This window comes from Phocoena phocoena, chromosome 7 (assembly GCF_963924675.1).
Source record: "Phocoena phocoena chromosome 7, mPhoPho1.1, whole genome shotgun sequence".
NCBI classification, from domain to species: Eukaryota; Metazoa; Chordata; class Mammalia; order Artiodactyla; family Phocoenidae; genus Phocoena; species Phocoena phocoena.
Window position 1 is genome coordinate 54,418,470 of NC_089225.1, and position 288,358 is coordinate 54,706,827.

The 288,358-nt window shown below is 39.0% G+C and overlaps 5 protein-coding genes, 1 non-coding gene and 2 pseudogenes across 9 annotated transcripts; 6 read left to right on the forward strand and 2 right to left on the reverse strand.

The window, feature by feature from the left end:
- Positions 1 to 19,123: 19,123 nt before the first annotated feature.
- Positions 19,124 to 109,962, reverse strand: SLC25A12 (solute carrier family 25 member 12). 2 transcript variants are annotated; one of them, XM_065880327.1, is made up of 18 exons: positions 109,892 to 109,962; positions 108,889 to 108,936; positions 90,666 to 90,808; positions 80,792 to 80,907; positions 72,593 to 72,732; positions 62,299 to 62,445; positions 60,000 to 60,138; positions 59,231 to 59,324; positions 57,568 to 57,652; positions 47,095 to 47,176; positions 45,650 to 45,808; positions 42,566 to 42,618; positions 42,239 to 42,319; positions 26,432 to 26,572; positions 24,459 to 24,597; positions 21,730 to 21,888; positions 21,530 to 21,620; positions 19,124 to 20,228 (listed from the first exon to the last, which is right to left on the reverse strand). In XM_065880327.1, the coding sequence occupies exons 1-18, from the start codon at positions 109,901 to 109,903 to the stop codon at positions 20,030 to 20,032; spliced, it is 2,028 nt and encodes a 675-aa protein (XP_065736399.1). In that variant the 5' UTR covers positions 109,904 to 109,962; the 3' UTR covers positions 19,124 to 20,029. The 2 variants fall into 2 exon arrangements, with proteins under 2 accessions (XP_065736399.1, XP_065736398.1); XM_065880326.1 differs by having other exon boundaries at positions 19,535 to 20,228; positions 108,889 to 108,942; positions 109,892 to 109,947.
- Positions 50,646 to 50,924, forward strand: LOC136126005 (small nuclear ribonucleoprotein E-like). The gene has a single exon (XM_065881046.1). It carries the CDS (start codon positions 50,646 to 50,648, stop codon positions 50,922 to 50,924), a length of 279 nt encoding a protein of 92 aa, XP_065737118.1.
- A 10,652-nt stretch (positions 109,963 to 120,614) lies between the features above and the next one.
- LOC136125973 (cofilin-1 pseudogene) lies at positions 120,615 to 121,112 on the forward strand (annotated as a pseudogene).
- A 12,011-nt stretch (positions 121,113 to 133,123) lies between these two features.
- On the forward strand, positions 133,124 to 183,248 carry HAT1 (histone acetyltransferase 1). Of its 2 annotated transcripts, none has more exons than XM_065880646.1 (11): positions 133,124 to 133,212; positions 138,357 to 138,461; positions 150,327 to 150,402; positions 154,123 to 154,243; positions 163,213 to 163,392; positions 163,665 to 163,786; positions 164,287 to 164,391; positions 164,717 to 164,823; positions 173,476 to 173,627; positions 176,708 to 176,824; positions 182,818 to 183,248. In XM_065880646.1, the coding sequence occupies exons 1-11, from the start codon at positions 133,206 to 133,208 to the stop codon at positions 182,983 to 182,985; spliced, it is 1,260 nt and encodes a 419-aa protein (XP_065736718.1). In that variant the 5' UTR covers positions 133,124 to 133,205; the 3' UTR covers positions 182,986 to 183,248. The 2 variants fall into 2 exon arrangements, with proteins under 2 accessions (XP_065736718.1, XP_065736719.1); XM_065880647.1 differs by having other exon boundaries at positions 133,188 to 133,212; positions 138,303 to 138,461.
- On the reverse strand, positions 168,392 to 168,913 carry LOC136125884 (28 kDa heat- and acid-stable phosphoprotein pseudogene; annotated as a pseudogene).
- A 16,176-nt stretch (positions 183,249 to 199,424) lies between the features above and the next one.
- METAP1D (methionyl aminopeptidase type 1D, mitochondrial) lies at positions 199,425 to 279,055 on the forward strand. The gene is given in 11 exon segments (XM_065880684.1): positions 199,425 to 199,712; positions 199,714 to 199,861; positions 261,453 to 261,610; positions 263,398 to 263,547; positions 264,951 to 265,099; positions 265,656 to 265,698; positions 268,964 to 269,127; positions 276,066 to 276,163; positions 277,464 to 277,511; positions 278,408 to 278,486; positions 278,618 to 279,055. Coding segments are annotated over 11 exon segments (1,404 nt in total). The 3' UTR covers positions 278,697 to 279,055.
- On the forward strand, positions 216,610 to 216,681 carry TRNAV-UAC (transfer RNA valine (anticodon UAC)). The gene has a single exon. It is a non-coding gene; the product is annotated as a tRNA-Val (tRNA).
- A 4,810-nt stretch (positions 279,056 to 283,865) lies between the features above and the next one.
- DLX1 (distal-less homeobox 1) lies at positions 283,866 to 287,627 on the forward strand. Of its 2 annotated transcripts, XM_065880846.1 has the most exons (3): positions 283,866 to 284,341; positions 285,007 to 285,206; positions 286,363 to 287,627. In XM_065880846.1, the coding sequence occupies exons 1-3, from the start codon at positions 284,029 to 284,031 to the stop codon at positions 286,615 to 286,617; spliced, it is 768 nt and encodes a 255-aa protein (XP_065736918.1). In that variant the 5' UTR covers positions 283,866 to 284,028; the 3' UTR covers positions 286,618 to 287,627. The 2 variants fall into 2 exon arrangements, with proteins under 2 accessions (XP_065736918.1, XP_065736919.1); XM_065880847.1 differs by lacking the exon at positions 285,007 to 285,206 and having other exon boundaries at positions 284,029 to 284,341; positions 286,363 to 286,439.
- The last annotated feature ends 731 nt before the right edge of the window (positions 287,628 to 288,358 follow it).

Genomic DNA, 288,358 nt, shown 5'->3' on the forward strand with positions numbered 1-288,358 from the left:
ACTAATGTAACAAAAAGCAGACCCACAGATATAGAGAACAAACTAATGGTAACTAATGGGGAGAGGGAAGAGGGAGGGGGAAAGATAAGGGTAGGAGGTTAAGAGGCACAAACTAAATAAGCTACAAGGACATAAGCTAGAGCACGGGGAATATAGCCAATATTTTATAACTATAAATGGTATATAATCTATAAAACTTGAATCACTGTTACACACCTGAAACTAATATAATATTGTAAATCAACTGTACCTCAATAAAAAATAATTTTTTAAATAGTGTGCAAAAAAAAAGTGAAGGAGAAATAAAGTTTTTCTCAGACAAACAAAAATTGAGGTAATTTGTTGTCAGTAGATGTGCCTTGCCAGAAATGTTAAAAGAAGTTCTTTAGAGAGAGAGAGAAAAAAAAAGTGATACAGGTCAGAAACTGATCTACATAAAGAAAGGAAGTACATCCGAGAAAGAATAAGTGAAAAATCTTTATATTTCTTATTTATTTTTATTTATTATTCTTGATTGATCTAATGTTTGTTCAAAACAATAATAGCAACACTGTATTCAAAAACATGTATATATAACATATAGATATACATGCTATGCATGCTTATGTACAAGTGAAATGAATGACAGCAATGATAACAGACAAAAGGGAAGAATTAGGATTATTTTGTAATCATAAAATACTCTCACTAGGTTAGCTGTAAATGTATATTGCAAACGCTAGGGCAACAACTAAGTTTTTAAATTTTTTAAAAATGAAGAAAAAGAAGTATAACTGAAATGCTAAGAAAGGAGAGAAGATGGAATCATATAAAATGCTCAAGTAAAGCCAAAAAAGGCAGAAAAAGAATGGAGATGGAGGATGAAGATAGGAACAAATAAAAAGAGCAAGAATTAGAAAACAGTAACAAATATGGTAGGTATTAATCCAAGTAGATCAATAATCACTTCAAGCATCAGTGGTCGGAATGCACCAATGAAAAGAGAGTTTGTCACACTGGATCAAAAAATAAGACCCAACTATATGAAAACCACTTTAATATCAATAAATAAGAAAGAACTCCACTTTAAATATTAAGACATATATGGATTAAAAGTAAACAGGTGGAGGGAATTCCCTGGAGGTCCAGTTGTTAGGACTCTGCACTTTCACTGCCAAGGGCACAGGTTCAATCTCTGGTCAGGGAACTAGGATCCCGCAAGATACACAGTGCAGCCAAAAAAAAAGTAAATGGGTAGAGAAAAATATACCATACTAACACTAATCAGAAGAAAGTAGGGGGCTTCCCTGGTGGCGCAGTGGATGAGAATCGGCCTGCCAATGCAGGGGACATGGGTTCGAGCCCTGGTCTGGGAAGATCCCACATGCCATGGAGCAACTGGGCCCGTAAGCCACAACTACTGAGCCTGCGCGTCTGGAGCCTGTGCTCCGCAACAAGAGGACGTGATAGTGAGAGGCCCACGCACTGCGATGAAGAGTGGCCCCCGCTCACCGCAACTAGAGAAAGCCCACGCACGAAACGAGGACCCAACTCAGCCAAAAATAAATAAATATATTTAAAAAGAAAGTAGGAGTAGCCATATTAATTTCAGACAGAGCAGACTTCAAAGCAAGAAAAGTTATCAGGGATTAAGAAGTGTATTACATAATGATAGCGGGGTCAGTTCTCCAAAAAAGACATAATAATCATAAATACATATGCACCTAACAACAGAGCATCAAACTGTGAGGCAAAACTGATAGAAATGCAAGGAAAAAAGATGAATCAGGAACTTCCCTGGTGGCACAGTGGTTAGGAATCTGCCTGCCAATGCAGGGGACACGGGTTCGAGCCCTGGTCTGGGAAGATCACACATGCCGCAGAGCAACTAAGCCCATGCACCACAACTACTGAGCCCACGCTCTAGAGCCCAAGAGCCACAACTATTGAGCTCACATGCCACAAGTACTGAAGCCCGTGTGCCTAGAGCCCGTGCTCCGCAACAAGAGAAGCCACCGCAATGAGAAGCCTGTGCACCACAGCAAAGAGTAGCCCCCGCTTGCTGCAACTAGAGAAAGCCCATGCACAGTAACGAAGACCCACTGCAGCCAAAATTAAAATATAAATAAATTTATTTTTTAAAAAAAGATGAATCAATCATCATAGTTGGAAACTTCAATACCCCTCTCTCTGAAGTGGACAGATTCAGTAAGCAGAAAATCAGTAAGGACACAGTTAAACTCAACAGCATCGTCAGTCAACTGGATATAATCAATATCTATAGACTACATCCAACAGCAACAGAATACACTTTGTTCTCAAGCTCACACTGAACATTCACCAAGACAGACCACATTCTGGGCTATAATACGTATGTTAACAAATTTTAACAGCTAGAAATCATATAATGCCTTCCCTCAGACCATGCTCTAATTAAACTAGAAATCAATAACAGAAAGGCAACTGGAAAATCTCATAATACAGGGAAATTAAACAACATACTTCAAGTAACACATGGGCCAAAGAAGTCTCAAGAGAAATTTTAAAATATTCTGAATTAAATTAAAACACAACAACTGGGCTTCCCTGGTGGCGCAGTGGTTGAGAGTCCGCCTGCCGATGCAGGGGACACGGGTTCGTGCCCCGGTCCGGGAAGATCCCACATGCCATGGAGCAGCTAGGCCCATGAGCCATGGCCACTGAGCCTGCACGTCCAGTGCCTGTGCTCTGCAACGGGAGAGGCCACAACAGTGAGAGGTCCGTGTACCGCAAAAAAAAAAAATTAAAACACAACTTATCAAAATTTGTGGGATGCAGCAAAGCAGTGTTCAGAGGGAAATTTATAGCATTGAGTGAATATATTAGAAAGGAAGAAAGATCTAAAATTAATCATCTAAGTTTCTACCTTAGAGAACTAGAGAAAGAAGTGCCAATTAAATCTGAAGTAAGCATCAGAAAAGAAAAACTAGAGCAGAAATTAATGAAATTAAAAACAGGAAATTAATAGAAAAAAATCAATGAAACCAAAAGCTATTTCTTTATAAAGGTCAATAAAATTGACAAATTTCTAGCCAGGTTAAGAAAGAAAAAAATTATTAATTACTAGTAACAGAGGTGAAAGAAAGAACATCACTAGATATCCCAAGGACATTAAAAGGACAATAAAGGAATACTGTGAACAACTCTATGCCCACATATTTGATGATGAAACCTAGATGAAATAGACTAATTCCTTGAAAGACACAATTTGCCAAAACTCACAAAAGAAACAGATCATCTGAATAGGATTATATCAAAGAAATTGAATCAATAACTAATAACCCTCCAAAAAAGAAAGCCCCAGGCCCAGAAGGGTTCACTGGTGAATTCTACTAGACATTTAAGGAAGAAATCATAATAATTCTCTACAATCTATTTCAGAGGATACAAGAAGAAGGAATATTTCCTAACTCATTCTATGAAGACAGCATTACCCTAATACCAAAGCCAAAGACATTACATAGACCAATATCTCTCTTAAATATAGATGCAAAAATCCTCAGTAAAAAACATTAGGAAATCAAATTCAACAATGTATCAAAAGAATTATACACGACAACAAATTGGGATTTATCCAAGGCAAGACTGGTTAAACATTTGAAAATCAATGTAATCCATAACATCAACAGCTTAAAAAAAAATCACATGATCACATCAATAGATGCAGAAAAAGCATTTGAAAAAATCTAACATTCATGAGAAAAACTCTCTGCAAACTAAGAAGAGAGGGGAACTTTCTCACCTTGATAAAAAAAAAATCTACAAAAAACCCTATACTAACATCATACTTAATGGTGAGAAACATGAAGCTTTCCCATTAAGATGGAAGAGGAAGAGCTTTCCACTAGGAGGAAGAAGGCAAGGATGCCCCCTCTCAGCACTCCTTTTCAACACTGTACTAGAAGCACTAGCTCATGCAATAAGACAAGAAAAGGAAAGGTATACAAATTGGGAAGAAAAAATAAAACTTGTTTGTTTGCAGATGACATGATTGTCTATGTAGAAAATCTGAAAGAAGTTGACAAACAACAACAACAACAAATCTCCTGGACCTAATAAGTGACTACAACAAGGTTGAAGAATACAAAGTTAATGTACAAAGGTCAATTCCTTTCCCATATTCCACACAATTTGAAATTAAAAACAAAATACCATTTATATTAGCACTTCAAAATGAAATATTAAGGTATAAGTTTAAGAAAATATGTATAAGATCTATAAAAGGAAAACTACAAAACTGATGAACAAGATCAAAGAACTAAATAAATATTCCACATTCATGGATAAGAAGACTATATTATCAAGACGTCAGCTCTACCTACTTTGATCGATAGATTCAATGTAATCCCCATCAAAATCCCAGTAAGTCATTTTGTGGACATTGTCAAACTGATGCTAAAGTTTATATGGAAAGGCAGAAAAAAAATAGCCAACATAGTGCTGAAGAAGAACAAAGTTAGAGGACTGACCTTACCTGACTTCAAGACTTACTACAAAGTTATAAAGTAATCAAGACAGTGTAATATTGGGAAAAGAATAAACAAACAGGTCAAAAGAATAGAATAGAGCCCAGAAATAGACCCACATAAGTATAGTCAACTAGATCTTTGACAAAGGAGCAAAAGCAATACAATGGAGCAAAGATAGTGTTTTCAACAAATGGTACAATTGAGCATCCACATGCAAAAAAAATGAATTTAGGCAGAGACCTTACAGCCTTCACAAAAAGAAATTCAAAATAGATCATACACCTAAACATAAAAAAAAACAAATATAAACTCCTAGAAGGTAACACAGGAGAAAACCTAGGTGACCTCAGGTATGGTGGTGACTTTTTAGATATAACACCAAAGACACAATCCATGAAAAAAAAATTAAGTTGGATTTTATTAAAATTAAAAACCTGCTCTCTGAAACACAATGTCAAGAGAATGAGAAGACAAGCCACAGAATGGGAAAAAAAATATTTGCAGAAGCCACAACTGACAAAGGACTGTTATCCAAAATATACAAAGAACTCTTAAAACTCAATGATAAGAAAACAATCCAATTAAAAAATGAGCCAGGGCTTCCCTGATGGTGCAGTGGTTGAGAGTCTGCCTGCCGATGCAGGGGACACGGGTTTGTGCCCCGGTCCAGGAAGATCCCACATGCCGCGGAGCGGCTGGGCCCGTGAGCCATGGCCTCTGAGCCTGCGCATCTGGAGCCTGTTCTCCGCAACAGGAGAGGTCACAACAGTGAGACGCCCACGTACTGCAAAAAAAAAAGCCAAAGATCTCAATAAACACCTCACCAAAGAAGATATACAGATGGCAAATAAGCATATGAAAAGATGTTCCACATCACGTGTTATCAGGAGAATGCAAATTAAAACAACAAGATACCACTACATACCTATTACAATGGCCAAAATCTGGAATACTGACAACACCAAATGCTGATGAGAGAGTGGGGCAAAAATAACTCTCATTCATTGATGGTAGGAACACAAAATGGTACAGCCACTTTGGAAGACAGGTTAGTGTACAAAACTAAACATACCCTTACCATACGATCCAGCAATAATGCTCCTTGTTACTTATTCAAAGGAGCTAAAAGCTTCCATCCATACAAATACCTACACGTGTATATTTATAGCAGGTTTATTCATAATTGCCAAAACTTGAAGGCAACCAAGATGTCCTTTAGTAGGTGAATGGATCAATAAACTGTGGTACATCCAGAGAGTGGAATATTATTCAGTGCTTAAAAAAAAAAAATGCTCAAGCCACAAAAAGACAGGGAGGAACCTTAATTGCATATTACTAAGTAAATGAAGCCAATCTGACACACTATGATTCTAACTATTTGACATTCTGGAAAAGGCAAAACTATGGAAACAAAAACATCAGTGGCTGCCAGGTATTGAGGGGAGGGGACACATGAATACATGGAGCACAAAGGTCTTTTAGGGCAGTGAAAATACTCTGTATGGTACCATAACGGTGGATGCATGTCATTATACATTTGTCCAAACCCACAGAATGTACAATATTGAGAGTGAACCCTAATGTAAATTACGGACTTTGGGTGATAAAGATGTATCGATGTAGGTTCACATCGAGTGTAACAAAGGTACCACTCTGGTGGGGGATGCTGATAATGGGGGAGGCTGTGCATGTGTGGGGACAGGGGGTATATGGGAAATCTCTGGACCTCCTAATTTTTCTGTGAATCTAAAACTGCTCTGGAAAAAAATTAAGTGTTTTTTAAAATAGTAAAAAAGAAAGGAATTAAAATGGCACACTACAACATACTTATTTTAAACAAAAGAAAGGAGTAAAGGAGGAAGACAGGAACAACGACAACCAAAAGAATTGAGACATAGGAAACAAAACCCAACAAAACTAATAAGTGAGTTCAGCAAGGTTGTAGGATATAAGATCAATGTAGAAAAATCAGTCATATTTCTATATACTAACAGTGAACAATCTGAAAATAAACTTAAGAAAACAACTCCATTCATTAAAACGTCATAAACAATAAAATCCTTAGGAATAAATTTAACAAAAGAAGTACCAGACTTGTTCACTGAGAACTATAAAACTGAAAACACTAAAACTATGAAACATGAAATTTTAAAAGATCTCAATAAGTAGAGGGAGATTCCAAGTTCATGAATTGAAAGACAAGATTGTTAAGAAGGCAATTCACCCCAAATTGATTTATAGATTCAACAAAATCCCTATCAGAATACTAACTGGCTTTTCTGAAGAAACTGATAAGCTAATCTAAAATTTATATAGAAGTGCAAAAGATCCAGCCAAAACAAATTTGAAAAACAAAGCTGGAACATTTACACTTTCCTATTTTAAAACTTAATATGAAGCTACAGTAATCAAGGCAATGTGGTGCTGGCATAAGTATAGTCATATAGATGAATGGAACAGAACTGAGAATTTATAAATAAACCCTTACATGTATGGTCAATTCATTTTTGACAAAAGCACCAAAGCAATTCATTGGGGGAAGGATAATCTTTCCAACAAATGGTGCTGAGACAATTAGACAGCCACATGCAAAAAGATAAATTTAGACCCTTCACACCATACAAAAAATTAGCTCAAAATAGATCACTGATCTAAATGTAAGAGCTAAAGATAAAATTTTCAAAGAAAACACAGGAGAAAATCTTGATGACCTTGGTTTAGGCAGAGTTTTTAGATGATACCAAAAGCATGATCCATAAAATTTTAAACTTGATAAATTGGACTTAATCAAAATTTAAAACTTCTGTGTTTCAAAAGACACCATTAAGAAAATAGACTAGGAGAAAATAATTGCAAATCTGATATAGAACTCATATCCAGAATGTATAAAGAACTCTTAAAACTCAATAATAAAAGGGAAAACCCCAATTTAAAAATAGGTTGAAGACTTAAACACAAATATCTACAAGCACATGAAAAGATGCCAACATCTTCAGTCACTGGGGAAATGCAAATTAACACCAAAATGTAGTATCACTACACACCCATTGAATAACTATAAGACAATAATAAAGTGTTGCTGAGAATGTGGAAAAACTGTAAATTCATACATTATTGGAATATATAAAGTAGAAATATAAAATGATATACTGTACTTTGGGGGAGGTGACGGAAATATATTCAATATTAAAATTGGATTGTGGTGATGGTTACAGAGCTCTGTAAAGAATACCTCAATAGAGCTGTTAAAAAGAAAAATTAACTTTACCACTAAACTAACTTCCCATTATAGTACTGGAACAAGTTAGACAACACCACAAGGAAACAATCAGATATAAAATGTGGGACATTATGTAAGACAAATGACTTACAATGCTAAGGACAAACAAGCAGGGGATTATTCCAGAATTAAAGACTAAAGGTACACAGCAATCAAGTACAATGCATCATTCTTGATTAGATTTTGCATCGGAAAAAACAGAGACATTTCTGATGTTGCTGAGGAAGTCTGAATTTTGACTATTAGACGATACTATGAAATTATTGTTGAACTTTTATGTGTGATAATGGTATTGTTCGGTTGCAGCATGTCCTCATTCTTACGAGAGATATGTGGAAATATTTAGGGATGAAGTACCATGATGTCTGCAACATACTTTCAAATGGATCAGCAAAAACAAATATGTATTTATAAAGATAAAGCAAATATGGCAAAATGTAAATAGGTGAACCTAGTTGAAAGGTATCCAAAAAGTTCATTTTACCTCTTCAAACTTTTCTGTAGGTTTAAAATTTTTTAAAATAAAAAGTGGGGAGGAGACCTTCAAGATGGTGGAGGAGTAAGATGTGGAGATCACCTTCCTCCCCACAAATACATCAAAACTACATCTACATGTGGAACAACTCCTACAGAACATCTACTGAATGCTGGCAGAAGACCTCAGACTTCCCAAAAGGCAAGAAAATCCCCACGTACCTAGGGAGGGCAAAAGAAAAATGAAAACACAGAGACAAGAGAATAGGGACAGGACTCGCACCTCTGGGAGGGAGCTGTGAAGGACGAAAAGTTTCCACACACTAGGAAGCCCCTTCACTAGCAGGGATGGAGGGTGGGCAGGAGGGAAGCTTCAGAGCCAGGAAGGAGAGCGCAGCAACAGGGGTGCAGAGGGCAGAGAGATTCCTGCACAAAGGATCGGTGCTGAACAGCACTCACCAGCCTGAGAGGTTTGTCTGCTCACCCGCTGGGGCGGGCAGAGGCTGGGAGCTGAGGCTCAGGCTTCAGAGGTCAGATCCCAGGGAGAGGACTGGGGTTGGCTTCGTGAACACAGCCTGAAGGGGGCTAGTGCGCCACAGCTAGCCGGGAGGGAGTCCGGGGAAAAGTCTGGACCTGCCAGAGAGGCAAGAGACCTTTGTTTTGAGGTGTGCAAGGCAAGGGGATTCCTTCCCAGTGTGCCCGCAGGAGGCAGAGCACTGCACAAGCTCCAGAGACAGGTGTGAGCCGCAGCTATCAGCTCGGACCCCAGAGACGGGCATGAACCTCTAATGCTTTGGCCGCTGCCACCAAGAATCCTGTGTGCAAGCGCAGGTCACTATCCACACCTCCCCAGCCCCCGCCAGGAGCCTGTGACCCAGGGACAACTTCCCCAGGAGAACACATGGCGTGCCTCAGGCTCTTGCAATGTCAAGCTGGCCTCTGCCACCTCAGGATCGCCCGCATTCCAATTATGACTACTGTACCCCTCCCTCCCCCTGGCCTGAGTGAGCAAGAGAGCACTAATCAGCTGCTGCTTTAACCCCCTCCTGTCTGGGCGGGGAATTGACTCCTGAGGGCAGCCTACACCCAGAGGCGGGACCAAAACCAAAGCTGAACCCCAGGAGCTGTGCGAACAAAGAAGAGAAAGGGAAATTTCTCCGTGCAGCCTCAGGAGCAGCAGATTAAATCCCCACGATCAACTTGATAAACCCTGCATCTGAAGAATACCTGAATAGGCCACGAATGTTCCCCAAATTGAGGCGGTGGACTTTGGGAGCAACTGTAGACTTGGGGTTTGCTTTCTGCATCTAATTTGTTTCTGGTTTTGTTTACCTTAGTTTAGTATTTAGAGCTTATTATCGCTAGTGGATTTGTTTATTGATTTGTTTCTCTCTCCCAGTTTTTAAAAAATTTTTATATATATATACTTTTTTTCCTTTTTCTCTCTTTGTGTGTGTGTGTGTATGTTTCTTTGTGTGATTGTGTCTGTACAGTTTTGTTTTTACCATTTGTCCTAGGGATCTGTCTGTCTGTTTTTGTTTTTGGGGTTTTTTTTTTTTTTTAATCTTTCTTCCTTTTCTTCTGAGCCATGTGGTCTTGGTGCTCTGGCCGGGTTGGGCCTGAGCCTCTGAGGTGGGAGGGCTGAGTCCAGGACACTGGAACACCAGAAACCTCCCAGCCCCACTTAATATCAATTGGCGAGAGCTCTCCCAGAGATCTTCATCTCAACACTAAGGCCCAGCTCCACCCAACGGCCAGCAAGCTCCAGTGCTGGACGCCCTATGCCAAACAACTAGCAAGACAGGAGCACAACCCCACCCATTATCAGAGAGGCTGCCTGAAATCATACTAAGTTCAAAGACACTCCAAAACACACCACTGGACGTGGCCCTGCCCACCAGAAGGACAAGATATAGTCCCACCCACCAGAACACAGGCTCCAGTCCCCTCCACCAGGAAACCTATACAAGCCACTAAACCAACCTCACCCACGGGGGACAGACACCAAAAATAACAGGAACTACAAACCTGCAGCCTGCGAAAAGGAGACCCCAAACATAGTAAGTTAAACATAATGAGAAAACAGAGAAATATGCAGCAGATGAAGGAGCAAGGTAAAAACCCACCAGACCAAACAAATGAAGAGGAAACAGGCAGTCTACCTGAAAAAGAATTCAGAGTAGTGATAGGAAAGATGATCCAAAATCTCGGAAATAAAATGGAGAAAATACAAGAAACGTTTAACAAGGACCTAGAAGAACTAAAGAGCAAACAAACAGTGATGAACAACACAATAAATGAAATTAAAAATACCCTAGAAGGAATCAGTAGCAGAATAACTGAGGCAGAAGAACAGATAAGTGACCCAGAAGATAAAACAGTGGAAATAACTGCCGAGGAGCAGAATAAAGAAAAAAGAATGAAAAGAATTGAGAACAGTCTCAGAGACCTCTGGGACAATATTAAACGCACCAACATTTGAATTATAGGCGTCCCAGAAGAAGAACAGAAACAGAAAGGGTCTGAAAAAATATTTGAAGAGATTATAGTTGAAAATTTCCCTAACATAGGAAAGGAAGTAGTCAATCAAGTCCAGGAAGGGCAGAGAATCCCATACAGGATAAATCCAAGGAGAAAAACACCAAGACACATATTAATCAAACTGTCAAAAATTAAATACAAAGAAAGCATGTTAAAAGCAGCAAGGGAAAAACAACAAATAACACACAAGGGAATCCCCATAAAGTTAACAGCTGATCTTTCAGCAGAAACTCTGCAAGCCAGAAGGGAGTGGCAGGACATATTGAAAGTGTTGAAGGAGAAAAACCTGCAACCAAGATTACTCTACGCAGCAAGGATCTCATTCAGATTCGATGGAGAAATTAAAACCTTTACAGACAAGCAAAAGCTAAGAGAATTCAGCACCACCAAACCAGCTTTACAACAAATGCTAAAGGAACTTCTCTAGGCAGGAAACACAAAAGAAAGAAAAGACCTTCAATAACAAACCCAAAACAATTAAGAAAATGGTAATAGGAACATACATATCGATAATTACCTTAAATGTAAATGGATTAAATGGTCCAACCAAAAGACACAGACTGGCTGAATGAATACAAAAACAAGACCCATATATTTGCTGTCTACAAGAGACCCACTTCATACCTAGGGACACATACAGACTGAAAGTGGTGAGGGGACAGAAAAAGATATTCCATGCAAATGGAAATCAAAAGAAAGCTGGAGTAGCATTTCTCCTATCAGAGAAAATAGACTTTAAAATAAAGACTATTACAAGAGACAAAGAAGGACACTACATAATGATCAAGGCATCAATCCAAGAAGAAGATATAACAATTGTAAATATTTATGCACCCAACATAGGAGCACCTCAATATATAAGGCAAATGCTAACAGCCATAAAAGGGGAAATCGACAGTAACACAATAATAGTAGGGGACTTTAACACCCCACTTTCACCAAAAGACAGATCATGCAAAATGAAAATCAATAAGGAAACACAAGCTTTAAAAGACACACTAGAGACTTCCCTGATGGTGCAGTAGTTAAGAATCCACCTGCCAATGCAGGGGACACAGGTTCAAGCCCTGGTCTGAGAAGACCCCACATGCCACGGAGCAATTAAGCCCGTGTGCCACAACAACTAAGTGTGCGCTCTAGAGCCCGAGAACCACAACTACTGAAGCCCGTTTGCCGAGAGCCCATGCTCCACAACAAGAGAAGCCACTGCAATGAGAAGCCCGTGCACCACAACAAAGAGGAGCCCCGCTCACCACAACTAGAGAAAGCCCATGCACAGCAACGAAGACCCAATGCAGCCAAAAATAAATAAATAAATTTATATTAAAAAAAAAGCTGCCCATTCATTAAAAATCAATCAATAAATAAGATACATTAGACCAGATAGACTTAATTGATATTTATGGACATTCCATCCCAAAACAACAGAATACACTTTCTTCTCATGTGCTCATCGAACATTCTCCAGGATAGATCATACCTTGGGTCACAAATCAAGCCTCGTAAATTTAAGAAAATTGAAATCATATCAAGTATCTTTTCTGACCACAACACTATGAAACTAGATATCTATTACAAGAAAAAAACTGTAAAATATACATACACACAGAGGCTAAACAATACACTACTAAATAACCAAGAGATCACTGAAGAAATCAAAGAGGAAATCAAAAAATACCTAGAAACAAATGACAATGAAAACACGACGACCCAAAACCTATGGGATGCAGCAAAACCAGTTCTAAGAGGGAAGTTTACAGCAATACAATCCTACCTCTAGAAACAAGAAAAATCTCAAATAAACAACCTAAACTTACATCTAAAGCAATTAGAGAAAGAACAAAAAAAAACCCAAAGTTACCAGAAGAAATCATAAAAGATCAGATCAGAAATAAATGAAAAAGAAATGAAGGAAACAGTAGCAAAGATCAATAAAACTAAAAGCTGGTTCTTGGCGAAGGTAAACAAAATTGATAAACCATTAGCCAGACTCATCAAGAAAAAAAGGGAGAAGTCTCAAATCAACAGAATTAGAAATGAAAAAGGAGAACAACTGACGCTGCAGAAATACAAAGGATCATGAGAGATTACTACAAGCAACTATATGCCAATAAAATGGACAACCTGGAAGTAATGACAAATTCTTAGAAAAGTACGACTTTCCGAGACTGAATCAGGAAGAAATAGAAAGTATGAACAGACCAATCACAAGCAATGAAATTGAAACTATGATTAAAAATCTTCCAACAAACAAAAGCCCAGGACCAGATGGCTTCACAGGCAAATTCTATCAGAGAGGAGCTAACACCTATCCTTCTCAAACTCTTCCAAAATATACAGAGGGAGGAACACTCCCAAACTCACTCTACGAGGCCACCATCACCCTGATACCAAAACCGGACAAAGTGTTACAAAAAATGAAAACTACAGACCAATATCACTCATGAACATACATGCAAAACTCCTCAACAAAACACTAGCAAACAGAATCCAACAGCACATTAAAAGGATCATGCACCATGATCAAGTGGGGTTTATCCCAGGAATGCAAGGATTCTTCAATATAAACCAATCAATGTGATACATCATATTAACAAACCATATGATGATCTCAATAGATGCAGAAAAAACTTTTGACAAAATTCAACGCCCATTTATGAAAAAAACTCTCCAGAAAGTGGGCATAGAGGGAACCTACCTCAACATTATAAAGGCCATATATGACAAACCCACAGCCAACATCGTTCTCAATGGTGAAAAACTGAAACCATTTTCTCTAAGATCAGGAACAAGACAAGGTTGCAAACTCTCACTACTATTACTCAACATACTTTTGGAACTTTTAGCCACAGCCATCAGAGAAGAAAAAGAAACAAAAGGAATCCAAATTGGAAAAGAAGAATCAAAGCTGTCACTGTTTGCAGATTACATGATACTATACATAGAGAATCCTAAAGGTGCTACCAGAAAACTACTAGAGCTAATCAATGAATGTGGTAAAGTAGCAGGACACAAAATTAATGCACAGAAATCTCTTGCATTCCTATACACTAATGATGAAAAATCTGAAAGAGAAATTAAGGAAACAATCCCATTTACCACTGCAACAAAAGGAATAAAATGCCTAGGAATAAACCTTCCTAAGGAGACAAAAGACCTGTATGCAGACACTGATGAAAGAAATTAAAGACGATACAAACAGATGGAGAGATATACCATGTTCCTGGATTGGAAGAATCAACATTGTGAAAATGACTATACTACCCAAAGCAATCTATAGATTCAATGCAACCCCTATCATATGGCATTCTTCACAGAAGTAGAACAGAAGATGTCACAATTTGTATGGAAACACAAAAGAGCCCGAATAGCCAAAGCCATCTTGAGAAAGAAAGATGGAGCTGGAGGAATCAGGCTCCCTGACTTCAGACTATATTACAAAGCTACAGTAATCAAGACAGTATGGTACTGGCACAAAAACAGAAATATAGATCAATGGAACAGGATAGAAAGCCCAGAGATATACCCACACACATATGGTCACCTTATTTTTGATAAAGGAGGCAAGAGTATACAGAGGAGAAATGACAGCCTCTTCAATAAGTGGTGCTGGGAAAACTGGACAACTACATGTAAAAGAATGAAATTAGAACACTTCCTAACATCATATACAAAAATAAACTCAAAATGGATTAAAAACCTAAATGTAGGGCCAGACACTATAAAACTCTTAGAGGAAAACATAGGCAGAACACTCTATGACATACATCACAGCAAGATCCTTTTTGACCCACCTCCTAGAGAAATGGAAATAAAAGCAAAAATATACAAATGGGACCTAATGAAAGTTAAAAGCTTTTGCACAGCAAAGGAAACCATAAACAAGATGAAAAGACAACCCTCAGAATGTGAGAAAACATTTGAAAACCGAGCAACTGACAAAGGATTAATCTCCAAAATTTACAAGCAGCTCACGCAGCTCAATATCAAAAAAACAAACAACCCAATCCAAAAATGGGCAGAAGACCTAAATAGACATTCCTCCAAAGAAGACATACAGGTTGCCAACAAACGTGTGAAAGGTTGCTCAACATCACTAATCATTAGAGAAATGCAAATCAAAACCACAATGAGGTATCACCTCACACCAGTCAGAATGGCCATCATCAAAAAATCTACAAACAATAAATGCTGGAGAGGGTGTGGAGAAAAGGAAACCCTCTTGCACTGTTGGTGGGAATGTAAATTGATACAGCCACTATGGAGGACAGTATGAAGGTTCCTTAAAAAACTAAAAACAGAACTACCATGTGACCCAGCAATCCCAATACTGGGCATATACCCTGAGAAAACCACAATTCAAAAAGAGAGATGTACCACAGTGTTCATGGCAGCACTATTTACAATAGCCAGGACATGGAAGCATCCTAAGTGTCCATCGACCGATGAATGGATAAAGAAGATGTGGCACATGTATACAATGGAATATTACTCGGCCATAAAAAGAAACGAAATTGAGTTATTTTTAATGAGGTGGATGGACCTAGAGTCTGTATACAGAGTAAAGTAAGTGAGAAAGAGAAAAACAAGTATCATATGCTAACACATATATATGGAATCTAAATAAACCAGAAAGGTTCTAATGAACCTAGGGGCAGGACTGGAATAAAGATGCAGACGTAGAGAATGGACTTGAGGACACGGGGAGGGGGGAAGGGTAAGCTGGGACAAAGTGAGAGAGTAGCACTGACGTATATACACTACCAAATGTACAACAGATAGGTAGGGGGAAGCAGCTGCATAGCACAGGGAGATCAGCTCGGTGCTTTGTGACCACCTAGAGAGGTGGAATAGAGAGGATGGAAGGGAGGTGCAAGAGGGAGGGGATATGGGGATATATATATATGCATAGCTGATTCACTTTCTTATACAGCAGAAACTAACACACCATTGTAAAGCAATTATACTCCAATAAAGATGTTCTAAAAAAAACATTAAAAAGACTTAAATAGGGTTTCCCTGGTGGCGCAGTGGTTGCGAGTCCACCTGCTGATGCAGGGGATACGGGTTCGTGCCCCGGTTCGGGAAGATCCCACATGCCGCAGAGCGGCTGGGCCCGTGAGCCATGGCCACTGAGCCTGCGCATCCGGAGCCTGTGCTCTGCAACGGGAAGAGGCCACAACAGTGAGAGGCCCGCGTACCGCAAAAAAAAAAAAAAAAAAAAAAGACATTAAAAAGACTTAAATAAGTGATACAATATGTTCATGGATTAGAAGGTCCAATATAATAACATTAATTCTCTCCAAATGCCCTGCAGAATCATGGCAACTCCAATCAAAATCTCAATGTGTTTGGTTTGTTTTTTTAGTTTTAGGGAGGAAACTGACAAGCTGTCTTTAAAATGGATATGGAAGAACAAAGAACCAAGAAGAGCCACGAGCTCTTGAAGAACAACAAGTTGAAAGGACTTGCTATACTATATATCAAAACTTTTTAAAAGATATAGTAATGAAGAGAGTGTATACAGCACAGAAGACCAATAAAACAAAATTAAAAGTCCAGAAATAAATCTTTGCATATATCAATGCTTAATATATAACAGAGAAAGCACTTCAAAGCAGTAGGAAAAGGAAGGTTTTTTTCAACCAATGGTGCTGGGACAACAGACTAACCATATAAAGAAGCAAAAAATAATAATAATAAATTACCTCATACCACATGCCAAAGACAGTTCCAAGTAGGATGAAACTTCTGTGAGAGAGGCAAAACTAATAAAGCATTTAAGAAGAAAATATCAGCCATATTCATAACCTGGAGAGAGAAAAAAAATTTAAGTGAAATATAAACCATGCTACCCATAAGGGAAAACTGATGTATTTGAACATATTAAAATTAAAATGTTAATCAAAACATTGTGAAAAGACAAGCCACAAACTGGGAAAAGATTTTGTAACACCACTCATAAAGGAATAGTATCCCGAACATATAAAGAACCCCCTGCCAATTATTAAGAAAAATGGACAAAACCTGAACACACATTTCACTCACCAAAGATGAAATCCAAATAGCCAATAAACTTATAGGCATTCTCACATGCTATGAGGTGGAAAGTAAATTAGTAAAGTCTTTTTGAAGAACAATGTGGCAATATATATGAATATATAAAAGGTGTCAGCCTCATCTGACATAAGGAAAATGCTAATTAAAATCACAAGATAACATTATACACTCGACAGATTGGTAATACTTAAAGAGCCAATACACTCTTGAAGGAATGTAAATCAGTACGGGCATCTCTGGGAAATAGTTTGGCATGATCCAGCTAAGTTGAATCTTATAAACCTTGTGCCTCTGTGGTTCTGCTCTTAGGTATATATCCTTTTAAAAATGCATACTCGAAAACACACATACAAAATACCCAGAGTCTGTAATATACCCAAACTGGAAACAACCCAGATGTCCAGAGTAAAATGGCAAAATAAATTGTAATATATTCATACAATGGAATAAGCAAATCATAGCTTATATAGCAACTTATAGGGATGAATCTTATAATGTTTAGAAAAGGAAGCAAAAGTATACAGTATAATTTGATTCACATAAATTTCAAAAACAGGAACTAAATAGTGTGTTTAGGAATGTGTACGTGGGTGGTAAAACTATAAAGGAAAGCAAAGAAATGAAGAGCAGGGATGGTGTTAAAGACAACAGCAGGGGTTATGATGGGAGGATCCTGTGGGGGAACTTCTAAAGTATTAGAAATGTTCTCTTTCTTGACCTGGGTAGTTACATGGGTGTTCACTTTATGACTGTTTAAAAAATATCTATGTGTGTGTCTGTGTATACATATACACATAGATGTTTCATGTATTTTCTGTATATCGCACTATAGTAATCAGATACACAGATAGTAAATATGGAAAGACATTTGACCTCACTAGTAATTAGTAAAATGAAAACTAAAACACCGATCACGATTTGCCTAAAACGTGAAAGACTGACAATATCCATTTTTGCTGCGGTTGCAAAGAAATAGGCATTCTGCATATGCTGTCAGAAGGAAAGTAAATTAGTAAAGCCTTTTTGAAGAACAATGTGACAATATATATAAAAATGTAAAACCCATTATCTCGTGAAGTACCAATTCCAATTTGAAATATCCATCCTAATGAAATACTAGCACATGTACTCAAAATACGTGTACAAAGATGTTTACTGTTCACTGCAGCATTGCTTGCAATAGTGGAAAAATGAATAAATGTCAATAAGGGAGTTTTTGTGAAAAGTATCATAACCCATACACTGGAATACTATGCAGCTGTTAAAAATTAATCTTTGTGAACTGACCTGGAAAGATCTTAAAGACTTCAAGTGAACAAAAGCAGGTCACAGAACAACACATACATAGCATAATCCTGTTTTTAAAATATAAATATGTACATATATTTATATACATATATATGTATGAAAAACAGACCACAAATTTATACTCTAACCTGTTATCAGTGATTACCTCTGGGGCAGGGAGGGTAAAGGGAGAAGCAGGGTAAAGAGGGTATTTTCACATCTCTCTTTCTCTCTCTCTCTCTCTCTCTCTATATATATATATATATATATATATATATTTTTTTTTTTTTTTTTTTTTTTTTGTCCTGAAACTTTTGTAAGAGCATATCCGTGGACTACTTGCTTACTTTTAACCGGTGGTAATAGCAAAACAACTGTATTGCTATTTATGCCATTCAATGAGAACAGCTGAATACATTTGGAAATAACTTGCTTTTGAAGCGAATTCTTTTGTTCCTGGAGGGCCTCGAGAGAGCCTATAGTGTGCTACAGGGCTGTCAGCTGTCAGTTGATGAACCATGTGTAGGATATTAAGTGACTTGGTCCAGCTCCAGGCTCACCCCTTGAAAATATTTGCATACATTCTCATATGCCGGCTCATTGGCAATAGCAATAATGTTTTCCCAAAGCACTTTGCTAAAGTAAATAAATTCTGATGCTATACATCAAACCACAACCAGAGCAAAGTGTTGATGTGGCTGTCAAGATGCATGTTTAGATCTAAATTAGCAATCACACCCTTGGTGAGTGACTTTTGGAATAAGTTTGTATTTGGATTCATAATGAAGAGCCTAGACCCCACCAAATTATGAGATAGAGCTTTTCTCTTTCTTCTGCACTCCTCTCACTCCACCACAGCCCTTTCCAAATCAAATGATTTCCTATAAAAGTGGGAAAGAGGGAAACCTGATCATTAGTTATTGGGAATCGGTAATGAATCAAAATAAAAAGTACTATCGGCACCTTTATGAAGGAAAATCCAACTCCATGCATACATTTTGGTGTGCATTTTATTTTTGATTGGAATCATATCCATATGAATGAAAATTGCCAAAGTATTCTTTACTCTTTTGAAAGCTAGGCCCTTGCCTTGCTGTGTCAGAGGAAGGCAAAACTAAGCCAGTAATGCTGGAGACATCCCTGTTTCCATATGCACACTGGCAGGAGAGGAGCTGTCTAGGAAATGCCTTTTGATTGATGAACAGAGGAGAATCTATACACACGTGAAATATAAATAGAAACATATCAGCACACACACAAGTCATTAACCTGGTCCTCCGGCATCCACTGGCATGCATCTGTTCCAAAGGGTCTCTTCTTCAATGGTCTCAGCACTTTGTCTCATTATGCCTCTTATCAGCAAATACCTTTTTATTCCAGAAGGGAAAACAAGCTAGGAATTAAATACATCCAATACTGAATGCTTTATTTCCGTAAGTCACCAATAAGAGAATGAATTTAATTTTAATACATTTATTTTCGTGTAATTCTTAATAAAGCACTTTCAAAACATTCTGTACATTTCAAGCCACTCAGAACTGCATTACATTCTATAAATGTGATTTGTCGGGATGAGGTGCCAAGATGTCTCTGTACAAAGATGTACAATATGTACAGTCACTATAAGTGCAAGCTGTGCGAAGCAGTCTAGGACAGTAACTCATGCCAAGGCTTAGAAAACATTTCAACACATAAAACTAAAGAATCAAACTGCGTTGTATTTTTTTTTTCCTGGGCAAATGATTAGTTTATAAACAAATATATGTATATGTCATATAGAAAGAATAGTTTGACCCCTCAGCTCAGTCAGCACCATGCAGCTGACTGGATGCGTTACGGGGCTGCTCTCCTAGGCCTCTCTCTCTAGGCCGCCACTTTGCCGCACTCGATGGTTGTCTCATCACTGAGCTGCCGCCGCCACCTTTGGCTGAGCCACAGCAACACTAGGAGGTTTAAATTTGGGGAGATAAAGGCCAAACTTGTTTTCAATGCCAGCAAAAGTGGCTGTGGCGAGTCTGTATCCGCCGATGTGGTCGGGGTTGGCAGGAGGAAGGTCTGCGATGCGCGACTTAGGTGTTGGTTCTGAGCCAGAGGGTTTGCTGTTGATAGGGAAAGCCAATGGTTAGTGGGCTCGAGACTGATAAAGATGGAAAACTACTGAACACTTTCAATCTGACCCACGTGCCTCAAAGAAGAGTGTCTGTCCAATGAGTTCCTTGTCATTTATGCTGCATTAGTCATTATTTATAGCTACTTTGAAAGCAACACATTCACATATTTGATTAAGAGAAATGGCCTCAATTTCATATACATATATAGATCCACAGAAAAGAGACCAGAAAAAATACACTCAAACATCACCACTCTGGGAAGTAGGAATACGGATGATTTTCTCTTTTTTCTGTTTTCCCAATTTTTTTACACTAAGCATAAATTAATCATAGAAAATGTACATCTTTCTTTTATTTTGACATAATTTTAAAAGCTAACTTTTAAGGTAATAGACTCACGAAGGTTATTACTAAAATTACTTAAAGAGAAATAGATATAATTCTTACTTTTCCAGGATGTAAAAGTATAGAAAAGCCTGGAATCGTGAGACTGCTGTTCTTACTTTCCTTGTGTTAAGTCCCTCTAATTCTTGGTTCAACAGCTAATTCCCTACTTGGCTTCTGAGCAGGAAAGGGGTTCACAGGTTTATGAGGAAAAGACTCAGATACAGAATTTGATCTTCTGCTGAAAAGCTGGTAATTGCTTCCTTTGGGTAAAACCTTCGCCAGCAAATTCAAGTGATTCCTCTTGTCCACAGCACAAGCTTCAAGTACTAAGCTTCAAAAGGCCCAATTTCTGGCCTAAATGTCACCAGTGATTTTGTCCATGGGCATAAGCTCTCTTTGAATTTTTTTTTTTTTTTTTTGCAGTAAATCAGTTCTAAGAATGTCTATACCTATCTAATAATAAATTATGGTGAATAATGAAATCTTGGGGGTGTGAAAGGGCTTGACTGAGTCTTAGAAAGTTTACAAAAGTATAACTAATACAAATTTATATTACTTCTGGAGAAAAGGCCATATATAATAAAATCCAAATAAGGAGCTAAATCCATGAAGCTCAGTATCTGCCTACACGTAGAAGACAGTTATTCACGTTACATTTTAATTTGCTGCCTCCCTAAACTTTCCCCAAGTAACTGCTTAATACTTGTATGATGTCACCCTGCCAAGGTCTTACTCCTCCGACACTGAAGCTTCTCAAGTCCACTGTCTGTTTTAAATGTGTTGGTCCTGCAGGATCCTCTGTCCTGTCAGTTTCTGTTCCAAAACTGCCTTAGTAGGCTGAACAAAGACCTGTTTTGGGTTTTGGTGCTTTCTTTATAAGGGAGTTGAAAAGCTGCACTTACAGGCCTCCAAAATCAATGTAAAACCACCGCTGGAGAAGTTCATAGGTGACCAAAGTAACACCAAACTGGGGAGAGGATCGAAACACTCGAGCTGAAAGAGAAAGACTGGGGCAGTTAACAGCAGGATGACTACGGCAAAGACAACCAGTAATGGGACCATGACCCCAATGCCAGCCTTTCCACATGGCCCCAGCCCCTACCTGCAGTCCCTTTCCAAAATGCAGAGGGCCCTTCTTCCCGGAGTATCTTCCTGAAACAGTCGATGACACCACTGTAGGTCGTTTGGCCAGCGCGGGCGGCCACCTGCAGTCTTGTCTTGATGACATCAGCAGGGGTCACCAGAGAAGCGGCAGGCACACCTTTCGGGAGAAAGGCACATTTAATTCATCCAAAGTGCCTTAACAAAGGAGAGACATACTGCTAAAACTAACAATACAATTAGCAGCTTTAACTAGAAGCTTCTTAAATAGATACCTGGGTGCTAATGGAAAAAGGATCTATAAGCCTATTAGCTACTTCAATGGGGTCAGGGCAAAGCTCTTTTTTTTTCTTTCTGAATTAGGAAAATCACTCTATATTGCATGATCCCGAAGAACTGTGAGAGGAGAAAAATGCAGCAATATTACTAGGACAATCCCCAAGTGTTCTTTAGGTTTCAATTATTTTACCTCCTTTCTTTTCTTAAATAAGATACAGTATTTTCATACATAATAGAAGAAATGAGGATAATGCCAATTTAATGAGCTGCTAAATATATCTGATACCAAGCTGTAGTGTTTTTTGCTGATTCCTGTCACCTTACTGTGCAAGGTGAATATCAGCACTCATATATCCACTCACCCGTTTGAGGGGCTAACTTTAGAGCTCACTGTGCCCTTTTCAGACATGCTTACATGACAGAAGTCATTACAACTAAAGCAGAGGAGGCCAGGCAGGCAGTTAAGGAACGTAAGGGAACTGATCATGAAAAGGCCTTGTCATCCGTCCCCTGTGCCCCAGCTCCCCGGGGCCATGTTAAGATTCAGCAGCAGCAGGACACACGAGATGGATTTCACAACCACACCTTTCACTTATAAAACAAAACAGGGAACAAAGGAGCAAGATAATCTTCCTCAGAGGGAAGAAATTCAATTTGGCCTGAATATCACCGAATGGTCACTAGGCAGATGGGGCCGTGAATCTGGCGGGGGCGGGGGGGGGGGGGGGGGGGGGGTTCTGTTAGAGATGAGGCAAACATCCCCCCCGCAGAGCCCTCTACATTGTTCAGACAGAACTAGGTAAACTGCCGCCTTTGGAATGTTCTGAATTCTGAATGTTCTCAGTGCCTGCCAGCAAAGCTTTACAGGTAAAAATTAGAACAATTCATCTCTCATTCTGAAAACTGACATCGAATGTCTGTGGGCAAGAAGCTGGTGCTGACAGTTCCATGAAAATGTTTACTTGGTTCCGTCAACCACTGGCAAAACGCCTGTCCATGATAAGACTGTTCTTTGCTGCTGCCTGGACAGCAGAGAGAAAAGACTGGGGGGAAGATTTGCTGGCCCTCACTTAAAATGGGGAGGCTTTGGTGAACACCCAAAAGGAATTGGATGAACACTCGGTGCCAAGACTGAGCAGGCAGCTTTACTGGCTTTCAACTTATAACTGCAAGTGACTGTCCCAAATAAGGGCTCAAGGCTCCCTGGGAGAGTTTCTTGATCATCACAAGTCATTCCCTATCATTGTGGATGAGAAGAGTAACATGCCCACCCGACATCCCTGGAAGCAAGGGCTCCTGCCACACACCACACTCCAGGGAGTGCTCGGGCTATCCTGCTGTGCTTAGCCAGCAAACCAGAGGAGAAGGTGCCCAGTGAGCCACACAGCAGTGCCAGGAGCCAAGTGGTAAGAGCCACCCTAAGCACCTGGGGACAGCCCTGGGCTTGTGCTCATTCACCTTGCTCGTTTCTCTCCCTGACCAGCTGTAACGGGGAGCAAACATGCGCCCTTTCCTTCTTCTGTCACATCCGAGGGCTGGTGCAACAAAGGACGCCTGGTCCTCCCCTTCCATCCCGAGTCAGCTCCCTCACAGCTCAAGAGGAAGGCTGGCGCATGAGATCAGGAGGAAGTGTCTTAGTACCTTCCTGCACTTGTTGGGCTCCTCTTTCAGATGGAATCTCTTCTGTGCTTAAATCCGGTATCTTAGACCAGATGAGGATTTTCATTCGTTCCGTTAACATTTACTGAGCTCCTATTATTACTATGTTGGCCACGTAGGGAAGGCAAGAATGAAACCCCTGCCCTCAAGGAGCTTCCAGTCCAGTACAGGGGGTAAAACTTATGCAAACAACCATTAATAAAAGACAAAAAGTGTTAAGCGACAGAGAAGAGATGCCAACGGAGTGCAAGGTGTGTGCTGGGGAAGTACGGCTCACTTTGGTCTGATGAGGACGATGGCAGAAGGAACAGGAACAGCTTCCTGAAGCAAACTCGATTTTGAGCCAAATCGTGTTGATTCCAATATACAGAATTAGAAAGTGAGAGCATGCTTAGACCTGTGCGTCAGGGTGAGGTACAACAAAGCAACTGGTTTGATGAAGAATTTTTCCACCTTAATGCTTAGCTTGGCTGCACCCAAGGTTTCCGGGGTAGAGGAGGCTAAGGAACATGTTACTGATGGAAGCCCAATTGAGATGGGCAGAGCTAATTTGGCTCTAAGTTGCTAAGCTGCATTAAGCTGTTTATCCACATTATGCAAATGTAATTAACTCTCATCAGAATTACAGCACACCTCGCAAAGGAGAAAAATCGATCATATTTAAACTAAGTCAGATACAAACAATAACCTTTCCAGAAATAAAGGGGGGAAGCACATACAGATTCTGTACTTCCTAAAGAGAATGTAGGGGGAGGCGGGGACTCTTTTGGTTTGAAAAAAAATTGTAGTTACCTGCCATGGCTCCAGCTGCAAGGAGATATATACCTCCCACGTGTCCGTTTTCATCAGCCAGAAGTAGTTTGCAGTGAGCATAAACAGGAAAATAGATTGCAGAGAAGGGAATGTCTCGGAGGAAGCACGCTTTGGCACCCTGTCACACAGTGAGGAAACAGTGCAAAACAGTTGTGTAAACAAGGTGTGAATGCCCACCAGGGATCCAGGGTGACAAGCCTGAGATGTCCCTCAAACAGCTTTGGGACTGATGTGGAAGGGAAACGGAAGAACCAGCCGGGCACAGGGAAGTAGAGAGACACGGCTCAAAGTTTGAGAAACACTGGTGGACCCAGGAGTCCTAGAGTTAGTTAACTGGGTAATGATGGTATTCTGACAACTAAGAATTTTCTGGCATTTCCAGTATAGATTCAGATTTTAAGGTTAATAAAAATTCAATGCTCAAATCTCTAGGCTGCTTGTTCTGTTTGGCTTTGGTGAGTGCCAGGGGGAGGGCGTGTGGGTGGGAACAGACTTAGAAACCCAATATTAATAGCTTGATTTCAAAGCAACCAGCAAAGGCAGCCCCCAAAACTAACAAATTACCAATTCAACCCACCTCAGCTTTGAGTCCCTGAAGTACCAGGTAAGAAGCTATGGACAGGAGCAGTGGAAAAGGAAAGTGACTATTTTAGGGAAGGGGAAAAAGAAACCACCAATCTTCCCTCCTCATTCCCCATGTCCTAAATAGCAGAGGACGGGGGAAACCCAGACAAAATATTTTAGCAGGAAATTTCCCTAGGAGTAGAAATCCAGCCAGGTACAGCTTGTCTCAGTGACTGAGGTCGCAATGAACACCTTCCTCAACCCCACTATTCTACTCCCCAGGCTTTAGCTAGCCAGGCAAAAACTCCATCTTTGGTACTTGTTTCCCCGATGGCTCTGTTTTTAAAAGACAAACTCAAACATTAAAAAAAAAAAATTCCTGGGACTCTCTGAAAGATGATACAGAGAGAAACAACTTTAATAAAATCAGCTCTCAAAGGGAATTCCAAAAAGGATGGAAGTTGGGGGCGGAGGGGAGGGAATATGTACAAAACTCTCTCAGGATAGGCATCATTGGTTTACTGGTCTCCTAAGAGCCTTGTAGCTGTGTGATTCTAATCTAGAGAATTTCTAATTTCCAATTTGTAGCTACAGAAGCCAATTTACACATTTCTACTGTGATGGATCTATAAATAAATCAGATGCTGTGGAAACACAGTTGTCTATAAAAGCTAAATTTACGTATACCCCCTTTATACCAGGCAAAAGAATAGAAAGAAATATTCTTCCTTGTTTAAGAAAAATAATAGCTTCTGCTCCATTACATCTGATGTGTAATGATGGGAGTAAGTACACCTGTGGGGAAGGAATCTGTTGACTGGCGTTTTGCTAAAGTACAGTACACCCTGGTTTGGTTTGGTTTTGTGTTTTTAAATGGAATTCATTATTGACAAATCCCACCACTTAACTTCTTAAAGACCTGAATCCTACCAAACTCTACTACTGTTTCACTGTGGTCAAATTATTAAGACAAAGAGAAGCTCCTACTGGGAAGATAACAATAGAGATAACTCAGACTCAAAATAAACCTAAGACTATTTTGAAGTCCTAAACCAGCCCAAAAAGAACACCAAAGAAACTTCCCAAACCCACCGTCAAATAAAAGGCTGTGAGCCTGCAGCCAGCTAGTCTGCAGGGCTGGCCTCCCTGCTGGCAGCTTCATAAATGCCTGAAGATGACAACAGGAGAGCGTGTTTGTATATCCCAATGCCTCTAATAGAAGTGTCCTGGTTTTTCCTTTTTGTTTGATTTTCTACTCCAGAGACCACCCTGCTGGACAAGATTCCTTTTCCATTTGGCGGGGGAGAAGTCTGGTTCCACATTTTTTCACATTTCTATTGAGTACATTACAACCTCTCTACTGAGATAACCCAAGGGAATCTACTCACCTTATACAGACCAAAGAGTCCCAGGTCCCGGAGCACATTCAGGGCACTGACCCTGGGTCCTGTGGTGATCTCTCCAGCTACCTGCAGGCGAATCTTGACTATCTCCAGAGGGTTAGTAAAGATGACCTGAGAGCCACCAGCCTGCAGGCAAGAAAGGAGAGATAGAGCAGATTTCCAAATCAGCCCCACCGGAAGTACAGGCAAGAAAAATCCAGAGATGCCTCCACATTGTACCACTTTACGCTTCCCTCTTCACGGGGGGAATGAGAGTCCGATGCTTTGGCCTATGCTGGAGGGGCTCACAGGGATGGCCCGAAACTCTGTCTCAAGCTTTGTTTCTATTTGAAATGTCAAGAGTGTTTCCCAGAGCAGTCTTTCCAGGGTTAACCCGGCCATATGCAAAATGGCAAAACTAATAAACTCATTTGGAAAACAAAAGTGAAGCCAGATGTGGCAGCACGAGAGCCAATGAAAGGGAAAGAGATGGTAGAAGATTGATTGGTATCTTTTACCACGCTGGAGCTAAAATTCGGATCTACAACAGTTTCTTTCCTCTTCTTAGCAAGCATTCTCCTTAGCTCGACCACCTGCTTCTGCTTCACTGGACTGCAGAGCAATTAACACAGAGGTGTTTCTGCCCCACAGAGGTGGCTTAAGTCAAAGGGGAAAGTCTCCTCTAGTTCAAATTCTAAAATGTACTATCCTGAACAAAACTCTGAGACAGATCTACAACTACACCCACACAAAAGAAGATAATTTGGAAGGACAATTGCAGTATCATTTCAAGACCAATCCAGAAACACTGTTCAAAGACAGAGCTGGAAAATAGAACATCTAGTTACCATGAGAACGACAGGGCAAATCAAAGCCACACTCCACACTCTCTAGTGGTGGGTGACTGACAGAGATAATTGAATTTGGCTAATGAAAGTGTATTTGCACCTGAAATCTGTTAACTAGTGGTGGTGGGGAAATGTGTAACAAAACTGCTACCAACTCCTTTTTTGGTTTCTGTGAGAAAGGAAAAAAGTGTTTATGTGTATGTGTGTACATATGGATATATAAAAATAAATAAAAATTTAAAAATATATATATACATCTCCATTCATGAATTGAAAAAAATCTCATTTCCACATCTTCATCTCAAGTGTAGCTGTTTACATTATATAATCAGAACCACATTCGTATAATCATATTACATTATATAATCATAACTTCACTGTAATAGCATGTCACATGTGAAACAGGAAACAGGTACCTCACTGGTGATTCTAATTCCACAGGTATGGGTGGACTACAAACAACACCCATAGAACTCACAAGCAGGGGCTTCCCTGGTGGCAGAGTGGTTAAGAATCCACCTGCCGGGCTTCCCTGGTGGCGCAGTGATTGAGAGTCCGCCTGCTGATGCAGGGGACGCAGGTTCGTGCCCTGGTCCGGGAAGATCCCATATGCCGTGGAGCGGCTGGGTCCGTGAGCCATGGCCGCTGAGCCTGCGCTTCCGGAGCCTGTGCTCCACAACGGGAGAGGCCACAACAGTGAGAGGCCCGCGTACCGCAAAAAAAAAAAAAAAAAAAAAAGAATCCACCTGCCAATGCAGGGGACACGGGTTCGAGCCCTGGTCCAGGAAGATCCTACATGCCGCGGAGCAACTGAGCCCGTGCGCCACAACTACTGAGCCTGCGTGCCGCAACTACTAAAGCCCGCACGCCTAAAGCCCGTGCTCCGCAACAAGAGAAACCACCGCAATGAGAAGCCTGTGCACCACAACGAAGAGCAGCCCATGCTCACCACAACTAGAGAAAGCCCATGTGTGGCAATGAAAACCCAACGCAGCCAAAAATAAATAAAATAAATTTATAAAAATTAATAAAACAATGGGGCTTCCCTGGTGGCGCAGTGGTTGAGAGTCCGCCTGCTGATTCAGGGGACGCGGGTTCGTGCCCTGGTCCGGGAAGATCCCACATACCGCAGAGCGGCTGGGCCCATGAGCCATGGCCACTGAGCCTGTGCATCCGGCGCCTGTGCTCCGCAATGGGAGAGGCCACAACAGTGAGGGGCCCGTGTACCACCAAAAAAAAAAAAAAAAAAGTAAAAATTAAAATAAGTTATATTAAAAAAAAATACTCACAAGCAACATTCAATGCCACCTCAGTACTCTACCTTCACCCACACTCCTGTTCATTTTTTCTAAAACCCACAGCCCTCCCAGACCCCCTTTTCCAAGGGGGAGCAACAAGTCCCAGCCCATTCTCCTAACTGGCCAGGGGCTATAAACCAACTAAATACTCTTGTTCCAATTCTGATCCCTTATTCCTATCAACATCCACAACTGCCAACAGTGACACAAGATTCCTTTCTTCTTTGCGAGACACTTACTGTCTTGGATTCCTCAGGGCTCTAATCCTCTTTTTGTCCACCAAGCACAGAGGGTGCAGCAATTTGCTCTCTGTGGACTTCCTGCGACTCCCAACTCGACACAATCCAGACCACTGGCACACAGGCCCCTGAATGACGACTGACCCAATTTTACATGTTGGTCTGCCTGTGTTTCTCTCTCTCTTTTAATCTAGGGCACTGCCGGCAGGAGGAAGTATTTCAATGTTTCAATCGAAGCAAACAATACTTTCAAAAGGATTGCTGGGTGAAAAATTATGTCAAAATGATAATCCAAGTAATTGCTCCCCGTAGCTAGCATTAAAGACCAAACCAATCGAAAAAGTTTACTACTTCCCTGAAATCTCTTGTTTAAATAATTGTTGCAAAGGCTATCTTTGGGGAAATGCGCTTTATGTTCTAAACTAAAGCAGATTAAATTTAAAAAAGAACCAATTTTTATTATAATCCCCCAAATCTGCCACCACCAGATGATGTCAACCCCTGGGCGCTACTCATTAAACATGGACGTTATGTTTAAATAAACACAAGGTTCTTTCATGTTTTTAACCATTAGTAAACTATAACATCCTGCAGAGCAGGAATACTCCAACTAGCGCTCCCCCCAGCCACAGCTCCCTCCTCCTCGCTCTCTCACAGACGCTTCTGGAAATAACTGCCAGGTTACTGAGGTTTGTATTTCTTTAACAACTCTTCAAATTTCTTTCTACAGGTACATGTAATAGGCTTTCAATTAGAACAGTACACAACTAAAAGAAGGACACACAAACACATTAACCACTGCACGCTTTGAAGATCTGTTACCCAGCACGTATACTAAGTCCCAGCAACGCACTGGAAACAACCACAAAACTAAACATACATATATATATATATATATATATATATGAAATATGACAAATGAGTGTGTAAACAATGACACTATGATCAAGGCACACACCGTGAGTTTGTTTCACACCTATGTACTCTACTATGACTGAAGGACAAAATTTCTACCAAGTTCATAGTCTGTATATACTTTAAAAATTAATAATCATTTTTAAGAACTTTGTGATAGACCTGGGAATATGTAGACAAATATTATTCCAGATGAAATGGAACAAGACCCCATGGGGCACTCCTAGGTAAAAATCCTTTCTGGGTCCCCTGTTTCTAGTTTGTAGGAAATAGGCTTCATTCAGCCTCCTTGACCTTCCCTTAGTTCCAAAGGGCAGATTCAAACAGTTGCTTTTCAGGGAAGGGAGGGAACACAGAAACAAAGCAGGAGCAGTCAAGAAACAATACTGCAGCCATGGGGCCGGGTCCTGGTGCCTCCTCAAGGAATATACATAACAAAATACCTTTGAGTTCTTCTGCAGGAACTAAGGCCCCTACCCAGGTGGAGGACGGTAACTTCAGGTTGAGCACAGGATTCCTGGAACACTGCCTGGTTATCTCACCACCAACCAATCAGAAGAAAGGTACACAGTCAGGAAGACTCTGACCCCCTCCCCCCAAATGATTCACCCTTTAAAAACTTTCATGGTTGAGCAGAATCTGTGAAGTTGGTTTTTGGACACAAGTCCGCCTTCTGCCCAGACTGCCGGCCTCCTAAAGCAAACTTTCCTTTTCCAACCAACACTTGCCTCTCAAGTACTGGCTTTCAAGAGGCAAGCAGCTGAACCTGACTTCAGTAATACAGAAACACTGAGTAATAAAGATTGCTATCTAATTTGTCTAAAACTTTGGATATTTTATAACACTTAAAGGAAAACATACAAGGCAAATACAGATTGTCCTTTTTTTTTTTGCGGTGTGTGGGCCTCCGTTGCGGAGCACAGGCTCCGGAAGCGCAGGCTCAGCGGCCGTTGCTCACAGGCCCAGCCGCTCCGTGGCATGTGGGATCTTCCTGGACCGAAGCACGAACCCATGTCCCCTGAATCAGCAGGCGGACTCTCAACCACTGCGCCACCAGGGAGGCCCCTCAGATTGTCCTTTTTTACACGCTGAGGTTAACCACTCTCATACATATTAAACTGGGAACAGGGGGCAGGGGGAATAAGATTTGCAGTTAATTCAATCACTCTGATAAGAAATGTAGTGACAAAGAATGAGGATTATGATGTTATCACATCCTTAACTTTTTCCCCTCTGAGAAACAAACACCAGGAAAATATCATTTTTCCTCTATATTAAGATGCTACTGATTATTAAGTGATACCATGAATTTAATAACAGCTTTCCACAGGGAAAAAACACTACTTACAGTAAATATAATCACTTAATATACAGAATTTCAGAAATGTTAAATTGTGAAATAAAAATATAGTTTTCAATTTAAAAAGTACCTGTATTTTTACAAATATGCTAACGTTTGCTATTTTAAAAAGCAATAAAATTAAACAGAAAAAAAAATTTTAAATGCCCATAAGTAAACAGTTAAGTAGAAATAATTATATGCTCTTAATCAGGCAATAAGATTAGGTAATAAATCATGCCAAGTGACATAAACAGAACATAAAGTATTAGGTACCCATTGATTACAAATGTATCAAAATTTACCTAAGTTTATCAAAACCAGAATAGCTTTAGAGATGAAAACATTGGTTGCTCCCCTGGAAGGAGAAATAAATACCTAGGAGAAAGAATTTGTAAAGCATATGCTATTATATCTTTTAAATTCTGAATCATATGAATGTATTAACTATTCAAAAACAAGAAACAAGCCCCCCACGAGCACCACAAATAAGAAACAGAACTGGCCTTAGAAACAATGGCTCTTTTTACAGACTAGGTCCTCTCTCACACATTCTTCCCCATGGTAAACCTGGTAATTCATACACTTTAAATGAATTTTTAAAAACTAGTTAGCACTTGTTATCTGTGGATCCAAAACTTTTAAAAGGCTTATCAACATACACATATATGCACATCAAAAAAATCTAACCAATTAAAGCTAGTGATCTGAAATAATAGACACAAGATAAATAAAATTTCAGGTTAAAGCATGATGATACGCAACTATAACATAAATATATATGGACGTTTAATGTGTGTGCATATGTATGTGTGTTCATGTAAGTATGCAAGCATAAAGTTAAGACCACACTGGTTCCTGGGGATGGGAGTGGGAGAAACTATTTCCAAACAGCTCTTTAAAGAGATGTGCAAGCTCAGCTTGCCAAGAAAGACATGGCTTAGGGAGCTGGCTAGCTACCAACTGTGGCTCCCAGGATTAGTAAATGCTCCAACTAACAAGTGGACCTCTTGCTGCACCTATACGGGCATGGGTATGGGTGTGTGTGTGTGCCCATGTACACATATAGGCCAAAGACAGAAGAGTAGAAAGATTCCAGGTTTGGAAGGCTGTTGACCTATATGGTCGTTAACTTTGTAACTTTAGATAGGTCATAACCTTTCCATTCCTTGGTTTCCTAATATGACAACAGAGATTCCAACAACCTCACAGAGTTCTTGTGCACTAACCTAAGGTAAGAGCGCTACGCAGGTTGAAAACACCTGCAGCATAATGGGGTTACATCAGTCCTTTGTTGAGCAATAAATACATTTTGAGTTTTATGACTTATCCATTCAGAAGTATCTACTCCCTGAAAGAGGTAATGTGATCAGTCAGGTAAGTGCTCTGGCTAAGTTTAACAACATAAAAGCCAGAGAGATGATTAGAAAATACATGTAGGTCAGTTCCTTTAGACTTTTAAACTTTCTGCTTTGCTGACTCAGAAAAACATTAAGTTTTTTCCCACTTAGGTTTATTAATGTATCTAAAAAACTCTATATCATCTTTTTCTTTTATAAAACCAACACAGAGACTATTAAGATAATTAATAGGCAAGTCACAGCCTGGGAAAAATATTCATAACACATACACCTGACAAAGGACTGTATCCATGATTTATAAAGAACTCCTACAAATCAATAACAAAATATGAATAACCTAATAAAAATAGGCAGAAGACTGGAACAGATACTTCACTGAAAAAGATGTAAAAAGCCAATAAACACATGAAAGGATGCTCAATATCTTTAGTCATCAGGGAAATGCAAATTAAAACCACAGCAAGATATCACTTCACACCAAGCAGAATGACTAAAACAAAGACTAAAAATATCAAACATTGTTGAGGATGTGGAGTAACTGGAATATTTGTACACTGCTGATGAGACTGTAAAATGGTCCACCCACTTCAAAGAACCAACAGGCAGTTTCTTTTAAACTGAACATACATCTACCCTAGTCTACTCTTAGTCACCCAAGAAAACTGAAAACATATGTTGACAAAAATATTTGTACAAGAATGTTTATAACAACCTTATTTATAATAGATAAAAACTGGAAACAACCCAAATGTCCATCAATAGAAGAATGGACAAGCAAATTGCAGTTAATTCATACCATGGAATAATACTCAGTAAAATCAAAAACAAACAAAAAACCCAATACTGATACCCACACAATAACAAGGATGACTCTTGAAAACACTCTGTTAAGCAAAAGAGGCCGACCATAAAAGAATGCATTTCGTGCGAGTTGTTGATATGAAATCCAAGAAGGAACAAAACTGTTGACAGAAATCAGAACAGTGGCTGCCTGGGGGAGGGGAGGAATGACTGACTGGAAAGAGGCATGAATTAATTTTCTGGAGTGAAATGTTCTTTATCTCACTCTTGAGTGGTGATTTCATGGATGTATACAATTGTTAAAACTCATTAAGCTGACAGCTAAGTTTTTTTAATACATTAATTATACCTAAATAACATATATATGTATATATATTCAGATATATGCTAAATTTCTATGATATATATCTATGTAATATTTTTAAAAAAGAAAGAAAAGCCACTACAAAGTTGAATGGTCTCATCTAGATTTACTTTGACACATGGAGAAGGCCTTGATTTGATTCCCTAAGACAGCATCATAGAACAAAAGGAGTTGGTCTTTTCTTTAAAATCAAAATATTTGGGTGTACATGAAAACTGCAGCATATATTAGCTGTGTGATTTGGGGTGAGAGTTAGCCTGTCTGACCCTCTGTTTCTCATCTACCCATTTTATAGGAGGTGGTAACAGTGCATGTTAAGGTAATTGGAAAAATTCTAAGTTGACAACGAAGTATTGATATTATTCCTGCACACCACAGATACCATAATTAAACACTCAATTATATATATATATATTTAATAAATTTATTTATTTTCATTTATTATTTTTGGCTGTGTTGGGTCTTCGTTGCTACCCGCGGGCTTTCTCTAGTTGCGGCGAGCAGGGGCTACTCTTCGTTACGGTGCGCGGGCTTCTCATGGCGGTGGCTTCTCTTGTTGTCGAGCACGGGCTCTAGAGCACGTGGGCTTCAGTAGATGCAGCTCATGGGCTCTAGAGCACAGGCTCAGTAGTTGTGGTGCACAGGCTTAGTTGCTCCACAGCATGTGGGATCTTCCCGGACCAGGACTCAAACCCATGTCCCCTGTATTGGCAGGTGGATTCTTAACCACTGCGCCACTAGGCAAGCCCTAAACACTCAATTATATTTATGTCTGATATGGACATGTAATATATGTATGTGTAACATATATGTATACATTTATACATATATAAAGGGAGACTTTCTAAGAGAAAAATGAAAACATATGGCCTGACAAGAACGGCTTACCTGTGAGAACAATGAGAAAAATTATTTGAAACCTACTGTTACATATACATTACTCATAAGCATCCATAACAGATATTTACTGAGTAACTGTATCCATATGCATACACTCTTATCTCATCCCCACCTAAAGAAGGGTGGAGAAATTTAATCTAAAGTTCGAGTTAAAGATACAACAACAACAAAAAAAACATATCACATCTAAATCATAAATTCTGAACTATTAAGTCTTTTTTGAGAAGATTTTAATATAGATATAAAATAAGTTTGGTTAATGTTCCCAATGAAGATTTAAAATTTGAAAACGCACACTCTGTTTATAATTCTGTTCCCAAAGGTTATATCTATTTCCAAAGTGAGAAGCTCCACTGTGATTTCCTGCTGCCCTTAGAAAGTGAGAGCTGCTTGCATTTCTAATCAGGAAGTCAGAGCCAACAAAACTTCCATCTGGTTTAAAAAAGAATGTGCATCATATGGTCACCTTATCTATGATAAAGGAGGAAAGAATATACAATGGAGAAAAGACAGTCTCTTCAGTAAGTGGTGCCAGGAAAACTGGACAGCTCCATGTAAAAGAATGAAATTAGAACAGTCCCTAACACCATACCCAAAAATAAACTCAAAATGGATTAAAGACCTAAATGTAAGGCCAGACACTATAAAACTCTTAGAGGAAAACATAGGCAGAACACTCTATGACATACATCACAGCAAGATCCTTTTTGACCCACCTCCTAAAGAAATGGAAATAAAAACAAAAACAAACAAATGGGACCTAATGAAACTTAAAAGCTTTTGCACAGCAAAGGAAACCATAAACAAGACAAAAAGACAACCCTCAGAATGGGAGAAAATATTTGCAAACCAAGCAACTGACAAAGGATTAATCTCCAAAATTTACAAGCAGCTCACGCAGCTCAATATCAAAAAAACAAACAACCCAATCCAAAAATGGGCAGAAGACCTAAATAGACATTCCTCCAAAGAAGACATACAGGTTGCCAACAAACGTGTGAAAGGTTGCTCAACATCACTAATCATTAGAGAAATGCAAATCAAAACCACAATGAGGTATCACCTCACACCAGTCAGAATGGCCATCATCAAAAAATCTACAAACAATAAATGCTGGAGAGGGTGTGGAGAAAAGGGAACCCTCTTGCACTGTTGGTGGGAATGTAAATTGATACAGCCACTATGGAGAACAGTAGGAAGGTTCCTTAGAAAACTAAAAATAGAACTACCATATGACCCAGCAATCCCACTACTGGGTATATACCCTGAGAAAACCATAATTCAAAAAGAGACATGTACCACAATGTTCATCACAGCACTATTTACAATAGCCAGGACATGGAAGCAACCTAAGTGTCCATCAACAGAAGAATGGATAAGGAAGATGTGGCACATATATACAATGGAATATTACTCGGCCATAAAAAGAAACAAAATTGAGTTACTTGTAGTGAGGTGGATGGACCTAGAGTCTGTCGTACAGAGTGAAGTTAAGTCAAAAAGAGAGAAACAAATACCGTATGCTAACACATATATATGGAATCTAAAAAAAAAGGTTCTGAAGAACGTAGAGGCAGGACAGGAATAAAGACGCAGATGCAGAAAATGGACTTGAGGACACAGGGAGGGGTAAGGGTAAACTGGGACAAAGTGAGAGAGTAGCACTGACATATATACACTACCAATGTAAAACAGATAGCTAGTGGGAAGCAGCTGCATAGCACAGGGAGATCAGCTCGGTGCTTTGTGACCACCTAGAGGGGTGGGATAGGGAGGGTGGGAGGGAGACGCAAGAGGGAGGGGATTTGGGGATATATGTATACGTATAGCTGATTCACTTTGTTATACAGCAGAAACTAACAACATTGTAAAGCAACTATACTCCAATAAAGATGTTAAAAAATATATATAATGTGTGTGCATGCGTGTGTGTGTGTGTGTGTGTGTTTATGTCTATACATGCACAAAAGCACATCTATAAAAGCATTAGGAGGAAATATACCAAAATGTTGACAATGAAAAAGAAAACTTTCATTTGGTAATATCTCTGCTCAAAGCAAAACACCGGAAAAAATTAAGGTTAAAAATTTGTGTGAAAGATCAAAGACCTAAATGTAAGATCTAAAACTATAAAACCCTCAGAAGAAAATAGAAGTATAAATCTTCATGATCTTGTATTAGGCAATGACTTCTTAGATATGACACAAAAAGCACAAGCAACAAGAGAAAATATAGATAAGTTGGACTTCATTAAAATCAAAGTCCAGTTCTTCAAAGGACACAGTCAAGAAAGTGAAAAATATTTGCAAATCACGTATCTGGTAGGGTACACTAAATATATACAGAACTCTTGTGTGTATACAGAATACCCTAAATACATATAGAACTCTTACAATTCAATAATAAAAGACGAACAACCCAGCTAAAACATGGGCAAATATTCTGAATAGATTTTTCTCCAAAGATAAACAAATGCCAGTACATTCATGAAAAGATGCTCAACACTGTCAGTCATTAGATCACAGTAAGATACCATTTCATACCACTAGGATGGCTATAACGAAGAGACAGATAATAATAAGCATTGGCAAGAATGTGGAGAAATCAGAACCCCCATACATTGCTGGTAGGATTGTAAAATGGTGCAGCCACTTTGGAAAACAATCTGGCAGTTCCTCAAAATACTAGTTAGGGTTACCATATGACCCACCAATTCCACTCCTAGGTATATACACAAGAGAAATGAAAACATATGTCCACAAAACTTCTTACATGATTGTTCATAGCAGCATTATTCATAATAGCCAAAAGGTGGAAACAACCCACGTGTTCAACAACTGATGAATGGATTAAAAAAATGTGGTATTATCTGTATAATGAAATATTATTCAGCAATAAAAAAGGCCTGAAATACTGATACATACTACAACGTGAATAAACCTTGAAACGTTACACTAAGTGAAAGAAGCCAGACACAAAAGGTCATATATTGTTTGATTCCATTTATATGAAATGTCCAGAAATGGTGAATCTATAAAGACAGAAAGTTTGCGAGTTGATGGGGAGAGGGCGGGAAAATTGGAAGGCAATAGCTAAAGGGTACTAGGTTTCTTTTGGGGATGAGAATGTTCTAAAATTGACTATGGTGATAGTTGCACAGCTCTGTGAATATACTCAAAACTGCTGAATTGTACACTTTAAGTGTGGGGAATTGTATGATATGTGAACTCTATCTCAATAAAGCTGTTATTTAAAAATTTTTTCCTGAAACATAGCAAGCATTCGATGAATGAGAGAATGAATGAAAGACTGAATGAATGGAAACATAAACCAAGTATGAAAGAATATAGATTAGAGACAGAAATGGTTTGAATCTCAATTTTTCCATTTACTAAGTGCTTGATTTCACTGAGCTTTTAGTTTCTTCGACTCTAGCTGGGAATAATGAGATAATGCCTATAAAGTGTTCAGTCCAGTGCCAAGAGGCTCAAGAAACGGTAACTATTATTACAATGAATTATAATCATAAGCACGTATTTTCTTTGGTGACATGTAGAAATGAAGCAAATCACGATAAGGAATTCTACTTTCAAATTACCACAGTGGAATATTAGATATAAGATTAGGTTTTATCTGGTGAGAATGGTCAGAACTACCCTTTTTCTATGAGATATAAACATTTCCTAAGTCTAGTTCCTTGCACAGGAAGAAACTCTAAATCCTTCTCAGCCTTGACAACTTGTTGGATGAGAATGAATAAATGGAAGAAAGAATGAATGAAAACATACCAAATATGAGTTAATAGAGATTTGGAGACAAAAGTGGTTTGACGCTCACCTTTGCCATTCACTAAGTGCTAGATCTCTCTCAGGTTTTAGTTTCTTCAACTCCAATTGGGAATAATGATGACAGAATGCCTATAAAATGTTCAGCCCAGTAAGAAAAGTCCCTACCGCTCATTAGCATTCTAGCAGATTAGAGCTACAGTAAAAGCAAAAACCAGTATCAATGATAATAGTAATACTGTAGTTAAGTTGAGTGGTAGGCTCATGGATGCTCATTTTATTATAACTTTTTGTTTATATAATGTGTTCTCTTTTGCATATATCTAATATCACATACTTTTAAAAACAGATCACAAAATAAAACAAACAACAAAAAAACACATAATGCTTAAGGACTGGATATTTTCATTTCTTGGTCACCTCAATGATCTAGTTAGTGTACATCATTTTTCCTAAAGGATGGCACAGTCATTTTCAGAGCAGTAGAATTTCCCTCCCATATGTAGGGAACTCAAGACCCTAGTCCTAGCTGATTCTTCTGCTACGGAAAAAAAAGCTATAAAGTCAATACTAACTGCTCAGTTTGAGCCATTTCTTCTGAATTAATCTGCATTAGGTCAACACATTAGGTATTCGGCTGGCAAAAAGGTTTGTTCAGTTTTCTCCGTAAGATGGCTCTAGTAGCTCTTAGTTGCCTTTAACTTCATTCAAAATAATTTTGTTAGACTGTATGTGACAGCTGTCATATCAGCATGCATTTAAAAAAAGACTTGTCAAAATCGGTGAATTTTTGTGTAGGCATTTTAATAGCGAAGATGGAAGAAAAAAAGCAACATTTTCCGTCTATTATGCTTTATTTGTTATTTCAAGAAAGGTAAAAACGTAACCGAAATGCAAAAAAAAGATTTGTGCAGTGTATGGAGAAGGTACTGTGACTGATTGAACGTGTCAAAAGTGGTTTGCAAAGTTTCGTGCTGGAGATTTCTCTCTGGATGATGCTCCATGGTTGGGTAGAGCAGTTGAAGTGGACAGAGATCAAACCGAGACACCGAGAACAATCAACATTATACCATGCAGGAGATAGCCAACATACTAAAAATAACCAAATCAAGCACTGAAAATCATTTGCACCAGCTTGTTTATGTTAATTGCTTTGATGTCTGGGTTCCACGTAAGTTAAGCAAAAACACCTTCTTGACCGTATTTCCGCATGCAGTTCTCTACTTAAACATAATGAAAATGTTCGTTTTTAACACAAATTGTGATGGGTGATGAAAAGTGGATACTATACAATAATGTGGAATGCAAGAGATGGTGGGGCAAGCGAAATGAACCCACCAGTCACACCAAAGGCCAGTCTTCATCCAAAGAAGGTGATGTTGTGTATATGGTGGGATTGGAAGGGAGTCCTCTATTATGAGCTCTTTCTGGAAAACCAAACGATTAATTGCAACAAATATTGCTCCCAATTAGACCAACTGAAAGCAGCACTCGACAAAAAGCATCTAGAATTAGTCAACAGAAAAGGCATAATCTTCCAACAGGATAACGCAAGACCATATGTTTCTTTGATGACCAGGCAAAAACTGGTACAGCTTGGCTGGGAAGTTCTGATTCATCTGCCGTATTCACCAGACATTGCACCTTCAGATTTCCATTTATTTAGGTCTTTATAAAATTCTCTTAATGGAAAAAGTTTCAATTCTCTGTAAGACTGTAAAAGGCACCTGGAACAGTTCTTTGCGCAAAAAGATAGAAGTTTTGGGAAGATGGAACCATGAAGTTGCCTGAAAAATGGCAGAAGGTAGTGGAACAAAAGGGTGAATTCGTTGTTCAATAAAGTTCTTGGTGAAAATGAAAAACATGTCTTTTATTTTTACTTAAAAACCGAAGGGACTTTTTGGCCAACCCAATACATCTTTAAAATTGAGTGATGTCTGGAAGAACAGCTGTACTCCTCTCACCCGGTGGCACTGACAGCATTCAGCCAAACACCCACAGGACACTCCACATTCTATCACCACCCGTACCCAGGATCCTGAGGGTTGGGTTCTCCTGATCAGCCTCACGGGCAGCCACTCTTCCTAGTGTTTATCTGGTGGCTGCTTACCATGTTTCATTCAGCAAAAAGAGTATTCCTATATTCCACAGTGCCTGATATTCTATCAGCAGAGACTCATCCTTTTTGTTTAAGGTTATTCTCTGTTGAAATATGTAGACTTTTGGGAGAAGTAGCAGATTGTGCTTTAACAGTCATTTATACTGTAGTGTGATTGAATTCGTCAGTAGAAACTCAATAATTATACATTTTCTTTCCTCCCTGAAATGAAGAGATGTAGAGGAAAGAGGGAAGCAGAAAGTGTTTGTGGTGAAGAAGTGCATACAACCTAATCATCCTGCTATAGCCCAACCTATTTTTCACGCTGTCAATTTCCAGCTAGACAATCCATCAAAGCGTCCAGAAATGAGTCAAAGCATCCAGAAATAAATCTCTTAAGGAAGAGATTCAGACTGTCAGCACAACCTCGAGGCACCCCAGACTTCAAGAGAAATTCCCAAAGTTCAAACCTAGAAACAGGATCAATACCTAGGAAGAACAAAGGAACCAAATACCTGATTATAATTTAACCACTTAGGACACATGTCAGACAAGGGAACAAGTCAGGTTCATGGGCAAAAACCTCCAGATATTACAAATGGAAACAAATAATTAGTTACATGGAACACAGAGAGCATGACTTGGAAGATTTCTGACAAATGTACACAGTGTTGCAGCAAAGCTGAGTTAGGAAATTTCTTAACCAAATTAAAACTAAAACCACTGAGAAAAAGAATATTTATGATACACAATGGTTCTCTCATTAGAAGAGAAACACTTACAGCATCTAATTGGGGTAAAGAGGAGAAACAACAGTAAGAACTAAGCAAAGGTCTTAGTCTATGTCCATTATTTGTCCTCCATGAAAAAAGTTAGCCAAAGACATGAGCTTTCTCCCTGAGAATGCACTTGGGCATGTGTGCAGGTATAGCGGCAAATGCACACAAGTACACACGCACGCGCGCACGCACACTCACACAAAGGGAGTGCGCCAAGCTACCTCTTCCATAAGAACTTTGGTTGCAGAAAGATGAGGACCCAGGTATGTGCCAGGCTGACAAGTATCATGAAGGAGAATCCAGAGCACCCTCTCTCTCTGACCCTCAGGGAATCTTCTCTGAATTAAAAGCTGCAAAGGTCACTGACCTCATCACCTCAGGTTCCACAAGCAACTGAGGATGGTTTAGCCAAGACTGTCAGCCAAGTCAACTGGAAGTCATTAAGGGTTTCAGGGACAAAATGGACTAAATAAATCTTTAAAAAAATCATGTACTACCAAATGTGAAAGGGACGCCACAAATAAGATGAGTTGAGCTGAAAACTTAGATTTGAGAATTGGTCTAAATCCAATGTCATGCTCACACTTTAAAGACAGAATCTCTGAGTTCAGACTTGTCAATAGCTTCAACATAGTTATGGGTGTTTGCTCTGGTCCCTAAAAGGAGGAAAATTATAATTATACCACAATGGCTTACTCAATCCTATACCTAAAATACAAGGGTCCAATTAATCAGTCACCTCACACTTATTTTAAAGCTCCAGTCAATATAAATATAGGGTAACCCTACCCACTACTCTGTTTTCTGTGGTATTTAAAAAGAAACAGAATTAGAACTCTAAAAAGTGTAAAAGGTAATGTTTTAGGAGCTTCTAAGAATACTACCTCTACAAAACTACCACCTCTCTTCTGCCTCAAAACCAGTGAGATTATGCAATGAAATTTAAAAAATCATTCCTTATTATCACTGAGAAAATCTGCTTAGAGTCCCTTCAGTTCAGGGGCATGTCACTCAGATAGTATATCCAGTGTGCAAAAATCCTAAGGAACATATTTGCCATGAGAAATCATCAGTATTAATACTTACACAACCTCCAGCAAGGACTTCTGCTAAAAGTGGAATGGAGCCATCTCTCCTGGTAAATTTGTCCCGGACAAAATCATTGACCTAATTAGAAAGACAACATCAGTTAACCAGAATTCCCAGTCATTACCTTTAGTGGTACATTACTGGTTTTCCCAAATCAGCAAAATATTTGTCTCATATAAAATTTAAAATTAGCAAATGACTACAAATAAGTTTAAAATTTTACAAGTGCCTTGATAGTGTGCTAGTCTTACCAGCATCAGTTTTCACTTTTGGCTTAATGATAATCTAAACAAATGACATAAGTTCAATGAGAAAGAAACTTACAGTCAGTTTAATGGCCTTTTCTGGAGCAACCCCTATAAGTTGTGGTATCAGACCTAGGTAAACAGAGAGAATCGTTAGCGGTATAGATGTACTAGACGTGAATACACAAGCCCAACAAGGTGGTTTCCCCGGTATTATTTACCCATCAAACATTTTAGGGTTTTTATTAAAATGGGAAAAGTGGCTTATCCTAAAAACTATGCATATGTATATAATAATTATTCATGTCAAAACAATGTTATACTTCTTGAGGCTATAAATCCTTTTCTTAAGCATGCCTCCTTTAAAGCCTGATTATCTAACACCTCCCAAAAAGTATGAGGAAAGAATGGAACCCATGGATCTTGTCTACTCCCAGAACACTGCCAATAGCAGTGAAACCAGATTACCTCCCTTTACAACCAACAACATACTAACATACACAGATGTTTTAGAGAAGCCGATGTTGTATGCTTGGAAAAGCTCTGCAAAGCGTCCTGTTAAGTAGACCCAGATTTTGCTACAAATGATGCTACCTGCGTAATAGCATACAGTGGCTTGGCTAATACAGAAAACCAACTCCCATCATTTTCTCTTTACAGAAACCCAGAATTCAGTACTCATTTATTTAAAAGAAAGCCAAAACTGCAAAGAAAAATGCAGTTTTAAGTAACATTTAATGGGTATCTTCTACAAGCAAAAACAGCCCATTGTTAGCCTATTTGCTAATATATGTCAAACTTAAGACATTTCAAAAGATTTCTCCTAAAACAAAGGAAATCATTATTCTTAGAAAGTTAAATTTTCCAGGCTGGCTGCAAAAGAAAAAATATATAAACAACTCAACATCTGTAGCTATTCATAGGGCTCAACTTTCTAAAGCACACAGATTATCGAAATCGCTAAAATACATTTTTTGCATACATCTTTTAAAGATGCTAACAATAAACATACTATATCCTTTAAATCACCCAGCCAAGGGGAAGTTATGTATGTGTTTGCATGCTTGCTGCTTATCTTAAGCCTACTTTGAGGATACTGCTGAGTGATTTTCTGCAAGTTGAGAGCCAGCAAGTAATCGTACATACAGCCTACTGTCAGTCAAACTGAATTATCAGTGACAAACACAAATCTGCACACACCTTTAATGGGTAGCAAACTGATTTAAAAGAATAAATCAGCAGATGGCAGTCTTAACTTTCCAACTCTCGTGATTATCAGGCCCTATTACTTTTAAGCTGACTCCCATACAACCGTGTCAGCATGTGTGTTTGTTTTACTACTTGTCTCAATAAGGCTCACGGAATTTTAATAAAGTATTGATTTATGTCATTTTATCATTGTTGCCTATAAAGAAATTTAGGCTAGTCTGTCAACAATTTTGTCAATCATCTGACAAAATAATGGACCACTCCTAAGCAATATATGACAATCTCAACAATCACAGTGTTCAGATACAGGACTCCTACAATCTCTCACTTAAAGGACTGATTTTATCAGCTCATATTCTGAATCAAGCTAATGATCCCTCCACACCCTCCACCCCCAACTTGCTATATTGGACCCATTTAATTAACATGACATCTCTCCCAAATGAAATCTTCTGTAAGCATCCATCCATTGAGGAGGCTAAACTGTGAGGTGTATGTCTAGGTTCCTTCTCTTTTAAAGTATACCAAGGAGGAAGAAAGATTCTTACTCAACAAAGAAAGACTGGAGATGTCAAAGAAGCAAACCACCATAGCGCCACTTAACCCTCAGATTCCCTATTAAATAAAATCTAGATATGCAGTGTTTAATATAGTCTAAAACAAACACTCACATGCACAGATCTGCATTCTAACAATGCACACCTCTTCCCATGGAGTAAATGTCGTACAGCTAGATTTCAGACGGGCTAGAGTTCTGCATATCTGAATAAAATTCATCACATTCTTTCTCAGGAGCAGGGTATTGAGCCTAGTTTGATTCCAGAACAACTCTCTTCTCTTGTTCTATACAATGCCAAAAATGAACATCCTCATGACCCTCTCCTTCAAGTATAAGTATATTAGAACTACATTTTCACTTGAGTATCTGCACATAATGCCAATCAGAAGTGTTTTTCCTCCTGGTCATGAGCATAAAGCTTTGCTCAGGCCCAGTTTTTCTTTCCGAGGAAGAGGTTCTAAGCCAAACAGTTCAGCAGAGCTCAGAATGAGCTCAGGAATAATGGGACTGTGTGTGCGAACAAACAAGTACAGTAAATTACATAAATGCCCTGGAATTGAGCATGTAGAAAGTTTTTCAAAGAATTCCAAGTGGCGCCCAAAGGGATTAAAAAATTAATCTCCCTCCCAAAGGAAACCCTAAATTCTAATGTGAAAACATGTACATGAAAGTCTCCCTCTCCTAAGAGAACAAGTTCCTACAAAGCCGATGGGGGTGGGGAGAATTCTGCATGGGGTTGCTGCCTCTGATGCCGATAGCAGCGTGCTCAGCTTAGAGTTGGTGCTAACATTCCCTGCAAAAGAAAATCTCTCTGCTTCCACTCAGTGCCTCTGAACTACAGGGAGAAAAGGAGCAAGAATAAGACTTGGAGCAAAAAGGCTTTCTTTTCTTTCTTTTTTTTTTTAACCTTCAGATGACTCACTGGTCTCCCTGGAAGAGACAAAAATGTGCAATATTTCTTTCAGGTGAAACAAGCAGAGTGTAAACTCACCTTCAAGTGGCAGCCTGGTTTCTATTTCACAGAGGAGAGATATATTTTTCCTCTCTAATTCTTTGAGAAAAGAAGCTCTCTATTTCTTAGCTGTCATCCTCGTATTCCACCTGCAGACATGTGCCTTAGTTTGTAAGAGCATGGTGACCACCACAGACCCATGCTGGGGAAAACACAGGCTTTAGATTGCAGGAAGAAGAAATAAAGACCTTGTCTGCAGACTAATATTGCGAGTTACCAGCAAGAATGTAAAAAGGGAAATGAGCAAGGAGGAAATAAAAAGAGAGAAACAGCCCTAGTCTGACTGAAAAGGCTATGCACTGATTTTCACAATCAGTGAGTCTGAAACCTGCTGCTGGTGAGATAAACTCACTAACTTCAGCAGCTGAGATCTGCTTGCTCACCCCGGTAGAGTCCAAAGAAGCCCTCATAACGCAAGACTTTCTTAAAACAGTCAAAGCTGTTTTTGTACATCAGCTCCCCGACAACAGAGCCGGTGCCACGCTGATTCTGCATGCGGGTCTTCACCAGGTCTATAGGGTACACCGCAGTGGCTCCCACAGCTACAAATGAAAACAATTGTTAGGCTTAAAAGAGAGCACAATTAAACGGAGAATCTGTAAGGACAACAAATCTCTAAATCAAAGGACTAGAAAACAGAACACAGTATATATCCTCGCAAAAGAGATTTTACGTAATTTTCCCTTCTTCCATACACAGCTGAAGGATCACAGGCTAGCAACCACTGGGATCCATAAATACAGCTGCTTCAGAGAACAACTGTAATGGATTTTCAAGTCATCACCAACATTAGATAATCAACACTCAATTTCCTTTAACAACATTAAACTCTTATATATAACATATTTCTTTATATTTTCCATTAAATGCCTACATATTATACCAGTTACCTCTTAAAATAACTATATATCTACACATAGGTGGCTGCAATTTTAAAATTTAGTTTACTACAGCATTTTGGTAAATTAACCTTAGTTACAACTATAATATTGGAACCAAACCTCAACATGACCCTCCCCCTACTCACAGCATTCAGTTTATAAAAATAAAAAGCCCAGGCTTTAGAATTTCTCAGGGACTGAAAAATTTATAACATGAATTAGAGTATTATATTTTTCAACTGTTGAAAACCAAAACATGCTTTGCAACTTCTAAAACAGATTGAAAAGAAAAAATAATAGTTTCATCAGTTTAGGCTTCTTTTGAAAAATCATAAGTATTTTAATCACACTACTAGGTTCTTCTCAATAAAGCAACTTCAGATTTTATACATTTTCTGTGGAGAGATTTAAGCAAAAAAAGCCTCTCAAATTTTGCCCAGGAGCAGGGAAGAGAGGTTCATTTTAACAAATAACCTTCAAGTCTAGATATTCTTCAGCCAGTAAAAGATGAGGTGGCGGGGGGGGGGAAACAAGCAGAAAAGCAAAAGCGAATCACTGTGAAAGGTTGTTTTATTTCATAAGGTTCTGGAATTTGTACCCCAAATCTTGATCTCTTACCTGCCCTCACTCCTAACACCAGAAACACAGTCTTATTCTCCATTTCTTCGTACTGGCTTTAACGAGTATAATTAAGGGGAGTGCAGCACGCATCCAAGACTTTCACATGATTACAGAGGTTTTGTCTTGAAGACAGACTGGAGCCAGAGGGGCCATGGCTGTGCTATGACAAGTCCTCTGATCGTAGGTTAAAATAAAGAATACTTCAGAAAGCCCTGCAGTCGTGACCCTTGGGAACAATGAACTGAACCTTTGCTGATCTGTCCCGGTCTAGTGAGATAATATTACATGAACGCAAGCTTGAAACAGCACATAGACATGTCACTCACCTCCAGCAACTGAGCCCAGAGTGAATCTGTAAGCAGACTCGGCAATCTGGAGCCAGACAGGCCTGCCTAAACTGTGAGATTGCTGTGGGGAAGAAGAAAACATGTGAAAAATTTTGGAAAAGCATACGGCGAATGAAAAAAGCTATAATTTGGCTGTGTTAAGATTTTGAAATAGATACTTCTATTATTAGCATTTAAAACCCATATCTGGCCAAACAGACACAGTAGCTTTTCCCCCCCATTTGCACGAGCCTATTAATGCCTCATTTAGCTGCTACTACTGGGGAATACACTATCATTCTACAGAAGTGAATCTTTCAGGTAAGTAAATATTTCAGGTTTAAAATCATTTCCCCCTTCTTTACTTTAACCAACTTAGAATTTTAAAATCTTTCTAAAATGTATAAAAACTATGGCGATTCCTAAATCAGATAATATTGATCATAATTTTCCGCCTCTGATGACTGAAGGTCAACATATTCATGCGTCCATCAATTTCTGCATCGAGATCTAATGCAGCTGTTTGTGCTATCTTCCCACGCTTGACAACTATTACTTCTTTTACCAACAGCCTCCTAGTTTGATTTTGCCGCTTCTCATCTGTCAGGGCTGGAGAAATCACATAACTAGAATTGTTAGGATTATATGTAAAGCAAGGTCAAGGACTTCTCTTTTGGGCTAAAGTGAAAAACTTTAATAGCTGCTATTTCAAGGGTTCAGAGCCTTTGCCCCTTTATTTGAGGCTTTGAAGCTCAACCACTGAGGTTATCAATAGATAAGTATAGTATTTCTCACCTATGTTACCGAGCATTTGCTCTCCTAGACCTATGTATTCCTCAACTCTGCCTACGCAAAGAAAACACCTGAGGGACCTTAAAATATATATCCCTGAGGCCTGGGGTTTGTAAATTTTTAAAAGGCTTCAAATCATTCTGCTGTGTAGTTAGGTTGAGAACCACTGTCCTAGCCACGTTTGTAGTTCTAACATAAAATCTATGTTGAAAATAAAGCTAATGGGAAAAACCTATTGTGGCTCAGAATGTTATTTCATTGGTACCCCACAGCATAAAGGACTTGAAATAATTTGTCTATATTATGTGTCAGTCTTGTTCTTTAATATTTTCATTATGAAAATAACAGTTATGTGTATAAACAGTCTGAAATGAAGGAATAAAATACTGCTTTATCATAAGAAAACTTGAAAAATAGCAACTTGAATGAGCTTTCAAAACACAGCATAATAAAAATGTTTAGATACTCTCACTAGAATAATTTAGAATAATTTAATGGAGAGGGACTCCTTGCCTAAAATCTAAAGGAAAGAAAAAAGTAAGCTAGTCTACTCTCATTTGCTTTCATTTGTACAATCTCTTCAAAGTTCAATTAAGGAAGCTAAATATGGCAAAACCAGATATTTATAAACAATTTGAGAAGCAGCCTACAGAAAGGTTTTATCTGTCTTCTTGTTTTGTAAATTTTGCACCACAGTAAGCATCATTTCTGTTTGAACAAAAGCATCTGATATCTAAATATTTAACGTTTGATTGTGATCTCTGTAGGCAGAGATCTTTAAAAGCTCATTATGCTTGTCATAGTGCTGTGGTTCAATATATTCTATAGTGAAGGAAAACAAGTAATGTTTGATGAAAAGTCAATAAGAAACCCTTGGAAAATCTGGCAATTAGTCAAACACCATTACTTCAAACAAAATCACTACATATTTTATAAATGTCAACTGTCCCAATATACCAACTTTACTATGATGAAATTAGGTGAAAGCATACATCTATTACATCCCAAACTGAATTTAGTACATGGAAGAAACCATCATAAAAAAAGGTGAAAAACTGCACAAAGACATAATCATGATTTTGTAGGGAATACATTTTTTTCCTAGCAAGTTAGCCCAAGCAACTGCATGGCCATCCATTACGTTTGATCTACATGCTGTAACAAAAGTGAGCAATTAACAATTTAATATTGATATTTTATTTGAAATTTAATAAGGGAAAGAGTAGAATATTTTAACAAAACCTTGAGTATAAGCCTAATTTTGACTCATTCACAGAACAGCAAAAAATATGCCGTCCACAAAGGTATTTTTTGTTCCATTTATTACTATGATAATAATACTAACTTTAGACTGTTTAGAGACTTGTTGTCCCCCAAAAGGTGAAAGTACTTGACCAAGCACTCAGGACTGTTGCCCTGATGCAGCCCTCAGGGGTCCAGTGTTTTTCAATCTTCTGTAAATAAATTCCCTTGTGAGACCATAGAAGGATGCTTTACTCTCAGCAATTTCTAACCACAGTGAGACTACACTGTACTAGTTTGCCAGTCAGTCCACTATACATACAAAGGTAAGATGGCCACACTATGGACAGGACAGGCGACTTGCCAAAGGTCTCACTGTGAAATAGGGAATAAGCAGAGCAACGGCCCCTGTCACTCCACTGCATTCTCCATTATAACTGAACACTCGTGCCAGGCAAAGATTGTAAGCACTTAACTCCAATATATGATTTCATTTATAAATTATACGCATGTTTTACTGTACTAATTATATACATAAAAATCTAATATATATTATAAATTACATATAATATACATCTAAACATACAAAAATAGAAATTATAAAATAATGAGATGAAATAAAATGATTTTTTAAAATTTAATTTTGCATTTATTAATGTAAAACCCTTCTCGGTATCACTTTAAAATATTAACTGAATATGCTTCAGTTAGTTTTTCAAATATTGAGTGAACACAATGCAGGTAATGAGTTAATTCTGATACTCTGTTTCAAAGACAATCCAGTTGAAAACAAACGCAATCTGTATCTCTGAGGTAAAGATGATGTTCAACATCACACATTTTAAAGAAATTCAAGTTATGGCATTTTGGCTTAGATTTTAAAATCTTTTATAACCAATGTGGCTGTTATACTACCTATATAGCATATATGTTTTTAACTTCTAAAAATGCACACACAAAACTTTTTTTCCGAAATCGAAGTTTCTCAGTCACAAAACTGGGTGAAAATAAATCCATTCTCGTAGATTATGAATTATTTTCAATCATGACTCCTTTCAAAAGAATATGTTAAATTTAAAACTCACTGACTAAAAAGAGCTATGGTCCCAAATATGAATCAAGTATTGGGGAGGGGCAAGATAAGGGTATGGGCCATATGATATCACTGATATGTGGAATCTAAAATACAACACAGGGCCTTCCCTGGTGGCCCAGTGGTTAAGACTCCATGCTTCCACTGCAGGGGGCACAGGTTTGATCCCTGGTCAAGAAAATAAGATTCTGCACACCGTGAGGCACAGCAAAAAAACCCAAACAAACAAAAAACCCCGACACAGATGAACATTATCTACAAAACAAAAACAGACTCACAGATACAGAGGACAGACTTGTGGTTGCCAAGGGGGCCAGGGGGTGGGGAGGGGGGACAACTGGGAGTTTAGGATTAGTGGATGTAAACTATTATATATCAGATGGATAGAGTGTGTGGGATAGTGTGGTCTTTGTGAGCTTCCACCATGGCATACCGGGGCCAGGGCCAGAAGGTGCAAAAGGTGATGGTGCAGCCCATCAATCTCATCTTCAGATACTTGCAAAATATATCTCGGATTCAGGTGTGGCTTTATGAGCAAGTGAATATGCGGACACAGGGCTGTATCACTGGTTTTGATGAGTATATGAAGCTCGTATTAGATGATGCAGAAGAGATTCATTCTAAACCAAAGTCAAGAAAACAACTGGGTCGGATCATGCTAAAAGGAGATAACATTATTCTGCTCCAAAGTGTCTCCAACTAGAAATGATCAATGAAGTGAGAAATTGTTGAGAAGGCAATGCAGTTTGTTTAGGTGTCCTTTGTTAGAAGTGTAACTCTAAAGCATTTATTCATATTGTTTTGCTCACCTTTATGTTATTACCAGATGACAATAAATGCTGTGGGATTGTTTTTATTTTTAAAAAAATGGATAAACAACAAGGTCCTACTGTATAGCACAAGGAACTATATTCAATATCCTGTGATAAACCATAATGGAAAAGAATATGAAAAAGAATATATATATGTATAACAGTCACTTTGCTGTACAGCAGAAATTAAATGCAACGTTGTAAATCAACTACACATCAATGAAATTTTTTAAAAAACTAAAAACAAAGGGAGGGTAAGTGAGTAAGAGACACAAGCTACTATGTATAAAATAAATAAGCAACAAGGATATATTGTACAGTACAGGGAAATATAGTCATTATTTTATAATAACATTAAATGGAGTACAGTCTATAAAAATACTGAATCACTATGTTATACACCTGAAATTAATGTAATATTGTAAATCACCTATACCTCAATTAAAGAAAGAATCAAGTAACCACTAATTCTCTTATTCATACAAAAGCTTTCTCCTGTGTTCAAGCACATCTATTTTCTTTATATGCTCTTCCTTTAAAGAATGTTTATAAGCCCTAAAAAATCCTATGAAAACTGTAGGATTATACTGTCTTTAATTCTTAGCTAAAAACATCTCTAACTATAAATACCCAAATGCCTTTTGAAAATGCCACCTCTGCCCTTATTAAATTGCATTCTATTTTTTAAAAAACATACAATATACAGTTACTAAGGAGTTTTTTTTTTTAGGCTTAGCTATCACTATAACTTATGGTTCACTTATATTCAGGTATGTAAATTAATATAATTAATGCTATGGATTTCATTTCATGAATATTCATAAGTAGAATGCTACTGTAGCTGTCATCTCTATTAATGACTGTGTACTGAATTTTTTAGCATTTAGGCTGAAAGAAAATCTCAGCACTAAGAAGATCACCTACCGTGAGCAAATGGGCCAAAGGAAAAGGCACTCTTTTCCTTAAGGTTATGATTATGATCATGGTGATATTTAACAAGATTAATTAAGTGTTTTTCAAAGCAAAATAAGAGTTGAAAATCTTAAATGATTTTACACCTGCTGCCTAAGCGTATGTGTATGATAGGAAATGAGGAAATGGCTCGAGAGCTCATTGAGAGAGGAGAAAGTTCTTGTACTTTGTTGTTAAATGTACCTTATCCTATAAATGAGAATTAGATAAGGCAAGATTATGTCAGTTAACAAGTCAGGCACCCTGCCCAAACCAAGCTGCTTCATGGAGTATGCCAACCCAACGATGAGAACTCCCTCTTCCAAATGGCACACTATTGACGGACAGAAGAAAAGGAAGGAAAAGCTGAAGTCTTTTATACTGAGCATGGGTTGTGGCGGGAGAGGGGAAGGCTAGACTTTACACCAACTAAAATATGTGACTGTAACAGCAAAATAAGCTTAGGGAAAATAAAATTCTTTTGTCTGCAAATCACATCTATGAATTTAATATGGCTGAATTTGAATTCCATACTCTTGGCCTCATAAAACAAGATTAAAACCCAAAGCTGTGACGATATATACTTTTTTCTCAGTGAGAGGTGAGGTTAAATTGTGTTAGAGACTGTAATAAATCTTTAATTCTAATACTTTAAAGGATGTAAATGGCTAATAAATACATAAATAAAACTAGTATAGAACCCAATCTCCTCCTTTTTGAGAACAGATTTCCATTTATGGTAAAACTATTGCAGATGACAGAGGTTAAAAGTTCCAAAAACAAAAGAAAAGAGTAGGTGGATTGTAACGCTTTCTCTTTACTCATGAAAACAAAGTTCTCAAGAAGGTCCATTAGAATGCAAAACACACAAAGAGACAAACTCCTATTTGTCTAAGAAATGCTATATAGAAAACAGAGAGAAAAATCATTCTAATAATGTTCTGATAGAACCCCAGCCAGTTTATATTCCAAAAGTTCTTTGTGTGAGTGGTCTGTAGCTTGAATGTGATTTCCCATAGAAACAAAACTTTAAAAAAAAAGTATTTATATGCCCAAGCAGGTCCATCATAGATAATTTACCCCATATAGTTGAAAAAGCAATTACGTGGTATACAGTAAAGAAAAAAAAAGAAGTTGCCTACCCATTCTCACATTGGGCTAGATAGAATTGGTCTTTAACCTCCAAAGCACTTCATGCTTTAAAAATGTCACATCCTCTTCTCTCTGCAACCCACCTCCTTTTATTTAACCCATTTTACCCAATTAAAAATTTCCAATTTTCTCATTGGTCATCTCTATACCACAACATATTTACCGATTCTACTATGGACACTTACTGCAAATAATGCTGCTATATACATTGTTGCATGTTCCTTTTAATCAACATATGTACTTATTCCTGTTAGGGACTACACCTGGGAGAGGAACTGTCAGGTCACAGGATATATGTCTCTTCAATTGTAGTTGATACTCCCAAATAGTTTCCAAAGTTGTGATGCCAGAAGCTTCTGACAGTTCCCATTCCTCCACCTCCTAAACAACACTTGCCATTGTCAGAGTATAATATCGGCCAATCTGGATAGTATAAAACAGCATCTAATTGTAGTTTTAATGTGTATTTTTTTCTGTTTACTAATGATGCTGAACTAACTTCCCATCCCCTCCCCTCCCCTCCTCTTCCCTTCCCCATTTGGATATCTTCTATCCTTCCCTTTTGTGTAGCCTGTCTTTTCACCCTTTCAGTGATATGTTTTAATGAACAAAGGTTCTTAAATTTAATGAAGTTCAAGTTATTAATCGTTTTCTTTATGACAGGTATTTTGTGCCCTGTTTGTGAAATCTTTGCTTATCTCTCGATTATGAACATAATCTCCTACGTTAGCTTCTCTAAGCTCTCAAGTTTAGAACATCCCAACTGGAACGTACATTTGTGTATGGTATGGGGTGAGAATTTTTTTTCTATATGATATATATCAGTCATAATTTAAAAAAAATACAAAATAGAATTTCAGCCAGCACAAAAATTTTAAAAGCAAAACATTTCAGGCAATAAAGAAGAAAATACAAAGATATAATTCTTCTTCACTTCCCATCCCCTTCCACCTAAGGAAAGTGGATGAAGGTGGATGAAGGAGTTGTGTCATGTCTATATTTGAGCCCAACTTGGAGTTTGCTCGTATTTAACAACAATAACAACAACTGTAATAGCAGTTAACATTTATTGCATGCTTACTAGGTGTAAGTGCATTATCTCATGTAATTCTCACAATAACCCTATGAGATGGATACTACTGTCTCTTCTTAATAAATGAGGAAACTGAGAAAGGAAAGATGTTACATAATCAGTCCCTAAGTTCTTAACCTCTGCCTCTCTCATAACTTCTATTTCTGAACTCACAGATTCTCCATCATGCATATGTGCTTTCATAACAACTTTCATAGATTGAGATAACAACAAAACATGCCTTCCTTCCTATTTTGTTTTTTTTGTTGTTGTTTTTGGGGTTTTTTTGCGGTACACAGGCCTCTCACTGTCGTGGCCTCTCCCGTTGCGGAGCACAGGCTCCGGACGCACAGGCCCAGCGACCATGGCTCACGGGCCCAGCCGCTCCGCGGCATGTGGGATCTTCCCGGACCGGGACAGGAACCCGTGTCCCCTGAATTGGCAGGCGGACTCCAAACCACTACGCCACCAGGGAAGTCCCTTCCTATTTTTTATCTAAGTTTCAAGTAAATTCCTATAGAGGAACACTCTACATACAAAATGTAAATAATCATGTATTCATATTTGGTAGTATAGAAAAAATAAGAGAATCAAAAATGTCTTCTGAAAGTGACATGGAAACAGTTATGGTTAGCACTAATGTAATTCTGTGGCTTAGAGAATTTTAAAAAACAAGTCAGTCACTAAAATTGAAGTCTATATGGCTGCCTTAGAATGCCTCATAAATCTAAAATACGTTAACTGAAAAAACCTGTTTCTAGACTGAAAACTGCAGAAAGTTTATTACTTTGTTTGCTATAATAACTTAGGCATATTTTTATATTATTCTACTTGGGTCCTAGCCTATATTACTTACATAACTTTTAATGCTACAAGGAAAAAGGAAGATACATTAAAATTTTTGAAAAAGAAAAAAATCTATTGATTCACATAACTTTTACAGAATGCAAGAACTTAAAGGATTCTTAGAAATATCTGCAGGTACTAATTTTACTAAATGAGAAAGTGAGGCCCACAGAAACTTGTACCAGATGCCAAGGACAGTAAAGGTCAGAATTACAATGGATATAACTGGGGATATTAACTTGAATCCCTCTTACATAATCTTCATAAATCTATTTCTATGAAATTCTAAAAATTATTTATGACTTCTTTGAGTTTTATTTTCCCAGGTGTTGTTTTTACCCTAATTTACAGGGAAAAAATAGATTTTAAATCTTCATTTTATTTCTCTATTCCTAACCCTCAGCAATAAGACTACCCAATCTAGCTGATATGTGAAAGGAAAAATAATACAGTCTCTGACCTTCCTCCTTTGAGACCAATGTAAGAACACCCAGGATCTCTACATGCTCTCTGGAGACTGCAGATCCCTGTGCCATCCTACTGTTAGAGAAAAGGCAGAGGAGGCACTCTACCACCATCCTGGATGCCAATCAGAAACAAAGGGTAAGAAGAGTTAGTAGTGGTTTTTATCACTGCCCATTTTCTAAGTATCTGACAAGAGCTTTGAGGCCATCCATGCCAGCATAAAAAGCACCAGTGCTGCCACTGAAGGCACATCATCTTCGAATCTGTCTTCAAAACAATTTCCAACAGTATCAGAATTACATCACCTTCCTAAGGAATCAGAAATATGAGTGACGCAGACTTAGGGCGCCAAAGATTACAAAAGTAACTTTCATTTATGGCCTCCAGGAAAATCGCTAGGGGCAAGAAAGGCAGGTAAAACAAAAAAGAGTGGCAGAAAGGCTTAGAAAGGAGGAAATGAGTGGGTTTTTTTAATTCATCACATTGTTTTTAATAAGCTAAATGAGATATTCCCCAGTTACAAATATTAAGGATACCCCCAAGGAAAGCTCTATTAATAGACCTGTAACACTAAAAAGTATCTCCTTTTGAAATGCAATTTTTCAAACTTCAAGAATAAATTTTTATAAATGTGTACTACAATATATGAAGTTAAATTCAGTAAGAACTCTTTAAATATTTCAATACATCTCAAATTTTAAATAATTTTATTAAATTTTACTATAAATCAATGAATTGGAATAAATCCATCTATTTTTTTAAAGGATCTGAGAACGTGTAACGAAAAGAAACTTTGATGTCAGCAGATAAGAGTTTTTTGCTACTAAAGAGGCTAAATCACAGTAGGTTACAGATATATTTTAATTTACACACACCAAGCAAAGTATTAACATAAAATGCAGATATAAAAGCAATTATTTTCCATTTTCAATTTACTTACCTGACTACAAAAGTTCTTGTTTATTATACAAAGAAAAGCTGGAAATTCTAATTCGTTTTCAGAGGCAGAACCATCATTCCATGGAGTTCAAGTAGAAGAAAGATTTGCTACTGAAACTTCCCACAGTGAACCACACTTATATACTTAGATCTTTCACTAGCACATGTGGCTATTCAACAGTGTGGTAGCAGTAAAGAAAAAGCAGACTTGGTCTCTTTCCATGGCATGCCCATGTAGCTTTTTTCTCTCTCTTCTTGTCTCCTGTCTTCATCCCCCCTCTCCCCATACCCTCTCCATCTCTCCTAGCCTCAAAGGGCATCACAGTCTCCTAAAGAATCATGAGGGACACGGGTTTCATGTTTCAAGGACTAGCCCTCCTATAACCCTCACCGCTGCCCCCCCGCAAAACTATATGACCATTGCTGCAACTGAGGCTTCCTCCAAATGCTCCAGAAGTAGGGCTTCAGCTTAAATCAGATTTGTTAAAAACTGCTCCATTCCACTATTCAAGTTAATATCATGGGGTTTATTTTCCTACCAAGACAGTATTTTTACTGTCTATAGGACTCAGAGCTATTGTTTTTATCACTCAAACAAAAAACTAATATTATCAAAAATGTAATAATAATCAAGGTTTTCCTTCTGATGCATTAATCAGATAGTTTTCCTGTGTTATTGTTGTAACCTATAAGACACATTCTCAGTGAAAGATTTATTTCAGTAAAGGAATGTTTTGTATTTTAAAAACCCTATAAATATCAGTTTAATGACACAAAATGAATTTAACACTTATCTTTAAATGTCATTAGACAAATGAAAGGAAAAAACTGCTACTCCTAGGGGGAGGGAAGCCAAGCCCATGTATGTCTGCACTCTTATTTTCCTCATCTTAATAAGCTAAAAGAAAAAACCACAAACATAAATCTAGTTGCTCCATAAAATACTCTGTGAGGGTAGGCGTAAAAGTTCCATAAAGGTAGTCTTTGAGCTAAGTAAAATCTTTCTGTAAAGCAGTTTTTAATTTTCATAGATTCAGAAGCCTGGGGCTGTCATGTACATATTACTTCGGCATTTTTGAAGGTGATTCTGTTTATGAGACTCCTCCTACCTGTCTCTGAAGTTCTGCCAGGTTGTAAGGTAAGGCCGCCTCAGCCAATGGGGCTATTCTCTCAATATCTGCCAAAGTCAAGCGCCTTCAGGCAAAAACACAGGAAAGAAAGAACTGTTAGATACCAACAAACTTCTCATACTAAGATCATCTTTCTTCAGAATAAAAGAGGGTAAAACGAACTATGGTTTAAAAGTAGTATTTCTCTATGCACACAGATCATTTTAGTGAGAGAAATAAAAAAAACTTCAGACGCTGCTTGCCACACAAAAAGCAAAAGACTCTAAAGAAATAATGTGGAGTACACAAATTTAATGACTCCAAAGACAGATAATAAAATTAAAGAAATAATTCTTGCCAGAAGCAAAGTATAAACATTGACAGTTCATACACACATGCATTAAATATGCGTAAGTGCAAAGTCTCTTGAGAAGGATAAAAATAAGTGATAAATACCGGTTGTCTTTAAGGGGAAAAGGGAGAAGGGTAGAAGGGAGACATTTTTACGGCATGCTCTTTTAAACTCTTAAGAGTTTTGAACTACGCGAATGCACTACTGTTTCAAAAAAATTTTACTTTAAAATAAGTACATTCCCTGAACTAGCTAGTACGTCATGTCAGATCCAGTTTTGAGAAGCACTTTTTGAAAGCATTTATTATCATGGAGGTATAATACCTTTACTAAAAATGTGAATTCTAGATGGATGAGACATGGCCTGATAGTTCATGTCAATCACCAAAGACAGGTTGGCTTATCCAGTATCATCTCCAGCTCAACAATTCATTATGTAGCATGAAGGTAATAAATCATCTATGTACACTCAACTTCTATTAGTCTTCAGTTCTAGGGTTAAAACCCATTTTTTCAGATATGCCTACACTTAAGTAACTACTACAGGTGACTAATAAAATCTGATCACTTAGCAGATCACACAGGTCCTACTGGGTGCCCAAAGACAAGGGTTTTTCATCTGGATTTGCATGAGACTTTGCACATTAAATACTCTCTATGTGCTTTGGGTTTTCTCAATCTATAAAACAGAGGCATAAAACATCTGAGCTTAACTATGATGATAATGTCACAGGCATATTTCAAGAAAATGATACTCTCCAACACAAAATGGTATATACTGTTTAGTAAAATCCCCATTCACAATGAATCAAAAAGATTATAAGATTCCTGAACATGTACTTCAATTTATTTTATAAATTTAGGCAAATGTCCACAAATCACTAAAAATTCCTAACACCTCTAGAGTCCAGATTAAATCAATTTTTCTGTCCCTCTCTTATTTTTGCCACTTCCCTCTCCCCCTCCTCTATCATTTTTCTTCCTTTCCCGTTTCCCTCTCTCACACCTTACTCCCTTTCAACCCCTTACTCCCTTTCTTTTTACCCTCTCTCTCCATTTCTTCCCTCCCTTTTTTCTTCCCCTCCTCTCTCTTTTTTCCCCTCTTGTCCTCTTTCCCTTTCCCTCCCTCCATCTCCCCCTATCTTTAGTCTGTCTTCATCTGTCTCTCCTTCCTCCCCTGTTTCTCATATCTGTCTGTCTCTCTTTCTTGAAATGTATATACTGAATAAACTATTGTTTAAAAGAACACCACTGCTTCACGTTAAAATAACTGTCCTAAAAAATATCATGAAGAATTATTGGAATAGTTACCCTGTAGCATTATATAAGTCTGAAAGCTGGTACAGGATATCAATTTCTAGTGGGGTGACTTGTCCATAGCGTATGGCACTCTGGGCAAATTCCTCTGGAAGAAAAAGAAAATATTTTAAAATCTTAAAAGATTCTTAACATTTAACAAAATTCTACCTTAACCAACTATTATCTGAAAGCTAAAAACATTTCAGTATTATTTTAAAAGGCTAAAACTGAATTTCAATGTCTAAGTTCAATTATATAGAAATAACCACAAAAGTATGAAAGCTGGCAAAAGATAAAATGTTAAGATGATGAAACAGTAAAAGCAGATAAAGATAAATTAACTTCAGAGATAAAACAATCTCTTTAGGATCCTCTCTCTTGTCTTGTTTATTTGATTTGGTCTCCAGAGTTACAAGACAAAAGAACTGGCTCTTCTCCAGTCACCTAAAACTTCCCACTACAATTCAGCAAAAGGAGTAGGCTTGCCCATCTTTCTGTGGCAACTCCTTCCTCATACAAACAAGCCGCTGGCACTAACCTGTTTGACAGACTGGGCCAAGGTTCTTTTCAAAACTGTCAAAGCCACTTTTCCATTCCTGACCTCAGCATCCCATTAAATCCACCTGAATTTCTGGAGACCATTATGGCCCAAGTGAAGCATACATACATGGTATCATACTTTCTAGATCTGGCTTCAGAGTAGTAAACTTAGACCAACCTCATTCCCTAGATAAAGTGAAAATGCTGAGATTCGAATCAATGTATATTTTAAAAATCTTACCCTTTGTGACTTCAACATCTTTCCTTGTGCCAGCTAGAGTGCTATATATCTTACGAACAAGCTCCATGTTATTCAGTAAGGAGTTAAATGCATTGAAGTACGAGAAGCTAACCTGGTGTGAGATACTTCCTCCAGCTGCCTAGGAAATGACAACACAGAAAGTTAAACAAACAAACAAAACCAAAAAAATACATTTATGGACACTGAACTTTTCTCAAAGAAGATCCAAAGGAGTCTTCATTACTAAAATGATTAACAGCCAGTCCATAAATACAAGGAAGGTATCATGCTAAAACACTGTCAGTGTGTTTCATGCCCTCAAGGAAGTCTATGTAATTTAGGTGTTAAGGAAGAAAGCAACATCTGGAAGTTGGACTTCATGGTTCATCTACCTAAAAGGTCAAAAACAACAAATACAATTATCACAGATCAAAACCAATGATTATTTAAACAGGATTTTCAAGACCTTCAACTATGGAACTCCTGCTAGTTCTGGATAATCCAAACCTCAATGTACAATATAAGGAGCATTTTTTAAACTTGCTTTTTTTCCCACACACATATACAAAAACCAGTGGTAACTTTAAATTTTAAGACTATTTCACTATGTCAACTCTCCTAATCTTTTCCTTTTTAAGCTTATTGTTATAGTTAAGATATAAAACAGTCCACGCTAGGTTCTGAATCTCTATCACAAAAGGTACAACTACCAAAAGCTCCAAAAGATGTAGGGAAAGTCTAGGGATATAAATCATGTCTTTAGTAGAATAGCGCTAAAGAGGCTCTCTCATGCCTGAGGAAGGATGGGGGACAATATGGCCTTCATTACCTCTACAGGGTGAGGAAGCAATTTCTCCCTCTGTCCAACACTTGGACATAAACTCAAAAGTGAATATTTTTCATAGCTTGCAAAAGCCTAATTTCTAAGCCAAGAGGCAGAGGAACCCAGATGATTAAAAACATTCTCTATTAAAAACTCAAAAGAAATACTCATAGAAATACCAGTGTGACAACCTTAATCATAAAGGTCTACATTAAGGACAGTATAGGTAATGCTGGGCATATGTTCCCACCCCCACCATCCCTCACACACATGCATTAACCTAAATATATATGATACTTGTATTAGCCTGAATTTGGATACCAGCAACCCAAACGCCAGACTCCAATTATTTAACACATTCCTCCAGAAATTGAGATGGCATTTGGTAAACTGAGGCTGTAACAGGTCTATCTAACCCAACTGGAAAAGATTAAATGGGTCCCCTCACCCCAAGGCACTGAGTCCTTCTCTCTAGGATTTTCTTTCCTTCTTCCCTCCTTCTCTCCCTTTCTTTCTTTCCCTCCTTTCATTTTTTGGCTGGGGTACAAGGTGAGGGTAGGGGAGTGGGAGATGAGTGTCAAGGAGGTGAAATGTGTAGGAGAAAGTGACATGCTCCATGTTCAAATTCACTGAAGAAAAAGAACAGAAGTTGATCTTTCTACCCCCGGTCTGAATCAGGGATAATAATCTTCAGCTGAAACAACAAAAGCACTCATTGGCTTCCCTCCATTTAAAACAAGCAGCAATCAAAAACTTATACATAAGTACAACACATGAACAAGAAAACTGATAAGTGAGGACAGTTTCACCATTCTTTGTGAGGAAGTGGATGACATCAGTTTGCTATTGGTCCAGATGATTGCTTTACAGAGATTAGCAGTTTAGAGAACAAAAAACTGTCTGGTCCATGCAGACTGAATGCACAGGTGAAGGGGCAGAGAGAGGAGTGAGCCACAGAAGCTGATGCCCACATATTTCCTCCATACCTTCTGCCACAGCCATGGTTATTAAAACAGTGTAGAGGCCAGTGATGATCCCTCTAGCAAACAGCACCCTGCTGGCAACAAATGAAGGAGCCATCCTTATAGCAAGGCTTTGGGAGCCTGGTGGGATGGAAAGAGGCCAAAGGTGAAGGCAGTAGTGTCTGAGAGAAGTACTGCCCACTGGAAAAAGTAATTGCACACCCTTGTCTACAAACTCCCCTGTTTTCTTTAGGGGGACTCTGTAAATGGAAATAAACAATTTGGAAATACATGAGAGCAAGATGGTGGTGCTGAAAAAAGCAGCTATGATCTGGGGAAAGACTATTCACTATCACCCCCACCACCTCCTCCCTTACACACACCTGTTTACCTATTACCAACCAAGCATAAAGTTAGAATAGTTGAGAGTGCGATAGGCCCAGGGATGCAATCCAGGACAATGGTTTCAAAGGTTTAAGGAAACAGAAAGTTGAAGTGGTTGCTTTTTACTTACTGAAACTAAGTTCTCCTCCACAAAGGGAGTAAGCATGTGAGACCGAATGGTAACCATGATGTCACTGAAATCCAGACCAGAAATCATGCCACTTTTGCTTTTGTCTTTCAGTGCAAAGGCTTGTCTTGCATGTTCCAATTGTAGTTCCTGGAAGGAAAGTTAGAAATGGGGCCTTAGGTTAACTAAAGCACATCCTGAGTGTATGTTTTAGAAAAGAAGGATAGACATCCTTCCCCTACATGCATTTACTACAAAAATGAACAATATACAGCTCTGAATGTACAACAAAACTCTTCATTTTTTTTTAAAAAGCATGTTTTCCTGAAAATATACTACATGCTACTCCTCAGGAAAATTGAATCACAGAATGTCAATAAAGAAAAGGGAGGAAAAACAACCTTTGTTTACTTGAGAAGTTTTCATCACTGAAAACTTTTCAGAGTATCTTTTCATTGCTTTAAGTTCTACCTTTAAAATAACTAGTAACTCTCCTGCTTGAAGGCATTCTTATCATCCAAGAGTTCTTTCTGAATTACAGCTGGCTCTCCACATCCGAGGAAATTCAACCTCAGATTCAACCAACTGAAGCTTGAAATTCTAACGTGAAAGTTATGAATAACAAACTGCATAAATAGTGTTCAGCTATCACTCTGTGTGGCTTTGAGTGATACTCATAAACTGTAGAACAATACAGAAGATCTCCGAACTTTTAAACTACTGGGCAGCTGACTTTTGTAATAGGTGATATCAAAAACAAAAGGTGCTAGTAATACCCTAAGGACTATATAAAAGTCAAAATTTAGAGCATTTCTGCCCTGAGGACATATGACATAATCCAAATAAATCTGTTATCACAACATAATAATAGTGCTATTAGATGTCATTTTCACACTATTTGCAACCGTGGAAATAATACTCCTATCTAAATATATAAATATTATTCACAACGTGAAATATTGTAATTTAATATTGTAAATATTGTAATGGCAATTTGCATTGCCATTCATTTATAAAAGCCTACAAATCAATGTTGATTTACCCTTTTCTGACATTTAAAATAGCTTTTGATAGAAGTTTCACCCTTTTACTAATTAATTATATTTTTCTATATCTCAATAGTAATTCAAAGACATTAAAATTGCCTTAGCAGGTGTTTGTCTCATAATTCATTAAGTTATACATTTGTTTTATATGGTTTTCTGTATTTGTATGATATTTAACAATAAAACAAGTTTTTAAAATATTTTTTCTTAGCAGGTTGATAGGCTAGAGACAAGTATATCAAACCTACTAAATCTTTCAATAATCTTAACTTTTAAAAAATTTAATAACAACATTGTGGAAAACATCTAAACATTTTAACATCCATCATCACACATGTAAATATTTTAATTTGAAATATTTATAAATATTCAAATATTCTATTGGTCTTGAAAAGACCAATAGAAGTAGAGAAACTAAAAGTCAACTGGTAAAAATGTATGAAAGATAGAGTACAAAATAAACAACCAGCATGATTTGACAAAGTTTTCTTTCCAACCCCTTCTGCTTTTTAAAACTTTCAACTTATTAAGGTATAATTGACAAATAAAATTATAATACATTTAAAGTGTACAATGTGATGATTTGATATATGTATATATTGTGCAAGGACTCCCACCATTGAGTTAATTAACACATCCATCACCTCACATATTTATCTTTTTTTTTTTGATGAGAGCACTTAAGTTCTACTCTCTTAGCAAATTTCAATTATACAATACAGTATTATCATCAGCATGTTATAGATTAGATCTTCAGATCTTATTTATCTTATAACAAAGTTTGTGCCCTTTTTCCAGCCTCTTCCTATTTCTCCCACCCCCTAGACACTATTCTACTCTGTTTCTACATGTACAACTTCTTTTTTTTAATTCTACATGTAAGTGATACCATGGAGTGTTTGTCTTTCTATGTCTGGCTTATTTCACTTAGCATAATGCCCTCCAAGTTCATCCATGTTGCTGCAAACGACAGAATTTCCTTTTTAAGTTGAAAAATATTCCATTGTATGAATGTGGAATAACATACATACATATATATATATATATATACACACACACACACACACACACACACACACACATATACACACACACCACATTTTCTTTACCTATTCTTTTGTCAATGGACACTTAGGTTGTTTCTACACCTTGGCTACTGTGATAATGCTGCAATAAACACAGGAGTACAAAAAAAAAAAGTAAACACAGGTGTACAGATAATCTCTTTGAGATGATGATTTTATTTCCTTTGGATATATACTCAGAAGTAGGACTGCTGGATCACAGTAGCTCTATTTTAACTTCCTGAGGAACTTCCATACTGTTTTCCATAATAGCTGTACCAGTTTACTTTCCCATCAACGGTGTACACAGGTTCCCTTTCCTCCACATCCTTGACAGCATTTGTTGTCTTTGGTCTTTTTAATAACAGACATCCTAACAAGTACAAGGCGATATTTCATTGTGGTTTTGATTTGCATTTCCCAGATGATCAGCAATGCTAAGCAACTTTTCATGTACCTGTTGGCCATCTATATGTCTTCTTTGGAAAAATGTCTATTGTGGTCCCTTGCCCATTTTTTAATTGCGTTTTGTTTTGTTTTGCTACTGAGTGGAATGAGTTCCTTGTATATTTTGGATATTGACCCCTTATCAGACATGTAGTTTGCAAATATTTTCTCCCATTCCATAGCTTGCCTTTTCTTTTTGTTGATTGTTTCCTTTGCTGTGCAGCTTTTCAGTTTGATGTAGTCCTACCTGTTTATTTTTGCTTTCGTTTATTTTGTTTATTTTTTAATTTGATGTCAAATTCAAAAAATCATTGCCAAGATTGAAGTCAAGGAGCTTACTCTCTCTGTTTTCTTCTAGGAGTTTAAAGTTTCAGGTCTTACGTTCAAGTTTTTAATCCATTTTGAGTTGATTTTTGTGTATGGTTTAAGACAGGAGTCCAGTTTCATTCTTTTGCCTGTGGCTGTCCAGTTTTCCCAACACCATTTATTAAAGAGACTACCCTTTCTCCACTGTGTATTCTTGGCTCTTCTGTCAAAAATTAATTGACCATATATGCATGGGTTTATTTCTGGGCTCTCTATTCTGTTCCACTGAACTACGTCTGTTTTATGACAGTGTCATACTATTTTGAATACTATACCTTTGCAATATAGTTTGAATTCAGGAAGTGTGATGCCTCCAGCTTTGTTCTTTCTCAACATTACGTTGGCTGTTTGGGGTCTTTTGTGGTTCCATACAAATGTGAGGATTGTTTTTTCTATTTCTGTGAAAAACGCCTCTGGAAGTTTGATAGGGATTGCAATGAATCTATAGATCACTTTGGGTAGTATGGACATTTTAACAATATTAACTCTTCCAATCCATGAACACAAAATATCTTTCTATTTATGTCTTCTTCAATTTCTTTCATCAATGTCTTATAGTTTTCAGTTTACAGATCTTTTACTTCCTTAAATTTATTCCTGTTTTCTTCTTTTTAATGTTATTGTAAATGAGATTGTTTTCTTAATTTCTCTTTCCAATAGTTTCTTGTTAGTGTACTGAAACGCGACTCATTTTTTTTTTTTTTGCGGTTCGCGGGCCTCTCACTGTTGTGGCCTCTCCTGTTGCAGAGCACAGGCTCCGGAGGCGCAGGCTCAGCAGCCATGGCTCAGGGGCCCAGCCGCTCCACGGCATGTGGGATCTTCCCGGACTGGGGCATGAACCTGTGTCCCCTGCACCGGCAGGTGTACTCTCAACCACTGCGCCACCAGGGAAGCCCGCAACTCATTTTTGTATACTGATTTTATATCCGACAATTTTCCTGAAGTCATTTATTAGGTCTAATAGTATTTTGTGTAAGCGTAAAGTCTTTAAGGTTTTCTACATATATTATGTCCCCTACAAGCAAGGACAATTTTAATTTTTATTAATTTAATTAACTTAATTTTAATTTTTCTCTTTCCAACTTGGAAGCCTTTTATTTCTTTTTCTTGTCTAATTGCTCTAAGGACTTCCATTACTTTTTGAATAACAGTGGCAACAGTGGACATCCTTGACTTGTTCCTGATCTTAGAGAAAAGGCTTTCAGCTTTTCACTACTCAGTATGATGTTAGCTGTGGACTTGTCATCTACAGCCTTTATTATGCTGAGGTATAGTCCATCTACACCTAATTTAAGAGTTTTTATCATGAAAGGATCTTGAATTTTGTTAAATGCTTTTTCTGCATCTATATCTATTGAGATGATCATGATTTTTATCCTTCATTGTAGTGTATTAATGTGGTGTATTAGCATATGTTGAACCATCCTTGCAGCTCAGGAATTAAGTCCCACTTGATTATTGTATATGATCCTTTTAGTATACTACTGAATTCGTTTGCTAATATTTGGTTGAGAATATCTGCATCTATCTTCATCAGGGATACTGACTTGTAATTTTATTGTAGTGCCCTTGTCTGGCTTTGGTATCAGGGTAATACTGATCTTGTACAATGAATTTGGAAGAAGTATACCCTCCTATTTTTTGGAAGAGTTTGAGAAGGACTGATATTAATTCTTCTTAAAATGTTTGGTAATATTCATCAGTGGAGCCATCTGGTCCTGGACTTTTCTTCATTGAGAGGTTTTTGTTTACTGATTCAATCTCCTTGCTAGTAACTCATCTGTTCAGAGTTTCCATTTCTTCATGATTCAGTCTTGGTAGGTTGTATGTGTCTAGGAATTTATCCATTTCTTCTAGGTTTTCTCATTTGTTGGTGTATAACTGTTTATAGTAGTTTCTTACGATCTTTATCAGTTGTAAGGTCTTCTCTTTCATTTCTGATTGTATTTGAGACTTCTTTTTTTCTTAATCTAGCTAAATGTCAGTTTTGTTTATTTTTTCAAAAAACCCATTCTTGGTTTCATTGATCTTTTCTACTGTCTTTCTAGTCTCTATTTCACTTATTTCTCCTTTGATCTTTGTTATTTCCTTCTACTGACTCTGGGCTTATTCGTTTATTCTCTTTCAAGTTCCTTGAGGTATAAAGGTAGATTGTTTGAGATTTTTCTTTTTTCTTAATGTAGGTGTTTATCACTATAACCTTCCTTCTTAGAACTGCTTTTGCTACATCCTTTAAGTTTTGGCATGCTGTGTTTCCATTTTCATTTGTCTCAAGATATTTTTTCATTTTCCTTTTGATTCCTTCTAAGAACCATTGATTACTTAGGAGCATGTTGTTCAATCTCCAATTTGTAAATTTTCTCCTCTTCTACTTTAGTCATTCTCCCTAACATACTCCAACTTTCTATCACCTCAGCTCCAACCACATCACCCTTCAAATGAAGCAGGAATTTTTTATCTTTATTTCAACCTTAAAATATGGTTGAAAGTGCTCTCCAAGAAAAGGCTATTCCTAAGCAGCATCAGAAGCACACACAGCTCCACTCTATCTTACATAGGCTTTCCCTTCCTCACTCTTTTTTTTCCTCCCTATTTATGCCTTTGTTATGTCTTTGTCTTTTCCATGCATGTCTTAGACTCTCAGAAATATCCAGTGGCAACCATGGGCATGATTAAGCCTTATTAATGACATTAATTCTGAAGAAAAGCAGAATCCTCACTGCAAGAGTAATGCAAGAGTTATGCTGGAAGAACAGATTTTCTATTTTCTATTAGGTCAACAGCTGAAGGACTCCCCTGTATCTTTTAAAGATATATATTTGAAGTATCACATATGAAACTATAGAGTGTATGGGATTGGCTTCCAAATGCTCCAGTAGGGAACAGAGTGGAGAGTATAGATAAAAAAAAGACTGGCCAACATTTAATAATTGTTAAAGCTAGTTGATGGGTACATGGGGGTTCATTATACTATTCTATTTTTAAATATATTTGAAGTCTTTCAAAATAAAAAATTAAAATTAAGGACTTCAAAAAGAAGCAACCAAAGGAAAAACGTTCTGCATATAAAGCTCTCCATTTATGTAGTATAATCAAAACATCAGGGTAGAAGAGATACTGTGATCACGCTAATGAAAAAAACAATACTCTGGACCTATAAAAGATAAAATAAAGATATTCTAAAGAGATAAAAATACTCTAATAAATAAAAGATAAAATAAAGTAAATCTGCTTCTAGATTGAAAGGGTGGGAAAGGGGAACTGAGGGAAAGGGTAAATACAGGAAGTTATGTTAAAGCTAAAGATCTTGTGTTTTTAGAAATGCATTTCATCTAACTATGAGATGAAAATAGCAGGGGTTCAGAAATACTGTGGCTTTGGATGAGACTGAACTAGTACATTTAGCTCTGCTGTCTTTCAAATCTCTACTCTTCACTAAAAATCACACTAAAGAATGAAAAACAAAACAATACAGAAACTCAAGGACAAAGAGAACAGAAAAGAAGACAGCAACTACATTTTTAAGATTAGAGGGACTTCCCCGGTGGCATAGTGGTTAAGAATCCACCTGCCAATGCAGGGGACATGGGTTCGAGCCCTGGTCTGGAAGATCCCACATGCCGCAGAGCAACTAAGCCTGTGCGCCACAACTACTGAGCCTGCGCTCTAGAGCCCGCAAGCCACAGCTACTGGGCCCGTGTGCCACAACTACTGAAGCCCGCACACCTAGTGCCCATTCTCTGCAACAAGAGAAACCGCCGCAAGAAGCCAACAACGAAGAGTAGCCCCTGCTCACCACAAGTAGAGAAAGCCCAACTGCAGCAGCAAAGACCCAAATTGGCCATAAATAAATAAATTTACAAAAAAAAGATTAGAGGGCAAAAGAGCAAATGACAACTGGCTTAGCAGGCCCAAGAAAACCAGAAGTGAGGAAAGCAAAAAAGCAATCCAATGTACATGACAGAATTTGCCAAAGACTTGTGAATTGGCTATACTAGTACCCCCAGAAGTAATGGTGAAGGTGGAGCTGAGAACAGGAGCCTTAGATGGAAGCCTGTTTATACAGCAATTAGTTACCTGCTATACTCCACCACAGCCAGGCCACTAGCCCTTTCCCAACCCTGGAGGACAACTAGGTGAGTCTAACAGAGGATCTCCGGACTAAGGGAGACCAGGCACAGATGAAAACAGGTAATTAAATGAAAGTCCATCTCCATACTGAATGTTGCAGACGGCTAACCCTTTTGTCTTACTCAGCAACCAGAATATCAAAAGCCAGATCTAGGGCTTCTCTGGTGGCGCAGTGGTTGAGAGTCCACCTGCCGATGCAGGGGACACGGGTTCGTGCCCCGGTCCGGGAAGATCCCACATGCCGCGGAGCGGCTGGGCCCATGAGCCATAGCCACTGAGCTTGCGCGTCCGGAGCCTGTGCTCCGCAACGGGAGAGGCCACAACAGTGAGAGGCCCGCGTACCGCAAAAAAAAAAAAAAAAAGCCAGATCTAATACTCCAGATGGGTGGCTAAATCATTATTCTGATTCCCCAATCCAAAGTAAAAGACCTGAACATACAGGCATTAGAGAGTCCCTGGAAAAAGAGCCCAGCCAGAGAACTTTACAGTAAGGTCCAGTTAATAAATCCTGCCATGAACCCAAAGCTCCCAATAAGCCTCAATCTTAATTTTAATATGAGCAGAGGACCAAGAACCATCAGACATAGGAGAAGAGCTACTAACATGAAAAAGAGAGACCCAAACAAAAAGAAGGAAAGTAACTTGACAGAAACAGACACTTCACAGGGAGAAGAAAATTTAAAAAAGAAACAAAAAACCAAAAAACCCTGCCTCTAATATGTTTGGAGAAGTGAGAGAAAATACTACATCCATGAAAGAACAGTATGCTATTTTTAAAAGAAATATTTAGAAAACCAAAAAGAACTCTTGAAAATTAGAGATACAACAAAAGAAACAATAGAAGGTTCAGAAGGAAAACAGGAGAGAAAAGAAAACTAAAGGATCATACATTTATTATATTTACTAGTTCTAGACAGAAAAAAAATAGAAGAAAAGTAGAAAGAATATTTTCAAGAATTGAAGTACATAAGCTTTCAAATTAAAAGAGCCCCTGAATGCTCAGCACAATGAATAAAAATAAACTCACATCAAGGAATATCATCATGAAATTTCAAAAGGCTGAAAAGAAAAAAATCTTAAAACTCTCCAGAATGGGGAAAAAAAAAGTTTCAAAACAGAATAAAGATTAGAATGGTACTGGACTGCTCAGTGGCAACACTGGAAGCTAGAAAACAAAAGAGATATATTTTCAAATTAGGAGGAAAATAAATTACTAAAATTCTATACCCAGCTAAACTAAAGGTAATGATAGAGCAGAGGTTTTCATATATCAAGTCTCACAAAAAAATTATTTTACTTTCCTTAGGAAGCCCCTGAATTAAGTATTCTACCAAAAAGAGGGAGCAGGGATTTCCCTCGTGGTCCAGTGGCAAAGAATCCGCCTTCCAATGCAGGTGATGTGGGTTCAATCCCTGGTCGGGGAACTAAGATCCCACATGCCACGGGGCAACTAAGCCCGCGCACCGCGACTAGTGAGCACGCGCGCCTCAGCCAGAGAGCCCGTGTGCCGCAGACTACAGAGCCCATGCACTCTGGACCCCGCGCGCCACAACTAGAGCAAGAAAACCCACATTCCACAACTAAAGAGAAGCCTGCACACCACAATGAGCGCCGCAATGAAAAATCCCATGTGCCGCAACGAAGACCTGACACAGCCGAATAAATAAATAGATCAAATAAATATTTTTTAAAAAAAGAGGAAGCAAACCATAATAAAGGAAGAGATGAAACCCAGCAAATGGGAGGTTCAACATAACAGAAAAGCAGATGGAGTCCCCAGGATGAAGGTGAAGGGAGATCACAAGCTGACAGCTATGTAGTAAGTACAAAGTCCAGTATCAGACAGTTCCAGGAAAATGGTGTAGGGGCTGTGGAAAACAGTCTGGCAGTTCCTCAAAAAGCTAAAAAGTTATGACCCAGTAATCTCACACCTTAGGGATATACTCAAAAGATTTGAAAACAGGTATTCAAAAGCATACATGTATACCAATGTTCATAGCAGCACTATTCATAACAGCCAAAAGGCAAGAACAACCCAAGTGTCCATTAACTAATGAATGGACAGACAAAATATGATATATCCATACAATGGAATATTATTCAGCCATAAAAAGGAATGAAGGACTAATATATGCCACACACAGATAATCCTTGAAAACACTATGCTAAGAAAAAGCCAGACACAAAAATTCATATTGTATAATTCCACTGATATGAAATATCCAGAATAGGTAAATCCATAGACAGAAAGTAAACTGGAGCTAAGGAAAGGCAAGAATGGGGTGTTAGGGCTTCCCTGGTGGCACAGGGGTTGAGCGTCTGCCTGCCGATGCAGGGGATGTGGGTTCGTGCCCCGGTCCAGGAAGATCCCACATGCCGCGGAGCAGCTGGGCCCATGAGCCATGTCCGCTGAGCCTGCGCGTCTGGAGCCTGTGCTCCGTGGAGGCCACAACAGTGAGAGGCCCACATACAGCAAAAAAAAAAAAGAATGGGGTGTGAATGTTTAACTGGTACAGGGTTTTCGTCTGGGGTAATGAAAAGGTTTCAGAAGTAGAGCTGGTGGTTGCACACACGGTGAATGTACTAAATTGTGCACTTTCACATGGCTAATTTTATGTTAATTGAACTTTACCTCAAATTTTTTTAAAAAGAAAGCAAGCTCCTGGATTGCTCCAAGAGGATGAAATTGACCAAACACCTACTCTGTTTTAAACATATTAAAATGAGATTGTAGTAACTGAGGCCAAGTCTGAGAATGAATTGGCATTAATATACAGAAAATGAAATAATAAAAATTAGAATCGCTAAGAAAATCATTTTAGTCATGCACAGTGTTTACAAAATTGTGGTGATTCAAATATGATTACCGATCTAAGCAGAATCATGACATAATTATATGGAGGGAGGGGACAGAAAATGTCCAAGTCTGTGATAGAGAGGGAAAGGTGAAAAAGCTAGCTCCTAATCTTCCATAGTTCAAATTAAATAAAAAATACCTAAAAGTGAAAAATTAAAAAGTAGAAGTGCCAGCACATGTTTATTATTTAAAGCTATGAAAGTAAACACTGAAAGAAACAATTACGAGAATTTAAATAAGTTGCCTGTAGGAGTGAGAAATGAAAAATGGGGGTGAAATGCCACAGAGGATTGCTATTTTTTGTAATAAACCTAATAAAGCTAAAAGGGAAGGAGATGGAGGAGGAGTGGTATATATTTACGCTGGTTATGAAAAACTAAGCTCACCTGAAGAAACTGTGTGAATTCTGTGTAGTTAAGATGCTTCTTCCGATTATGCCCAAAATGCAGCCGGATAAATTCACAGTCCCAGTTAAAAGGGATATGGTGATGAATAGTAGTCTGCCCAAAAATTTCTTTGACATTTTCTTGAAAGGGAAAACAAAAATAAATAAATTATATCTGGAATAAGTAGTTTAGTCCACTGCAATGTTCCTACAGAAAGAAATTAAGAGAAATTTTAAAAGTCAATATTATCTGTTTCTACTAACATTAGCTGCAAAATTTTTTGTGCTCAGAAACCCATGCACAGGAGCACAATTGATACAAAATATAATTTTACAGTTAAGATTGTGTACCATTACATATAAGGCCATGAGATTCTTAATTTCTCTTGATTTAATTTTAATTAGAAAGTGATTTATATCTTGCATTATAAATGGCTGCTACTTTGCATTCCAGTAAAATCAATAGTGTTTTCCCGGGTACTCAAGGAGTCGAATTAAGTCCTTTATCAGAAGCATGAATACCTAAATTACAGTATAATGCAATATTTGTCATACTAAGTATGGCTTGATTGAGGCTTGATTATTACATTCACACTAGCCTGAATATGTCTATTGAAGATAGGTATAAGAAATACTATCAAAAGCATATCATTAGCTCAGCAGCAAGCACCTTATTAAAAGCTTCTGATATTGTCAAAAATATGGTCTTGACACAAAGCTACAAGATCCCCATAAAAACCATGATTATTAGTCTCAGCTATTAAAATATTTTAAGATAAGTGAAATTAGTGATTCACTTTTAAGTAAAGAAGGACTAAACACAGTATACTAACTTTTAGATAGGAACCAGTCACACTGTGTAATATACAACCAAAACGCTCTGACAGCTTGTCTTCATGCACTAACAAAGTCATTCACTTTCTTACACCGTTCTACACTTACTATGAAAGTCAATTCACAAATGACTGGTACTTTAACAAGCATAGACTGGATAGACTAATTTAGAAGCTCATGCCAAAAAAAAAAAAAAATCGTTAACAAAGTTAAGAAAGCAGGAAGCCCGTTTTACTGATGTCTTAACAAAATTATTTTCAAATTTAAGCCAATTATATTAGTGAAAGGATTTTACTATCTACAGCTATCAATTATACTAAAGAATTAGTAAATACAAGCTTAATGTTTTATAATCTCCAACTATGCTATTTTATCTAATTTCTGCAAATTCTTTGAGTAAGATATAAATCTCATATTGTAAATGGTTTAATGGATTCCCTTTAGTTTTAATATACTTTTTTTTTTTTTTTTGATAAAAGCATTGCTATGCTGGGGGAGCAGTAGGGAGTGTAAGAATCCTGAACTGGAAATCCTACCAGTCTGGACTCAACATGACAGCTCTGAATAGATCACAGTGATTAGTCAGTTGGAAGGCGGCATTGGATGTCACTGGGGAGATGGGATTCTCATCTTTTCTTTCAAATGGAATGTAGCATTTATTTCTGGCCTAAATAGCAACAGTATTTCAGAGTTTTCAAATCATGTCAATTATTTTCATCTTCCATAAACACAAATTAAATATATGAGTTTTTGTTTCTGAAAGCAAAGAATTAATGCAATACAGCAAGTCATGGGATCCTAACCAACACAAAGGATTACCCTTGAATCTATATGAAACTTCAACAAGTCATAAGATATGTTAAAGTTTACAAAATAATTAAAATAATAAGGATGGCAAAAAACTATTTAGAGTTAAAAGTATTATGGCCGTTTAGCAAAGATTTTTTTAGGATCCTCCTAATTCAATTAATTAGTTGCTTCTCTTTCCAAATTAATTAATTTGATTTCTTATTTTAAGTGTTAAACTAAGGGACTATGAAGAAATTAATGGAAAGCATATTAGGATAACTTAAATTACTACATATATTTAAGTAACATTAAGATAAATTATTAAAGGGAATGAGTTATTTTATAACCTTTATTTTAAAGGTCACAACTCCCAAAACTCAACTATTTGATAGGAAATATACGTATTGCTACCTAAATAAGTTTTATATAACAGTGGAATAAAACTGAATTCCCTTTGTATGACTGGAAAATATCAGAATCTCAAGTGCGAAACTATATCAAATAAAGCCAAAGATTCAAAAGCTTTCAAACTTATGAAAATTTAATGAACCATGAAAATTGTCTTCTATTATCACAAAAAGGATATTTATAAACCAAAATTACAATGTATAATTTACATTCAGAAAAATAGCTCTAAAATAAAAACTTTTAACTAAAATCCTATTTTGTAAACTACTTAGCAACCTTTAAATAAAATCTTACAATACCTTTGAAACAATTAAAATGATGGCTTAAATTACTCATAATAATTTCCCCAAATATAAAAGTGTCATTTTCCATGAATATTTGTTTAAACATTTCTCCCTTCACCCAAAGTGGTCAGTTGACAGCTTTGTATATGGTTTTATTATGACCATTATTATGTGCTGTTGTTTATTAACTACCCCCAGACACTTTTAATTATTTTAGCCATGTCACAGGCTACAAAATTTCAAACCTACTTTGGCACCTCTCAATATTCCACTTCCCTTCTGTTATTATTTCCACTACCAACTGCCTAAGGCTAAATCAGGAAGCTTACAGAAATAATTAGTACAACTATTGTTTTGAAGTCAAATTCATAATTACCACTTTACTTTTACCAGGATATGCTTATTTAAAAAAAAAAAAAAGTTATACAAAAGCTCCAGAACTGGAGAGCTTATACTTGTGTGAGGCAATAGCCCAAAGAGCTGATGATCATCTTATCTTACCCAGTTTTATCAGGTTCTGTGCGACATGAAAGGGAGCACCAATAATCTCAAATATACCCAATATATCTAACTGAAACTACATAGCAAGTTTCCCCCCAGAGAGAATCCCGTCTTTCCAGTGGCAAACAAGGGTCTTTAGCTCTCCAAGGAGTACTATTTCAGTGGCCACAGTTCTGGCTTGGATGAAAGGGATATGATAGTCACATCTTATTGGCAACAAGATCATGATCGAGTGTTTTATACTAGGTTGGCACTGCTAAGGGGAAATAGGAATCCATTTGTTTTCTGACATATAGAAAACAAAAGACCACTTTTTCACTTCCTGCAGAGCATGGGCTCATGAAAGAGATGGTTTATAATTCCTCTGAAAAGGGAATTGGGGCCAGATACAAAAGTAGCCTGTCATTATGTTCTATTTGCTTAAAGGAGAGGAGCACAATGAGTTGTCAGGAGGGCAGGTAATGGTGACAACTGTGATTAAGTAAAAATGTTCACAGACATATAACATTAGTCAGTTTAGCTGTATCAGTCACTTATGATGATTGCACTAGATGAAATACATCGAAGCATATATATTATGTAAATATGTCTTAACAGAAGTTTTAATTTCCCCAGCAGCCCACACTGTGTCTCCCCATCTCATCCACCCTCATCCCTCCCCTGGTCCTTATGGGAGCTTCCTACTGGTCTTGTTCACCTTTCTGCAGTACAAAATTACCTCTGACCGGGGCTGGCACTCTTCTCCAAGACTGCCGCCATGCCTGTTCCATGAATGAGCCTGGAAGGAGCTGCTGTACCAACGGTGTGGCCAGAGAACTCCTCCTGTAGGTATACAAGCCATCAGCCCTGTGACACAGCCCACCTACCATCAGCCCAAAGACATACTGATTCCAAGGATTCCAGCCCAGCAGGAGCCACTCCTTCCAACTTATAGGCTTGAGATCAAACATTTTTATTGTCAGGGGAAAAAAAGTCCTCAATAGCTGAGTTTCACCTGCACAGTTCTTAAAGTGAAGTCAGAGGGGCTTTTAGAAGGACTCCCACCAGGAACAATGAATATCCTTGTGTATAACTGAACAAAAACAATGGCAAGACTTGCAGAAGTAAAGAGTTTCTCAGTGAGGGAAAACTTGGGGGGAAAGAAGAGGAACGACTAAGAAACTAAAAAAGAAAAAAAAGGAAAACAACAACAAAAAGATCAACAACAGGAGCTTGTAGAAGTCCCAGCCAACCCAGCATGTCAGGCCAGACTTCTAGGTTCTATTTCCAGGTGGCTCATTAGTTTCCTGGGTGACCTCCTCTGTTTTACTGAGGGAAAAGTATTTCTATTAACCCTTTACCTACCTCCAAAAGGGACTACTGTACAATCAGTCAACAGAGTAGTCCTGCTGCCAAATATATGTAAAGGTCCACTTCTCAGGAAAAATGAGTTTACATTTAAAGAGCATCTATTACTATAGAAGTTAGATGCTTCAACAATCTATCACCAAATGGCATAAAAACAAGTAAAACCATGTTCTCTTTTTACCTCAAATTCTAAGCTACTCTATAGCCTTGAATATTAACGTGACCTTCTCTGCGATACCTGAAAGGAGTCTCAAAAAGTCTTCCTGATTTAATTTGAACACCCAAGTGAAGCTCTCATTCTTACCAAGTTAAACTAGGCATTTATTACCATTAGAATTTCATATTATACCATGTCTATAGCTTTGTTTCCACCGAGAGAGGATATGACATTTTTCATATCTAGACTTCCATCTCCTAACTCTTTTTAACAATAGCAGTGGTCATGCCTAAAACAGCCCAATCAGATTATTATTCCCTTTAGGGAAAAAGAGTCTGTTTTAGAGGCACAAATGGAACACATTTTTATTTGTTATACATAATGATGGTCAAACATAGTACAAAATTGAAAGGAATCCCTACTTTTTGAGGGTTCTACAGTCGGGGTAAAGATGTGCCCCTGGAAAAGTTTTCTTCAGAGAGTTCCCATTCCCAGGCAAACACTTTGGAACACAATGTTGATGAGATTTTTAATAGAAAATTTAGAATATATAACAATTATTAGTTAATAGGTAAGAGTGTTGTTGGGGGTTTTTTTTTAGAATGATTACATCCTTGTTAAAGCAATAGGGTTTTTGGGTTTTTTTTAACTTGGGACAAATGCATGGCAACTATTGACAACACAATGTAGAATAGCTGGTTATTTAGGGTATGTCAATCTAATTCTATTGAGCAGAATATCCAGTACACTAGTGGACAACAGTGAGACCAAGGCAAGTTTACACAATATCTAGCACACACCAGTCATGCAATGGCCCCTATAAGGCTCATGCCACCAGGCAGAAACAGATATACAAGCCATTAAGTAATCATCCACAGCATGCATTAGAAGTTTTACTAAAAGAACACCAAAGAAGAAACAACTGATGATTTTATTCACTCTTTTAAAAACTCCAAAACCCTCTCTTGAGCTTGTACATTCTAAAATGGATGACCAAGGTCTCAATGTAAGTCCTCTCGCCCAGAGCAGAGGTATCTCTAATTAAAAAAAAAAAAACTTGTCCAGCATTCAAGTAAATGTTGTTCAATACTGATATATATAAATATTTGCAAAGATACACACAATTTAAGTACACAATTTGATGTGTATAAAAAGCATATCTAAAAAAAAAGCATAGATGAGAATATACACAAGTACACAGATAACATCATCGTCATAGTCCATGAGATATACTGACGGCGTAATAGTCTTTCCCCACTCCATTACACCTTGCATCCAATATTCTCTCCCGCCTTTCTCTCCTGACGTGCACAAGAAAAATCTATACTTTAAATAAGCTCCAAACTAGAAAACATAAGGCCATCTGGTGAAAAGGATTTAGAGTTAGAATGGATCTAAATTTTCCTTTTACCTAAACATACGTCTATAAATACATAAGCACAATTCATTTTATTAAGTGAGTACAAACATGAAAACTGACCTTTATCATAGGTCCAAAATCCTATTAAAACAAACTCCAAGTTAATTATTTCCTTATGTTGAAATTCTGTAGTCTCGAATACAGCCTGAAATGAGTGGGCCTTAGAAATTTTGTTAAATGGCATCTGTAACAGTTTCAATGCTTTTCTTCTTTTCTTAAGAATATAAAATTAAAATTTTTCTCCTTCATTATGATTTTTTTCATCTTAGTTAAGAAAGTTTGTCTAAAAATGAATCCTCAGAATTCGGGATGTAGGGCAGGGAGGGGAAATGGTCAAGGTCCCCAGCAAATAGGTGAGCACCCTCAAGAGAACCATCCAGTTAGCCAGGGACCACAGGAACAATGTCGAAAGGAAGATAAGAATCTTCCTAACTCTAGATTATGGAGCAGCAGAATGAAGGATTCTGGAGGGTTTATATGCTCTTCAGTTCAGAACAGGTGCTATAAAAACTAAAACTGATTTGTTCTGCTTTTAATCCTAATTATATTTTCTTGAAATTTTAACTCATAAATCATAGTCTGAGGGAAAAACAAAAGATCTATAAAACGCTAAAGTTGGAGTCTAATAACTACAAGCTTTCATTTGCATGAAATAATGTGTGTATAAACCATTCAGCTACTTCCTACACATTTTAATCTGCTAATCAACAATGGCATGAGTCTCTATTGTTAGTCTGTTGAATAAACTGACTTGAGTGACTTATTTTTAAAATAGAAATTGGAAAAAGCAATCAAATGGAGGAGACACAAAGAATCATGATACCAAGGTAAAGGGGACCAAAAAAAATAGAATTTGGTTTTGGGAAATCTAATTCTTAAGAAATGGACACATGACAGAAGCACGGGTATACTGTCACTAAGGCAGATATTTATATCAAGTTATTTCCCAAGCATCTGTGCATCACATTTGGAAATAAGGTATATGAGCATGTGTGATACTTATAGAAAATGCAGCATTCTCAGCAGTACAGGGTTAATGCTGAATGATGAGATGATAAAGGCTTTATGCTTTAAACTATAAAATCTGGGTGTTTCTGAGGAAAATCAACATTCTTTAGGAGGCAGAATGGCCAGAGCTTGCTCCAAAGCAGAGAGAATGCCAAGATAAACACAGACACCTAAAGAGCTCTGCATAGGTATTTATTTGGGAAAATCTTCTGATAACAGAAGACAACTGGGTCAGTGGGCAGAAAGAAGGAAACAATCAATGCCAAGCTAGAACATGTGCCCACTAAGATGACAGCAAAGGCGCACTGGTCCTTTCAAATACCTGTATTTTCTCACCATTCTCACCATAGCAGCGATACATCTTCCTCTGGGTTTAACTAGAGGATATTTGTTTTATAACCAACACTACAGTGAATAAATATTTAGTGCTGTGGCTCAGGGGAAGCCTGATTTTCAAGAGTTTCCCTACCACATATTGATTCCAATTCACACCACTAAAGGGGTTCAAGTTGAGGTTTACAAGATGAAAAAGTTCTGGAGACCTGTTTCATTACAGTGTGAATATACTTAACACTACTGAACTGTACGCTTACAAATGGTTAAGATGCTAAGGTTTATGTTAGGTGTTGTTTTACCACAATAAAAAAAATCCAAGTATTAAAAAAAAAAGGGAGGAGTGCTCTAGGTCCTTGATAACACTACATTATTTTTATTGAAAAGCCTCTTGCAGGAAAAAATTAGCTGATACTCTTACTAAACACATACTAATTTCTGCAAGTAAGCCTCTTCAAAAAACTAATACATGTCTATAGATAGAAATCCTAGCTTGTATGCTTTGAGACATCCACAATGTGCTAGATTATGTGCCTACCAAAGGATTTAAATTGATTTCTACATCCAATTCAAATGGCAACTTTAATATTCTAGCCTTTTTGCCTAAAACCAAAAATCTAAAATGGGGGTTCAGAGAATGCTAACTATTCTTGCCTTAAGTCCCTCCTTCAGTTCCATTCTTAGGTGTTAAAATGACATAGCAGCAATTTTCCAAAGATGCTCCAGAGAAGCTCTGAACTCTCTACCCAAAAATTCCTGAAGGTATGAGATGATTACTCCACGTTGTTCAGTCTGTTTCATAAAAAATGTTGCCCAGGCTGGCCCAGAACAAGATAATTTTACACCACCTACTTTAGGAATGTGAAAGTGTCAGAGAGTCAATGAGTTGATGTAACAACATTCCTAAATTCCTTAATTTTTTGCAATAGTCTAATGCTTAAAAGAAAATAAAGCCATTTTAATTTTATCTATGTATATCCTTTTAGGAAATTAATACTTCATTTTTTGACTAGCTCTTAAAATAAGCAGCAATCTATATGCAGTTACTAAATTTAGCAATTAAAAACTGAACCAGCCTCACTAACTTCACTTAAACATATAATCTTTTTTTTTTCTTACCAAATGTCACCTCTCCATTTCCACTCTTGTCAAACAATTGGAAAGCCACTATGAACATGGAATCTGGAGCACATAAAACAGATTCAAATGCCAAAAACTCTTGATAGGAGATCAACCTGGAATAAAATATAAAATATTATTGGCTGGTAACCTGCCTTTACAGTATGAATTGTAGCTCAGGGTAACCAAATAACTGATGAAGGGAAGTGTCTCTTTATAGTGGTATTCCAGATAAGAAAGAAAGAACGAATAATAGAATGTTACCGTTTTGTAAACCCTTAACTCATTAATGGACCTGGGCAATAATCAATAGCCTCTAACATGGCAAGAAGAAAGAGACTAGACTGAAAATAATTGAACCTGAATCTGATCAAGTCTCTAGATCAGAGTTTCTAAAGCTTGGCCCTCAATCATGCCATTTGAAGCTGGATAACTCTTTGCTGTGGGGGCCTCCTGTGCATTCTATCATGATTAGCAGCATCACTGGCCTCTGCCCACTAGATGCCAATAGCACCTGCCCCACCGAGAACCACTTTAGATGTAATCAACAATTTACAGAAAAATACAAAGGACAAAGGAACATCTCAAATTAAACATTACCACAGAAACACAATCAGCAAAAATGCAGACTGTGGCAAACTACAGAGTGAATATTCTGTATATGCAAAAAAAAAGAACTTTTAAAGAAGATATGGAGGAGAACCTCATTAAAGACCTAAGAGATGTAGCAATTAATTACAAAGATACAGATCTTATTTGGATTCTGATTAAAGCAAAGTAAAAAAATTTTTTTTTTAGTTTATAAGAAAATCAGGAAATGGAAATACTGTTACAACACAAATGCTTGATGATATTAAGACATCAATGCTTTTGAGGAGGTTTTGTTTTGTTTTTGGTAATTTTTCTTATTTTCTAGAAATACACACTGAGATATTTACAGATGAAATATGTCACCTGGAATTTGCTTCAAAATACTCCAGAGGATGGAGGAATGGATGGAGGTATAAGTGAAACAAATTTAATAATTATCTTAATAATTATTAAAAGTGGGTATATTTACTTCATTAAAGTGAACCCTAAGATGAACTGGGGACCTTGGTGATTATGATGTGTCAGTGCAGTTCATTCTTGGTAAAAAAAAAGGTCTTAAAAAAGAATTAACACTCAGGGTAGACATTTTTGGCAAAACTTTTGTTTTTATATATGTATACATATTATATATGTGTGTGTGTTTGTTGGATTGTGATGTAAAATGTACTTTTTAGATCAAAAAAGTTTGCAGGCCACTGTGGTCAAATTATACTTGCAAATAAAAGCACAAACTAACCTCAAAAAAAGTGGGCAATGAGTATATTGCATTTATTATACTACTCTTTGTTTTATATATGTTTGAAATGTCAATAATAAAATTTTTAAAGGAAAATTCAAAACCAAAAGGAAGAAAACTAACTTATTTCATCCTATAATACTCAAGGTTGTGAAATTAGCCAGTGGCCAAAACTACACTGAAATTGCCTTCAGTGATCTTATGGAGTAGGCATATGCTAGTTTAGAGTCATCTTCCACAACAAATCTTGCTGCAAATATTTCATACCATGTTGCTGCTACTGATAGTGACTAGTATCCAAGTGACAGTATATATCCAAGAAATACATATAACAGTATATATCCAAGTAATTATACACACACACACCAGTAGTGCCACATTCTACTCTCAAATGGGCTGATTCGGACAATACATTTATAGTCACCCTATCCAAAGGAACAGACCTAATTCTTAATGTAGCTTCTAGGCCCAAAGGATCTGACTTCTCCGTATCTCTTCCCTGCTCTCTGCACTCCAGGCCACTCATTTTAAGCTCCTAAAACAATCCATGCTCCTTCCACTCAGGTCCATCATTCAGCAATTCATTTTCCTTGGAATGATCCCACCATCTCCAAACTTCTGTCCATTAAATTTCCACCCAGTCTTTTTTTTTTTTTTTAATATTTATTTATTTTTGGCTGTGTTGGGTCTTCGTTTCTGTGCGACAGCTTTCTCTAGTTGCGGCAAGTGGGGGCCACTCTTCATCGCGGTGCACGGGCCTCTCACTATCGCGGCCTCTCTTGTTGCGGAGCACAGGCTCAGTAGTTGCGGCTCATGGGCCCAGTTGCTCTGTGGCATGTGGGATCTTCTCAGACCAGGGCTCGAACCCATGTCCCCTGCATTGGCAGGCAGATTCTCAACTACTGCGCCACCAGGGAAGCCCTGACCCCAGTCTTTACATAGCTCATCTCAAATATCATTTCCTCAAGAGAATCATCTTAAAGTCCCCAGATGACTTCACATCCCCTTCACACCTTACAGCAGTACTGTACTTTTTTAGCACCCCTCACAGAATTCTTGTTAAAGTAATTATGTAAATCATTGTTTAAAGTCCAATTCCCCGTTAGAAGGTAGGCCTGTCAGAGCACAGGCTTGATTCAGGGTAGGAACTCATAAATCTTCTTGAATAAACCCAATTTAGAATACATGACTTTTTAGAGATACCTGTTTTCCAACACAGTATTAAGATAAGTGACTACATTTTACTTTTCATTTTATGCCCTCATTCATCTAAGACATATTTTACATTCAAAGTTACATTTTCTATTACTTAAAACACTTTGAAGTATGTTCAAATTACACAGATTACATTATATCCAAAGCAACGATGTACACTATGCCTTTGCCCTTTTTTGAGGGAAAGAAAGGCTTTGTGGTGGTAGTATTCAGGGCACTGAAGACTATGCCCTCACTGTGCCCACGCTGAAGAATCCTTGGTGAAATTAGGAGCTTGAGTGCCTAATGAATCCTGGGAGGAACAATCGAAACTGTTTATCAGGCCACATGTCATAACACACCTTATGCATTACTAAAAAATATAGTAAAACTCAAAAGTATGATTATCAGTACACAAATTTTAGGGTAGTAAAAAACAAAGAAGTAACAATATATCAGGTATCATCATGACTATGCACACACTCCTAAAAAGCAATGAGCAATATGTGGTTTTAAGCTCTGAACAAAACTAAAGATCAAGGAGAATGTATAACACAAATACAATAGTGATCTAGGAAATGAGTTAGAGTAGACTTTCACTTTCTACATTATGTAATTCAGAAACATTTGAAATTTTTATATTTATAATAAAGAATTAGCATTATTTCTTCTGCTCATAACATTAATTTTAAAAATAAAAATTAAAAGTAGCTAGGCTGATTATAGGAGGGAAGAACAATGCCCAGCATCTTGGTTTTTCCAAAACAAGTCTCGGGAATTAGACATCAAAAATACAATTACCCTGAAATACAGAATATGTAGCTTTAAAGCATATTTCATGCTCAGTAGTAAAACCTTCTGTATTTATGAGAAGAGGTCAAAGACCTTTTTCTTAACTAGCAAAGGTCATAAATGGTTGGCTGGCAGACTGAATTTGGCCCACACATATGTTTTCTTTAGCATGTAAAGCATTATGTTTTTAGTTAGGTTTGTTGCCAACATGAGGAAATCCTAAGATTTCACAAAACTATCCAGTTTTCTGGTTTCTCTTGATAAATTATGAACTTGGGCAACAGGTTTCTGGTTCCAAGCAGCACCAGCTTCCTGGAGCCTAGCAGAAGCTGCCTTCTTCAGAGAGACCAGGGCTTGCCAGTTATCTACACCTGCCCCTGCAGATTTGAGACTCTTGCAGCGTAGATTTCCAACTAAGTGCCATTTTGTTTAAAATATAAATTCTATGGACTTTATTAAATATCTACATTTTTATCTACCAGTATATTCAAAAAGGCAAATCATATATTCATGAAATTTAGAGTCAGAAGGACCCTTAGAAAATCTGAAGAAGTGATCTGTTCAAAGACATTCAGCAACCCAGTGGGCCACGTTGAAGACTCAACTCCTGCCTTCAATCCAGTGTTCACCATCCTGCCCTCCAATCCGAAATTTAAAGTTATAGTTGAAAAATAGAAAGGGTATCTGGTACCTATAGCAAGTAGAACATTATTATAATATTCAGCCAACCCTCAATACTCAGAGTTACCTTTGTTATACAATGATTTATTTAAAGAAAGAAAAGTCAATTAAGAAACACAAAAGCAACTTAAAAATAAGTCACTTCATATTATTCACCCTTAAAAAGGAATGAAATTCTGATACATCCTGCAACGTGAATGAATCTTTAAAACATTATGCTAAGTGAAATAAGCCAGATGCAAAAGAGCAAATATTGTATTTCACTTCACTTCACTGATGTTAAGTACCTAGAACAAATTCATAGAGACAGAAAGTAGAATAGTGGTTACCAGGAACTGGGTGTTGGGGGAGAATGGGGACTTGTTTAATGGGTATGAAGTTTCAGTATGGATGATGAAAAAGTTCTGGAGATGAACAGCGGTGATGATAGCACAACAATGTGAATGTACTTAATGCCACTGCACTGTACACTTAAAAATGGCTAAAATGGTAAATTTTATGTTATATATATTTTAATACAATAAGAAAAAATAAGTCACATGGGGTTTCCCAGGTGTGCACGTTTGTCAAAACTCAGGAAATGTACCTTTAATATTTATATTTTTCACTGTGTGTAAATGTTACATCTAAAGAAAAAAACCTCAAAACAAATATTAAAATCTAGTTAATAATATGCATGCTGAAATATTTAAGAAGTGTATCAATGTCTGCAATTTACTTGAAATGTGTAAAAAAAAAAGACGAAAAAAAATAAAAAAAAAAAAAAAAAAAAAAAAAAAAAAAGACGGACTGATGTAAAGATAGACGATAGATACATGAAAAGAAGTAGAGAAAGATGTTAATGGTAGAATACATGTGGTGGGTATATGGGGTATTCACTGTAAAATTCTTTCAACTTTCCTGAATGTTTGAAATTTTTCATAATAAAATATTGGGAGGAAATGGGGATAGGCCACTTATTCTCTCTGATATGCTCCTTATCTATTTTTAGTCCACAGGCATTTTATACCACATTGTAATGTAACAATACTTTTCAGAAAGCAAGAAACAGTCTGCTTATCTGGCAACATAAAGCAAACATGTTCCAGAATAATTTTTAAAGCTCTTTTTCCTTTATTCTGCCATGATTCTCCTATCTATAAAAGAATCCGATCAAGACTTCAGCAAAACAAAGGCAAACCACAAGCCACTATCTGTGGAGTGAAGAAACCATTGCTTACTTCACACTTTGATAAATAGTTTGTTTCCTTTTCTTTTTTTTTTTAATTTATTTTTGGCTGCATTGGGTCTTCTTTGCTGCGCGTGGACTTTTCTCTAGTTGCTGTTGTCTTCATTGTGGTGCATGGGCTTCTCATTGCGGTGGCTTCTCTTGTAGTGGAGCACGGGCTCTAGGCACGTGGGCTTCAGTAGTTGTGGCTCCCGGGCTCTAGAGCGCAGGCTCAGTAGTTGTGGCGCACGGGCTTAGCTGCTCCACAGCATGTGGGATCTTCCTGGACCAGGGCTCAAACCCATGTCCCCTGCATTGGCAGGCGGATTCTTAACCACTGCGCCACCAGGGGAGCCCATAGCTTGTTTTCTTTTAACAAGGATGAGGGGGCACCTTCACTTTTTACCCTACCTGCTGTTTGACTTTTTTCAAAGAACATGTATTCATTTTATAACTTTGAAATAATATATTTTATTAATTTGATGTTTTAAAATTTTCCTAAAGAGATCCTTTTTAATTTACTGAATGGAAACTAATAAAATTTTACAACATTAATATGATAATTTTGTAATTTTTAAAACAACCAAGATTTCCTCATTAAACGTTTTTCTATGTGCATGTAGAATATTAAAGGAAAACACTTGTGAAAAAGAAAGGAAGGAAAATTAGAGTTTTCCACATTATAGGAGAATAGGGCCTCCTGATGAAATTCTGACTAGAGCTAAATATAGAAACCATGGTTCTAGAAGTTACAGTTTCAAACAAGAAACTGTCTAAATATTTTAGATTAAATCACACAATAATGGTCCCTGAGATCTGCAATTAATGCACAAAATCATTTTGCTTTTCATTATACAGCCAGAACTTCAAAGTTTAAGCCACAATCTCACAAATAATGCTTGGCTAATGGCTTTTACTTTTAGACAACCCATCATGCTATTTATACTATACAATGCTGTTTCTACATGGCTCTCCATAGCAAGCACCTGCATCAAAACACTCCTGCTTATTTTACTATCTGTTGGAGGAAAGGGAGCAGGGAAGAAGAGAAAGGGGGCAGTTTACATGCTAAGAAAACATGGAGGGTAAGGGCAGAGCATGGGGCCACATTTGACCACTCCCAAACCTCCTTTTCCGATACACTTAACTAAATCACTCAAACTTGTTTATGCTAGTTGTATTAACTGAGATTTGGTCTGGGGTAATTATAAACAATATTATGTGATTCTATTTCAAGTTATATATCTATAGGAATCATCATCAAAAAGTATAATAGAATCAAGGAATACCTCTTGGAGCTGGAAAAAAGATGGACCAACTGAACTATTCTAACTTTTCATCAGTGCCCAGGGTAAAGGGGCGGGAAACAGAACAATGGGGAAAAGATAGTTTTTTTTAATTAAGAGAACTTAATCTTGTGTTATTGGGGAAGTCAATCAACCTCTCTGGAGCTCATTTTCCTTAAACGTTAAATGAGGAAGGGTTGGCTACTTGGAATAAGTTAAATATTATCAAAGCCTCTGATTTTCTTAAAAGTATTAAAGAAACTTTAACAATGATATTTAACTTTTTTTAACATCTTTACTGGAGTATAATTGCTTTACAATGGTGTGTTAGTTTCTGCTTTATAACAAAGTGAATCAGTTATACATATACATATGTCCCCATACCTCTTCCCTCTTGTGTCTCCCTCCCTCCCACCCTCCCTATCCCACCCCTCTAGGTGGTCACAAAGCACCAAGCTGATCTCTCTGTGCTATGTGGCTGCTTCCCACTAGCTAGCTATTTTATGTTTGGTAGTGTATATATGTCCATGCCACTCTCTCACTTTGTCCCAGCTTACCCTTCCCCCTCCCCGTATCCTCAAGTCCATTCTCTAGTAGGTCTGTGTCTTTATTTCCGTCTTGCCCCTAGGTTCTTCATAACCTTTTTGAAGTCATAGACCCTTTTGAAAAACGTGTGATTTCTCCCCAGAAAAATGCAGATAAAAATTCACTCATTTCGCATTATATTTCAGCAAGTTCAGGAAACTCTGAAGACTATCCAAGAACGGGAGGTTAAGAATCACTGTGTTTCTAGGGCTTCCCTGGTGCCGCAGTGGATAAGAATCCGCCTGCCGATACAGGGGACACGGGTTCGAGCCCTGGCCCGGGAGGATCCAACATGCTGCAGAGCAACTAAGCCCGTGTGCCACAACTACTGAGCCTGTGCTCTAGAGCCCACAGGCCACAACTACTGAGCCTGCGTGCTGCAACAACTGAAGCCTGCGCACCTAGAGCCCGTGCTCCGCAACAAAAGAAGCCACCACAATGAGAAGCCGGCGCACCGCAAAAAAGAGTAGCCCCCGCTCGCTGCAACTAGAAAAAGCCCATGCGCAGCAATGAAGAGCCAACACAGCCAAAAAATTAATTAATGAAAAAAAGAATCACTGTTTCTAGAAAATTCCACCTTTCTCTGCTTTTAGAAATAATCTATGTTTCATAAACATATATTTATCATATATTTATAATTTTTATGACCTAACTCTATGAATCAGATTTCCTACCCAATCTCAATCTGATTTATTCCAAGGAGAGAGAGGAAAAAGGAAGTTTAAGATGTTTTTAAAATTTGAAATAGAACAGATTTACCTTTTCAAAAGAGAAACAGTTTTTGATTTTTTTTTTTTAAGTAAACACTATTCAACAGTATTAGATTCTTTACTAGCCAAACCCATTTTTGATCTATCCCACTCTGGCAACTTAAACACTTGATTACACTTGACCACACTTTAACAACACAACTGATTCTGGCAGAACCACATGAAGCTTCAAATAAGATAGACAAGTAGGATGGATCAGAGCAGACAGTCACAAAAGGAAGCATCTGAAAAGATATGGATATCTGAAAGCAAGTCTCAGGCCAAATTAATGACAATAAATACTCTAATAAAAGTTTCTAAAAGAGCTTTAATAAATTTGAAGAAGGAATTCTGATTATATGATTAATTTTTATATGCCTTACTGTCTAATCACTATTGAGAGACCCAATGACTGAATGGTCCACAGTAACTCAGCAGTTCATTTGACTTTTTTTAAGAGACCAGGCACAAAATGTATACAAGTTCCCCGATATCTGCCATTGATAAATTATACAAAATCTTTCCAAGATATAAAGTACTCATAGTAATTTTCATGCACTGTGCTAGATTCTATGAGAAAATACAAATGAATACAATAACCCAGGATTCAAAGAACTTAGAAACCAACACTTCTACTTTAACTATTACAACAGCCTTCTAAACGAATTTCACTGCATGCAAGTCTTGTCCTACTCTAACCTTCCATTTTTCTAAAATCTGATCGTATTTGTAATAACAGAAATAAGGTTTAAAGACTTAAAACTAGTTTTGCCTAGTTTTTCAAAGTTCTTCACACAAGCACCTCTACAGGTAGGATAAAGAAACTGGGCCCTTGGAGGCCTGGGGCTGTAGCTTGGAACTCACAAAGCAAGGCATATAAATATTCCATTCCCTCCATAATACAGTCATACTTGATTTTAATATAAAAATGCTATTTCCCCTTGATTTGAGTAAACTGACACTCTAGTAAGATGCACCTTGTAACTTCTGTGACTGCACACATGTATACACTGCCAGGCTAAAAATACCTCCAAATCTGAGAGTCACAAGCCTACAGGATACAGGCAAAGCTTAGCACATGAGGTCCCCAGCTGCACTCCAACCGCTACTCTGACAACAACAAAGTAATGCCACAGCCCCACCGAAGTACTTATAACACAACCTCCTCAATGTGTATGCAGCAGAGACATGCAAGTGGCCCTTGATGTTTCATGCCACTGTTGTTCCCTTTCCTGGAATTCTCCTCCCTATTTGTCCAACCACCAGCAAGCTCCTTTTTGTCTTGCCAGATTTCACTCAAGCATCACTTCTTCTAAGATGCTCTCCTGACCACCCAAAACATAGTTAACCATGCTTTCTTAGGTGTCCTTTGTATGTTTCATATGGTTCTACTATAACACCTTATTCCCAAAGTATTACTTTTTTTCTTTGTTTACTCATCCTCTTTCTCACTAAGCCATGAGCTTCTTCTTACGGTCAGGAACCTCATTTAATTTGTTTGTATTTCTAACGTCCAACAGTGCCTGGCAAATGGTGGTTGTTCAATAAATATTTGTCAGATAAATGAGTACACAGATAAATGAATAAATACCACTCTCTAAATTCTTCCCTGATTTATTTTTCTTCATAGCAGTTATAACCACCTAACGTTATAATTTACTTTAAAATTTTGTTTATTGGTTTTCTATGATTTATTCACTGATGGAATTCTAGTACTTAGAACACTGCTTAAAATATAGTAGGTACTCAATATTTACTGAATGAATGAATGAATGAAAGACACTTAGTTACCTGAAAACCATTCTGCTCAGATTATTCAATATAAAATACGGCTTTTGCATGTAATTTTTTTTCAAAAAAAGAAAAAAAAAGAAAGAAATGCTAGTATATTTGATAATGGCACTAAATAACAGTTTTTATAAACTTCTAAGAAAAGATATGGTTTATTAATATTAAAATTCCAGATGGTCATGGGTAAATTCATGGTTTTCCTATTTTTTAATATACTATGGAAGAACATTAGTTTTTTTAAAAAGTGCATAAAGGTTCTTACCCGTCCTTAGTTTGATCAGCTACTCCTGCCAAGAGCTGCACGATCTTCGGATTGCTATTTGGATCATTATACAGTCCAAGATAGCGCTGGACAAAGTCTTCCGGGGTCATGTAATGTTCTCCATTGACCTCAGTAGTGGCATACTAAAAAATAAATAAATAATGTATACTTACAATTAAAAGTATTCAATATCATTTCGTAGCCAACAAATGTTTTCTGAAAAGGTAAATTAAAGGCCAGTATCATAATCAAAATAAGAATAATAAATGCAGATTTTTCTCTGTATGGTCAAAAAACAAACACCCAGAGCCTGAGTTAAGAACATCAGTAAGGTACTGATACATGCTACAATATGGATGAACCTTGAAAATATTATAAGGTAAAGAAAACACACAAAATGCCACAGACCACATGATCCCATTGATATGAAATGTCCACAACAGGCAAATTCAGAGCTTCAGAGAAAAGAGTAGTTGCCAGGAACTAGGAGGAGGGGTGAATGGAGAGTAACCACTTTATGTAGGGGGTTTTTCTTTGGGGGTGATAAAAATTGTCTGGAATTAGATACTGGTGATAGTCATACAACATTGTAAATAAACTAAAAAACACTGACTTGCATACTTTAAAATGGTAGATTTTATGTAATGACTTTTATGTCAATCAAATGTATGTGTAGATATATATGAAAAAATATGAGAAAGACGAAGAAAGGTGAAAAGGCAGCCAAGTGAGCAAGATGGAAAGTGAGAAGATAACATCTGGAGACTTCCTGCCTGCAAGAGTCGGGGGGTGGGGATGGGGACACAACCTGCCAAACCTTGAATGACAACAGCATAGCAAACAAGACCTGCCATCATAGGTACTCATTCTAAGTTCCAGGAGTGAGAAAAAACAAAAACATTCTGCCTTTTATGTCAATAATTTTAGAGAATAAAATAATAATAATACCTGCCTATCATATAAATGCCTCTTTATACATTCAGGGTTTTATGTACTATGGTGTGACCAAACATGACCAAACAAAGCCTTCATCTTTGGGTTGTAGTTGATCAATTTAGCTACTTCGGTCAACTATCAAAGTAGTAACATCAGAAAATTTGCCAGAATTGAGGAATACAAGGGCCCACTAGTGCCAAGCACGATAAATTCAAACAAACAAAACAAAAACCCACACCAGAGCCAGGCCCATCATCATAAAATTGCAGAACATCAGGATAAAGAGAAAATCTTAAAAGTTTTCAGAGAGAAAAAATAGGTCATATATAAAGAATTATGAATCATGGGCCTCAATGTTTCCCAACAGAAACAGTAGAAGCTTGAAGACATTGCAGTAAGGCACTGAAAATTCTAAGAGAAATGATTTCTCACCTAGAATTCTAAACTGAGTCAAACTTTCAACCAATTGTAAGAGTAGGTTAAAAGTACTTTGAGATATCCAGGTTCTCAAGGTTTTTTTTCTCCCTTTATGTACCCTTTTTCTCAGGAAGCTATGATAATTCGCTTCATCAAAAAGAGAGCATGGGGGTTCCCTGGTGGCACAGTGGTTGAGAGTCCGCCTGCCAATGCAGGGGACATGGGTTCGTGCCCCGGTCTGGGAAGATGCCACATGCCGCGGAGCGGCTGGGCCCGTGAGCCGTGGCCGCTGAGCCCGCGTGTCCGGAGCCTGTGCTCCGCAATGGGAGAGGCCACAGCACTGAGAGGCCCGCGTACCGCAAAAAAAAAAAAAAAAAAGAGAGAGCATGGACCAAGTAAGAGAAAGACAGGGGATCCAGGAAACAGATAATCAAACCCAGTAAAGTGGCCAAGGGAAATCCCAGTACAACATTTGTGCTGCAGGTCTCTGGAGTGCCATTCCTGGCTGGGGCAGACAGAGGGCTCCAAGAGGGCAAGCCACTAGGGAAACTGTAATGTCAGGGTATCCAAGGCATTTGGTACGTGGAAAATAACATAGGGAGGAGCTTAAATCTTTACGCAAATGCCCTCCTCTCAATGAGACCTACTCTTCATCAGCCTATTTCGCATCACCACCCATGCCTATATCATATTCCCAATTCCCCCAGGGTGCTCTGCTTTTTTTCCCCCTGGCACCTATCACCTTCTAACATACTATATATTTCACTTCTTTATTATGTTTACTGTATCTCCCAACTAGAATGTAAATAACACAAAAGAAGGAATTTTTGTCTAGTTTGTTCACTGATGTATCCCCAAGCACCAAGAATAATACCTGGCACATGGAGGGCACTCTAAACATTTGTTAATGAATTAGTATTAGGTACACAAATCACTAAGTAAATGAAAAGTTAGGTAATTTTTAACTCTATAAAAACATTAAATTATGAATAAGTACTTCTTTTGTATAAAAATAGAAAATATTATAATACATGGCTTGGCTGAAAATAAACAGAACTTAGTCATAATAATGTAGATACCAAACATTAATTTAATAACAATCACAAATATGCTCATAAGAATGGAGGGAGAAGAATGGGGGAGGAAGTAGTATAAAGAAGCTAAGTCCTCATCTGCTATAAAAGAAAGTCAATAGTGTCTAGAAACAGCAGTATAGAAATATGAAGGGAAATATCAAAATGAATAGCTAGAAAAGTTACAAGAGCTTGCTTCTAGGAAACAAGATGAGGATGAGAAGGATAAGAGCAAAGGACGGTTGGTCTGCTTTTTGGTTAAGCATTTCAAATGTCCTCATTTGTGAATCTGTCTAAACCAAGCCACTAGCTCTTTCAATAAGGAGAGAGTTAAATTTTTAAATATTTCCTTGGTTGTACTCTGAAAAATACCATAGAGGCTATCACAACAAATGCTCTATCAGCCTTCACAAGAAGCAGCCCAAAGGTGGACACATTTTTACTAGCTGGTACTACCAAAAGCACCTAACTAATATCACCCCAAAATAAAGTCATGTTCTCTCTACATGCTATAAAAGTCATTCCTGAAAGGGTCCTGGGTTTATATCCTGGCTCTACCACTAACTCGCTGTGAGTCCTTCAACGATGCCATTCTCCTCCCAAGCCTCTAGATAAAACACGCATCTATAAAATGAAAACTAAATAATCTTTGAATTTTAAAACAATACACATGCAAACACAGGATAAAGAAAAAATAAACTGAATGGCATTGATAGTGATAGTGAGTGGATTCTACTAATTCTAATCAACTGCTTCTTCTCCTCCTTGAAGTTCTTCAATGTATAACATAACATTGTTATGCTATACATTGACATGTATACCCTGACATGTTTACCAAGATACGAAAACCACCAGAGTTAAGGACAGGCAGGAGTGGGGAAAGGCACAATGTCAGGGAGACTACTGCAACTGGAAAGAGGGATCAATACAAGGAAGTATAAAAATAGAATTTTAAGAGACTGACAAGTCAACAACTAACTAGAATGAGTGCCAAAGGTATGAGAAACATACACTGGGAACCAAAAAGAATGATTCATTTTGCGGATAGGTGGGAAGGGATTGGTGGGAAGGAAAAGAAAATAATGTTTAGAATAGGCCTTGAGAGTAAAACTTAATTTCAACTGCAAATGGAGAGAAGTATTTCAGGCTTAAAAAAAAAAAAAAGCAAACAAATACAGAAATTTAAAACATACATTTATTTCTTTTTGGGGGAAGGAGGAGTTAGTTGGAGAAAGAAATGGTAACAAAGACAGGGTATACAAAGATATGTAGAAGAAAGTGAAGCTGAAAGGCAGTTTGAGACCAGATAGTGGAAGACTTGGAATGCTAAATTGAATAGTCTGTACTTTATCCTGGCCATGGGAAGCCACTGAAAATTTTACGACAGGAGAGAGACATGATCTGACCTGTGCTCTCTCTGGAGGCAAAGTAAAAGATGGACTAGAGAAGAGAGAAACTGACTGGGGGCAGGGAGACCAAGCAGTGGCTACTGCAACGATCCAGGTAAAAGAGATTGAGGCCTGAACCAAGGCAATGGGAGTGAAAATGCAAAACAATGGGGACTTTCACCCACTGCTAGCAGCTTTTTCTTTTATTTATGATTTTAATGCTGTCAATTCATACCATTCAAAATTCAAAAGGATATACAATGAAAAGTCTTCCTCCCACCTCTGTCCCCAGTCACTCAATTCCTCATTCCAGGGGCAATCAATTTCTTGCATATGCTTCCAGAGATGTTCTGTGCATAAACAAGTAAATTTTATATATAGGATATATATATATATGCCAATATATATACATACAAATATGTACGTATGAATATTCTTATCCATTTCTTTTTTACACAAATGATAACATACTGTTTACATTGTTCTATACACCTTGCTTTTTCAAATTCAGGCCTTTTAAAAAGTGATTTAGGGCTTTCCTGGTGGCACAGTGGTTAAGAATCCACCTGCCAATGCAGGGGGACATAGGTTCGAGCCCTGGCTCAGGAAGATCCCACATGCTGCGGAGCAACTAAGCCCGTGTGCCACAACTACTAAGCTTGTGCTCTAGAGCCTGTGAGCCACAACTACTGAGCCCATGTGCCACAATACTGAAGCCTGTACGCCTAGAGCCCATGCTCCACAACAAGAGAAGCCACGAAAATGAGAAGCCCGCGCACCGCAACCAAGAGTAGTCCCTGCTCACCACAACTAGAGAAAGCCTGTGTACAGCAGCAAAGACCCAACACAGCCATAAATAAATAAATTTTTAAAAAGTGATTTAGCAATATATATGTACATACACACAAATATACATACATGTCATATATAAAGAACCATAGAAATGCTCATATTCTCTGACAAAGAATCCTGGGCCAACTTTTATGAGAAATTTAAAAGAATTAAGAACTAAATATAAAATAAGAAAATACAAGAGATGGGTTATGGTGATCTTTGTTCTCTCACTTCACAATTTGAGTGTTGCTTTCTTTAATTAGCAGATGTCAATTTTCAAAAGAAACAATATGAAAACATTTCAGAGTTAGTATTAACAAAATACAGCAACTAACTGTTCATTTCTTTTGTCACGGAGGTGCCTAATATCTAATACTAATACCTGAATTTGATTGCCAGGACTATCACCATTATATACACAGAACACAAACACAAACACACACACACACAAACAGAATGTATACTGCACTTACTGAATCACCAGGATTTCACAACATTCTTGACTTTAAAACTATCAGGAAATAGAGCAGCCTTAGCACAAATCACCAAGGACACAGTGGCCAACAAGGAGAACAAATGCTTTTGTTGACATGTACTTGGAACAGGCTTTGCCAGTATCTTAGGTTATAAATGATGCCAGAGAATCACTTACCCTGAGGTATTTTGCTAGTGTTTTCCCCAACTCTCCTAGTCTATTTTAACTTGATTTTAACTGAAAGATAAAGTACATAGCTCAGAGGAAAAAACCAAAAGTCTTCTCACCTACAAGGAGTCAGTACTTGACTTCTGCAGGAGACAGTTAACTAATTAACTCATTAAATTAGAGACAATTACTTGGCAATGTCAGTGAGCCTGCTGCCTGAACAGACAAAACAGAAGAGGGAATTTAGAACTGAAACTAGAAATCTACTCACAGTCAGTCAAGAGACTAAAGCATTTTAGGTATTATGTTAACAAAGAAAAGCAGGTACCTCAAAAACAAGTGATACGTTTAAACCAAAAAGTATTTTTTAAAAGAAGACTGACCTGTTTATTTTAAATAACTTCATTGCTTTCAACCTTATTTTAATTGACTGGATAATAATGTTTAAACAGACCAAAAAAAAAAAAAAAAGAAACATGGCCTAAAGTAACACATACAGCTAGAAATAGGAAAAGGTTAAGGGCCTTACTGAGACCTTCTCTTTCTGCTAACCAAAATGACTTGCAATGTTTACACTAAAAACGATAAAAAGCAATTTAAAAAAAGTTTTGGATCTCCTAGGCTAACACTTATGCTAAAATTTTAATATATTAATTTAGTAGTTCACAATATCATTTCTTTTTTTTTTAAGTTTTTATAAAATTAATTAATTTATTTATTTTTGGCTGTGTTGGGTCTTCATTGCTGCAGGCAGGCTTTCTCTAGTTGCGGTACATGGGCTTCTCACTGAAGTAGCTTCTCTTGTTGCAGAGCATGGGCTCTAGGTGCACAGGCTTCAGTAGTTGTGGTGCGTGGGCTCAGCAGCTGTGGCTCACCGGCTTAGTTGCTCCGTGGCATGTGGGATCCTCCCAGACCAGGGATTGAACCCATGTCCCCTTCATTGGCAGGCGGATTCTTAACTACTGTGCCACCAGGGAAGTCCCACAATATCATTCGTATTTTGTTCCTATCATTTCAAAGACTGAACTAAAATGACTTTAAATGAAATTAACCAAATATTATATCCATACTCCAAATAACTTTAGAGTTAATCATTTGCCATTTCAAATATGTTTCTTAAGCAGTCATAAATCCCTCTTGGGCAAGAAGTCAAGGACACATGAAAGACACAGACAAGAAGTAGCTGACAGTATCTGAATAAAAATAGGTAGTCTGTTCTCTCGATTAAACTTTTTCCTAACCTAACGCAAGTATTTTAATGTAAAAGTGCACATAGCTTTGACATTTCCAGAAATATTCGAATTTACTTTGAGTATAGTTCATATGTGTTTGAAAAAGCCTTGACATTCTGAAGCTTGAGAAAGAAAATGGATCTTAATGAAAAATTAGAATCTTTATACATTTATTCAAAATTATTGCTGATAAAAGACAGTAGGGTTTCATATACAGATTTATGTTGTACTTGCACTGAACTACCTCTAGCACCAAGTGATAAGATCATGTTATCTAGAAATGTTTTGCCTATCAAGCCTACAGATCAACACATCAAGACCTCACTTGACTGTAGTAAATTGGATAGCAGTAACTCCTTTGCAATTTACCAAATTTAACCTTAAGTAACCTTTAGAATGTATGCAACCTACATCATAGGTTAACTATAAAGTAGACTTTACGTAGAGTCTATACACAACCCTAAATTTCCATTGAGTAAGGAAAAAAAATGTTAACTTAAAATTCAATGACATGAATGAGTAAACCCAAATAGTCTAAATGATATTAAATTACCTGTTTAAATGGTTTAAGTTCAAAAACAGATTTTATTTGATGTTCGATATTTCTAAAAGATTTTCCAGAGATTATAAAGGAAAATTCTGACAGGTTGTGACTAGAAAGTTGGTTACTTTTAAAGAAATTATACAGTGTGTCAGGATAAAGAATTCTCTTTTTTCAGTTATACCAAAACAAGGTAATATATCTAGAAGCACTACTTATTAAGCCGAAAATCTGCTTAAATCAAATCTTTCAGGTTACTTTGTTTTCATTTTTTTTTTTTTTTTTTTTTGCAGTATGCGGGCCTCTCACCGTTGTGGCCTCTCCCGTTGCGGAGCACAGGCTCCAGAGGCACAGGCTCAGCGGCCATGGCTCACAGGCCCAGCCGCTCCGCGGCACATGGGATCTTCCCGGACCAGGGTACGAACCCGTGTCCCCTGCATCGGCAGGCAGACTCTCAACCACTGCACCACCAGGGAAGCCCCTGTTTTCACTTTTAAAACATTTATCAAGCACCAACTTTGTGCTGGGCATTAGGCCTGGTACTACGGATGTAGAGATCAGAAAAACTTAGTTCCAGCCCTCAAGTTGCTCAGAGAGGATGGCATGATGGACACTGAAACTAAGGTCAGAAAACAGGGACTAAGCCTGGGTTGTTAACTAGTAGAGATTTCTTGAGCAAACACATAGCTTCTCAGAGTCTCTTTAACAAGAAGTTACAGAAAGATAGATATTTTTCTAAGGGAGAAAATGAGATCTTGAACACCAAAGTACTTGGAAATTGTAAAGCTAATGCATATTGACATAGTTATTCTAAAATGCTTAGAAGACACAGAAAAGCAGAGGATCCCAGTTTCCCTCTTGCGTATTGAATTTTTCAGCTTCTGCTCGAACATGAAGGAGTTACTCTTCTAACTCCTCACCTTTATCCAAACCAAGGTTTCTTTGGGGTTGACTTCCACTATTCTTGGGTTTACCAGAAAATCAGTCCTGACTGGTCTAGGCAGCTTCATCTCTGCTCAGCCAACATGTGGCTGTAATATGAGTCAAAACACACACTGTTCCTCCATGACTTTGCTCCAATTAAGATACACTGACATTTTCAGATCTTAACATCCTTGGGATTTCAGTAATTCTCAAATGACAACGTCACAAAGTTCAGTAACTACAAATATCACGTAGAGCATTTCCCATATAGAAAAATGAATTACATGAACAGTGGAGGAGAAAGACAGGTACCAAGGCAAGAGCTGAGCATATGAAGCTAATCCTCTTGCTGTCCTTCACTATCATTACTGCTCTTACTCCTAATGGCAGCCAAATTTAGTCAGGAATGCATGCCCTTTCACTACACAAGCACTCTATGCAACAAGAAAAGACGGCAACAGATCCAGCAACACAACCCCTGTTACAATAGTACAATGTGGAATTCATCTATCATAAGTAATATTTCAATGAGAAAAAATAATTTTTAACACATATGGTCACATAAATTTTAACAACTCTATTGAGCCACATTAATTTTTTTAAACAGAGATTTTAATTAGTGACACAAAATTTTTCTGATATTTACTAAAATCTACAAATGCATTAGGAAAAGGCAGTTTTATACATCTAATTAGCACTTTCAGTTGCATATTTCACGTATACTAGAAACAAAACCTTCTATTTAATTTTGCAAAGAAAATTCTCCAGAAGTCTTCCTTTCTCACTCTGATTGCTTCATGAAGTACTATTCTCTTTTTGCTTTAATATATGTATTTTTTACTGTCCATTACAGCAAGTCCTACTGTCAGCTACTAAACAATGCAATTTCTAATAGAATGAGGCGATGTAAGACTCTCGTTAATCACTGAAATCAACTAAAGCTACCATAATAAACTGTCTATCAAAACAACCCCTAAAAATGGCCGAAAACCTTGTAAATAAAATAATGACCCCAGACAAGTCAATAACTGGAACTAGAATGCTTCTCAGGGCAGATTAAGTTGAATAATTAATTTGCATTGTTTTTAAAATAAATACTTCAATCTCTTGGTCTAAGTAACCATGGGAACATACAAGGAGCGTATACACTTATAAGCCGGGGCAAATCACGTTTGACAATCAAGGTGCAGCTCCTAGGAGTACAGAATGCTTTACTGTTGGTAAGCCTTGATTAAATAGCAAGATCTCTGCCACAGAGAAAGAAGGCCCTTTATCCTGGTAGGGGGCAAAGACAGATCAACAAAATGCAATGTAGGAACCTGGCTTGGGTCCTGATTTTAAAAAAGCAACTTTAAAAAAATCAAACAAGGGACTTCCCCGGTGGCGCAGTGGTTAAGAATCCACCTGCCAATGCAGGAGACACGGGTTCGAGCCCTGGTCCGGGAAGATCCCACATGCTGTGGAGCAACTAAGCCCGTGTGCCACAACTACTGAGCTTGCGCTCTAGAGCCTGTGAGCCACAACTACTGAAGCCTGTGTGCCACAACTACTGAAGCCCGCTCACCTAGAGCCTGTGCTCTGCAACAAGAGAAGCCACCGCAATGAGAAGCCCGCGCACTGCAACGAAGAGCAGCCTCCGCTCGCCACAACTAGAGAAATCCCACGCGGCAGCAACGAAGACCCAATGCAGCCAAAAATTAAAATTAAAAAAAAAAAGTTATCTTAAAAAAAAATGAAACAAGCATGGAAATTTCAACGTGAATGGAAATCCATGTGGTTAAGGAAAAATTTTAGGTGTGACAACGTATTGTGGTTTGGTTGGCTTTTCAGAGTCATCATCTTTTAGAGACAGACACTAAAGTATTTATGCATGCAGTGATAAGATGTCTGGGAATTGCTTCAGAATAATCCAGTGCAGCTGCAATATAGATGAAGCAAAATTAGCTATGATAGTTGGTGAAGATCAGTGATGGGTACATAGCAATTCATTATGCTACCTTCTTTAAATTCATATATGTTTGAAATTTTCCATAATAAAAAAGACTTTTTAAAAGGTTACAAAAAAACGAGATGATTCTACACTTACTACCATACCTGTATTGCCCTACAATATTAAGTAAAAAAGGCATGTTGTATTAACGTACATAAAGCAAGTCTCTTCCATTTACCATACAACCTTGAAGAGGTTGCTTAACTGTTCTGGGGCTCAGTTTTCTCATCTATAAAATGGGAATATTAATGGCACCTACCTTATAGAGTTGTTCTGAGGATTACATATGATTTGTATAAAACACTTAAAACATTGCCTAAGACATAATAGGAAGCAAACAATAGCACAGTTCTAGAAGCCCAATACTGGCCATGGCACTGGTTTCAGTGAACGATGTTTCAGAAATTTCAGCAGCACTAAGTAAAAGAGAGCTGGACAGAACAGGGAGATGATGATTTTTTAAAAATTACACACATAAAGAATGAATTACAAGTCTCTCTTTCACATCTGTGTCTTGTTATTTCTTGGTTGGACTATTTTTCCTTCTCTGATTCAGAAAGAACAACTGAAGGTTCAAAAGAAAACTCTGCATATATCTTCCACAGTCTCCCAGTCTTAAGACCATGGCTCTACCCCTTCTCAGAACCTACAGACTTGTGAGAAATTACCTTTTACGGTGGTATTTCTGAATGTGGGGATTTGTGAAGATCTTCAGATTTATATCTCAAGAATATGAGTAGGACTTCCCTGGCGGTGCAGTGGTTAAGAATCCGCCTGCCAATGCAGGGGACATGGGTTCGAGCCCTGGTCTGGGAATCCCACAGGCCGTGGAGGAACTAAGTCTGTGCGCTACAACTACTGAAGCCGGCGCACCTAGAGCATGTGCTCCGCAACAAAAAAAAAGCCACCGCAATGAAAAGCCTGCACACCACAACGAAGACCCAACACATCCAAAAAAAAAAGAATGTGAGTAATTAACTGATTAAATGTACATAATCATAAACACTTACTAGCATCTTAGTCACTTTATAGGTCCAGCACAGTTACCTGGGGAACACAAGGGACTGAGATCCTTTTCAGGAAAGAAAAGTCCTCACCTCAGAAGAAAAGGAAGGGGACAAAGAACTAAGCTTTACTAGATTCTCCATGTGTCAGGCACTATTTACACATTACCTTATTTATCTTCATAACATCCCTACATGCTAGATATGGTTACTCTTTCTTAGACAGATGAGGAAACAGACTCCAAAAGTAATGTAAACACCTAAGGTCATATAGCAAAAAGGGATCAAATAAGGATTCAAGTTCTGGTTAGATTACAAAGCCCATGTAGGTTCCAGCTACACTCTGTTGCCTCCTGGATGAAAAGGAGTCAACCAAGGCCCAGCTCAAGATATTCTAAGAATGCTGTGGACAGGAGGAAATTAAACTGAAAGAATCACAGTCTACTCAAGGCAGTCATCCACAAGAAAGTACAGAAATGTATGAGAAAGCTTACATTTCAATATGATCTATCTAAATACAATGTATTTAAAATATAAATTGAATCATTCCACTTCCAAGGTGAAGGACCTTCAGCGGTTTCCATGACACTCTTTATAAGAAGAATCCAAACTCTTCTTCACGGCCTACAAACAAGGCCCTGCTTGGTGGGGCTCCTTCAGCCTCATCTCTTACTGGCCACGCACCCCTTCACTCACTGATGCTTCAGGCACACTGGCCTCATTTTTGTTTGTTGAACATACCAAACCCCATCAACATCTAGGCCCTTGCACTTGCGGAACTCTCTATACCTACCTTTCAGTGTTCAGCCCTAATATCACGTCCTCAGGGGCCTTCGCTAGCCACCATCTTGAAAAACAATCACCTTTTCCATCATTCCATTTATTGGACTTGTCACAATCTGTAGCTGGTTTTGGTTTGTTTATTTGTTTCTCAGTGTGTGGGCTTTGTTATTGTCTGTCTCACCCCTACCTAGAATGTGAGGTCCTACCTTCACTAAACTCCTCTATCTTATCTACAAAGGTAGAACCACACATATGACTGGCCTAACACATAGAAGACAATTAAAAATGTATTCATTGGTAGTAGAACATAGATGGCATTTAATAACACATTTTTTCATCTTTTCAATTATTTTTTAATCTGTCTAGCTGATTCAAGGATAAAGTCTTCACTATGTTGCTAGTATGCCCTTAATGCCTAACACTTTTTTATTAATAAGAACTCTACATAGTTTACGGCAAATACTTTATAAACTAAAGATAAATGTTATCATCTTCAATTCCTATAGTCTGAAAAACTGGTGAAAACCTGTTAATCAGTGTGGCTAAGGAAACTATAGATCTCCTTCTGTGTGTCTCTTACTGGGTTCTACAACCCAATTTACACTGCAAAGTCCTTTTTTAACTTCAGGTTCTGAATTACTAAGTTCTTCTTAAATTATTCACTTGCTCAAAATTTAATACATATACATTGAAATTTTGTTTTTATTTCCCCCGAATTCTTTCCCCAACCAAGTTAACATTATCTATCCTTCCATACCTTTCTTAATGCCCAGTAAATTATATCAAACATATATATGTTTAAATATACATACAACATATATGAAGTAATGTTTAGAAAAGTAGAATCATTCTACATAAACTTTTTTACATCTTTCTTTCCTCATTTATAGTACATTGGAAATCCCTCTAAATCAGCTGGAATAAGCCTAACTCATTCTTTCTCGTGTCTGCATAATTTTCCATGTTATGGTTATTTCATAATTTTTCTACTGCTTCCCTTTGATAGCATTTATTTTGTCCCCCCCCCCTTTTTTTTCTATTTTTTGAGGGACAATTGAGTGCTGCCACTAACAACTTTGTACATATATATTCTTATGAGTATTTTTATTTCTCTGGGATAAATATCCCAAAAGTAGGACTGCTTGTTTAAGTGGTATCTTTTTATTTTAAACCATTGCCAACTGCTTTGCAAAGAGTCTTTGTTTCCACAAATGCAGTATGAGAGCACCTTTCTTTTCCACATTTGGCCTCAGTAGGTGTTATCATCTTTCAATACTTGATAATCTTATTAGAACTGTAATATTGTGGTACACATTCTACACTTTGGAAAACAGAGTCCTAACTCATATTTCAACAAAATAGAAAAGTCTCCTGCTAAAAGCCCTGCTTAATTCCCTTCTCAGCCACAGGTTACTGCCAAAAGTAAATAAATACATAATATGTAAACAAATATTTACTGAATAAAGCACATTTCTTTCAATCAAAAATTTATATGCTATCATAAAAACCCTAAGGAAGAATCACTCTTTGCTTTACATTAGCAGCAGCATCTTCTATACCTACTTTCTAATGTAAAATAAACAAGATAGAAAAAATGCATTTTCATAATTTTATATGGGATATGATCTTCATTGTTACATTGGTGATAATGAAAAAAGAACAGGATCAAAATAATATTTGGTTTCTACATTGCCATACATTTTTGGTCTAGCATATATAACGGTACAGTCTCAACATGTATTGCTTTTATCACAGAATACATCGGTAAATGAACAACAGAAAATCTATCAACTAAAAAAAAGACAGAGGGCTTCCCTGGTGGTGCAGTAGTTAAGAATCCGCCTGCCAATGCAGGGGACACGGGTTCGAGCCCTGGTCCGGGAAGATCCAACGTGCTGTGGAGCATGCCTGTGTGCCACAACTACTGAGCCTGTGCTCTAGAGCCCACAAGCCACAACTACTGAGCCCACGTGCCACAACTACTGAGACCGCGCACCTAGAGCCCGTGCTCCGCAACAAGAGAAGCCACCGCGATGAGAAGCCCGCGCAACAAAACGAAGAGTAGCCCCTGCTCGCCACAACTAGAGAAAGCCCGTGCACAGCAACGAAGATCCAACGCAGCCAAAAGTAAATAAAATAAAATAAATAAATCTATTAAAAAAAAAAACAGAGATCTTGAAAAATCATTCACTTAAAACAGTTTTTTGTTTTGTTCTGGTTTGTTTTTTTCGGCCCCACCGTGCAGCTTGCAGGATCTTAGTTCCCAACCAGGGATTGAACCAGGGGCCACAGCAGTGAAAGCGCCAAGTCCTAACCACTGGACAGCCAGGGAAGTCCCTTAAAACAGTTTTTTGATAAACCTACTTTGCCACAAAGCACAGACCAAACCAGATTAACTCTTCATTTTGAAATTCGTCAGGCTTATAACAAACAGCCTGTGACATTCCTGTTGTCCTCACCTCACCTCCCTCTTCATTGTTTCTATTGTCTCCTTTTGCTACTGTATACCTCTGATGTAGCAAATTTGGTTAAATGATAGTGTGTGGGTGAGAGAGGTAAAAGAAGGCATAAATCAAGAAATGACAGTTGTAAGGGTAGCAACAGTAAAATATTAGTTTGACAGATGGTTGTAAAATTATAGCAGTCTAACACATAAGAATTCATAGCTTTGCTCCAATTTTATGAACTTGGGTGACAGGAAAAAGCAGAATCCTAGTGAATATTATTGTTCTTTTTTAATTAATAGAAAACATAGCTCATCAAAATTTGAGAAACAATGAACACAGACAAAATAAACCTATTTCTCTATACTCAGAACCATAATGCTTTACTCTCATGAACTTGCACACATCATTCCATTAAACATAGATACAACAGCACTTTCAAACAGGAATATTTTGCTGTTTACAAAACAAATGATTTTTTGAGCCACACCGACTATTCGTGAATTTAGACAGTTAATGCCACAGATCTAAATTTTACAAAAGAGAGCTTCCAACTGCATTCTAAAATTCAAAATTAAATCTTCTCTTTTAAGTAGCTCAAATGACCCTGAACTCAAGTGACCCCCAAATCCTACCAAAACCAAATTATACTAATAACAGAATAATCTAGATTTTAGTCTTTGACTATACCCTTTTTGTGAAACTCTAAACTCCCATGGGATCATTCTCCCTAGTTCCCCTCCTCCTCCTTCCACTTCAATTGAGGATATCACTTATAAATCAGTCCCTTATTCCCTGTCTTGTTTATTTTATAAGTAATCCCCCTAACCCAAGGATTCATCTACCACCTGCACAAATTTGTATCTGACTTTTTTTTGCGCTACACAGGCCTCTCATTATTGTGGCCTCTCCCGTTGTGGAGCACAGGCTCCGGATGCGCAGGCTCAGCGGCCATGGCTCACGGGCCCAGCCGCTCCACGGCATGTGGGATCTTCCTGGACCGGGGCACGAACCCGTGTCCCCTGCATCGGCAGGCAGACTCTCAACCACTGCGCCACCAGGGAAGCCCCTGTATCTGATTTTTACTTACTGGGACACATTTATTTAGCAACCAAACTTCAAACCGCGCCCCCCCAAATTCCCAAAATAGATGCCTTATAAATTAACATCTATTCTAAAAATGCCAGATTCACTACTCCTTCCTTTACTTTCACATTTAATACCAAATTCAATTGATTCATCCCTTCCAAAGTCCCTGGTATTGTCTTTCCATTCCATTTCCTCAGCCATCAGCCACTCCTGGTCATTATCTCCAACATGAATTATTTCAATAGCCTCTTAACTGATCTCTCTACCTACTTCCAACCTCTCCATACTTTATCCAACATACACAAAGAGCTGCCAGAATTCACCACTTCAGTTTGCCCACTCAGAAACCAACAGTGCCTTCCTACTGTTGCAAATCTAAACTCCTTGGGCAAATGTTCTAGGTAGTCACAGTGTAAAGGTACTTTTTTTCATCACCTAAGTAACCGGATTTTTTTTCTTTAACTTCTTAAAAAACACAGCTGCTGTTAGACCCTTACATACCTCTAGCTTTCAAAAGTCATCCCATTTCAAGATCCCACAAGTGGCAGAGTATAAGGGTTAAGAAGATGGATTCTATAGTTTGATTTGAATCCAAATCTCTACCACTTATGAGCTAAGTAACATTAACCAAGCCAATTAACTTCATCTGTTTAACAGGGACAACAATGCTATCTCCTAAGGTTGTTATGAAAATTAATAAAATACCCTTACCTGAAATATTGTAAATCAACTACATGTCAATTAAGAATTTTTTTTAAAGAAAATTAATATAATACCCTTAAAGGACTAGGTCAATACCCAGCATACTACAGAATGATCAGTAAATGATAGCCACTGTCATTATTATCACATGACCACAATTATCTGGACAAACCAACTTGACTGTCATACCAGAGGCTATGCATTTGCCTTCATTATTCTTGACTCCCTCTACCAAAAACTGTGGGAGATGGACCGTCTCAAAGAGGAGCTTGTCACATGTCCATTACCATTCAAGTCTTGGCTCAATCCTCCCCTGTAATTATTCAATATACTAAACTAAATACAACTGCATACATGGCACACAAATAATCCTCAGTAAATATATGTAGCAACATTAAGTTATAAAGAAATGCATAGTTAGTATGTATTTTTGCCTATTACCTCTAAAATATTTATAAACCATATGTATCTAAAACAAAACTTTCTAAATAATGTCCTACAGCTTCAAGTAACTATAGTTTGAAGTATTTCAGACAGAAATTTTAAAATTTATGTTACTTGCTAACTGCCCTCAAACTGATTCAACTAAAGCTGCTTCAGCTACTTGACGGTAAGTTATCTCCTCTGTCTCTTACCAATAACTCTTGGGTCAGTGCTTTACAGTTAGTGCTAAACATGCAATTATAAATTCCACAAAGTTTCAGTATAAAAAATAAGGGCATCATCAAAATAATGTGTAAAAAGATAAGATTTAAAAGTTTTCAAAAAGCTAGGCACAGTCCCAGCTCTCTCTGTATTTGCATTCTCCCCTCTCCCCAAAAACCAAATCCATACAGAATCACAGATTTTTTCCATAGGATTTTTAAAGCTGAAAGGACTTCAGTTCACATTCCCTTATGGCCCACTGAATCCCACATGAGAAGATGAAGCCCAGGAAAGCCAGATAATTAGCTTACAGGTACCACAACCAGATAGAGGCAGGGCTGGCAACTGAACCCAGTGTTCCTAACACCTGGGTCAGTGCTCTGTTCATCACCTCCTGCAGCATTTTCAAATGAGTTCTTCCATGCCTACTTAATTTAGAAAATAAAATGAACTATATCACATGAACTCCTCATAAAACAATTGAGTACATGGTGTGGTTAACACTGATATATTTTTGGTTATTTTCAAGAACAACTGTGAGGAATAAAGGTTTTGAACCATAAATAGAGCATTTCTATCACAATTACTTTTGTTCTGGAAATGACGCTTCCCTTCAACAGATTTTATAAAATTTAAGATTCTCATTTTCACTAATTGGTCATCTGTGAAGCGTGCTCCCCAACAATAGCTTAAGCAACTCACATGTCTCAGATAAAAATGTCATCTATTCCAGGCTGATCTGTATATGTTAGAGTCTGTTCCTAATATAGAATCATAGACTTTTGCAGTTGGAAAGAACCTTGGAGATCACCTCTCATTTTACAGAGGAAACTAATACCCAGCAGGGACCTGCCCAAGGTCAAAGTTTCTACACGAGAACCATGTCCAGAATAGAAAGTTCTTAAAAGAAGATTTCAGAGAAAAACACAACAGTTGGTAGAACACCTTAGCTTGTCTCCCTTTATATGTACTTAGGTACAATTTCCTGCACGCAGAACTTTTGAAATTTAAGAAAAGAAAGCAAAACTAAGCCAATTTTTTAGACGTCTACAGCAAGTCACTGATCCTAAAAACTTAGCAGAAGTGAAGGTGGATCCTTGCAAGAATCCCAAACAGTAACAACCCCCAATGCCCATGGACATAATATAAATAAACAGAGGGAGAAAACACACACAAATTAAGAACAGCTATAATATTCTTATCTCTGTAACAAATTACACAGTTGCTTAGAAGTAGGAAAACTTTATAAGCACACAGCTTTCAAGGAAAAAAGAATTTTAATCATCATACCTATCAATTGCACAAGAGTGTCAATACATTTTGAAATTTTATTTTGGTCACAATGGTTAAGAGAAGATGGAAATCCTTTTTAGTGTTTTTTACATGTCTTAAGTCATGTTAAAAAATGTGAGGGAAATCTTTTTATAAAAACGTAATAAGAGACTTATAATCTATATTATCTATTGTCAAATTCTTAAGAATGCATGAAAATAGAACATTCCTGAAAGTTAAGGCCTAAAAAGTACTAGACTTATATCTCCCCCACCAAGAAAACGCACAGCCCATAAGCTAATTTACCTGTAGGAATATGTTTCTTAACTCCTGAGGATCACCTCGCTTGGTTGTCTGCACCTGTAAGAAAAAAAAAAAGCCAGTTAATGCTTCACTAGAGACCAGGCAATCTCTTGAGATTACAGTTCACAAATGCCAGCAATCAATGCTCTTATCTTTTATAAGGGCATTTAGATTAAAACAAACCAAAGCACTAATACTGATAACAACTGTCAAATTGGAGCTCTGTGACCACAGGGTGGAAAGACAGGTGTGAAGAGCCTAAAATATAGCAAATCTACCACATAGATTTCCCCTGGACTGGAAAGGGAAGGCCATGAGGATCAATCCCCTACCTTACTCCACATCCACCAGCAACACATTTGGCAACCACCCACCTTCAAATCAAGAGGCCATTAAGGCTAGTAGAGACAACAGGAAAGTTGAAACTCCCAAATTAATCGCATGGCCTACTGGCCTTTCTTCCCGTGGAAAGCAATCCAGAATATAATTATCTCCACGCCCCTCTCTTTCTCCACCCAACCTAAAATCATGAAAACCGCTGCAACGTTTCTAAATACTTTAGCCATCCTGCCACCTGCAGCTCAAATGCCAACCACTGCCCCCGGCTCCAGAGGCCCCAAAATACTCAATTACTCACCCCCTCCCCCACCGCGGTACACAGATGCCTTAGGCATCCCCGTCTATATATGCCACTTCCTCCCACTCCCTTTCTGATGCCCTCCAACCCCTGGCTCACAATTCCATGTACCCAGGGCTGGATACTACGCTTCCTTCATCGACCTGTGGTCCTTACAAGCCCCTCCAACTCAAAATCCCTCCTCCTTCCCCTCCCCCGGCCGGGCATCCTCTCCCTCCGGTCCAAGCCCCGCACGGCTCTCCCTGGAGCCCCAGGACACGCTATCTAACAATCAGGCAAAGAAGTAAATAGGAAGAGGTGAGGGGTTGCAGGCACGGTCCCCGGAATGTCTCTTATGAAATAAAGGCAGCAGCAGAGAGTTAGAGTCACCTTGACCGCCATGCTGTGCTCAGAAGCCGGGGACGAGCGAGTGAGCGAGCAGGGCCGAGCTGTCAGGGCACGCGCGCGCCGCCTTCCTGGCCGCGCCCGCCCTCCCTCCCGCTCGCTCGCCGGCGTCGCGCGCGCCTCTATGCAAATGAGCCCGGGACGGGCGGGGCCGGCAGGGGGCTCGGCGTCCCGGCCAGAAAGAGCTGGCCCGCGGGGCGGAGGGGGACGTGCCTCCCGCCTGGGAGACTGGAGGACCAAGCCGTGGGATTCCGGCGTGCTGCTTGGTTGCGGGCAGCTGAGCAGCCGCCAGGAAAGCCCCAGGTCTCTTAAGGCCTCTTAGTGGGTGTGGCTTTGGGAGCCGACTCCAGCCAAAGTCGTTTTCTCCTGAGACTTAGAGCAACACTTGGGGCCTAGATTGAGCAAGATTTTGAAGGATCAAAGAACATGTTCCGTTTAAAAGAATAACAGCAAATGAATTGATGACAACTAAAGGGAAATACTGACAATAAAACAGATTGGGAACCACTCACTCTGGGGAAAGCCTAAGTAAACATAACTTGAGAAATAGGTCCTTAAATTGGCATGCGATGAATACGCTTAATATACTTGTGCTTCGTGTACTGTTATAAAGCTTTATTAGTAGACTCCACATTCCTAATCACCCAAATCCTTTGTGCATGAGGTGGGGCACAAATGCCAAGGGGGGGAAAAATCCATTTGACAGGGCTGGCACTGAATCCTGGCTCAACTTGCCTCTACATAAACATTTCCAGCCCTGTCTAAGAAAGGGTAGCTCTACTTTGAACCAAAATAATGTCTCTCAAACTGAGTCTTGCCATTATGACTATATTGAGCCAAATATTGAGTCATTCAACAAATGTTTGCTGGGCATCTATTATATGCCAGATACAGTCCTGCTTATAAAGAATACAAAGATTAATAACATATAGCCCTTACTGTCTAGGAGTTTACAGATGGTCAGTGCTTCCCCACAACCCCAAACGTAAGTGTATTTTTTTTGTTGGTTGATTGTTTGTGTTTTTAAACCAAGCAAGCTTCCTGTTTAAAAAAAAGTCTAACAACTCCAAGGTTTAGCTTATCTCATTTAGCACTATAATCCCTCTCCACCCTCTTTTCCATTTCCAGTGTTGAATCTCACAGGAGGCTTCCCTTTTCTCCAGTCTCACTAATCATAATATTTGTGTTAAGTATCCAAGTTAATATTGTAGAAATGAGGCAAGTGGACTGGCAAATGGAAACTGTTGATAAGGAATGATATATTACTAATACTCCTAAAGTGAGCTTTTCTGCTGCAGTTGCTTTAACTGTCTGCCACCATCACATCTCTTTCTTCAGTCCGTTCAAAGTTCTTTTAACAATGTAATTGGACATAAAGATTTACAAATTCATATTTTGTTTTACCAGCACCTAATGTCCCTGATACTCTGCTCTCTTATTTTATGAAGTTTCTCTAAGTAGGAATCTCAAGTTGTTTATTTTATGCTACTTTTCAAGGGAAGGATGTCTGTTTGTAGCCCAAAATCCCTTAGTTTGAATAAAAGTACTTAAGAGAAAGGAAGGCATTTATTTAAAATGAAGGGATTATTTTCTATTGGAACACATTGTTGTTGACCAAATCCGTACCGTTGGAGTGAAATTTAGGGACAGACTGGCCACTTGTAGAGAGGAAGACAACACTACATTTAGACAGAACCCACCACAATAATTCATAGGTATAGGCAGGCACCAGGCCACAAAAATAATTTTCTTGAATAAAAAATAGCTGATCTTTGAGCAAGCTCTAGAGTTTCACTGATGCCAATCTAGTTGCAATGGAGATGATATAATAATTTAAAACTAAGGCTGCCAGCTACCCTAAATAAAGAGAAGTTAGGAGAGCTCAGCTACCCTAAATAAAGGTGAATTTTGGGACTTCCCTGGTGGTCCAGTGATTAAGAATCCGCCTTCCAACGCAGCAGATGCGGGTTCAATCCCTGGTCAGGGAACTAAGATCCCACATGCTGCAGGGCAACTAAGCCTGTGCGCCGCAACTACTGAGCCCATGTGCCACAGCTAGAGAGCCCTCATGCCACAACTACTGAGCCCACGTGCCACGACTAGAGAAGCCCGTGCAACAGAAATAGAGTAGCCCATGTGCCACGTGCCACTACAAAGACCCAGCACAGACAAAAGAAAAAAAAGGTGAATTTTGCTAGGTTTTTCATCTATCCAAATATAACAAACAATAAATTGAACAAAAGTATTAAAAGTATGTACTGTGGGATGAACTAAGTATGGAAATGAATACAAAAGCCTATGAGTTAGAGCTTCTGCCCTGAAAAACTTTGAAATCTGTCGTTCTGTTATGATGATTCGCTAATAGTATTATTCGTTGTTAAAACAAACTACAACTTACTTTTTCCTGAATTGTAGATGATCAGGGTTGAGGGAAAACTTATTAGTTAATGGAATAACAAAAGACAAACCTGTCAAATAAGATTCACAAAATATTTGGGAAAAGGAAGTAGAAATAATTCAAAACTTTTTATAATTTTTAAAAATAGAATGCCAGTATAGAAATTTATAACTTTCTTTAGACTGCAAATGATATTTGTAAACAAGAAATAATTTTAACACCTTGGCACAACTATAAGTTGAAAACTTGATAACTGAGTCTAAAAAGAATGACATTTCAGAAAGTGAAATTGGAAGTTAAAGGCTAAGAGACTAGCTGCAAAGGTACTGTCATTAATAGTCACTTTTTAGAGCTGGTTTCATAAAATATTTAATATGAAGCTTGACTGAGCTGGAAATTTAAATCTGCTTGTGAAGTCCTTGCCCATGAAAATAATATATTACCCCCAGATGCAAAAACGAAGTATGGGCTTACTAGACAAATCCACAGAAATATGTCTCCAACTCCCAGGCAGCTGACATTGCATTAACTTTGTGGGTGAAAGTTGGAATTATCCTAATGCCTAACGCCCTAATAAACTAAAATGTAGTTATTAAAACAAGAGGCAATTTCCAATGAGCCTGTTCTGCCACAACTCCTGGCCCTCCTTCTATCTTTAATAACATGTTCTTTCTGTTTATATTCTAGCTCCCTCTGATTATTTTACTGACATGGATACATTTTTGTTCCCATTTCCATATCCCACACAGCTACAACGGATGCCATCTTGCAAGAACTAAATCAAGGTGATGTACAAACATGTAGTAGAGCATTAGGATATCACTGACTAATTAAACCAGGAGTGGGGTTCCTCCTAGATTAAGGGTACATACACCATCACTATGATAAGGAATAAGCTGGCATTTATGCCATCCCCACATCAAGATGCTCACTTAACATATTTGAAATAAATAGCATAATGAAATAAATGGCACATACACACAAAGATATTTGAACATCTGGAAATTTAAGTGTAGATTGGTTTGAGCCTACGTCTAGAAGTATAAAATGGTTCTTTATATTTTATTGAAATATTGCAAAACCTACAAACTTTAAAAGTTGTGCTTTTAACGTTTTCCTTGCTAAGAGTCTTTATGAGGAAACGGCACGGGTAGACTGGGCAGAAGTATGAAGGGTTAAGTGTCCAAGTCTGAGCAAATTATGTTTCAGTTGGTAGGCTGACCTGGAAATCAATAAATCAGAAATTATTATTTCAACCCAAGCCACTTATGGTTAGATACTAGATAAATGACACATTTTAGGACTTCTCTATACTGTACAAGTATTATACTCCGTGTAGGAACATTGGTGCTAATTGAAATAAATTCTCATTTTGGTGGAGAGGGAAGAGTAGCATATCAGAAATCAGATGAAATAGCTGTACGCTTGCAATTGCATCTTCCTAAACTGCTCTTCCTCACAGTCTGACTCTAAGTCCTATAAATTATGCAATGCAGATAACAGTGATCTTAGTTTGGGACCACAGTCTTCTTTATTCCCTTGTGGAGGCAGTAACAGCCAGTTTTCTCTTCAATAGATTTTGTAAGGGATTCATGGAATGAGCTGCTCTAGATGTTGAAGGCTGTGCCCTATTACTGTATTAGTCATGTACAAGCTGGTATTTAGTGGGAAACCTTATGATCAGATGGAGGATTGAACTAGGTGAGCTTTAATGCTTCTTTGAACACTCTAATGTGATGATTTGGTTATTTTAGTTAACAAACATTTATTAAGTGCCTTGTGTTGGTACTAAACTTGCTGTTGCAGCTATAGGAAATATAAGAAAAATAAATAGCATGATTCCCAAAGTATGGAGAATATTTTATTGCGGCAACAGCTACTATTCATTTTTTCAATGAATAAAGCTGAAAGAATGATACCAAAACCTTTGTATATGCCAAAGGCCAAGGCAGCTTTAGGTAATAATTGGGTAAAAACTCTGTGGTTTGTCACATATTCCCATTCCAATCACAAGTATATAACTGGAAGAGCAAACATCCTGCCCAGTCCCTCAGCCGCTCACCCCTCCCCTCCTCTGGGGATTTACTTGGATCTGGTGTTTGCCTCCCTTCCACTCAAAGGTCAGTAAGGAAGGATGCTTTGGGTCTGATCCAAAGTAAAGAAAAAATTTCCACTTTAAAAATTGTGGGGCTTCCCTGGTGGCGCAGTGATTGGGAGTCCACCTGCCAATGCAGGGGACGAGGGTTCGGGCCCTGGTCCGGGAAGATCCCACATTCTGTGGAGCCTGCTCTCTGGAGCCCGCGAGCCGCGGCTGCTGTGCCCGTGGGCCACAATCCCCGCGCCGGGAGCCCGTGCTCCGCGACGGGAGGGGCCGCCGCGGTGAGGGGCCTGTTCGCCGTGGCAGGGGGTGGGCCCCCAGCTCGCAGTGGCAGGGCAGAGCTCGCAGTGGCAGGGCAGGGCCCGCGTGCAGCAGCAGGGACCTAACGCCTCCAAAAATAGATAAATTTTTTTTAAAATTGTGCTGGGAGAAAAACAAAGACCCCAGAATATCCAAAGCAAACTTGAAAAAGAACGAAGTTGGAGAACTTACACTACCTGGCTTCAAGATTTAGTATAAAGCTAAAGAAATCAATATAGTATGGTACTGGCTGGCAAAAGGATTGATAAATAGATCAATGGAACAGAATAGAGAGCTCAGAAATAGTTCAAAAATTATAAAGTCATTTGATTTCTAACAAAGGTGCCAATGCAATCTAATGGGGCAACGAGTCTTTTCAACAAATGACACGACTAGCTAGATATCCATGTGGGAAAATAGAGAAACTTCAACCTCTACCTCAAAACATATACTAAAATAAATTTGAGATGAATCATAGACCTAAATGCAAAAGCTAAAATCATAAAGCTTTTAGTAGAAAACATTAAAGAATATCTTCATGACTCAGAGTTAGATAAAGGTGTTTTAGTCAGAACATAAAAGTCAATAACCATAAATTAAGAAATTGATAAATTAGATTTCACTAAACTCAAAAATTTCTACTTATCAAAAGACAGCATTAAGAAAATTAATAGGACAAAAACAAAAAAAGAAAAAGAAAAGAAATAGGCAAGCCACATCTAGGAGAAAAACTAGCAAACATATATAAAACAAAGGACTGATATCCAAGATATAAAGAACTCCTAAAACTCAATGGTAAATGAACAGCCTAGTTTAAAAATGGGCAAAAGACACAAACACTTCACAAAAGAAGATATACAAATTGCTAATATGCACATGAAAAACTGCACAACATCATTAGTCATCAGGGAAATGCAAATTAAATCACAGTAAAAAGATAGTACTACATACCTGCTAGAATGGCTAAAATTAAAAAGACTAAAACACCAGATTCTGGCAAGGATGTGGAGCAACCAGAGCTCTCGTGCACTGTGGTGGAAGTGTAAATAATATAGCCACTTTGGGAAAAGATTGAGCAGGCTTTTATAAAATTAAACATATACCTACACTATGAATCAGCAGTTCTACCTTTCAGTGTTTACCCAAGAGAAATGAAAATATGTGTGGATAAAAAGACTTGGTCAAGAATGTTCACAACCACTTTATTCATAAAAGCCAAAAACTTCAGACTTCCCTGGTGGCTCAGTGGATAAGACTCTGAGCTCCCAATGCAGGGGGCCTGGGTCCGATCCCTGGTCAGGGAACTAGATCCCACATGCATGCAGCAACTAAGAGTTCGCACGCCACAACTACAGAGCCGCGTGCCGCAACTAAGGAGGCTGGGAGCCACAACTAAGGAGCCCGCCTGCTGCAACGAAGGAGCCCATGTGCCGCAACTAAGGAGCCAGCGAGCCGCAACTAAGGAGCCCGCCTACCACAATTAAGACCTGGTGCAACAAAATAAATAAATATTTAAATAAATAAATAAATGCCAAAAACTGGAAAAGCCCAGTCGTCCATCAATAGGAGACTGGATAAACAAACTATGATATATTCACAGAATGGAATACTATTCAGCAGTAAAAGAGAGCAAACTACTGATACACACAATGACATGGATGAATCTTAAAAGTATCATGCTAAATGAAAGAAGCCTTACATGGAATCATATACAAAAGAGCATATACTATGTGATTACATTTATGTGAAGTTCTAGAACAAACAAAACTAATCCATGGTGGGAAAAAGCAGAACCATGGTTGCTTAGGGAGAGGAACTGACTGGAAAGAGGCATGAGGGAACTATCTGGAGTAATAGTAATCGTCTATGTCTTGCTAGGGGCTTCGGTTACAGGTGTATGTATTTTCCAAAATTTAGGGAATGTACACTTAAGGTTTATACATTTCATTGTGTGTCAATTTTTCCTCAAAAGAAAAAAAATCTGTAAATAAATATTGAACTAGGTACGTAATGACATGAAGTATTTAAGGAGAAGAGTACTGGTATATTAAATTTACTTTGAAATACATAAAAGAAATAAGACAATGGATGGATGGATAGATAGATAGATAGATAGATATGTTATACCTAACCTGGGGTGGGGGTGGTATTTAGGAATTCACTGTTAAAATTCTTTCAACTTTTGTATACTTTTGAAAATTTTCATAATAAAATGCTGGGGAAAATCGTGCTGGGTCTTTTGATACTGAAGATGGCTATCCAGTTATGTAATTCTGTTATTTGGCCAGAAATTGTAATGGACCTTGTTTCTTAAACACTGACAGGTCTCTGTGCATTGTTGCAGGGTAGGGAAAAGAAACTGAAACTGTTTGACAAATAATATATCTCTAGTATGGGCAGCGAAATCTATGAAGACTATATTGCATTGAGGAAGAAAAATGTTTTCCTTAACATGGATTCAGACAGTAATTATATGTCCTTGGGAGTTGCGTGTGTTTGTGTCTATGTGTCTGTTTGGTCTAAGTTACCCATAGGAAAATTAGAGGAAGAATGTGGAGGTATATTTGCACAACATACTGACAGAAACCTTGGAAAGTACCAGACTTGGAATCTGAAGCCTGCCCTGGAACTCTCCTGTTGAAATGCACCTAGAGTGTAAATCTAGGCTGAGAAACTCAAGACTTTGGTGGGAAATATCCTGCAACGGGTCATTGTGTCCTTGGACTGCCCTGTTGGGGGAAGGAGAACTTATCCTAGGGTGAAATCAACCCCAGTGATAAGGGAGTTTCAAAAAAAGGGAGGGCAGGTTTGTAGTGGGAGACCTAAAAAAAGGACTCCTTAAGGAAGAGAGGGCCACAAATCTCAAGACAAGGAAGCTAGGAACCAGGGTATGCCCAGGAAGAAACTCCTTCTGAAGAATTGCTATAAAGAAATAATGTAGGGGCTTCCCTGGTGGCACAGTGGTTGAGAGTCCGCCTGCCAATGCAGGGGACACGGGTTCGTGCCCCGGTCCGGGAAGATCCCACATGCCGCTGAGCCTGCACGTCCGGAGCCTGTGCTCCGCAACAGGAGGGGCCACAGCAGTGAGAGGCCCGCGTACCGCAAAAAAAAAAAAAAAAAAAAAAGAAATAATGTAATGCAATGTAGTATTGATCAGCATAAAATTGTACTGACCAGAAGAATAATCAGGAAATTTAAGTTAGAAAGTTCTGGAGAAACAACGTGAAAGAGCTAAAACTTGAGGACAGTTAGACCTTGTGGAAAGAGACAAATCAAGGAGGAAAAGTGGGCAGAATTGTGGAATGATTGGCATTCTTTTGATTGGAAAAGGTCAGAAGCTGAGAACACAGAAGGAACTTGACTAAGAACTGTTAAAAGGTCTCAGTCAGAGTAGTATTCTGCACTTTCCATTCCCAGTAGCCCTGACAATAGTATATCTAGCACCTTAAGGTAATGACAATATAAGAAAAAACTACATGAAAATGAAATAAATAATTATGAGGTCTTCACCATGGTATAAGGTCTTTGTACTTCAAAAGATGTAACAATGGATAAGAATAACTTATGTATAAAAAGCTTAACTAGGGGGTTCCCTGGTGGCCTAGTGGTTAGGATTCAGCACTTTCACTGTGGAGGCCTGGGTTTGGGGAACCATCCTACATGCTGCGTGGTGCGGCCAAAATACCAAAAAAAGGGGGGGGGTTAACTATATTTTGTGCTTTTGAGGAAGCTTCTGGGTAATGCTGACCTGCTGCTTCTTCCATGATTCTGGTCAAGTCAGCATGGGAAGAAATCATGGAGTACCAGATGTACATGGTCTTGCCTGTATTATCTCTCACTTTTACTACTTGGAAAGAAGCCCCAGAAAACATTGCTTATCCTGTTCTTCCATCAGCCTGGATGGATGGATGGGCTTACCTGGACAGTTCAGGATGAGGATGGGTAATAAAATAGTCAGCAATTATACTTCCTTTAATCATCCCCAGCCCCTCAATAAAGCATTTTATGTGAACTAGTTTTGTGTTGATGGTGTGGATGGAAAATTAAGGCGCAGTAATGGGAAGTGTAGCCTTCCTCATATCACGCCTTCACTGAGATCCATATGGCAGTAGCAGCAACATCATTTCATCAAAGACAGTAGGCTCAGAGTCCTAGGTAGGGAACAGCAGCCAAGTGAGTATAACCCAAGGCATACTGGGTGGTAAAGAGGGGACATGGATCACAGAGAAGAAACTGCTCAGTAGTAGATGAGACAAATCCCCTTTTGTTCAAACTTACTAGAGCACCATTAAGGGATGAAAGGACATTTCATCATATGGAATTCTAAATGGCTATGAAGTTCTACTCCATCTCTTAGACAGAGTGTTGGCTTATTATTGATATCCATAAGCAGGAAATATGAAGGGAACATAATTATTCCTCTCCATAAAGATCTTACAACGTATTAAGACAAAACATAGGTAAAACCATTAATTAACAATGCATATACTTAACTGTGTGGCAAATTTATGCAATACAGGTTTAGAAAAAGAAAAAATCAGTTCAAGCTGGGTGATATACAGAAGGTTTCACGGAAACCATAATTTGCCACTTCTTGAATTCATGATTTCTCTTTTTCTTCCAGGGTATATCTTATTACCCTATCCTTCCTCCTTCATCCACACCCTCGGCCCTAACACTTATCTAAATGCTTGACATTAACTATGTAAGTACGACTTAAATGTTTATTTATTTATTTATTTATTTATTTATTTTGCGGTACGCAGGCCTCTCACTGTTGTGGCCTCTCCCGTTGCGGAGCACAGGCTCCGGACGCACAGGCTCAGCGGCCATGGCTCACAGGCCCAGCCGCTCCGCGGCATGTGGGATCTTCCCAGACCGGGGCATGAACCCGTGTCCCCTGCATCAGCAGGCGGACTCTCAACCACTGCGCCACCAGAGAAGCCCCTTAAATATTTATTGATTATTCTTACCTGGTTGCTCAACCACTAGCCATTAGTCCTGTTATATTTCCTAAGTAAAGACCATTACCATTGTCTTAGTGGCTCAAGCGAGAAAGCTGGGTATCAGACTCTTCCTTACCCCTCACATCCAGATAGCTACCCAGTCCTGTGTTTTCCATCCTCTTCAGGCTTTTTAAAATCTCTTCTTTTGATTATAATGGCCTTCATTATGCCTCCTAATTGCTTTCCCACGCCTCCAGTTCTCCACTTTCTGCCTCCTGTCACTATCCTCAAATCCATTCTCCACGGTGCTGTCAATTGCTCGATATAAAACAGATACTAAATTTTGTCACTTCCCCATCCTTCAGTGGCTCTCTAGCGACTTCAATATAAAATCCAAGCCCCTCAGTTTGACAAAGAATAGAAGCTTCCTGATCCAGCCCCTTCCTCTTACTTATATCTTACTACTATACTTGTTCCTTTAGTCACAAAGATTTTTGAGCTTTTATGCTATTTCCTTTACTGGAGATATTTTACTCCACATTTATTACAATTGGCCTATCCTTTAAGATACAGATCAAGAATCTCTTCCTCCAGGAAACAATCCTTAACTCCCCTTTTTCACCCATCATAGACCTCACCATCATATTTATCACATTGTGATAAATCACATTGTCTTTTCCACTGGTGGCTTTCAAACTTTATTGCCCCAGACCTAAATAGTAAAAATTACATTTTTATCACAACCCCAGTACACACTGAAGTAAAAACTTCATGAAGCAATATTGAACTTTATTACATGCAACATACTCTGGTATTTACTATTCTGTACTATTCTTTTTTTTTTTTTTTTCTAATTCTGTTTTCCACATTCTGAATTGATTTCATGACCCATGCTTTAAAAATGCTGCAGTAGCGGCTCTTGTCTTTTCTGGCTCTCCTTGCTCTCTCCTTTTCTCTTCTAGAAACATGGCCTCTGGTGTGGCTGTCTCTGATGGGGCCATCAAAGCGTTCGATGACATGAAGGTGCGTAAGTCATCAACACCAGAGGAGAAGAAGCGCAAGAAGGCGGTGCTCTTCTGCCTGAGCGAGGACAAGAAGAACATCATCCTGGAGGAGAGCAAGGAGATCCTGGTAGGTGATGTGGGTCAGACTCTAGACGACCCCTACGCCACATTTGTCAAGAGGCTGCCAGACAAGGACTGCCGCTACGCCCTCTATGACGCAACCTATGAGACCAAGGAGAGCAAGAAGGAGGAGCTGGTGTTCACCTTCTGGGGCCCTGAGTGTGCACCCCTTAAGAGCAAAATGATCTATGCCAGCTCCACGGACGCCATCAAGAGGAAGCTGATGGGGATCAAGCATGAATTGCAAGCAAACTGCTATGAGGAGGCCAAGGACCGCTGCACCCTGGCAGAGAAGCTGGGGGGCAGCACCGTCATCTCCCTGGAGGGCAAGCCTTTGTGAGCCCCCTCCAGCCCCCTGCTTGGAGCATCTGGCAGCCCCAGACCTGCCCGTGGGAGTTGCAGGCTGCCCCCTTCCTGCCAGACAGGAGGGGCTGGGGGGATCCCAGCAGGGGGAGGGCAGTCCCTTCACCCCAGTTACCAAACAGCCTCCCCACCCCCTGGACCTTCCTCCTCCTCCTCCTCCCTCCATCCCTGACGGTTCTGGCCTTCCCAGACCAATTTTTTTTTTTTTTTTTTTTTGCGGTATGCGGGCCTCTCCCGTTGCGGAGCACAGGCTTCGGACGCACAGGCTCAGCGGCCATGGCTCACGGGCCCAGCCTCTCCGCGGCATGTGGGATCTTCCCGGACCGGGGCACGAACCCGCGTCTCGGGCATCGGTAGGCGGACTCTCAACCACTGCGCCACCAGGGAAGCCCCCAAATTGCTTTTGATCTTCTGATTCCTCTTGGGTTGAAACAGACCAAGCTCCCCCCAGGAACCCCTGTTTGTGGGGGGGACCTGTATTTTTTTAACAACACCCCAGTTCCCCACTTGTTCCTCCCTTTTTCCATGATGCCAACTTCTAACCGCAATAGTGACTCTGTGCTTATCTGTTTAGTTCTGTGTATAAATGGAATGTTGTGGAGATGACCCCTCCCTCCCTGCGCCGCCTGGTTTCCCTCCCCTTTTCCCCTGGTCACTGCCACTCTTGGAAGCAGAACCACTAAGGGACCCGCAATTAAAAACAAAAAAAACGCACAACAATGAAAAGGCTCACTAATGGGGAAAAAAATGCTGCTATAGACTGTGAACTCACATAGATTCTCAAGCATAGTAGATTCTAGCTCAATACAAGTAATTAAGAAAAAGATAAAACAAAAATCTCTGTATCCCTAGCAAGTAGCACAGTGCTAGACACATAGCAGTGTTAAATAAAGATGCTTAATAAAAGAATAAATGCACACTTCTGGGGCAGACCATCTTCATGAATTATCATGTTTCCCTCCATCATTTCCCTTTATAAGAATAAGAGTTTCTTACAAGATATTATATGTAATTTTACATTACAAAATATACCCATGTAAGCACAGATACAGAGACAGGCAAAAATGGAGAAGGACTTTAAAAATTGTTGCATTTGAAGGACATAATGAGATAGAGAGGCATGATTGCCAAAGGCCAACTGTTTGGTCCTCTCAAAAAAGTCCTAATGTGGTAAAGTCACCAAGATCAGGATCTGGTTAGAAATTATCTTCTAAATGGGCCAAAGATCACTTACACTAACCAAATTCACAAGATACTGGTGAATACCTAATATTAACTAATATTTATTATAGAGTACTTACTATGTGTCAGACAATATTCTAAGCACTTTTTATGACTCTATCCTCAGAAAAACCCTGTGAAGTATGGTTATTTCATGCTATTATCTCCATTTCAAAGATGAGGAAACAGACTGAGATATTAAGCAACTTTCCCAATGTTATACAGCTAGGAAGTGGTAATAAAATGGTTAGTAAAAGGATTGTAATAAAAATGTTGTGAAAATCTCTCAGAAAATAGGGCAATGCACAAAGAATGGGAGAAAAATATTTAAATATAGAGAACTAAACCAGGGGGCCTAATAGTTGACTACTAGGATCTCCAGAGAAAATAGAGATTTTAAATTATGGGGAAGAAATTATCAAATAAAAATAAGAATTTTCCAAACCCAAAGGATGAGTTTTGAGTTTCAAAGTATCCTCTGTGTATCCAGAACAATGAATGAAAAAGGTTCAATACCAAGGCACATTATAAAATATCAGAACATTGGAGACAAAAAGAGGATCTCCTGTAGCTGGAACACACAAATCCATGTACTAAAAGAGGAAGTAAAATTGCCCTCTCACTATCATACCGAGTAACCCACTGAAAAAATTTTTGCCTTTCTTCCCAACAACCTTGGGCTCATGGTTTTTGAGGTCCTATATCCGCGGGAGGAATGCTTCCATCAGGAAACACCATCAAGGTTCAGATGAATTGGAAACTGAAACTGCCCACTGGCTATTCTCAGCTTCTGGAGCTGTAGAATTAAAAACAGGAAAGGGGGCTTCCCTGGTGGTGCAGTGGTTGAGAGTCCGCCTGCCGATGCAGGGGACACGGGTTCGTGCCCCGGTCCAGGAAGATCCCACATGCCGCGAAGCAGCTGGGCTCATGAGCCATGGCTGCTGAGCCTGCGCGTCTGGAGCCTGTGCTCCGCAATGGGAGAGGCCACAACAGTGAGAGGCCCGCGTAATGCAAAAAAAAAACAGGAAAGGGTCGCTGTAGCCATGTGGTGATTAATCCTGATCATCAAAGGGAAACTCAGTTGCTGCTATACAATAGGGCAAGAATGACTATGTCTGAAACCCAACTGAGGCAACTCAGTAAAGATAGCCAATATAAGATAAGTCCAAAGATAAGCCCATAGTGGATTCAGATCATTTGGGAATTAAGGTTTAGGCACTGGACTAGATAAAGAATCAGATCCAGTCAAGGAGCTTAGAGGGATAATAGGACATGCAATGAAGGGTTGAAAAATGAAGTTATGATTATCAACTTAGGCCTCAAGGCCACCTACGGAATGGGGGTTCAATAGCAGCTATACTTTATATCATTACCACTCCCCATCCCACCCCCACCTTATATGAAGAGCATTGGCACTAGCTAACATTTTAAATTTCATTATCCTATGATGATATGATAGCTGATAAAACTATGTGTGTCCATTGCATTGGGGACATTGGTTGCACACAAGAGGTGATACGTGAATTTCTTGTAGGTCAAGTGACCCCAGGAAGATATTAGTGCTTGAATTGCTTTTGCAGTGTTCCACCCAAAAGGGAGGACTTACTAACAAAGTAAATAACAGCAGCAAGGTGCCGGAGTTTCCTTATCAGGGAATTGGTACAATACGGAGGCCCCTTTCTGCTCACTGAAGGAATTAAGAATGTGTGCTACGGGAGAGGCAGTAAGAGCATTGAGAGCAGTCAACGTCAGCCGGAGAAGCAGAGATGACCAAGACAGAGAGCAAGATTGATTTCTCCTCTATTCCTACTTCTAGCCCCCAATACCAGAGGAATTAGCCTTGAAAAAGAAAGAGGAAAATATATCCTAGAACCACACTCTCCCCAGCCCAATCTTTAGGGGCTTGACGAGGGAGAACGAGTGAAAAATTGGTTATATTCCCTTCCTCATTTCACATCCCCTGTGGCTACAAGTCTGGCCCACAGTGCGGGGGGTGGTTAAGACACCAAAGTTTTAAACTAGGCCAGGCTAGACTTTGAGTAACTTAAAAGAGCAGAAAACTATGGAATCTGCCTGGGGGAAAGGGTATTCAACATAGTACAGTGGGATCAGTGACTAGAGGAAAAATACAACATTTTATGTTTATATCCCCATGAAGTTCAGATTCCTTAGTAACTTGGTCACATAAAAGTAAGAGTAGTATGCAATTTATGATATAATGTTAAGTGAATGAGTCAGAACTTGAAACTGTACATATATAGCAAGTACAATTGTATGAGTAATCTGAATACATTAAACAAAGCCAGGAGCAGATAACTGAATTTTCTCTAAAACACAATTTGCATAAGGTCAGCAATGATCATGTATCTAATCAAACATACTATTATACATACTTCTTTTTGCCATTTATTTGTTTTAAGAAGTAAAATAAGTTTATTTAGCAAGATTGCTTTTCACAAATCCATGTTAGACAATGGATACTTGGCCACCCTCTGTGGACTTATAAATCATGTTTTCTTGTCTTTTGGTTGTTGTTGTTTTTCAAAGATCAACATCATAGTATTTCAAAGAAGACTAAACGGAGTGTGATCTTTCATTTCCTCCCTTTTCCATTAAAAATTGAGTATTATGCTTGACTTTTTCCATTAACTGCAATCATTCCAGTTTGCAGGGAGTCTATACATATAATTGTTAATTGTGCAGATATTTCAGAGAACATGTCTTTTGAGCCCTCTAGTGAAGATTCCTTTAGGCCCACCCAATGTGAAATCATCTACCAAAACCCATTCTAACTCCAATTTCTATAGCATCATTGCTATATTTATACAAAGACTCTAATTTATGAAGTCTTCCTCCTACATTGGAATATTTTAGGACACTGGAGCAGGGTAAGAATTTCCTGTGGCATATTGATATCATACCTAGGAATGCCTTAACCCCTTCTTAACCCAAGCCTGGTAAGAGATAAAAAGTTTATGGCTATCTTTTTAAAAATCTCAACTCTATATAACCCCAATGAGAAATATATATGAACTAGATAGCATAAAAATAAAGTATCACCAAAGAATGACCTTTCAAATTACAGCTATTATTCTTATCTGTCACAATGATGATTTAGGTAAGTATTTATCTACCTTTAATAAATGGATAACATGTTGTAATGTACTAAACATATAACTGTGCAATTTTCATTTGTGCTTAGATATGGACTCACATACAATTAAGTCTCCCAACAGTAAATAAAATTGTCATTTAGCATTTAAACATATTATCTAATTTATTTTATTTAACGGAAAGCAAAGCAAAACCTAAGATAATTAAATCATACTGATACTATTTAAATTAATTTGTCATCTCCCTGATGCAGTCCTTCTGTGCATTTTACTCAAAAGAACAATGTGAAGTTCAAAATCTGAGAATAAAATAACTTGAAAGTCCACTTGAAAAGGAAAAAATAGCAAAAATCTTTACCAAATGAAAGAAACATACAATTTAGTTCAGCAGGGCTTCTACATATCCAAAGACAATGTAGATTTGCAGCCACAATTTTTTGAAAAAGAAAATTTTGTCCTGGTTTTTCTTGTGATCTTGGTCTAACAAAACTTACATAACATAAAATGTTATAATTATTTGTTAATATTTTTAAATATCTTAGGAATCCCTTGACATTATTCTTAAAACTTTTTTAAAATGGAAGTTTTCATTTCTCCAAGTATTCGTCCTTAATTGAGAATATTACATGTTTTTTTAAAGTTAACATTCAGATTTTTAGAAGATTTCATAAAATGAGAATATAACACAGTATTGTAGTAAAGAGATAATTTCATTTATATAGGAATAGTCCTTAAGGGCCAGGCAGAGGAGGGGAGGGAGACAAACATGAGAGTGGGCCTAAGAAGACAGGATATAGGCAAATTTAAATGTTAAATGTATTCAGTACAACAGTTAATCTGAATAAAAATCTTCAGTAAATGTTAGTTAAAAGAATTTGTTCTCACTTCAAGTAAGAACTTAGGGATGAAGATAACACAGTTCCAGCTCTGGAGAAGTTATCAATAAGGGGTGAACAGGCTTAAGACTGGCGAATGTGATGATTCATAATTATCCCCTAGGAGGACAGATCAGAAAGTGAGGCAATCCTTCTGTGATACGCAGACCCGCTTTGGTGAGTCAACACAGCAGGCCCCAGATACAGCAGGCCTCAATGAAGCCAAATGGAGAGAAGTGAGAGAAGAGCATGCAAGCCTCACTTGGAGTGAAACATGGGGCCGCTGCAAATAACAGCCTGGCCTCACTCCTGTTTGTTGCAGGAAACCCAGGGAGAAAAGGAGGAAGAGACGTTATACCTACTGTACCACTTACCCAATACCTCTCTTGGACTCTGTAAGTAGACTCCAAATAGGGCCTGGGTTTGGGGAAAAGGCAGCATACATTTAGTGCTAAATGTTTGGGTGCCTAACTGAGAGATAGAGAAGGAGGTATAGAGAAGGAGGGTAAGCTCTGATGAAGGAGGGTAAGCTAGGCTTTCTTAGAGCTTTGTAAGAAAGCTAGAATTTAACCTGAGTTAAAATTCTCTGGGGAGGGCTTCCCTGGTGGCGCAGTGGTTGAAAGTCCACCTGCCGATTCAGGGGACATGGGTTCGTGCCCCGGTCTGGGAAGATCCCACATGCCGCGGAGCGGCTGGGCCCGTGAGCCATGGCTGCTGGGCCTGCGCGTGGGGAAAGCTGGGCTACTGATGATCTGGGCTTGCTACAAAAATACCTGTGTCCCACGGAATTTTGTCTTTGGAGCCATTGTACCAGGGATAAATTTACTCTGGCAAAATATCATCTCCTGGTGATTGTATTGATGTACTCCCTGATGACATCCAGAGAACAATTTAATAGAAAAACACCTGTGTTATACACATGTTGGTAGTAGTGGGTTAAATATGGATAAGGTAGTTTTTAGTCTGATTCTAATCACATGCTCAAGGATGTTTATTTTAAAGCAAGGAAACAGCAGTTTCCAATACCAGGAACCATGAAGTGCTTGAACAAAAGCGGAAGCTTAGTTGTTTTGGGGGTTAATTGTGTTCTTGATGGTGTGACTGCAAAGTCATTTAACAAATACTTATTAGATATCAACCATGTGCCAGATATAGTGACTTTCTCCCCAAAGCAACTTATTTCACGAAGGAAATTAGCCCTTTCTACAGCAAGAAAGGAAAAAAAAACGTGGGAAAACATAGGACCAAACTGAGAGACTTAGACCACAGTATCACCTTCATCAGTTACTTGCTAAAAAACCTCAAGCAAATGGTTTTTTAACTCAGGGATCTTCAGGGGTGCACAGGTGATTGACTGGGGTAGAAAATATTAAAAACGAGTATTCATATTCTTTTTTGTCTAAAAAATTAAAAGTTAATAATAGCAGGACTTCCCTGGTGGTGCAGTGGTTAAGAATCCACCTACCAATGCAGGGGACACAGGTTCGAGCCCTAGTCCGGGAAGATCCCACATGCCGTGGAGCAACTAAGCCCATGTGCCACAACTACTGAGCCTGCGCTCTAGAGCCGGCAAGCCACAACTACTGAGCCCGCGTGCCACAACTACTGAGCCCATGTGCCACAACTACTGAAGCCCGCGCTCCTAGAGCCTGTGATCTGCAACAAGAGAAGCCACCGCAATGAGAAGCCTGCACACCGCAATGAAGAGTAGCCCCCACTTGCTGCAACTAGAGAAAGCCCACATGCAGCAACAAAGACCCAATGCAGCCAAAAATAAATAAAATAATTAGTAAAAAAAGTTAATAATAGTAATATTTAATATAGGAATTAACAGTAGTAGAAATATATTGATATATAGAAGAGGAGATATCAGCAAAAGTTTTTATGCATATGTATACCAAATAAACATGACAATGACTAGATTACCTGATTTCTAAAATCACTTTGCTCTAAAATTCCTGATTCTGTATTATTCAAAGTACCTTAGTTGCTCTTAAAATCTATTAAAAAATAACACCATATCTATAGTAACATAAACTGCCTCATATACAACAAAATTTATCTTTATAAAGATATGTAAAAGTAAACCTTTTATTCTTTAAACTCATCCTAACCCTACCAACACACCCTTCTTACCTGATGAAGCAGGTTCTCTTTGTATTATATGATGCCGGTTAGCATGACAGTTTCTTTGTCTTAGATCATTAAATTCTGTATTCCTTCTAGCAAAATTTTCAGAAAGAATTCTTTTACTAATTTGCACAGTGATTGGTTGGTTTAGCTTGTTAACAACTATATATATTCCCTCAAAATTCTGATTTGTAAAAGAATTTGGAAGAAACACTACCATAAAGCTATTTTATTTTTTAATAATTCTTTTAAGGGAGAGGTTTATGAACTAAATACTTAACAGCACTGTACAGCAGGCATAAAAGCTCTTCACTTTGTGTGTCCAGATCATAGGAAGTTAAGAGTCTTGTTCTGCATAGTGATATGGGTAAACAGGTTACAAAGGGGGTACCTGAAAACCAACCCATTAGAATGACAGCTTTCACAACAATGTGAATATACTTAATGCTACTGAACTATATGCTTAAAAATGATTAAGAAGGGACTTCCCTGGTGGCACAGTGGTTAAGAATCCACCTGCCAATGCAGGGGATGTGGGTTCGAGCCCTGGTCCGGGAAGATCCCACATGCTGCAGAGCAACTAAGCCCAGGCGCCACAGCTATGGAGCCTGCGCTCTAGAGCCCAAGGGCCACAGTTACTGAGCCCACATGCCACAACTAAAAAAGCCCACGCACCTAGAGCCCGTGCTCCGCAAAGAAGAGTAGCCCCCACTCGCTGCAACTAGAGAAAAAACCTGCACGCAGCAACAAAGACCCAATGCAGCCAAAATTAAAAATAAATAAATTAATTAATTTTTTTTTAAAAAATGACTAAGATGGTCAATTTTATGTTATGTATTTTTTTCTACAATCAAAAAAAAGAAAGACAGAATGACTGAAACAATATATCAGTTTAAAATATTTCTAGTCATAATTTTCACCACGTTTTAGTCTTATTTATTTAATATCAAAGTAGCTTTGATAAAGTTTTCTTCACCCTCCTCCTATCCTGAAGCTCTTCTACATTGAAAAACAACACAAAACAACAGCAAAAATAAGTTTAAAACAGAGGAATAATGGTCATTTTTCTGTTGGCTAGAATGGAAAAAAGAATTAATATTTGAAGTAATTTTTTTTTTTTTTTTTTTTTTTTTTGCGGTGCGCGGGCCTCTCACTGCTGTGGCCTCTCCCGTTGCAGAGCACAGGCTCCAGACGCGCAGGCTCAGCGGCCATGGCTCACGGGCCCAGCTGCTCCGCGACATGTGGGATCTTCCCAGACTGGGGCACGAACCCGTGTCCCCTGCATCGGCAGGCGGACTCTCAACCACTGCACCACCAGGGAAGCCCCTGAAGTAATTTTTAACTATGAAATGTCATAGGCATTATTGTGTTAGTCACCCTAAGTAGACATACATAATTAAAGCCATTTTTACAAACTATAGTTTCAAAAAGTAAAGCGGGCATCACTGGGTGGTCATTTTGTAAATAAGAATAAGCAATTATAGTCCTCTTCCCTCATTTTGACCAGTCTTTGCTTGTAAATAATGCCAGAATGCAAATTTTCAATTAACTGTTCCTTGTACCAGTTAAGCTGCTTCTCTTTAATTCTATGTATCATAATTTACAGAATGTAGAGTGTAGAGTTAGCCACCATGTCTAAAAACTTCCAAAAGATTGATAAGTTTCTAGTTATGAAAGAAAATACATCCTCATTAAAAGAAGCAAACAGCATTTTTTTTTAAATCCCTGATTAATCCCCATCTCCAAATTCCCTCTCCTAGAAGGAGCCACAGTTAAACTAGCTGGTTATGCTTCCGGATGTTTTCTATGTTTATATCAAAATACACTTTTTTATACAAGTAAAATAACATTACGATATTGTTAATTTATTTTTTAACCTATTATATAGTATTTTCCCAAGTCAGTACATATTAGCCAGCCCATTTTGATGAATGTTTAGGCTATTTCCAATGTGCCAGTAAAATTAATGCTGCCTTGAACATCTTTGATCATTTATCTTTGCATTCTTGTGCAAATAATTTTGTAGGACAAATACTTCTAAGTGGAACTACTACCTCAAAGGATGTACAAATAGAAACGTGTTAAATTTTTTAAATTGCTAAATTGCTTCTCAAAAAGTACTAGTTTACACACCTATGGGTAGTGTATGAGAATTGAAATATGGAATTTGCAAACTGTTGGTGCTGTGCATCTTAATAATATACATACCTTCCTCTAACAGTAGTTTTCAATATGAGCTGGCCTATTTTTATTTTCTTTCTTTTATCCTATATGAAAGTCATCTAGCTGGATAGGGGATTCTGGATAATTGTTCTGGGAACTGAAACTCATACACCACACCCCCACCATTTGCACTATGAGCTAAACAAATGAGTTAACTAGCTATTCTTATTTGTCTGTAGAGACGTATGTATTTTGAATTAAAGACATATCAAGTACCTGCATTTTTCTTTTGGATCTCAAATTTCCTACATCCACTTTCTGATAACCATCTTTTTAATACCATGTTTTTTTTTTAAAAAAAAATCCCTTCCGGAGGTTTCAAGACATGATGGTAAAATTTACTAGTCCATATGCAGTTGAACCTGTACCAAACATACGGTTGCTAGTTCATTCCTAACAGTGTAATATGGCCTTTTTCTATGGAGAAAAATGCCTTTTCCAAATTTCCTATTCGAGAATGAATGGTATCATACTAATACCACCTCATATTAATATAGAATTTTACAATTTACAAACCTCTCTCCTAAATTTTTCCATTTGATTTTCACAACAACTCAATGTAATGACTGGGAAGGTTTTTATCTCCACTTAATAGATGAAACAAGGTCACACAATCACGAAGTAGTAGAACTGAGACTAGTAGGGCACTGAATTTTCCACACCACTATGCTGCCTCCTTCCTATACATGAGGACAGCAGATTCCTTTTGTAGAAATTGTATTCTATGGTGGTAACATTCACTTCCTAAATCCCCTTTAGAATAAGGTAAAATATAAATTGAAAAGAGTGGGAAAACTCTACAAAAATATTTTTTCCTTTTTGGTAATTTTATTTTTACCTTTCTGAAAGAAGTCATTCATTTAGGTTTTAGATAAACTAGCTAAACATGTATTCTGTGACATTTTTAATAAATATGTGTGAAGAGTTCTAAGACAAGGACAATTTAAAACTGTAACCTCAATTCTGCAAGCAGATCATATGAAATATTAGTCATATAATATATAGGTTTCATCATATTTCTTATTCATATTCATCTTATTTCTCATTCATATTATCATATATGTTTCAACATATTTCTTCCCTACAACCAACCGTAAAGTCACATAAAGTCATAAAATCTGTTTCAGATTTGCGGCAGTTAAGACAAATTCCTCTTGATTTCTTATTTTAAGGATCACAGTTGCCGGTCAGCTATTGGCCAATCTAAAGGTAAGGTAGTTTTGGAAAGAAATGCTGAATCTTGCCATTTTGAAAGAACGATTATATAAAAAGATTGTTTTCCGTTTTTGACTAAAATGTCATTAGTGACAACGATTTCAGTTTTCTTCTTAACATTATGATTGTAATTTCTTATGTTTCAATAAAGCTTAAAGAAAAAGGATCTGAGCATTCTCAGTACCTTTTCTGATCTTTATCTTCAGGAGGGCCATCTCCATGTAGTCAAATACTGAGCTGAGTATCTGGAGAACTGGGCTCTTGTGTAGGCTGTACACTGAGTGTGAATTTGGGTAATTTCTCTTTTCTGGGCTTTAGCTTCCGCATCTCTAAAACGAGGAAGTGTGTTAGTTCTAGATTAGCATCCCAAGGGTCCATTTTAGCTCTAGTATCATCATTGTAAAACCTATTAACCAACATTTGTTGAGACAACGCATTCTAGTGTACAGACATCATGGGAGTATTTGTGGATACCTAAACAGTGGCTTATCCTCTGGGACAAACAGTTTCAGCAGCTACTAAACACTAACAAGCCCTATGGCCCAAATCAGGTAGCATCCTGTCATGTGGTTACGCCACGAGGACTTGAGAGATGTAGAACCAGAACAGTTCTGGTCACCTAAATTATTACAATTTCCTTACACTAAATTGTGTAGCAATTTCCTTACACTAAATTGTTGCCTCATAACCTTAAAATGCGAAAGCCGAGTGCCTAAGATATCACACCGTATACATACTGTTAAAAAAAATAAAAGAAAAACGATGTTAAACAACTATTTACCGCAAAAATAGAAACAAATAAATATGGGAAAATTTCTCTGGCAACTAGAACTCAATCCCTATATTTTACCTGTAAAACTAGAGCTCAGGTGTTTGGATCTACTGTCCAGGCCAAGGGAAAAGTTTTTCTAACAGTCTCCAAAACATCGTTAAGGGGGAACAGAAAACTGCCAGAGGTATGTATATTATGCAAATCAACCCCAAAGAAACTCTCCTCGAGCCAGCGAGCATCTCAACAGAGAATATCCCTTTGCGGCCTCCTCCTCCAATTCAAGCCTCAAAGAGGTTGACTGCGCTGGCCGTGGCTAGGCAACCGTCCGAGCCTTCCCTGCCGTGTTAGCCCCGCCTCTCGAGGCGCTTCCACCACCCCGCGCCTCGAACACCCTCCTCTCATTGGCCAGCACCAGGCCAGGGGTGGGCGGGGGAAATGCGTCAGAAAGTGTGCTCACTTCCGGCCAGGGAGCGCGCGGGTTGATTCGTCCTTCCTCGGCCGCGGGTGCTCGCAGCTCGGAAATGGCGGGTAAGTTCCCGGGAAAAGTTTACCAAGGGGAAGGGGCGGGCAGGTTTGGGAAAGAACGCCGAGACGGTGGTGACAATGCCCGCCTGGAACTTTCGGGCTGCAGCCTGGTTTCTAGAAGGCCTGTTTCAGCCTGGAAACGCGGAACTCTCAGCTCAGCTCCTTGTCCGCCGAGGTTCGTGCCCCCGCCCCCAACGGCTCGGGGTTCTGCACCTTCTGCGGGGAACTCGGCCCTTAGGAGGGCCGAAGAGGCCAGGAGAAAGCGTCGTGATTTGGGCTTGTAAGGTGCCAGGTGCCTGGACGCCTGCTTCTCTTCTCGTTCCCTTTACCGACTGCTACCTCATCCACTAGTCTGGTTCTGTTCCCGCCAGCTGATTTTAATGCTCACTCTTCTTTTGCAGGTCTCTCTTCGCCTTCCACTATAGTCAACTTCTGAGCTAGCGCATTGCTGTCTTGCCCTGCACTAGGGCTCTCATTTGAATCTTGATTGACTCCGTAATAGTCTCCTTAAGGCCTCACACTTTAGTATTACTAAGATCTATTTAGATTTCCTTTGAGAGAGAGACAGTGAAGCATTCTTCCTTAATCTAAACTTCTCTTTTAGGGGGTGTCTATTTTAATTTTCTTGTGTTTATTCTATCCACCTCTTCTTTATTGAGTCTCTTCAGTTCACAACATTTAATAACTAATAATTGCCATTATTCTGTACGTTTATAAAGATTGTTTTGGGTTGAGTATATGCTTTTTTTAATCCATTTACATATCTTTTGAAGTGATGGACAGTTTCTTTTTCTTTTATCTTTCCCCATTGCCTTTATAGTAGTCTCAGTACACTTTTATGGATGTGCTGGATACATAGGCTATAGCATGAGCTCTACAGGTGTTTAAGGAAAGGCTCTTCTACCAAATAGAGACCGTAGGATTTGGGGGTACACTGGTACTATAAAAGAGGGGGGACATGTGTATTGCACAGGGTGTAGTGTTAAAAGAATTACACCTAAATTCGAATCTCAGTCCCACCGTTTAGTAATCGGGTTCCCTTTAAGGAATAAAACCTCTTTCTTTTTTAAATTTTAATTAATTTATTTATTTTTGGCTGCGTTGGGTCTTAGTTGCTGTGTGTGGGCTTTCTCTAGTTGCGGCTAGCGGAGGGGCTGCTCTTCGTTGCGGTGTGTGGGCTTCTCATTGTGGTGGCTTCTCCTGTTGCGGAGCACGGGCTCTAGGTGCACGGACTTCAGTAGTTGTGGCACGTGGGCCCAGTAGTTGTGGTTCGCGGGCTCTAGAGCGCAGGCTCAGTAGTTGTGGCACACGGGCTTAGTTGCTCCGCGGCATGTGGGATCTTCCCGGACCAGGGGTTGAACCTGTGTCCCCTGCATTGGCAGGCGGATTCTTAACCACTGCATCACCAGGGAAGCCCAACCAAACCTCTTTCTAATTGAGCTTTTGAATATGAAATAGGGCTGATAAAGTATCTACTTGTCTTATAGAATTGTGGGGATTAAACTAATGTATGATTTGTTTCTTAGATTATACATAAATGCCTTGAGGTGGGTTTTATTATCTCACTTTTATAGGTGATGTTTGAGATGGGTTCTGTTATACCATTTTTATCCAGTAGGGTCAGAGAAACCAAATAATGTGCTTTAGTTCACAGATCTAGTAAGTAAATAGTGAAGCCTGGATTTGAATCCAGCAGTTCTGACTCCAAACCATTAAACTATACTGCTTCAAGTGTTCCCCACATTCTGTATATGTGTGTTTTAACCGCTTACTGAAGTTTGCGGCATGTCATTGTACCCCATTTTTCATTTCTGCTCATGACCTTTTTTCCCTGAATTTTTCCTAATTTTTATGATCATTTTGTCAGGAGATTTATTGTCATCTTTGCTTGAAAGTTTCTCTTCATAATGGTTTCTTCCATTGTTAATTATTATATACATTGATGGGTAGCCACGTTGTACTAAAACCATTTTGTTATTCCAGTAGCCTATGACTGCATGCACATGGTTACAAAAATTTTGCTAATACAGTGAAAATTTTCTTTCCTAATCCTGTCCCCTTTCCTTCTCTTTATCCTAGAAGTAACAGTGGTTACTAGTTTCTTGTGTATCCTTCCTGAGATAATCTTTCTATGCATTATTAGTTTTTTTTAACATCTTTATTGGAGTATAATTGCTTTACAATGTTGTGTTAGTTTCTGCTGTATAACAAAGTGAATCAGCTGTATGTATACATATATCCCCATATCCCTTCCCTCTTGCACCTCCCTCCTACCCTCTGTATCCCACCCTTCTAAGTGGTCACAAAGCACCAAGCTGATCTCCCTGTGCTATGCAGCTGCTTCCCACTAGCTATCTATTTTACATTTGGTAGTGTATATATGTCATTGCTACTCTCTCACTTCGTCCCAGCTTACCCTTCCCCCACCCCACATTCTCAAGTCCATTCTCTACGTCTGCATCTTTATTCCTGCCCTTCCACTAGGTCCATCAGTACCAGTTTTCTAGATTCCATATATATGTGTTAGCATACGGTATTTGTTTTTCTCTTTCTGACTTACTCTAGGTCCATCCACCTCACTACAAATAACTCAATTTTGTTTCTCTTTATGGCTGAGTAATATTCCATTGTATATATGTGCCACATCTTCTTTATCCATTCATCTGTCGATGGACATTTAGGTTGCTTCCATGTCCTGGCTATTGTAAATAGTGCTGCAGTGAACATAGTGGTACATGTCTCTTTTTGAATTATGATTTTCTCAGGGTATATGTCCAGTAGTGGGATTGCTGGGTCATATGGTAGTTCTATTTTTAGTTTTTTTAAGGAACCTCCATACTGTTCTCCGTAGTGGCTGTATCAGTTTACATTCCACCAACAGTGCAAGAGGGTTCCCTTTTCCCGACACCCTCTCCAGCATTTATTGTTTGTAGATATTTTGATGATGGCCATTCTGACTGGTGTGAGGTGATACCTCCTTGTGGTTTTGATTTCCATTTCTCTAATGATTAGTAATGTTGAGCAACCTTTCACGTGTTTGTTGGCAACCTGTATGTCTTATTTGGAGAAATGTCTATTTAGTTCTTCTGCCCATTTTTGTATTCGGTTGTTTGTTTTTTTGATATTAAGATTCATGAGCTGCTTGTATATTTGGGAGATTAATCCTTTCTCAGTTGCTTTATTTGCAAATATTTTCTCACACTCTGAGGGTTGTCTTTTTGTCTTGTTTATGGTTTCCTTTGTGGTGCAAAAGCTTTTAAGTTTCATTAGGTCCCATTTGTTTATTTTTGTTTTTATTTCCATTTTTCTAGGAGGTGGGTCAAAAAGGATCTTGCTGTGATTTATGTCATAGAGTGTTCTGCCTATGTTTTCCTCTAAGAGTTTTATAGTGTCTGGCCTTACATTTAGGTCTTTAATCCATTTTGAGTTTATTTTTATGTATGGTGTTAGGAAATGTTCTAATTTCATTCTTTTACATGTAGCTGTCCAGTTTTCCCAGCACCACTTATTGAAGAGGCTGTCTTTTCTCCATTGTATATTTTTGCCTCCTTTATCAAAGATAAGGTGACCATATGTGCGTGGGTTTATCTCTGGGCTTTCTTTCCTGTTCCACTGATCTATATTTCTGTTTTTTGTGCCAGTACTATACTATCTTGATTACTGTAGCTTTGTAATATAGTCTGAAGTCAGGGAGTCTGATTCCTCCAACTCCATTTTTCTTTCTCAAGATTGTGTTGGCTATTCAGGGTCTTTTGTGTTTCCATACAAATTGTGAAATTTTTTGTTCTAATTCTGTGAAAAATGCTGTTGGTAGTTTGATAGGGATTACACTGAATCTGTAGATTGCTTTGGGTAGTATAGTCGTTTTCACAATGTTGATTCTTCCAATCCAGGAACATGGTATATCTCTCCATCTGTTTGTATCGTCTTTATTATTATTTTTTTTTTTTTTGCGGTACGCGGGCCTCTCACTGTTGTGGCCTCTCCCGTTGCGAAGTACAGGCTCCGGACGCGCAGGCTCAACGGCCATGGCTCACGGGCCCAACCGCTCCGCGGCATGTGGGATCTTCCCGCACCGGGGCACGAACCCGTGTCCCCTGCATCGGCAGGCGGACTCTCAACCACTGCGCCACCAGGGAAGCCCTGTATCGTCTTTAATTTCTTCATCAGTGTCTTATAGTTTTCTGTATACAGGTCTTTTGTCTCCTTAGGTAGGTTTATTCCTAGGTATTTTATTCTTTTTGTTGCAGTGGTAAATGGAAGTGTTTCCTTAATTTCTCTTTCAGATTTTTCGTCATTAGTGTATAAGAATGCAAGAGATTTCTCTGCATTAATTTTGTATCCTGCTGTTTTATCAGATTCATTGATTAGAGTTTCCTGGTAGCAGCTTTAAGATTCTCTATGTATAGTATCGTATCATCTGCAAACAGTGACAGTTTTACTTCTTCTTTTCTGCTTTGGATTCCTTTTATTTATTTTTCTTCTCTGATTGCCTTGGCTAAAACTTCCAAAACTATGTTGAATAATAGTGGTGAGAGTGGGCAACCTTGTCTTGTTCCTGATCTTAGAGGAAATGGTTTCAGTTTTTCACCATTGAGAACGATGTTGGCTGTGGGTTTGTCATATATGGCCTTTATTATGTTGAGGTAGGTTCCCTGTATGCCTGCCTTCTGTTGTTGGTTTTTTTAATAGTTGATCTGGAAGTACTCTGGGTAGAATTTTTTCAGTATTAGAAATAAAATGCTATCCTGTAATTATCAAAGGACATTCTCACCTTGATTCTTAGCGGAGCAGTAGCATCCTTTTTATATTTCTTTTAAAAAGGCTACTTAGGTATAAATCCTAGCAGGTAATTTATATTAATATTAAATATTCAGAAATGTCAGTAGTCTGTCATTTTAATTATCAGCTTTACTCATTTATGTAAAGCAGGTCTAATTCACAAGCCTCTATCTCAAAAGTGATTTTTTTCTGTTTTATGATGAGACAGTCATACTCAGTACATTTATGTAGGAGTATATGGAGATCTATGATCTGTTAGCATGTTATAAGTCTTACCTTTATTCTAGTTCTAATAAGAACTCTATTTGTAGGTTTGACTAATTAAACCACTTCCACCTAGACTTTTTAAAAACCTTTTTTCTTAGGATTTGGTGCTATGGAGAAATTTTTGGTTGAATACAAGAGTGCAGTTGAGAAGAAACTGGCAGAGTACAAATGTAACACCAACACAGCAATTGAACTAAAATTAGGTATGTATGCCTTTTCTAAGTAGTATTACGTGTGTACTGTGTGTGTATATATAATCTTTCTTTTTAAATTTGAAGTAGAATTTTATGTAAGAGCAGTTTATTGCAGACATTTGTATAGTTATTGTATTGTTTTTGCAATTTAATGTTTAGTTTTCTACACTTATTGAACACATTCAGATTTTATTAAGTCTTGGTTTATGTCATGGTGTGGGTAGATGTTTGAGAGATGGCAGAGTTTACATATAGAAAGTTCAGTGTGGCAAAAAGTGACAGGTATAAGTGGTCTCAGCCTCTTAAAAGTATTTACTTTTATTTGCTTATAAAAATAATAGAAGATAAGTGTTGGGGAGAATGTGGGGAACTTGTATATGTTACTGATGGGAACATAAAATGAGGCAATTACTTTGGAAAACAGTTTGGCAGGTTCTTAAAAAGTTAAACATATATATTTGCCATATGACTCAACAGTTCCACTCCTAGGTATCTACCCAAGAGAAATGAAAATGTTTGTCCATACAAAAACTTGTACATGAATGTTCACAGCAGCATCATTCACAATAGCCAAAATAAATAGCCCAGATATCAATCAGCTGGTAAGCGGTTAAACAAAGTGTGGTATATCCATGTGATGGAATACTATTTGACAATAAAAAGGAATGAAGGTCTGCTACTTGCTACAACACTTAAAGCACTTAAAGCAGTTGAGTTTATGGGATGTAAATTATAACTCAATAAAGCTATTTAAGAAATAATTATAAGCTCATGAATAATGGTTCCATCACTTTCCATTCCTTAGGTTTTTCATCTTTAAAATGGAGTTAATTTTACTTACTGTATAGTGGTTGTAAAGATTACATATGAGGTTAAATACAAGTAAAGTGCTTAAACAATTTGATTTAGAAATTCACAATAAATGTTAGCTATTATTATTTAAAACAGTACAAACATAACAGAAATACAAAGAAAGTGACAGATAATGGTGCCCTGATGCCTCACTAAAAAGATAATACTGATCTAAGTTTTTTTTCTTGTACATACATTAATTTTCTAAAACCAGGATACTGCTGTAAGGCTGTTTGGTTATTTAGCTTAATAGTATCTTGAATATCATTCCTTGTAACTATATAGAGCTACCTCATTCTTTTAAATTATATAATATAGTATGACTGTATCATAATTTATTTAAGTATTCTCTGTTGGGAGATGTGCTTCTCCTCTTTTGCTGTTAAAAGTAATTCTCCAGTAAATATCGTTGCATATGTATATACCCACTTGTGTGAGTGATCTGTAGAGTGTGTGGCTAGAAATTGAAATGCTGGATCAGAGTTTTTCAGCTTCAGCACTATTGACATTTTGGGTTAGATAATTCTTTGTTATTCTGCACTTTGTAGGATGTTTAGCAGCATTCCTTGTCTATTAACTACATGCCAGTAACATTCTCCTTCAGTTGTGACAATCAAAAATGTCTTCTGGGGCTTCCCTGGTGGCGCAGTGGTTGAGAGTCTGCCTGCCGTTGCTGGGGACACGGGTTCGTGCCCCGGTCCGGGAAGATCCCACATGCCGCGGAGCGGCTGGGCCTGTGAGCCATGGCCACTGGGCCTGCGTGTCCGGAGCCTGTGCTCCACAACGGGAGAGGCCACAACAGTGAGAAGCCCGCGTACTGCCAAAAAAAAAAGGTCTTCTGATGTTGTCACATCTCCTGAGGGTTGTGTGTAAAATTGTCTCTGTTTAAGAACCACTGTGCTAGGTCAAAGGGTTAGAAACATATTCTACTTTAGTAGCCGTTGCTAAATTGCCTTCCAAAAAAGTACCTGTGCTTACACCAGAATTTGAGATTGCCTTTTTACTTATTACCCTGGTCAGTGTTGCATATTGTCATTAAAAAAAACAAAGCAGAACACCCTGCCCCTGTGATGGGTGAAAAATAGCTTCTTGTTTTAATTTGCAATTGTAGTGAAAAACACATAACTTAAAATTTACTATTTTTTACCATTTTTAAGTGTAGAGTTCTGTAGTGTTTAGCATTTATACTCACATTATTGTGCAACTGATCTCCAGAACCTTCTCATCTTGCAAAATTGAAACTCTGTATCCCTGTTTTCCCCTCCTGTTAGCCCCTTGCTAACACCTTTTTACTTTCTGTTTCTAGAATTTGACTACTTTAGATACCTCATATAAGTGGAAGCATGTAGTATTTGTATTCTTGTGACTGGCTTATTTCACTTAGCATAATATCCTCAAGATTCATCCATGTAGCACGTGACAGGAATTCCTTCCTTTTAAGGCTGAATAATATTCCATTACACGTATACACCACGTTTTGTTTATCTGTTCATCCGTTGATGGACGCTTGAGTTGCTTCCACCTCTTGGCTATTGCGAATAATGCTGCTGTAAATAGGGGTGTGCAAATATCTCTTCGAGATCCTGCTTCAAATTCTTTTGGATATATACCCAGAGGTGGGATTGCTGTATCATATTGTAATTATATTTTTAATTCTTTGAGGAACCTCCATACTGTTTTCCATAGTGGTTGCTGCTCCATTTTACATTCCCACCAACAGTGCACAAAAATTCCAATTTCTCCACATCCTTACCACCACATTATTTTCTGAGGTTTTTCTTCCCCCACAGTTTTTGACCATTTTTTGATTTGATAATTAAAATTGATTTTTAATCCTAAGAGAAGTATATCCTTTATATTCTAAAAGAATCAGCCCTTCTTTGGTAATATGTTGCAAGTACTTTTTTCCCTGTTTTGAGTTTTGGTGAGTTTGTTATGTAGAAGTTAACATTTTTTATCTAGGGAAATTTCTTTTTCTTTTATGAGTTTTCACTGTGTCTTATAAAAAGGTCCTTCCTACTCTAAGATTATGAAAAGATTTATTTATTGTTTCTTTTAATAATTTGTCGATTTTTTTTCTCTTTTTAAATTGAAACCTTTGAATCTTTATCTTGATGAGGCATAGGGTAGGAATCCAGCTTTATACTTTTCCAGATGGTTTAGTCAGTTATCTAGCTGCTGATTTGTTGTCTTCAACAATTAAAATTTCTTTTTTAATCATACTAAAATATTATATATATTCTTGGGTTTACTCTGGGGCCTTTTTTTTTCCCTGAGCCATTAGTGTACTGTTACAATAAATGTTGTGATTAGTATATGGTGTGACTAGGTCCCACTCATTTCCTTAAGAGTTTTCCTGAGTTTTCTCTAATGTCTTCTTCTAGGTGGACATTTTATCAGGTTCCAAAGAGGTGTTTGGTTGATTTTTTTAAATTGAGATCCTGTTAAAATTTAAGTTTAATATGGGGAGAACCAACATCTTTACATTGCTGAATCTTCCTTTCTAATAGCAAGAATATCTTTCTATTTATTCAGGTCTTTTTTTATGTCTAGCTGTGGAGTTTTAAATTTTATGTACAGATGATATACATTGCTTAAGTTTATTCCAAGGTATTTCATCTATTTTACTGCTGTTATAAATGGGATCTCCTCGTCCATTATATTTTCTATCTTTATTGTGTATGGGAGAACTATGGAAAATAATTCTTAATACATATCTTTTTCCCACATCAAAATCTAGTTTACATAAATTTTATACATATTTGACAGAACTAAAATTGACTGGGTTATTTGGTCAGTCTAATCCCTTACAGTCAGCAGCAATAATTTGCTTCCCTCAAAACAACCTTTCTTCCTATCTCCCTCTTTCCCTTCCCCTTCTACTTTCTCTGGAGAAATGTTTATTGAAAGCTACCATGTGACAGGCATTGTACTAGACACATGGGATAACTTTAACTCTTGACTGCATACTAATAATTCCACTAAGGTTTATCCCAAGATTCTTCTCCCGTAGCAAGCTGTTTTCACTTTGTGTGTGAGGGATTGATAGGCATACTTTTCCCACACGGGTCCAGTGCTCTGGGGGTAGGTTACTATAGAAAGAGTGAATCTTTTTTTCTATATGTCACTTTAATTATGTTTAGGTATACAATTAGATAGCATTAACTACCTTCACAGTGTTGTGCAGCCATCACCACTATCTGTTTCCAAAACTTTTTTATCACCCCACACAGAAACTCTATATACCTGTTAAGCAGTAATTCCCCATTCACCTTCCCCTCCAGCCCCTGGTAACCTCTAATCTACTTTCTATCTCTATGAATTTACCTATTTTAGATATTTTTTTAAGTGGGATATTTGTCCTTTTGTGTCTGGCTTATTTTACTTAGCATAATATTTTCAACTTACTTAGCAAATGTTTCATGTTGTAACATGTATTAGAGCTTCATTCCTGTTAATGGCTGAATAATATTCTGTTGTATACCACACTTCGTTTATTCATTCATCTGTTGATGGACACTTGTGTTGTTTCCTCCTTTTGGCAATTGTGAATAATGCTGCCGTGAACATCAAGATATAGTTGTCTGTTGTCCTTGTTTTCAGTTCTTTTGCCATATAGCTAGGAACAGAATTGCTGGGTCATATGATAATTCTGTGTTTAGCTTTTTGAGGAATTGCCAAATTATATTCCATAGTGGCTACACCATTTTACATTCCCACCAGCAATGTATGAGTTTCACTTTTTCCACATCCTTGTCAGCACTTATTATTTTTTTATATATAGCCATCCTAGTAGGTGTGAAATGACATCTTACTGCAGTTTTAATTTGCATTTCCCTGATAACTGATGACATTGAGCATATTTACATGTGCTTATTGGCTGCTTGTGTATCTTCTTTGTAGAAGTATCTGTTCAGATCCTTTGCATATTTTTTCATTGAGTTGTTTGTCTTTAATATATTTTTTGTTGTCATTTTAATATATTTTAAAAACAGATAATCTTACTGGATTCTTCTACTGTTGTGGAGAGTGGTTTCAGCTGATTTTCTTTGTTTTTCTCAAGCATGCAATCATAGCATCTGAACATTTTAGTAAATTCACTTTCTTTTCTATATATACTTCTTACTTTGTTCTCTTTTCAATTTGCATTGGCTAGCACGTTCAGAACAGTGTTAAAAAATGATAGCCGTCATTCCTCTTCCTTAAATTAATGATGGTTCTTGTTATTTCTCCACTAAACATGATCCTGGCTTATTACATTGGAGAGTATTTTTCAGTTTGCAAAGAGTTTTTATTCAAACATGCATATTAGACTTTATTGAGTGCCATTTTGGTTTCCCTGGAAATAATTTTTATTATATTATCTTATATACAATGTAAAACATAATATTTAAATAATTTTATTTTTAAATCTTTAGATTTTGAACCATCCTTGCATTTCAGTACCTCAAGATATTTTGTTTTGATGAAGACTATATTATCTTTAAATATTTTTACATTATTGTTTATAGATGATCTTGGTCTGTGTTTTTCTCCTCAAGGCTTTCTTTTTAGGGAAGGTGAAGGTCAGCTTTTGTACTCTCTGTAACTATTTCTCATGGCCTTCCCACTTTACCATTCCTACTCTCAGCAGTTTTTAAAGCATTAGGTATACTTGTTCCTTAAAGGCTTGAAATAATTCACCTTAATCATTTTGAAGAGATTGTCCTCTTAGGCCATTTAATGCTTTTCTTGCCTTAATACAATTTAGATTGCATTTTCAGGTTTTGTGTTTTACAGGCTACATTTTTTTGTCCTTCCATTTACTTTTAACCTGTCATTCCTTTTAGGCATGTCATTTATAGAGAACATACTAAATTTGATTTGTAAAAACTTTTTTAATCTAACCAGTTTATCTCCGTTGCATTTATTGTTTGTTGCTTTTGTCATCTTTTTCTGTTGCTTCCTTACACTTTCTCATTCCTCTTTTCCTATGTAGTATGTGTTTTGTTTTCCTTTATCCCTTACTCTCCAGTATACTCTTTTAAATTCTACTAAAAAGCCATATAACCAATTATAAAAATACAGTGTATTGTTAGTTCTACTGAGATGATCTTTGTTTTAAGTTTACTACCATTCAGCAAATACTTATTTAGGTGTACTATGTGACCGGCACTTATCTTGGCACTAGAGGTAGAGCAGTATACAAACAGTCCCTCTTTTCATTGAACTTACATTTTCATTATGAGAAACAGACATATTAAATACATGACACATGGTGATATGTGTTATGGAGGAAATAGAGAGTGATCAGGTCTTACAACTAAGGTGACATTTGAGTAGATGCTAAGTAAAGTGAATCTGTGAATCGTGTAGATACCTCAAGGATATTTCAAGGAGTGTTCCAGGCTGTCTCTTTTGTCTCCTTCAGACTGGAACAGTTGTCAGTCTTTTCTTGACTTTCCTGACCTTAACACTTTGAAGATTACAGGCCAGTTATTATGTAGAATGTCCCTCAATTTGGGTTTGGCACATGTTTGCTTATCGTTTATTTCAGATTGTACATCTTTGTTAGGACTATCACAGAAGTGATGTGCAGATCTCATTGCATCCTATCAGTTTTTCATTAAACTTTCAATTCTTTCATTTATTTCCTGTTTTATTTAATGAATTATAACCTGTTACTATCATTTATTTTGGTGGTCAATTTGTCCCTGACTTGACCAGTGGGAGGCCAGATCAAGTTGGCTTCTGTGTCTTTTTTACATGTCCTCCTTATTATTTGATTACTTCGTTTTTTGATTACTTTCTGGAACAAGATGTTCTAGGCTCATGTGTTATTTCTGCCATAGCTCTGGAATTTAGTATACTCAGGAAAATATATGTTGGCCAGAACACAGGGTTATGAATAAACTTATAGTCTAGAGTACAGCTAGATACAGTGGGGAATATGTGGCATCTCTGAAGCTGCTTGAGAGCTAGAACCCATTATATCTGCAATATGAGCACCTGTTAGTGGGTTGTACATATGTTAAACGCCTGAGTAATTAAACTTTAATAATTGATTAACACGCATTGGTGATTTCTTAATTTTGTTTTTGGCTACTAAGACATATGTAGAATGTATCTTCTTTTTTTTTACATCTTTATTGAAGTATAATTGCTTTACAATGGTGTGTTAGTTTCTGCTTTATAACAAAGTGGATCAGTTATACATATACATATACATATGTTCCCATATCTCTTCCCTTTTGGGTCTCCCTTCCTCCCACCCTCCCTATCCCACCCCTCTAGGTGGTCACAAAGCACCGAGCGGATCTCCCTGTGCTATGCGGCTGCTTCCCACTAGCTATCTATTTTACATTTGGTAGTGTATATATGTCCATGCCACTCTCTGGCTTTGTCACAGCTTACCCTCCCCCCTCCCCCTCCCCATATCCTCAAGTCCATTCTCTAGTAGGTCTGTGTCTTTATTCCTGTCTTGCCCCTAGGTTCTTCATGACATTTTTTTTCTTAAATTCCATATATATGTGTTAGCATACAGTATTTGTCTTTCTCTTTCTGACTTCACTCTGTATGACAGACTCTAGGTCCATCCACCTCATTACAAATAGCTCAATTTCATTTCTTTTAATGGCTGAGTAATATTCCATTGTATATATGTGCCACATCTTCTTTATCCATTCATCCGATGATGGACACTTAAAAAACTACAAATAGAACTACCATATGACCCAGCAATCCCACTACTGGGCATATACCCTGAGAAAACCATAATGCAAAAAGAGTCATGTACCAAAATGTTCATTGCAGCTCTATTTACAATAGCCCGGAGATGGAATGTATCTTCTTTTATGCTTCTTTGTCCCTCCAAAAATTACAGAAGTGATTCGGAGAACTAGGAAATATAAGAACTATATATATAGGAGTAGAAACAATAGGATGTATATTCAAAAAGAAAATTCATTGCAGGTCCTATGTTGGCAATAAGGTGCCATTTAGTATTCCAGGCCCTGATCTTCCATTTGTCTCCACAGATGTGAATGACATAATTTTTCTTGGAAAGAAAATTTTTAGTGCTTATTTTAAATTATTTCAGTTTTTATATTGTCTGTTTCTCTATTGGAATAATGCATATTTTGCAGAAATTTTAAAAAGTGCTGAAGAAAATAAGAAATTAAAATTAAACCTGTAATTCTGTCACCCAGAGTAACTACTTCAGTATTGTAATTTGGGATATTTCTTTCTAGTTTTTAAAATTATATTGTATATTCACTTATATTATTTCTCTTTTATAAAATTCAGTCACAGTGTCATGTTCTGTTCACTTAATTGTAGGTACATTGTGAACATTTTTCTCTGTCACCAAATATCTCAGTAACATGATGTTTAGTGATTATATAAACCATTTCACATTTATATAATTTATTTAATCATTCTCCTATTGCTTGATATTTGGTTTGCTTGCTTGCTCTCTTGCTTTACTGACATAACAGCACTTCGTATGTGTTCTCATGTACATATATATATGTCAGATTGAGTCAGCCTTAAACTCACTATTACCAACTTTGTAATCTTGAGCAAATTATTCTTTTTTGCATTATTCATCTGTAAAATGGAAGTAGTAATGTTACCTACCTTGTACAGCTCTTGCAAGGGTTAACTACAATAATGTTTATAAAATCCTTAACAAATTGCCTGGCACACAGTAAATGTTCAAGTGACAACTAATAATATTATTAATAACATATTATTATTTTGTGTGTGACTGCTCTTTAAATGTATATCCAATAACAATGTTTTTCACACAGAAACTTGTGCACACGCATTCACAGCAGCATTATTCAAATAGTCCCAAATGTTCGTTAACTGATGAGTGTATAAACAAAATACGGCACCTCTGTACAGTAGAATAATGTTCAGCCACGAGAAGGGAATGAGCTACTAGTACATGCTACAACATGGATGAACCTTGAGAACATATTAAGTGAAAGCAGCCAGACACAGAAGCCCTCATATTTTATAATTCTGTTTATTTGATATGCCCAGAGTAGGCAGATTTAGAGATCTGGTTTCATCCCTTTCATAGTAATTACTACATTTGTATAAGTGTTGAGGGTTTTTAAAATGAGAGTAGAAAACTCACATTTGTCCCGTCTATTAAAAGGACTAACCTCCATTCTTTGTGCCCCTAGCACCAATTGTTGGTTCCTTTTGTCTAAGGCCCAGGACTTTTTACCTTAAAAACCCTCTTTTGAGGAGATTACTTTCATTCTAATCTCTATCAAATTTAACCCATGGTATTTTCTCAATGTGTAATGCCAGGAACTTTTAGGCAACTTTTTAGAAATCTGCCCAGTGTGGTTAAAGGTCGTACAGTGAACAAATTTTCATATTTCAAGTTTCACGATAAGGACTGATATAAAAACTTCACTTATTGGATAGTAAAAGAATCCTTTATTAACTACACAGCACTGGTTTTAAAGAGTTTCTCTTGGATTCTCATATTTAAAATCTAATCAAATCTGCTCAAGCCAATAAATATTTAAGTATATATTTGCCTTAAGCTATTTGAGTTTTACTTCATTTTGGGTTTTTTTTGTTTGTTTGTTTGTGTTTTTGCGGGGTGCGGGCCTCTCACTGTTGTGGCCACTCCCTGCGGAGCACAGGCACCAGACGTGCAGGCCCAGAGGCCATGGCTCACGGGCCTCGCCATGCCACGGCATGTGGGATCTTCCTGGACTGGGGCACGAACCTGTGTCCCCTGCATTGGCAGGCGGACTCTCAACCACTGCACCACCAGGGAAGCCCGAGCTTTACTTCATTTTAACTAAAAGATTCATCACTTTACTTTTTCTTTTAGTTCCTATCTTCTGTGGACTAAATTCCATGCTAAAATAGTAAAACCTTACTAATTTGGATGACAGGAGTGGGTATTGGAAGAAGTCCAATCCAAATTATAGAAATAGTTATCATAACTAACCTTACACTTTTCCTATTCATTGCTTGTGTTTTTCTCTATCCATGTCTCTACCCATCATTACCAAAGTGCTATACATATTAGAAGCAGTAGCTTGAAATTAATTTTTTTTTGAAATTAATTTTTAATAATTTCTAGAGACTTCGAGACATTTTAAAGTATTAGAGATGCAGTAGTTGGGAATTTTTAGGTTAATGAGTCTAGACATATTGGACTACTTTATTTTCTTATTATGAAATATTACAGACATGCAAAAATTACAAGCAACTAATGAATATCTCTGATTCCATCACTCAGCTTTTTCAAATCTTAGCATTTTGCTGTATTTTCCCAGGCCTTTTTTTCTTTCAATTTTCATTACGAAAATTTGCAAACACAGAAAAATTGAGGGAACAGGATTTATACCTGTATATCCTATACCTAGATTTAACAATTAACATTTTCCATATATGCTTTAATGTGTGTATTTTTGCTGAATTATTTGAAAGTAGCTTTCTGAACATAAAGAATTTGCTCATAGCACATGTCCTAATATATGAATATGCACATATATAACCACAACACAGTTATTACACCTAAGAAAATTAGTGGTAATTCTTTGGTATCATGAAATTTTCTGATTTCCCTGGTTGTTCTGGAAAGTCTTCAGTGGCTTAAAAAAAAAAAAGATTTAAACCAGAATCCACTCAAGAATCATGCATTGTGTTGGGTGTTTCTTTAATCTCTTTTAATCCAGAACAGTCCTTCCTACGCATGGAACTTTTCCCTCCCTATGCCATTGATTTATTAGGCAGAGTAAAGTCATTACATAGAATTATTAATCAAATCTGCATTCTGGATTTGTCTATTTCCTTTTGCTGGTATTTAATTTGTTCCCTTCTCTATTGTAAATTGGAGGATATAAAGCTGGATTAGAGCTAGGATAAAATTTTTCAGTAAGAAAACTTCATAGGTGATACTGTATGCATTATGTTGCATTGAATCAAGAGGCACATATTGTTGGTCTGTCCCACAATGAGTGAGTCTAAGTTTGAGATCACTTGGAAAGATGGTGACCACCAGATCTCTACAGTGAAAAGATTCTTTCCTTTTGTAAATCAGTAAGCTGCTAGTTGATAACTTTGGCACCCTGTGAATGACCTGCTCTACGAGGACAGTGTTAGAAACTTTTCATCTGCAGTTATCTTTTCATTCTTCAATTGCTTAAGGGTTTGTTTGTTTTTTTTGGTAGTTTTTCTTCATAAGATGAATTATATTGGGAAAAAGTCCAGTAATATCAGTACTCATAATAAATGCAAATAAAAATAACAAGATACCCATTTCCATCTTAGGTTGGTAGAAATTAAAGTTGAGGGCACAGAGTATTCTCAGGGATATGGGAGAAACAAAGGAGTTTAAGTAGCTGCTGGTGTGTATTTACAGTATTTTAAAGGGCACTTAAGCAGTATTTGCAAAAATATTTCAGTACTTTTTTCAGCACTTGTACTGCCAGGAATTTACTCTATGTATACTTGTAAAAGTATAGCACGGTTAAGGATGTCATTGCAGCGTTACTTTTAATAGCAAAAAAAAAAAGGAAAAAAACTAGGAACAACATAAACATCATCATCTTGCAGTCATAAAGAATGATGTGATGCTATGAGCTTCATCAAACTCAGATTGTTCTCGTTCTCAGAATGTTTCTTATAGCACTTTGTTTTTGTTTCCTTTGTACTGTAGCTTTTCTCATCTCAAGGTGCTTTTTTGGTTTTGTTTTCTTTTACTCTTTGCATTGTGTATAAACATACCAGAAAAGTAAAAATTAAATCAGATGCCTCTGTCATGCCTAGTTTTCTAATTCTTAGAATCAGTAGGGTTTTGACGCTGAAGCACTCAAAGTAATATTCTGATTTTCATTGTTTGTTTTCCTCATGAAAATCCAGTGTAAATCATATAATGTAAAAGTGACATTTTAAGTAAGAAAAATGTTGGCTGTATCCTAGTTATACTGAAATTCTTAAACTGGAAATACCTGTCATCTTTAATATCGTTAATATTTCTATATTTTTTATTCTTTTAAACAGTTCGTTTTCCTGAAGATCTTGAGAATGACATTAGAACTTTCTTTCCTGAATATACCCATCAACTCTTTGGGGATGAGTAAGTAACTTAGTAAGATATTTGTCAAATTAGTATGGCAAAAACATTTTTTTTTAATTTAGAAATGAGAATTTATTTTCTTTACTGTTATTTTTCATGTAATTTATTTTAAAATATATATTAGAATGGCATTTTTTACATTGAGACACCAATCTACTATATAATACCTATCATTTAGTGCTATAGGTGCATTATCTCATTTAATTCTCATAATCTTAGCAATGGTATTATCATTTGTAGCATTAACATTGGTGGGATTGGATAGTTGCCTAAGGACATATGAATGGCTGAAGTTCAGATTTAGTCAGTCTGACTGCAGAGCCCATATTCATAACTACTCCTTTTTTCCTACCATTTTGCTATACTGCTTTTAGAAAACACTCCCCTAAATCTGGAAAGCTTAAGTTTATTCTGTGACAAGTAAATAAGCAATTAAGAGAAATTTATTTTCAGAAGCAACTTTAAAGATACGTCCTGGGCTATTCAGCACAATTCTTTAATTTCCTATACCTTCATTACATTATTAGAATAGTCCATCACCTTTTGTTTTTTTTAACTTTTGATTTTGAAGAAAATTTCAAATTTACAGTAAGTTGCAAGAATAATATTCTGTATATCCTTTATCTACAATCATCAGTTATTAACATTTAGCTATATTTGCTTTAATCATTCTCTTCTATAAATATATTGATAGGTTGTTGTTGAACCATTTGAGAGTAGGTTGCAGATATATCTTCTCTTACTCCTAAATTGTTTAGTATGTATTTCCTGAAAACAAGGACAGTAACCATAGTAGAATTATCAAAACTCAGGAAATTTAACATTGATACAGTACTGTTTTCTAAAATATAATCCACATTTCAAACTTTGCCAGTTGATTCCTAGTAATTCTTTTATAACAATTTTCCCCATCCTGGATCCAATCTAGAATCACGTATTGCATTTAGTTGTCATCTCTCTTTAGTCCCTTTAGTCTGAAACAGTTCTTCAGGCTTTGTTTTCCATGGCACTGACATTTTTGTAGAGAATAGGCTAGTTTTATAAACCATTTTGGACTCATTTGATTGTTTCTTCATGATTAAATTCAGATAATGCATATTTTTGTAGTACCACAACAGAAGTTGTATATGTCCTTCTCAGTGTGTCATATCAGAAAGTCCGTGAGGTCAGTTTGTCCCATTGTTGGTTAAGCTAACTTGGGTCATTAAGTTTCAAGGTATCTGCCAGGTTTCTCCACTAAAAGGTTATTGGGCTTTTCTTTGTTATTTATATGTAATCTGTGGGGAGATAGTCTGAGAGTGAAAATATCCTGTTTCCCATCAAACTTTCGCTCAGTAGTTTTAAAACTGTTAATGATTCCTGTCAGTATTTTACTATGATTGTAAAATGGCGATTTTCTAACTCTACCACACCTTCAGCAGTTATTAGTTTGCATTCTACTATAAAAAACAGCTTCTCTTCTTCCCCTTGTGTATTGTTTATATCAGAATAGACTCAGGGATTCTTTTTTTAACTTAATGGGTTATAATCTTTTACTGTTATTAATTTGATGCTCAAATTATCACAGATTCAACAAGTGGCTCTTTCAAACTGGCTTTTTGAGTCCTTTTGATATATCGTCATCATTTTGAGGACATGTTACCTTGTGATACAATAAGGTGTTCCACGTTCACCTTGTACTTCCTCTGCTAGTTCTGGAGTCGGGCATATTCTCAAGGAACCATGGTATTTTTAGTAGGAAAGGGTGTTTAGACATAGTTGACATTTAAAATATTCCCTCTTATTGCTATTTTCTCTATGCATTATTTCAACATTTTGGACGTATTTATTTAATGTGTTTTTAAATTGACAAATGTCTCTTCATGGAACAAGTTTCTTGAGAATTTCTTATTAATACATCAGATTAGGCATTTTATGTGCTTTTAAATATGAATAACTGAATTTTACTATATATTGATTTGTGCCAAAATTTGAGCCTTTCATATTTTAGACAGGTTTTATTACACCATAAAAATAAGAATGCTTTCTCTTTGTATCTCTGTCTTTAAGGAGCTTTTTATTTTATTCTCTTCCTCTTACTGCTATTTAAAATCTCTTCCTATGGTAATATCTTAGTGAGTAGGATCTAATTTCACAGGTTGCTTCTTAATGGCATTTTGCACACTCACTTTGCATGTCATTAAAAGTGGTGTGCTTGCATACCCCTCCTCTAAGGTAGGCAGATGACAATCACATAATCATGATAACTCTGTATCTTGGGACCCATGACATTGATCTTGATCCTAGTGTCATTGCCACTCCTTTCTACTACATATAATTTTCAGAGTCCTAGAATGGACACTGCTCATATTTTGTTTTGGTAGAAATCTGGAAATGACACTGCTTCTTTTAACCACTCTTTCAGTATTCACCTTCAAAAAAAAAACCTCTGGGCTTCCCTGGTGGCGCAGTGGTTGAGAGTCCTGCCGATGCAGGGGACGCGGGTTCGTGCCCCGGTCCGGGAAGATCCCACATGCCGCGGAGCGGCTGGGCCCGTGAGCCATGGCCGCTGAGCCTGCGCGCTGAATTGTATGATAGAGGCTTTTTTTTTTGGCGGTACGCGGGCCTCTCACTGTTGTGGCCTCTCCCATTGCAGAGCACAGGCTCCGGACGCGCAGGCTCAGCGGCCATGGCTCACGGGCCCAGCCGCTCCACGGCATGTGGGATCTTCCCGGACCGGGGCACAAACCCGCGTCCCCTGCTTCGGCAGGAGGACTCAACCACTGCGCCACCAAGGAAGCCCTACAATTCAGCTTTTTAAAGTGTAAAGTTCCATGGGTTTTAGCATATTGAGAGTTGCGCAATCATCACCACTGCCAATTTTGGAACATTTTCATCACTCCCACCAGAATTTCCATTGTGACCAATTAGCAGTTGTTCCCTCTTTCCCCTACCCTCCCTAGCCCTGGGTAGTCACTAATCTACTTTCTGTCTTTATAAATTTACCTATTCTGGATTTTTTTTTTTTGGCCAGTGTGCAGGATCTCTGCCTACCAAGGATCAAACCCATGCCCCCTGCATTGGGAGCACGGATTCTTAATCACTGGACCGCCAGGGAAGTCCCAGAAGACTTTTTTTTAAGCTGAAAAAGGGAATAGCAAGGCGTAGATGAGTAGCAGGGAGCAAGGTTGGAAAAAAATAGCAGCAGCTCCATATCTGCTTTCTGAGTTCATAAGTGGGGTGTGATCAGACAGGTACTATCACTCACCACTTTCAACAGCTCTGGATGTTGGTGATGGATGCAAGTGGTAAGTTGGAAGCACTGGGCTAAGGCTACATCTTAGCTGCTTGCCTAGCCAGGAATCAATTTGACATTGCTTGTCTCTGATTTGAAATGCCTCCTAGTAGTAGCAACAGTAAGAGCAGCAACAGTAGCTGTAGTATACTTGTACAATGTGCCAGTCAATATTATACACAGTTTACATGTATTAACTTGTTCATTTAACCCATAAAACATCCTTGAGGTAGGTGTTATTATTCTCTCATTTTATAAATGAGGAAAGCGGAGGCACAGTTTCATTCAGTATGGTTCGTTTGTGTATTTGTTTTTAATAAGTATAGTTTAAAATCTTGAAACTACCCATGAAGTTAAACTTGTTTATATGTAGGGTTAATACTTTGTCATGACTTTGTAAAGATTCATTTTCGGGTCTTAGATTACTGCTGTTTTTCCCCTTTTAGTGAAACTGCTTTTGGTTACAAGGGTCTGAAGATCTTGTTGTATTATATTGCTGGTAGCCTGTCAACAATGTTCCGTGTTGAATATGCATCTAAAGTTGATGAGAACTTTGACTGTGTAGAGGTAAGAACAGAAATAAATTTATTTTTAACTGTTTTCCAATTGAGTATAAAGCAGATTATAAGATGTAAAGGTTTGAGGGAGGAGAGAATCTGTTATATAGCAGCTTTAAAACCACATATTTAATGTTTAGCTATGGAGATGATTGTCTGCCTGTCATTCCAGTTAACGCTGTGATCATGATCCTTAGCCTGATCTGTTTCCTGAGTGGACCTTTTCCATAAAAACCTTCACTTGGGCTTCCCTGGTGGCGCAGTGGTTGAGAGTCCGCCTGCCGATGCAGGGGATACAGGTTCGTGTCCCGGTCCAGGAGGATCCCACGTGCCGCGGAGCGGCTGGGCCCATGAGCCATGGCTGCTGAGCCTGTGCGTCCGGAGCCTGTGCTCCGCAACGGGAGAGGCCACAGCAGTGAGAGGCCCGCATACCGCAAAAACAAAACAAAACAAAAAAAACCCTTCACTTGATCAGAGTTGCATTTTATTTACCAACTTTAGTTTTTTACTTTGAACATTAAAAGTACTTATTTTCCCCAAAGTTAAGATGGAGGGAACTAGCTAAATTTTCTGCATTTACTTCATGTACAATTTTCTTATTAAAATTTCTCTTGCCATATTTCTAATCCCAAATTTCCTAATATATATTCCTTTATGAACATGGATAATTAAGCTGATTACATTATAAAACTATTTGAATCAAATGAACCAAAAGAGGGTAAAGGCAGAGAGTATGAAGCGTATGCACCTGTGGCAGGCTGAATTATGGCCTCACCAAAGGCAGCGTGGCCACAGAGGCTGAGTAATGTGGCCACAAGCCAGAGAACGCTAGTAGCCACCAGGAATTGGAAGAGGCAAAGAACAGATTCTCCTTCAGAGCCTCTGGAGGGAGTGTGGCCCTGATGACACCCTGATTTCAGCTCAGTGATATTGATTTTAGATTTTGCCTCTAGACTGTGAGAGAATACGTTTCTGTTGTTTTAAGCCTCCGTTTGTGATAATTTAGTACAGCAGCCATAGGAAACTAATACAGATATTTGTACCAGGGAGTGGGATACTACTGTAACAACTAAAACTGTAGAAATGTCTTCAGAAATGTGTAATAGGTAGAAACTGGAAGAATTTTGAGACATATGATAGAAAAAGCAAGTTTGCCTTGAACAAACTGTTGGTAGAAATATGGATGTTAAAGTCACTGCTGGTGAGGACTCAGAGCAAAGTTAGGAACATGGGAGAGAAAACTTTTTTATCATCTTAGAGAATACATACTATATCATTATAAAAGAGAATGTTGATAGAAATAGGAATGCCTTCTAGTACTAGTAACAGCCCAGTAAAAGGTGCCTGTGGTGAGGGCCCAGAAGGAAATGAGGAACATGTTATTGGCAACTGGAGGAAAGGAGATCTTTTTTGTATAATGCCAGAAAGCCTGGCTGAATTGTGTCCTGCATTAATGTGGAAAGGAGAACTTGTAAGCAATAAACTTGAATACTTAGCTGAGTAGTTTTCCAAACAAAGTATTGAAGCTTTGGCCTGGTTTCCTGCTTTTCATAAAATGTGAGAGGAAAGAGGGAAATTTAGGGAAGAACTGTTAAGCAAAAAAGATCTAGGACTTGATGATTTCGGAGATTCTCAGCCTGTTCTGAAGACATTAAATTAGAAGATTCATTATCAGGCAAGTGTGCTGTGGGGAGAAAGCCAAGAGTATGGCTAAGTAATCTTGTTTTGCTGAAGAGATAGGCATGTGACTCACTGTTCTCCTCAGTAATCTCAACAAAGCCAGGAATAGGGATTGAATTCTATGATATGAATTCAGGGAACATCTGTGGAGGACCACCTTGTCTATTGACATGAACCTTCATGGTATACACAGATTACCCACAAGGTTTTTCGCGAGTGTTATATCAGCAGAAACACGGCCAGTTTAGACTGACAGAATGAGGGAAGGCTAATGGACTTCTAAAGTTCTATAGGCAGGAAACAGGCTGATAACACTATTCAGCTGCAAACATGTGCTACCTTTCAAGAAAAAGGAAGAACAACTTTGAAGGTGGAGCTTCAGGCTCAGAGGGTGGACCCACAGGCCACAGTATTCCCAGGTCTAATGGAATATGGATTAGATTAGCTGGATTTTGAAATTGTTTGGTACTGGTGACTTATTTCTTCCTACCATTTTCTCCCTTTTTTTGGCTGCCTTGGGTCTTGGTTGCTGCGTGTGGGCTTTCTCTAGTTGAGGCAAGCGCGGGCTACTCTTCATTGCGGTGGCTTCTCTTGTTGTGGAGCACAGGCTCTAGAGCACAGGCTCAGTAGTTGTGGTGCACGGGCTTAGATGCTCCACGGCATGTGGAATCTTCCCAGATCAGGGCTAGAACCCGTGTCCCCTGCATTGGCAGGCGGATTCTTAAACACTGCGCCACCAGGGAAGTCTCAAAAAATTATATATTCTAGACTTGTTCTGTTCCTGGGCATTCCTGTTTAAAGATATTGAAGCCAACTTTTTCAAGACTTTAACTAACTTTAAATTTCTGACTTAAGCCTTTTGCCAACCTTGTGCCCCACCCTTTTATTGTAAAACCTTCTCTCATTACTTGCATTGGTTGATTTGCCCCCTTATTATTATTATTATTGTTTGGTTTTCTTTTATTGTAAAGGACTTGCCCAAAGTCCCACAACTAGTATCAATAAATGATTCATATTGTACATGGGAGAGAATCACTTTGTCGTAGTATGCATAATATATAGTAATACCCTCTTAAAAGATGTGATTATAGAACTGTTTATGACCTGTTCTAAATGGGCCCAGGCGCTTGTGCTTATTAGTTCTTATTTCTGTTTTTTACAACGTGGATTTATTTTTGCCTGCTCCCATACTTTTATGCTGTTAGCTCTCAATTTACTGCTGGTGTGAGGGACTTCCCTCTTGCAAACAGTCCCCTTATGGGTAAAAATACCATATTAGTAAATTTAATGGAATTGTAACATGAATCATATATAGCATAAAGAGGTCTAAAATAGTCTCTTATATACGTTATTCAAACTTCAGTGTCAGAAATACTTTGAGCACTTACTTTTTTTTGTTCCCATCCCACTCTGTTTGAGATGCCTAAGCTTGTCAGAGAAATAATATGTAACTGCACTTAACATTTGTTTTATTCAGTGGTTTGTGTCCCTTGGAAATTTTTGAAAATTTGCAGATATAAAAGTGATTCTGAATAATACTGTAGTTGTGATGATTTGATACTTGAAAAGATTTAATCTTAGATAAACTAGCATTTAACACAGACTTAGTAAAATGGAGCTTTTTATAATCAAATATTTCTTATTAGATTGTTAAACTTTCAAGCCCTGCTAGATACTCTTTAAAAATGCAGTGGTGGGGGCTTCCCTGGTGGCGCAGTGCTTGAGAGTCCGCCTGCCGATGCAGAGGACGCGGGTTCGTGCCCGGGTCCAGGAAGATCCCACATGCCGCGGAGCGGCTGGGCCCGTGAGCCATGGCCGCTGAGCCTGCGTGTCCGGAGCCAGTGCTCCACAACGGGAGAGGCCACCAGTGAGAGGCCCACGTACCGCAAAAAAAAAAAAAATGCCGTGGTGGGTTTTTTTTCTTGTGTTATACAAAATTCACTTTTGTTTGAGGGGTTTGCTGGTTTGGGGTTTTTTTGTTTTTGTTTTTGTTTTTTTTAAGTTTCGGCTGGTAGTGCTGAATTTCTTACAAAGGAACTATTGACTTAGTTATTGATGAATCTTTCAAATATTATGTGCAGTGAAAATAGCTATGTATTTGCATTGACTTCTAATTGTTCCATTCTTGAAAACCAGCTTTCTCCATTTAAAAGTACTGTGTTAGGAGTAAGGAATCCATCTTTTATAATGCCTTTTTGTAGGACTATTTATTTGCTTCATGGTCGAAGATCATTTATTTAAATTACATGCTCAAGCAGAGACCTCTTTCTCCCCTTATACAAAAAGAATGGGTAGCAGATGTGGGAGGAATGGGCTTGCCTCTTCTCAGTTTGCAGTGAGAATGTTCATTTCACAATGCCTTCTGTGTTCTTGATGCCAGGAATCTAGTGGCAAACAAAGCAAAGTCACTGCTCTCATGAAGCTTACCTTCTTGCCAAGAGGAGCAGTCAATGAACAAATATTAAATAAACAAATTAATATGTATGAAAATACATTAATGTATGAAGAAACATTTTGCTGGTTTCTGAATGAAGAGGAGACAGCCGTGTAATAATCTGAAGGGATCAATGTATGCAGAGGCCCTGAAATGAGAACATTCTTGGCATTTTTGTTGTCCAGAAAGATCACTGTTGTTAAGTCGTTGTGGTGATGGAGAGAAAGGTAGGAGATGGTTGAAGGGGGTTGGCAAAACTAGGTCATACGGAGTAAGAGTAGTTGATAGCCTTTGGAGGTTTTAAGTAGGTGGGGGTTATATGATAGGGTTTATATTTTTAAAAGATGATTCTGGCTGCTGTGCAGAGAACACACTGTAAGGGGCAAGAGTGAAAGAAGGGAGACCAGAATGTTGCAGTGTTATAGGCCACACTGCATTTAGTTGTCTGGTTAAGGATATCTTTGGAGGTAGAGCCAGTAGCATTTGCTGTTGAATTAAATGTGATTGATGAGGGAAAGAGAAACGAGGAGGATCCCATTGCTTAAGCAGTAGTGGTACTATTCACTGAGATGGGGAAGATAGGAGAAGTAGATTTAAGTGGAAAAAGCCCAAGATTTTCGTTTTATATGTATTGTTTTGAGGTTATTACATAATATATCATAATTGAGTTTTTGCAGACTCTACTATGTAGCATTATTTTTGCATATGAAAAATATAGCCTTTTAGGTGGTCAGAAACCACAGCAAATCTGCTTAGAAGTTATTTGCTTGTTAAAATTTTGCCATTATATTAGTCTTTCATCATCCATTCTTTTTCTTTTCATTCTTTTTCTTTTACATGCTCTCCAGTGGCACCTGAAATTTTTTAGTTACAATTAAGATGCCTGTAAAACATCTCCACTAGCCGTCCTCTTTAAAGGCAACATAATTATTTTGAATTTTGCGATACAATAAACTTGATTATTCAGACACTGATGGTTTGGTCATCTTATGGTTGTCCCTGATCTTTGCCTTTATCAATACCTCCTGCCCTCTCTTGAGGTAATTTCATTGCTTTTTAGTGGAAGGGTGTGTAACTAAGATTGTTCAGTCTTGCTAACTGCTAACATTTTAGGGGAAGTTTTGTTGGAGAAAGTTGAAGTACATGGATAAGGTTTGTATTATCTGTGAATTTCAGTCATCCATTTTATCCTTGTCTCTCATTAATATGGATTGAGTTTGAGAGTAGATGAGAACAGATTTTAAAAATTTTCTGGATTCCTTAGGGCTTTTTAAATAGAAAAATCCTGTGTACTTATAAAAATTTAATCTTGAGGAAGCAAAAAAATAACTCTTTGGTAGACTAATAATACTTCAGTATATTCCACTATATTCTTTTTTTGATAATGGTGTCAGCATTTTTAATGAGTAATTTTTTATGAAGTATCATAAAAAGCTTTAAAATTATGTATTTAGATTTTTATCTTGGAACTTTGTTGTGAGTTTAGGTTGCAAAACACTAATGCAGTATAAATTAACATAATGCGACCTTTGTTTTTCCAGTAGTTGAAATATTCATGCTTTTTCTCTAACAAAATGGAAATTTCTACAGCTTAAATATTGTCAGAGAATGTAAGATTGAGCACGTTATGTAGATACGGAGTGTTTTTGCTTGTTTTTGTAGCATATCTTGAGCAAATTATGTAGATATGGAGTTTTTTTGCTTGTTTTATGGCATATTCTTAGAATTATAGTTAATGTTAAGTCTTCACCACTTTAGCCAAGTAAATGATAGCATGTACTACTATTTAACATGCCTCTAAAGTTGCTATTTCAAAAATAAAGCACCATAGACAAATTTAGACAAATGCTGCTGTTTAAGATAAGACACTAAAGAGGTAATTTGGTTTTCGAATGTGATAAGTACATGTGTACAAGTGTAAACATATTTGTATTACAGCAGACTACCAGTTAGTCTCAGGTACATTGCTTTATGCAGTGATGAAGGATAGTAAAAATCGCTTCATGGAAACATCTCATGTGTAACAAAGTACAGAACATTGGAAATTGAGATGACCATAGGCAGAAAGTATACAATCTAAAATATTTCATCTTGAGTCACCTAAGAGAAGACCTGAATAGAAGAGTTACTTTTATGCTTTCCTTATTAAAAAGATATTGCCAAGGGTTAGGAAAACATTTGTAAGGCATATCCTTATTAAATATATCAGGTTGTATTCTAGATTCTAGATCTAGTCAGCTTAATTTCTTATTCTTTCTAGAACTGTATTTTTACATAATTTTACTTAAAGTTTAGAATATTCTTGAAGATAGGGAATTTTTCAGGGATCTTCAGAAACAATCTAAACGTTTAGCCACAAGCATTGGAACTAAAAGGTTTCAGTTAATCTTTAATTCTACATTAAATTGAAAATGAGTATATGGGGGTTTTCTCTAGTGGTAATTTTATTGTCTGGCCAGTAATCCAATATGAAAAATGAATATTTAACTGAACTAAAATATATTTATTCTTTTAGAAAAGAGTACAGATCTGTAAGACATGACAGTTATAGGATTTTTTTTTCTTAAAGCAGAATCCATTTAAAAGAGAAATGCAGGTATTTTTCCTTTAGTGGTGCAAAGTTCTGAATTCTGGGTTTGAAGAGCTGTTTGGTTTTATGTTACGTATTTTATGTAATACATACACATTTTCTCTAATGTATTATATGTAACAGATTCCTTGTTTTTAAACTTAGCCTTTTATTCCCCTGTAAAAGTTCTTAATGTGTAAACTTGCCCAGAGCAAAATATTTATTTGAAGATATTTATTACAATAAATAGGTATCCTTTGAAGGCTGAAAGTTAAACATTAACTCTCTTTCAACTTTGTTGAGCTCAAATCTTTGGCTGCTTTATCTGCTATCGGAACTGCTACTTGAAACTTAGAGTTTCTGAGAAATCTTTGAAGTACATTTGGTGCCTGATATGTGAAGTTATTTGATCATGCTTTGCAATGCCTTGTTGAGAAGACAGGACACGGAAAGTTTTTAAAGTTAAAATTATATACACTGTACATGCCTTGAAGTGTTTTCTTTTAAATTGATAGATTGTAAACCTCTTTATTTAAAAGTAGTGTTTCTTGACTTTTTAAAACTTGAATTAATACTACTTTACCCATCGCTACTTTGGATTTTAATTGCCACACAACAGACCTATTAAACCTATCCCTTATTACACTTTCCTCTTGTAATTATTGAATTTGTACAAATTCTATAAAATATGCTTAAGATGGTCTCTTCACATTAGATAGCAGTATCAAGGAAAAATAATTTATCAAATAGTACTTTAAAAATAAGCAAAAGTGGTCCTGTCAGATGCAGTTTATTTGATCTTGAGGGTGAATGGATTGTAAGGACTGGTGCACATATTAGAAATAAGCTGTTGGGCAAAATGTCGAAGAGCTATATTTTTAAATAATAGCTTTTTTTTTATAGCTATAAACAAGTTATATATAAATGTTGGTAGTACCAGAGCATTGAAAATAAAACTTGTTTGTGATAAATTCCATCCTTCGTTCTCTATCTGAAAATGTAACTGAATGATAATAAAGTGCTATTCATCTGCAGGTGCATTGCTTCTGCTTAGTTAAAAGATGTTTGAAAGGACAGGAATTAGTAGCATGTTGTATTAGCCTTTTGTAGTGTATTTTGTCCTAAGCATCTTAATTTCCCTGTTTTGAATGCTAAGTAGCAAGGGTCTTGGTTTAGAACTAATACCCATCATGCATGTAAACGGTATGAAAGAGCTGCTTAGTAAGTTAACACAAAGTGTTCTTGTGTCAGTCCTTGTGGAAATAGATACAATACAAACATTACAGCTGAACTCACGGCAAACTCCATTAAGTAAAAACCTGGCCTCATTGTTCAGGAAAAAGTTTGAATAGAATGCAAGCTCATTTTGTTGAATGTAATGTCAGGCTTTTAGGGACTGTATTGAGGGATAAGGTTTTGTTAAGTTGAGACCAATTCATTAAGTTTTATTGCCTGGTGAGAAGCAGTAATACTTTATTGTAAGACTTCATCAAATATTCATGGTTAAAGAGAAGTAGTAAATGTATTCAATCAAGTGGTCTTTGGGGTTTTGAAAAGGATTATGAAGTCTGCTCAGCTGATAGTTTAACATTCATTGAGGTTATTTAACAAGGATAATTTTAATCTCTGAGTTTAATTTTGTTGTCCAGGCTTGCCTTTTTTTACTGTCACAAATCCAACTCTATAAAAATTGTGTCACATTATAGGATGAGTGGATAATATATCCATTCATAAAATTTATGTATTTCCTAAGTGGGTATATTTTTTAAGTTATCTTAATTTTGAGTTTCATGTATGAGGGAGTTATGACCTACTTGCTTATTGTGAGGTTGCCATTTGTTTGGTCAGACTCTAGCCTCACCTCACTACTGCTGGTGATCCTTTCATGTCTTGGATAATATACTCTCCATGACACATGTAACATAATAAGCAGCTGTGTAAAATAATAAGCAGCCTTTTGTTTTGGCCAGTTTAAATTGTCTTGAAGGGACATAGTCAGCATTTTCTACATGATGTTAGAAATTTCTATAGGATTGCCCTCATTCTTGTAGTCGATTTCAGGCTACCCACCTCTTCTTTTTTGTGTTATACTTGTGTTCATCTGACATTTTTGTGGCAGCATCCTGTACACATGAAACTCATCCTTTCCCAGTTCGCCGTGTGTTTGCACCTTTAGTTTAACAGTGAATTGAAGTTTTGTGATTTTTGTGGGTTTTGTCCATTTCAGAAAAACTAAGCATGTTCAACTAAGTCAAATTTATTAATTTTTGTGTGTCCTTTCATCTCCATTCCTTAGGCAGATGATGTTGAGGGCAAAATTAGACAAATCATTCCACCTGGATTTTGCACAAACACGAATGATTTTCTTTCTTTGCTGGAAAAAGAAGTTGATTTCAAGCCATTTGGAACCTTACTTCATACATACTCTGTTCTCAGTCCAACAGGAGGAGAAAACTTTACCTTTCAGATTTATAAGGTAAAGATAAATCTAAATATTCCCTGGGTGAAAGTACCTCATTTGCCTGGAACCTGTGTCCTGTTTTGATGTTTTTTTCTGTGATTTATTGTAACTTCAGGAAACAAGTCTTTGTCAGCATTAAAAACAAAGATCTTTTTTGTATGTGTGTCTGTGTACACATCTTAATCTGAGACTTCTAAACATTTTCCCACAGAATAGTTTTGTGTTCTACAGACTTTCACTTACCTCTGTGATGAGTTTCACCTGACTTTTCCTGGCTTTTTCCCTAGGCTGACATGACATGTAGAGGCTTTCGAGAATATCATGAAAGGCTTCAGACCTTTTTGATGTGGTTTATTGAAACTGCTAGCTTTATTGACGTGGATGATGAAAGATGGCACTACTTTCTAGTGTAAGTACAGTTCTAAAGCAACAGTAGACCTTATTACCTCCACAAAGCCAGCATTTTAATTGTGGCGGCCCAATTATTAGGACAGTATAATGATATTTTTCCCAGGAAAGAAAATCTATTGTTTATGAGGCTTGAGTTTTCCTTCATTATGCTTTGGGAGACCTTGAGAATAGAGTTGAATAAAATGCTGTTGTCCGTTAGGGCCCTGAATGTAGGCTTAAACAGTAAAACGAGCTTTGCCTGTGTTTTCTTTTACTTGCCACCTATTCATCTTTATAATAGGCAAGTACACTGAAGTGATGTAAAGAGGTCTGATTTATCCAAGTTGCTGCACACCAATTAAGTGAATTGTATATTCAGAACATAGCAGGTGTACCCATTGGGCCCTCACAGAGTAGCTTGCTGACACTGAAAATTCAGTCAGAGAATGGAAAAGAAAATGGACACTGCATGGGAGCGCGACTGTAATTGACCTGCTTGGCTTTCTGTTTTATCTGCAGATTTGAGAAGTATAATAAGGACGGAGCTACACTCTTTGCGACTGTAGGCTACATGACAGTCTATAATTACTATGTGTACCCAGACAAAACCCGGCCACGTGTAAGGTAATTGGCAGTATAACACGTGCCTTGTCTTTTATTTCAGAAGAAGGAACTGCTGAAGTTTCCAATACTTTTTATAATAGTGTTGATTTGTTTTTAAAAAATCACCATTATTCATTGGCTATGTACTGATTTATTTCATTGTTGCCTTTGAAACAGTGTGGAAGATTGAATGTTTACAGTTTTGAGTATCTCAATAATTTTTGGAATTCTTGAAGGTGGATTGAAAAAAAAATCACACAAACTTTAAAGTGTTTATATTACTATAGTGACTTGCAATTTGTAAACCAGTCATGTTGTGATATTTTAATATAATTTCTTACTATAGTCAGATGCTGATATTGACTCCATTTCAAGGTCAAGGCCATGGTGCTCAACTTCTTGAAACAGTTCATAGATACTACATTGCATCTCCTTCTGTTCTTGATATTACAGGTATGTAAATTTTGATTTGTTGGTGAAAGAGCCTTTCTAAAAAATCTCTTCTTTACTAAATTTGGTTTTGTCAGAAATAACTATTTTATTTTAAATAGCAGCAGTCTCCTGAGGTCTTTTTGGAACTGTTTAAAAATGGCTTAAGGTTACATTTTAAATCATAAGCCTTTGTGGGATTGGATTGCATCTCTGAGTATTATGAAGTGCTCATTAATTGAACAAATTGAGGATAATGAATTGAATATATAATGGGAAATCTTAGGCATATATATGTTGCAAGTGTGGTATGACTTATTTGTTCAGTTTATTTGGCAGACAGTTTATAAAGTTGATGTATCTTTTCATCTAACTTTACTGCCACTGTTAAATGATTTGGAAACTTGGGAGATACAGAAGTAATTACTAAAGTTAGTTTATATGAAAAGTTATAAATTGTTTAAGTGACACCTTCACTAGCTTAGTGACTTGCAAAATTATAGAAACATAATACAAACAATAACACTTCTTTTTAGCTAAGCTCAAAATTGTTTAGCTTCTGTTTACTTATAGAGCTTGGACTTGGTACTACATGAAGGGACTTTTTTGGTGATTTTAATCTAGAGACTTAAGAGTTCACATAAGTAGTCTTTGTCTTCTCTAGTGGGTAATGTGCCAGCAGGGGTTGTTTCTGTGAAGCCTCTTAACCACTTTCTTCTTTCTACTCCAACCAATAAAGTCCTTGATACTTAGCACCAATTAGCAGATAAAGAATTTTATTTCTTAAATCTCAGTGAAGAGTCATCAATAATGGTAGCCTTTATTCATTGCAAACTGAAGTCTCTGAAGAGAAAATGCTAAACATGCTAAAGGACTTGTGAATTTGAAAACTGTATTGGCCTTTATTTTCAGTGTTAACATTTCTTAGCATTATAAATTACTAAATATGCCTTATCAGCTGTTCTCAGATATTTCTCCTCAATTTCCATACCCAGTCCTTTAAAAAAAGAAAAGTACAGAATTTTCTACTCTTTGGTTATTTTAGTTGCCTGTAGCTCCATTATTTTGTATATTTTTTAAACTTTTGGATCTTTATCAGGCTCTGAATTTCCCTTTGCAATCCAGGATATTCTTTATATTGAGATGGCCTTTTGCTTGCTTGACATATAGCCAGATATAGTAAAAATTAAAACTTAACCATCAATGGCCTATGTTACAGGATAGATAGGTGTTTGTGGTGTAATTGCCACCCTTTTTTTTTTTTTTTTAGCACTTTTTTTTTTTGGCCGCGCCTCTCGGGTTGCAGGATCTTAGTTCCCCAATCAGGGATTGAACCCGGGCCCCGGCAGTGAGAGAGCCGAGTCCTAACCACTGGATTGCCAGGGAATTCCCTTTTTTAAGCACTTAAAGTAAAATACTGGAAAACAGTTCTTTATATCACGTGCCATCTTCCTTTTGAGGATGTCGGTATTCATAAGATATACAGCGTTTGAATGCATATCGGTTGTATGACCTTACATATAGAATCGGTGGTTTGTTTCTTCCAGAATTATGAAGAGAGTTGCATTTGGCAATAGAAATTGATCTTGGGCTAGAATATATCTTCACTATTATTAATCTATTAGTTGTATATTAAGAGCTAATTATATCTGTCCTTTAAATGTTCCTTGTAGTACTGGAATATGTTACATGGCTTTTTAGAGTGTTATCTATAAATTTTTTATAATATGAGGTTTTTTTTTAATGATAGAAGAGCATTTATGTTGGTAGATGATGTATTTAACTTGGGAAAAAACTCAAGTTTTGATCCCACGTATCGCTATAGATTTATATCCAAGCAAATTTCATCTTTTAAATGTATTACTCATCTGTGAAGGATGTCACAGATTAATGGGTGTTACCATTTTAGGTTCATTTTCAGGCTGACACCTTTAGTTAAAGTGCTGAAAGACTGAGTGGTGACTTGGCCCCTTATATTAAGCTGCAAACAAAATATTGTTAGTCTATAATGGCTTATTTAAAGCTAAGTGGAAATTTTTTTGCACAGTTTTTTAATATATGTGAAAATTTCAGATAAGACTGTGGCGTGAGATTTTTTAGATTTTTCTCAACTGTAATTCTTTTACCTTTGATGTGTTTTTTCCTAAAATTCTGGGGGTATATAAGTTACTTAAGTTACTTAAGCTTTCACTCATACGAAATTTTATTTTAAACTGATATTAGCAGCACAGTTCTTTTTTCTAAACCAGTTCAAGAAGAGGTGGACTTGGAAAAACTGGTATTGAATAAGCATGTGCCTCACTATTAGCACTTAAAAACATTTTGTTTTAAGAGATGCTTGCTTAAGAGTTTGTCACTTAGTAGAGATTTAATTAAAGCAGCTTTATTGAGGTATGATATACATAGCATTAAATTCATGCATTTTAAGTGTACAGTTCAGTATTCTTAGTACACTTGCCTAGTTTTACAACCTGTTTTAGAATATTTCTGTCACTGTAAAAAGATTCCCTCCTGTCCATTTGCAGTCAGTCCCCATCCCCAGTCTCTTGTATTGAGGATTGTGATCCATTTTGAGGTAATTTTTGTGCATTATGTGAGGAAAGTTTCTAAATTAATCTTCTTTACATGTGGCCATCCAGTTTTCCCAGCAGTTTGTTAAAAAGGCTATCCTTTCCCTTATTGAATTGCCTTCGTATGTTTGTTGAAAATCAGTTGCCCATAAACGTAAAGATTTATTTCTGGACTCTTTAATGATCTATGTCTATCCTTCTACCAGTACCATACTGTCTTGATTTTTTTTTTTTTGAAGAAATAGAGGCTGTTTATTCAGAATGCCGTCTTGATTTTTTAATGTAGCTTTATATATGAGTTTTTTTCGTGTGTGTATGTTTTGCCTTAATGATAATGTCAAGTTTAACCTGTTAAATACGTAAGTTGAATTTGTGGAGCATGTTCAGCCTGGTTGCTGTAGAATAAACAGACGTTTCTTCAAATGATTGATGAGTAGAGTTAGAAATGGGTACTGGCCCTGGCCAGGTGGGTGGGAATGGAGCAGAGAGGAGAGGCCTCAGTCAGAGGGGCCTGGCCTGGGACGAGCCATGACCCTCAGGGACCCAGAGGCACAGGCTCCCAGAAGATAGTCCCTCTCTGATTGAGCACCCAGACGACACAGACTAGGGCTGGTTGTCGCAAACTCATCAACAGCTGACCCTGGTACAGCCACCCCAGAGGTGCAATCTGTGTGACCAGTGGAAACTCTTCTTACCCCACCTCTCAGACACACAATGCCCCTCCCAAAAAGGTTCCAGATTCTAAAAGCAGCAAAAACATTCAAATGGTTCCAGAAGAAATAGAGTCTTCATTTTTTGTCTCAAAGGTAGCAGCTGTTCCCTCACCGAAGCACAGTCCTCCTTTTCCCCCAAATGATTTTACATGTAAGATAATGAAGAGGAAGCCCCATGCAGTGAGGGGCTCCTAGCTGTGAGGGGCTACTACAGTGGTGCCAGGGTGTAGGGCGGGCAAGACAGGGCAGAGGTCCTGGCAGTGGGAGCCAGTTGCCTGGTGTTTCTTCCTACAAGCCATGCTTACTTGTTCAGGGTGAGCAACTGCATTCATTTCCTGACAGAGTTTCATTATCATTTGTTTTCCTTTCCTCTTTCTTCCTAGCAACCTCCTGCCCCTCTTGCTTTCTGCTCTTTCTGAATGATCGATCACCAGCCAGGCAAGGTGGCCTTGGACTACTCCGTTTCCCCTGCTAAATACATTTTCATGTAATGCTCTTCTGCTTTTTCTTCTCAATGTCATCTTCTTCTCTCCTTGAAAGCTCCTTTGGCCTATCTAGATCTAGTTGCGTGATCTGTCTGATTGTCTCTGCCATCTTGATGTTAATGAGCCCTCCTACATCTTTGCTGGTGGTCAGCTTCATCCTCACTGTCTTCTGAGGCTAGAGATTTCTTCTTTGTGGAGTCACCTGCAGCCCCATCTCTACCCTCTTTCCTTGGTCCTCTTCTTCCCTGGTCGCCTGCTTTTCAGCTTGGAGCTCTTTGTCGGTCTTCTTGGGACTCAAACACTGCCTAGCCCAGCCTTTGTGGTCTCCCTTTTGCCCTCTGGGCATCCTGGCTCCAGTGGCAGCAGAGCCTCGACCTTTATATTAAGTTTTGAAATTGGGAAGTGAAAGTCCTCTGTGTTCTTTTTCAAAATTGTTTTGTTATACAGGATCCCTTATATTTTCATAAACATTTCTATTTGTTTTCTACTTCGTTGATCTCCACTTTAATTTTCATTATCCTTATTGCTTTGAGTTTAATTTGTTCTTTTTCTAGTGAAGATTGAAACTTAGGTTATTGATGTCCTCCTTTTCTAATATAGACATTTAAATAATACTTAAATATATATTTATATATAAATACAAGTACTGCTTTTACTGATCACATAAATTTTCATAAATTGTGCTTTCATTTCATTCAGTTCAAAATATCTTCTAATTTCCGTTGTGATTTCATTTTGACCCATGGGTTGTTTGGAAACATGTTGTTTAATTTCCAAATAGTGTGGATTTCCGTATTTCCTTCTGTTGTTGATATCTAATTTAATTCCATTATTGTCAGAGAACATGCTTTGTATGACTTCAGTTATTTTTCATGTATTGAGTTTTGTTTTATGGCCTACGTAGGGGCCACAGACTTTTTCTTTAAAGGACTAGGTTGTAAATATTTTATGCTTTGCAAGCCACATAAATTCTCTGTTGCACAGTCTTACTGGTTTTTTGTTTTTTTGTGTTTTTTACAACCATTTAGAAACCAGTCTTAGTTTACATGTCATACAAAAGCAGGCCATGGATGAGATTTGACCACTGCGCCATAGTTTATAGACCCTTTGCCCAACATATAATCTATCCTGGTGAACGTTGCACATGTACTTGAAAAGAGTGTGTATTCTGCTCTTGTTGCGTGGAATGTTATATAAGTATCAGTTCAAGTTGGTTGATAGAGCTGTTCAAGCTGTTCTATCCATTATTGAGAGGATTGTGTTGACATTTCCAGCTATTTTTGTTGAATTGCCTGTTTCTCCCTTTAATTCTGTTAGCTTTTATTTCATGTATTTTGGGGTTTTCTTATTAGTTGTGTATATGTTTATAATTTTAATGTTGTCTTTATGAGTTAACTTGTGATAAAATGTGCCCTTTTTTCTCTTGTAATCTTTTTGTCTTAAACTATTTTTTCCTAATTTGTGTGGGGGTGGGGTGGGGTGGGTAATGTCTTAAACTCTATTTTGCCTGATACTAATATGGTCACTCCAGACCTCATATTGTTTGCATGGTATATCTTTTTTCATCCTTGACTTTCAGCCTGTCTTTGAATCTATGATGTTTCTCTTGAAGATAGCATATAGTTGGATCCTTTTTTATTCAGTCTAACAATCTCTGCCTTTTGATAGGAGTGTTTAATATGTTTACACTTAATGTAATTATTGCTATGGTTGAAATTATGCCTGCCACTTTGCTATTTGTTTTGTTTTTTCCCTTTAGTTATTCATTCATTTTTATTGAAGTTTTTTTTTTTTTAGTTATTTGCTTAATGGTTGCTCTGGGGATTACAGTATGCATCTTAATTTATAACAGTCTATTCAGATTAATATTTAATTTCAGTAAAATGAATTGCTCCATCACAGTTATTCTCTCTCCCCTCCTTTGTGCTATTATTGTTATGTAAATTGATGTTGCCTCTTTATATCTTGTAAGCCAAACATTGGTTTTATAATTATTTTTTCATGTAATTGTCCTTTAAACCAGTTGAGAGAAAAATAATATTTATTCCAGTTTTTATATTTATCTTCATAACTATTGGTGTTCTCAATTTCTTCTTGTGGACTTGAGGTACCATGTTTCTTTAGCCTAAAGAACTTCCTCAGTATTTCTTGAAAGGCAGGTCTGCTAGCAACACATTTCTTCAGTCTGCTTTTCTGGGAATGTCCTTATTTCACTTTCATTTAGAAGGATAATTTTGCTGGATATAGAAATCTTGACTGACAGTATTTTTCTTTCAGTACTTTGAATATATCACCCCACTGATTTGTGGCCTCCATGGTTTCTGATGAGTTGTTTCCTCTTGCGGCTTTCAAGATTTTCTGTTTGTCTCTAGCTTTTGACAGTTTGATTATAATGCATTTAGATGTGGATCTCTGTGTTTTTCCTAGTTGAAGTTTGTTGAGCTTCCTGGATGTATAGATAAATGTTTTTCATCAAATTTAGGAAGTATTTGGCCATTATTTCTTCAACTATTCTTTCTGTCTCTTTCTCTCATCTTTCTTTTTGAGACAGAGATTACAGTTATGTTGGTACACTTGAATGGTTTTAATTTAGGTTTATGTCAGTCCACTTTACATTTTATAAAGCTGCAGAGTACAAGTGAGGAGGTTATTGTAGTTGTTGGTGGCATCACATAGGAGAGGAATCAGAATGTCCTTCAGGTTTCTGGGTGGCTTGTATAACTCCATGGTGTGACCAGATTAATATGGAAAAGACTGAAGAATGAGATAAAGTAACTAATTACATTACAATCTTATGTTTATTTGGTGATTTTCTTTGTAGATCTGCATTTGTTATTTTGTTTACTGTTGATTTTATTATCTGTACATTCCTGATAGATCATAATTTCATAACAAACTGATGCCATGACAGAATTTCACTTTACCACCTTAAAGCCACGGTCATATAATGTTTACCTAATAATTACATGTATATGAAGTGCTGCATAGAAGCATAAAGATGGTATTTAAGTACATATGGATTGAATGAATAAATGACTCAATCATAAAACATTACCCTTAGCTCAGACTCTTTTATAAACAGCTTTATTGAGATATAGTTAACATGTCATTCAATCCACTTATTTAAAGTGTACAATTTTTAAAAATTTAATTAATTAATTTGGCTGCATTGGGTCTTCGTTGCTCTGTGTGGGGTTTCTCTAGTTGTGGCAAGCGTGGGCTGCTGTTTGTTGTGGTGCACGGGCTTTTCATTGCGGTGGCTTCTCTTGTTGCAGAGCACAGGCTCTAGGCATGCGGGCTTCAGTAGTTGTGGCTCGCAGGCTCAGTAGTAGTGGCTCATGGGCTCTAGAGTGCAGGCTCAGTAATTGTGGCGCACTGGCTTAGTTGCTCCGTGGCATGTGGGATCTCCCCAGACCAGGGCTCGAACCCGTGTCCCCTGCACTGGCAGGCGGATTCTTAACCACTGTGCCACCAGGGAAGTCCCAAAAGTTATAAATTTTGATATAGCCCTGTTTATCTACTTTTTCTTTAGTTGCTTGTGCTTTTGGTTTGTTGTCTAAGAAACCATTGCCTAACCAAAAGTCATGAAGATTTACTCCTATGTTTTCCTCTTTGTAGTTTTACCTCTTACACTTAGGTCTATGATCCGTTTTGAGTTAATTTTTGTGTATTGTGTGAGGAAAAGGGATCCAACCAACTTCATTCTTTTTGCTCTGGAGATCCAGTTGTCCAAGTGCCATTTGTTAAAAGACTATTCTTTCTCTCATTGAATTGTCTAGGCACCCTTCTCAAAAATTAATGGGTCATAAATATATTGGTTTATTTTAAACTCTCAACTCAGTTCCACTGATCTACATGTCCATCCTATGTCAGTATCACACTGTCTTGATTACTGTAGCTTTGTAGTAAGTTTTGAAATCAGGAAATCTGAGTCCTCTAACTTTTGTTCTTTTTCAAGGTTGTTTTGGCTATTCTGAGTTCCTTGCATCTCCATATCAGTTTTAAGATGAGCTTGTTAATTTCTGCAACAAAAAAAGCCAGCTGGGATTTTGATAGGGATTGCATTGAATAATTTGTAGAGTATTGATATTGTAACAAAACTGTCTTGTGAACTATGAACTAGCTCAGACGTTAACATTCTTTGTTTCAAGTCTTCTACTGATCAGAAAATCAGGGCTCAGAGAAGTGAGGTAATTTGCATAAAGTCCTACATCTGTGAATGACAGAACTGGGACTCAAACACATGTTCTCTGGCTGCAGTATTTTTTCTACCTATCATGTTTTGATATTTTCCTTGTCCACTACTTAGTCTAATGTAGCTAACATAGACAAACGTAAAGGAACATCTATGCTATCCAGATGCAATGAAGAAAGAATCAAAATCATATTTTCATTTTATTCTCTAAATAAAAAAGATTTGTTTTGTAAAAGGAAGAATTTTTTTAATTGGGTGAAAGAAGCCTAGCAGACTATAAAGGTTATTAAAGTAAAGGAGTTATAAATTGAGCTTTGGAACCCTTAGGTATCAGAAAATACTTGCTTTTGGAGTTGATTTTGCAAACTTGAATCTCTTGTTTATACAGCTGCTTTAACTGAAAATAAAACTAAGGTACATATATATGATAACAAACCAGTCAAAAAGTTTACATTTGAAAAGGAGTAGCTCTAATTTCACAAATAATATATATGTATTTGCAAAAGGATTGCATCTATAATTTTATTTGACAAAGATAATAGTGCTGTTGTTTGATTTATAAGGAATAATCCTTTCACATTGTAACTTTTGTGTATATATATAATTCTTTTAAGAATATTTGCCTTTTCTAAGCTTAGCATGTATATTGAGGTTGCAAATGATGAAGAAATTATGTTAGGTAAGGGAAATGTTATTCTGCTTTATTTCTTTAGCGGAAGATCCATCCAAAAGCTATGTGAAATTAAGAGACTTTGTGCTTGTGAAGCTTTGTCAAGATTTGCCCTGTTTTTCCCGAGAAAAGTTAATGCAAGGATTCAGTGAAGATATGGCAATAGAGGCTCAACAGAAGTTCAAAATAAATAAGGTACTTTTAGTCTGTAGGAGGAAAACATTCAAACTTTGAAAAAAAAATTTTTTAAGTACATATGTAATTTAAACATTGCAAATACATTAAGAATACAGGCCCTGGGCTTCCCTGGTGGCGCAGTGGTTGAGAGTCCGCCTGCCGATGCAGGGGACACGGGCTCGTGCCCCGGTACGGGAAGATCCCACGTGCCGTGGAGTGGCTGGGCCCGTGAGCCATGGCCATTGAGCCTGCGCGTCCGGAGCCTGTGCTCCGCAACGGGCGAGGCCACAGCGGTGAGAGGCCTGTGTACCGCAAAAAAAAAAAAAAAAAAAAATACAGGCCCTGAAGCCAAATTGCCTGGGGTCAAATTTGGCTTCACCACTTGCTCTTAGGGCAATTTAGTTTACCTCCTTGTGCTTCAATTTTCTCATTAATAGAATGGAAAGATAATTGATTTCATGGCTATATTAAGTGTAACAAGGAGAACAAAGATGGATAGTAGGATCTTATTTTTGCTTTTTAAGAAAATGTTTATCTAAACTGGTAAAGTAGTTAATGCCCCTGGAGACTGTATTGGTGGGGAGGAGGGTTGGAATAAAACACTTAACTTTCACTTTTTATACTTCTATATATGTTTGTTTGAATTTTAAAGTAGTAAATATCTTAAGTACAGAAAAAATAATATGGGAGTTCAGAGGAATTTGTTATATTCATGTAAGCAAGAAATCAGAGTATTTCATAGAAGGGGTGCATTTGATCTAAGCCTTGAAGAATGGGTAGGTTTTGGATTATAAACGTATGAGGGATGAAGAGTATTCCAGTAATAAGGAGTAGCAATTAGTGGTGATGGTGGTATGAATTGGGAGATTGGGATTGACATATATACACTAATATGTACAAAATAGATAACTAATAAGAACCTGCTGTGTAAAAAAATAAAACAAAATTAAAAAAAAAAAAGGACTAGCACTTGATACTATTGACCTCCCCTCCCTTGGCTTCTAAGGTACTACAGTTCCTGGTTTTCCAGTTAACCACTGTGCTCATCTTTTTTTGAGATACTGTCTACTAGCTTCTACTCTTCCGTATGCTCCCTAAATATAATTCTTCCCCAGAGTTTTTTATCCAATCCTCATTTCTTCTCATTCTACTTAATTCTACCTGGAAGAGCTCAACTAAATCTTCAATCCAAAATTTCCTCCTGAGCTCCAAAACTGTATACCAAAAGTTTACTAGTCACTGACCTTCAACAAGCAACTTAATTTAAATTGAAACTTTCCATCTTCTCCTGCATAAAAACACTTTAATGGCTTCCTGGCTTTAAGATAAAATGTGATTTTAGAAATAATTTATATTTCCAGACTGTATTAAACCTTCATTAATGAGACTTTATTTAATAGCTCAGCCTTTAAAAGAAAGAGAATATGAGCACATTATTGGGATTAAAACTCCTTAGTATGGCACACAGATCCCATCATAATTTGGCCCCTGCCTACCTTGCTAGCCTCAGCTTCCTACCGCTTTCCCACACGCTCTGGCTTTGCTGAACTTCTTGTCATTTCCCAACTATGCTACAACTTTCCTCCTTTTATGTCCCTGTATATAAGCTGCTCCCTTTGCCCTTATACTCCCCTTCTCCTGTTCCTCCATCTTTGCTTGGCCAGATAATACTCATTTTTTCAGGCTCAGCTCAAGTGTTTCTTCCAGAAAGTTCAATGTTATCTTCTAAACCTCTATATACCTGACCTCTTCCCCACTCCCAATAAATAGGTAAGTGAAATGACAGAAATAGGAGAACTGTAGGCCTACTCATTTGGCTTCAGTGTTACCCAAACTTCCTGATTCTTCTCATATTTCTTTGACTGTTTTTCTCTGTTTTTTGTCTGCTCCTTAACTGTCACTATACTACAGGGTTCTGACCTCTCCCCTGTCTTCACTGTGTATGTTTTCCTTGGGTGATCTTAACCATTAACTAGTCTTATGGTTTAAACTTTTGCCCTGTATACTGATATTACTTAAATCCTTACCCTTAGACTAGAATTTTCTTCAGATTTATATGTTCTGCTGCCTCCTAAATCTCTCCTACTCTGAAAACTGTTATTCCATACCCTCCTCCACAGCCAGTCTTAACTCTTTTATATTTCTAGAATCCTTGGTCCCTTAGTATTCTTATTTGTGCTATCTCAGTTCATGCCCTTGTCTTTTTTTTTTTTTTTTGGCTGTATTGGGTCTTCATTGCTGCACGTGGGCTTTTCTCTAGTTGACGGGCTTCTCATTGCGGGGGCTTCTCTTGTTGCGGAGCACGGGCTCTAGGTACGCGGGCTTCAGTAGTTGTGGCTCGCGGGTTCTAGAGCGCAGGCTCAGTAGTTGTGGCGCACGGGCTTAGTTGCTCCGCGGCGTGTGGGATCTTCCCGGACCAGGGCTTGAACCCGTGTCCCCTGCATTGGCAGGTGGATTCTCAACCACTGCGCCACCTCATCATTTTTTGCCTGATTTAATAACTGAGCTTCCTAATTGGTCTCCCTCCCCTTCTTTTGCTACCATTTTTATGTAGCTGAGAAAATGCTTTATTTAAAACTCAAACCTGTTACCAACTAGATAAAACCCAGCTCTTTAACCCAGTATGTAAGGCTCAGTGCTCTTGCTCCACCCTCACTCTGCTGCTACTCCTCGCATTTTTTTTGTTTGTGCTCGAGCGGTGTCAAACTGCTTCTGCATGTGTGTGCATGCGACATGCAGACACACATAGTGCCCTCTCCTCTTTCAAGTATAGCATGCTCCCGTTCCTTTAAGATTCACTCAGGTTTTATTCCCCCAGGAATCTTCTTCTAACATTTCCCCCATTCCCAGGCTGTGCTACCATAATATCCTATGCATATTTCTATCATTAAATTAACCATACCGTAGTCATTTGTGTTACCCACTAGACTGCTAGCTCCTTGAGGACAGAGATTATATATCTTTTATTGCTTTTTGTCTGGCACCTAGCACAATTTCTGGCCTATGACAAATATTCAATATATGCTGTGTTCTTTTGGGAAAGTGTTACTATTTTGTAATTTGAAATGTTCATATTTTTCTTTTGTTTGGTTTATTAGCAACATGCCAGACGGGTTTATGAAATTCTTCGACTACTGGTAACTGACATGAGTGATGCTGAACAATACAGAAGCTATAGACTGGATATTAAAAGAAGACTAATTAGCCCATATAAGGTAGGACTTTCAAGAGTCTTAACCATTATATTCTTGTCACTGTTTAAAATAAAGAAGAAAATCTAGCAAATGCCAATGTATGGGAGAGTCCAAATCGTTTTGCTAAATTAACTTTTACAAAAGTGAAAATATTCTTCCAGTTAGTTATAAGAATTCTCCCTGTCATAATTTTCCAATGTAAGCTATAAATCTGTTTCCATTCACTTAAAAATTAATCCCGAGGATAGTCTACTCATGATTATTTATTTCTTTCATTTGTATGCATCTTTTTAAAAACTGAATGCCCAGAATCTTCCCTAACAAAGTTATCTTGTTAGTTTTTTCTAATTGTCTTCCCATTTGTCATATATATTCTGTTTACCTTTGCTCCTTTCTTCCTAAATATGGCCTTGATTGCCATTTGTAACCTCTATATTTGACCATAGCTGAAATTGCAACTTAGTGTTGTTTACCTCTTTTTTTGTTATTGTTGTTATTCTTGCTCCATTCCCCCGCTTTTTTCATCTCCTTTATTTTCCTCTAGCTCAAAAATCTCCCCTCCTAGATCAGGTCTGGCCTCATCATCATTTGGCCGTTATTAAGGTAGATATTGTCCACGCCAGCTTGTGTGGAGGAGGATTTGCTGTGATTCTTGTAGCTGGGCAGTAATCTGATTGGAGAGAATATTCATTTATTTATTCAACAACTAATTATTGAGCACCTGACATGTGGTTGCTGCATTTGAATACACTATACCTAGAGGCTTATACAGCACAGTAGCTGGGAACATAAATGACAAATTCGAATCTGTTTTAAGATTGAAGGAGAAAGTCAATTAATAATGAGTACTTAATGTATCAAGTACACATAGTTCTGATTTTTCTTTTTTTTTAATATTTATTTATTTTATTTGGCTGTGCTGGGTCTTAGTTGCGGCATGTGGGATCTAGTTCCCTGACTAGGGATTGAACCCAGGCCCCCTGCATTGGGAGCGCAGAGTCTTAGCCATGGGACCACCAGGGAAGTCCCTGATTTTTCTAAATTAATCCAAGTTTTATTTATCATAGACTCTGCTTTATAGAGCCAGTCTTTTGAATGTTGGTGGTATATAGGTCGTACTACTCGTTGAACCCCAGCTCTTTTCCTTTATCACATCTTGTTTGCAGTGCAACCGTATTTCCTAATTTGTTATTGTAATTCTAAACATATCACATTCTGAATATAAAAATAATTATTTGCCTATGACTATAAATCCTTGTATCTCGAATTCATATATATATTTTTCTTCATAGTGCCATTTTATTAAGCAATTTAATGGATTGATTTTCTATCTTACGAACTACCATCTGCATATAACAGGTTGTAATAAGTTATAATGGTCTCTGTTCCCAAAAATTGTCCGAAGTAACATTTTATTCTTTATCAATCCTTATGTTTATCAATTCAGAAACATCAGAAAATTGGTAGAAATGGTACTTTCCAAAGATTTTGATCTTTAATATTAATTTGTTAGCTAGAAAATTTTTTATGATGAAATTAGGCATTAGAACAATATAATTAGGTGTTATGACAACATTTAAGAGTATTAAAACTGTTTTAGTAAAGTAAAATAATTTATTGAATTATGCATCTCAGATACTTGTGATATTTTATATAGGCAGATGTAGCAAATGAGAGAGAATGAATTCTAAGTATATATAGTAGTCATGAAGTTATGCCAAACAATGGGAATTTCTGTAGTTCATAAAAGCAAGTATTGTCTACTCTTAAAGAATGATGATTTTTTTTATATTAAGTATTCTCACCTGTCTAGCAAGTTCACCTTATCTAAAAGACAACCAAAGACTGGTTATTAAACTCTGTAAATTCTTAACAGCCAAAATGGGTATCACCATCCTTGCACTAAAGCTCATACACAAATTATAAATTCTTCAGATACTTGCTCAAACCCTAGTTATAGTATGCACATTTTAATGAGTCTAGTTATCCAGTATTCTTTCTCATTGAGAAAACCAAGAAATCTTGAGGGTCCTCAACCCCTACTTTGGGTTGATAGCCACAATGTGGTTGAAAACTTACCACAAACTTAGTAGAAGCCTAGAAATAGTTGAATGCCCTATAGGCATGGGAGGAGTTATAAGATTTCTTTGTTGAATGTACGCAAGTGATTTTCTCCAATTTGTCATTCCACGTTGATACTCATATACTTTGTTGTGCTATCACAGCATTCTCAAATGCAAAATTATATTTAAGAATAAAGTAAAATTGCTTAATATAGAGTGTGGCTTCAAATTTTTTTAGGTCTTAAAATGTATGCCAAATGGGGAAAGTTTGGAGTTTAGAATTTCCATTTTTACTTCAACACATTTTATGAAAAGAAATTATAATTTAGATTGTCATAAGTTATTACTGAGGTATGAAATTATTTACTGATAGCAAAGTCCACCAATTCTGTACTGCCTTTATTTGAGGGCTCACATTTCTGTATCAGCTTAATCACACTGTCCCACTAAGAAATTTTTTGGGTAGCTATTAGAAGTAGTTGTACCTTACTTTAAAAGTTCTGTAAACACTGATAATTCATTTGTATCAGTGCCAAGAAGGGATAAAAATAACCTATATTAACTAGAATCATTTTTTAAAAGCACAAAAAGAAACTCTGTTAGTACAGAAGTAATTTTCAGGTGTTCACAAAATAAATTTGAACAATTTGGCTAAAAAAAGAAAAGTTGGTACAGCTGCTTGATTTTAGCATTAAAGTTTTTATAGTGTTTCATGGGCTTTTTTTTTTTTTTTGCGGTATGCGGGCCTCTCACTGTTGTGGCCTCTCCCGTTGCGGAGCACAGGCTCCAGACGCGCAGGCTCAGCGGCCATGGCTCACGGGCCCAGCCGCTCCGCAGCATGTGGGATCTTCCCGGACCGGGGCACGAACCTGCGTCCCCTGCATTGGCAGGCGGACTCTCAACCACTGAGCCACCAGGGAAGCCCCAAATCAGTTTTTTGTTTTTTGGGGGTTATTTTGGCTGTGTTGGGTCTTCGTTGCTGCGCGTGGTCTTTCTCTAGTTGCGGCGAGCGGGGGCTACTCGTCATTGTGGTGTGTGGACTTCTCATTGCAGTGGCTTCTCTTGTCTCTTGTTATGGAGCAAGGGCTCTAGGCGCGTGGGCTTCAGTAGTTGCAGCATGTCGGCTCAGTAGTTGTGGTACACAGGCCCTAGAGCGCAGGCTCAGTAGTTGTGGCGCACGGGTTTAGTTGCTCCGCGGCATGTGGGATCCTCCGGGACCAGGGATCAAACCCGCATCTCCTGCATTGTCAGGCGGACTCCTAACCACTGCACCACCAGAAAAGTCCCAGTTTATTTTTTTAAGGTTTTTTTTTAAACACATTATTTAAAAGATTAATTTGTAATATTTCATACATAAAGTGTTGTGTATATATAGTTTCAGGAATATTAAAGTTATTTTAATATTCCTGAACAGTAAACAAGTTATTTTAAAAATTGAACCACAGTTTACATGCTCATGAGGAGCTTCTATATAATAGTTTCACATTTTTCCATAAAGCTAGTACATGTAGTTTTTATTCCAAGGTACTTAGAACTCTTAAATTTAATTCAGAGATGTACTGCCATGCCCATAAAAATTATAGTAGAGATTAATTCTGACATCCATCTGAAAAAAACTGACAATGAAGAAATTGAAGGTGGCAAGGAAGGGGGAGATAAATTGGGGAAGTAAGCACTCTTAGAGATTTAAAAACAAGATAATTTAAAACAGTATGTTACTGGCACATGATTCATTCTATAGGTTATTTGGAACAGACTTGATAGTCAAGAAATATTTAAGAATTAATATGATGGTTCTGTTGTATATAAGAATTTAATATGATTGGAGGCATATTCAAGCAGTATGGTTAGATTATTTCATAAATGTTATAACTGGTTAGCAGTTTAGAAAAATAGCTTTTATTCCTACCACATACCACAATAATTTTTGGATGCATAACCCTTTAGTTCCTGAGCTGTTTCCTTAACTTAGATGCTCTCATATAGGGCAGTTGTGCCTCTTGGCAGAAAAAATAACTTTTACAGCAGAAACAAAGCATTTATCATGCACATGATTGAAGAGTAAGAAATATACTGTCTTTCCAGGCCTTGGGAGCAATAAATTTGAATTTTTATCACTTCTCTAGAATATTCAAAGTGTGGTTAGAAGATCAGCAGCATTGGGAATTCCCTGGTGATCCAGTGGTTAAGACTCTGAGCTTCCACTGCAGGGGGTACCGGTTCGATCCCTGGTTGGGGAACTAAGATCCCCCAAGCCGTGCTGGGGGGGAGGGGTCGGGGGGGAGATCAGCAACATTAACATCACCTGGGAACTTGTTAGAACTGTAGAATCTCACCCCACCCCAGACCTGCTGAATCAGAATCTGCATTTTGACAAGGTTCCCAGGTGATCTTTGTGCACATTTGAGAAGCACTGTATATGTCTATATTCCAGAATTATTAGGGTTTCCTTTAAGGGGACATTTATTAGTTTTTAGGATGGATTTAAAATATCATTTTTAGGGTTTTGTGGGGGTTTTTTTTAATGTCTTTGGAAGTCAGTTAGATATAGGGACTCAGAATACAGACTTCCAAGCAGATCATTAAGAGCTGAATCCTGGCTTCTCAGCTTACTACCTCCGTAAGTTATTTAACTCCTGCACCTTTTTTTCTTTATCAATTGAAGAAAATTATAGTGCCTATCTTATAGAGTTGTTAGGATTACATGAGTTAATATATGTGATTCCTGTTCTCTATGTAGAGTTAGCTCTTCGTTATATGCTTTAATAAAAGAGGATTGTTATAATCTAGAACAGTTTATCCAAAATGTATGAAGGTTTCATATATTACAGTGTTTTACATAATGCAGTGTTGCCACCCACCCAGGAATCCTGGAGTCCTTCTTCATTCTTCTTTCCCCACATCACCCAGTGTTTTCTTCCCTAAATCTGTTCTGTTTCTTCCATCTCTGCTGCTACTGACTTGGTCTAGACTTTCATCATCTCTTACTTGAAGCGCTGCAGGAGCTGCTGACCTGGCCCCCCAGTCCTGTCCTCAGCATTACTAACAGTATTGTTCTGATACAGTGTCCTGTTTAAAAGTTGTCACCAGCTCCTCAGTGTGGTGCAAACTCAGCATGGTGGTTTCCTTCTCAGTAAAATGGAGAGGGTTTAATAAGATAATGTATGTCTGGACAGTAGGCACTCAGTAAATGCTAGTTAATATTGTTTTTTAAAATGTGACAGGGCTTCCCTGGTGGTGCAGTGGTTGAGGGTCCGCCTGCCAATGCAGGGGACACGGGTTCGTGCCCCGGTCTGGGAAGACCCCACATGCCGCAGAGTGGCTGGGCCCGTGAGCCATGGCCACTGAGCCTGCACGTCTGGAGCCTGTGCTCCACAATGGGAGAGGCCACAACAGTGAGAGGCCTGCGTACCGCCAAAAAAAAACAGTGACAGTTTTGGGCTCATCTTTCTGAAACTCTTCCAACAATTTATGTTGAAATTAACATGTGGTCCATAAATACATCTCTGGGTAAGGGAACTCATAAATGAGCCTAGTGGCAGAAGCCAGTTTGGAATGAAAATTAATGTAATTAATGATTAAATAGTGAGATGAAATAATAGCACTTAATCTCAGTTGTCTTTCTTTCTTCAGTTAATATATTTTTTTTTATTAAAGAAGTATTTGAGTGTCTATACTGGCCAGTTCTTTATTATGCTTTGCAGAGGGGGCTGTTAGTCACATATCTATATTTACCATTAATTGACACAAATTACATGTCTTCTGGAACCTTCCTTTTAGAGAGTTTATAATTCGCGGTTAACATTATGTTTAGGCTTCCTTAAGAAAAAATGTATGGGACAAATTTGGGCATATTCCTTCTATTATTTTTAACATTGGAGACTTATATTTCTTTATATTAGAATTTTATTAGCTTTCTTAGTCTAACCAATAATTGTGTTTGTTGCTTAGAAAAAACAGAGAGATCTTGCTAAAATGAGAAAATGTCTCAGACCAGAAGAACTGACAAACCAGATGAACCAAATAGAAATAAGCATGCAACATGAACAGCTGGAAGAAAGCTTTCAGGAACTTGTGGAAGATTATCGACGTGTTATTGAACGCCTTGCTCAAGAGTAGAGGTTATACTTCTCTGTACAGGAAGTTTGAAAATTTCTGTACATGTGTTGTGAAAAATCAGATGATTTTAATTTTAAAATCTTGTAACATTTTACTTACATTAAAAGTTATCTTTAGTTAAATATTTTCTTTTGGAGAGATTGTATATTTTAAAATACTGTTTAGAGTCTATGAGCATATATTACATTAAAAAAAGATATAGCTTCTAAAATACCACTGCACTTGCTTCCCTTCTTAAACAGTGTAATAAATGCTTAGTTGTGATATGTTAATGCGTACTGATATGATTCTTAAATACTTATGATAAACTTCTTCAGTCTTGTTAAAAAACGTTAGGTTTTAAGCTTTTACTATAATTCCTCCCACACTTTGCTTCTAAGATTTTACATCTGGCACCTTTAAAACACATTTCTTTAAGGTCTTCCTAGTACTCTTGGTCTTACTATGTGATTTTTCTAAGTAGGAAATGTTCCTAGTGTAGAGTTGTTTTAAATAAACTATTAACCACTTGTTGGGAGTAGGGCGGGTAATAGAAGGGAAACTAAATACAGCCTAAAACCTAAATGTTTGGCATCAAATATTAATTGAAGATAATTTGGAAGTTACCATAAACATTTTATAAATAATAATATAAGATAGAAATCAGTTCATAAATCCAGTTTACACACCATTGTTGAAATATATCTTGTGTAAAATGAGGTATATATCTGTTGTGATTTGATATAAGGTTACCAAGATGTTGAAGTCCAACAAGGAAAAAAACAAAGTAATGATAAATTGCTTAATATACTCTTTATTTTATTGAAGTAGAGCTAAATAAGTTGCTTGATACAGTCATTAAAAGTTAAAACTTGGGCTTCCCTGGTGGCGCAGTGGTTGAGAATCCGCCTGCCGATGCAGGGGACACGGGTTCATGCCCCGGTCTGGGAGGATCCCACATGCCGCGGAGGGGCTGGGCCCGTGAGCCATGGCTGCTGAGCCTGCGCGTCCGGAGCCTGTGCTCCGCAACAGGAGAGGCCACAACAGTGAGAGGCCCGCGTACCGCAAAAAAAAAAAAAAATAAATAAATAAAAACTTGATTTTTCAATGTGTGCCAGTAAGCCACGTATTGTATAACATCAAAAATGAGATGTAAGTTGAACTTTACTTTTAAAATCTGATGTGTTCAATGCTCAAGGCAAAATCCCAACTTGGACAAGCACTGTCTTATCCTTGGATCAGCCTTCCATCAGTACAATCTGTCAAACATAGAAGGACAGTGACTAGTACCCTCTGGACACAAAATAGCTGTGGCCATCAGCATACCAATGGCACTAAACCATCCCCTTAAAATGAGGGTGTTGCAAACGTTTCAGGCAGTCTCATCTCAGAAGCTTACATATAGATTAAATTTGTTGATTTCTGAAAGAGTATATACATGTACATAACTTGTACAGATTGAATGAACCAGTTCAGAGTCCTTCTGAAACTATATGAAAACAGTTTGTTTTCCATCTAAATTAGCAGATTTAAAATTTTTTTATTGAAAAGTCACAATTGATACCTAAAAAAGAGCTGGGAGGAAGAAGATCAGTACAACCTAAAAATTATCTTTCAATATCCTTTTTTATATAGAAACCAGAAAAAGCCGGTGTGATACCAATTTCTCTACCTTGTTTTTAAACAGTGTTCTATGTTCCATGGTTAAAGATCTCGTTTAGCATTAATCTTTCGGACTTGAAAGACTGTACCTTCATTTCGAGTTAGAAGAGTACGTCTGTTAGATCTGCACCTTGTGCGGGCTAATTAAATACCAGGATAGATGTACAGGACCGTGTGTGAAACCTAACACAGCCACCTTCTAGGTCTTAGCAGTCACTTTTCACCCTGTGGTAGTAGCCTTCCTCCGCTTTATCACCCACATACACATTGACTGTATTTACTTTCTGCCTTTACCTTTTTCCCTTCCCCCGTCCACCACTCTTATTTTTTTCCCCTATCTTCTCCAAGTTGCATTTTCTCTACGTGTAATATGTTTCCTTTCTAAGCATCAGTGTTTTTCATCTGTAAAATGAGGTTGTACTAGAATTATCTCAAGGCTCCCTCCCTGTTCTAAGATCTGTGCTTAATCCTTTTTACATCTTTTCTCATCACTCTTAAGCTTTTCTACTCAGATGTCGGTGTAGGTGTAGTATATGTCTAAAAGTATTTTTATAAATCACACAAAATTCAGTTTATACGTTAGTTTATGTGTGAGAGGAAAAAAAAACAAACCCACTATATGTCCCTGACTCCAAATTGCAGGGGCCTCAGCTTGCTGTACCAGAGTCTTGTCTATTCTGAAGATTTATCTGATCTGTTTTCTTGCCTACTAAAGGAAAGCTCACAGCAAAGCCTCCAGTGCCATATGAGAGAATTATTAGAATCACAGACCTCAGAAGTCAAGTGATTTACTTCCTCAAATTCATTCTTACGTTCTTTTTATTAGAATTGAAAAGCCAGTTCGAGAATATTAAATACTGATTAAATAATAAGGTACCCTTAGTTCTTCCTTCTAAATGAAATTATATATTATCTCTATTTACATTGAACATAGTAGCATTTTGTTTTTAACAAACATTTCTAGTGTTCAAAATGGTTCTTATAGACGTACAATATTTCATGTTGATGTGCCCATATTAAACCATTTGCCTAGGTTTTTTTCTTTTATTATTACAACATTCAAATGAATTAGTGTCTTCGTGTATATATATTTTTGTATCTGTTAAGAATTCCTCAAGATAAATTCCTGGGAAATGCAGTTACTGAGTCAAAAGGTAGGAATATCTCTATGGCTCAGTTATATAAACATGCCGTATTTTCCAGAATGCTTTGTAAATTACTAACATATTAATGTGTATACTGGTTTTAACAGAATTCCCGTGGTATGGGATGTTGATTTTGTTGTTGCCTCAATAGGTATAAAATCTCACATTTATATTCCTTTTGCTTAATGGGAAGGCTGAATATTTTTCCATGATTTTGTGAAATTTTTTCCCTGATAGGAATTATCCATTTGATTTTTTTTCTCTTAGAATTATTTATTCAATCTCCCAAACAGAATCTGTCACTCCCTCTCTTTCCTACTTCTTATTGCACTCCTGTAGTGACTTGGAAGCCATAGAGAAAACACTCTTACATTTATTTATTAAGCTCCTTTGAAATACCTTAGCATATCAACAAAATATTTCAAAATGTTATAAGGTATATTTTAAAACAAAGGAATTTCATAAGTTGATTTAGCTTGGACACAATTGCATTTATTTATTTATTTATTTATTTTGTGGTACGCGGGCCTCTCACTGCTGGGGCCTCTCCCGTTGCACAGGCTCCGGACGCACAGGCTCAGTGGCCATGGCTCACAGGCCCAGCCGCTCCGCGGCATGTGGGATCTTCCCAGACCGGGGCACGAACCTGTGTCCCCTGCATTGGCAGGCGGACGCTCAACCACTGCGCCACCAGGGAAGCCCACAATTGCATTTATTAATCCAACCTTTCCATTTGATTTTTTAATTTTGTCTTTTAGGATCTATACTCTCATTTTATAGATGGACAACAGATCCAGAGGTTCACTTGCTTAAGGTCACACTGTGAATTAGTGGCAAAGCCAGGACTATATACCCTAGGCTCCTGGCTTCCACTCCTCCATCTCATCTTCCATCAAGTAGGCCAGCCAAGTCTTAAGCATGCCACGAGGGGCTTTTCTTTCATCACCATCTGGGAAATACCTCACCTGCATGTTTGCCCTAGTCACTAGACAAATACCCCAACTGCCCTCTTGTTTTTATAACCTACAGGAAGAAGTATTAGGAAAAAGGATGTTTATTTGTAATGACAAATTATTGGTGCCTCATTTGAAGTATGGCTTGAAGTTCCTCGTTTCCTCTCAACATTTTCAATTTTTCAACATCTACAACTTTTCTGTGTTTCCATATGCCTTTACATCTTTATTGTAATACATATTTCATTCTCCTTGTATTATGCATTGCAGTGGTGTTACACAGTGCATTAACTCATTGACTTAGGCAGAGCTGTCTATGTATATAAAAAGTAGTATGCATATAGTACAAAAATGCAAAAGGGCATACTGTGAAAAGTTCCTTGCCCCAGTCCTCTAGAAACAACCGCTATTTCTGAGATCCTGCATATCTTTCAGAGATATATGTATAAATGAGCATATATATCTTCTATGTATCATATATACATATGGTAACCTCCTAGAGATATTGTTCTCTAACTTGCTTTTTAAACTTAATGATATCTTGGTTTGGGGGGGTTTTGTTTTTTTCTTTTTTTTTTTGGCTGTGCCATATGGCTTGGGGGATCTTAGTTCCCTGACCAGGGATTGAACCTGGGCCCCCTGCAGTGGAAGCTCAAGAGTTCTAACCACTAGACCACCAAGGAATTCCTTAAACTTAATGATATCTTGGAGATAGAGCTATGGCTGCATGGTATCCATTGTATGGATATACCATAAGTTACTCTACCAGTCCCCTATTATTTAGGTTGTGTCAGTATCTTCCGTTACAAACAGTGCTGCAGTGCATGCATGTTCTTGTACATGTGCTGTGCATACATGTGCAAGTATACTTACAGATTAAAGTCTAGAAATCATGGACTTTAGTCTGACGTACTTTTTTTTTTTTTTTTTTTGCGGTACGCGGGCCTCTCACTGTTGTGGCCTCTCCCGTTGCGGAGCACAGGCTCTGGACGCTCAGGCTCAGCGGCCGTGGCTCACGGGCCCAGCCGCTCCGCAGCATGTGGGGGTCCTCCCGGACCGGGGCACAAACCCGTGTCCCCTGCATCAGCAGGCGGACTCCCAACCACTGCGCCACCAGGGAAGCCCTGACCTCATTCTTAAAGTGACCGTACTACTGTTCACAACAGTTAAAATTATTAACACCAACTAAGGTTACAGAAGCATAATACTGTATCAATCTGGAATCAGCTATGCAAACGAGCATATTGGACTTCTCCAACCTATACTTCTTTGCTATACTACTAGAAATATGATGTACCTTAAAGGCACGATGATAACAGGCATATGCACATGACTTTCTTTTTGTTTATTCCTTTAGTCTTGCTTAGCTCTTCTCAAACCTTATCATCCAGAAGAATTGCTCTACAGCAGGGTTTCTCAACCTCAGCACTATTGGCATTTTGGGCCAGATCACTCTTTGTTTTGCCAGGCTGACCTGTATATTGGCTGGTTAATAGCACCCCTGGCTTCTATGCACTAGGTGCCAGCAGTACTATCCCCACCTCCAGCTGTAACAACCAAACATGTCTCCAGACATTGCCACATGTCCTCCGGGGGGCAAAATCACCCTTGGTTAAGAACCACTGCTATATGGGATTGGATATTCACCCACATTAAGCACTGACTGTTTTTTATTATGTAACATGGACATAGTACAAAATTCAAAATGAATTAGAGTATTTGATAAGTAAACTGCCCTCCCTTCCACGCAGTCACCTAAGTCACTTCTCCAGAGGCAGTTACTTTTCCCAGTTTCTCTTTTGTCCCTTAGAGTTAATTATCAGTTTCAGAAAGCCATCATTTTTTGTTTTAACACAAATGGTGATATACTACATGCAGTACTTGGAATCTTTTCCAGTTAAATTTAACTCATATCTTTATTAGTGCATATCAGAACACTTCCTTGATTCTAAACAGCTGTTGGATATTTATTCCATAGTTTGGTTTCAATGCGTTTAACCCAATCCTATATTCATGGACACTTACGGCAGTTTCCTATCTTCTGCTCTTACAAGCAGTGCTGCAGTGAACGTTCTTGTGTACATTTCATTCTGTACTGGTGGGGGTATGTATGCAAGATAGTGATGGAATCGCTGAGTGAAAAGGCATGAACATTTTGGGGGGCTTCCCTAGTGGTGCAGTGGTTAAGAATCCGCTTGCCAATGCATGGGACACGGGTTCGAGCCCTGGTCCAGGAAGATCCCACATGCCGCGGAGCAACTAAGCCCATGCGCCACAACTCCTGAGCCTGCGCTCTAGAGCTTGCATGCCGCAACTACTGAAGCCCACGTGCTGCAACTACTGGAGCTCATGCTCCACAACAAAAGAAGCCACCGCAATGAGAAGCCCGTACACTGCAAGGAAGAGTAGTCCCTGCTCACCACAACTAGACAAAGTCCATGTACAGAAACGAAGACCCAATGTAGCCAAAAATAAATTTAAAAATTTTTAAAAAGGCATGGACATTTTACTTTTTGGTACGTTTTGCACACATTTGAGACAATACAGAAATTTGAATATGGACTCTATATTAGACGATACGGAATTCTGTTAATTTTCATCGTTGTGATAATGGTACTGTGACTGTGTAGGAGAATGTCTTTATTCCTAGAAGTCACATGCTAAACTATTTAGGAACAGAGTCATGACATCTGCAACTGACATTCAAATGGTCCAGGAAAAAAGTATGTTTGTGTAAATGGCATACACATACATACATAGACATATGTACATAAACAGACATGAAGCAAATATGACAAAAGTTTTAAATTAGTGAATCTAGGTGGGAGGGATATACAGGTGTTCACTATGTGATTCTTTCAACCTTTATGCTTTTATGTTTTCAAAATAAGACTTGGGAAAGATATTGTATATATGAAATAAAAACAATACTATGAAAAAGGAACAATCAGTGCATAAGAAAGAGTTCTTAGAAATTTTAAATGATTATTATAATTCAAGCAGCAGAAACTTGAGGTATAAAGTTGAAGAAATTCCCTAGAACATCAAAAAAGAGAAAATATGAGAGAAAAGAGAAATCAATGAGGGAAATCTGATAGCTGGCTTATTTTCAGAGAGGAAAAGCAAACAGAAGGACATTATCAAAGAAAGGGAGGACAATTCCTCAGAGTTGAAGACATGAATCTTCAAGTTAGAAGAGTTCACTGAAGGTTGAGCAGGATTAAATCATCACTAGCATTTATAGAGCCCTTACTATCTGCTAAGCACTTGTAACAGTCATCTCAGTTCGCACAACAACCCTCAGAGGCACACATGGTATCCTCTTCGAGTGAGGTCGAGGGAGATTATTTCGACCAACGTCACACAGCTAGTAGGTGGCAGAGATAGGATTTTAGCCCAGGCAGTATAATTCACTTGCGTTTTTTGTTTTGTTTTGTTTTTTTGCGGTACGCGGGCCTCTCACTGTTATGGCCTCTCCCGTTGCGGAGCACAGGCTCCGGACGCGCAGGCTCAGCGGCCATGGCTCATGGGCCCAGCCGCTCCGCGGCATGTGGGATCTTCCCGGACCGCGGCACGAACCCGTGTACCCTGCATCGGCAGGCGGACTCTCAACCACTGCGCCACCAGGGAAGCCCTTCACTTGCGTTTTTAACCACTATAACACTTACCTAAAAGGATCCACATGTAGACTACATTATTAAATTTCAAAACACTGAGCATAAAATAAAAGTGCTAAAAGCTTTCAGAGGGGGAAACTTGGGAGAGGAAGGGGAATTTAAACAGCACCAGACTCCTTATCAGCCATACTTCATGCTAAAAGACAATGGAACAATGACTTCAGAGTTCTGATGGAAAATGATTTTGAATCAAGAATCCTACACCCAAGTGTGAGAGAAAAGAAAGGTGGTTTTGGAAATCTATGAAATCAGAAAACTTACTTCACACACTTTCTGATGAAGTTACTAGTTGATCTATTTCAACGGCATGAAGGTGAAATCAGAGCACGTAAGATGTGGAGTACAGGAAATAGTAAAACTATTCTGATTCCAATAAAAAAAATCTGAGGATGGCAACTGAATAACATGTCTACAAAAGTAATTGGTCCAAATTAGAATAGGAAATTACGAAAAAAGTGTAAAGAAAGTCAGAGTCTAAATATAATCAACTATAATTGGCATGGCTTTGAGCAGTAACTAGAAACGAAAACAGTTCAGATTGGTTGAGTTTGGTCAAACTGGGAGACAGTAGGATGGGAGACTATTGCTTTTCGTTGTAAACCTTGTTATAATTGCATGTTTTTTAAAACCAAATATGTGTTACCTTGATATAAAATTTTGTTTAAATAATATTGTTCAGCAACTGAAGCGCCATATAATTGTCAAATAAAATACAACCGTAAACTAAGGAAATTTTAAAAACAAGTTTCTCTGAAGCAGGTAAGTGGCACCTTTAAACAGGCTGCGCTCAGCCTGACTTCCACAAAGCAGAATTTGCCAAAAGAAAAGAGAGTAAAGAGCTTTCTTTAAAAAAAAAAAAAAAAAGTGGCTATACTCAGTTCTTTTCTTTGGAAACTGATTCTCCAGGGAACCATAGTTTACCATACGCTTTATTTGGCTACCAAAAGCAAACTGTTCCCATCTTTGACACACTGGCCCTATGAAATAACAGACACTAAATGTAAAACCAATGCTTTGAAATTTTTCATGTCATAATTTGGGGGGCTTTTCATTAACCCTGTGGAGAAATATAATGCAGTAAAAGTGTAATGCGGTCTCATGAACATCTGAAGAGCTGTTGCGTATAAAATGCTACAAGAAATGCCTCATAAATGTCTTATAAAACAAAAATTTTTAAGACCTCCAGTGTTACAATGTACACAGGCTGGAAAAGGGGCGAATCTTCTCTCCTACAACCTTTCCGGGCCTCACTAGCTTTACCTTAAAATTGGAAGGGGTAGAGTTCTAGTTGGATTAGGTGATCTTTAAAGCCCTTTCCAGTTCTTCAACTGTATTCTCCCTCTTCCAACTCCATAAAAGACCAGTTGGAAAACGTGCTTTGGTTAGACTTTCAGTTCACCTGGACAGTTCTTTAGATCTTTAATGAATAACACTGGCAGGTGAATCTGTGCAGAAGTCTTGGGCTGTGCAGTGTGTTTGCCTAGCTCTCCGAATCCCCTTTGTGAAGACTGTGGGACCACCACAGTGAGGCTTGTTTGCTCTCTGCTCCTGGAGCAGCTGCCGCCTTTCTTCCTTTATCCTTTCTCCAGCAAAGGAAAACGTGGTGATGTTTGTGTGTGCCTCAGATGAGGAGAATGCTCTCCAGACAGGTTATTCTCTGGGTTAAAGTGGATGGGGGGGAGCACAGAGGAGCTGAGCTCAATGGGAAGAGAGGTCGAGGCATCATCTGCCCCCTTGTTTGTTTCAACAGCTTCCGTCTTGAATGCACAATCTGTTGAGTGAGTTAAGAAATGCAATTTAAGCAGTAGTGCATTTCTGCTTAGTTTGTCAGCCAGTTTGGGGAGTGGAGGTGGAGAGTGGGAGAGGGAAAAGGGACACAGACTAGTTTTCTTTTTCTATTATTAAATCCCTTGTTATTTCATAATGTCCACTTTGGAGGTTCTTACTGCAGTGTAGTCTGCATAACTGTTCACTGACCAAGGAGTACTGTTTTATACTTCTAGGTAGGAAATGTCAAAATCACAAATATTTTCAACCTCTGATCTTAGTGGTCCAACTGCTTTCTATATGAACTGGTCTCACATAACCCTACAGGACACTGTTTACTCAAACACACTACAGTAAACACAGAACCATAAACCCAGCAGAAGGGTAAGCAAAGACGAAAACATAGGAGAAGGTAACCAGGAATGTACCATCATTTCAGGAGGGAAAGGGAAAAAACAGTAAGAGGAGTAATCTTATAGAAGGTTGGAGACATTGGAAGAAGAGAAACAAGGGCAGAGTGAGGGCAAAAGGAAAAGAGAATGTACAGTAGACAGCAACAAAGACATAGGTAATACTATGCATTCCTGTCCTCTCACATGTGGTTTGCCTAGTCTGTCCTTTATTCTATATAGATGTGTGACTAGTCACAGTAAAACAGGTAACTTCCCTTAGAAAGTTCAGCAAATGGTATATGCACAGAAAGAACTCTGGATGAACACAGGTCAACGTATTAACAGTGATTACCTGGGAAGAGCTTTTCTGGGGAACTTCTACTTTCTATATTTTACACTTCCGTATTTTTAAAATGTTTTTAAAGAGCACATATTACATACATGTGTAAACAAAAAAGGAAAACCAAAACAGACTTTAAAAAATTCTAACAATGAGATCGAGAGCGTTTTCCCTTCTCTTTTTTTACGAATGTGGATTAGAGATGGTAAAGAAAGCATTATTTCCTTTTCACCTTCATCTTTGCAGGAAGGATTTTAACAGGTGCAAGTTCCTGGGAATTTATATAATTAGAGTTCAGCATTTTTCTCAGTTCTTGGCAGCCAGGGATAGCCAAAATCTGTGACCCCTCACACCTGGTGTTGCTCCTAAGAGGCTTATAGTCTCAAGGGTACTTGGTCTTTCTTTATGGACAATTTTGTGAGCATGTTAGTCTCAGCTTTCCGATTGGCTTCCTACGAACAAAAGTAATATCACATCTCCTTGGAGCCTAGAGTAGGCACTTAAGTATTTATTGATTGGCTGATCACTAAAATTCTCTTGGAAACTTTTTGCCTTTCTTCCTTACTCTGCATGGAATTCTTCATTCTCCAGAAGTGTGTAAGCAGGTGTTACTTTTCCAGGGCTTAGTAATTGAGAATGGATGATAGTCGATAATGGTACACGTTTTTATTTAGATTTCATGGGGCAAATACACCACTTCTGCTTTAACCCAGCTTCCCTTAGAGCCAGTGCCAAGCCATGAGGTCAGGGAAGCCCTGTCTCTCAAGATAAAACTCAACAGCCACTGTGGAAAATAGTGTGGAAGTTCCTCAAAAAACTAAAAATAGAACTACCATATGATCCAGCAATTCCACTCCTGGATATATATCCGAAGAAAACAAAAACACTAATTTGAAAAGATACATGCACTCCAATGTTCACAGCAGCATTATTTACAATGGCCAAGAAACAACCTAAGTATCCATCAACAGATGAATGGATAAGAAGATGTGGTATACGTACAACAGAATCCTATCAGTCATAAAAAAGAATGAAAGTTTGCCATTTACAACAACGTGGATGGATCGACCTGGAGGGTATATTATAGTTAGTGAAATAAGTCAAACAGAGAAAGACAAATACTGCATGTTATCACTTATATGTGGAATCTAAAAGATAAAAAAAACTAGTGAGTATAACACAAAAGAAACAGGCTCACAGATACAGAGAACAAACGAGTGGTTACCAGTGGGGAGAGGGAAGGGGAGAAGGGCAAGAGATAGGCGTAGGGGATTAAGAGGTACAAGCTTCTATGCGTAAGGTAAATAAGCTACAAGGATACATTGTACAACACAGGGAATACAGCCAATATACTATAATAACTATAAATGGAGTATAATCCATAAAAATTTTGAATCATTATGTTGTACGCCTGCAATTAATATAATATTGTAAATCAACTATACCTCAATTAAAAAAAAAAGATAAAACTCAGATGCATCAGTGAGTGAGGTCTGGGACCACCCTCATCCTCTTCCTTACGGCCTTCCCATCTCTTCCCTCCCTTGGCCCCTGCCACCATTCCAGGTGGCCTGCTGCTCCAACAGTGGACAGGCTGTTATGCTGAAGCACTATTTCTGCTTACAAATCTCCCATAATATCTTTCAAGCCAAGAGGTTGGAGCGGCTTTAAATGAGTGTGGGCCATACTGTGCCCGAGGGCAACAACAACTCCCTTGGGACAGAGTTTGGTCTAAGTTAAGCTAAGTTCGCCCTATCTGATCCCATTCCACTCCACTTAATCACAGTGACAGGCTGCTCGGGAGGGTGCAGCATGCTACTTGCTGAGCCCACTTGGATTAGGCCTATAAATGGCTGGAGAGCCACAGAATCTTCAGAATTTCCATGTAGGAGGGGCTCAGGTAGGGCAATCTTGTTAGAAGGGGGTGGAACTTAAAGTTGCATTTGCCTAGGAGTTACACGGCCTAGAAAACGTCATTATACAAATCAAAAATGGGGGGGCAGGAGGGTCACACATGATGCCAGCTTCCCTCCCCTGCCTCCTGGCTTCCTCTTGACACTGCTAGAGACGAAGGAAGCAAGGCACAAACAGCACGGACAGATCCTCTTGCACGTGACACTACTTTTCCTCAAGAAAACATTTTCTCTAAGGTCCCCCTAGATTACCCAGTAACATCTCCATCATTGTCTCAAGTGATTGGTATAGGAAACAACATTCTACCAGCAAGTTGGCTGAGAGTGCCCTAGAAACTTTCTGCCTGAACAGAGAATCATTTGAAGCTGGACCTGACAGCTCCTTGTTATATGTGCAGATTATGTTTATGCAGGACTCCAAGTTCATGGAAAGAATGTTCATTTGACTTAAAAAAAATGTAGAGTAGCCCCCGCTCACCGCAACTAGAGAAAGCCCGCATGCAGCAACAAAGACCCAATGCAGCCAAAAATAAATAAATAAATTTTTTAAAAAGCTTTAAAAATGTAAATAAATAAAAGTATTTCCTCACACTAAAATTGGAGGGCAGGATGGGAAATATTCCTCTCAAGCCATAGAGTAAACTGCTAAGAAATGATCCTGATATTAAACCAAAAGGCTAATTTTTCTGATTCAGATGACAAAACTGAGAAGCAAGCTCAGAAAGGGAGAATGAAGGCACCTGAGGCTAAATGACAGCCCTACTGAAGCTGTGCAGGTCCCAGGGCACCAGTTTCCCCCAGCAGGCCACAGAACCTGCTTTGTGCCTAGTAGGAAACACCAGTTTGTTTCAGTTAGTCTTATGTGTTCATATGTAACAAGCTTCTTCTATAGATATGTAAGCACCTTAGTCTTCATTTTATAGTCTATGTTTTTAAGTATCTTGCATTATAAGTAATCTTCATAAGTACTTAAAAATCTAAACTGTGTAACAAGTTACAGGATGATGTATTACAAAGTAAAATTTATTTTTAAAAGGATTTACTGGGACTTTCCTGGTGGCGCAGTGGTTAAGAATCCACCTGCCAATGCAGGGAACATGGGTTCGAGCCCTGGTCCGGGAAGATCCCACATGCTGCGGAGCAACTAAGGCCATGCGCCGCAACTGCTGAGCCTGCACTCTGGTGACATCGAGCCACAAGTGCTGAGCCCGCGTGCCACAACTGCTGGAGCCTGCATGCCTGGAGACCGTGCTCTGCAACAGGAGAGGCCGCCACAGTGAGAGGCCCGAGCACCGCAACGAGGAGTGGCCCCTGCTCTCTGCAACTAGAGAAAGCCTGTGAGCAGCAACGAAGACCCAACACAGCCAAAAATAAATAAATAAATTTATTAAGGAAAAAAAAGAGATTTACTTCATGTAGCATAATCCCTAGAGCATTTTAAATTGTTAACCTGAATTACAAATTCAGTATCTACATTATAGAAACCAATTTCAATTTTATCACAAACTTATATACAGCTTTTGAAAAACTTATGTAATATAAGTCTAAAATAAACTATCATTAAGTAGAAGAAGGAGGAAAGAAAAAAATGACTTTTTAAAAATGAGAATATCGGAATTTATTTCTGATTTATTTCTTTCATAAAAGAAGATTAGATTTTAAAAGATGCTAATAAGACAATCTTTTAAAAAGCCAAGGTAAATGACCTATAAAGCAATAATTAATCACAATTAATAAAAATATTTTAACATTTAAGAATGAATTTCTGGACACAGAAACTGAAGGTATTAGGAAGTTATACTTTATTTCTTGAACCCTGGTTTTGAAAAATTATTCAGCATTTTTTTTCAAGAAACACAAGTACAAACTATGAATAATGGTGGGAGTTCAAATCAATGAAGTGCCACAACATAATTAACCTTCATTTCACAGATGGGAAGATGGGCAGAAATGGAGTAGAGAAGTGAGTCAGCAGTAGTTACTCAACTAAATGAAAGCAATCTAATGCCCTAACACCCAGGATCACAGATGTTAGAATTGCCACGGATCTTAGATGTCAGGGGTCCAGCCCTTTTTTATACCGTTGATCAGTATGCATATATCTCATAAATTGATGATTTTGGAGGACACATGCTGGCAGTTCTTAATCTTTCTAAGGTCAGAAGGATGTGATGAAAGAACCTAAATCAAGAATCGGTGCACAAGCTATCACCTGTGCAAGTTCATGTCTGCTTCATTTCTAGCTCATCCTGCATATCCACATCCTTGCTGAACTTACTGGAAATTTCCTCACTGGATTCCACTATGGTGGTGCCACCTGAGTTCTCATAGTGTTTCCTTTTCCTTTTCCTTCTAGTTTCAGGGAAATAAATTGTGCATTGGTTTTCCAAGGATTGGCTGAGCTGAATCCCATGAGCATGTGTTCTATTTCAGATGTGTTTGAAATTGGGCTTAATGCCTTCTGACATTTCTCTAGGGACTTCTAGGTTTCTTTTTTTTTTGCACACTTCTTGAGACTCGGTGTTCTGCTAACTCTCAGGTTCCTTTCCTGCACTCAGATTGTTGGCTTCAGTTACACTGAGGACAGATTAGCACGTTCAAAAACTCTCTCCTTGGAATTGATCTGCGTTTGAAAAACGTGGGGCTTGAAGTCACCTGAAAGAGTACTTTTCATTCTCATCCTTGTATATTTTATCTACCTCAGTGGAAAACATTTTTTCTTTTTATCTTTCAAGGTGACCCAAAAGCATACAAAACTGGGTCTCCAAGAAGTATAGATGTGTCCTCTAATGAACTACCCAAACTCACTCTCGTTTTTCTCTTTCTGACTTACTTCACTTTGTACAACAGACTCTAGGTCCATCCACCTCACTACAAATAACTCAATTTTGTTTCTTTTTATGGCTGAGTAATATTCCATTGTATATATGTGCCACATCTTCTTTATCCATTCATCTGTCGATGGACACTTAGGTTGCTTCCATGTCCTGGCTATTGTAAACAGAGCTGCAATGAACATTGTGGTACATGACTCTTATTGAATTATGGTTTTCTCAGGGTACATACCCAGTGGAGGGATAGTCTGTCATACAGAGTGAAGTAAGTCAGAAAGAGAAAAACAGATACCGTATGCTAACGCATATATATGGAATCTAAAAAACCGGTACTGATGGACCTAGTGGCAGGGCAGGAATAAAGATGCAGACATAGAGAACGGACTTGAGGACACAGTGGGGAAGGGGAAGCTGGGATGAAGTGAGAGACTAGCATTGACATATATACACTACCAAATGTAAAATAGATGGCTAGTGGGAAGCTGCTGCATAGCACAGGGAGATCAGCTCGGTGCTTTGTGATCACCTAGAGGGATGGGATAGAGAGAGTGGGAGGGAGACGCAAGAGGGGATATATGTATACATATAGCTGATGCACTTTGTTGTACAGCAGAAACTAACACAACATTGTAAAGCAATTATACTCCAATAAAGATGTGGGAAAAAAAGTAAAAACATCAGGACTATGTAGTCATTAAAAAGAATGAGCTCTAAGTGTTCTAAGATTTGATGTTCATGAGTGGAAAAGCAAGTTGCAACAGTAAGTGATTCCATTTAAAATCTTTACACATATTTGCCTGTAAAAGGCATGGAGTGACACACACAGTGGCTGACTAAATAGTGGGATTGCGGTGTGTAGAGAGGGTGAGGAAGGGGATTTACCCTTTCTTTAAAAAATCATTTCTGGGGGCTCCCCTGGTGGTGCAGTGGTTGAGAGTCCGCCTGCCGACGCAGGGGACACGGGTTCGTGCCCCGCTCCGGGAAGATCCCACATGCCGCGGGGCGGCTGGGCCTGCGCGTCCGGAGCCTGTGCTCTGCAACGGGAGAGGCCACGGCCGTGAGGGACCCGCGTAGCACCAAAAAAAAAAAAAAAAAAAAAATCATTTCTGAATTGTCTGGGTTTTTCACGGAGTGTGTAGTTAAATTAAATTCTTAAATATTAATTAGCAGACATCATACATGTTCACCAAGAATCCTTATCAATCTTTACTGCATTTGGAGACTGTTACATTCTTGGTTTGACTGGGTCCATGCAGAGTTCAATTCCTTCACCAGACATTCCTTGAATATCAGGTTCTTTGCTGGGTACCAGGCTACCAAGATGATTAATACCTGGTCCATGACAGAATGGAAATATGCCCCAGAATGCAGATAAGAGGAACAGCGAATTTGGTAAAAATTGACACTGTCATCACTAGGAATACATCAGCTCCCTCGCTTGATTCATAACTGGCCTTCTGTAGCCTTCATCTTTCGGCAGCGCAATTGGCAGACGTCATCCTCTCATTGTTAAAAGTCAAATTTAGGATTAAGACTCCACTTAATACCGCTGAGCTCGAGGTGTCCTTGGGGAAGGAGAAGTCCCCTGACTTTACCCACTCTGGTACCCAGAATAGATTTTGCAGCTGCACACAGATCCTGTCTTGTCTGTTGTCTCTGCTGAGTAATGTAGATTCTGGGACAGCAAAGGGGCAGCTGGTGACTTTGAACCAAATTTTACCTTTCAACTGAATCCAGGGAAATAATTTGCAACAAAGAGCAGACGATGCAAAGTGCTATGTTGAACGCTAGATTGTGCTTTATTTTTTCCTCCCAACTTTACGTTTCCATGCACCAAAATGTTGATGCTACAAATATTGGATACCACGCTTACCTGACAGGCTTCTTCCATCCCACCTGGGCGCGGGGGCTCAGAGCGAGCGCGCGAACCGCGGCTGGAGCCCGTCTCTCGCGGCCGGAGCGGGCTCGGCCGGCCGCGGATTCCCCTACTGGCCCCGGTGCCTGAGCCTTTCCGCCGCCTGGGCTCCCGCAGTCAGCTCCCGCCGCGCACGCGCACTCTCCCTCTGGCGGCCTCGGCGCCTCCGGTCTTCTGCACGGCTGCGACTGGACTGCTCCAACGGGCGGGGCGGGGCGAGGAGGGGGCGAGAGCTCGAGGCCACGTGACCGACGGCAACATGGCGGCGCCCAGCGGCGTCCACCTGTTCGTCCGGAGAGGTAAGCACCTGGAGGACAGTTCCGCGGGGCTTCTCACTGTCGCTCACTGGCTACGCAGTCGGGTTCAAAGGAATACACGTCCGCGATCAGACATCTCGGCGCACACGAATGTGCTTTCAGTTCTGCGGCCAGACGCAGACACACGATGACACATTGCCACAGGAACATACCCACAAGTGTTCATTTGTCACTTGCCTAGATCACGTCACTGCGTGGCATCTATTTGCAGTCCCTCCTTGAGATTTATGGGACATTGTCTGAGGTTTTCTTCTCCCACGTCAGTTGTGTGTTTGCTGTAGCAAACTCTTTTATTCCTGAGGCGGAGCAATGAACCTACAGTAACTGAAATGCGCCTCGACCCCCAGGTGCCGCAGAGAAAGCAACTTGTATCCGTTGGCATGATTCAACACGTCTTTTGGGGAACTTGCAAAATGTGATTATTCTCTTCCATTGACTTAAAGTTAAGAAGAGGAGAAATTTTGTCTGGCTAGCTTTCAGTAGGTGTTACTCTTGTGTGAGTGGTGAGATTTTAGTAAATGTGCAAATACTTTTGCAGGTGAATCTTTGTTGGATTTGAACCGGTTTCTGAATCTTTGTTGGAAAGAACTAGGAAGTTGTTTCAAGGATGGGGGAAGAAGGAAATTAAAATATTTTCAAGGACTATTTAGGTTTCAGGCATGTAGGAACAACAGTCCTATGAGGCAAATATTATTTTCACAGTAAATGGCTACTGTTTATTAAGTGCTTTTGAAGTACATGATACTGTGTTAAGCACCTAACATATGCTAGCTACCTTTTAAAACCCAGTGAGTTAGGCATTATTCTCTGCTGATGAGAAAAGTGAGACAAAGAGGTTAAGTAATAAGACTAAGATTGCACAGATTGTAAGAGGCAAAATGGGCATTTGAACATGGCACCGATTTCTTTTCTTTTCTTTTTTTTTTTTTAAGTGCTCATTCCTCTGCCCTGCATGGCATGGTCTCTTCACAGAAATCAGTGTGCAAAGTTCAGATGAGACAGGACAAGTATGATGAACATGTGTGAGAAGTAAAAAGGAAGATGTTTTTAGAGAGGAAGGAGGTTGGTAGGCAGATAGACCTCAGTCTTTCAGTGTAAAATAGTGTTAGTGGAGATGACTAAGGAGCCACAGGAAGATAGGAGGTGAGAGATGTGTAAAGGGAAGGTGATGCAGGCAGTATTTTGGACTGGTTGGAAGGGAGAGTGGAGGCCAGTGTGAGAGTACAGCCTTGTGAAAAGAGCACCCATTTACATCTCTTAAGATCTGGGTTCCAATCCAAACTCTGTTTACTAATCAAGTTACTTTTTTTCTGTTTCCTCTTTTGACAAGAAATAATGGCGTTTAGACTTCTTTTTTGTGCACTGCAGGTAATGGTGAAGAGGATCTGGGCAGATAGTCAAGGTAGAGGAGGAGCCAAAACACACACACACACACACACGTGTTATATACACACACATATATGTATGCATATGTATATAATCTCTTTGCAGAGTATAGAAATAACATATTCATCTTTTTTTTTTTTTTGCGGTACGCGGGCCTCTCACTGCTGTGGCCTCTCCCGTTGCGGAGCACAGGCTCCGGACGCGCAGGCTCAGCGGCCATGGCTCACGGGCCCAGCCACTCCGCGGCATGTGGGATCTTCCCGGAGCGGGGCACGAACCTGTGTCCCCTGCATCGGCAGGCGGACTCTCAACCACTGCGCCACCAGGGAAGCTCCATATTCATCTTTTTTGTGACTTATGATTTTGACAAATGGTGGTTCAGACAGTCTTGGAAAAAGCTATTACAGAAATAGCTATAGTAACCCATCCCACTATACCCCACAAGAGGGTTATCTTCTGACTAGAAGAGGGGGATCTTCTGATTAGAAGAGGGAGGGAAAATATGTCATCAGGAAGACATTTAGTGATAGGGAAAGGCCCCTTTATGGGTTATTCATAATTACTTTTATTATGCATTGCAGACAGGTTGTCCTGTACCACCTGCTCTCCGCCCCCCAGGGTTGAAAATGAAGGGTAAATTTATGAAGGGTACTCTCTTTTCTCTCTTCCTCCTTTTCACCCTTTTAGATTGATGTAAATTAATCCACTATAAGTCTTTATGTGCCAGGATTTATCGTCAGCATCTATGTGCACCTTTCCCTCTTGGAAAATGGGAAGAAGATATATTTTTTTTTTTTTGGCTGCGTTGGGTCTTCGTTGCTGTGTGTGAGCTTTCTCTAGTTGTGGTGAGCGGGGGCTACTCTTCGTTGTGGTGCGCAGGCTCCTCATTGCAGTGGCTTCTCTTGTTGTGGAGCACGGGCTCTAGGCGCACGTGCTTCAGTAGTTGTGGCACTCAGGCTCAGTAGTTGTGGCTCGTAGGCTCTAGAGCACAGGGTCTGTAGTTGTGGCGCACGGGCTTAGTTGCTCCGTGGCATGTGGGATCTTTCCGGACCAGGGATCGAACCCATGTCCCCTGCATTGGCAGGCAGATTCTTAACCACTGTGCCACCAGGGAAGTGCCAGAAGAGATTTTTTAACCTCTTAAGAAGGGCATAAGGTTTCTCTCATGACTCTCCAGCTCATTGTAGCTTTAATCACAGTACACCCTCTATATAGTAGTTACCTACTTCCTCTCTCCATCCCCACTCCTAACTAGATTGTTAATTCTTGTTGAGCAGGAACCATGTCTTATCTATATGTGTATCTTAATAAGCACAGTACCTGGCTGAAGAGCTTACTGAATTGAGAGGCTGTTAAGACTTGTTCTCTTCTGAGGAATTCCCTGGCGGTCCAGTGGTTAGGACTGGGTGCTTTCACTGCCGAGGGCATGGGTTCAGTCCCTGGTCAGGGAATTAAGATCCCGCTTAAGATCCCGCAAGCCCTGCAGCTTGGCCAAATTTGTTCTCTTCTATCATGGGCTAAGGGATGGGTGGAAACTATAAGTAGTGACATTGGAAAGGGGAAAGGATGGATTAGTCTCTTGGAAGGTAGAGAGAAGGTAACAAGAGCCTTTTAGGGATGAAGGTACTCCTGGTATTAGCACTGACACTAAATCCCTGATCACAGTGCAAAATCCCTACCCTGGGGCCCCAGGAGCTCTGTCCTTGCTTAATCTCTCACTCCCAGTTCCCACTTTATTAGAATCTTTGTTCCACCTCTTGAAGCTGGCACGTAAGATCCTTTGCCCAGTGAGTATGGGAAGGAATGGTGAAGGCAAAGAAGGGAGCATATTTTCTCTTTTACACTCTTGTTCCTTTTTTTGAGCCAGTCTCTCCTGGCTTGCCTCCTGTTTCTCTGATTTTCCCAGACTTCCACTAGGCTCTTCTTCTACTTCTAGATTTTTAAATATTAGTGTTCCCCAGGATTCTGTTCTAAGCCCTCATCCCTGTTTCCTCTCTTGGTTGTCAGCAATCAAATTTACCTACCTCAATGACTGTCAAATCTATACAGTTTTTAAAAATCAACAGAGTATCCCCTGGAACTGAACACCAGGTCTGAATGCCAGCTCTCTGTTAGGTATCTTTTCCTAGATGTCTCACAGGCCCTTTAAGCTCAACAAGTCCAAAATGGAAATGAATATTTTCCTGCACATCTGCTTCTCCGCATATATACTCTGTCTCCAGTAATGGCATCGCCATCCAGGCAGTACCTAAGTGTAAGTATTTAAGGGCTTTTGGTCCCCACCACTGCCTTCAGTGTCTGTGTCCAGTGAGTCAGTAAATCCCATTTCTTGGATGCCTCCAGTTTTCTGCATGGTCTGGGTATAATTCTTTACCATCCCTTGTAACTGGTCTCCACCTCAGTCCACCTTCTTCCCCACAACCAGCTGTCTTTCTAAAATTCAGATCTGATTATGATGCTTCCCTACTAAAAAAACCTCTGGGGACTCTTCATTACTGGGATAGTCTGAATCCCTCAGCATCGAAGGATAGCACCATCTCAGTCTGGCCTCAGTTTACCTTTTCAGCCTTAGGTCCTGCCAGTTTCCTAACCTCATATCTCTGCTAAGGTTCGCCATTGTGTACCTCCTTAATTGCTTTGCCTGCAATGTCTTTTTTCACCCAGCAAACCATTCATCCTTCAAGGCCACACTTAAATGCCATCTCTCCTTTGAAGCTGTATTTGCCTCTGCCCAGGTTAAACTAACCCAGTCTGCTTACATAGCACTCAGGGCATGCCTTTATCACAACGCTTATTACCCTGTATCAGAGTATGCACACTTATCTGAAAAGTATTTGTTTACACCTCCATCTCCCTTGCTAGAATGGGAGCTTCTTAGAGACAAGAATCTTATCTTCTTCATCTCTGTCTTCCCAAAACCTGGCATACAATGTGTATACATAGTAAGTACTCAGTTTCATAACCAAATGAAAGACCTTTCAGACTGCAACCTCCTGTAGGAACATTTGTTCACAAAAGTTATATGGTAGGCCTAAAGAATAATTTATCTCAAAATGTCAGTTTTTGTCATATGACCAGCCTAGTTAGTGACTTTGTTCCCTGCCCCCACCCCCTTTTATAGTCCATCTCCATCCAAGATTAATTTAAGGCAGTGTTACTTCTGTATACCTTTTTGGGCAACTGTGAGAATTCCAGGTAATGTGAGTTGTGAGTCAGACTTACTGGAGATAATTAGAAAAAAGAGGTTGGGAGGGGGAAGGGAAGAAATCTAAAAGAGAAATGCTTAAGGCTTAAGCAGTGTAGTCATGGGAGAGATGAAGGAAGCTGATGGAAGTAAACCCTTGGACCTAATCACTATCCTGCTGTCCTTCCACAATCCATGTGGAGGGAACTGATGCCAGTGAGAGGAGAGGGGGCAGATTGTGGGCAAGTCCAGCAGAAAGTCTAAGAAAGGCACAGTTGGTGGGTGTGTGAAATAGTTTGGCTTTTCCAGAGGGCTGTGTGGCAATGTGTATCAAGGTGTAAGGTATACATACTTTTTACCTAACAATTCTGCTTTTAGGAATTTATCCTGCGAGAACAATAAGATGAGTGTACAAAGTTGGATAAATAAGAATGTTACTTTATAATGATGGTAACTGGGAAATATTCACCATAATCTGAAATGTCCATTGGTAAGAGAATGACTAAATAAATTATAGTTTATCCATGCAATGGCGTGCTGTGCAGCCATTAAAAAGATGATGTAGATATACTGTAGACTTAAAAAGTCATGGACATGCATAGAGGAGAAAAGGCTGGTATAGAACAGTAAATCCCACTTACATAAAGTTTGTATCTTTGTTTCCTTATATGTATACATGCCCAAAGAAATATCTAGCATGATACTCACCCAAGTGTTCATAGCTCTTATTTCCAGATGGTGAGATTGTACTGATTTTTACTTTCTTTATAATTGATGTGTTTGAATTTTATACATTGAGAAGATAGCATTTTTATTTTCCAAACCTTTTTTTTTTAAACTGTATAAAAGAAAAAACCAACCAAGCAAATACAAAAGATATCAAATGTTTGAATGGGACCAGACCCAAGGGAAAAATTTCTTTTACTGTGCATATTCTCTGCAACAAAGCAAAATGTCTATGTAATTTATAATATAGGAAAGGAACACCTTTAAGATTTCCATGATCAAGGAATGGTAACTGGAAATTACTTATATATACTCATTACTGTAATTTGAGATGCATATAATGCTACTAATATTTTATTATTCTTGTCTTTTTTTAACAAATGTACAAATTTTTACAAGTGCTTTTGTTCATTTGTGACTCTAAGGCCATAGATTCTTCCACTAAGAATTTTCTTATGATAGTGGTTTTTCAAAAATTTAACCTCCAGGTAGGGGAGGGGCTATATTACATAATAAATTAGGTACTTTAAACTTTTGTCAACTGACCTGAGATCCTTACTGTTTTGTATAGCTTCAGTAGGAAAATGTATCCTCAGTTTCATCAAACCAACTTAGAAATCATCTTTTGGGATGCAGGCCATGGATGATTTGGAAAATATCAATACTATTAATAAGGAGCATCCTGTGACTTAAATTCTATTCATGTTGATAGCTGAGAATGGAGGTGGATTTTTGCTATATGATTTTTTTTAACAAGTACCTTAATACAAATACAAATAAACTCTGTTATGATATGGCTTGTTACTACATAAATTAAAGCATACTTAACAATCAAATCATGACCCTGAATTCCCTAAAGTCAGACTTGTCCCTCAAGCCATGTGTGCTCTTATGTTTTCCCTCTGCTTGAAATAGCTTTCTGTAACGCATAGTTCCTGTCTCCCATTGAAATTACGAACTTTAATACACACATTGAGGCACGTAGACCCTCAATGATAAATGCTGTGCAGTCATTAACCAAAAAAAAAAAAAAAAAAGGTGTTGACCTCTATTTGTTGATGTGGAATGATATTCACAACATATATTATTTGGAAAATGCAAGTTATAGAGCAATTTAATATAATCTTATTTTGTGAAATCAAATATTGATATATCCATGTGTGTCAAAGCGTAGAACATACAGAGAGAGAGAGAAAGATAGAGAGAATGGCATTCACCTACATAAATATTCACAGTTTTTATGAAATGTTCACTTTCCCCAAGCATTGGGAATCTTTGAAAATGCAGAGTGGATGCTATGTATCTTTGGGAATTTGGCAAGATGGGAGGAGAATAAGATATATGCAAAGCTTCATTTGAACATTATCTTGTTTTTCAGTTAAAACGGTTTTTTCTTGTAGAGATTGGATTTTCTTTTTTAGCTTTTGAATGTGCAGAATTTCAAGCATACAGAAAAGTGGAGAGAGCAGTACATACCCATCACCTAGTTACAATAGTCATCAATTTATGGCAGCTCTTGTTTCATCTTTACCCCCAGCCACTTCCCCTCCCCAAGCTGGATTATTTTGAAGCACATCTCAGATACATAATTTCATCTGTAGATTTTTCATTATGTATCTCCAAAAGCCAGGAGCCTTTAAAATTTTCTTCATATATTGCACTTATCAGTTCTAGAATTTACATTTGGTTCTTTTCTTATAGTTTCCATTTCTGTGTTGAGGTTTCCCAGCTGTTTACTCACGTCCATCTTTTCCTTTAAGTACTTGTACGTACATATTTATAACAGCTGTTTTAAAGTCCTTATCTGTTAATCTGTCATCTGGGTGATCTCAGGGTCTTTTTCTGTTTTATTGACTTTTTTTTCTTGACTGTGGATCACATTTTTCTGTGCTTCATATATGTAATTGTATCTTCTTCCCAAGTGGATAATACCTTGTGGAGATTACGCTGTTTCGCCAGGCGTGGTTTTCTTCCTTGGTGGATCTGTTTGTTTTGCTCTTAGTACTAGAGTGTGGCTCTTACTCTAGTGCAGAGTTCAGCAAACTTTTTCTATAAAGGGCCAGATAGTAAATATCTTAAACTTCTGTGGGCCCTATCGTCTCTACTGCAGCCACTCAAGTCTGCTAATATAGTACAAAGGCAGCATAGACAGTATATAAACAAATGAGCATAGCTATATTCCAATAAAATTTTATTTATAAGAAAGACAGTGAGGCAGGTTTGGCTCACAGGTCTTAATTTGCCCACCTTTGCTCTGCATGTGCGTGGTTCTTATTCCACTGAGAGCCCACTTATTCAGTTCTTATTCCACTGAATGCCTGTGGGGCTCAGTGAGGTCCGTCTACTCGGGTTGGGCTAAGACTTCAACTTCTCCAAGCCCTGCAACCTCTGGAATCTCTCTTCAGCTCTCAGCCTTGCACCAGCCGCTGTCTGGTAGGCCTTGTGCCTCTCTGTTTCCCAGAACCCTCAGTACTGCACAAATTCCAGCTGCTTCAGCAGCCAGCCCTCTGCTCTCTGCCTCCCTAAGTAAACAGTGAGGGGCTGTGCTTGGCTTGGGCTCCATCTCCCAAGGCCACATTTGGGACGGTTTCCCCAGGCAGAACACTGGAGCCAATCTGGGCTCACCTTGTGTACTTATTTACCCTCAAGTTTCACTGTCCTACATTGTTAGGCAGCCAATGCCAAAAAATAGCTCCTTCACGTTTTGTCGAGTTGTCTAGTCATTTAAGGCAGGAAGGAATTCTAGCACCAGTTATGCCAACATGGCTAGAAGAGGATGTCAGGTTTTTTTTTTAATTCAGTAAGTTTATTTTCCCAGGTTTTTTTTCTTGAAATTTATTTGTTGAAGCAACTGACTCGGCATGGAGCTTTCGACATTCTGGATTTTGCTGACTGTATTTCCAGTGGAGTCATTTAAAATGTTCCTCTATTAACTGGCAGTTAGACCCAAGGCCTGACTTGATTTACGTTACACTTTTTGTTGTTGTTGTTGTTTTGGGCAAGAATACTTCCTAGAGTATTGCTTTATGTGATGTTATTGATCATTACTTGGCTCCATTAGCTCATTAAGACTTTGCAAAATGGTAATATTTTAATTCAGTCATTCCTTCTGCGTTTATTAGCTAGAAGATATCTACAGAAAGAAACTTTCTCGTCAAGTATTTGATTACCCTGATAGACCTCATCCTGAAAAGTTAAATGTTTGATTTTTTTCTCTGTATTTACCAGATTTTAAAATAACAAGTTTATCCTCCAAAAGTGACCAATGAGTTGTGTTTAGAACTGTGTGGATTTATGTTTAATTGGGTATCTACTTCCTTAATTTTCTGAAAGTATATGAAAGGATCACTCAATGTGGAAATGTAATCCTAAAGCAAGATTGAAAGATTATAGAAAGAAGAGCAAAAGCAATTGACAGAAATAGCATTTAAAAAAATGAATTTAGGGAATTCTTACTATAACAATGTTAAAGCAGGAGGTTATAGAGTAAGAAAGGATTGAACATCCTGCAGTGTTTGTTGCAAGTTGAGTGCCATGGTGTTAGTCCTTCACATTGCAGCAAGAGGTTCAGTTTTGTATCTAGTGAAACGTCAGATCTTGTGCTTAGAATAATATGCTTCTTAATATCTAGAGAGTGATTATATATCAGAAAAAGCAACTGGTAAAGATCTGATTTTGGATCCTGTCTCTACAACTTATTATCACATGAATTTAAAAAGTAACGTAATTTTCCACTCAACTTTTCTGTGAACCTAAAGCTGCTCTAAAAACTATGTCTATTAAAAAAAACAACTTAACCTTTCTGAATTTCACTTTCTTCACCTGTTTTCAAAAAAAGAAAGGGTCTAAAATTATCTAAGTTAAATGAAAATTAAGAAATTAAGTGGGAGAACCTGTGAAAGTATCTAGCACAAGAAATGTCCCTTCCCTTTTAGCAGATGTTCTCCATTGGTTGAAGCAATTACAAGGAAGCCCAGATTCGGGGAAGGGGATATAGAGTCCCTCTTGATGAGATACGTGTCAATGAATCGAGAATATCTAAGGCTGTTTCTTGAATACAATGGGAAGGAAGAAGATGGACTCCTCAAATACATGCAAAATTTTGTCTATATGGACACTTTCCTGAAGGAAAATATGCGTGACTTTCATTAATTTCTCGAAGTAAGATGATTTGAAAAAACAATAGCATCTCCCTTAGAATATCAATATTCTTTGATACCCCTCCCACTGAGAAGTGGGGTCTCACTTAGTTGCTCCACGGCACATGGGATCTTCCGGACCAGAGCTCGAACCTGTGTCCCCTCCCCTTGAGTCTAGACTGTCTTGTGACTACTTCAACCAAAAGAGAATTGGGGAGGTGATGCTGTGTGACTTTCAAGGCTGTCATAAAAGGAGATGCAGCTTCTGCTTTGTTCACTAGAACAGTCGTGCTGGCAGCTTCAGCTGCCTTGTAAGAAACCCAACTACCCTGGGGCTGCTGTGTTGTGAGGAAGCCAAGCCACTTGAAGAGGTTCTTTGAAAGTTATCCAGTCAGGAGACCTAATCTTTGAGTCATCCCATTGCAGGCACCAGACATGTGAATGAGCCTTCAGATGGTTCCAGCCCACAGCCCTAGAGTCATCCCCAGCCAAGTCTTCTTCTTTACTCAGGGCCTCAGATATCATGCAGCCTCAGACATTCATTTCCAAATTCCCGACCCAAAGAATCCATGAGCATAATAAAATTATTAGTTCTGTTAAAACACTGTTAACTTTTGGGTAACTCGTTACAAAGCAGTATTAACTAGAACACTATGTAATATCTAAGAGCCAGCAGCAATTAATTTTCAGTGGAAAACCTAAAGGACAACTTATAGGTAGTACATGCAGGCAGGCAGTCACAAAATATCTCCCACAAAACTTGGAGTCACCACACACAACAAGTGTGGCTTATCACCAGATATTTATTTATTTATTTAAAAAATTTTGTTTAGACTTCCCTGGTGGTGCAGTGGTTAAGAATCCGCCTGCCAATGCAGGGGACACAGGTTCGAGCGCTGGTTCGGGAAGATCCCACATGCCGCGGAGCAACTAAGCCCGTGAGCCACAGCTATTGATCCTGTGGTTTAGAGCCCGCAAGTCACAACTACTGAGCCTGCATGCCACAACTACTGAACCCGTGTGCCTAGAGCCCATGCTCCTCAACAAGAGAAGCCACTGCAATGAGAAGCCTGCGCACCACAACAAAGAGTAGCCCTCACTGACCGCAACTAGAGAAAGCCCGTGTGCAGCAACGAAGACCCAACACAGCCAAAAATAAATTAATTAATTAATTAATTTAAAAAATATATATTTTTTTGGCTGCCCACGCTGCTTTTGGGATCTTAGTTCCCTGACCAGGGATTGAACCTGCACCTCAGCAGTGAAAGCATGGAGTCCTAACCACTGGACCGCCAGGGAATTCCCTATCACCAGATATTTATAGTCTAGATGAAGTTTATTAATCGGGAGTCATTTTTACCATAAGTGATATTACTCAGTATCATGGCTGACTTTCCACATTTGCCAGGTTTCCAAAGAGAACAGAGCTAGAAAGTTAACCCAAGGTCAAATGTGTCAATAGAGAACTATCCATTGAGAAAAGCAAAGTAAGAATATTAATATTAGACAGAATAGAATTTAAGGCAAAAAGCATCAAAGAGGACAAAGAGGTTCATGGACCTTTTCTCTTTCTACCCTCACTATCCCCTTAATGATCTCATTAGTCATATGACTCTAATAACCCATTAAGCTGTTGCCTCCCATGTTTATGCCCTCAGCCAAGACCTTTCTCCTAAATTCCAGACTCATACATCCATCTGCTTACTTGACATTTCCAAATGTCGAAATCGACATGTGCAAAACTCCAAAACTGGACTTCTAATCTCTTCCCTAAAATTTGCTCCACTCCAAAGACTTCCCTACCTTAGTTGTTGGTAATTTTATCCTGTCAGTTTCTCAGACCATAAACCTTCAGATCAACCCCAATTCCTTTCTTTCTCTCACGTATCCAGTCTGTCAAGAAATCCCATTGAATCTACCTTTTTTAAAAAATAAATTTATTTATTTATTTATTTTTGGCTGTGTTGGGTCTTTGTTGCTGCACACGGGCTTTCTCTAGTTGTGGTGAGCGGGGGCTACTCTTCGTTGCGGTGCGCGGGCTTCTCATTGTCGTAGCTTCTCGTTGCAGAGCAGGGGCTCTAGGCACGCAGGCTTCAGTAGTTGTGGCACGTGGGCTCAGTAGTTGTGGCTCGCGGACTCTAGAGTGCAGGCTCAGTAGTTGTGGTGCACGGGCTTAGTTGCTCTGCGACATGTGGGATCTTCCCGGGCCAGGGCTCCAACCCGTGTCCCTTGCATTGGCAGGCAGATTCTTAACCACTGTGCCACCAGGGAAGCCCCAAATCTACCTTTAAGATATACCCAGAATGCATTTTTGACACCCCACTGTCACCACCCTGAGTTGAGTCACTATCATATCTTACCTGGATTACTGCAGTAACCACTTACTGGTCTCCCTGCTTCTACCCTTGCCCTCCTATACTGGATTCTCAACACAGCAGCCAGACTGAACTTTTAAAAATGTTAAGTCAGATCATGTCATTCTTTTGCTGAAAACCTACTTCACTCAGAGTAAAAGCCAAACTCCTCATAATGTCCTGTAAGGCCCTACTCATAGCACTTAACACTTTCTAACACACTGTATGACTTATTTATTTGTCATGTTGTCTGTTGCCTACCTCCCCACATATATAGACTATAAGTTTGGCAAAGAGAAGGATTTTTGTTTGTGTTTTTCCCTGATGTATCCCAAGTACCTAGAACAATGCCTGGCACATAATAAGCACTCAATAAAGATTTTTTGAATGAATGAATGAAAAGTGGCTAGTTAATAGTGATACAGTAAAGTTATTAATAATGAATCTTTGAGTCAAATAACATGTTAAAATACATAAAGCAAGAGCTGTTAAAAATAAAAGGAAAAATGGATAAAACCGCAATCGTAATAGGAAACTAGCATGCCTCTAATTTGTCAATTTAAGTAGACATAATAAGGTTATTGGATTTCAGAATGTTATAATTAGTAAATTTGATTTAATATTAAATTTGATACCTTGGATTAGGTTTTTTTTTACAAATATACACAAAATAGGTTAAAAGATGGTAAGTTATGCCACTGAAAACCTCAGTAAGTTCTAGAAAGAAAAATTGTATAAACTGCATCCTCTGATCACAAAGCAATAATGCACAAATTAATGGGGAAAGAGGAGATTTGACCCAAGTATTGTGGAAACACAAAAGGAAACTAAATAGTGGGGTATGTACCATTTACACTGTACTGGCCTTGGAATACACAGTTCTTGTCCTGTGAGTTCACAGTCCTTGGTGGAATCAAACATGTAAATCAATTTTGCCACAGAATAAGAAGGATGCACAGATAGAGGTAAGCATATGATGCAATGGGATCATCCCGTAGAGACCGACACGCCTTCACCTTTACAGAGGAGGAGAAGACTAGGCTGAGTCCTCCAGTGCAAGGAGGGCCTGGTCAGATGAAGGAGTCTAGAAACAGAGAGGCCTCTTGTCCAAAGGCAGAGAGAGGGGTGAGAGCCTGTGCAGCCTTCTGGGATCTCGGCTGGTTTAATATGGCAAGCAAGCAGGGTGAGAGCTAGGGAGTAGCCAGTTGGAGATGCTTCTTTTGGCAGTAAAATGTATAGCATTTGGGGACTACCTGAATGGGACAACTGAAGCATGTGTGTGAAAAGGGGTAAAGATACCAGACTCCTGCTCCCTTAGGGATGGAGGAAATGATAGATGTGCATGTAGATAGTTTTTCAGCTGGGAGAGGAGACAGAAAATTGAAGAAGCTCCTCGTCCCCCAATTACTTCTGTTTCTTTCTGTACATTTTTGCAGAGATTAGAGATGAAATGAGGTAGGGGGTTGGGAAATAGGAAGAAAAAATGATAAGGGATAATAGAAGGATTGCCCAGCAGTGTTGAGATCCAAGTGAAATTAGAGGCCGTGTATCTGTAGTGACCCCATTCATTGCCACTGTGTGATTTTCTCCAAATGGGCATCATCCTGTGTGTATAAAAGAGTGAAGGTAGATAGTTGGATTGATTGGAATTTTCCAGATGGATGCACTGGAAGGACCAGGGAGGAAGAGAAAAGGGGAGTGGGGGGTTAGCAAGAGGGGGGTTGAATTAATGCATTCTAGAGTCTAGCCTAGGCTGGAAGTTTCCCAAGGTCATGGACCTTGTCTATTTTGTTTGTTTCTGGGCTCATTATTATTACAGTGAATAATCTAGAACATAGAAGTAAAAAGGGAAGAGACTGATAGTTTGGTTGGGGGGGGAAAGGAGTTGTCCTAAGACGAGAATTTCCAGCAAGAGCAAAGAACAGGTATAATGGGAATTAGAAGTGAGGAACTGGAAGATTTGGGGGTAGTAGTCTGGAGTTTCACCACGGAGGTGACTTCTGAACTGGGTTAGATGGTTTTTAGTTTAATTGGAGAAAGAAGCCTAATACCTATAACAATGCAAAACAGTATGATAGTGCTCTGGGAAAAAGAGGAAGGAAAGATAATTTGGGGCTGATCACTTCACAGAATTGGGCCTTGAAGGATGAGTAAGGTGGTCAGCAGAGAGGCGGAGGGATGATGGAGGGGCATTCCTAAGGGGGTAAAGCAGGGCAGCGGTGGGGAAACCATGTGAATACAGGAAAAGTCAAGACCTGTTCAGAGGGTTCTGGAATGGAGGATTTGGCTGGAGCTGAGAGTTTGCGTAGAAGAGTTATGAAGAGGAAGATTAATAATACAGGTTAAGGCCAGGTGATGAGAATGTTGAAGGTCGCCTTAGGGTTTATCTTATAGGCAGCAGAGACTGATGAAGGTTTTTGATAAATAAGTGAAATAACCTGCAGCTGGTGGTGCCCTGGATGTATTGAAGAGGGAAAGCTATCGTATCATTTGGGAAATATTGGTGGAAACAAAGTGATGGGGGCCTGAATTAGTGCCTTGTCTGCAGGATGGAAAGGGAGAGATGGATGCAAGAGAAATGATACAGAGAAGGAGGAATCAGGACCTGGTGGTTAGAAAGGGGACCTGAGGAAGGAGAGGAGCTGTCAGAGCAGAAAAGAGGGAGTTGGCAGAAACAGAGAACCTAGTCAGGAAAAGAGGCTCAGGAGGAAATTTGGGGATGACTCAGTAAGGGTCAGTGAAATTGGCCACTTGGAGGTCATAGAGACTTAGACCAAAATTTTAGCAGTGGAAGGAGAGATGAAAAGTGATGGTGGTGGCTGCAGAGAAGTGTGGAGGTTCTTGGTTCTCTTTTTAAACAACAACTTCATCAAGATATAATTCACAGACCATGCAATTCACCTATTTAAAGTTTACAATTCAGTGGTAGGTAGTGTATTCAGAGTTGTGCAACCATCACCACCATCAATTTTATATTTTCATCACCCCTGAAAGAAACCTCTTACCCATTAGTAGTCACTCTCCAATCCCCCTATCCTCACCAGCCCTAGGTAACCACTAATCAGCTTTCTGGCTTTATAGATTTCCTATTCTGGACATTTCAAATACATGTAATCACATAATGTGTGGTCTTCTATGACTGGCTTCTTTCATTTAGGACTGTGTTTTCAAGATTTATTCATGTTGAAGCATGTATCAGTACTTCATCCCTTTTTTAATTGCCAAATAATATTCTACTGAATGGGATATCACATTTTGTTTATCCATTCACCAATTGTTGGACATTTGGGTTATATCCACTTTTTGACTCTTACAAATAATGCTGCTGTGGACATTTGTGTACAAGTTTTGTGTGGACGTACATTTTGGTTTTGACATAGAGGTCCTGGCTATGTTTAGACGCAGAGGGAAGGAAGGCAACTGGTAAGGAACAAGGACCACGGGAAATTCTGGAGAGCAGGGGGCTTCCTGGAGAGAGAGCAGCCCTGAAAGAGGTGAAAAGGAATAGAAGGAGGAGAAGGGGGAAAATTCCCCTTGGAAGTGGTGAGAGTATCTCTACTTCTACAACAGGAGTGAAAGACGAGTGGGAATTTCTTTTTCTGTGAATGAAAATATATTTTCTGATTATAAAAGTAATACAAGGAAGGCTGTATAAAGAGAGGCTAAGAGTGTGGGTTGTCAAATCAGGCTCCTTAGGTTCGAATCCTGATGCTGCTGCTTACTAGTTGTGGAACCTTGGGCATGTTAACCTATCCAGGCTTCAGTTTCTTCATTTTTAAAATGGAGTTGAGACAAGTACTTACCTTACTAGGCTATTATGAAGATTAAAGAAATGATACCTGTGCAGCTGTATTAGTTATCTCCTGCTGTGTAACAAATTACCCCAAATGACAAACTCTATGTCACAGTTTCTGAGGGGCAGGAATCTGGGTGTAGCTTAGCTGGGGGGCCTATGGCTTAGGAGGTCTCATGAGGTTGTAGTTGAGCTATTGGTGGGAGCTGTAGTCATCCCAGCACTTGACTGGGGCTGGAGGACCCACTGCCAAGCTCACTCACATGGTTCTTGGCCGGCCTCAGTTCCTTGTGAAGGCCACTTTCTTGCCACCTGTGTCTCTCCATTGTACTGCTCACAACATGGCAGCCTGCTTCTTCCAGACTCGTGATCCAAGGACGGTACCAGAGTGCCCACTGTGGCAGAAGCCGCAGTCTTTTATAACCTAATTTCAGAAGTAACATCCCATCCCCCTGCTCCCACAGACCAGTACAGTGTAGCGGACCAGGGTGTGGATGCCAAGAGGCTGGGTCATTGGCGACCACCTTGGCTACCACACAGTTCTTAATAATAAGCCCTTAATAACTACAGTTGGCCCTTGAACCATACGGATTTGACCTGCATGGGTCCACTTATACATGGATTTTTTTTTTTGATAGTAAATACTACAATGCTACATGGTCCACAGATACTGAAGGCTGACTATTTATTTGCAGATGTTCTCCTGCGAGGACGGTCAGCACCCTTAACCCCCGGGTTGTTCAGTGGTCAACTGTATTCATAGTGGAAATATTAAGATATTATAAAAGTGGGGCTTCCCTGGTGGCTCAGTGGTTAAGAACCCCCCTGCCAATGCAGGGGACACAGGTTCGAGCCCTGGTCCAGGAAGATCCCACAGGCCGCGAAGCAACTAAGCTTGTAAGCCACAACTACTGAAGCCCACATGCCACAACTACTGAAGCCCACGTGCCTAGAGCCCATGCTCCACAACAAGAGAAGCCACTGCAATGAGAAGCCCACAGACTGTAACGAAGAGCAGCCCTCACTTGCCGCAACTAGAGAAAGCCCGCATGCAGCAACGAAGACCCAACGCAGCCAAAAATAAAAACAAATAAATAAATTTATGTTTTTTAAAAAGATATTATAAAAATATATATAGAAGAGGGAATTCCCTGGTGGTCCAGTGGTTAGGACGTGGCGTTTACACTGCCGTGGCCTGGGTTCAATCCCTGGTCGGGGAACTAAGATCCCCCAAGCTGAGTGGTGCCACCAAAACAAAAACAAACAAAAAAAAAGTATAAAGAAGAAAGTAAAAGTCACTCACAGTCCACCATTTAGGTAGAATTGGCATTTCTAAAATGACTTTTTCCCTAAGGAGGGCTACTAGTAATAGGACCATGATTTCTAAAAATTCCTTCCACATCTCCGAGAGAAAGCTTATTAATTACTGAAATATTAACTTAGGAAAATGAACATTTGGGATCCTTATATCTCTCACATTTGGAGTCTGCACATCACACTTGTTTATCCTTCTGTTCAGCATTGTGATAATTCTGAATTTGGGGCATCACATACCCTGTCTCTGTCATCAGTAAGATTGTGATTTTCCTATAAGATCAAATAGAAATAGGTCACAGATGAAAAGAACACCCTCACCGGACTCCCTGCCAACTGGTTGGTCCAGCTGAAAACCAGCCCCTCTAAGAATTGATGTTACAAAAACAGCTCCTCTGTTGTCTTCTGTCATTTCTCCCCTACTTTATGCTCCATGAATAGCAGCTGTTCAGGGTATTGCCGAGTGAGCACAGGGGTGCTGCAATCAGAAATGTGAGTGAGCGACACAGCAGGAGAAGGCTGGGGCCGAGGGAGGTGTGTTCTGGTGATACAGTGAGTAAGTGGGAGACATGACAAACAGCCAGACAGCAGTACGATGGCCCACTGGGAAGCATATGAAAGATTATCAATTACCTCGATTAAAAAAAAGAAAGCCCCCAGAAGTCTCTTTCACCAGTAGAGAAAAATCACAGCTGCTGAGGAGAGTCTTGTCAAGTCTCTTAGGTGGATTGGTGCTTTGTGCTAGCTTCTTTTATAAAAGTCAGATTAATTTTCTAATACTGTTTTCTACTTTAATGTTATTGCTTTAATCATTAGACTATCACCAATTCCTTCAGGCAATAGGAAGCGATTGAAGATTTAATGAGATTCATATTGCTTGTCCTTAAATGTTGATGACTTCCTTCATGCATATTAATCATTCCTGACCTTGATCTTAAATTCCTTCCCAGCACAGATTCTCATCAAGCATACCTACTAGATCCCTCAGTGTTCACCAGGCACCTGGTTTGTTTCCAACAGTACATTAACTCTAATGTTCAGTGTACATCAGATTTTTCAGTACCCTTGTCTGATTTGTCTTCTAGTTCTTACTATGATTATAAATCTGGAAAATTTAGGGGGAGAAAAATCAGCAACCCTGAAGAGGGGATTTAGCCTAGTTTAAAAGACTGTTCTGTTCAGCAGACCTTGAACATGCCTTAATTGGTTGTCTAGGTCAGTATGTCCAACTGGCAACTCTCAGACCCCATCCAGGCCACAGAGTGTTTCTGGGTGGCTGAAGTGTGTGTGCTCCGGCTGGCGATCAGCAGGACTCAGCCTTTGTCCCCTGCTTTGGCGGCCCCAGCCTTTAGTTCAGGCCTACCCCCTCCTGCCACAGGGGCCTGGGAAACCCTGGCTGACCACCTGGTCTCCTCATGCCCAGCATCCGTGCATCTGCATCCCCACCCTTGCCCCAATTATCTCCTCAGCCACCTTGGCAGATTTTCTAACCAACAGTCCTTGCCCGAACCAGGACCCAGGAAAGGAGTCGTTGGAGTGTGTGAGAGGAGAGAGGAGAGGGCTGAGGAGTCGGGGGGGGGGGGGGGGGAGATGAAAGTGAGAGCGAAGGGGTGTGGGGGAAAGAGGGAGAAAGGATCACATCAGTTGAAGAGAAAATAAATATGTAAGACCTTGAGGGTGAGGGAGTCTGTATACAAGGAGACAGAACGAGTAGGAAGAACTAGGTAAAGAGGTGAAAGAGCTTGCGTACGGTGATGCTGAGATGAGGACCAAAAGAGGTAAATTTGCGTGTGAAAGAGGCCACCTGTGAGAGAATGGGAAGAGAAAATGGAGAGAGCAAAACAGCTCTGCTCCATAGAACCTGACCAGGCGCATCACTGGGAAACACGGTCTAACAAAGCAGTTTTTCAGATTTGTGAATATGTTTTTGTTTTTTGTTTGTTTGTTTGTTTTGCGGTACGCGGGCCTCTCACTGTTGTGGCCTCTCCCGTTGCGGAGCACAGGCTCCGGACGCGCAGGCTCAGTGGCCGTGGCTCACGGGCCCAGCCGCTCCGCGGCATGTGGGATCTTCCCGGACTGGGGCACGAACCCGTGTACCCTGCATTGGCTGGCGGACTCTCAACCACTGTGCCACCAGGGAAGCCCGTGAATATGTTTATAACAAAAAAGTATTGTTATAGAAAAGTTAAACCGCAAACAGACCCTTAGAAGATTACATTACATTAAGGTTATTTTAGGATGTCCCAAATGCTTGCTGGCATGTTGATTGTCTTAAATGTGGCTCATCCCAACCAAGAAGTTGGACAGTATCAATTTTGATGATGTTAAGTGCGTACCATTTTTAAAAAACAAATAAATGGAGTGCTTTTTACATACAAATGGAAGTTTTTCATCTTCTTAAATAATCATCTGTTGATATCATTTAACTGAATAAGTAGGAAGATATCCATTTTGTGAAGTAGGTTTCTCATATGTAATGATCAAAATCTTTCTCTTTTAAAGATAACTTTTAAAATATAGTCAGAAATTTTCATACCTTTTAACTCAATTATTTAATTCCACTTCAACAAGTCTATATTCAGAAAATAACTAGAGATGCTGGCAAAGATTTCATTTTAAGGATGTCTATTATAGTATTAATCATATTAGCGAAGAACTGGAAAATCCCTAAATGTCTAATAAAATAGAGGAATGATTAAATTATGATACATCTGTAAGATGAGAGAGTCTATTATATAGTCACTAAACTACTTCTTCTAATTCATCTCCACACTACACTCAGGTGGCCTTTTAAGTAGCACATTGGATCATTTCACTTCCTCTTAAACCTTTCCTTGGCTTCCCATTGCACTCACCATGAAAATCCTGACCTCCAAGGCTTTGTCTTATCACCCCAACTCTCCAGTCCCTCCATTTCTGTCTACTGGCCTGCTTTTCAGGTGCTCTCATTCCCTAAGCCCTTTCCTCCCCAGGACCTTTGCACATGAACTTCTCTTCCCCAGCTGTTGTCTGGTTAAGTCCTGCTTGTTCTTGAGGTCTTAGCTTCATCAAAGGGATTTCCTGACCCTCTTTACCACCCCTGTACTCCACCCCCCAGTATACTCACTCATTGTGACCTAGGCTTCTCTTTCATAATACATACCACATTTTAAAATCATATGTTCATTTGTGTGGTTGTTCTTTTAATGCCCAGGTCCCCTCTGAACTTTGTCATTTTGTTCTCCTTTCTGAGAGAGATCCTCAAGTTTATTCTCTGCCCCTTCTTTTGAAGTTTTCCTTTCTGTTGTCATATTTTTAATCTCCCAGAGTCTGTTTTGTTCCCTTAAAGTTTTGTTTAAAAATAGTATTCTGTTCTTGTTTCATGGTTGCAACATGGTTTCTTGAGTATATTATTAATATACTCACCATGGTTTCTTGAGTACATTATTAATAATTTTCTAGAAATTTTCTTCTCTATATATTATTTCCTCAGAGGTTTTTGTTTTTGTTTTTTGGTATTTATATTTTATATAAGAGACTTTCTCAGACATCTGGAAATCCATGGTTGCTTGCTTCTGTATAAGAATGGGGGATTTAGGGGCTTCCCTGGTGGCGCAATGGTTGAGAGTCTGCCTGCCGATGCAGGAGACATGGGTTCGTGCCCCAGTCTGGGAAGATCCCACATGCCGCAGAGTGGCTGGGCCTGTGAGCCATGGCCGCTGAGCCTGCGCATCCGGAGCCTGTTCTCTGCAACGGGAGAGGCCACAACAGTGAGAGGCCCACGTACCGCAAAAAAAAAAAAAAAAAAAGAATGGGGGATTTAAAAATCTGAGTGGGCTCATGAAAGACAAGGAAAGACTGAGAAACTGTCAGAGACTGTAGAAGACTAAAAAGACTTAACAACTAATTACATTGTGGAATCCTGGATTTGGAGGCTGGCCCAGAAAAAAGGACATTAGTAGAAAAAATGGTGAAATTCGAATAAGATCCATACTTCAGTTCATATTAATCTACTAATACTACTTTCCTGTTCTGGATAGTAAAACTCTGGTTATGTACAATGTTAACGTTAGGGTAAGCTGATCGAAGGATGTGTAGGAACTTTTTGTACCGCTGTTTCCCTTTGTACTATTTTCAAAATAAAAACAAGATAAACTGAGTGGAAGCTCTGAGCAAGGAATGGGGACAAGCTGCTGTGGGTCAGCTCAGCCATGGGGTGACCTGATGGGGCCATTGAATGAGAAAGTGAGAGAGATGATAAGCAGGGAGGAACAGGTTCAAAGCAGCATGGCATAAAGATCGCCCAGGCTTCAGGGAGGAGAATGATTTGGAGGAGGACTTTAGAAACTGAGAGAACAGTAGGGTAGCATTTGTAACCATTTGGGGCAAAAAATGACAGTGGCTTGGACCAGGGTCGTGGGCGTGGAGAGAAGTGGATGGTTTTAGGAGCTGTTGGTGAGGTAGACTCACAGAATGGTTGTTGCTTGGATTTGGGGATGGGGATGATGGAAAAGGATGAGTGGTCGGGGACCCCCTGATTCCCAGGTTCTGGTTTAGGCAGTTGAGTGGATTATGGTACCATTCATAGTGAACACTGGAGGGAGGACAAGGTTTGGAAGAGAATATGATCAATTTAACATGGAGAGTGTTAAGTGTGAAGTGCCCAGAGAGAGCCAAATGGAGATTTCCGGTAAGCGGAGGAGATGAACAGGTCGGGAGAGTTTGGGGAAGGGATCTGGGCTAGAGATGCAGATTTGGAAGTCATGAACATGTGGTGGCTATGTGACGGAACATAGGTAAGCTCCCTAGGGGAAGGTAGTAGCTTGAGAAGAAGAGGAGTAAGGACAGAACCCTAAGAAAAACTGATATATAAGGAGTAATCAGGGAAGGGAAGCCTACAAAAGAGGCTGAGGAGTAGCTAGAGAAGTAGGAAGCCTTTATGGGTAATTGCCTTTTAGTTAATACTTTAAAGTATCATCAGATTCTGAGGTAAGTTTCCAGATTCAGTATGGTTGACTTCTCTCCTCAGCACCAACCCTGCCTTTCCAAATACCTTCCAGATACCCTCACATAGAGTCCTGCTGCTACTTGACATTCAGTAAATCCAAACTAAGTCCTCCCCAGACCAGAACCAACTTATCCTCTATTCTTTCCCCTTTCTGTTAATGACACCACTGTCATCAGAGTCATCTTTGACTCCTTTCTGCTAATCTGTATGTGTTTAACCAATTATCAGGTTATGTAAATTATACCTCTGCAGTCTCTGGTGTCCATCCCCTTTCTTACATTCCTTAAATTACCACAGAGGTTTAATCCCTCGTTACTTTTCATCTGTCCTCTTGTAATAGCCGCTTAACTGTGCAGTATCCTGATTCTCCATTGCAATCCATTCTACCCTTTTAACTTCCCTAAAGAGTAATTTTTAAAAAATTTTATTGAAGTATACTTGACTTACAATGTTGTGTTAATTTCTGCTGTATAGCAAAGTGACTCAGTTTTATATATATATTCCTTTTCATATATATATTCTTTTTCATATAAGAGTAATTTCTGATATTGGCATTAACCTACTTAAAAACTTTAATAATTTGCTTAATTAAATCTAAACTGAGCTCTTTAAACCTTTCAGAATATAGTCTTATTTTACTCTTCCAAATAAGCGTACTCAATACTTTAGCAAAAACAAAACCACTCGACACTTCATATACTCCGGCCTTTCATAACTCTACACTTCTGTTCATGCTTTACCCTCAGCCTATTATGCTGTTCCTTTGCCCTTCATTTTTGTCAAAAGCCTCTCTGTATATCAAGGGCTACGTCAAGCACCACCTTCTCTATAGAGCCTCTCTTGGTCTTCCCTAATAATTGCCATCTTGCCTGTCTGCCTCCCTTCCTTCCTTTCTTCCACCAATATTGGAACCCTACCAGTTAGGGAAGTTGCAGGAAACTGAAGTCATTCTGGCTATTTCAAGCAGAAGTGCCTTTAACATGGAAACTGGGTGTCCATAATTGTTGGGAGGTTAAAGAAACAGCCTGTTGGCGGAGCGTGCGGGAACAACTTCCAGAACAGCTCCTCCTTTCCTCCAGAACCAGCCCACCAGGTGAGTTAAGCTGCCACCACCTCTAACTGCTTCTGAATACTCACGAAGCCGATGTGGGATGCTAGGATGCTGCTCAGAAAACCCTTACATTTCCCCATCGTGCTCACCAGCAGAAGAAAGAATAGCAGAAGCAGCAAGAATGAGGCCGCCATCACACTCCCCACTTCAGATCTCCCATGAATGTTTCTAACTGGTAAGGTGAAATTCAGATGTAGAACCTTGATGTTGGGGAGTCTGGGACACATAGTTCTCAGCTATTGAGTCTCCACAGTACAGAAGACAACTGAAGAGGAGGTTGGAATGCATGCTGAGACGATCATTTTTTCCACAGACACTTAGTGTGAGCCATGGGCTGTTATATTTGTAATAGTTTTCACACTAACCTTGTCACACCAGTGGATTATCAAGTCTGCTAGGATAGGAGTATGAATAATTCCTCTACCCCCTCCCAGTAAATACACAAGTTTCTATAGAGGGTAAGAACTAAATAACTATTTGCTATATGAGTGAAACTGAGTCATCTTGCCAAGACTAGCATCATTACTTGGATATAAGGGAAAACCTTTTAATATTAACCCAAGACAAGACAAGGGAGTAATTAAAAGGAAGTCTAAAAAACTCCAGAGGAAATTTCAGTTTGTTTATGTACAAAACAGAAGTTTGAGATTCTAGCTACAAATTGCTTCTTTTTTCTAACACTGAAGAGAAGAGAGCCTGTAGATGGTTCTAATGTCATTGAATAAGAAATGTCCTGTGGGGGAGGTGCAATTGCCATTGATGTTTGAAATGAGAAAACTCAGGGTAGTAGATGGAATTGAGTCCTGTAAACTTGTGTCTGCTTATTAAGAACAGAAATAGATGACTTACTGTGATGATTAAAAGAAAAAGAAAAGAAGTAAAACAAAGTTACTAGAAAATAGATGCCTCTGGAAAATAAGGAGGACTTTCATGTCACGGATAACCAAGGTGATCAACTTGACTTCGTGGCTATGGACAGATTTATGAGGATGTAAGGACTCTAATAATAAATTGCAGTCAGGGTTTGAAGGATAACTTATTAAGATACAACAAATAAGATAAATTGTATTAGAAATCTTTTCTTTATCTGAGATAAGAGGCTCACTTAAGAGATACTTCCATAAGTAGTGCAGAGGTAGGACCGTAAAACTAAATAAGGAGTGGTAACTTCAGCTCTGGGTATAACACCATGTGACCTTAGGCAGGTCCCTTAGTTGGCAGCCTGTGGCTTCAGCTGCCATTCCTTTGCTGATTGATCTCTCTGTCTATTCATTCCCCAAAGCTCACTGTCCTCTAGGCTATCCCAGTGGTTCTAACTGTATTGTGCATTTAGAATCACAAGAGTCTTTAATGTCTTCCCACAGTTCTTTAAACTCCTTATTTTAGAACACAAATCTCTTCATATTTTGACCCTGTGTGCATCTCTAATCTTGTGATGGGCACTCTTCCCTCAAGCCATAACACCTATAGATTTTACAAAGGCTACTCTTTGTGTGAAATGCATATACCACGACTATCCTCATCTGGCACTACATTTATGCTCATTCTTTAAAATTCATCTCAAGTACACTTTGATTGATATGCACCATCTCTTTGTTCCAGCAGCATCCTTAGTGTACCTCTAGTGCTGTATTGTAACCATGGGTTAATCGGTCTATCTTCTTTTCCCTTCTAGGCAATAAATTACTTGAGCATAGGGATTCTGAGTAGTAGGTATGGAGAGGGGCCTGGGGATCTGCATGTTCAACAAGCTCCTTGGGGAATTCTGAAGGCTCAGATCTCAGTTGTCTTTTTTTTAACGATATCCTCAGTATCTTTATTTTATTTTATTTTTAAAACATCTTTATTGGAGTATAATTGCTTTACAAGGTTGTTAGTTTCTGCTGTATAACAAAATGAATCAGCTATGCATATACATATATCCCCATATCCCCTCCCTCTTGCGTCTCTCTCCCCCACTCCCTATCCCGCCCCTCTAGGTGGAAACAAAGCACCGGGCTGATCTCCCTGTGCTATGCAGCTGCTTCCCACTAGCCATCTATTTTACATTTGGTAGTGTATATATGTCCATGCCACTCTCCCACTTCGTCCCAGCTTACCCTTCCCCCTCCCCATGTCAGACCTCAGTTTTAATTGGTTTCTAAGATCTATTTCAACTCTGAAATGTCAAGGCTTTTCTTCCTTGCATTTTTAAAAATAAATTTATTTATTTTTAGCTGCACTGGATCTTCGTTGCTGCTCACGGGCTTTCTCTAGCTGCGTTGAGCGGGGGCTACTGTTCGTTGAGGTGCGCAGCCTTCTCATTGCGGTGGCTTCTCTTGTTGTGGAGCACGGGCTCTAGGCACGCGGGCTTCAGTAGTTGCAGCACGCAGACTCGGTAGTTGTGGCGCACAGGCTTAGTTTCTCCGCAGCATGTGGGATCTTCCCAGACCAGGGCTGGAACCCGTGTCCCCTGCACTGGCAGGAGGATTCTTAACCACCGCCACCAGGGAAGCCCTTTTCCTTTCAGTTTAACGAGTGTTGAGGAGGGGAGAAAAAGCTTTTGGGTAGTTGATTAAAGCCAAAAAAAGACTGCCGATGCAGTCCTCTTCCATGCCCACTGTAAGATTGCTTATTATACTGAATGTAGGATAAGGTAGATAAGTAGAAATAAGATAAATTCCCTGATTTCATTTAAGAGTGTTGGCTTAATCTGTTCAACTTTTTATTCATTAATTCTGAGACTGTTGAGGGCTTGCCATGTGTCACTGTTCTAGTCGTTTGTTGCACATCAATGAACAAAACAGACAAAAATCCCTACCCTCAAGGAGCTTGCATTGATAGGCAATAAATAAATATGTTAAGTAAAGCACAGAGTATTTTAGAAGGTGATAAGCGATGTGGAGAAAATGGAACAGGGAGGGAGGACTTTCTTTTACTTTGTCAGTGCTTAGTAATAAGTTACTAGAGAAAATAATTTATTTAATTTGGGCTGTTTAAATAAGCCATACTTTAAAAGGCAGAATTTAACCTGCACCCAGTCAGAACAGAGCTTGGGATTTGCAAAATTCAAGTCTAGTTTCTGTTTATAAAATTGACAATAACTGTCTTTCCCATTATGTTATTATATGTCAGTAGGAGAGAAATAATTTAAGGAATTGCTCCCAAGGAATCCTAGTAAATTATGTGATTTTTTTACCACTACAAAGAAAAAGGAAATAAGGAATTAAGCCACAAAGCAGTAAAAAGAAGTTTGTGTTTTATACTAATCTGCAAGGCTGATTTAATTTTATTATTTAAAAAAAAAAGAAATCCACTTCATTCCAAAGCCTCTTTTCTTATCTCTCCACTTCCCCTTTTTAATTTTTGGTTTGGATTTTCATGTTTAGATAAGAAGTATGGGTCCTTTTAGAATTGATAGGGAAGCCTCATCATATGCATGAGAAGCACAGGACTTTAGCTTTACCTGCCTGGGGCGCTCAGGAGTAGGCTAGTTTTGTGGGGAGAATCATGTATCCATCTTTACTTTCAAATAACTTAATCAAAAGATCAAACATTTCACTGTAAACAGTCTTAAAAGTCAAACTAATGTCACCTGCAGAGGCAGCTAAAAGAATGATGAGTATTGTTTTGCACAGCAGTTGAAACTGTTTTCAAAGTCCTTCCACAGTGAGGTAGAAAATGACTTTTCTCGCACTCCTTAAAAACTAGAACTGTGTGGTAATTCTGATGACTGTCAGTTCCTGTGGGGTGTTTACACAAAGGTACTTTTAAATGAAGAGACATTTTTAGAGCAATTAGAGACGAGGCTAGACAGGGAATAGCCGGCTCAGGGGCCTGGCAGGTCGGGGTTAAGGTTTATTGACAGGACAGGGTCAGGCGTCTGCTCAGCCACCACTGCCCCTCCTACCTGCCCTCCGGATACATCCAAGACCTCAGCCAGCCTGGGCTCCCTGCTGTAAGCCAACCCCGCCCCCCCCCCTGCACAATGTGGGAAGAGAAAGAAGAAAGGAGGAAGAACAGGCGAAGTTCTGCAGAAACATTACAGTTCAGTCTTGAAATACAAGTTTGAAAATATTTATGTCTATTTTTCTGGCCCAGATGTTGTGTCACTTTAGGAAGAAGAAAATTTAAAACATACAAAGAATTGTCTGTTCTTTCAACTTTGTAGTTTGCAGTTATTGCATCCTGCAGAAAGAAATTGCCTGGCCAAAGTAGTCTTTTAATTTCATTTTTCAGTTTTGAGTTACAGGTTTCTGGCAAGCTCCCTGACCACTACTGTTACCTGGTGGCGCCTATATTTCATCAAATTTAGACGTGCAGACTACCTGGATCCAGGCCCAGATGAACTGTTGGGACTGATAAACATGATCCCACCCTGCCCCCATGCATGCTCCTGCTTTTCCCTTTAAGGGAATCTAAAACTTAGAGTCCTTGGGTCCCCAAGGGAGTTAAAAAAAAATGTGTTCTGGTATTCGGGTAGTCGAGTTTGCGCTGTGGTTTTCTGTGCTGCATCTCTGCTTGCCCAGAGGCTGGTGCACATCCCAGCCATGCCCCACTTCTCCAGTGTTGGTGATTAATGCAGGGAAAATTTTTTGTTTTTAATAAAAACAAGCAGAGACATCTGTCAGTCAAGGCAGAATTTGTTTGACATCTTGTGATTGCTGCTTACAGAAAGAATGACAGCAGTTGTTAAACAAATAAGAAAAAAACTGCTGTTTATGGGTAGTTTGCAGATATCCTAAGGATATCCTTGTAACATTACTGCCTTCGCTTGTATAAGTAGAAAATAGTAGAATGAACAGAATCATTAATTTTTGAAATCTGGGTTGTATTAGATTTAAAGTAATAATAAAAATGGAAATATTAAGCAAATGTATTATTTTTAGCTGTGTAATATACTAGGGGCTTTTCCTTTCGTTAGAATATATTTCAAACATTTGTTTTTATGATTGCAGGGGGAGTATTAGCATTCAATGTAATTAAACTTAATTGCATTTCCTATATGAATTATTTTTAGTCTCTTTTTAAAATGCATTTATGATTCTTTTCCTCTATACTAGCTATTCCCATACGATTGCCCTGAGAAAAGGTTATAGAAAATTTGTCTATTTGCTTGGAAACGGTCAGAAATCACGAATTAGATTTTAATTTAATTTAGAATTTTTGAAATGAAATTTGGGGATATAATCAAGTGGGAAAAGCATGAAACTCTTCAGGGTCTGAGGTTTTTGTTCTCATGCCATGTTCATGTGATCTAAGAAAAATACTTAATCTCTGTCTGGCCCAAGTTATTCTACTTGGGAAGTGTTACAATAATTTCAGTCCCTGATGATGTGGAAGTATCAGATCACATATTTCCTTAGGTACTGGGTGAGATTGGGGTTTGCTGGGAAGAGCGGAAAAGGAACTTCTGGAATGTTGGAAATAGTCTATATCTTGATAGGTATTTGGTTACACAGGTGTATGCATTTGTCAGAACTCATCAAATGATGTACTTTAAGATTTAAAGATTTGTTCATATCACAGTATGTGTATTTTACCTCAAAATACAAAAAAAAAGGAATTCTAAACACATATTTGGTTAATGTTATACGTGTTGAAATATGGGGGAGAGGGTTTACTGTCTTTGAAACTTACTTTGAAATGCCTCCAAAAGAAAAAAAAAAGGATGGATATAGAATGTTTAGAAATGTGATAAAGAGCAAATATAGTAAGGAGTTAATTGTAGGATCTAGGTAGTGTGAATATTTACCATAAAATTCTTTGAACATTTTTTTTTTTTTTTTTTTTTTGCGGTATGCGGGCCTCTCACTCTTGTGGCCTCTCCCGCTGTGGAGCACAGGCTCCAGACACACAGGCTCAGCGGCCATGGCTCACGAGCCCAGACGCTCCGCGGCATGTGGGATCTTCCCGGACTGGGGCACGAACCCGTGTCCCCTGCCTCGGCAGGCGGACTCTCAGCCACTGCGCCACCAGGGAAGCCCTGAACATTTTTATATGTTTGAAAATGTTCATAAAATGTTGGGGAAAAAGTGAAGGTACTGGTTATTGCTCGTTAAAGGATTTGTATACCTCCCGTTCTACCCCCCGTTCATTCAAAATTAAGCCACTTGGATTAATATCAAAAGGGGGGAGGAGTGTGAATGTGAGCCATTTAGATAAATAGAAAAATGTACCCACCTCATACTCTAGTTACTTTTGAAAGGCCGTTATCAAGCATGGAAGCCAAGAGTGTCTTTACAAACAAGAAGAGCTCTGAGAAACCCACATCATGCCCCCAACCAATGACCTCTCTGGGCAGATAAAAATTGGCCTCCAGACCCCTAACCATGGAAAAGGACATGGCCTCCTGACACATAATCTTCACCATTGGTAAGCAGGTAAACCCCCTGCTGTATACCTTATACTAAGGCCCTATCAAATGAAAATGGGCTTTCGGTTTTCAGCCAAATCTCAGGGATTTGGCCATGAACACCTCTACTTTTATCAGAATGCCAAGCTATCTCTTACATCCTGATAGAGGCCTCTTTTTAAAGATATCTTATATGGGACCTCTGTGATACTTATGTTGTGTGTGTGTTAATCTTGAAGGGCCAAAAGGGTAAATTGGTTCTGGTGAATTTGAACCAAACTTTTAAAAGCTAATGATAATACATTTTTAAATGAGGCCATGTTGCTCAGTTGGTGCTTGAACAGTAAACTGGAAAGTCAAGATTTGAGAGGCTCAAAGATCTCAATTCTTTCAGGGTCTCAAAATGAACTCTGGCCAGTTAATTTATCTCCATTCATTGATCTTCTCACTTGGAAAATGAGAAATGAAACCTGGCACAAAATGCCCGGTCAGGGGTTCTGAAACTTTAGTGTGTGTAAAAATCATTTAGTTTGTTAGAGATTCCAGCTTCCAACACCTGGGTTTTCTGAATCAGTAGGTCTGGGGCAGAGCTCAGAAATCTGCATTTTAATAAATGCCTGGTGTGATACTGATGTAAATATTGGACCACGTGAAAACCAGCATAGGTGTGTTTTGATGGGTACTATGTTAACTGATAGAATCTTGTATTATTTTAGCTTTTTCTTAGGGAGAATTTTACACATACGCTAAAGTAGAGAGAATGGTAAAACGAACTTCCATGGACCCATCACCCAGCTTCAACATTCTTAGTTCACTTCTACCCCTATCTACTCCCTATACATTTCATCCACGGATTATTTGCAGAAGCAAATCTTAGACATATCATTACATCCATAAATATTTTAGTAGGGGGATTCTCTGGTGGCGCAGTGGTTGGGAGTGCGCCTGCCGATGCAGGGGACGCGGGTTCGTGCCCCGGTCCAGGAGGATCCCGCATGCCGCGGAGCGGCTGGGCCCATGAGCCATGGCCGCTCGGCCTGCGCGTCCGGAGCCTGTGCTCCGCAGCGGGAGGGGCCACAACAGTGAGAGGCCCGCGTACCGCAAAAAAAAAAAAAAAAAAAAATTTTAGTAGGCAACTCTAAAATGTTAAAATATAAGTACTCTAAAAAATATACCATATTGGGCTTCCCTGGTGGTGCAGTGGTTGAGAGTCCGCCTGCCGATGCAGGGGACACGGGTTCGTGCCCCGGCCTGGGAAGATCCCACATGCCGCGGAGCGACTGGGCCCGTGAGCCATGGCCGCTGAGCCTGCGCGTCCGGAGCCTGTGCTCCGCAACGGGAGAGGCCACAACAGTGAGAGGCCTGCGTACCAAAAAAAAAAAAATATATATATATATATATATATACACACCATATTAAACCTTACAAAATTAGAGAATAATTCCCTAGTACCAAATATGTCTGTGTCTAGATTTCCTTGATTCTCTCTTTCCCCCCCCCCCCACAGTTGATTTGTTGGCATCAGGAACCAAACACAGTCTACACATTGCATTTGATTGATGTGTCTCTTTATAATCTTTTAATCTAGAGGTCCCCCTTCCCTGCTTTCTTTCTTTCCCTTGTGATTTATTTGCTAAAGAAACTAGGCCATTTGTTCTGTAGATTTTCTCAGTCTAGATTTTCTGACTGGATCCCCATGATGTCATTTATCATTTTTCTTTCCCCTGTATTTCCTGTAAATTCCATCACTTCCATCCTGAAGTTTGATCAGATTAAAGTTCAATCTGGGGGCTAAAATGCATCATTGGTCATGTCATATACTTCCATCAGGAGGCACAGGTCTGGTTATCTCTCTTTATGTCATGTTAGCAGCTATTGATGATCATTGCTGAGATCTGTTCTTACGTAGGGAGAGCCCCATATTTTGACTCTCTAAGTATTTCATGGAAGAACCTTCTCCCTCTCATCATGGATATTTCCTTTTCTAAGTTAGGCTTTTAAAGCTTTCACAGCTTTCACAGTGAACCCATAGCTGCCTACTTAGACATTGTGTTTGCTACAAAAAGCAGAAAGGCTTTCTTGCTTTCACATCTTAGTCTCATTTTCACAATATAGTAATCTTTAAAATTTGTCCTAGTGCCTTCAACATTTATTTCAGTTTCTGAGACATATTAAGATGAATGGATGACCACACAATTGAGCAGAAATTTGAGGGCCCTGTAATGAAACCACAGTTGCAGGCAAGGTGACCTGGTATAAGTACAAGTGAGTAAGAGCCTCCAGTTCTGTACCATCATCCCATCCTGAGGGGAAGTCGATGAGATTTTAATACCTATATTTATTTACTTTGTCCTGAAAGCAAACATGAGGTTTCTGGACCAGGGGCAGACAATTATTACTTATAACAGTAACCATATTGGTTCCCTATACCCCAGTTTCCTCCTTGAGAGCAATGTGAAGGGGTCTAAAAGAATGAATTGGATATGCCAAGATCTCTCCAGGAACTGGGAATGAATGGGTTCATTCCTTCATTCAACAAACACATACTGATGGTCGAGTGTATGCAGACACTGAGCCAGCTCTGGAGAGGATGGTAAATACTAGAGTACTCCCAACCTAATGCATAAAACCATATACCTCTGTGCCTAGAATTAGCCATCAAGTCTCATCCTATACTTATAGGTAATCAAATATATATATTTGTACATATGTGTGTGTATTTGATGTTATATATGTATGTGTATACAATTTTATATCTATATAAGCACATGTATGTGTGTATTTGATTTTATATATGTGTGTATATAATTTTATACATATATAGGCACATATATGTGTGTGTTACTTGATTTTCCCCTCTGACTTACATTATAATTTCAAAAATCATTTCCTTAAATCATAGAGTTGCTCATCTTATCTTTAGTTCTTCTCAGCCATTTCTACCTTAGCGATGAGATCCGTATAAACCTAGCCCAGAATCCTGCCAAAGTGTGTTCTTAAGTCTTTGTTCTATCCTGAATTCTGTACCATTTGGAATTAAACCAACTCATTTGAAATGGAAAAAAAAAAATCGTTTTCGGGCTTCCCTGGTGGCGCAGTGGTTGAGAGTCCGCCTGCCAGTGCAGGGGACGTGGGTTTGTGCCCTGGTCCAGGAAGATCCCACATGCCGCGGAGCGGCTGGGCCCGTGGGCCATGACCACTGAGCCTGTGCGTCCAGAGCCTGTGCTCCACAATGGGAGAGGCCACAACAGTGAGAGGCCCGAGTACCGCAAAAAAAAAAAAAAGAAAAAAGAAATCGTTTTCTTCATTTGTAATTTATCTACAGATGTCATTTGCACTGACGTTTGCGTGAAGTTTTCTCATCTCCAGCTTCTCAGGTAGCAAGTGAATTAGCTATACTTTATACCCACTTTGGAATTTGCTCATGTGACTAGCTTTTTTGAAGAGAAAGTGAAATCCAAATTGGGAAAATCAGACTCTGAGAAGAAAATCCCAGTGCAAAGTACTAAATATTTCCTCAGGCTGAAGAGACCTACAGCAGGACGAGGGACAGACCCAACAGCTGTGGTAGGTGCTGTGGATTAGGTCTGGTGGAGCAGGCACCCTAATAGGGGAGATGCAAAGACACAATTATACAAATGCGGTAACTCCGCAATGGGAAAGTGCTTGGAAGGAAATAAAGTTAAGAGGTAGTGAGTAACGGGGGAGACCACTTTAGAGAGAGCGGTCCCAGAAGGCCTCTCCGATGAAGTGACATTTGAGCTGAGGCCTGAAGGATGTGAATGAGCCAGTGACGTGAGGAGCTAGTGAAAGAGCAGTTGCAGAGATGAGAAAGGACTTAGTATGTCTGAGAACAGAAAGGGGGCCTGGTGGCTGGCTGGCCGTGAGTGACAGGGGGAGTGGAGTGTGAGAGGTAGGCAGAGGCCAGACCACGCCAGGACCATGTCAACTCTGAGAAGCTGGAATTAATGTTCTAAAAGCAGTTAACAAACATTGAAGAATTTTAAGCAGGAAAACTTAGTAATTCTCTTCACTTAGGCTTTTTTTCTACACATGTGCAAACCTCTATGTGTGTGTGTGTGTGTGTGTGTGTGTGTGTTTGTGTGTGTTTTGTTTTTTTTTTATTTTTTGGCCACTCCTCGCAGCTTGCAGGATGCGGGACCTTAGTTCCCCAACCAGGGATCGAACCCATGCCCTCCACTGTGAAAGCGCAGATTCCTAAGCACTGGACTGCCAGTGAATTCCCTATGTGTGTTTCTAATGGTAGCTTGCTGTAGGTGATCTGCAATTTGCTCTTTCATTTACCAATAACATCATGGGCATCTATGAAAGGAAGATTTATAAGGAAAAATAAGTTTGATTTGCTGTGAACGACATGACAAATAGATGTAGATATGTAAGAACTTGAAGCTGTGGCTAAAAATCAGTTTCCTAGGGGTAAAAAGTGGACAGTGCTTGCTTTTAATGTCCATTATAGATACAAATTCACTTCAGTAACTTAAGAACATTAAAGACATATTCTAACTTGATTCTTGATCTTTTCATAAGCTTATCATGATTAGTATATTACTTTAATCATGTATTTATTGTTAAAACAACTTTATAGGCCATTTTTAGTCTTCTAGATACGGCACAGCTTGAACAAAGAAGGAAGATAGAAGAATAAGAATTCAGCAGGAAGTGTATGGTCAAACCATAACAAACCAAGAGAGATGATCAATAAACTCCACAGAGAATGTGTCACCTTGAGAAGTGTGGTTTACTATTGTCAACAATAAATGTACATATTTATTCACTTTTAAAACATATTTAATTTTTGTAAAAATAGACCTAAAAATCCTTAAACTGTAAAAACTCCGGCATCTTTTAGTTCTTGCCCATTTGTAAAATCTAAGCAAAAGCTTAAACAGGAGAAACTGTCTATATTACAGTAAAGCAAAGACAAGGATTATGTTTTGTGGTCTTAGAGTCCCCTGTAGTATGGGCTTTATGCCAAACATTTTCTAAAATAGCAGGTGAATGAAAAAACTATAGGCTACAAAAATAACTGCCTCGAACTCATGAAACCTGACGTAGCTAATTTTTAAGCCTACGTTAAAAAACCAAAAAAACATATTGCAGAGCTGGAAATGAACTAAAGCAGGCAAGAAGTAAGGGGCCTGAGGATGTGTGACACAGCACTGCTATCACATTACAGGAGGGATATCTCGGACAAAACCCCTGTCTGCACTCTTAAACCATGAACCCTGGCCCCAGCCTTCAGCATTTGGAAGTATCTTTCAAATTCAAATCGTTGATATGCTTCTGGTTTTGTAATAAAGTCACAAGCAATAGTTATGCACTCATCAGTTCCCTTTCTGCCTTTTATGGCAAATTGGAGACCCTGGAGCAACATCGATTAGTGAGAAATATTCTGTTTCTTAATAAACTCTTTCATGTAACTTTCTTCTGTACTTAAAAATGGAAATATAGGGACTTCCCTGGTGGTGCAGTGGTTAAGAGTCCACCTGCCAATGCAGGGGACATGGGTTCGATCCCTGGTCCGAGAAGATCCTACGTGCCGCAGAGCAACACTGCCTGTGAGAAGAGTAGCCCCTGCTCGCCGCAACTAGAGAAAGCCCGCGTGCAGCAACGAAGCCCCAACACAGCCAAAAAAAAAAGTAAATATATTTAGCTTCTCCAAACATTTAATTGTATGGGACGCTTTTGCTAAAAGGTATCTTAATTCCACAATTAAACACTCACCGACATGTATGTATGTATGATACCTCAAGAAATCTTCCTGTTGCTTACTTTTAAGAAATTGTTTTATGGAATAAGTACTCAAGATAATTTAGAGATATTTTATTGTAAGTGCTCATCATTTTCAAAAACTGATAATTCAGAAATATTTCACTGGAAAGGGAGACTAAAGACATTTATAGGTTTTTTTCCCCCCAGAGCTTCATGTTTATGAAACAGATTGTTAACAGTGGTGTAACTGAAAACACTGGAAGGGTCCCCTGGCCCCCAAATATCTCCACTCTACAGCCTGTTTGAATCTAAAATTTCCTACAATTAGAATCATTCCTTCGGATTAAGGGAATATCCACACAAAGCCTTTGTTTAATAGGCGTTATCATTCCTGTGTTTTGCTAAGACTGGATTTGAAGGAATGAGTTGGTATGTTTTTAATAGTCTTAGTGAAGAGGTGGAGGGGAGGGTGGGCATTCTTGGTGGGAGAGAAGGGAGACACGCCAGTACCAAAGGCTCCAAAAGAGGGCTTTAGGGTGTGGGAAAGGCAGAGCCCCTACTTCCTAAATATGAAATGACTGCTTATGTGGGCGCTGTATTTAAAACTAATTGTACTGTACTCATCTAAGTTGTAGACTGGGTATAATCAGATGGACCGTGTCATTCATGAACACTTCTGTCTCTTTTGGAGCAGGATGCCACAGGGTGTGCAGAATAACTTGGCACCTTCACTGCCTCCACCGTCTGGGGGGAAAGTCCAGAAAACAGTCTAGTTGAATTCTTAGATGGGTTTTTGGCAAGAACACAAGGTCATTTATACAGCTTGTCTCCCATGTTTTTCACTGAGTGTCTGAAAGAAAAGGGAGAATTTGTGGACCTGATTAAAACAAGGAAGTAACCCAGTGACTTAAAGAGGCACGCTGTGGAATTTGAATCCTAAAATACAGCCCTCCCTGGCTGACTTTTCAGCCATGGGAATAACCAGTTGCTTCATTGTGTGTTTTGTCAAAGTGCCTCAGCCATTTGGCCGGCCTGATGGTTACCTGCTGCCTCTTTTTATAGCCTCTGTGTCCTTTGTTGTTGCCCCGCTGGTCAAACATGTGTAACGGTGCCCTAGGGCACCAAGTGTGCCCTCAGGGAGCTAAGTGCTGCCAGATGTGGGAAGCAAGGGTTGATTCACATGGCCATAATTTCCAATAGCTAATTTTACCTGTTTTCTTTCGGTTTTGGGTTTCTTTCTTAAAGAAAAATCCATTTGGAGTTGGGTCCCCCCCGCTTTAAATTGCAGTCTTGTTACCTCTAATCTTCCAGCTCCACCCCACCCCCCAAATGAAAGTGTGAGAAGAAAAGGATGGAGGAGATATGTGATTTATTAAGCCTGGGTGACTAATGTTTTTACTTTATGATAAAAATTAATAGAATGTTTCTGTTTCACTGGACTCTGACCAGTATTTTTACTTCAAAGTGCAATTAAGTTTCACTGACTCAATCTTTCATATAGAAATTATTTACACAGAAATAGATAATATTTTAGATCAGAATCTTTTAGATAGAAATTTTATCCAATCTCTGATTAAGAACACTGAATTTATTGTTGAGAGCTCTGAGCTTTTAACTAGCTATTCTGAAAACTGGTTAAGTAGAGAGGAAGAATCAAGCCATTAGCTTGATTTCCTGTATGAACTGAACATCAGGATGGCCAAATACGTAGTCTAAAAAAAGAAAGGATTTCTTTATAGAAATATTCCTGCCAACGAATTAAAAAGTACTGATGAAATATTACCACTTGGCAAACCCCTAATGAATTAATGGATCTAGGCACTGACCATCAGTGGCTGCTAACATCACAAAAAGAGAGACATCTGTCAGAGACCTCCCCTTAAATATTCTTGCTAAAAAAATTGAATTTGAATCAAAACAAGTCCCTGGGTTTAATATCAGTCTATAGGAAATATAAGGGACAGAGACACCACTAGATATAACTAGTGAATTCCAGTGTGAGGAAGATGCTAAGGACAAAGAAATGCATTTCTTTAACAAATAAATTACATGGAAGAAAAAATAAAAGAGAGAGGAATTGATTAAACAGGCATAAGAGATGTCAATCAAATGCAATGTGTAGATCTTCTTTGGATCCTATTTTAACAAATCATTTGTTTAATAAAAAATTGAATTATATATAATTATATATATATATATATAATTTTCATATATATGACAAAAGGAGAGTATCTGAAGACTACAAATATTTGATATATTAAGGAATTAATATTAATTTTTTAATATGATAAGGTTATATTGTTAAATCATTAAAGAGTTCTCATCTTTTAGATATACATACTGAAATATTTACAGATATGATATCTGGGATTGGCTTCCAAATAATTCAGTGGGAAGGGAGAATGGTTGTAGATTAAACAAGATCAGCATGAGTGGATAATTGTTAAAGCTAGATGATGGGTACATGGTTCGTAATAGTAATCTGTCTACTTTTGCATATGTTTCTAATTTTCTATTTTTAAAAAAAATTAAAAAAAAATAGGTTTAGGGCCTTCCCTGGTGGTGCAATGGTTAAGAATACGCCTGCCAAGGCAGGGGACACAGGTTTGATCCCTGGTCTGGGAAGATCCCACATGCTGTGGAGCAAATAAGCCCGTGTGCCACAACTATTGAGCCTGCGCTCTAGAGCCCGCGAGCCACAACTACTGAAGCTCACACTCCCTAGAGCCCACGTGTCACAACTAATGAGCCCACGTGCCGCAACTACTGAAGCCCTCGCACCTAGAGAGCCTGTGCTCTGCAACAAGAGAAGCTACCGCAATGAGAAGCCCTCGCACCGCAACAAAGAGTAGCCCCCGCTCGCCACAACTGGAGAAAGCCCACGCGCAGCAACGAAGACCCAATGCAGGCAAGAATAAATTTTTTTAAAAAAACTCAAAAAAAAGAAATAGGCTCACGTTTGAAACTCAGATCTGCCACTTGTAACTTTTGTGATCTTGTGCAAATCCCTTAACCCCCTTGAGGCTCAAGGGTTTTTTGCCTGTAAAATACATACAAGAATATCTTCCCAGTTTACCTTACACAAGTTGTTGGACCAAATTAAATAATCTGTATGAAGTTATTTTGTAAATTGCTATAAACATGTCAGCTATTTTATTATTGTTATTATAAAGCTTCTGAAAGGATACAGTTTTCCTGCTAAGAAAGTTTGGTAGGTTTTTCTGCTTCAGCAAGCAGTATAGTTGTCCCATGTACGTTATATCAATTAAAAAGCCCTGGAAAAAAAAAAAAAAAAAAAAAAAAAAAAAAGCCCTGGAATAAGAATATAGTTATATGGCCATCGAAGATATTTATTAACTAGTTTGTAGTAATAGAATAATTATAAGAATTCATTTTAATTTTTTTCAAATACAAATTTCTAATAGCCTGGTCAATTAAATATAATATAGATAACTATGCTATTAATTTTCACTGTGTAATAAGAATTGTGAATTATTTCTGATTTTCTATTTTACTTGATTTTTTTAAATTGCTTGAATTTAACATATTAATATTTTGAATTACTTGCATCATAATATACAGAAACCCGATTGTTAGAATGCTTTCTCATCCTTTTTTTGGTTTATTTTGTTTTCTAGTTCTGGCTTTATCCCTCCCTCCCTCCCCCTCTTCCCTCCTTCCCTCCTTCTTTCCTTTCTTCTTTTCCTGCCTTCTTTCCTCTCTCCCTTCTAGCACTTTATTGTGAAGTATAATATATAGAGAGAAACATGTGTAAAAGGATTGGGCAATTTAACGAGTGATTGTAAAGCAAACACCTGTATTACTACTGTGCCAGTTAACACACACACAAAAAATCAGAATGTTGCCTGTACCTCAGAAGAAGTCTCATTGCCTTTCCCAGTCCAAATCTCTTTCATCTCCCAGGTAATCACAATCTTGACTTTAATAGTATTCACTTTCTTACTTTTGTTTATAGTTTTACCCCCATGTATAGATTCTTTTTTTTTTTTAGTTTAAATATTATTAATTAATTTATTTTGGCTGCATTGGGTCTTCACTGCTGCGCGTGGGCTTTCTCTAGTTGCAGCGAGCAGGGGCTACTCTTCGTTGTGGTGCGCGGGCTTCTCATTGCAGGGGCTTCTTTTGTTGTGGAGCACGGGTTCTAGGCACATGGGCTTCAGTAGTTGTGGCACTCGGGCTCAGTAGTTGTGGCTCTTGGGCTCTAGAGCGCAGGCTCAGTAGTTGTGGCGCACAGGCTTAGTTGCTCTGTGGCATGTGTGATCTTCCTGGACGAGGGCTCGAACCTGTGTCCCCTGCATTGGCAGGCGGATTCTTAACCACACCCCCGCCCATGTATAGATTCTTATAGAGTATGATTCAATTTTGCCTGTTTTTGTACCTTTATATAAATAGAATCACAGATTCTCTTTTTTTCTGGCTTCTTTGACTCGACTTTATGTTTTAAATATTCATCCATATTATTGTCTGTAGGTGCAGTTCATTTATTTTGGTTGCTGTATAGCCTTCCATTTTATGAATTTATCATAATTTATCCATTCTGTTGTAGATGGGCATTTGGATTAGTTACACTTTTTTTCTATTACAGACGTTCTTGTACATGTCTTTGGGTGCATCTCTGTACCTCTGTATGCATTTTTGTGCGTGTATACCTGGGATTGAACTAGTGACTTCATTCTGTTTTTCATTGTGGTTGTACCAATCAACACATTCTCCAGTAATATTTGAGTGTTTTTGTTGCCCTACATCCTCACCTGTACTTGCATTAAGTTTTTAAATGCTTTCTTTAAAACATTATTAGTAGGACTCCCCTGGTGGTGCAGTGGTTGGGAATCCACCTGCCAATGCAGGGGACATGGTTTCGATCCCTGGTCCGGGAAGATCCCACATGCTGCGGAGCAACTAAACCCATGTGCCACAACTACTGAGCCTGCGCTTTAGAACCCACGAGCCACAACTACTGAGCCTGTGTGCCACAACTACTGAAGCCCATGTGCCCTGAGCCCACGCGCCGCGACTACTGAGCCCACGTGCCACGACTACTGATCCCATGTGCTGCATCTACTGAAGCCTGTGCACTTAGAGTCCATGCTCCCCAACAAGAAAACCCACCGCAATGAGAAGCCCATGCACCGCAATGAAGAGTAGCCCCCGCTCACCGCAACTAGAGAAAGCCCATGCACGGCAATGAAGACCCAATGCAGCCAAAAAAAAAAAAAATTTATTAGTAAAAACAACATGGATAAATAAGTTTACTGTTGTCTGTTACTCATTTGCACTTATAATTTAAAAGTCTGGGTTTTATTTGAGGAGTGTGTGTATGTATGTGTGTAGAGGAGTATTTTACTTTTATTTCTTTTGCCTTGGAAGACTGATCTAAGAAAGTATTGCTACAGTTTATGTGAGAGAATATTTTGCCTATGTTCTTTTCTAGGAGGGTTTTTTTTTTTTAATTTAATTAATTAATTAATTTATTTTTGGCTGCATTCAGTCTTTGCTGTGCGCAGGCTTTCTCTAGGTGCGGCGAGCGGGGGCTACTCTTCATTGCTGTGCACGTGCTTCTCATTGCAATGGCTTCTCTTGTTAGGGAGCACAGGCTCTAGGCATGCAGGCTCCGGTAGTTGTGGCACACGGGCTCAGTAGTTGTGGCTCGTGGACTCTAGAGCACAGGCTCTGTAGTTGTGGCACATGGACTTAGTTGCTCCACAGCATGTGGGATTTTCCTGGACCAGGGATCGAAACCGTGTCCCCTGCATTGGCAGGCAGATTCTTAACCACTGCGCCACCAGGGAAGTCCCCATTTATCAGTTCTAATAGTTTTTGTGTGGAGTCTTTAGGGTTTTCTATTTAGAATATCATGTCATCTGCATATAATGACAATTTTACCTCTTCCCTTTCAATTTGGATACCTTTTATTTCTTTTTCTTGTGTGATTGCTGTGGCTAGGACTTCCAGTACAAAGTTAAATAGAAGTGATGAGAGTGGGCATCCTTGTCTTCCTCCAGATTTTAGTGGGAAGGCTTTCAGCTTTTCACCATTAAGCATTATGATGGCTGTGGGTTTGTCATAAATAGCTTTTATTATGTTGAGATATGTTCCCTTTATACTCACTTTGGTCAAAGTTTTTATCATGAATGTGTTGAATTTTATCAAATGCTTCTGCATCTATTGAGATGATCACATAATTTTTCTCTTTTCTTTTGTTGATATGGTATATCACATTGATTGATTTGTATATGTTGAAGCATCCTTGTGAGTGTAGGAGTATTTTAGAGGTACATAAACTGTTTCTGGGCATTAATGTCCACTTGCTAAATTTCTTTTTTTTTTTTTTTTTTTGCGGTTCGCGGGCCTCTCACTGTTGTGGCCTCTCCCGTTGCGGAGCACAGCAGGCTCCGGACACGCAGGCCCAGAGGCCATGGCTCACAGGCCCAGCCGCTCCACAGCATGTGGGATCCTCCCGGACCGGGGCACGAACCCATGTCCCCTGCATCGGCAGGCGGACTCTCAACCACTGTGCCACCAGAGAAGCCCCACTTGCTAAATTTCATCTTCCTACCTAACCACTACTGCTCTGGAGACCAGAGGGAAAAAATAATATAGCTTTAAAAAAGGAGAGAGCATTTATGTACCTTTTTCATTCAAAGTGATACTACACCTATAATGAATGATAGCTCAACTTTTGATTGCTATGTGCCAGGTGCCATAATGATAAATACTTAATACATATGAACTTATTTAATCCTCACAATTTTTAAATTTTTCCCTTTTTATTAACAGAGAAACTGAGGCACAGAATGATTAAGTAACTTGCTGAAGGTTGGCAGCTAGTAAATCTTAGAGCCAGAACTGAAGTTAGACAATCTAGCTCCCCTGGCTCCATCTAAGTTATTATTAACCAGACGTCCTGCCCATATTGGTGAACTCCAGTTAGAGTGACAGTAGTCCCACCGAGCCACCATGTTTCCCCTCAAGGTGGCTGTACTGGGGCTTGAGGTGTTCATTCTGGTGCTAAGGGTCAGGGAAGTGGGGTTGCTTGAACTTCAAAACAGACTTGCTTCCTTTCACTTGCTCTAGATGTTGGAAGAAGCTGAAGCAGCATGAGGATCCTAGCTCTGGGGCTGGTACAGATTTTATGAGAAGGAATGAGATGTGGCCTACTCTCCTCTCTAGTGTTTTCAGGGCCATTCAACCTCCATCCCCTTTCCAGTGGGAGATGGAGAGGAAGAGGCTGAGAATGGGAGGTAGAAGCCCGTAGAGAGGACACTTCACTTTCCCTCCTTGTCCATGTAGAATATGTTTTCCTCTAGAAACCACACTGTAAATGGCAGCACCATTCCCGGAAAATCCATAATGTAGCTAAAATATCAGGTGTTTGCAGCTGAATTGTTTCCTAGCTTTTTCTTTTCATTGCAAATGTGTAGTATTTCAGTTATATTATGGGCAAATGGGCTAGCCTAGAACTTAGACACATTGCTTATGTAGGAAAATGCTTTCCTAACAGCTAAGACCACATATTTATCTTGGTGTAGAACTAACTTTTTCCATAGTATGGATCACTGACTACCTGAATATCCTGTTCCAAGCAAACCGTACAACATGGATTTGTTTGATAGTAAAGTGAAAAACATCTCTAATAGGATAGGGAATCAATTTATAGGGACACACTGTGATGGGGACCAAGCTTTAATAAGCTAAGATATTTTAAAATTCCAGCAATACAAATATCCATGTGCTTTTCATTTGTCGTATACGGGCTATTATTTACCAACCTACATAGAACATTGAAACATTGATGTTGCCACCTGAACCACTTTTAGATCTTCAGATTTGTATGGCAAAAGGAATGATAATTATGATCTGCTTCAGGCTACAAGCTAGAATAATTCAAAAGGAAATGTGCATTACTAATATGGCAGAGCTCATAAATTCTCAATGTCAGTTTGCCACTTGTGGCTGAAAATTGCAGTCAGGCTGGTTGGCTAGAGGCAAAAAGACTAGAGTTACATAATATTTATGAGGTCTGAAGTTAGCGTCACCAAACCCAAATATTGCCAGCCTTTCAGATAACTCAGTGAGGTCAGCATCATCTAGTCATGGCAATGGAGTTGAGAGCAGAGTGGATTTGGTAATGATGACACATTAATTCTAGGTGTAAATTCTGTCCATGTCAGTCCACTGCTACCCCCTTTACAGGATTTATGGCCTTCCTGTTTTATACTTACCTGAGGGGCCCCATACCGTTGTGCAAAAATCTACTTGCTGCCTAAGGTTTTATGACACAGAGGTGGAAATGGAACTTCCCTCACTGCAGTGTTTCTCCAGCACTTCCAGTGTTGAACTTCCATGAAGACTTCCTGCCTCTCTGTACATCACCGTGAGGGCCAAGCCCCAGACACTTTTCAGATCCCAGCCAGCACCTTATATCACACTGTGCTCAGAAAGAGTTTGGTGTCCAAACCTGTGCCCTCTTGTGCTATAATGTACTTTAGGAGTTTTACTTGCGTAACATATGAGCAGTTAAAACTCAACCCCAGGTTTACTCCAAAGAAGGATGCGTGGCTGCAAACTGCAAATTAGAAATGTGTGAATAACTCTGCAGTTTCTACCATCAAGAAGCATCAGTCCTGGGGCTGTTCCTAACAGGAGCAATTGCAGATCAATGCTCATTTTAAATACTTTGCTTTTTCATTGTAAACAGCATGCTAGATTTAGAATAACTCTTCTATTTCCTACACTTTTTGAATTCTTTTATTTTATTTTATTTTTGGCTGCGTTGGGTCTTCGTTGCTGCGCACGGGCTTTTCTCTAGTTGCGGCGAGCAGGGACTGCTCTTTGTTGAGGTGCGCCGGCTTCTCATTGCGGTGGCTTCTCTCGTTGTGGAGCACGGACTCTAGGTGCGCAGGCTTCAGTAGTTGTGGCTTGTGGGCCCTAGAGCACAGGCTCAGTAGTTGTGGCTCACAGGCTTAGTTGCTCCGTGGCATGTGGGATCTTCCCGGACCAGGGCCTGAACCTGTGTCCCCTGCATTGGCAGGCAGATTCTTAACCACTGCACCACCAGGGAAGCCCTCTTTGAATTCTTTAGGAAAGCTATTTTTCTTTTTTAGTGCTAGACCAAATGCTCTTTAAATTTTTTTGTTATTGAAAATTTCAAATATAGGTAAAAGTCGAGAAAAGGGTATAATCCTCCATGCTATTACCTGTGGATCAGATATTTATAATGCAAAAAAGTAGTCATTTTTTTCTGCCAAATATATGTCATAGGGATTTTCCAAACTTGCAGGTGGAGTTGGAAGTAGTATTCTGAAACTCATGGAAGAGAATACATCAGGAAAGCATTTGCTCTAAGAGAACAGTAAGGAGAGGATTTTTCCCACACACACCCTGGCCCCCCTTCTACAACTTTAAGGAATATTTGTCTTCCCAGGGGGAAGTCAAACTGAATATGAGAGGATCCTGGCAACTAGAGGTATACAGAGACCTTGGTCGGAAAGCTGGCAGATTAGTTTTTAATTTAGTTTTATTTAAAGTTCTTGATTTCTTTCACTGTTATAAGATGAGGGGAATTTTCGTAATTGTGCTGTTTGCTCAATGCAGTCAGACCTTCTTGTGCCTACAGGCACAGTTACAGCTGCATAAAGGCTGAATTAAGATGGAACCCTACCACTGAAAATATTACGGTTGCCCCATCCCAACCCAGACACACAACTCAACACAAAAACAAGACTAAGCTGTAAATTTAGGTAAGTGTAGAATAATAAGTCTTAAAAAGTTCTCACTCTTTCCCCCAACCCCTCATGATTAGGTCATTGCTTTTGAGGGGGAATATTTTAAATATCAAACCTTTGCCAAAAATCTGTCCTTTTTTGGTGCCTTTAATTTACTGGCACTTCCAGCACCTGTTAGCCTACCTCGTTTAACACTTCATATTTGAGAAGAGGGAGGGTAACGCTGGGGCGAGACAAGGTAGGAGGGGGTGAGTTGGCAGTGATGGAAAGGAAAGTCTAGTTAAACCCAGTCAGTCCCAACTCACTTCTTTCCAGTGGAAAAAGCGTGTGAGTCCGTATGTCTGTTTGATTTTTTTTATATATTAAGGAGCATGAAAGTATGACACTGGAATATTATATTTCAACTTTTTAAAACTTGTTTTTTTTAAAAGAAAAACAATTATTGTCCTATGTTTAGGCAGGTAATATAATGGAAAAAAATCCATTTATGATAACAACCAAGAATATAAAATATCCCAGAGTAAACAAATAATAAGGAATATACAGGGCCTATGTGAAGACATTAGATGTCTACTGAGATATAGTAAAGAAGACTGCAGTAAATGTAAGGACATCTCTTAAATAAGACAACTAAATATTTTAGAGAGTCATAGTCTCCCTAGATTAATCTATAAATTCAATATAAGCCCACACTTCTTTTATTTTTTTAATAATATTTAATTTTATTTATTTTTGGCTGTGTTGGGTCTTTGTTGCTGCGCACTGGCTTTCTCTAGTTGTGGTGAGCGGGGGCTACTCTTCGTTGCGGTGCGCGGGCTTCTTATTGCGGTGGCTTCTCTTGTTGGGAGCACCGGCTCTAGGCGTGCAGGCTTCAGTGGTTGTGGCGCACCGGCTTAGTTGCTCCGCGGCATGTGGGATCTTCCTAGACCAGAGCTCGAACCCGTGTCCCCTGTATTGGCAGGTGGATTCTTAACCACTGAGCCACCAGGGAAGTCCCTAAGCCCACACTTTAAACAAAGTTGAAATGCAAATGGCAAACTGAAAAAAAATTTGAAACAATGTAGTACACAAATGTTTAATGTTTCTAATTCACGGAGCACACTTAAAGTAAATCCAGTAAGAAACAGCCCACAAGGCCTGAATGGAGATTTCACAAAAGAATATAAATACATAACTAAAGAGATCTTCAACCTCAGTAGTATCTGAAGAAAAACAAGTAAAAGCGAGATACCATTTTTCATTTATCAGACTGACAAAGGTTTCAACATTAATAATAGTGGTGAGGGTGTAGGGGAATAGGTACCATTGGGAATATAAATTGCTCTTTTGTGGAGAGCAGTTTTGCAGATATGTCAGAATTTTGTATATTTTTTAACCCAAGAATTCTACTTCTGGGAATTTAAGCTAAAAAAAAAATTACAAATACATGTATTTGTAAAAGGTATATTGTGCAGGGCACAAAACAGAAGAACTCACCTAAATGCTCATCATCAGTTAAATAAAGTGCTATGTTACCCATCCATATAAAGGAGTACTATGAAACCAGTAACCCAGGAGGATGAAAAGTATCATGTAGATCTATAGTTTTTGTTAAAGACAGGTATCTTGGTATTCCCTGGTGGTGCAGTAGTTGGGAATCTGCCTGCCAATGCAGGGGACATGGGTTCCAGCCCCAGTCCGGGAGGATCCCACATGTCGCGGAGCAACTAAGCCTGTGTGCCACAACTACTGAGCCCGCGGGCCACAACTACTGAAGCCCACGCACCCAGAGCCCCTGCTCCGCAACAAGAGAAGCCACCGCAATGAGAAGCCCGTGCACCGCAACGAAGAGAAGTCCCCACTCGCCGCAACTAGAGAAAGCCCACATGCAGCAACGAAGACCCAACACAGTCAAAAATAAAATTAATTAATTAATTTTTAAAAAAAGACAGGAAACTTCTGTATACTGTGGAGAGAAATTACTAGCTTTCAGAATAGCAGTTTATAAAACTACATGTACAAACAGAATATTTATAAAATATAAATTAATATACTATTAAAAATATAATAAAAATATATTAATGGGTACATAGAGAAATGGTCTAAAGTGTGTTTGCTGAATGTTAACAGTGATCATTTGAGGAAGCTCTTTACCATTTTTTACTTTATACTATTTATGCTTTCTCAGTATTGTTATAAAAATGTTTAATACCATGCATATACCATTTTCATAATCAGAAAAAAAAAAAAGTAGGCTTCCCATGAACTCTGGCTCATTCTGTGTGGTTTCATGCAAAGACAGAGCACATCCACTTAGGATGATGACCCTTGTGAAGTGAGTTCAGAAAGAGAAAGCTAATGCCGGGCACTGTCTTCTTCACAGCTGCCAAAGACCCACTGAAGAGCTTCTGGTGGGAGGGAAGCGATTGCATGTGGCTTCCATACTTTTGTTTGAAAGCACCTAATTCATATGGAACAAAGTGGTAGGATGGTTGTCCAGGATGGTCTTCCAGCATATTGCCTAGCCATGTAGACCAGAGCGTCCCTCGGTCAGACTCAGTGGAGAGGTCAGTCATGACAACGAAGGGAAGAGGAAACTGGAGTTGCTGTTCATGGGTTCACATCTGTCTCTCTCCATGTTCCTTATCAGATTCCTTCTTTTGATGCAGCTGGAACAAGATGATTTGCAGCTATTTCTAAAGGCCAGTTCTGCTTTTTCTTTTTCTCCTTCTCTTCTTCACTTCCTAGGAGCCATCAGCGGGTGAAGACACGATGGTTGTCTAAAGTGATTGCTGTGTCCTCATCCATGCTGCGGTATATTTGTATAGATACCATTTGCCTGATCATACCCTTGGGGCCCTGTCTCATTTACAGCTGGGCTCCCCAAATTTTATTCTTTCTTCTCAAATGAAAACGTTTTCATAGATTTCCATCTAATGCTTTTTTTTTAACTACAGTTTGGTATCTCACAAATCTGTCCCTGTGGGTGTTCACTTAGATTCTGAAAACAGAGCTAGGGTCTTGAAGTGGTTTCCGAGTAAATAATGAAACATGTGTTCAAAGTCTGTAACTCTTCCTTCTCCTTAACCACATCCTAGATAACCCGCCAATGGTGAGTATCATTTGTGTGAATAGATTCTCCAGTTTTAGTTTTCAAGGCCATATTTTAAATTCTAGCTGTCTGAATGATTAATGTGACTAGGAAAATACTGTTGACCCATTTAAATCATGTCAAGCAACATCCATTGCTCATCTACATAATGAAATACACACTAAACATTACATCTTAAGTGTGGGAGCCAGTGAACTACAAAATAATGTTTTACTCCTGTAGCTGAAGAAATAAAATAGAAGACATTAGGACTAACTGTAGCATTAAATATTAAACTATTCAAATGGTAATTGTCAGTGAAAATCACCTATAAACTGAAACAGCTGATAGCATTACTGCTTCAGTAGCTAATTAGAAGGGGGTGGTTACACACAACAGTGTGAGTTTAAGAAAAGTCTTTATGTCAAAGCATGTTTTAATATTATTTGACTATTATGAGATTTATTGTATACAGCTGAGTTGTTTCTATTGTTAATCAGTGGTTGTGAAAATAGTTTGCTGAAAAATTAGAAAAAATTGTTTGATATTTTTATCATGGTTTCATTAAATTGGGCCATGAATAATTTTAAAGACAGCTGATTTATAGTTGAAACTATTTTGATCAATGATCAGATAACAAAGATAAGCTTTGACTACTTTTGAAATATTTAAATTTTGTAAGGACATCAGTTTGCATAGTGTTTAAATAAGTGGAAATTTTAAAGGCACTCAATTTAGGCTATCACATTACCATGGTTACACCTTTGCACGTTATTTTGTGTATCTCATGTAAATAGATCTGTGAGTCACTGATAATTATTTGGTTTTTTTTTTGTTCTTTTGGTAGTTCTGTGCTTAGCTGAATTTAATACAGTTCACACGGCTTGCTTTGGTTTTTATATTTTAGTGTTTGTGATTGACAGTGATTGAGCATTTCTTATGGAGTGCTTGCCTTTTTTGTCATAAATGATGTATGTTGGTAGTGCTTGAAATATAAATACGTTCTTGTATTACTGTTTAATAAACAGGATTTTTTATGCAAAGGAGACTTCTTGGTACATTTAAACAATAAGATTCAGTGAGCTCTAGAATATTTCTATTAAATAGTCAAACAAATGTGTTTAAACTCTTACAAACTAAGTTACTGAGGTTACCAAGGACAACGTAACAGTTTATGGCTAAGCATAACATTGACTGAACACTATTTAATAACAGAATAAAAATAACATTCTGCTGTCTCAAAATTATTTGCGGTAAGGAGCTTTACAGGGGATGTGTTCACTGCCAAGTAGAATCTTTCTAAAACATACTTCTCTCATCCCACCCTTTGCACAAATATAAAATCTATTCCATATACTGTGTTTGGAAGGATATGATTCTTGAATAAAGCTGGGATCGTTTGTGCTTCTAAATGGAAGAAGAGATTTTCCTTAGACTTTACCATCAGCTTTCTAGCAAGGCCCCACCAAGAACTCTCAGAAAAATGTCAAAATTAGGCTGTACATGATTCATCCTACTGAATTTAAGCCTTCTCTCAATACACTACAATCATGAGATGCCATCTGGTTTATAAAGTGTTTATACATCTGCAGTCTCATTTGATAGTCAGGGTGGTCCTGTGATAAAGGCAGGAGAGGACCAGTGCTTTGGATAGCATGGTTTTTAAGTAGCAGTTCTGGGACCCAACCTAGGATCTCATGAATATTTTGTGAAGTACTTACTTTGTGAATTGTCCAAAACACATTTTGACGTTCAGACTGGTTTCTACCTACCGATCAGTCCATTTTAGAGTGACCTTCTCCCATACATAGTCAGGCAACCAGTGATCATAATTACCATTTATCGAGTGCTTACCTTGTGCCACTCTCCATACCTCATGTCATACAGTTATCATAGCAAGCCTGTGAAGAAGGTATTGTTATTCCTGTTAACGGATGAGCAAACTAAGACTTAGAGAATTTAACTAACTTGTCCAAGTAAACCAACTAATGCTCAGAGAAGGGAAAACAATTTAAACAAGAACTCAAGTAAGTATAATTAGAAAGGCACACCTTTCAGAGGAAAATCCCATGGCACATTCACAAGCAAAATATTAAGTGTTTGAAATTCTACTATTTATTTTTACCTCCAAATGGGCTATGTTTTATCTTGGCATTTTTGTTTTTGTTTTATAACACTCTGGTAGAACTATAGTTCAAAAAATGTTCACATTAGACAATAGCATGCTTCAGATATTGTACACATTAAATATTTCAGGACTGTGGCTCTACTGAAGACTTTAATCTAAAAATGAGATGATGAATTTTTCATTCCACCAAGTGTGAATGACCTTGGTCAGCTACGGATTTCAAGTAATATTGTGTTTTCAGCTATGAGAGGCAGCCTGCTTTATACAGGTAAAGAGTACACATTTGGGTAGTGGTGGCAGTGGTTTTCATTTTTAATCTTTAGTACAGAAAATAATGATTTTATAGCTGAGCATCCATATCTGAAAAAAAAAATACAAGAGCCAATTTGTAAGCAGGCTTCTCTGGGACTCCCCTTTTAAGCCTGTACCATTTTAATACATTGTACTTTTTGCATTAATTCTTAAAGCAATGGAGCTGTTATTTCTTCATGTGGTTAACTAAGGCTACATAGTTGAATTAAATATAAAGTTATTTGTGGCAACATAACTACATCACTTCAAAAAGCTACCTTCAGATAATTTGGAACTTTTTTCTTTTGCTAAAGAGGCTACTGTGTATTTTCTCTTTATTTTTTGTGAAAATGACTGCTTGATGAGTGATCCTGGCTTCTATTGTCTTGAATCTGTGTAATCTCAACTACAGAAGCTGAAAATATATTGTTTTCCTGGAGCTTAGCTTTCTTATTTTCGGTTGTGATTATTGACCTACCTAACTACCTACCACTTCTATTGCCTGGTTACAGGGCAGAACTCCCACAATTGTCAAAATACCATCGTAGGATCTATATTCAAATGGTTTCTTTTTGTTTCATGCCTTTCACTTGGAGCTGTACAGTGAAAGCATTCTCAGGAAAATATTAAGATTTTTTTGGGTTTTGTAGGGGTTTTTTGGTAATGATACTGTAGTTTGGGTCAAAGCTCTGAGCTATTTTATACCAATTATTTGCATAAATAACTTTAAAGGGCTCATAAAAAAAAGAGAAAAGAAATGCATCCAACAATATAACTAGAGCATGTTGCATATAGAATTCAGTTGACCCTGTTGTGAGGGGAAGATTAAAATTACAGTCTTTTCAAAGGCTTTAGTACAATTGAAAAATACTCATACTAAAGCTGTGCCTTTGATCATAAATTATAAGTCCCAACATCTTCTATTACTGGATATTTTTATCCAAATAACTAATATTTTGAGTAGTATTTTACATGACAGTAGTATTTAAGAATAGTCTTTTTTAAAGAATTAAAGAAAGACTTTCTCATTATGTCAGTCTTTTGTAAACTCATGATACTTGTATACAGACTTTCTCTAAAATTGAATTCCATGTGTTATTTCTGTGAAACTGCTCTTTCTGATGCTTACTTGTGTGCTTTAATATAAATTTTTTTCTATGTTTTCCTCTTCTTTAACCCAAGTATGTGAGGTAATAGGAATGTTTTTTTGAGAGACTTTGGAAAGTTGAAGTTTGCCAGATGTTCTGTGCTAACCTAGAAGTGTGCATTCTCTGGGTATCAGGACTGTGTGAAATTCTTTCCTGTTACTTTGACAGAATGAATGTTTGCTTTTGGGTCATTTTGGTGTCGTACTTCTACTCTGATCAGAGCTTGACTTTTATTCTGTATTTAAATGATACTACGGCATCCAGAAAATCTGGCAAAGAAAATGATATTTTGATGACATTTTTCACAGGGCTCAACTGGAATGAATTATTACATTTTAACCACAGCCCTAATAAACAGCTTCTTTATTTCCTGTGAAAGGGTACAATATTTCTTTGTCCAAGAAGTTGCCTGAGTATATGTATTGTTGAAGTGCTAAAAAGCTGCTTTTCTCTAAACTTTAGCTGAGACACAATGGGATTTTCTAAGCATATACTATTTCAGTGTGACTCAATATTTTATGATTATAAAGAGGAATTTAAATTCAAATTTTGAACAAAACATTTTTCATCTTAAATGGAGAAATTTCATACAGTAGTCCTAGTTCCTTTTACAGGTTAATCATTTCTGTGTAACTTCCACTTATCCACCAAATGATCTGCTTTTAGATTTAGATTTTGTGTTCTTACTATAATCTTTGACACTCCTCCCCCGGCTATGATTGGGCCGGCCTAAAGGAATTGTTTTCTAGGTTCACAAACATGAGTCTACTTTATTAAATAGGTATGTTTATTGATCTGTGTTTCTAGAATAGGTTGGGTTGTTTTTGTCACCCAAGAAGAGGGGAATGCTTTTTGTTTAAATCACAGATCCCTAGGTGCTAGTGATGTAAATTAATGAATAATAACATATTATCCAATTAGCTTTTGCTAAGAAGCAAAATGAAGTATTTTTCCTAAACCCATTTCTGAACTTGTCATTGACATTATACTCTATCAGTTGCTATTGATACATTTTGTTAAATAGGAAGAGGGATGTAGCACTGAGCCAACTTCCTGATGGAGCCTTGGGGAAGGTCATGTTTTGCCATGACCTGGGCATCATTCTTGAATGTTGTTATTATTGGTAGGGGGTGCCCTCAGGCCGCCACCCTTCCTCTTCCCAGAAGTGCTCTATGGCTGGCTTTCCAGCTCATCTTCTTTAGAACCAGGACTTCCAGGCTCTGGTTTATAGGCTTGATGATGAGTTACATCCACAGCCTCATATGTGTGGTGGAGACTACTATCTCACCTTCCTCTGACTACTTAGTGTTATTAGTTGTAGTGGCCCAATTCTAATATGAGTATGATAAAGTCTCATAGAAATTGCAAACTTAGAGCTTTAAGCAGCTAGGATTTTGTGTCACGTAAAATGCTTTACACATTTCTTTTTTTTTTATTTCTGTGGAATCTTTGTTACTGTTTTAGCCATCTTAGCTATAAATAACTTCAAGGACAACCTTGTTGGATGTCGAGTAGAATCTTTATTTCAGATAAGTGTTTATGCCAGCATACTTTAGGCTTGACTCTGTGCTTTATTTTGAGCATTAAAGAAAATGATCTGTTTTCCAACACCTGCATAACAATTGGCCTGTATCCTCTTGAGAAATGTTGTTTAATAAACACTGTAGCTTTATCGTCCAGAGGCTGTTGCTGGATGCTGTTGCCAAATGCTGTTAATTAAGAAAAAAAAAAGTTTTTTTTTACAGGTTTGTGAAACAGATCCACTCCTCTCCTTGTAATGGCATCTTAGCTTGAAATCCAGGAAGTAATGGTGTATGGTGTCCATATCCATGATTTTCTGAATTGGAGAAAAAGTGTGGAAAGCAAAAAAAAAAAAGTGTGGAAAGCATCTGGGGAAAAGGAGGCTCTTTACCAGCTTGTTTCCTGTAAGCTCAATTGGAAGACCTTGTCCGTGCAAATAGATTTCAAAATAGAGCCTGCCCTTTGACTGTCTCCATAATTACATGGCTTGCTCTGTATTTTATTTGGCAGTCAGAGCAGTTAACCCCTGGAAGGAAGGGGCTGATGGCATGGGCAGCTTAGCTCCCCAGACATGTCCGTGGGAATGAATAAAGCACTGTTTGGAGAAGCTCATAGCTAAAAGCACACCAGAACTCAACCAAAACTTTTAAAAAGCAAGTTTAATAATGTCTGTTATGATTGGTTTAAAAACTTACTTTGTCCTTATTGTGTAGATTGTAGAGAGGTATTAATTGTTTTTTTAAAAAGGGGAGTTGGGGGAGTTCCTTGTTGCTTTGATGTAATCAACATCTGTCAACAGAATGAATTTGCTTTTGTTTAGTTCCAAGGGCCCTTGTCCTTAAGCTTTGCCCAATCAGTATCTGCTTCAGCCTGGGGCATTCCCCTAGCTGTTTTGGGTTTTTTTCCCTTCTTTTTCTTTTTCTTCTTCTTCTTCAACAGATGCACAGGTTATTTCTTGTGAAATGTGAGCTTCTCCTCTGCGTTATAGTCTCCTTGATATGGGAAGGAACTTTCTTTCTCATTTACTCTTAAAACATGTACCTCTTACTACTAGATTATAAAAATCAATGGGAGTTACAGAGAGTGAGGCAGACTATTTAATTTTCCTTTCACGACATTTGTGCAAGTTATCAAACCTATCAAGCGGACAGTCAATATTTTAGGTCAGGAAATATGAGACATGGCTGCATTCGCCGTGCTGTAAGACCCTGTGCTCCTACCCTGGGTAATTGGTTGGAGTTCATGAACTGTGATCTTTCTGTGGTTCTAAATCAGCACCGTGAAAATGTATTTCTGTGGTACAGTCCCTCCTGAGCCTACTGTAGGAAGCAATATTTCTAAGCAGTTAAAAATATCTTGAACTGCTGTCACAAGTTGCTTTTTTTTAGAGTTAATGTATTATTTTAGCAAATCCTTTGATTTAAAATTAAAATCATCAATGAGTGTAAGAGCCATATTTGAAAATGAATTAGCAAAACGTTGTTTTCTCTTAGTAATCATAAATCATTTAAATCTGGCAGGCATTCCTCCCTTCATCCAAAATAATTGCCTCCATTTGTAAAATCAATTAGATGTTGATATGCTATAAATAATAGTTTTGTTACTAGACTTTGACATTTGCTGATCATTACGAAAAAATACATTCAGCAAGACATTTTACAGGGTGTCTTTTAAATTACATATTATCTCTGGTTGACATTGTTGCCTAATGTAAAGTGATACAGGCTACTTTATTGTGTTGTTTTCTACCCAGATACTTGAAGCCTCTGAAACATACCATAACTGAGGATTGATGGCACTCTGGAGGGTGAAAGTGCTTCCCTGGAAACGTACAGTGAAACATAGAGGTGTTGGTAGCCCACACTTGAGTACAAATGTACTCTGTTCAGTTTTACAACTGCTTAAGATAATAAGCATTAATAGGCATTTTAAATGTCTCTTTGGAAGTTCATTCAGAACTCTCTCTTAAAAATACTTGTTGACCAAAAGAAAACTTGCATTTCCGAGGGTAAAATCAGCTTAATTAAGGGTCATTAGTAGAGGTACACATAAAAACCCAGGGCTCAGTGGGTGAAATGGAAGCTTTTCATTATGTGGTATAGAATGCACGCGCAGATAACAATTAAAATGAACCCTGAGTAAGAGGCCAGTGAATATAGGGCATGTCATGTGCAGCAATATTAGTTATTTTAAATGCATTCTTCCCCCATCATACTTGAATTCTGTAGTCCCACCTTTCAGACTTAATCTGTAAAGGGAAATAAAATGCAGCTTTTAGAAATTGATGTTATTACCGAATATGAAAATATTTAAAACTGTAACCTAGATTTTCATTTCAAATACAAATTTAGAATATGAAAAATGTGCTGCAGGATCCAAGGGCCATGTAGCAATTTCAATAGACATTCAGGCCGCACAGCGCGCTCCTCCGTGGAAGGAAAGAAGCAGTTGCTTATAATTTTTGACATTCAGCTCAAACTAGGAGCTAATAGAATTTTTATGACACTGAAAATAAATTCTTGTTATTACCTGTGATAACAGTAAGTATTCTAGTATTCATAACTGATAACGTATAGATTTACTGCCTAAGGAAACCTTATAGAGAGTTTCTGTTACATAATTGACAGTAACAACACTCGCTATGATCATGTCTTTTAAGATCAAATTAGTCCAAAGCAGCTCCTTGCTGATCTGGGGCTCTCCTCTTCTGAGGTTTCTGATGATTTCCTACTGGCATGTCCTAAACTTCAGATTAGTCAACTTAACCCTTGTTTCCTAAAAATAGCTTTAACAAAAGAGGGTTTGCTGTGAGTCCTGGGTGAATGATGGTGCCCAGAAGACCGAGGGGCCAGTCCCGAGGCTGATGGAAAGCTGCCTGGTGTCCCTGCCTCTGATGATGGACATCATCAAATTAGCTGTGTAACATTGACGGTAGCAAGTTGGAAGTTACATGTAGTTATTAGAAGGTATCAGCAGTTCTTCTATTTAGTTATTTTTTAAATTGAAATATAACAGATGTATAACATATGTGTTCATTTTGGATGTACAAAGCAGTGCTTTTACAAAGAAAGGAAATATATAGGAAATTCAACAAACCTTTTCTAGAGTGATCTATAGCAGATAATGTAGTTTGTGACCCTGAGTATAATTGGGATGGGGGATTTTAATTTTACTCCCTCTGCATTTAGAAAATTTGTTAATTGCTATTTATGAATTATACTATGATAAGCAAAGTTGAGGATCTCCCCCCCCCGCATTTTTTGTCATGTTAATTGGAGAGCCATTATCTTCTAAAGGCACATATTGATGTAAGACCATTTCTTCATTTCACCTGTGAAAACACTAAATTGTTTTTTTTTTTCTGGTTTGTAATGAATAGTTAGTAGAATAAACACGGCATGGTACCTTATTATCCTGTTACTTTGTGACAACATTTATAGGGTATCTTTTATCAGATTGAAAGAAAAGATTTTGCTTCCAATAAAAATGTATCTTATGGAAGTGGAGTTGCTGAGAACACTGCAAAACCATAATTGTCAACAGATTGGATATGTTCAGGCTGTGTTCCCAATGTTTAAGTCATGTGTGGAGGTGCCTGCCTCTTTCTGGCAGTGAGCCCATTATTTAGCAGAACAGGTATGTTGGCGACACTGTTCATTCTAGAAGTGAATGTCTGAGAAGCCTCATTCAGATCTCCTAGTAGAGACCTGATGACTTCATGCGTTGAGTTTAAGAACATTGGAAAGATTCCCCCTGTAATGACTGTGTACTTGAACTTGATAATACTGATAAAGATGACCTCTCTTTCATGTTATCAACTGCATTGAAAAAAGTCTACATGAGTCCTAAAATTGATCAGACTCTACATCGTCCCATTGCCTGGGACATAGCATGACAGTCAGAAGCTGCTGAACGAAGGCACACATGTCAGAGCTAAAAGAGACCTCAGGGACTTCCCTGGTGGCGCAGTGGTTAAGAATCCGCCTGCCAATGCAGGGGATGGGTTCGAGCCCTGGTCCGGGAAGATCCCACATGCCGCGGAGCAACTAAGCCCGTGCACCACAACTACTGAGCCTGCACTCTAGAGCCCACGAGGCACAACTACTGAAGCCCGTGCGCCTAGAGCCCGTGCTCTGCAACAAGAGAAGCCACCGCAATGAGAAGCCCGCACACCGCAACCAAGAGTAGCCCCAGCTCACTGCAACTAGAGAAAGCCCGCGCACAGCAGCAAAGACCCAACGCAGCCAAAAATAAATAAATAAATTTATATTAAAAAAAAATAGACCTCAAAGATTATGAAATTCACTCCCTCATTTTACTAAACCTTCTGTAGCAGTTGATAGTGTCTGTGAAGTGCTCAGTACAGAGCTTGGCACCAGTAGGCTCTCAGCCAGTGTTCACTGCTGTTGTTACTGCCCGAGGTCACACAGTTAGCTCCTGGCAGGACCAGGAGCGGAACCTCTAGCTCCAATGCGGTGTCATTCGGGCCCATTTTTCATCAGGAATATCACCATCTGTTATAATCGAATGTATTTGTTTGCTTCTTGTCTGTGTCGCACCACGGAATATGAGCTCCCTGAGGCAGGGACTTTGTCACCTGGTTCACCTCGTGTCCAAAGCATGGCATGTAGGAGGAGCTCAGTAAGTAATTGTCAAATAAAAGAATAAGTAAATTTCAAGGCCCACAGGTAAACATGTTGAGTGTTGAGAAGGGAAAGGAAAAGACATTAACATTTATGGGGTGTCTACTTTTTTATTTTTTTGGCCACACCACGTGTCTTGCGGGATCTCAGTTCCCCGACCAGGGATTGAACCCAGGCCATGGCAGTGAAAGCCTGGAATCCTAACCACTAGGCCACCAGGGAACTCCCCCATGGAGCGCCTACTTTTAAAAGATGGTTTAGGGATATGTGTTATCTCAACTAACGTTCACAACCTGGTGGTGAGGAAAGCACTACTATTCCCATGTAATGGTGAAGAAAGTGGGGCTCAGAAGTTTTGGTAATTCAGATCTGACTTCAAAGCTCGTGTTATTTTCACTACCACAATGCCTCCCAGTTAAATCAGTTCTAAGACTTTTCATGAAAAATACCTTCATTCTGAATGTTGGCTGGTTCCATGATGTTTATTTTTTTTCATGATTAAAAAAAAATTTCTTTGAAATTGGATCCCTGAAAAAACACATGCTATAGCAAAGCATACCAGCTACTAGAGCCCGTGCACACTGTTGAAAGGCAGCTTGGAGCGGCAGACACAGCCCTGGATTTGGACTTCGAGGACTCTAGCTGGGGCCACCAGAGGTGTGAGCCTTTGTTCCTCATCCATAAACTAGTGACATCAACAGCTGCCTGCCTCCCTAACAGCACTGGTAAGACTTAATGTGTGTGGAGCACCTAGCACTGTGCTTAATTAAAGAAACTGGCCATTAAGTGTTAACCACTATTATTGTTTTCTATTTCTATTAGTGTTATCGTTATTAATAGTCATCATAATACATGCTTTTCTCAGAAGGGAAACACTTGGGAGCTTGTCTTTGGTCCTACCTAGGGATGCAGTTAGGGAGCCCAGAATCATGGATTGATTCCACCTGAGCCTTTCCTTGGCTTTAACTGGGACCCAGATTTTTCCATTCTGTGTCCACAGACTGCCCAGCCAAACCTCTACAGCATGTGTTTGGTCAGCAAAGGGAGTTTGGCTTGAGAAAGAGGATGGATTAGGTCAACCCATCACCACTTTTGCAAAAAAAAAAAAAAATAATAGTGGTAACTTTTACTAGTTTTGTGAGGCCTTTTACATTTTCAGGTGTGTCCTTGTGTGTTGTTAGCTCATCTTTTTCTCACGCATGAGAGAGCAACATACTTCATGAAGGCAACTGGACCTGCTTTCCCGCAGCTTTGGCACTCTGGCAGAGTTACTTACCTTTGTGTGCTTCCGTATCTTCAACTGTGGAATGAGTAACAACAGTTCACAGTTTACAGGGTTCTCAGGAAGATTAATGAGCTACCATATGTAAAGGGCCTAGCATAGTAATTGATGCACAATAAGTTCTCAGTATTAGAAGCTATAGTGAAGCCCAGGGTTTCTTTCTCATTTTACTTTTCAAGTATTCTTGAAGGAACTACCATTTTTTGGGGCATCTACTAAAGGCAGGGCACTTTCACAGACTTTATTCCAATTAATTCTCACTTGAGACTCAAAACAAGACACTTGCTCAGGGCCACACAGCTACCAAGTAGTAGAGCTGAGACAGAAGTCCAGGCTTCTGCTTTCCAACCATCTGCTTTTACTAGGAAACTACCCTGCCCCTCATAGACAGTTAACATCCTGGGGCTGGTGGTGTTGTCTTTAGGGAAATGTTGTACTTCACAAGCTTTAGGGAATATGTACCTGCCTCTATTAAGCAACTTTTTTTCTTTTTAAAGAAGTGATATTACTGGCAGCATTTTGTCTGGTATTTGGAATTATTTAAAATAATACCTGAAACACCTCTGTAAGTTTGATTCAACAATGTTACTTTCAGCTTTCTGGAAGAGCATGATTGAGTGAAACTTAGGACACTGAATCAATGACTATCGGGGTTTGTTTGCTTCTGTGCCTTTTCCCCATTTTTCCTTTCTCCCACTTAGAGATCTTGAGTTTTGGGGCTAATACTCACCTGCAATTTGTGTTTCCATTATGTTTCACAGCTGGAAGATTACTCTAGGCCAGTAATTCTCAAACTTCAGTGTGCATGAGAATCACTCTGGTGAGGGATTGTTAAAACACAGATTGCTGACCACATCCCAGAGTCTGAGTCAGTAAATTGAGGAGGGGCCCAAGAATTTGCATCTTTTCCCCATGTGATACTAATATGCTGGTCTGGGTACCACATTTCGAGAACCAGTGCTCTAGACCGGGAGTCGACAAAATTCTTCTCTAAGGGGCAGGTAGTAAATATCTTAGGCTTTGTGAGCCATATGTTCTCTGTCACAACTATTCAATTCTGCCACTGTTGCTCAAAAGCAGCCATGGCTAATTGTAAGTGAATGAGCGTAGCTATGTTCCAATAAACCTTTATTTATGGGCACTGAACTTTGAATATTGTATAAGTTCATGTTACAAAATATGATTTTTTTCAACCATTTATAAATATAAAAATCATTTTTAGGTTGGGGCTATATAAAAATAGGCAGCAGGGCAGATTTGCCCTTTGGGCTGTAGTTTGCCAACCCCTGACATGCAATTATGGCATGTTGGGGATTTTTAAAACTATTGTTTTTTTTTTTTTTTGCGGTACGCGGGCCTCTCACTGCCGTGGCCTCTCCCGCTGCGGAGCACAGGCTCTGGATGTGCAGGCTCAGCGGCCATGGCTCACGGGCCCAGCTGCTCCGTGGCATGTGGGATCTCCCCGGACCGGGGCACGAACCCGCGTCCCCTGCATCGGCAGGCGGACTCTCAACCACTGTGCCACCAGGGAAGCCCCAAAACTATTGTTTTAATTATAAAAGTAATGCAAGTGAATGTTTTTAAAAGTCGATCAGTATAGAAGAAAACAGAAGGAATCAGGAAGTCTTCCTCCCCACCCCAGCCCCAATCAGATATCCCAGAAATAACCACAATTGCTGAATATCAATTTTCAGAAAGTTTATAGGCATATACAAGCCTGTATAAATGTATAAGTTCTTTTTACATGAGCTTTTTACATAAGCTCCTTTTAATGAACTTTTAATATGTACTGCTCAGCATTTGCTATTTTCCTAACAATATATTGTGACCTCTTTCAATGTCAATACATAGAGATGATTTAGCTTATTCTCTTTAATACCTCTATAGTTTTCTGTTGTATAGATTTACCATAATATATTTAACCAGTCCCCTACGGATGGACATTTGGATTATTTCCCATTTTTTTCTACCACAAACAGCGCTACAGTTCATCTTCAGACATCCATCATTGCATACAGTAGAGTCCTAGGAGATGAATTGCTGAGTCAAAGGATGTGTGCATTTAAAATTTTGATAGATATTTCTAAATTCCTGTTGTGGGTACTTTAGGACCCTACATTCGTTTCCTGTCAGGGTTACACCCTCCAGTTTTGCTATTTAGTCTTTATCTGACTCGAGCATTCATTACAATGACTTTCAGTATAATGCCTCGCTGCACATGAACTTAACACAGAGTAGTAATCCTATCGAGGGCAAAAAGTGCAGCTGGTAATTTGTCCAGGATTCGTGAAAGGAAAATGGCTTTAAAGAACATAAAGCCACCCAAACAGTGCCCTGAATCTAGGGTCATCCTGGACATGGCTGCTTTTAAGGTACCACAGCAGAAATTGCTCTTTTTATAGACCTGGTGTTTAGCAGATGTTTCTATATGTTTTTTACCCACTAGAATAGAGTTTTCCATTGTCAAACATTTATGTAAACATACTATTAGCTAATAAATATGCTTTGCTACTATTGTACTAGAACTCAGAATACCACTGCTTTCCTTTCTATTCGGGGCTTTTTCTCTTTTGTGCCAATAAAGGATTATAATAATGATCTAATAGACAACAACGCAACATCTTAAAATGTAGCACTAAGTAGTTTTTTTTTTTGCTTAAGATATGTCTATTACTGCTTCTAGGTTGTCACAGGATTTTCTCTTCATCACTCAATCATATCTACTTACAAAAGCAGTCAAGCAGTCAACAAAGAAGAAATTTCTTTTTCCGAAGACAAAGAGAGATTTCACACAGTATAGTTTTGCCGGCTGCAGTTTCTTCAGCTCATCCAGTCCCTAAGGTACTGTACTGCCTATTATTTTTTTGCTGCTTTTTCCGGCCAAGATAAAGGTTAACTGCAGAAGCAATCAAGTGTTTTTGCACCTTTGACTTCTGAGGTGTTTGAATTATAATTTTTAAACTTGGTCTGTGATTTAAACCTGTGGTTTGGGAAGTTTTAACATCCTGCAGTTCTATAATATTCATTTTTTAAAATAAAGCACTGAGCTTATAACTGCTTAATTCACTTAGAATTTAAGTTTCTATCATTAAAATTTCCATATTAAATTTCTACCATGAAGATAAGATTATAGACAATCTGTCCATTTTTCTAAAATGCAATGTAAAGGAGGTGTGGGGATCGTTTAGGAAGAACGAGAATAGGTGAAAGAAATATAGATTTGTCGCCAAAGTCACCTGCTTTCCCTCTTTTTCTGTTTTTTTGTTGGTTTTTTTTTTGCAGTAAACCCACATTAAGTATATCATACTCCCTGAAGGTGAGTGGCCCATTTCTGTGCCAAGGGCTGACAAGACAGGCCACCAGAGCCCAGAGTATGTTTCTGGTATTTCCTTAGTAGAAAAGAAAAAAGAAGTCTCCAGAGAGGTGAATGTATTGTTTTAGAATTTCAGTGACAAGCCAACAGCCCTTCTGCCTGTGGTTGTAACCTGGCCAGATTGCAAAGAGAGAGGAGGCGGGGCTGTGGGAGACCGGGTGTGCTTTGTGGGTGCTGGTGGTAGAGCTGTAGCAGAGAAGATGCTCACCCCGAGCTCGGCTGCTGCAGCCCAAGCGATGGCGTTACTTGTGTCAGAAAGGCCCATCTGAACACAAGAACAAGTGAAGGTCCTTAAATCCTGCATGATGCAGTTCCCAAAGTGCAGAGCCCTAACCTCAGCCCTTCCAGAGATGCTGTGATGTCCATTGAATAGCGTTATCTCTCTCAGCTTCCTGTCCCCAACTGCTGTGTAGCCTTACTGGGTACTGCTCAACAAAACTTATGTAGCAGTTGCCATAAATAGTTTGTAAAGAGCTGTGCAAAACCTTGGGACTGAAAGGAGCTCTGTGTGTAAGGTAGTATTTATTTTCTGAATACTGCCCATGGATTTAAGTTAGTGGTGGAGAATGTTCTCCAAGGGTGATCAGAGTTGAACATTTTGAGTTTTAGAGGAGGGGGGAGTTTGTTTGTTTTTGACAAATGATGGAAGTGTTCAAAGTATTTTTTATGTACTTGAAAAAAAAAGAAAGGAAAAGGAAAGAGAGCTGTTTCGTTTTGTCCTCTAGTTCCTTCTTAGTTTGGGTACAGTTGCAAAGTGTAAGAGAAGTGCATATGTAATAGGCATCCGTGAACTTGACAGTCAGCCTTTTACATATATTCATTGGGAGAGGGTGTTGTGAGCTATCCTTTGCATAAATTTGTCTTTGTGTCGAGCAGATGAAAGTGCTCTTAATTAACCATTTGGCAATTGGGAAGCTTGGTGCTATTTGTTATCAATGGCAATAGGCTTCTAACGGGGTTGGAGAAGGAAGAAAACTCCTGTTTGTTTTGACCAGAAGTCTCCTTCAGTCCAGTGTGACTCAAAGCACAGAAAGGTTAACAGACCATCCAGAGGCAGCACTAACAGGCCATGTTAAGTTCAAAAGGGCAGGGGAAGGAACTGGGGGCAGCCTGGAGGGTCTGTTGTGCTGGCTTCAGAGGTCGGTGCTCCGGCAGGAAGGGCAGAGCTCCATGAAGCAGGGGGCTGTGTCCGAAAAAATGATCCCATTGTCATGCACTGGGTTCTGATCTTCGTTTTCAATCCTTTTTCCTCAAGCACATAAAGAAGCCAGACTATGTGACGACAGGCATTGTACCCGACTGGGGAGAGAGCATAGAAGTTAAGAATGAAGATCAGATTCAAGGGCTTCGTCAGGCTTGTCAGCTGGCCCGCCATGTCCTCCTCCTGGCCGGGAAGAGTTTAAAGGTGGCGTCTCACCAAGCCTCGGAAGACTTACATAAGGGGCAACAAACCCTGCTCCCCTTTTTTCCTTTTCCCTTTAACTCTTCTTTTGTACACATCTAATTTGTTAAAATTAAGTAAAGCCTTGGGATAGGGGAAAGGGATCGTATTATTTCTGTGTTTATTCAAGAGATAATTGAAAATACAAATTTGATGTTAGGTAGCAGAATTCTGGAGATACTTGGAGCACAATCAGCCTATCCAAGTTGATCCATGGCAGATGGCTTTGACTTTTCCCCTCTTACTCCTGCCTGTGGTTTCTTCTTTTATTCCCCACATTATTTCCGTGTGCCTGAAGAGTTGCTTTGCCTCATCCTTTGTCTCTTATTTTCTTACATTGGCTCTGCAAAGAAAGACAGACCACATACACTAAGCTATAGGTAATTCAGCAATGTCATTGTGTACAACTGTCTTACTACAAGATTTAGGTCTTTTGGAATAATCTGAAACTGAATCTGAATCCTGCTATGTAAGGATCATAAAAGAAAATACTGTAGTTTCCAAAAGGTGGGCAGAATTTAGGAAGTGAGACTCAAAGATGAAACACTTAGTGTATCATTTGTGTAATAGACTTGTTATAGCAACACTACTAACCATAATGTGAATATAAAATAACATAAAAAAACTCTTGAAGAAATACTTTTTAATAAAAGATTTTGTTTTAGAATTTTGCTCATGATTTATGAACTTGTGGAGATAGTCCTCATGTGCCCACAAAACTTGATTTCAGTTTTCTTCTAGTTTGGGAGCAATTGGATACATTCTAGTAAGGGAAAAATATTTTTTGAAAAGACATTGATTTATTTAGGCATGAAAGAAATCAAGATTAGTGAACCTGAATCTCTACAAAATGTATCAGACTTAGTTTTTTAAATCATGATCCATAACCTCCATGCCATTATGGCGAAACCCATGTAATGTTTCACTGAGATAAAAAGGTGTGGTTTGACCTACTTTTCAAGCTTTGTCATCTAAATTGAAGATCCTTTTGAGAATTTATATGCTTTGGTTAGCCCAGGGCAGTAACCATTGAAGAAGAGGAAGGAATTGCCTCAGAACATATTTTTTAAACCTTCAGGCTAAAACGGAGTCATGTCATTTAATGACTCACAAGTGATTGAGAGGATCTTAGATTTTAAAATGTCCATTTCCAAATAGTCCATAACACCATCATGTACCCAAACAGTTGTCAGAAAGGCACAATAGGATTTTAAGGTTAATCATAATTAATTAAAATGTTGTACCACAAGTTTATCACAGTAAATTTATACAGCCTCCTCTGGAAGTGCTGTAGCTATAGGCATAGTCAATAAATACAGGAAGTGTCTTCAACTGTCGCTCCACAATTTCTTTATTTAATATTTTAGGTTGACATGACAACTGAAGAGATAGATGCTCTTGTTCATCAGGAAATCATCAGTCATGATGCCTATCCCTCACCTCTAGGCTATGGAGGTTTTCCAAAATCTGTTTGTACCTCTGTAAACAACGTGCTTTGTCATGGTATTCCTGACAGGTATTCATTGCTTAATAACATATTGTTCCTTTGGAAACTAAAACATGAAACTAAGATCTATAACATATGTTGAAAGACACTATAGTTTAATTGAAACCTACCTGCAAACTTTTGAAGCTGATTATGGTAGAGCAACAATTTTGAAGTATTTTGCTTCTAAATGGACATAATACCACCATTTAATGTTTGTTAAAGCAATATGTAATACAAAAAAAGTGGCTGTGCATTAAGTATTTCTTTTACCATCTTAGATTTTTAACCATCTGCTATTGCTTTGGCTCTTTGTAAAATTAAGATAACTATTAAGTATATTTTGTTGAGAATAAGTAGATTTTTTACCGGTGGCAATACATGTTCATTTAGGTATTTCTAGTAAAAATTGATGTGACTAACATAAATTAAAGATTAAATATAGTTATTCCATTCATTCCTTCTCCACTCAGAATTATCACCGCAACTCATTAGGCTTGTGATAGTGGTCATTAGATATTTATTTTTATATTCCTTTTATTGGGATCTGTCTGTCACCGTTTTTTTTTTTCTGTTTATGTTTCAGTCGACCTCTTCAGGATGGAGATATTATCAACATTGATGTCACGGTGAGTAAATCATATAAAAAATAGTCTTTGATCACCTTCAGAATTGCCAGTAGCAACAAGAAGAAGAGTGGATTGAAAATGTGAACTGCACTGATGGAAGTGCTGTTTACTTCTAGACCCAGACACAAGCAGCTGGTTTCCTTTTTTGTCTTTAACTCTGTGTTTATTCCAAGTAAACCCAGGCCTGACTTGAATTTAGGGCTGGAATCAGATGCACTGAGATCAATGTTGGCCTAAGTGAAATGTCAACCCAATCCTGCTATGTGTCATGTTTTTGAGAAGGTGTAATTGTTATTGATCCACTGTGTAGTTAATGCAGAGCCCACAGCACTGGGCAGCTGCTGAAGCTAGATATGTATGAGATGAGCTAACGCGAAGAAAGCCAGCATTTTTCCTTCACTCTGCCAAGATTGATCTTCCTCTTCCTGCTGATTTTGAGTGGGGCCTGTCATTATCTTACTCTGTCATTAGGCGCTACATTGGCCTGTGTGTGTCAGTCTATTTGGACAGCAACTCTTTTGCTAGCAGTGTTTCTTAGATTTATTAAAATCCCTGAAGGTAACGTTGTATTCCATTTCTGGTATAGAGAGCCTTGAACTCAAAGCGTACAAGCAGAGTGCTTTTCTCTCTGAACTTCAGTTTTCACCAAATGGTTAACAGCCTTTCTTTTAAATAACAGCCCCAAGTAATTTAACACAGGAACTTCAAACTGTACAAGCTCTAACCTTTTCTAATTTCCTTAGCCTTTCACTATTCTCAGACTTGGGTTATTTGTGCTTTGGCAGTTCGTTTTACTAAAAAAATTTGTAATGGTACCTTTGGATTATGGAGATGGTAAATAAATTCTATACATCTGATGATTAATAAATACATTTTAAATAAATAAATATAAATTAAACATCTGATGAGAACTAGTTGAGATAGCATTCAAGGAGTACAGTTTCTATTAATGAGGAAATATTCTTAATAATAGTGATTTCATATGCAGACCGTGAACCTTAGGTGGGAGTGGGAATGCAGTGGAGATTGGCATCCAGTAGTTTAGTTCAGTCCAATTTTTAGTTGTTTAAATTAATTCAGCCTTTTTTCTTCATATCAGTGTGTCTTAGGATATAGCCAAATATTCTTTTATTGCTGATGCTCTTTCCTATATCATTTTGTCCTACTTAGAATACTTGAACATTTGTTCTACATATATTGTTGCTATCTTTCCAACTCAGAATATGTAGAAGGAAGTATTTTATGAAGTGTACCTGAAATGAAGTATTTTTCATGATCCACTTTTCTTTTGGATTGTGCCTGATTTGGGGGCTCTTCATTTATTATCTCATCTAATCACCCCCTAATAAAATATTGCTTCTTTGAATGAAATCAGCATACTCTTCCTTCCTCTTTCTAATGTGTCCAAAGAGAATAGTCCATGCCTTTTCTAAGTTTCCTGAAGACTTTCAATAAACAATTCCATTTTTAACATAAAATGGTCAAAGTGAAATATTTTCAAATGTCTAGAAATGTGAAGGGACCAAGAAAACATACAGGTCAGTATCTTAAATTATATATCTTATGAAATATTTTATTAAGTGAAAGACTCCATTATTAGATCCTATACTTTTATCAGAAAATACTCGTTGCATTTTGTAATTGTTTACATTAGTATATATCACAAGAAAATAACTTCTTTCCCCCTTGAAAGTTGAATGTTTAAAAAAAGATAATGTGATACCCATATTAGTTGCTCAATAAATATTTGTTAAATAAATGAAGTATAAAACAAGAATAGTTTGTGGGTAAAAACAGTAATTATAGATAACTGCCACAGACTTTCAAAAGTATTATTTCATATATATTGAATCTTTCAAGTAGTCATTTTACAGGCTAGCAAAAAGTAATATGAAAAGGCAAGTAAACATTTTTTAAAATACATTTTTACTTAAATAGCAACTATACAAACATTCAGAGTTACAATTTTGTTTTAATAATTACTCTTTATCAGTAAATGTTATATACTTGTGTATCAAATCAAAACTTGTACTCTCTTGGATTACAAATGGGAATAAATATATAAAACATTGTTTTATTGCAAGGTAATTAAGATAATTTGATGTAGTAGCAAAAACACTTGATTAGAAGCCAATAATCCATCATATTAACCTGGTTCTACCTCTGTATTCTGCCACTAACCTTAGAAAAGTTACTTGTCTGTGCCTCAGTTTCCTGACTTTTAAAGTGAGGATAAAATAAAGACTCCTCCTGCCTCCCTCACAGAGGATACAAGAGTATATTTTTTAAGCAGAAGAGTATACATATTAATTTGGTATTAAAGCAGAAAGCTCAGATAAATCTCTTTTTTATTACAGTTTTGCATTCTATTTCATGAGAAAGAGAAATGTGAAAAATAATTACATAGGACAAGTTTATGCAAAATAGCAAATTCCATGCTATATCAAAGGATCAATATTCAACCAGTCTCCTCTGACTTCTATAGTTATTACGGTGTTTGGTAATTATTGATTTTTATAATGAATCTGGTGTCTTTCAAGATCCTACAGGGCCTTCTGAGTCATTGAAGACAGATAAAATGCTATTTTCTGTAATTTTATTCTTAAGCCTGTTTTGTTACATTCTGATTCTTTAAAAATCCATGTATAGTGTTTTCTGTTAACATTCTGCTATCTGGAACATTTGATTAAGATTCCACTTCCAGACAGGATTCTTCTATAACATTTTTCATTCCGATATTGAGCCACTTCAGTTCTTGGAACTGAATTCTCCTTCTGTCTGTTATAACACCAACATGTCTATCTTATTTCTTTTTGCCATTATCTATCACTTCCAAGTGTGGGACTGGTAAATAAAAGATAAGTATCTTTATGACACTGAAGAAACTTTTCACTGTGTTAAATACTTCTGGATTCTCTAAACCTATTGTAGTAATTGTGGGTCAGTGTCTTTGGTCACTATTTCTGCATATATAATTTTGTCTCAGAAATAAAATGAGGACTCAAAATGTTAAAGAACATCGCTAATCCTAATGCTGAAATAGCCATACTAGTCACAAATTTATTTTAAAATCTTGCAATATCATTGCGTGTCTTCCTCTTCGTAATTTCTGTAAGGCTATTTGTTTTTTTGTAGGTAAACTTGACAGTAATTCTGGAAGGGTGAAACACATGAATCTACTAAATACATAAATGAATGCAATGTAGACTTTAGGAGAGTAGATTTTTAAACAAGGACATATTTTTAAATTTCTGCCTGTCTTTAGGTTTACTACAATGGCTACCATGGAGACACCTCTGAAACATTTTTGGTGGGCAATGTGGATGAATGTGGTAAAAAGTTAGTGGAGGTTGCCAGGAGGTGTAGAGATGAAGCAATTGCTGCTTGCAGAGCGGGGGCTCCCTTCTCTGTAATTGGAAACACAATCAGGTAAGCCTTCCACTGACAAGTAAAGGGAGGGTTGGCAAATGGTACAAAGGTTATTGGTGGCTTGGTATAAAGTTGATGACATGTTTTACTATTCAGAACCATCATTTCAGTCTGATATCAGTATGTGAACTGCCAGGCTGCTGTGTTGTTCCCTGAGTTTAAAAAAAAAATTTTTTTTTAAAGTGAATTATATCAGGTCAGCAAAGAAACTTATAGAACCGGCAAGCAATGTTTATGTGACCGCTTTACTTTTAGCTTGACATGTTGGTCTGTAGTGTTCCTATATTCAAAATCACACCAGACGTGGAAGGAGTAACTAAGAAGGGGTAAGTATCCCAACTCTTGGACAGTGAGACAGGAGAAAAGCTAGATTTTATAAAGGCATGAAGTGAAACATATTCCTGTGATAGAAAGATAAAAAGCATTATTAGCTCAAGCAAGCCTTACCTTTCAAATTGGTGGATTAACAAACAGCCTGAAAAGGTGATCTTTTTTTTTTTTTTTGGTCTGGTTCATTTTTCCTATAAACCATTGTTTACTTTCCACACAGGCTTCTATGCTTGCTTTTTGAGAGTATGTGTATTTTCCGAATTCAAGACTTTTCTTTGTAATCCGTTACCTACTTTAGATCTCTTTTTCTTCCCCATAACTGTTTTGAAGTAGACATACAGAATATGTGTTTTCATTTAACAGTAACATATTTTGTTAAAGATGATCACATCAGTACCTTTTAAAGTACTGTTCTCATTAATATGAACCATTGAATACTTCCCATTTGTCTGAAGGATGGAAGGCTTAGTCACCTTGAAAAGATGCTGCCTTTTTTCTTTGTAAGCCTTCAAACACTTTAAGAAAAAAGGCAGTAAAATATAAGTTAAATGCATTTATGGCTTTAAAAATATTGTAACAGTGATTCAGTGTCTGAATCAAACTTTAGTAAAATCTCTTTGGGTTATATGCGAGAAGCTTTTATTGAAGACTTTGAACAAAATTGTGTTTTTGACAGTTTTAAATTATAGGCTAACTAGCCTGGGAAAAAAGGATAGTGTCTCTCTGTTCTTTCATAGGAAATGTTGAATCAGACCCCTACTGAGAAAAGAAATTTAATGCATATCTCACTATCTTACTGTCCATGAATATAATAGAAATGAATTCAAAATGCAGTTTTATTTTTGCAAATGGGATGAGTCGATAGATGTACCTCATATTTTTGAACACCTAGGGTTCAACAAATTTACTGGTGGTGTTCTTGCATTTTAACAAAATTTATTCTTCAGTAGAAGGGGGCAGAGAACACTAGATTCTTATTCAAGCATTCTATCGAGCTCTGCATTCATGGCTGTGTCTAAAGGGCATGTCAGCCTTTGATTCTCTCTGAGAGGTAATTATCCTTTTCCTGTCACGGAACAACAAATGATAGCTAACTACAGAGGCACATTTGCAGTAGTCACATTCATCAACTGCAGAAAAAAAAATTCAATTTAATTGTGCAACACAGCTGCACATGGGCTTTTGAGCATTTCTGTTGTTCTCCCTGTCTCGCTATTCCTCCCTCCAGATCTATTTTTTAAACTTTTTTTCTGGTTATTTTTTCCCCTTTTTTGTCTCTTCTTCCATTTTTACTCTCTGTACTTTCTTGTTAAAGTAATTTTCCTTTGTGGCTCTCATTCTTTTTTCCCCATTGAAGGCTATGAATGTAGAAAATTATCACAATTACTCATATAATTGAGCCTCTTTGTAGCAAGTGCAACTCCAGTAGCCTTTCTCCATCATGAAAATGGTTTCATTATAGGGTTTTTCATATTCTCTGACACCATCTACACAGAGGAACAGGCGTGCAGATGAGATGTACTAGGAACAGGCTAGATCAGTAAGGTCACAGTAGGAATAATTAGCTCTGCTATGGAAAGAGCATCTAGGCCTTTTACTGCTACATAAATGTACTGTCCGTGGCTTTTAGTCACAAAAAAACTTACTAACAAATGGAGCTCCCGCCTACTACTTTGAAAAAAAGATTTGTATCAACACTACAATTTTCCATCATTAAGACTAATAACACAGAGCCTAGTATACATCAAGGGGAATAAAAAGAAAAATCTCACATTCAAGTGGCGGCTGGGTGCTGACCTTTGTTCCCTTTTTTTGTGTACGACTTAACTCTTTACAAAAAAGAGCCACACGCCACACCAACATGCAGGTGAACTCCAGCTAGTACTAGCAAAGCATAGCATTCAGTCGGAAAATCTGATAAATCTCCATGCAGGATAATGCATTTCATTACATATTCACTACATTAATTCTGGCTACATAAAAAAAAAGAAGAAGAAGAAGAGTAAAATTGAAAGTGACATTGGATTTTAGCTATCTGGATACAGAGGTCAGTTTTCGCAGAGGATGAATTTGCATGTACAAGCTCCTTTGAAAACCAGATCAGTCCCGACGACTGCACTTACGAAACTATGTGAAAAATAACAGACAATGAACTTTTTCCTTTACCCTAATGCATTTCATTATTTAGATGGTCTACGTCTGCCACTGAGGAGGAAACTGGCCCCAATTCTAACAAATGTTTGTTCTGATGTGTTAAGGCAGTGTTTCTGGACATCTATTATTTCGCCTTTTCTCATTCAGGCAAAATCTCAAGGGAGTAAATAAACAAACAGTCTCCACCTTTAAGCCAAAAATACTCGGAATCATTACAGACCGAAAGTTGACAAACATCTTTCAACTCAGCCTCGTTTATTTTAAGATACTCACCATCTTTTGCATAGCCTCCCTCTACTGATACACCATGAAAAGAACATTCAAGCATCTTTCAGTAGTATTATGTCACCAAAAACCTGGTGACCTTTATAGGAAATTTTGAAATTTTCTGAAACCTAAAGGATAGGATGGTGTCTCTGAAGAAGTATTGGCTAAAAGACTTCAATGAAAAGAGTTCTCTGTGTGCCCTTCTGCTTCGTGAGGGATAGCTAGTGATCTTTAGGTTACAGTGTTATTATACTCACTGTACTTGCATTTGCTTTAAAATATTTCTAAATTTGTGTTTTTGTAATTACCTCTAGATGATATGAGCTGTACATATGAAGATACTGTGAATGTGTAGATTCATGCATGACAAATATGTGACAGTTCAATCAAAAATAATTTAAACTTATACTTGTAAATGTCATGATGAAAGTATCAATGAATGGTTTTTAATGTTTAATTCATAAGTATATGTTTTGATATTAATTTAGAAGAATATAAAGCAGATTTTAAAAAATCTCTTTCTATTAGATTATGCACATTTAAACAATAAGTGGCTCAGGCAAAATAAGTCATTTTAATGTCATCTGTGATGGATTTTTCTTGACAGCTACTGTAAATTACAATTACACTGCTTCTCTCTGCACATGAAAGTAAGCATTGCAATAAATTATCTTTTATTTCCATCCATCATGTCTGCTTTTCAGAAACAGAAAACCTCAAATAAAAGTTCAGCACTATTGTAAGAAAAATACAGTAATTTGTGATCCAGTTTGAAACAAAAAAATGTACCACTCTTTTAGAAAACAGTTGTTGGCTTTCAAAAATATTACTAATTGTACTTAAACATTCCTTGTCATTAAAGGGAATCCTTGAATTTGTGCATTCCTGCATTGAAAACTACTGCTTAAAATAAAAATCTGGAAAGATTAAAGTAAAATTCCATAACTTAGAAAATCAGGTGCCATTTGAGATCCTTTAATTAGAGATGTGACCATTTGGGAATCAGCACTGTTTATAGAGTTCATGAGAAAATGGTAATAAAACAATTTTCATGTGTATTTTTGTTTCTTTAGAAGAGTATGTACTTACATATAATACTCCTCTGCCCTCTTGGGGAATGTATTCTTAGTCATAAAATGTAGTTTAAGTGTATCAAGGATTTTAATTTATCTAGACAAAACTTCAGTTGAGGAAAACTATCTCATGCAAGGGAATTAAATTAAGAAAATGATCACAAGATGAAATTCCTTTAGAGAGATTTTTCTTTCAAACTCTAAACCGTACCTGAAACATGAACTGTAATAATACAGTGTGATTTTTAGGTAAGTTCATAAACTACTTTTATACATCTCCTTCCTCCTCTCCCCTCCTCTCCTCCCCACATATTCCATCTGAAGGGCTTCACATCATAGATGGACTCAGGCTCAGGTGAGTGGCTGTCTTAGAAAATTTTTAATTAGAGAAACTCAAAACAGAAGAGCTAATACCGGGAGCGTTCTTCTGGTAGATTTTAACAAAAAGAAGGCAGATTTCATCTGTGAAATGTCCAAGGCAGGAAGACCCTCATGCTCAGAAATGGGTCATGACCCTCGATGGCTGGTGTTGGGGAGCAGTTGTGTACTTCTTGGGCACCCCTGCCCACCCAACAGCTTCCATTTCCCCCAACACACCAGCCAAGAGAAGCACGTGTACTCCACTTTCCCATGCCACAGCTAGGGATCCTAGCCACTTGATTCCATGTTAGAGTGGAATTTGCTACTACAAATTGCTTGGATTACCTCCACAAAGTTAGATTTAAACCCTAGACTCAGGTAAATAATCTTGTGCTTCCCTTATATTCCAAAACAGAAGAACAGTATATAGTAGAATAGTAGAAGGGGGTACGCTTTTCAACAGTGATTAGAAATATTAATGAGATTTTATTCCATTCAGTCCCAGGAAGTATGTGTTAAAAAGCGAACTACCAATCCAAAAGGAAGATACCCTAAAAAGCAGACAGGCGTGTTTACTTAGTTCGTGAGAATCAAGCACTGAGATGGGTGCTCAACCAAGGAACTGAGGGAAATTTGTCCTGTTCTTTTCCTCTTCCCACACAGCTGTGAAATCCTCTGACCTTCGCATCCATGGCACATACATTCTATGATCCTCCTAATACCAGAAGTTCCAGCAGGATCCAGGCAGTAAATTGTTGTAGAATGCACTCAGATATCTTTAGCCACCTAGTAATTGCACAGCTTCTTTTATGAAGAGGAATGAGAGGCATGGGGGGGGTGGGGAGGGACCCCAGGTGTTTTTTCAGAGTGGGCTCCCTTCCTCTCCTCTCATCGGAAATTAAAATGAAGATTGCCATTGTAACACACATTTACGACATAGCTGTGATGCCTGCCAATCAGTTAGAGCCTTAAAAAAACAACAACAACAGCAACAAAAAAACTAGTTTGGTTTTTTTAAGAAAAGAAAATAGAACAGTTTATAATGAATCTTCTTAGAATTATTGAGGTTTGTTGGGACATAGATAACATAATTTACAGGTTTAGATAGAACCCATTCTTGTAAAAAAAATACTAGATCAGTTTATCTTACTAAATAATCTCTCTTCCACCCTTCTATCTACTCTCCATCCTGAGTTTCTATTCAGAAATTGTGTGGTACAAATAGGAACATCTTGGAAAAGTTGTAATACCTCCTGTCCAAAGTGCAAAGACACACAGAAGTAAGTATAACCATAAAGAACAACTTAAGAGATAAAAGCATTCAGTTACCATTCCTCTCTACACATGCATAGCTCACTTATTTCTGCACTGTTACATGGAAATTAAATCTGAATGAGAGGCTGCCCACCTGCTATTTATAGTGACATCCTGGCCTAAGTGAAGACATTTTACAGGTCTGGAGATGAAGGTTAAAAATGTATACAGAAAAGTATATTGACAGGAATGCTCATATAGATGCTGGCTAAACGCCTTTGAGTTCATGTTAAACTAAACCGAAGGGCTGTTGGAACCTCTAGTTTGGGATCTAAGAACTTTGGTTTTGTTAAGAATTTAAACAGTGGGCCTGTAAATCCCAATCCATTATTATGGTTAGGGTTAAGGCACTTTGCCCTTCATTCACATGAAAATATAGATTGTTCGTGATATGTATGTTCTTGTCTTTCTGGTGCTCCCAGAAATGAACATGTTCACCTGATGGCAAAAACGACTTCTTCACCTTGTAGGTGAAGATTTTAGGGTTGGATTGTAAGATTTCACTTATATGGGATAGATGGAACCCAAAAGATTTGCATGTAGAAGTAACTAATGAAGCATTAAGAATTAAGAATCACAATACTAGCTTCACTTAAGCATCGTAGCGATTAAAAAGCATTTTTTATGAATTTTGTTAATGGTGTAAGTCTTTAGTAGAAATCCCAAATAATCACAAAGTTTTGGAGTGTTTCAAGAATACTGACAAAGTAGATGTGACCTTTTGTGTGAGTGTGTCTGTTTGTAAAATGTTTAATGTTCTGAATTATAGAAGTAGGAAGTTACATTTCAGATTGTAATTTTTTTGTCTGGTTCCCAAATCAGTGGTAATTTGCACAGCCTTTTTGTGAAACTCCATACAAATCAGGCAGATTTTTATGACCTGCATTACCTGTACATGTATCTTGGTTATATTGAGCTATATATGTGTGCATGCACACTCATCATCTAAAAGTGGCCTTGTTTGAATGCTGTACTAAAGTAAAGGAAGCAGGGCTCCCCCCTGGTGGCGCAGTGGTTGAGAGTCCGCCTGCCGATGCAGGGGACACGGACTCGTGCCCCGGTCCGGGAGGATCCCACATGCCGCGGAGCAGCTGGGCCCGTGAGCCATGGCCGCTGAGCCTGCACGTCCGGAGCCTGTGCTCCGCAGCAGGAGAGGCCACAGCAGTGAGAGGCCCGTGTACCGCAAAAATAATAAAGTAAATGAAGCAAATTACTGTGTTAGAAACATACCTTTTTTTCTTCATTTATCCAGAGGGAGTTGTTACAAGCTGTGACAAAAATTTAAAAATTTTCCAGAATAATGAAAACAAGTTGTTACTATCCTAAATATAACTTATTTTTTTCTTTTTCAGAGAATATTTTGAAGTGACTTTGTCTTATCTGTGTATGCGCTTAAAATGATCCAATTTAATTAAGTATTTTGTTTGGTTACTTTTAAAGCCAGATAACTCATCAGAATGGTTTGCAAGTCTGTCCACATTTTGTGGGACATGGGATAGGATCTTACTTTCATGGACATCCAGAAATTTGGCATCATGGTAAGAGAGTTAGTTTGGGAGCTGCTTATTGAATGTAATCAGGAGAAAGCAGTTTTGCTCCTGAATCCCTTGCTGCAATTTTGAATCCACAATGTCATCCTTTCCTATGAGTGTGTGGGTGGGAATGGGGGGGGAGGTCCTACCTAATCGTAAGCAGCACATTACTATGTTATTGAATTAGAGCCCAGCCGTTTCAGTCCCAAAACAAGGTTTGTTTTGCTTTTTGTCTCCTGAAGGGTGATGGCTGGAAGTCACAAGGGATATTTGTCTAGAAAAAGTTACTGAAAACAAAACACCACAGCATCAATGTCCCAGCAGCATGCACATATGACTGTTTTCTGTTTTTCTTTTTCTGCCCCCTTCTCAAACCGCTGACTGTTGTGGTTAAACTTCATTACATCCTACACAGCGTTGACAGCTGATGTATTTAGCAGCGTGTACTCTTAGTGATTTCTAGATTATACCCACCCTGTGTTCTTTCCCCAGAATCTCCTGTTTTTCACTGCCTGGATGTGTACCTTACAGTGAGAAAGCAAGGGTGGGCCAGAAAGGGTGGAGTATTTGGGTTAGGGTAGGAAGCAGTTCTATGGAGTGCCCCCAAGGGGGGTGCATACGTGGACAGGGACCAAAGGAAAGTTGGCCCTAGAGCCTTGACCTGTGTGCTTGCGGTGGGAGCAGCCCCTGGAGGAACTACTGGCTGGAATCCATCCCCTGGAAGATCCCTAGAGACTCAGCAGGTCAGAACTCCCTTTGGGCCAAAGAGCTCCACCAGAGGCAGCTCATAAGAGGCCCAGGCTGGAGTGCAGAAAGGGCCTCTCAGGCATGTGCCTACCCAGCGCCAACACCTGGAAATACTTCAGATCACCCCTGTTCTTGCCTTCTACCAACTTGCCTTCCCTTTGACTCAGTTCCCAAGATGTCTTACTCTTTGGGTTGGAGGTGTGGAGGGCAAGGTCCAGGACCCAGTGAAGCCAGGAGACCTCAGAGCAAGTGGCCAGGGGACAATGGAGAGGGGGTGCCCAACAGGTGTCTCAAGCACCCAGGCTGATTTTACTTAGCCTTGGTGCACCCTTCCTAGGGGCCCTGACCCCAAGCTCAGAAAATGCAAAGGCTGAGGCCTAGGAGCCCTGTGCTACCACCCAGGATTCTAGAAACTTCCACCCTTTCTTCCTAAAAGAAAAAATAAATAAGATAACCATGTTTTTTGAGTAGCCTAACCCCTCTAATTCCGTTTCTCTCTGTCCTCTCCATTTCCCATTCCTGCTCCCCACACCCGTTGTTTTCTGTTTTTGTTTTACAGCGAATGACAGCGATCTACGCATGGAGGAGGGCATGGCGTTCACAGTAGGTCAGTGCTGAGCTCCTCTTCAGAGAGCAGTGGATCCCTCGCGGAAGCAGCGGCGCTGGCCTAGGCCAGGCAGTCCAGTTGAAGGGCTAATAAAGCCAATCAGCATAATTAAATAATTCAGATGCATAGTAAATCTGATTAAATAATATCCTCGAGCCCCATCTTCCTAAATCAGATACTTACCAACACATTTAGGAGACGGCAGCCGTCCAACCTTTTAATTCTGTTACCAGTGTAATGTGGTGTTTGGGTTTTTTGTGTTGTTTTGTGGGGTGTTTTTGTTTTTGTTTTTCATTAACACCCAGTAACTAGAGGCATTTATGTCCCTTGCTCCCTGTCAGCTAGTGACATACTCTCTGGTAACCCATTCCTGGCTGATCATGTGATTGGTGTCACCACCAAATTCCAATCACCTAAGACCCTGAAGGCATCATATTTCTGACTGTGGGGCTTAATGGAGAAGCAATTAGAGTGAAATAAGAAAATTGTTATTTGCTGATTAATGAACATTTTGAGCATGTTTTAAAAATTCAAATATTTTTAAAAACTGACTGGTATTCATGAGAGGGACTGGTGTTTGGGTGGTTATTATCCACAGGGTCCTAATTAAGGCTTGATTAAAATGCCCTTTTTTCCTCTAAAAAGAATTACGAACTAGGCAACTTCATAACATTTTTGAATGCCATAGCGTTTCCTCTTCCTACTGTTTGGTTTGTAGCATACTATGTAAGCAACATCAATTATCAGCGCTTGTGAGATGACAACATGAGCCCGTGGGGGGAAGCACTTGGAGGGAGGGGGGAGAACCTTTTTATTCTCTTTTTTGATAATCAGATGAAACAATGTTTAACAAGAATCTGATTAGATCACTGCAGTAAATATTTTCCCTCTTACAGAGCCAATTATAACCGAGGGATCCCCTGAATTTAAAGTGCTGGAGGATGCATGGACTGTGGTCTCCTTGGACAATCAAAGGTGTTTGCTTTCTGCCCGGTTTCTTTTAAATTGTATAGAAAGGGAAGGTTCGTCCGACGACGAGGGCGAGCTGCTACTCCCCGCCCCGCAGGCGCTTGAGCGCTTGCTGGTCGCTGCCTTGTGTGTTTCAGGTCGGCCCAGTTCGAGCACACAGTTCTCATCACGTCGGGGGGCGCGCAGATCCTGACCAAACTGCCCCACGAGGCCTGAGGAGCCACCCAAAGGTCGCAGAGACCCGGCGCCTTTTTTCTGAAATTGCTGAAATCCAGCTGGAGAACTTTGAGAAGAAACAGGCTAACGGCAGGTCTCACAGTAATCTACCTAGCACCTAGTAGCGCCTTGGCAAAACGCGGTGGGGATTGGTGGCCGTTGAGAGCTCAGATCCGAGGCCCCGAGGTGGCCGTGCGGCTTCGGAAAGACGGGTCCTGGTGCCTGGCTCTGCTTCCCAACGCGGGAAACGCATCTGGAAGGGAGCGGGGACGCCCTCATTTGGAAGACGAGGGATTCCTAGAAATGCATAGCTTTCTCTTTCCCTTGTCTTGACTGCCCGAATAAAAAGCTTTCACCTCCTAAAACCGCTGTGTCTTGTGCTCTTTCGTCTCTGAAGGTTACTAGGGTAAGAGGGTAGGTGGTTAATTTTTGAGTCTCTGAACTTTTAACACGCGCGCGCAAAAAGAAAAGCCCGAGCCTAGCTGTTAGGAATTTTTTTTTAAGTCTCTTTCTTCCCCCCTTTTGGACCCCCCCCCCCACTGGCCAGCCCTGAGGGAGCTCGCGGGGCCAGCTGCCCCCAGCCCTTCCAGTTCTTTCCCCTTCTTAGCTGCTTCGCGATGAAAAGATTAGCCCGCCAGTGGAGGAGTTAGCTACAAATATTTCCTTGCCACTGGACCCTGGGCCTGGCCCTTCCGCAGGGGTTATCACTCCCCAAACTTGACTTTCCTGGTCCCGTGCGGCTCCTCTTCCCTGGCCTTCAACCCGCACCGCGCGCCCATCCCAAAGGTTAAATTTGAGAGACCCTCCCTCCGACACACGAAGGCAAGCTAGACCGTTTGTCGCCCTAGGAATTGGAGCATCGGTCCCACTCGCCCAGATGTGGGCAGTGTCTGGCGGGTCTCCTACCTAAATTGATCTCTTCCAATACTGGCCCTCTTCAGACCCGCGCTAATGCGCTGGAGACCCAGAGCATCCCTGCAAGAGGAGTCACGGGAACTTTTGACGGCAAGGGCCTAGTTAGTCGGGATTGGAGCTGGTCAGTTTAACCCCGATTCAGCCTGCCAGCAGCTCCACCTGCTTCAGAAGCAGGAAATCCAAGAGTCCACATTCTGTGGACTCATTACCGCCCTCAGTACCCTGCCTTTCTTAGCGCTCACTCCTCAGGACCTCTTCACACCTGGGCTCAGAGGTGGAAAGGGCTGGGCTTCTAACAAGCCATGTAGAAAGTAGTTTCACCCCGTCATGGTTTTAGGGTGTCCCACCCATCAGTGCTTGTGCTAACTCTTGTTTCTACTGAAGCGGGTTTTACAAAGCTGCCATCCACTAAACACAGATTGGGCTCAGCTCCAGACCACCAAGGAGATGTGGACAACTGTCATTGCCATGACAGGTGGCCTACGTGATAGGACTGGAGAGCCAGCTCGTCTATGTGACATTCAGAGTGTGGGAAAAGTTATAGGAAACTGAGGCCCACGAGCGTGCTTGGAAAAGTGGCTAGTTCAAGCTTTTCCCTGAACTTGGTTCTCATGGGCATCCTCCAACCCTTCCAGCTCCCTTTCTCTGCGTCCAGGGATGTAGAATTTGGACAGAGGGGATTCCGATTCTAGTGGATCTGAGAGCTGGAAAAGATGAGGGAGGGGTTGAAGATTTACAAGACCCACAGGAAAACTTTAGGGTGCCGGGGAGTTGGCCAAGAAAAGGCCTAGAGACTGAGGCTGCTGCCCCAGAACAACCCGAATTTTCTAGAGAGGAACAAGGCCCAGATAACCTTGGGAGAGTTTTGCCAGAGAATGACTTCACTTCTCTCCTAGATTAGTCGGATTGCAGCGATTAGCCAGTATCTTATCTACGGATCAGTTTACCCGGAGATTCCCCAAGAATAATTTCATTAGGACCACAGAATTTTACCAGCCACTGGGATAGCACGCTGCTTATGCAGTAATTTTTCCGAGGTGGAGGTATTTATGGGACAGGTTTATAATCCCACTTATTAAAGTGACTAACCTCAAGTTTAAATATGATACGTGTATATATATATATATATATATATATATATATATACTAGCACCAGCCAGTCGTCAGCAGCTCCGTAGGAAACAAACTTGAATTAGAATGAACTCCGTTTAACATGCTTTGAAGTTGAAATTTGGAAGCAGATTTTAAAATACCTTGTCCACGTCCTCACCCCCAATCCCGCCAACTCAATTGGCCCCAAACCTCACCCTGGGTTGCAGGAATTCCAGCCACGCGTGACTACTGCTAACCCCACAAGGCGCCCGGTCCTGTGGTGTCTCCTACAGGTCCTACTCGGAATCCGGGGCTCTCAGGATAATTGAGAGAGTTTTGTTGCCTCTCTGAGTTGGGACAGGCGAAGATCTAAGCAAGCCGGTGTTTCAGAACAGGTGTCGCCGTGGCAGTGAGAGTTGGGAGGGATCCACCCTGGGCTCTTAGAATAGAGATAAGATCACACATGGAGAAGCTAGTCAAGGCCGGGCGTCTCAGCACCTGAGGGCCCCGGCTCAGCCACCCCTCCCCGAACCTGCTTCTCTGGGGCTAAGAAATAATTCCGGAGTGTAGGCACTCCCTCGCCCAGATACAATTCACTTTTAAAATAACCCAGGCTCTGAAACCTTTTCCTGTGAGGGGCTTTTGTTCCCTGGAGCCAGCCCTGTCCCCTGCGCTGCGGAAGACTTGGATTCCCCCCCTCCAGAAGTGAACGGCAAAGAGCCCTGTAGACCGTCGCGACCTGTGGCCGCCTCTCTCCCTTTCCCCCACCCTGCAGTTCTCTGGAATAAACTGGCCCAGGGCAGCCCAGCCGTCGGGTTTCCTCACGCCTTGCCCTGAGCAGCCGGAATCGCCAGCCTTGCTTCCCTCCGTCCCAATCCCTGCCCCGCGCCAGCCGCGGCGATCACTTACGTGGGCAGGGCCCATGAGGCGCGCGAGGGAGACCAGGGGCCCGGGCGGCATCAGCTGCGGTGCAGGGCGCACCGCACTCCGCACCCCAAAACAGGCGCTAGGAAAGAGCAGTTAAAACCACAAGTGCAACACGGAAATCAAGAGGAGTGGAACGGCTCCGGGAGTTGTCTGGTGGCGGAGTCATTAGCTGGTTGTTCCTACAAAGCCTCACCGTGTGCTTCGGCGATTAAGTGGGGAGGGGGGGAAGATAAAAGAAAAAAGAAAAAGAAAGAAAGAAAGAAAAATCTTTTAAAACGTTGGCAAACCCGTTATTGGTTTGGAGGATTGGTCGTTTCGTTTTGCTTGGCTTTTATTTTTTGCTCCAACCACACTGCCTGAAATATCTCTGCCCCCCAATATCTTACCCTTAAACCAAAGGAGAGGAATTCCCCCGGGCAGCAGCTGCTGCTACAGAAGTTAAAAGAGAGAAGCCCCTTTCACTAATATCTGTAACGACAGCACCGATGTAATTTGTTTTGAATGTTCATTTTTATTGGTGTTCCCTCTGCCAAAATGTGCTTGATTACAGAGGTTTGTCCTGTGATCACTACGCACTCTAGAAAGGGGAAGGTGCCTCGGCGAAGGTTCAGCTCAGGCCAGATCAAACCCTGGGCTGTTTAAGGCTGAAAGGCTGCATGTTGCTATTAGTGTTAAATATATGGCTAATTATGCGTATGAAAATTAAACATCAGTGTTATGCTAATGGGGCGCCTTCAGCTGCGGATCCGAGCACTTGAGACTACCATTTAATCAAATGAATCAGTAACTAATACATCTGCACGTGTGAACTTTCACAAGATCATTTCCCTGTTCCCGTCACACCGCTAAATTATGAAAGAAATAATTATCAACACTTTCTAATTACCTAACAAAGTAATTTGGGATTCACCGTGGGGCTGGCGGGATAGGGAACCAACAGCCCCTTGGCAGCCTGCGTGGTGTGCGCCACGCCTCATGGGGGTGGCTGTGTGGCGGTGGCGGCGGGGGCTTTTGTGCACTTTTCTGTACCTAGCGTCCCAGCAGATGGAAGGCGCCGCGGCAGCTTTTGCCTCCACCAGCTCTACACCAGGCCCAGTGGCGCCCGCTTTGACCCCTGGAGATGAGGAGGATCCTGGGTGACAATGAGAGACGTGTTCACACACAGACAAGCGAGCCTACCACTGGCCTGGTTTTGCTGCGGGTTTTGGTATCCTCCAGGACTCCTACACCCCGGGTACTCTCGCCAGACCCCAAGAGGCCGGAAAATGACCAGCTGGCGTCCGCGGCTCAAGCAGAACTGAGACCGCCAGCTCCTAGGCTCCACTCTGTGCCGCGCCCTAGGGGCGAGTGAGCCGGGGCGCTCGGCGCAGAGGGAATGGAGGCGGGGGGAGGAGGAGGAAGGCTGGGAGGGAAAGAGGAGGTGGGTGTTGGGGGGAGGGGGCGGTGCGGTCGCCTTTCCTGGGAGGAGAAGCGCGGGTTCCTGGCTCTCCGCGCGCACTGTTTTAATCAGACCGGTGCAGCCTCGAGCTGGAGTGGCCAGCTTGGCCTGGAGCAATGCGAGCGGGCCCTAGGGAGCGGCGGCGGCGCGGCGGCCGAGTGAGTGAGTGCGGCCGGAGGGCCCCAAACCCGCCCCCAGGGATGTGGCACAGCGGACCCAGGACAGGGAGGCGCCGCCGGGAGAGTGCTGCGCTAGGCACGAGACTCTCGGGAGGACAGCGCTCTGTTGACCGCCTCCGGCGCCCCCATTGCGCGACTCCGCGTACGGGAGGCCGCGGCCGGGCTCCAGAGCCGCCCTAGCTCTGCACCGGACCGGTTGGCGATTGCTAGGAGAAACTGCCCTGGTCCCCGGTGTTGGGGGTGGGCGGAGGGTGGGGACAGTAGGAGGGGGTGGGCGGCGGCGCCGAACCACTGGTTGATTTCTGGGAAGTAAGGCGCGCCGGGGAGGCGGGAGGCTGATGAGCCGCGGGCCGCGGAGGTCCCGGCGCGGACGCCGCAGCCCATTGTGCGCCCCACGCTGCTTGCTCTGTTGCAGAGGAGCCCCGGCCGAGAGGTGTGGATGCGTCTCTCCCGAGGCCGGGACGCCTCGCCCGCTCTAGTCCAGCGGAGCCGGAGCGCCTCGGACCAATCCCCGGTGATTATGCAAGACAGCGGACCAATCAGCTCCGCCAGCTCATGAATATTTATGACCTTGGCTGAGTCAAAGCTTTGAAGCGAGTTTGGGGAGCTCGGCAGCATCATGCTTAGACTTTTCAAAGAGACAAACTCCATTTTCTTATGAATGGAAAGTGAAAACCCCTGTTACGCTTAAATTGGGTTCCTTCCTGTCCTGAGAAACACAGAGACCCCCAAAAGGGAAGCAGAGGAGAGAGAGACCCACACCCAGACCCCGCGAGAAGAGATGACCATGACCACCATGCCAGAGAGTCTCAACAGCCCCGTGTCGGGCAAGGCGGTGTTTATGGAGTTTGGGCCACCCAACCAGCAAATGTCTCCTTCTCCCATGTCCCACGGGCACTACTCCATGCACTGTTTACACTCGGCGGGCCATTCGCAGCCCGACGGCGCCTACAGCTCGGCCTCGTCCTTCTCCCGACCGCTGGGCTACCCTTACGTCAACTCGGTCAGCAGCCACGCGTCCAGCCCCTACATCAGTTCGGTGCAGTCCTACCCGGGCAGCGCCAGCCTCGCCCAGAGCCGCCTGGAGGACCCAGGTACGTGCGCCTGCCAGGGAGAGGAAGAGGTGCGAAGGGAGGGAGGGGGGGAAGAGAGAGGAGGAGGAGGAGAGAGAGAGAAAGGAGGGAGAAGAGTGGAGGAGAGAGACATGGGATGGGGGTGGGGAGGGCGCCGGAGCAGTGAAAGGTTTTGGGTATCAGTAAATGAATCCCTGTCATAGCAAAGAAATTTTTAAAATATATATCCACGCAACTTGCAACTATCGAGCAAAGGATAAATCCGAGAGCGTCCCCTGGCACTGGCTGGGCCTCTGGGTGGCTCCGTGAGCCGAGCACACAATGCCTTGGTGGAAAACAGAAACCCACATGTGCACTTATTAGTCTCGGTAATTATTTGTTGTGTAGCGCCGTAAACAATGTATGCAATTAAGGGTAATTAAACCTCAACTACCGCCTGTAAAAATAGCAAACTTTCCCTGCAAAGGCAGGAGCTGCGCGCCTGGGAACTGCCCCAGTCCGCTTGCAGCGGCCGGGGTCGGGCCCTTTGGACTTGGCGGGACCCTTCCCTGGCTTTCGGAGTTTCTTGAGCGTTCTCATTCCTGGTCCTGCCTCTGCCACCCCTCTGCGGTCACTTGCTCTGGGCTCCCCGCACTAAAGGCAGTCACTCGCCTTAACTACGGCCCCCACTTCTGCTGTCCCTCCAGGGGCTGACTCCGAGAAGAGCACGGTGGTGGAAGGCGGTGAAGTGCGCTTCAATGGCAAGGGGAAAAAGATCCGCAAACCCAGGACGATTTATTCCAGTTTGCAGTTGCAGGCTTTGAACCGCAGGTTCCAGCAAACTCAGTACCTAGCTCTGCCCGAGAGGGCGGAGCTCGCGGCCTCCCTGGGACTCACGCAGACGCAGGTACCTCGGCGCTGCCCCACTGTGGCGCCACGCAGGCTTCCCGCGGCCAACCTGCACCCGCAGCTTCATTTCTTGCTCTCTGGGCGTCAGGGGTCGGGGTGTGTGTGTGTGTGTGTTTGTGTGTGTGTGTGTGTGTGTAGTGTGTGTGTGTGTGTAGTGTGTGTGTGTGTCCCACCCCGGCTCTCGCAACGTCTCTCCTTCCTCCGCAGTTCTCTCTGCCCTGGCTCTGTCGCTGCCCTCCGTTCCTGGACAATCTGATTAGGGCACAAGAAGGATTTCCCTAGGCATTTTGTTTGGGGACTCTGAGGTCACACGTGCCCGAACAACTGGAACAATAGACGCGGGGGTTAATCCCTTCTTTGCCTTTAAAGTGTGTGGCTAATCACTCCTGGCCTGGGCCCGAGCCTCTGTCTCCCTCCTCCTCCGCCTTCTCACCGGTTTGGGCTGGCAGGGGGAATCCTTTCCTCCGCCCTCTCACCTCCCAAGTCCCAGACCCTGGAGGAGAAACGGAACCTTCCTTCCCTGGTTTCTCTAAGATTCCGGGGGCCCCTTGGGCGTTCTGATCACGACTGGTGCGGGTTTCCAACGTCCGGGCCGGGATTTGGAGCAGAGTTAGGAGACGCTAAGGAAAGGTGGATTTGAGTCCAAATGAAAAGTTTAACAAAACCCTGTGGCCTCCTCAATCAGCCCGCAACTTGCTCAAGGGCTGAAATGATGGCGCAAAGAGAAGGCGGGTCACACTGGAAATAAATTTCCTCCACTTCTTTTCTCCACTCGGTTCTTTTATTGATGTTCATACTGGAATTGAAGCCTCGATGTTATGCAGGCTCCGCGTCTTCCCCAAAAGATTGCCGGGCTCGGGCTGAGTCCCAAGGCAGGCGAAGGCCTGGATCCCTGCACCGCTCACCACCACGCTCCCTGGCTCTCAGAGAGCTGCCCCTGCCGGCCACCGGCGGCCCACGGTGGAGCCTCCCAGCCTTCGGTTCTTATGGGGGAAGGGGGGTGTGTATGCTTCTCCAGCAGGGAGCTGCCAGGTCGCGCAGGGCAGGGGCCCGCGGGGTATCCTCTCTCGCTGTCCCACGGCCCCCTTATCTCCCCAGGACCAAGGTAGGCACAATGGACCTAGACCGAGTCACGTTGTTGTCCGCTCTTGCAGGTCAAGATCTGGTTCCAGAACAAGCGCTCCAAGTTCAAGAAGCTGATGAAGCAGGGCGGGGCAGCTCTGGAGGGTAGCGCGCTGGCCAACGGCCGGGCGCTGTCTGCAGGCTCTCCTCCAGTGCCACCCGGCTGGAACCCCAACTCCTCTTCCGGGAAGGGCTCGGGCGGCAGCGCGGGCTCCTACATCCCCAGCTACACGTCGTGGTACCCCTCGGCGCACCAAGAAGCTATGCAGCAACCCCAGCTCATGTGAGGTTGCGCGTCCGCATCCGCCCGCCTCCTTCCCGTCTCCCTCTGCCCGGGCCCCTCTCGCCTCCCGGTCCATCCGCCCCGTCCGCGTGCCGTGGGTCCGGAGGAGAAGGGCCCAGAGGGAAAGAAGAAGGAACAGTAAAGGCAGGACGCCCGCCGCCTCCTCCGAGTGCCGCGCGGTCTGGCTCGGCGACTTCCCTGGCGCCCACGCCCTTGCCCGAACCCCGGCCTCGGCCGCGCGGTGACAGCAGAGTGGCCTCGAAGCGCAGGCACAGCGGCCTGAGACAGCGGGAGCCGCAGCAAGATCCCGCCGGACCCGACCGCCGACGCTCAGCTGTATGGGACTATCAGGAAAACAAAACAAAAAACAATGTAGAAAAAGCAAAAGCTCTTTCTGTCCTGTCCGTTTCTTGTCTCCTTTCGCTCTGTATCTGTGCGCTGACGAAGTCGAGGTTCTCGTCCGTCCGCTGTCCTCGTTCTTCGGCCGCTGAAAAAAGTCACCAGGTCGGAGGAGGCTTGGTCCACCGGGCCACCCTGCTCCGGATCCTGGAACGTTTTGTCTTTTCGGACCTTTTCCTGGGCCTGCCTAACCATCTGTGTGGCTCGTTCGGGGATTAGGGGAAATTGGAGGGAGGGGGTTTTATTTATTGAGAAATGGACTTCGCTTGAGGCTGAATGTTCGGTCAGTTCACGGTTCTGTGGGGCGCGAGGAGCGCAGGGTCCAAACGTACCCATTACTTTAAACGCACCCGGAAAAATGAATAAGGAGGACCTGGTGATTTTTAATTTATATAGTAACTTTTGTACTTCGCTGGTATGGAGAGGTTGGAACCGAATGATTTGCATTTTTTACATGTCCCGTATTATTTTAAAAAGAAAAGAGAGAGAGAAAGAAATGAAGCCAACACGATTTCCTCATCTCGGGAAGAACGCTTGATCGCTTTGCCTGGTTAAGCAGGAAAATCCTAATTCTTCCCTTGTGGAGAGAGAGGACTGATGGGCGGGGAGAGAAAACGTGCAGGGGTGCACCAGTACCCTAATGCCGGTGGGCTTTAAAGTAAGACGAAAGCAGCTTTACAACAATCCCCAGAGGCTCGACCGCAGAATAATGCCAGTCACCACCCTGAATGCACAGTCTCCAGTGCAGGATCTAATTGCTGTACATATTATTGTTATTAATTATTATTGTTATTATTATTCTGTAAACATGTTGCACAAGCTTAGCTTTTTTTCTGTTGTGTGTGGCTGTAAAACCCGATGCTTTGTGAAATGAGAATCTTGACATTTTTCTTGTGAAATTTGGAAAATGTGATCAAATGAAATCAACCGTGTTTTGTGTTCTCTATGTCAAAGTTTAGTTTTATATTGAGAATGTTAACTTATTGCTTTGTATCTTGGGGGGGGGGAAGAACTTTGTAAATAAGTTATAAAGTTTCTCCGAGACAGTAAAATTATGGTTTCGAGAAAGAGTTGCTGTCTGGTGTGCTGTGTGAGGGGTGCTGGGGCCAGGCAGCAGACTGCCACCTCTGGGGACAGATGAGGCAGGGGCAGCGACTCCTGTCTCCAGACATAGCAGGATAACGGCGGAGGTATACGAAGCCCCTGCTGGGACCATTCTTCAAGACTTAACTCCTGCACCCCACCCCCCCGCAAAGGGTCTGATCCCTGCCTGGGTTAGAGAGAGGTGGCAAGGGTCCCTGGGAAGGGGAATCATGAACAGGTGCGGCCTGGTAGAGCCAGGGCTC

Coding starts and splice junctions, on each gene's coding strand:
- LOC136126005 (XM_065881046.1), top strand. CDS start 50,646: ATGGCATACCGGGGCCAGGGCCAGAAGGTGCAAAAGGTGATGGTGCAG.
- SLC25A12 (XM_065880326.1), bottom strand. Junction 90,809..108,888: donor TAAGAAACATATTCCTACAG/GTAAATTAGCTT, acceptor TTTATTTTTTAG/TATGCCACTACTGAGGTCAA. Junction 72,733..80,791: donor AAATGGAGAGGTGACATTTG/GTAAGAAAAAAA, acceptor TTCCCTTTCAAG/AAAATGTCAAAGAAATTTTT.
- HAT1 (XM_065880646.1), top strand. Junction 150,403..154,122: donor CATCAACTCTTTGGGGATGA/GTAAGTAACTTA, acceptor TTCCCCTTTTAG/TGAAACTGCTTTTGGTTACA. Junction 163,393..163,664: donor TTACCTTTCAGATTTATAAG/GTAAAGATAAAT, acceptor CTTTTTCCCTAG/GCTGACATGACATGTAGAGG.
- DLX1 (XM_065880846.1), top strand. CDS start 284,029: ATGACCATGACCACCATGCCAGAGAGTCTCAACAGCCCCGTGTCGGGC. Junction 284,342..285,006: donor GAGCCGCCTGGAGGACCCAG/GTACGTGCGCCT, acceptor CTGTCCCTCCAG/GGGCTGACTCCGAGAAGAGC. Junction 285,207..286,362: donor TGGGACTCACGCAGACGCAG/GTACCTCGGCGC, acceptor CCGCTCTTGCAG/GTCAAGATCTGGTTCCAGAA.